This window comes from Schistocerca gregaria, chromosome 11, assembly GCF_023897955.1.
Source record: "Schistocerca gregaria isolate iqSchGreg1 chromosome 11, iqSchGreg1.2, whole genome shotgun sequence".
Classification (NCBI taxonomy): domain Eukaryota; kingdom Metazoa; phylum Arthropoda; class Insecta; order Orthoptera; family Acrididae; genus Schistocerca; species Schistocerca gregaria.
The window spans coordinates 44,433,043-44,721,400 of record NC_064930.1 but is presented as its reverse complement, the minus strand read 5'-3'; the positions used below and the strand labels follow the sequence as shown (position 1 = coordinate 44,721,400).

The following is a 288,358-nucleotide window of genomic DNA, read 5'->3' as shown; positions in this document are numbered from 1 at the left end:
GAGACCGACAGAAGGGGAAAGTGGAACGTGGTATAATTCGCTGTGGCAGCCTTCAATATCAGAGTTTGTTCAATTTACACGACACATGCTAGAGTGTCTGGCAACACCAGAATTAAAACTTGTGGGGAATTAGTGATTTGTGGTGGTTCTTTGATTCGGCAAATAAGGTGATACTACAACTGCAGATGTTAAGTCCATGATGTTGAGTGAATATTACTCACAGTGTCACGTTGTAGTAGTAATTTCATGAAACATTAAAATAACCATTATGTTTTCCTGTTTGAGTGGAGTAGGATTCATGTGTCCTGTTACATCTTTCCTTTTGTGATATGATTGCACTAGTTTGTGACATACCTTCATCAGTTGTGGAGTTGACGAGAACCGTAGCTGACAAGACTGCCAGCAGAGCTCCTATGTGGCGTGTTTAGTGTTGGGCATTCTTCTGGTATGAAGTCTAAGGGAAAAGCTGAGAGCAGCGAAATGGGAAGGTCTCATAATTTTCTGTACCATTCTGTAACACCAGAGAGAACATCCATGTTGCATGACAGATGCTAGTGTGGTTGGCGTTACCAGCATTGAAGATTTTTGGGAAACGAATGATTGGAGGTGCTTCTTTGGTTGTCTAGTTAAGGGTAAACTGATAATACAATTGCAGATGTTAGGTGTAGGATGTAGTGTAATATTGCTCACAGTGGCACATGGCAGTAGTAATGTAGATAAACATTTCAAACGCCATTGTGTTTCATTCTTCTAGAGTGGAGTAGCATTCATGTCTCATGTGACGTGTTTAGTTCTGTGATATGATTGCTGAAACTTGTAAAATCCTCCCATGAGTTGTTTAGAGTTGCTGAGATACGTTGTTCGGCAGACTGCGCCCTGGAATGGTGAGGGTACAGTCGGCAGCGACACCTATACGGCCAGAGCTGCCGTGTGGCCCCTGCCGCCGCTGTGCTGGTATGACGTCGAGGGGAAAAGCGGAGGCCGACAGAAGTGAAAAGTGGAAGGCTGTGTCAAACTGTACTATCACAGTGAACATTCACCTTACGTGACAGATACCAGTGTGTTTGGCAACACGAGCATCAAAGCTTTTAGGGAAAGGATTGGTTTGAGCTGGTCCTTATCCGAAAACTGTCTTGAGCAGCTAAATCGACAGCCAGCGCGTAATGGATATATTTTAGATCTGGTAGCCACGAACAGACCACACCTCATCGCCGGTGTCAGTGTTGAGACAGGGATTAGTGATCATGATGTTGTCATTACGTCTATGGTTACGGAAGTTAAAAAGTCGGTCAAGAAGGCTAGGAGAGTATTCTTACTAGAAAGAGCAGGTAAGCAGTTGTTAGCATCCCACTTAATACATGAATCGACTTCGTTTGCTTCCGGTACAACGGACGTGGCAGAATTATAGGCAAATTTTAAACACATTATAAATCACGCATTGAACAAATATGTGCCGAAAAAATGGATTACCGACTGAAAAAAATCCACCGTGGTTTAACAGCGCAATTCGGAGAATGCTCAGGAAGCAAAGGCAGTTGTACTCGCGGTACAAGAAAGATCGGGAGAATGAGGACAGGCAAAAGTTAGTAGATATTTGTGCTGCTGTAAAAAAGAGCGATGCGCGAAGCATTCAACCACTACCACCGCCATACCTTAGCAAAAGATCTTGCTGAAAACCCAAGGAAATTCTGGTCTTACGTAAAATCGGTGAGCGGGTCGATGGCTTCCATCCAGTCACTCACTGATCAGTCTGGCCAGGCAACGGAAGACACCAAAACGAAAGCTAAAATTTTAAATTTAGCACTTGAGAAATCTTTCTCGCAGGAGGATCGTACAAACATACCGCCGTTTGAATCTCGTACAGATTCCCGTATGGAGGACCTAGACATCCCTGGGGTTGTGAAGCAGCTGAATGGGTTGAAAATAAATCGCCAGGTCCTGATGGGATTCCAGTACGGTTTTACAGAGAGTACTCTACTGCATTGGCTCCTTACTTAGCTTGTATTGATCGCGAATCTCTTGCCCAACGTAAAGTCCCGAGCGACTGGAAAAAAGCGCAGGTGACGCATGTATATAAGGAGGGTAGAAGGATGGATCCTCAAAATTACAGACCAATATCCTTAACATAGATTTGTTGCAGGATTCTCGAACATATTCTCAGTTCGAATATAATGAATTTCCTTGAGACAGAGATGTTGCTGTCCATGCATCAGCACGGCTTTAGAGAACATCGCTCCTGCGAAACGCAACTCGCCCTTTTTTCACATGATATCTTGCGAACCATGGAAGAAGGCCATATTCCTTGACTTCCGGAAAGCGTTCGACCCGGCGCCCCACTGCAGACTCCTCAGTAAGGTACGAGCATATCGGATCGGTTCCCAAATACGTGAGTGGCTCTAAGACGTCTTAAGTAATAGAACTGAGTACGTTGTCCTCCATGGTGAGTGTTCATCGGAGGTGAGGGTATCATCTGGAGTGCCCCGGGGAAGTTTGGTAGGTCCGCTGTTGTTTTCTATCTACATGAATGATCTTTTGGATAGGGTGGATAGCAACGTGCTGCTGTACGGGAAGGTGTCGTCGTTGAGTGACTGTAGGAGGGTACAAGATGACTTGAACAGGACTTGTGATTGGTGTAAAGAATAGCAGCTAACTGTAAATGTAGATAAATGTAAATTAATGCAGATGAATAGGAAAAAGAGTCCCGTAATGTTTGAATACCTCATTAGTTGTGTAGCGCTTGACACAGTCACGTCGATTAAATATTTGGGAGTAACATTGCAGAGCGATGTGAACTGGGACAAGCATGTAATGGCAGTTGTGGAGAAGGCGGATGGTCGTCTTCGGTTCATTGGTAGAATTTTGGGAAGATGTGGTTCATCTCTAAAGGAGACCGCTTATAAAACACTAATACGACCTTCGAGCGCTTGGGATCCCTATCAGGTCGGATTGAGGGAGGACATAGAAACAATTCAGAGGCAGGCTGCTAGATTTGTTACTGGTAGGTTTCATAATCACGCGAGTGTTCCTGAAATGTTTCAGGAACACGGGTGGGAGTCTCTGGAGGAACGGAGGCGTCCTTTTCATGAATCGCTACTGAGGAAATTTAGAGAACCAGCATTTGAGGCTGACTGCAGTACAATTTTACTGCCAATTTCGCGGAAAGGCCACAAAGATAAGAGAGATTACGGTTGGCACAGAGGCATATAGGCAGTCATTTTTCCCTCGTTCTGTTTGGGAGTGGAACAGGGAGAGAAGATGCATAGTTGTGGTACGAGGTACCCTCCGCCACGCACCGTAAGGTGGATTGCGGAGTGTGTATGTAGATGTCGATGTAGTTAAAGACAAATTGGTAGTATAATTGCGGTTGTAAGCTCCATATGTATGTGATCATTGGGCAGTGTCACATTGTAATTAAATAAGAAAACTATTGCATCATCTACACTGAAGTAAACTCTGTCTGAGATCAAACTCAAGATTCTTTGTAACTATTCAGGTTAAGTGATAGTGATCTGTATAGTCCGCAGTTTGTGCTCGTTGGCATAACATCATATATGGTCCTACCAAGGACATATTAATAATGAAATATTGTGGAAGATTAGTTCAAACAACGCATAGGATTTGAGCCAGATGACGTCTTTGACAGGCACCATGTAACCGTCTGTGCACTGAAGAATAAATGACTGTGCCTTCTGCCAAAATATCAGTGACTGATGAAGACACCACGTAACTGCAATCGCATAAGTTGTGTGAACAATCTATGCGCCAGGAGAAACTTGAGCTTGAGACAGTACTGCTGTCTTTTGGTAACGAAGGGAATGTTTTTCATTTGCTATTGACGTCTATAAAGTTAGCTCAATAAATATTTTTCGTACTGTCTCCTATACAGAAAGGTTACTTGTATTAGTGTATGGTTATCTCCTGTTATCATTCTTGTTGTGTTACTAGATCAGTTCTACCTGCTATGTAATGCTAGGTGCAAATGAATGAAAATAGGACTAATTTTTTATATTCTTTATTTTAAAAGAAAGAGAAAATAATATATGGAGCTTATGTTGTTACATATCTGTACTTGTATGCAGTTTACCCATGTATGGAAGTGAAACATGGACAATAAATAGTTTGGACAAGAAGATAATATAAGCTTTTGAAATGTGGTGCTACAGAAGAATGCTGAAGATTAGATGGGTAGATCACATAACTAATCAGGAAGTATTGAATAGGATTGGGGAGAAGAGAAGTTTGTGGCACAACTTGACTAGAAGAAGGGATCGGCTGGTAGGGCATATTCTGAGGCATCAAGGGACGACCAATTTAGTATTGGAGGGCAGCGTGGAGGGTAAAAATCGTAGAGGGTGACCAAGAGATGAATACACTAAGCAGATTCAGAAGTATGTAGGTTGCGGTAGGTACTGGGAGATGAAGAAGCTTGCACAGGATAGAGTAGCATGGAGAGCTGTATCAAACCAGTCTCAGGACTAAAGACCACAACAACAACAATAACAACATCTGTAGTACTATAGAACTGGAAGCTTCATGTTAGCAACTGTACCAGTTGCTGATGGTTGTTTTTCCTGGCAAGCTGACGGGGTGTATTTCCCTCATCGTCCCTAGCCTTCACGTTGGCTCCAAACTCCAGCAGCACAGTCGCCGCTTGTAAGTGACCTTCTTGTGCCGCCCAGTGCAGCGGCGTATATCCCCATAGATTTCTGATGTTGGCGTCAGCAGAGGCTGTCATAAGCACCTGCACCACAGCCGCATGGCCAGCACTTGCGGCTGAGTGAAGAGGCGTGTTGTGCCTGATATTCCGGGTATTTACCTCTGCTCCACTCTCCAGTAGACACCTCACCGCTTCCACGCGTCCCTTAAACGCTGCCCGTTGCAGGGCGGTCCTCCTGTCGCCGTCCATCGACTCCACGTCTGCCCCCGCTGCTAGGAGAGCCCTCAGCTCTTCCATTTCGCCGCCCTCAGCTGCCTGGATAAGCCTGCTGCCTTTCTCGTCACGAGAAAGGCTCCTGTACGAGTCACAGACATTATTACACTCTACTATTACACACACACACACACACACACACACATACACACACACACACACACACACACACACACACACACAAGAAAATTGAAGAAAACTGTCAGATATGTGAAACTGTAACATTCAGAATCCGTCCAGGGACAAAAGTTAAAACTACAAGTTTTCCTTCGTTAATATAGAGCACTGAAAAATCAGAAAATAAGGTTGTCCTCACCCACTTTCCATTAAAACTTCCTACATTCCTTCTCACAACTAATTCAGTTCTCACATTTTGTCGTAATTAGTTCCAAATCGTGATTTCCTTTGTGTTCAGGATTTTATTGTTAAACAATAGTTTATCTCCTTTGAAACATACACGTACACAGCCACCATCTCCGTGTGCCCATAATTCATTCTGACACTTAAAAAGGAAACACACGAAACTAACCATGCCTCTAGGTATTTGGACATAATTTCCCTACAATGTATCAAAAATTTCAGCCCAGTTATATGTAAGTTCTTCGATATATCACTAATTAGACAAAATTAGTTTCATTTAATTCAAATATTTTATATATAATAATGACAGTACATCATCTCTCCCTTCGTCCTTTAAAACATGCTATATATATTCTGCTACATGCAAACTATCACATTTGCAACCACAAAAGCATCCAGTGGGAGTAGATCCATGCACATCTTGACAATCATACAACCAAGTTCACCCAGGTATAGACAGACAGGAATGTGCAATTGTGCCTCTCTCACCCCCTCCTCTCTCTACAGATGCACACTCACACACACACAAACACACACACACGCACACACACTCACACACAAACACACACTCACACACACACAAATAAATTTTAAACAGGTTCTTCTGGTTTCCATATATATCATCCCATCAGCAATACATATGGACTCTGTGAGTAAACCAACGTTTTGTGGGTTTCCATAATATGATCTTATCATCCTGAAATGATTGTATAACTCAAACCATTGATATAGGTACCAAGAATCACCACCTCATCACTGCCACGTGATAACTAACTGCAATGAGCCTAACAGACACTGTCTACATTCTGATATCACGAATCGTTTGTTACATGTGGTGACAAGTAAAGTGCAGTAACGTTTCTATAAATCAAAGACAGTTAAGAACAAAGTCGTTTGCTCACTCTACCAGGAGGCATGCCACAGCTGATAAATCCAACATCTACCAACCAAACAATCAGTTCTTTTACTGTAAATTTCATTACTAAATGCAAACGCTGATGTCAGCAATTCACGTGGAAATGAGTTACTACAAACAAATTCATTATGAGCTCATACAGTTCACATATTCAAAATGCATATTAGAGTTCTGAGACTTACGAGAAAGGCATCTTGAAGCTTCTTATCAAGTGGCGATATAGTCACTGTCAATTTTGAAAGACTGTACAGTGATCATGCCTGGAGGTGCTTTTAACCCCCACAGTCCTCTCCAATGTGTGGCCTTGGTGGAGGTGATACAACTTTGGATGCCTGTGGAGTGTGCACAAATTTACATGGAAGCACAATATGACATGGAACACACGAAGTAGTGACAGATGTGAAAGCCATGTGTAATGATCCTACAAATGTGGGTCAAGCTGTGAATTGTGAAATCACGCACACTCATATGGAGCAACAAAGTTGAATTAGACACAGACATCCACCAGTGATGTTCTAATGATCGTCAGTTGCAAAGTATTTGGGATCAGTGACGTCTGTAGACACTTTGTCCTCCATGTTCTCTCACTATTACAATGAATTTTCTTTGCTCAGAACTTAAATTAGCACCTCACTGCCTCATCATAGGTTTCAACGCTACGATCCATGCTTAGCTCATTCTGGAAGGATGAGTTAGTGGGAAACATTTTGTATGCTGGGATGTTGGTGTACGTATTTCTGTGTGTCTAAGTGAGCGTAAAGGTGAAATGTGATTCTCTGAAGAGCTGCCGCATGACAACACACTGTCTCGTGAGTGGCATTCCTACCACTGATAGCAGTCGATATGATGTAGCACTCCTGGACAAGGCATTTGAGTAATCACATGTGTGGATCAGGAGACATTCTTAACTCCTTTGTTCCAAAACGTTTCAATACCTTTCTCTTATCATCAGCATTATTTTGCTCATACACTACACACCTATCAATGTCATTGACAAGAATAGTTCTTTCAAAAATACTGCGTACGAAATTAGAGAAAGTTTCATTAGATGATAGCTGGCAGCACCAAGAGTCTAATGACAAAATGTGATTCATTCGTCATGTGTTCAGTATGTGAAAAAGTACCCTACATAAGGGAAAAGTAAGTGAAATGAATCAAATGCACTGAAGTTAAATGATATCATTGCAAACTGGGCACCAAAAATGTAGAGAAACTTTGGAAACAGCTGAAAATTCCTGCCAGACCAGCACTAGGATCCTGATTTCCTATTTAGTGCAAGTACTTCCAGTACCCACTTCTTTAAATCTTTCACTTTCACAGGTAATAATGAGTTCCTTATTCCTGGAGCATGTGTGTCTTCTATTTTCCGTTTCGTTACTTAGGGTAAGAGTGATAGTTCTAAACATTCCTGGTGGTGTCTGTTTGTTCTATATAGTGTCTCCCTACCACTTTCGCGCAACGACGCTCTGAGCGGTTTTTTAGGGAATTAACTAGTTTGAACCTGGGAGCTGTTGCTGGTAAGGAGACGCCAGACCACACATGACATGTGGAATTCAGAAGAGTTCAGTGAGACTAGCGATGATATAACCAAATACTTAATGATCTCAGCGTCAGCTCCACTGCACTCCCTGTAGAAGAATCTTAATACTAACTAAATTTAGTGGAAGGGGTTCAAGGCTTTCCTATTTTTAGTTACCTGGTAAAATAACGTCGAAAAAGCAGTTAAGTTTACCATTGGAAATTTTATTCTACTCACAAAACATCGTTTATAAATTGCACTATTGATAAAAGGAAATGTTTTAATACAGGATGGTAAAAACCAATTGCGTCCATCAAAAATGTGAAAGAATATTCCCTGAATGGGTTTCCAAGTTCTACAATGGATCGAAGGATGACCTATGCCATATCACATCTATAATATAGGTTTAAATTAAGTTTCACAAAAGAGCAAACTATCAAAATGGTCTACAGTGATCCTCAATTATCTTTAATTACTTATCTAACTTGTCGTAAATTACAGTGGCTGATGTGGCTTCTCAATAACTACATAACAGAAAAATCATCGCGTTTCAGATCTTTACTTCAAGTGGCAAATGTGAACACCATGAGTTTTAATTAACGATCGACACTAGTATTACGCAAAAAAACGGGGTGTAACAGATGAGACTTCTGCAGTTCTGAGGGAATCCTTATGCGCTCAAAAATGCGGCATCGCGCGAGTTCATTACCTTGTCGGTGTTTAGGCAGCGTCAGGGCAGCGGCGGGCAGCACAGCTCCGCTCACCTCGCCATCTCGGAAGCAAGTCTCTCTCCTAACTTCTCCTTACTACAGTCTACCGAAGTTGGTTTAAAAAAAAAACTATCTGGCTGTGTTTCCATCTGACCAATCAGGGTCTCAATGTTAAACTTAAGCTCCGCCTACAAAAATTCTGTCTGTCCAATGAGAAACGTTATACTTTTCGTGGTGGGGCAATGTTTTTAAAATTTGCAACGTAACAGAGACGCGAAAAACTCTCACGCTAAAACCTGCATCTGGTGTGGTCCTTTTAGCGTTATCGGAAGATCTATACTGTTCTTCTGGAGGGCTCTATCTTTTAACATGGGCTGGGGAGTTGTCCTAATGTACCAGACACGCGAAAAAGTCTCACGCTAAAACTTGCGGGTGGTAGTGGCCCTTTTTCTGTTATTATAAGATCTATACTGTTTTTCTGGAGGGCTCTAGCTTTTAACATGGGCTGGGGGGGGGTGGTCCTTGACGTAACAGAGGCGCGAAAAAGTCTCACGCTAAAACTTGCAGGTGGTGAGCCCTAGTGGTTAGCTGGCGACGTGGGTTTCCAGTCCGTCCCTTATCGTAGGGCCTTCTAATTTAACACGGTTCTGCTCTCGGCTTCTGTTCTCGTTTCTCCCCTCGGAACTGCGTCGGTCTCACAGTGGGAAGGTACGACATGCATTTAGGCATTCTTGTGTTAGTCTGTGGTATTCCATTTGCTCACTCGTTACTCGTATTACTTTGGTTAATTTAATGTCACGATTTATTCGGAGCTATGTGACATACTACTGGATTTGCCTCTCATGTGAGGGTTTTCATGGAAGGTGTTGGATTTTCCCGACACCTTACATAGTTACAACTTGTTTCAAGATTGCGTCTCGATTCAGAATGCATGCCACTTGCTCCGCTGATCAAAGGAATTTTTCCCCTAATGCAGCTTTGTAAACCAATTAGCCTATTAAACATCATTACATGTATTGCAGACGTGGACTTGATAAAATGATGTACAATTTCTCTCTGACAGCGATCGTATCACTAATTATCTTATGCTGATAAGGAAGTCGTGCTATGGGGGCTACAACGCCATGAAGAGATACCAGGCTATAGTATTGTGGCTTTGTGTCGTGTTTTCTTGTCTTCTTTGATGTCCAGCGTAATTGCTTGAGCTCCAGTACCTGCCTCATGTACCAGTAGTAATTCTGGGCGCTGTAGTACCAAAGGCAGACTTGAACATTTTGACACATCACACTAAGCTACATACCATTGCCCATGTTCTGTTACCAAATGAGATGGATCGTGGAAGGACTGCTGTAAATGTAATTTATTTTACTGATGACATATGCATTCATGACGATTACAGTTTTACTCTCATGAAAAATTCTTGTATCATGGTCGGTCGTCTTTGCAAGTATTGTCTTATTGTCTTAAGTTTACGCTCCCAGTTAACTGAAACCATGTCTCTCAGTGATCTTAAGGCGGTTCATCTTTCGTCTCTTTAATAAGAACACCTGAAACCGCAGGTGAAATTTTTTGTAATTCATTTTTGGTCATGTCACTTGGACTTGTGTTGAAATTTATTTGCACTTCCACATATCTTGGATGAGCAAACTGGTTTCATGTGCATATTCGTGAAATATTGTTGTCATGATGGAAACAGAGATTTCTTGTAATGTTTTGGGATGGTTTCCATGTCAGTTAGTCGTAACTTATACCCCTATCAAATCAGGCTTATTTTTGACAAAGGTGTCATAAGCTGCCTGTTAAGCATTACTCTGGAGGTATCAACGATTATAAAGTTGTACATAATGTATAAAGCTTCTTGTAGTTAAATCACTCCTACATGTTGCCAAAGTTCACGAACATTATGGCTATGTCTGGTTTGTCAGTAAGATGCAAAATACAATTGTATATTCTTTTCAATAGATCGTTCCAGTAATAAATTTTTATAATACTGTATTGGTACACATGTTGATTTTTTTCAGTAATGGTTTTAGTCCGCTATTTATAACACATGCTCATTGATTAATGTCAGTTTACAATATTGCAGTGACAATCTTTGTTGTTTTATGTTAACACCAACGGCCCATCCACAAAATTTCTAGGAAATATTGGTTCAGGTGAAACTGTGTGTCAGTCATCAACAATAAGTGCTCATTAAATTTCACAGGCATTCCATCAACGCTTAATGATTTATTTTTGAAGATGATTTGATCATCTTACAGATTTGGTGCTTGGTGAAAGGGAGAATTATGCTGTCATTACATTCTGCAGTAATTCTCCCGTAACAAAAGCCTCATGCAGCGCTATTGCTCTTCGAATTCACATATTTAGTGTTAAAATGTGTAAAAATGAGTTTTGTTATTGCTTCCCATGTCTGGCACCAGCCAATTAGCTGTTCTATTGGTGATTAGTTTTCTCTTTTATTGTCCTGAGCAATGAAAAAAGACAATTTGTGGTCTTCAACTTACTTGCCTCACTTGTTAAAATCATTATGGAATTTGTCAGGTTAATGCTCAAAAAATCGTACTGTGTGCTGTATCTGTTGATGTTGGCTGCAGAGACAAAATGATATTCTGTCTTTTTTTGCCGTGCTGTATATTCATTTGCGTACTGCATTAATGTTCATCCGATTTTGGATTTTGCGTAAGTTAGCCCACCAACGAATTTTGGAGGTGCAGGTGCACCATCATGCTGATACCACATACGTCGACGCGTTTCCAGTGAGAAAGACCAATAAAAAGGTGTTAGCATGTGGACGTAATGTGCTGTTCCAGTCTCTTCTGTACCTAAGGTCCATCACCGTTCCCTTTGGATCCCTACGTAATTCGGTGCTCTCTGATACACACCATCAAACAGCGGAGGAGTGGTACTCAAACGTCAACTTTAGATTACAATATCTCCGGATGTAATTACCATTTTACAATGCAACAAACGGCACTGATTACGTATTTGTTTATATGTTCAGATGTGCCAACAAAACTAACGGGGTTACATTTAAAAAAACGTAGGTTTATGTTAAAAAACATACTTCCGTGCTTTTTTTAATTATATTAACCAATAACACTAGCCCCTCTCCTCACGTTCGGTCTGTGGAATCGGTTCGTCAGTATTTGATGTGGTTTACGAAATATATCCAGCGGTAACGTTAGGTGACTCACCCTATATATATATTTTAAAACGTTATGACCACATGTGTAATAATTCGTTGCTTCATCTTTGGAACAAAATGTAACAAAGATTTAACATGGCATGGATTCAACAAATCGCTGGTAGGACTCTGGAGGTATATGTCAAGTACATGTCAACTCACAGGTCACAGAACCCTCATTAGTGACAGTAAGGTGGCTTATGGGCATGGAGTTGGTGCCTCACATGTGTTTCATTGGGTGCAGATGAGGGAGTAGTTGTGGGCAAGACAGCAACCTGAGTTCACCACAAGTCCCATAGAAACTCAGGGAATGTCCCCCATTGCATATTGCCCCAGTGGCTACATCGATAAACACTGCATGTTTACAGCAGCTGCCTCACTGACTAACGGCTTATCCAATCATGACCATCAATGAAGTGGTAACATGAAGTGTGATTCATTCTCCCATGTGATACATTAACATTGGCATATTGTTCAGCCTCTATGAACCTGTGCCGAACTTCATTTGGTCAACATGTGAATAAGTTGACATCATCTTCCATGTTCAACAATGTGCACTGAACAGTGTGCTCTAAAACTCTTGTGCCTGCTCCAGTACTGTACTCTAGTCAACAGCTCTGCCATAGGTTAACACCTATCATACTTGACTGAGTGGACAAGCCTCCAACCTCCATATTCGGTGATGAGACCTAGGCACTGAACACCTTTTAATTCACACACAGTTTCGCTGTCCTTTATATACTTTCCATAGATGCCCAGGATAGTAGCAAGGAAACAGTCGATGAGCTCAGACGTATCTGATATTCCCATTCACATGCGCCAGATTATAACAATCTGCCATTTGTCAAAGTTATTTAGAATACTGGATCGCTCATTTTCAGGCCCATACTACCACTACTCGCCTCTGATAGGCTTATACACTTTCACTACCGTGTCACGTGCCCACGACACAGCCAGCCAGCATACAGTCCACTGGTGGCCAGTGGTCATGCTTTGGTTCCTCAGTGTACGTGTATATTGTATCCAATGTACTGCTGCCTTGATGGATGTGAAAGTTTAATGGTCATGTACAACCCATTAACAAGAGTTATTAACTACTTAGTCAAATTAAAGTTTGATCTGTGGTGCAATCTCAAATTCAAACAACCAAATCATCTTTAATATGAGCACACAAATTAACTGGGTACTGTATAAAGACACTGTTCCCACTTACTCTACTTTCCATTCAACGGAGCGCAATAATATTTTTTAAAAACGCACCTTTGAGCTGCGCCATTACGCCTCTCCCGCATTTTAATCACGGAATGTTTTACGGTGTACTCCATCTTTAAATAATGCTGCAGTTCTATTCACATCATTAACAAAACTCCCCCTTTATACAGCCATGCGCACAAGCGAATGTGTAGCAGCGAACGAAAAATCTTTCCGTTGTTGGTCTGATGTGTGTGGGCAAGCTGCACTGCCACATATTCTTCGAGGGCGCTGATCCCTCTCTAAGCAAAATATTCTTTCTATGAAGTTAAGGCATTTACAACAGAAAAAAAATTATCTAGAGCCTCAGCAATTTTAAGTGGAGAGCTAACCAGACACTTGTGTGCAGGCTGGGCCACAGTGCGCTGGCCACATAGCAAGATAAGTATTCGGCTGTGAATTTTTAAATTTACTGTTAGACACACTCGTGGTAGTGATAATGTTATGGCCGATGGAGGTGGCAGGATCTTTGAGGAATGGGAAGAGTCCTTCCCAGAGGAGGAAGGGCGTTTGCCAGAAGAGCTTATGGGTGTCATTTTGACTGAGCGTTTGCTATTATTCAAGGATGTAAGGGAGCAACAGGATGCCAATACACCTTTAATCAGCTAAAGGAACAGAATTGGAAGAGTAAAGTAGTTAGGCCTTATTTTTCAAAGACGAATGTGTTCCGTTGCTCAAGCAGGGGATTCTGGTGGCAACTGTGCTGTGTTGGCTAAGCATTTAGTACCACTCTTCTTTAATACTATCACAAGACAACAGTAGTAGGACATTTCCATGTTCAAAACCAGGATCAAAATAAGTGAGAACTGCACATAGCCATGTGTATTGGAATGACCAAACCAGGTACTTGGTCTTTCCAAGAATTGTTAGCATCTGATGTGATAAATGGAGAAATTTTACATCGATTATGTGGACCCATTCCCATGGTCACAAGAGTGCATGTGCTACATACTGGTGTGTGTAGACGCCCTTACATGGTTGCGCTGGTTGATCACGACACTAGGTATGATGTCACAAAATAACATCAATGCCCATCAGACTATGTTGAGCACATTCGGGTCCTATAAGGTAGTGGTTATCGACAATGAACCGAATTTCACTTGCGTGAGATTTAGGAAAATTCGTTTGAAAGTGAGACAATGACCACCCTGTGTTTTCTGAATCTGGGATACTCAGAGGGTTAATCGCAACCTGCTGGCAGCTCTTATCACATACCACCGTGAGGACTATACATTGAGGGATTCGTTATTGTCTTGGTTGGGATACGCCTTCTATATAGCAGCACACAAAGCTCATAAGCTGGCTCCAGTTCATCATATTAGCACCCTCTTGAATTTTTCGTCACTGAAAGCTTTACTGCTGAGCAGATCGACGCTGAGCAAATTAGAGACAAACGGAAAAGCGTATATTAAAAAAATTTAAGTCCATCCATGATAGGATGGTTCAGAAAAACTATGCTCGAAGACTGCCAACCTCACTCCATGGAGCAGTGCGTAGTTAAAAAATTCAGTACGGTGAGCAGGGGATCAGATAAAGTGATGGGGAAGCTGTTCCGCAGATCTGTGGAGCTGACATAGAGCTTGCCTTTAATGGAATTTTTCTATTAGGGGATATGCATACCAAGTAAACACTGAAAGTATCTCAAGTAAGACCAATCCAGGAGGGACCAATAACACAGAAAACATATGGGCTATAGACGCCAAATGGGGCACAAAAGTTAATATTTTGAGAGCGTGTCTTTGATGGAGATGTATCTCCGTTTGTTTCATGATAGTTGGAGCTACTGGTGTCATCTCAAGTAACTGAAGTCTTAGTAACTGTTGTGCTTGTATACCTTGTTTTGTATGCAACACTTAGCAAGGCTACTACTTTAGGTTTTCATCTCCTGCTTCTGTCACGGACCTCAGGGTGCAGTGGAGGGCAGGGTGACGGTACTTGCCGCCGTCAGGTGCACAACAGTTTGAAAATACCGCAGCCAACCACGGTGTCGCAAGAGCACACAGCTGGAGCATGCACCTAGGCTGCTGTAACAAGTGAGGACGCTGCAGCACCTGAACAGGGGTGCCATCTTGACAGATGGAGTCTCTGTGTGCGGCAGTGAACGAGTAAACATGACCACCCGAGATGGAGGTCGCATGAGGCGGCTCGAATGATGTCTACGTCATTGGCTCTGCTCAAGTTCACTGAGCGTTATTCTCTTGGGAGTGTTACCGATTTTAATGAGGAAGCATTAAAGACCCATGGATCTGGGAATCTTGTGGTCCCAAACAATTCTGAGTGGTGGTAAGGTAGTGTGTGTGCTCACTGACATCTCCCTGTTCCTTCGTCCCATAGTTAATCGCTGACGTATCCACTGGATGTGTAGTTGTGACCTGATGCCAGACCGTGACCTGTCTCTGGGCGAGACACTTTTGCATCTGATCACAAGAGCGGAGAAAGCGTAGTGTTCGTGGCTGGACAGGTACAGAGGGTATGGCTTCCGCATCTACATTATATCCATACTCCGCAAGCCACCTGACGGTGTGTGGCGGAGGGTACCCTGAGTACCTCTATCGGTTCTCCCTTCTATTCCAGTCTCGTATTGTTCATGGAAAGAAGGATTGTCGGTATGCCTCTGTGTGGGCTCTAATCTCTCTGATTTTATCCTCATGGTCTCTTTCTTTGAGATATACGTAGGAGGGAGCAATATACTGCTTGACTCCTCGGTGAAGGTATGTTCTCGAAACTTCAACAAAAGCCCATACCGAGCTACTGAGCGTCTCTCCTGCAGAGTCTTCCACTGGAGTTTATCTATCATCTCCGTAACGCTTTCGCGATTAATAGATGATCCTGTAACGAAGCGTGCTGCTCTCCGTTGGATCTTCTATGTCTATTCTATCAACCCTATCAGGTACGGATCCCACACTGCTGAGCAGTATTCAAGCAGTGGGCGAACAAGCGTAGTGTAAGCTACTTCCTTTGTTTTCGGATTGCATTTCCTGAGGATTCTTCCAATGAATCTCAGTGTGGCATCTGCTTCACCGACGATCAACTTTATATGATGATTCCATTTTAAATCACTCCTAATGCGTACTCACAGATAATTTATGGAATTCACTGCTTGCAGTTGCTGAGCTGCTATATTGTATCTAAATGATAAAGGATCTTTCTTTCTATGTATTCGCAGCACATTACACTTGTCTACATTGAGATTCAATTGTCATTCCCTGCACCATGCGTCAATTCTCTGCAGATCCTCCTGCATTTCAGTACAATTTTCCATTGTTGCAACCTCTCGATATACCACAGCACCATCCGCAAAAAGCCTCAGTGAACTTCCGATGTCATCCACAAGGTCATTTATGTATATTGTGAATAGCAACGGTCCTACGACACTCCCCTGCGGCACACCTGAAATCACTTTTACTTCGGAAGACTTCTCTCCATTGAGAATGACATGCTGCGTTCTGTTATCTAGGCACTCCTCAATCCAATCACACAATTGGTCTGATGGTCCATATGCTCTTGATTTGTTCATTAAACGACTGTGGGGAACTGTATCGAAGGCCTTGCGGAAGTCAAGAAACATGGCATCTACCTGGGAACCCGTGTCTATGGCCGTCTGAGCCTCGTGGACGAATAGCGCGAGCTGGGTTTCACACTATCGTCCTTTTCGAAACCCGTGCAGATTCCTACAGAGTAGACTTCTAGTCTCCAGAAAAGACATTATACTCGAACATAATATTTGTTCCAAAATTCTACAACTGATAGAGATATAAGTCTATAGTTCTGCACATCTGTTCGACGTCCCTTCTTGAAAACGGGGATGACCTGTGCCCTTTTCCAATCCTTTGGAACGATACGCTCTTCTAGAGACCTACGGTACACCGTTGCAAGAAGGTGGGCAAGTTCCTTCGCGTACTCTGTGTAAAATCGAACTGGTATCCCATCAGGTCCAGCGACCTTTCCTGTTTTGAGCGATGTTAACTGTTTCTCTATCCCTCTGTCGTCTATTTCGATATCTACCATTTTGTCATCTGTGCTTGTATGCAGTCACGCAGCCCCTGCTCGGTTAACGTCTGTGTTCAGGGCTGCTACTGTTTTGAGCTCAAAGGGCAGCGGGATCTGTGAATTGTTGCTGCTGTATTTGACATCTGGGCATATCTTCTCTACATATGACACCTTGCCCGTGGCCCACCCACCTCATTCCTTGATGGTAGTTGAACAAATTTGTCTTTTCTTGTGGAGCAGTTGTATGTGTATCGTGTACCTGGTCACCACGGTCTCAGGGCACCTTAACTACATCCTGTTTATTCTTAAAATGGAGGAGTAACCAATAGCGGTGTGGAGAGCTGATGAGTAGGAGACTGGGGTGTTGTTCAAAGAACTACTGAATCTGCAGCTTGACCAGCACAGACAGTTTATAAAACCATCGAGAACATCGAGTTCGCCACAACATCTGGAGACAAGAAGAACCGCATACCAGTTAAGAGTGTTGCTGCTACTGGAGTTGTCGACGGACCTTGTGTTTTCTGTGGCTGTAGACTTAATTTTAGTATTGACATTAATGATACTTTTGATCATGGTAATCGTTGGCTCACTGTAGCCATTGTACGTGGAGGTACGGGAGATCCTAACGTACCTGGACAAATTCTAGTTATTTGCACTTTTACTTGAGAATTTTGATATCTAGCTTCAGTGCAATTCAAGTAATACCAGCATTTAGCCCAGTGAGCTAAACCTCATGTTGATTTATGAATATTATAAACGTTGAAACTGTGCTTTGTAATCTTGTGACTGACCACTGCGTTTTAACTTTTTTTTAATAAGTAGCATTACTATTAAAATTAAGATTAAGCAGGTGCCCATTTTATGGAACAATTGTGTGTATAATTGGAGCTGGTTTTTTTGCGAATTAAAGACGATCTTAAGACGTGTACGTGTCTCTCAGGCGAGCGGTTCTAGGCGCTTGAGTCTGGAACTGCGTGACCGCTACGGTCGCAGGTTCGAATCCTGCCTCGGGCATGAATGTGTGTGATGTGCTTAGGTTAGTTAGGTTTAAGTAGTTCAAAGTTCTTACAGCTGTTAAGTCCCATAGTGCTCAGAGCCACTTTTGTCTCTCAATCTAGGACTACCACTCCCCAATGACCACATCTCCTACGAAATTGAGTATCTCCGATTACTAATAACAAGAGTGTTTCGTTTTTCATCCTACTTCTGAGGTACCTTCAGTAGTTTCCATATGAGTACGTGCTACGCAAGTATGAAACTTCCTGGCAGATTAAAACTGTGTGCGCACACTCCGCTGCAGAGTGAAAATCTCATTCTGAACTACGCAAGTATGCATGTTTCTCTGTCATCTTACATTGCCAGTATTTTTTTTGTTTATACAAACTGTTCCTCACTGTTCATTGCTTCTAATATGTTTCCTGATGGTTTCTTCTCATTGGTTTTTTGCTTCTACTTGTTGTGTCAGTTGTTCGTGTGTGCTAAATCTGGCACATTTCTGTTGACTCCTTTCCTGATAGAAGTTCAGCATAAGCGTTGTGCGTCTTACATAACCGTCGGTCGAGGCGGGTCTACATCTGTTTTCTACCTATGCTGAAAGAGGCTTTTAAATGGATTAACATGTAGCAGATGTCAGCAGCTGACCATCCTAGGTAATCAGACTATGAATTCATTGATCAGTATATCAGAAGAATTGTATTCTTAAGTCCGTTCATACCCTTCTTATGCTATCATCAACATTAAAATGCTTGAATTGCTGCAGTGTCTCTTCTTGTTACTCCTGTGTTACACACACAATGACTTGATGCTTTCTGCTCTGATTAATTTCAAAACGCACGTTGAATAGTGACTCTGTTGTTAGTCGTTGGCCTGTGTAATTATTGATCAGGTACAAATTGCACCGCATTTGACTTCCAAATGTATTGACTTAATAAAGAAGCCATGTTGGGAACATAGCAATTCACTATCTGATCGATATCGGTGAACGAATTTTTCACTCTGCAGCGCATTGTGCGCGTATATGCAAGAACCTGGCAGATTAAAACTGTGTACCAGACCAGGATTCGAAACCAGGACCTTTGTCTTCCACAGACGAGTTATCTACAGGTTGAGCTACACAAGCGCCTCACAGCTCTACTTTCGTCAGTACCTCATTTCCTATCTTTGGAACTTGACAGAACCTTTTCTGCATAGGTAGCAGGATTAGCACTTTTGGGAGAACAGTTACTGCAGAGACGTGTCTCATCCACAGCCTATGGGATGTTTCCAGAATGAAGGCGTCCCCCAGGCTTTGGCTAATCCATGTGCATGCAGTATCCTTTCTTCGAAGAGTGCTAGTCTTTCAAGCAACGCAGGAGAATTTCTGTGAAGATTGAAAGGTATGAGATGAGTCACTGACGGAAGTAGAGCTGTGAGGACGGGGCGTGAGTCGTCGTTGCATAGCTCGGTTGTTGGAGCACTCGTCTCTGGAAGGCAAAGGTCCTGGTTTCGAATCGTGGTCTGGTACACAGTCTGAATCCGCGAGGAAGTGTGAGAGATATTGTTTCTGATACAGCCAAACTTCTGCCTCTCCTATCACCAGTCTCTGATTTCCAAAAATAAAAGTAAACTTCAGGATGCTATTACACAAGAAATGCCACCTGGTGCCCAATATACATGATGCTAACGACACCAACGAAACTCGATCCACTGCAGGGGGTCATTTACAGTTGGTGAAGCCTGCAGTTGAGTCTGCACTCAATGATGTCCACAACAGTATTTACTGGGTTCCCTGCTTATTATGAGCAGGGCTATGACCGCCATGCAGCAGGTCTGGGTTCAATGCCCTGGAAGATCAAAGATTTTCTCTACTCGGGGACTGGATGTTGTGTTGTTCTCTTCATTGTGGTTTTTGCGGTGACTTTCTATGGTACCAAACTGTTGAGGTCATCGGTCCCTAGGGTTCCCCACCATATAATTTAACTTAAACTAACCTGCGCTAAGGACAACACACACATCGATGCCTAAGGGAGGATTCGAACCTCCGATGGGGTGAGCCGCGCGAACCGTGGCAAGGCGCCTCATCATTGACATGAAAGTTGCCCAGTGTGGTGTCAACTGAAAAGACTTGCAACTCGCTGGCCGAATTATTTCCGCAGGTTCGATCTTTCGACCATCAACACCCTATGATTATTTCGTTTCATTTTTCGTCCTTTCATCCATGATTTTCGAACTCAGCCACCAGAGGTTCTCATACGCATTCCTTGTAGTAAAACAACCAACAGTCCACCAGTCACAACACTTCCCCAGTGGTGTTATTCCTACATACCACAATTATTCATTTGTATAACTTATGGGATGTGTTGAATAGCAGTGCAACAAACCCATTATTCCACACCCATTTTCTTAAGACAATTTTCTAAGATACATAACCATGAACGTAAGGAGAAACTGTATTAGACATACGAATAAAAAAATCTTTGGGAAAGGATACGGTCTCTATAATACAGGGTGTTACAAAAAGGTACGGCCAAACTTTCAGGAAACATTCGTCACCCACAAATAAAGAAAAATTGTTATGTGGAGATGTGTCCGGAAACGCTTAATTTCCATGTTTGAGCTCATTTTAGTTTCGTCAGTATGTACTGTACTTCCTCGATTCACCGCCATGATTTCATACGGGATACTCTACCTGTGCTGTTATAACATGTGCCTTTACAAGTACGACACAACATCTGGTTCATGCACGATGGAGCTCCTGCACATTTCAGTCGGAGTGTTCGTACGCTTGCTCAACAGATTCGGTGACCGATGGATTGGTAGAAGCGGACTAATTCCATGGCCTCCACGCTCTCCTGACCTCAACCCTCTTGACTTTCACTTATGGGGGCATTTGAAAGCTCTTGTCTATGCAACCTCGGTACCGAATATAGAGGCTCTTCGTGGTCGTATGGTGGACGGCCGTGATACTATACGCCATTCTCCAGGACTGCATCAGCGCATCAGGGATTCCATCCCTCGGAGGGTGGATGCATATATCCTCTCTAACGGAGGTCATTTTGAACATTTCCTGTAACAAAGTGTTTGAAGTGACGCTGGTACGTTCTGTTGCTGTGTGTTTCCATTCCACGATTAATGTGATTCGAAGAAAAGTAATAAAATGAGCTCTAACATGGAAAGTAAGCGTTTCAGGACACATGTCCACATAACATATTTTCTTTCTTTGTGTGTGAGGAATGTTTCCTGAAAGTTTGGCCGTACCTTTTTGTAAAACCCTGTATATTTGCCATACAAGTACTACTGAGTGATTATGAACTAAATGTAATTGTCACTGAATCCATCTTCTCCGATTTTAGTTTCCTCCACATTATAACTTAAAAACTACAAAAAAGCAGTAATTTTTCGTGATAGACGTTATGTCCTTTGTGGAAAAATGGAGAGAAAGCGGAATTAGTTTTTTAGCATAAGACTTGGTTAACGCACCAGTTGTGCACATACACTGCTGCAACTCACCGTAAGCGAGACACAGCGGCGCCATCAGGTGGAGGGGTGTGCTGGGACGACGTGACTGGTGGAGCTGTGGTCAGTGTCTGAGCACTGGTGGTGGGTCCCTCCTCTGTAGTCGCTGGTGTGCTGCAAACAGAGAGAGAGAGAAAGAGAGAGAGAGAGAAAGAGAGAGAGAGAGAGGCAGTGTAGGCGGCCGTGTTCTCATGGTGGCCAGAGGGCTGCATATCACAAACAATACTCACGAGCAGATGTCTACATACATACACTACTGGCCATCAAAACTGCTGCACCACGAAGGAGACGTGCTACAGACGCGAAATTTAAACGACAGGAAGAAGATGCCGTGATATGCAAATGATTAGTTTTTCAGACCATTCACACAAGGTTGGCACATGTGGAAAGTTTCCAACCGATTTCTCATACAGAAACAGCAGTTGACCGGCGTTGCCTGGTGAAACGTTGTTGTGATGCCTCGTGTAAGGAGGAGAAATGCGTACCATCACGTTTCCGCCTTTGATAAAGGTCGGATTGTAGCCTATCGCGATTGCGGTTTATCGTCTCGCTGCATTGCTGCTCGCGTTGGTCGAAATCCAATGACTGCTAGCAGAATATGGGATCGGTGGGTTCAGGAGGGTAATACGGAACGCCGTGCTGGATCCCGACGGCTTCGTATCACTAGCAGTCGAGATGACAGGCATCTTATCCGCATAGCTGTAACGGATCGTGCAGCCACGCCTCGATCCCTGAGTAGACAGATGAGGACATTTGTAGGACAACAACCATCTGCACGAACAGTTCGACGACGTTTGCAGCATCATGGACTATCAGCTCAGAGACCATGGCTGCGGTTACCCTTGACGGCACATCACAGACTGGAGCTTCTGCGATGGTGTACTCAACGACGATCCTGGGTTCAAGGTTGGCAAAACGTCATTTTTTTGGATGAATCCTGGTTCTGTTTACAGCATCGTGATGGTCGCATCCGTGTTTGGCGGCATCGCGGTGAATGCACATTGGAAGCGTGTATTCGTCGTCGCCATACTGGCGTATCACCCGGCGTGATGGTATGGGGTGCCATTGGTTACACGTCTCGGTCACCTCTTATTCGCACTGACGGCACTTTGAACAGTGGACGTTATATTTCAGATCTGTTGCGACCTGTCGCGCTACCCTTCATTCGATCCCTGCAAAAGCCAAAACTTCAGCAGGATAATGCACGACCACATGTTGCAGATCCATTGCATTCTCCGGATCTCTCACGAATTGAACAATTGAAAACGTCTGGTCAATGGCGGCCGAGCAACTGGCTCGTCACAATACGTCAGTCACTATTCTTGATGAACTGTGATATCTTGTTGAAGCTGCATGGGCAGCTGTACCTGTACAAGCGATTCAAACTCTGTTTTACTTAATGCCCAGACGTATCAAGACCATTATTACGGCCAGAGGTGGTTGTTCTGGGTACTGATTTCTCACGATCTATGCACCCAAATTGCGTGAAAATGTAATCACATATCAGTTCTAGTATAACATATTTGTCCAATGAATACCAGTTTATCATCTGCATTTCTTCTTGGTGTAGCAATTTTAATAGCCAGTAGTGTATGACAGAGCACACTCCACCAACAAAGGTAGTCAGTCACTCAACATGAACCACTTGGGCCTCCAATAAGACTAATCAGTTTTTACACTTCTACATTTCCTACAGCCATAGCTTGGAATGACAACAAGAAATTATTCCAAATGAAGTACAAACTAAAAAAAATACACTCCTGGAAATTGAAATAAGAACACCGTGAATTCATTGTCCCAGGAAGGGGAAACTTTATTGACACATTCCTGGGGTCAGATACATCACATGATCACACTGACAGACCAACAGGCACATAGACGCAGGCAACAGAGCATGCACAATGTCGGCACTAGTACAGTGTATATCCACCTTTCGCAGCAATGCAGGCTGCTATTCTCCCATGGAGACGATCGTAGAGATGCTGGATGTAGTCCTGTGGAACGGCTTGCCATGCCATTTCCACCTGGCGCCTCAGTTGGACCAGCGTTCGTGCTGGACGTGCAGACCGCGTGAGACGACGCTTCATCCAGTCCCAAGCATGCTCAAGTGGGGACAGATCCGGAGATCTTGCTGGCCAGGGTAGTTGACTTACACCTTCTAGAGCATGTTGGGTGGCACAGGATACATGCGGACGTGCATTGTCCTGTTGGAACAGCAAGTTCCCTTGCCGGTCTAGGAATGGCAGAACGATGGGTTCGATGACGGTTTGGATGTACCGTGCACTATTCAGTGTCCCCTCGACGATCACCAGACGTGTACAGCCAGTGTAGGAGATCGCTCCCCACACCATGATGCCGGGTGTTGGCCCTGTGTGCGTCGTATGCAGTCCTGATTGTGGCGCTCACCTGCACTGCGCCAAACACGCATACGACCATCATTGGCACAAAGGCAGAAGCGACTCTCATCGCTGAAGACGACACGTCTCCATTCGTCCCTCCATTCACGCCTGTCGCGACACCACTGGAGGCGGGCTGCACGATGTTGGGGCGTGAGCGGAAGACGGCCTAACGGTGTGCGGGACCGTAGCCCAGCTTCATGGAGACGGTTGCGAATGGTCCTCGCCGATACCCCAGGAGCAACAGTGTCCCTAATTTGCTGGGAAGTGGCGGTGCGGTCCCCTATGGCACTGCGTAGGATGCTACGGTCTTGGCCTGCATCCGTGCGTCGCTGCGGTCCGGTCCCAGGTCGACGGGCACGTGCACCTTCCGCCGACCACTGGCGGCAACATCGATGTAGTGTGGAGACCTCACGCCCCACGTTTTGAGCAATTCGGCGGTACGTCCACCCGGCCTCCCGCATGCCCACTATACGCCCTCGCTCAAAGTCCGTCAACTGCACATACGGTTCACGTCCACGCTGTCGGGGCATGCTACCAGTGTTAAAGACTGCGATGGAGCTCCGTATGCCACGGCAAACTGGCTGACACTGACGGCGGCGGTGCACAAATGCTGCGCAGCTAGCGCCATTCGACGGCCAACACCGCGGTTCCTGGTGTGTCCGCTGTGCCGTGCGTGTGATCATTGCTTGTACAGTCCTCTCGCAGTGTCCGGAGCAAGTATGGTGGGTCTGACACACCGGTGTCAATGTGTTCTTTTTTCCATTTCCAGGTGTGTAAGGACGAAATAGTAGCTGGAACGACAGCAGAGTTATTGGACAGGAAAAGTCAAATACGTCACTTCAGCCAGTGATCAATTAGGAGTTAGCAGTGCAGTAATCAGTCTGTCCCACGTTTTTGGATGTACATAATATAAACACCACTACGTGGTTAGGTTTAGCGCCTTTGATTAAAAATCAAAATGTCATCGGTCCTGCGTTCGAAACCCGCCTGTCTTTCAATTTGGATTAATAATCACAATTGATGGCCAAAGAGTTCTGGCATAAAAAGTAACCATCACTCTACCAACGGCCTCATAAAAGGGGGCACAGAAGCGAACATAGGTTCAGGTAAGAAACTGCCCCTAAAGGAAGAAGAATCAGCAATGATCAACGACCTGAGGATGGAGAGGGCAACGGGAACCTCTTCAGTAAGAACTCATAATATGTATCCACAGGACATGTGGCCTGTAACTGAAAAATTGTCATGATGATCTCTCCATTGGCAGGAGATTCCAGAAAATTCCCCCATTCGGATCACCTGGAGGGGACTGCCATGGGGAAGCTGATCATGAGAAAAAACATGAATGACCAACGGAAAGATAACGTTCTACGAGTGGAGGCGTGGAATCTCAGAAGGCTTAAAGTGGTAGGGAAGCTTGAAAATCTGAAAAGGGAAATGCAAATGCTCTGGCTAGGTGCAGTAGGGATCAATGTAGTGAGATGGACAGAAGACATGGATTTCGGAGCAGATAAATGTAGGGTAATATCAACAGCACCACAAATGGGACTAGGATTCGTTATGAATACGATGGTAGAGAAGAGAGTGTTTCCTGAGAACAGTCCAGTGATATGTCTATTCTTATCAGAGTCGACAGCAAACCAACACCGACGACCATAGTTCAGGTATACATGTCGACGTCACAACCTCAAGATGTAGAGCTCTAGGGTATATATGAAGTTATTGAAAAGGTAATACGGTACATAAAGGGAGATGAAAATCTAATAGTCATAGGTAATTGGAATGCAGTTCTAGAGAAGGAGTAGAACAAAATTTTACGGGAGAATGTGGGCTTCGGACAAGGAATGAGAAGGAGAAAGACTAAGTGGGTTGTTTAATAAATTTCGTCTAATAATAGTGAATACTCTGTTCAAGAATCACAAGAGGAGAACGTATATTTGGAGAAGGCCGGATGATACTGGAATATTTCAGTTAGAATACATCAAGGTCAGAAAGAGGTTCCAAAATCAGATACTGGACTATAAGGCTTACCCAGGAGCAGATATAGACTCAAATCACAATGTAGTGGGGATGAAAAGTAGGCGGAAGTTCAAGTGATTAGTCAGGAAGAATCAATATGAAAGAAATGAGATAGCGAAGTACTAAGGAATGGCGAGATACGCCTGAAGTTCTCTCAGACTATAGACACAAAAGTAAGGAATAGCTCAGTAGCCAGTACAGTTGAAGAGGAATGGACATTTCTAAAAAGGGCAATCACAGAAGTTGGAAAGAAAAATATAGATACAATGAAGGTAACTGGGAAGAAACGATGGGTAACAGAAGAAATACTTCAGCTGACCGACGAAAGAAGGAAGTAGAAATTGTTCATGGACGTTCAGGGATACAGAAATACAAGTCGCTGAGGAATGAAATAAACAGGAAGTGCAGGGAAGCTAAGAGGAAATGGCTGCATGAAAAATGTGAAGAAATCGAAAAAGAAATGGTTGTTGGAAGAACTGACTGAGCATATAGGAAAGTGAAAACAGCCTTCGGTGAAACTGAAAGCAAAGGTAGTACCATTAAGAGTGCAATGCAGAGGAGAGAGCGGATACGTGGAAAGAGCACATTGAAGGCCTGTATCAGGGGGAAGATTTCTCTGATGTGATAGAGGAAGAAACAGGAGTCTATTTAGAGGGGATGGGGGATCCAGTATGAGAATCAGAATTTAAGAGAGCTTTGGAGGACTTAAGATCAAATAAGGCACAAGAAATAGATAACATTCAGTCAGAAATTCTGAAATCATTGAGAAAGTAGCATCAAAGCGACGTTTGACGTTGCTGTCTTGAATGTATGAGTCTGATGACATGCCACTTGACTTTCGGAAAAATATCATCCACACAATTCCGAAAACTTGCCGTTTTGCTCAATGACTTTCCTTCACTTACTTCTGTGACCTCTGACAGGAAATCACGAATCCACTCACATAATTGAGACGATATTCCATAAGTACACAATTTCACTACAAGCCGCTTGTGTGGTACAGTGTCAAAAGCCTTCCGGAAATCCAGAAATACGGAATGGATATGGAATCCCTAATCAATAGCACTCAAAACTTCATGCGAATAATGAGCTAGTTGTGTTCCACAGGAACGGTTTTCTAAGCCCATGCTGACTGTGTGTCAATAGACCTTTTTCTGGGAGGTAATTTATGATGTTCGAACATAATATACGTTCTAAAATCCTGCTGCACATCGATGTCAATGATATGGGCCTGTAATTAAGTGGATTACTCCTACCTTTCTTGAATACTGGTGCAACATTTGCAACTTTCCAGTCTTTAGGTACTGATCTTTCGTCGGGCGAACGGTTATATATGAGTGTCAAGTATGGAGCTAATGCATCATCATTCTCTGAAAGGAACCTAATTGGTATACTGTCTGGACCAGAGGACTTGCTTTTATTACGTGATTTAAGTTGCTTCACTCCTCCGAGAATATTTACTACTACGTTACTCATGTTGGCAGCTGTTCTTTATTCGAATTCTGGAATATTTATTTCGTCTCCTTTTGTGAAGACATTTCGGAAGGTTGTGTTTAGTAACTCTGCTTTGGCAGCACTGTCTTCGATAGTATCTCGATTGCTTTCGCGCAGAGAAGGCATTGATTGTTTTTTGCCGCTAACATAGGACCAGAGTGTCTCTGAATTTTCTGCCGGGTTTAGAGACAAGGTTTCGTTACGGAAACTGTTATAAGCATCTCGCATTGAAGACCGCGCTAAATTTCGAGCTTGTGTAAAAGATCGCCAATCTTGTGGATTTTGCATCTGTTTAAATGTGGCATGTTTGTTTCGTTGTTTCTGCAACAATGTTCTGACCCGTTTTGTGTACGAAGGAGGATCAACTCCGTCGTTTGTTAATTTATTTGGTATAGATCTCTCAATTGCTGACGATACTATTTCTTTGAAATCAAGCCATATCTGGTCTACACTTATATTATTAATTTGGCATGGTATGTGACAGATCCTGGATTTCCGTAGTCTCAAAAGTCTTTCACACTACAAGCAGTGCCCGTATTTTACCTGGCAAGTGGAAAACTTATTTGTGTTCGAGAGCATTCCTCCTATATTTTCGGATAATGCACCACAAAATGGAATAAACGCATGGCGGCATCCTCTTGAGGTTCCCATTCTGTTTCTACTGGTCATGAAGTGGGTGTGTGATTGTGTGTGTCAGCTTGTCTCTTGCAAGGGGCCATTGACGAATTTATCGTCTACATACCGATAGAACCAGATACGCTTGAGTTGGATTGATTCCAGGGCCTACATTGAAATACTACAAAGACATGCTGGTGAACACAGGTGAACGTGGATTCTCTAAGGCTACTCATTCTGCCTGCTTGGAGCAGCCACCGTGGAAAAAAAAAGTATGTCAACACCGAGACATGTCTGAAAGGATCGGTCATCCATATGTCACATTTCTCACCTGTACATACCAGCCAGCCGAGGTGGCCGAGCGGTTCTAGGTGCTACAGTCTGGAAGCACTCGACCGATACGGTCGCATGCTCGAATCCTGCCTCGGGCATTGATGTGTATGACCTTAGGTTAGTTAGGTTTAAGTAGTTCTAAGTTGTAGAGGACTGATGTCCTCCGCAGTTAAGTCCCATAGTGCTCAGAGCCATTTGAACCATTTTTGTACATACCAAGGATTCTCGTGAAGAAACTCTGGTAAAAACAGAGACAACGCCCACAGGCATGGCGGTATCGCGCTTACGGTTTTAAGGCATTCAAGGTAATTCATAGCATTACAAGTATGATGTGACCAGTTTGTGCTCTAAGGACTACACGACCGCTTCAGGTATTAGGGAGTGACTATGTCGGCACAGAAAGTTGCTAATAATAGGGTGTAAAGACATCCCACTTTCTTGAACCTTTCGAGTCCATAAAATCTCAGTGGAACTGGTGATCTTTGTCGTAGTGGCTTAAGAAGTTCGTGGGCAAGCTGGGTTCTTTGAGAGGTGCCATAACCTTCCTGTTTACGCTCTTGGTCTGATTAATGTCAGTCTTCTCGCGTGCACTGTCTTCTAGCAGGCCTCATATTGTGAGATAAGGTCACAGTTTTGCTCCCCTTGTTGGCTAATAAGGCTATGACATCTGAATCTTTTGTTAGGTCCTATATGACTGCCCCTGGCCTGCCAGAGAGGGTTGGTTTCATAGGTCTTGTTCACGTGAGAAAACCACAGGTTTTGCTACATACATACCCCGTTGCTTCAGGTAGATGCGCTGTAACGTCCATGACAGCTGTGGATTTAGATGTGCGTTCAAAACTGAGTGTTATGTGGTAAGATCTTATGGGACCAAACTGCTGAGGACATCGGTCCGTAAACTTACACACTGTTTAGTCTAACTTAAACTAACTTACTCCAGGACAACAAACACACACCCGTGCCCGAGGGGGGACTCGAACCTCCGACGGAGGTAGCTGCGCGGACTGTGACAAGGTGCCTGACACCACGCGGCTACCCCGTGCGGCCTGTGAAGAAGTGAAACTGCACTCTCATCCAGTGGCTCGGCTGACGGCGGTTCCACTGGATGCATTATAAGATTGTCGCGCTGATACGAGGGCTATTCCGAAAGTTTTTAGCAGCCCGTAAACCGTAAGGCGGAGGACAACGGGGTTGCTCTCAATCGAAAGCGCGAAGTCTTTGGACCGTGGGACACGCGCGCGCAGCCCCTGGCTAGCGGTGATCCCCCTACAGCGCGTTAAGAAAGCACAGGCAGTGCTGAGTCAGAGACGGAGCAGGATGGAGCTGTCGCGCCGTGACTTTCGCGCCATGATTTTTTACGATCATAAAAAGGGTTTAAGTGGCGAAGAATGCCATTCTTCTTGGCTGTGTGTTTTTGGTGAAGCTTCCCCTTCTAGAGCCACAGTTGGAAACTGGTTTCGTGAGTTTTCGAGTGGTCGGCAGTCAATTGAAGATGAACCTAGCACAGGTCGGCCAGCAACAGCTGTGACTCCTGAAAACATTGATGCAGTGAGGAAAATGATCAAAGAAGATCCACATCTTACATTTTGCGACATTGAAGGGGCCCTAAATATTGGATCAACAGCAGCATAGACCATCGTTCATAGTCACTTAGGCCTTACTAAGAGATGTGCCCGTTGGGTGCCACATTCCGTGACAGAAAGCCAAAAGGAGGCGAGAGTGAGCTGGTGTCGTTTCATGCTCGAAAAATTCAATGGAGGGAAGTCCCAAGACACCTACAATATCGTCTAAGGTGATGAAACGTGGGTCTACCATTATGACCCTGAAACGAAGAGACAGTCTTCTGTGTGGTGCTTTCCAGGGGAGGAACCACCCACAAAAGTTCGCCGAAGTCGGAGCTCTGGGAAAAAGCTGGTGGCAACTTTTTTCACAAAGATCGGGCATCTCACCTCTGTGACCTCACACGTCGTACAGTAAATGCTGAATGGTACGTGAACGATTGTCTTCCAAAACTCTCGCCACATGGAAGTCACAGCATCCAAAGCCAAAGAGTGGGCACTGTCTGTTGCATCACGACAATGTATCTGCGCACAGGGCTGCAAGAACGATGGACTTTCTGGAGAAGGAAAAAGTGCGAGTGTTACCCCATCCCCTCTATTCACCTGTGCCTTCTTTCTGTTCCCTAAGACTAAGGAAAAAATTCGAGGGCAGCGGTTATCATCAGCTGAAGAGGCCATGCCAGTGTATGAGAGTGCACTAAGTGACATCCCAACAGAAGCTTGGACTGACACATTTTGTAAGTGGTTTCAGAGAATGGAAAAATGTATACATGCTAATGGAGAGTATTTTTAAAAGTTGTAAACGTTTTTTTGCAAATAAAATTTTTCACACATTCTGCTAAAAAATTTCGGCATAGCCCTCGTATATGCTCTAATTTTTATGTTTTACATGCACTAGCCTACGTCTGTGGCCCATATGAAGGGCTTATTTCAGTAGTGGGACAAGTCCATTACCTCCACTTTCCTGTCTATAATGTTTCTGTAATTAATGAGCCAAACAAACGGAAAGTAAGGTTCATCTCTAGCAAGAAGCCATATGCTTGAATATTTCTGATATCTCAACTGCAGATTTTTCAGAGCTCATTTTAGTACTCTGTATCTCAATATGAACAAAAATGGACTTGTAGCACTATTGAAATACGCCCTCCATATGACACCATCAATCCTTTCACACGTTCAGTAGCGACCAACTACAGATGCGCTTGAATGGTTCTTTGTTATTTGATGGGGAGTAGGAGATTGGTGTTTAGCATCCCGACGACAGTGACGTCATTAGAGATGGGTTTTTTATTCGAGTCCAGGCACCAGTGTGTGTCTTATGCTTGTCAGACATTGAGTTTAAGTATCCTCCAGTGCGATCATCAATACTAATGCAAGGCTCCCTACTAGTGCCATTATCTCATGAGAGACTCGTGAAGGCTGGCACTGTCAGGTTAGACTGCTGAGGTGTGCAGCCATACATCTGTCAGCTCCACAGTGTTTGTGCCACATAATGCTTACTGTGAGATAGGATTGCGGGGATGATGTTGTAACACTGAGAGGCTTTAATAAATCTAACAGTTTCGCCAAGTCATGATTTACTGCATGGCATTATGAGATGATAAGTAATGTTGATATATCTCTTGCCTCCTTAAACTGTGTCGCAGCATACTACAATATTCCTACTATTTGTAAAGAGTGATATACTTATTCCTCCTCTTCATGTAACATGACATCATTTATACGTATCTTATTTTCAGCAGCAACAGCAGTGAAACCAAAATACTAGAGGCTACATTTCTTAAAGAAATGCACTGCCATCCATACATCATGCTGAAGAAGGTATATATCGCCTGCCTGGCTGCAAACTGCACACATCAGTGTGTCTGTTTGTGTACAATGCGTAACATCTTTGTGTGCACAGCAAGAGTGCCATATACTAAGTACACCACCAAACATCATTGGTTCAATGGCTTAATGCCAGAAGTTAAATATCGATTTGCTGTAGGCAAGCAGTGTAACATACCTAATGACTGCAAGTGAGCTCGGACTGTTTAAGGGGACCACACCATGGTTCAGGTCGACAAAAATCGATTTTCGGTTTTCATCATATTTCAATGTCTTAAGGCTTTATTTATGTACTCTGAAAATGATTTTACTGAAAAAAAATTTTTTCCGAGCCTTTAAAGAGCATTTTCCTAACACGTGTGTCTATGTGTCATGCCCTCTTTTCTGTCATCCAATTTTCAGCATATATTTTAAATCTTTTATCCCCTATTGCATGTTAGGGATTTTTTTACGCCCGAGTGTGTTGGCTATCCTTGGAATGCAACTTTTCGGTATTCTTTTGTTTCTGCTGTTTGTAAACAACACGCCTTCAAACACGCAGTTAGTTTTGTTCGCGTGTGATTGCGAGTAGATGTTATACTTACGTTTGCAGTGCCTGTTTACGTGTGTTTTGTTATATTTATTGAAGATGACGAAACTTGAAGGCATTCTTCAACGCGTGCATCATCAAAGAACCTTTCACCATTTCAAGACAGTTACAACGAATTTGCTGTAAGTGACAAGGGGTGCAGTAACATTATTATAAATTTGAGAATATTATCAGATGTAATTTGTTCAATGTAGACAGTGTGGTGAGTCACAGAGTGTGAAAATTTGTAAGTGTGCCTGTGGGAGAAAAGGCCTAGCAATTGCTTTGGATTTAATTTGCACTAAATGCTATGATTTCATTTATGAGTTCTTCGAAACCAGACGCCAGTGGCCCTTATGAAATCAATACTAGATTAGTTTATGCCTTACGATCCATTGGCAACGGCATGGCTGCAGGGAAAACATTTTGTTCAGTGATGAACTTAACATCAGCCACCAAATAAGTTTGGAAAACTGACTGCAGTATTAGAGAAAGCTGTATTAGAGGTCAGTGAGGAAAGCATGAAGATGGCTGCTACGGAATCAGTGGAAGAAAATGATGGTTGTTTGAATATTGCAGTTGCAGTTGATGCAAGTTGGCAGAAAAGAGGACATACTTCTCTGAATGAAGTAGTTACTACCACGAGTGTAGACACCGGTAAAGTGTTAAATGTGGAGATAATGTCTAAATATTGCAAATGTTATTAAGCCAATGAACATTAAGAACACAACTGTGTGGCTAATTTTAGAGGAACAAGTGGTGGTACGGAAGTTCATGGAGTACAAAAAATATTTCATCACTGTGTAGAAACAAGAGGCACATGGTACACCAATATTTGGGCGATGGTGACAGCAAGGTATACAACAATGTGGTGAACTCTAAGCCATATGGAAGTGCCATTATTAGCACAATAGAATGTGTAGGCCATGTACAAAAACGTTTGTGAAGAAGGCAGAGAAAACTAACTGTTGATATGAGAGGAAAAAAATTAGAAGATGGAAAATTGTTGAACGGACAGGATCGGTTAACTAAAACTGAAATAGAAAACTTTCAGTTATACTATGGGCAGGCAATTGGAGAATCTTATTCTCACCAGCATTCTCTTCCTGCTGCTGTTATTGCAGCAATGAAACCTATTTTCAGAGACTTGGCTCATCCTGACCTTCTAAGTAAATGTCTGCATGGGCACACACAGAACCCGAATGAATGATTCAGCAACATAATTTGGAACTGCCTTCCTAAAACCGTACTTGTAGGCATGCATACAATGAACTTGGAGTTCATGATGCTGTTATTACATTCAATTGTGGTAATACTGAAAAGTATTGGGTACTGAAAAAGCTGGGAATTAATCCTGGCGAAAATATGATCACTGGGCTGCAACATTGCGATAAAATGAGGATAGCCGATGCAGACAGGTCTGCATCTAATATGGCCAAGGAAGCAAGACAAACATCCAGGAAGCTGAAAAAGAAGCTGGAAGACCTAATAGAGGCCAAAGAAAGGCCATCATATGCACCAGGACAGTTTTAATTAAGGGTAAGTAACAAATTTCAAACGTTTTTCTTGAAAGTCAGTTTCCCACAAACTAAAATTTTCAGTACATATGCCCCATTATATCAGAAACTATCATAGACAAATGAATTAATTTTTCAGAGACTGCATAACATAAAAAAGCCACCTCTGGCACTACATTCATTAATGTTCCCCCATTAGCAAGTTCAAAAAAATATTTTCTGCAGAAAAAACTTAATATTTTTGTTAATAAATCAAAAAAAGGATTCGTTAAAAGTTATAAAATTGATAAATTAGATTTTAGTATTGTTGACTCTATTAGCGTCATGTAACATACAGTAAAAATATTAAGGTCCTGCATCAAATAGTTTTTTTCAGAAATGGGTCAAGTACTTGCCTAAATTAACATGCGTTAGATAGGCAGGGTGTGGGCCCCTTAAAAGCCAAAACAGTTTACAAGTCTACGAAAAATTTCAATCTTCCATGTTGTTTTTTAGATAACTTAACTGCTAATATACATAATTCAGTTTTGCAGATTAGTAGAGGCTCTTATGGGAATTGAGTGCAAACACTGTAAACTCTTACAAGGGAACCTCCCCATCGCACCCCCCTCAGATTTAGTTATAAGTTGGCACAGTGGATAGGCCTTGAAAAATTGAACACAGATCAATCGAGAAAACAGGAAGAAGTTGTGTGGAACTATGAAAAAAATAAGCAAAATATACAAACTGAGTAGTCCATGGGCAAGATAGGCAACATCAAGGAGAGTGTGAGCTCAGGTGCGCCGTGGTCCAGTAGTTGACGTGAGCGGCTGCGGAGCGCGAGATCCTTAGTTCAAGTCTTCCTTCGATTGAAAATTTTAATCTTTTATTTTCAGACAATTATTATCTGTCCGTCCGTCCGTCCGATGCGAGGTAACTGCGCCGTAGTATGGGGACGCTACACACGGAAAAATTTGAAAACGTTAAAAACATACGTTTTGACAGAGCACAGGGAAAACTGTGCGACTGTGAAACTGTTGCATTCACTTGTTGCAGTTTATGTGACAAGCTCTTATGTTTCCATCACTTTTTTATTATGAAATCCACAAGAAAACCTAAATCGGATAAGGTAGAAGAATCTTTTTACCCATTCGGCAAATGTACAAGTTAGGTGGGTAGACAACATTTTCCTGTCATGTGACGCACATGCCGTCACCAGTGTCGTATAGAATCTATCAGACGTGTTTTCCTGTGGAGGAATCGGTTGACCTATGACCTTGCGATCAAATGTTTTCGTTTCCCATTGGAGAGCCACGTCCTTTCGTCTACTAATCGCACGGTTTTGCGGTTGCGGTCGCAAAACACAGACACTAAACTTATTACAGTGAACAGGGACGTCAATGAACGAACGGGCAGATCATAACTTTGCGAAAATAAAGAAAGTAAATTTTCCACTCGAGGGATGACTTGAACCAAGGACCTCTCATTCTGGAGCTGCTCACGCTAACCACGGGACCCCAGCGCTCCTGACCTAACACCATCCTTGATGTTGCCTATCTTGCCCATGGACTACTCAGCTTGTATATTTTGCTTATTTTTTTCGTAGTTCCACATATCTTCTTCCTGTTTTCTCGATTGATATGTGTTCTAATTTTCAAGGCCTATCCACTGTGCCAACTTATAGCTAAATCTGAGGGGGGTGCGATGGGGAGGTTCCCTTGTTAGTAAACGTGCAATGGCATCCAGAGATACATGTCTATGGAAACTTTGTGGCAAACTTTGTGGGCTTGGCAACGAAAAACAAAATCATGTAGAGATGGGAAGCTCAAAGGAAGGGCTTGTTTGGTGCTTACCTGACTTCCGCTGGTGGATCAGCGAGCAGCCGACTCACTTCGATCAGTTCTTGAGGGTGGCTGCACATCGCGTCAGCCCAGCCCTGCGTTGAGAACACCTGGAAGCCGTGGGCCTTTATGAAGGCGGTGGCGGCCGCTGTGAGCTTCGGACACGAGTGCCTCACTGCCAGCACAGCTGGGGCCGCTGCGTTCTCAGTGGTCAGCTCAGCTGCCACCTGCTGCTCACAGACATCCTTCAGCGCTGACAGGCCGTACTTGTCGGCTGCAGCTAACAGGTGTTGTGCCGTGCCGGATAGCCGGGGGGTCTGCAGGGTGTAGATGTAGGACAGCACCTGCCTCAGCACTTCAGCCTCCACGTCTGTAATGCTGACCCTTCCGCTGCTGGCCTCCAGCGTGTCATGCTGGAACATTGCCTGGAACACGGGGCTCCTGGCGGCCAGGACAGCGCGGTGGGCCGCGAGCTGCGTCTCGCCCGCCACCAGGGTGACGACGGCACCGTCCCCCGCGTCGAGAAGGGCGCCCAGGTCCACTGCGCCAGCCACTTGGACGTCTGTAACTGCCGCCATTGTAGATAAACCTGAAACACAGCGCCAGTGAGCAGCCCTTTTCCCTTCTGCACCACCCGCAAGACCTCTACGATGCTTGTGCAGACTTGTTTGCGGCGTAGAGTAGTAAAAGGTGTTCGTAACAAGTCAACTGCAACACCGTGGTACACTGTGTCATCAAAAATATCCGGACACCCCCTAAAATCATACCTGCCACCTACTGCCAGGTACCCCATATCAGCGATCTCAGTAGTCAGTAGACATCTCGAGAAACCAGACTCGTGTGCTCTGCAGAACTCATGGACTTTGAATGCTCTCTGATGATTGGGTGTCACTCCTGTCATACGTCTGCTGGCGAGATTTGCACACTCCTAAACATTCCTATGTCCACTGTTTCCGATGTGATAGTGAAGTGGAAACGTGAAGGGACACGTACAGCACCAAATCTTACAGGCCGACCTCATCTGCTGACTGACAGAGACCGCCGACAGTTGAAGAGGGTCGTAATGTGTAATAAGCAGGCATGAATTCAGACCATCGCACAGGAATTCCAAACTGCATCAGGATGCGCTGCAAGTACTGTGACAGTTAGGCGGGAGGTGAGAAAGCTTGGATTTCATGGTCGAGCGGCTGCTCATAAGCCAAACATCACGCCAGGGAAAGCAAACGACGCCTAGCGTGGTGCGAGGAGCGTAAACATTGGATGTTTGAACAGTGGAGAAACGTTGTGTGGGGTGACGAATCACGGTACACATTGTAGCGATCCGATGGCAGGGTGCCAGCGTGTGTAGTGCCAACAGTGAAATTCGGAGACGGTGCTGTTATCGTGTGGTCGCGTTTTTTATTTGCGTGGCACTATCACACTACATGTGTGCTTTGATATTTTAAGCACCTTCTTGCTTCCCCCTGTCGAAGAGCAAAAAAATGGTTCAAATGACTTTGAGCACTATGGGACTTAACTTCTAAGGTCATCAGTCCGCTAGAACTTAGAACTACTTAAACCTAACCTAAGGACATCACACACATCCATGCCCGAGCCAGGATTCGAACCTGCGACCGTAGCAGTCGCACGGTTCCGGACTGCGCGCCTAGAACCGCGAGACCACCGCGGCCGGCGAAACATTAATGTTTAATCGAGTCTTTTAGAGATTTTAGAAGATTCCGTGACATGGACGTTCCATGAATGCGAATGTACTTACAGTCTGTGAATAGCAGCTGTTTTGCTTGTTTATAACTTCCATGTCAATGAGATACGATTTCCTTAATGGAGCCAAAGTTGCAGTACTGAGAAGGTAAAAGATGTTTCGCTCCCTCTTTTTAATTATGCTTCTATGATCGTACCTAAACGCTGGAAAATTACTGAAGACACACCAATACTCAAAAAGGGAAGTAGGAGTAATCCGCTGAATTACAGGCCCGTATCATTAACGTATACTGTATTGGTACGTTATGAAGTACCTCGAAGAAAACGATTTATTGACTCATACTCATCACGGATTCAGGAAATATCATTCTTGCGGAACACAGCTAGCTATTTATACTCACGAAGTAATGAGTACTATTGACAGGAGGTCTCAAATTGATTCCGTATTTTTAGATTTCCAGAAGGCTTTCGACACCGTTCCTCACAAGCGTCTTCTAACTAAACCGCGTGCCTATGAAATATCGCCTCAGTTGTGCGACTGGATTTGTGATTTCCTGTCAGAAAGGTCATAGTGCGTAGTAATAGACGGAAAGTCGTCGAGTAAAACAGAAGTAATATCCGGCGTTGCCCAAGGAAGTGTTATAGTTTCCGATCTATATTAACGACGTAGGAGGCAATGTGAGTAGCTGTCTTCGAATGTTTGCAGATGATGCTGTCATTTACCGTCCTTTAAGGTCATCAGATGACCAAAACGAATTGCAAAATGACTTAGATAGGATATCTGCGTGGTGCGAAAAGCGGCATCTGACGCTGCGTAAAGAAAAGTGTGAAGTTATTCACATGGGTACTAAAAGAAATCAGCTAAATTTCGATTACGCGATATGTCACACAAATCTGAAGGCTGTAAATTCAACTAAATACTCTGGAATTACAATTACAAATAACCTAAATTAGAACAATCACATAGAGATAATGTCGTGGGTAGAGCAAACCAAAGACTGCGACTCATTGGCAGAACACTTAGAAGGTGCAACAGGTCTACCAAAGAGCCTGCTTACACGACGCTTGTCCGCCCTATTCTGGAGTATTGGTGTGTAGTGTGTGGTCCGCATCATGTGGGACTGACGGATGACATCGAAAATCTACAAAGAAGAGGAGCTCGTTTTGTATTATCGCTGAACAGGGCCACAGGCATGATACGTGAATTGGAGTGGCAATCATTAAAACAAAGGCGTTTCTCGTTGCGACGGGAGCTTCTCATGAAATTTCAATCACCAGTTTTCTCCTCCGATAGCGAGAACATTCTGTTGGCACTCACCTACAGAGGGAGAAATGATCATCACGATAAAATAAGAGAAATCAGGGCTCGCACAGAAAAATGTAAGTGCTCGTTTTTCCCGCTCGCCGTTCGGGAGTGGAACGGCAGAGAGACAGCTTGAAGGTGGTTCATTGCACCCTTGCTTTATTGTGAATAGCAGAGTAATCACGTACATGTAAATGTTTCCAGTTAGAATTACAATTACACGTAGACGTCTGAAACATTTATGTGTTTCTTAGGACATAAACTGACGTACAAACTTTCTCACCACTTCGCTGTTTCTTTTTTTCACAGTTGAGTTGTGTGGACTCTTCTGTAATACACATGTGTCTGAATAATGTGTCTAGAACAGAGCATACAGTATAAAACCTAGTGTTTGATATCTACGTAACTGCGAGAGGGTTTCCGTCGAACTGGGCTGTGCTTAGCTTGCTACATGACGAAATATGACTTAATTTGCTACTCACTGAGCGAGAACCCTTTAGTGAAAGAGTATACAAATTAAATCCCGACTCTATGCAGCCTAACTTACGATAAAGTATCGTGACTGGCGTCTTTCGGCTTAAGCAAAAGCTTCTTTTTTGCCAACTTTGAAACGTAAAAACGGTCGAAACCGAAGTAGAAGACTGCTGCAAACTTGGACCCAACGACAGCAAACCTGTCGCAGGCCGCGCTCTGATGAGAACAGTTGCTTGTATTAAGGTCTTGCATTCTGTTCAGGTGCAAATTCCTCAGCTGCCGCAGACACACTTAATCGAGATTGACGTTTGAAGGCGAATAATCGACTACCAGAGCAGAAAGAAACACTGGACAAGTGGGTGCTGTAACGCCTCTACTCACCCTCAAGTGTGTGGAGAGGTGACGTCAGGCAGTGAGACCAGCACAGGAGGCTACGTAGACAGAATGGGACCACTGCTTCTGCCGAGGTATATATGTAGCTCACGGCTGATGGGCCACGTGACGTAACCGCGTCTTGCAATCGCTGCACGCGTGACAGTCCAGAGGTGGCAGGATTAGATAAGCCACATCTCGAGTGTTTATTATCAGGTGTCACAGACTTAGCTAACGAGTGCGCTGTGTCATTAGGCTTAGGAAACCGTCTGACTCTCACACAGATATCCAGGAATGCCAAATATGAAATTATCTTCCTAAAGTGATTGGCATTTGTTGTGAAATGTATTGGCAGTTGCGAATAGGAGCAATCATAATCTGTATAAGGGAATGATGTTGTTGTTGTTGTTGTGGTCTTCAGTTCTGAGATTGGTTTGATGCAGCTCTCCATGCTGCCCTATCCTGTGCAAGCTTCTTCATCTCCCATTACTTACTGCAACCTTCATCCTTCTGAATCTGCTTAGTGTATTCATCTCTTGGTCTCCCTCTATGATTTTTGCCCTCCACGCTGCCCTCCATTGCTAAAGTGGTAATCTCTTGATGCCTCAGAACATATCGTACTAACTGGTCCCTTCTTTTTGTCAAGTTGTGACACAAGCTTCTCTTCTCCCCAATTCTATTCAATACCTCCTCATTACGTATGTGATCTATCCATCTAATTTTCAGCATTCTCCTATAGCACCACATTTCGAAAGATTCTATTCTCTTCTTGTCCAAACTATTTATCGTCCACGTTTCACTTCCATACATGGCCACACTCCATACAATTACTTTCCGATACGACTTCCTGACACTTACATCTACACTCGATGTTAACAAATTTCTCTTCTTCAGAAATGCTTTTCTTGCCATTGCCAGTCTACATTTTATATCCTCTATACTTCGACCATCATCAGTTATTTTGCTCCTCAAATAACAAAACTCCTTTTCTACTTTAAGTGTCTCATTTCCTAATCTAATTCCCTCAGCATCACCCGACTTAATTCGACTACATTTCATTCTCCTCGTTTTGCTTCTGTTGATGTTAATCTTATATACTCCTTTCAAGAGACTGTCCTTTCCGTTCAACTGCTCTTCCAAGTCCTTTACTGTCTCTGATAGAACTACAATGTCATCGGCGAACCTCAAAGTTTTTATTTCTTCTCCACGGATTTTAATACCTACTCCGAATTTTTCTTTTGTTTCCTTTACTGCTTGCGCAATATACAGATTGGACAACATCGGGGAGAGGCTACAACCCTGTCTCACTCTCTTCCCAACCACTACTTCCCTTTCAAGCCCCTCGACCCTTATAACTGCCATCTGGTTTCTGTACAAACTGTAAATAGCCTTTCGCTCCCTGTATTTTACGCCTGCCACCTTTAGAAATTGAAAGAGAGTATTACAGTCTACATTGTCAAAAGCTTTCCCTAAGTCTACAAATGCTAGAAACGTAGGTTTGCCTTTGCTTAATCTTTCTTCTAAGTCGTAAGGTCAGTATTGCCTCACGTGTTCCAATATGTCTACGGAATCCAAACTGATTTTCCCCGAGGTCGGCTTCTACTAGTTTTTCCATTCGTCTGTAAGGAATTCGTGTTAGTATTTTGCAGCTGTGACTTATTAAACTTTCACATCTGTCAACACCTGGTTTCTTTGCGATTGGAATTATTATATTCTTCTTAAAGTCTGACGGTACTTCGCCTGTCTCGTACTTCTTGCTCACCAGATGGCAGAGTTTTGTCAGAAGTGGCTCTCCCAAGGCCGTCATTAGTTCTAATGGAATGTTGTTTCGACTCAGGTCTTTCAGTGCTGTGTCAAACTCTTCACGAATGATAGCAACTAAAATTTGTGCCAGACGGAGACGCGAACTCACGTTCCCTGCTGTACTAGAGCGGTCGCCGTAACCGCTTCGGCTATTTGTGCACGACTCACGACGTGGTCCTCAAACTTCCATATGTCGTCGTTCCCGAGTCTGAACCTGCAGTTGTACACACATCATACACTTAACTGAAAGTCGCTGCTGGTATCGGCGTGTAAATACGATACTCCAGTGCCTGTGCTGTTGGAAGACTCCTTCGCACTCTTCCCGAGTCCAGTGTCTCCCGTAGACGAGGACACCCTCCGACAACGCATCGATGCTCTCTGCTAAAACATTTACCTACCCTCAGAATAGTGGCGTCTCATTTCTTGTTTCTTATTTACACGTCAAGTTCCGTAGGACCAATTTGAGGAGCAAATCTCCAAGGTCATGGTACGTGTCAGTACATGAACTTGTAACATAAAAGTAATAACAGATAAAAGTAAATATTCATGAACCTGAAAAAAAGTCAGTCCATAAGGTTACGTAAACGCTATCAGCAATACAATAAGAATCAACTTAATTTTTCAAGGAACTCCTCGACAGAATAGGAGGAGTGACCCATGAGGAAACTCTTCAGTTTCGATTTGCAAGAGCGCGGATTACTGCTAAGATTTTTGAATTCGAGTGGCAGCTTATTGAAAATGGATGGAGCGGTATACTGCACACCTTTTTGCACAAGAGTTAAGGAAGTCCAGTCCAAATGGAGGTTTGATTTCTGCCGAGTATTAACCGAGTGAAAGCTGCGTATTCTTGGAAATAAACTTATATTGGTAACAAAAACGACAATAAGGAATATACATATTGCGAGGCCAATGTCAAAATACCCAGACTCGAGAACAGAGGTCGACAAGAGGTTCGTGAACTCACACCACTTTTGCCCGAACCGCCCGTTTCTGAGCCAAAAATATCCTTCTAGAATGGGAAGAAGAGTTACCCCAAAACATAACACCATACGACATAAGTCAACGAAAATAAGCAAAGTAGACTAATTTACGTGTAGAAATATCACTCACTTTTTATACCGTTCTAATAGTGAAAATGACAGTATTAAGTCTTGGAACAAGATCCTGAACATGGGCTTTCCACGACAGTTTACTATCTTTCTAAATACCTAGGAATTTGAACTGTTCTGTTTCACTAATCATATGCCAGTTCTGTGAGATTAAAACGTCAGGTTTTGTTGAATTTTGTTGAATCCCTGGGGCAACCCCCACTTGACAATACCCCACTCAGATCCCACATCACAGCCGTTATCAACATTGTGAATAATGACCTTTTGCTGCCTGTTGCTAAAGTAAGAGGTGAACCAATTGTGAGCTACTCCCCTTATTACGTAATGGTCCAACTTCTGGAGCAATATTGTGAGATTCACACAGTCAAATGCCTTTGTTAAATCAAAAAATACGCCAAGCGTTGGAAACTTTTTGTTTAGTCCATCCAGTACCTCACAGAGAAAACAGAATATAGCATTGTCAGTTGTCAAACGACTTCTAAAGCCGAACTGTACATTTGATGGCAAATCGTGTGATATAAAATGATCAATTAATCTTTTCGATAACTTTTGCCAACACTGATGGCATAGAAATAGGTCTAAAATTACCTACGTTATCCCTTTCTCCCTTTTTATAAAGCGGTTTTACTACTGAGTACTTTAATCGTTCAGGAAACTGACCTTTCCTAAAGAACAAATTACAAATGTGACTAAATACAGGGCTAACATTTGCTGCACAGTACTTTAATATTCTGCTAGACGCTCCATCATAACCATGGGAGTTCTTAGTCTTCAGTGATTTTATTATTGACTCAATCTCCCTCTTGTCTGTATCACAGAGGACTATTTCAGACGTCAACCTCGGAAAGGCATTTGCTAAGAAATTTATATGATTTTCTGTAGAAACTAAATTTTTATTTAATTCACCAGAAATGCTCAGAAAATGATTGTTAAATACTGCACATATATCTGACTTATCAGTGACAGAAATATTTTTACTGCGAATTGACTTTATATCATCGACCTTGTGCTGCTGAGCAGATACTTCCTTCACAACTGCCCATATGGCTCTAATTTTATCCTGTGAATTCGCTATAATATTTGCATAACACGTACTACTGAACGTTCTTTTTGAGCAAGTTGCAGGTCTTCAGTTTCCACTGAAATATTGCCATTTGTGTTGCATCAGTGAAAAATTCTCCGAAAGTGTCTACATGTCTGAGATCGCCTCTTAATAATTTCTACACACTGATATACAGTGTCGAGAGCCTGTTAGTAATGTGAGAAGACCATCATATATTTTACAAATACAGCGTGCGACGTAAGGTTCAAATGGCTCTGAGCACTCTGGGACTTAACATCTGAGGTCATCAGTCCCCTAGACTTAGAACTACTTAAACCTAACTAACCTAAGGACATCACACACATCCATGCCCGAGGCAGGATTCGAACCTGCGACCGTAGCAGCAGCACGGTTCCGGACTGAAGCTCCAAGAACCGCTTGGTCACAGCGGCCGGCGAGACATAAAGGAATGGCGTATGACCCAAATGGAGTTTCGTGAACTAAAAGGTGTACAACTTTGCTTCCGCCATTTGCCGATAGGTGGCGACAACGGTAAGTAGCGGTCGAAAGAAACAGATCACAGACATCATGTAGTTAGCTTGGACCTCGGTCAACATAACCTCATCCAAACATTAGTCGATTTGTGTCTGCATCATAAAGTTGTTCTTGATTGAAAATGTCAGTTTACGAGCCAAATTCTCGTATTTTGCGGGAGGTGTTACTGTTTTGTTTCAAAGTAAACTCTCATCGAATGCTCTCAGGTACGTATGATAAGGAAGCTATTAGTGAAATAACGTGTCTTGGGTGCTTTCGACGCTTCAAGAACGGTGATTTTAACGTCGTAGACCGGCACAGTTGTGTAATAGAACGTATTCGAAGATGCAGAATTGGAGACATTGCCGAGTGAAGTCTCACTTTAAACTCGAGAAGAATCGGCGCGATTAGTGGGAGTGACACAGCAAGCCATTCAAAAACGTCTCGAGGCTATGGGCATGATTGAGAAAGAAGAAACTTGGGTCCCGTGTTAGCTGAAACCAAGAAACGTTGAACAGTTGCTTCAGAGGCAAAACGGAAGGCATTTCTGCATCGCATTGTGACTGGGGACGAATAATGGTTTCATTACGATAACCGTAAACGCAAAAAATCATGGTCAAACCGAATATTCACGGCTCCAAGACCATGCTCTGCATTTGGTGGGGCCAGCTCGGCGTCGTGTACTGTGACGTGTGAAATCCAAGTGAAACAGTCACAGGTGCCCCTTATCGAACGCAATTAATGCGTTTGAGCAGAGCATTAAAACCCAAACGGCCGCTATACAGCGAGAGGCACGATAAAGTGATTTTTCAGTATGACAACACTCGACCCCACGTTGAAAAAGAGGTCAAAACGTACATGGAAACGTTAAAACTGGAAGACCTACCCGACCCACCGTATTCCCCAGACATTGCTCCCTCTGACTGCTCACATGATCAATGGCGCATGTCCTGGCTGACCAACACTTCCCATCTCATGAAGAAGTCACAGACTGGATCGATTCGTGGATCGCTTCCAAAGATGAACGTTTAATTCGACGCGGGATTCGTACATTGCCCGATACATGGGGGAAAGTAGTGGCCAGCGATGGAAAATACTTTGAATGATATGTGTGTAACCAATTTGGTTGAAGTGGTACAGATGGCTATGAGCACTATGGGACTTAACACATCTGAGGTCATCAGTCCCCCAGGCTTAAAACTACTTAAACCAACTAACCTAAGGTCGTCACACACATCCATTTCCGAGGCAGGATTCGGACCTGCTACTGAAGCGCCTAGCACCGTTCGACCACAGCGGCTGTCCCAATTTGCTTCACTGAAGCCTCAAATGTTGGGGAAAAACGGAGGAAGCAAAGTTGTACACCTTGTAGAACAAAATCTCATGGAGGTATTTATTTTTGTAGCAGACTTGGTTTATGCTGTCCTTTAGGATTTAGCTGTACGATATTCTCCTCCATATTTCCTGCGCCACTGCCTCGCGCTCTCCACACGCCGCCACAGTGGGGACTGGACCTCCTGTGGGACACTCACCACTTCCGCCGAGCGGTTCGTCCAAGCAGGAAACCCCACTCCTAGCAATGTGCCCGCTCACTCCTCTGAAACGGATCCTCTACTCCTCCCAAAGCACGCCGCGAGGAAAATTTATGGACTGATTTGACAAGTGTGGAATTCCGACAAGGGCATCTAGTTTATCAGCTTATCGCTTGTCAGCTCACTGTCGTCTTTAGGTAAGTCCCTTTTGAGCTGAGAGAAAACTCCGTACAACTTGCAGAGCGTCTGTTAGTCTTTTGTTATAAATAACCTGCCATCGTCAAGGTCGACGTTACAAAACAATGCAAGTTTTCAATGTCTCTCTGTCTGTCAAAGCCGACAGACACCTGTAATTTTCAGGAATGCGAAATTCCAGTGGCCTTCAGTATGCGTTTGCGGCTCGGCTGTTTGTGAATGAACATTCGAAGTGTCGCTGAATGTGAACGCCGGTCACTGGAATCAAGTCTGGAAGGTAGGTGATGAAGCACTGCTGGAAGTAAAGCTGTGAGAACAAGACGTGGGACGTGCTTGAATGCCTCGGTTGAAGGAGCGATGGTCCGCCAAAGCCCAATTCCCAGTTTCGAATCCGCATCCGGTGCACACTTTTAATGCGGTAGGAAGTTCCGTGTTCAATTATTCATTACTGACGGCGTCTATACAAGTGGTGTCGTTGCAGTTCTAAAGTCAAGACGACTTCATTGTGTCGAGTGACGGAAAAACATACAACAGGCGACACTTTTAGAACAAATACTGCAACAGTCTGTTCTAAAAATTTATACATTCACTGTCGGAGCGTTACGCCTTAAAAGTTTTACTAAGCAGTTCGTATTTGAGACGCAACAGTTTTAAATTTGCTCCTTGAAAAGTCTTTGAGGTGAGTATTGCGAACGCCTAATTCCAGAATCCGCAATGATTCCCCATGTTTGTCGCTTGCATTACAATATCATAGACATAGTTTATAGAGTGGAAATGTGAGCCGGGGGTTTCACGAGGTCCTTTTCTATTTTTCAAACAGTCTGTAATTCGCCTCTGTATAATACTGTGGCCAAAAGTACATTCAGAGAAATTTATTCCACAAATGAAAGACCAAGTAAACTCGTTTTGGCCAGCAATACCGTAGTGTACATCCTATAGCCACTGTGCTCGCAAGTCACGTAACATGTTTCCTTCAATTTAGCAGAATTCTTTCCCACACCCATCCCCCTCCACTTCCCGTCCTGGAAAATGGCGGGAAAAAGAACCAGCTGACTGACCATTTGGTGGGAAATCGATTGCAGTGCACGGAATATTGTTTAAGCAATTTGGACAATGCGTGAAACATTGTTTATTTGAACAATTTATGGGATACAAGACTGTGTATCGAATACAGTTTACTTAAACAATTTGGTGGAAATCGAATGGAGTGTATGCAATATCGTTTATGTGATTTCTGGTAGACAAGGCAATGTGTGGAATAATGTTTACTTAAGCAATTTAAGAGGGTACGAGGTGGTATGTGGAATATGGTTTATTCAATGCTGAAGAATAGATGGGTAGACCGCATAACTAATGAGAAGGTATTGAACAGAATTGGGGAGAAGAGGAGCTTGTAGCATAACTTGACAAGAAGAAGGGACCGGTTGGTAGGACATGTTCTGAAGCATCAGGAAATCACAAATGTAGCATTGGAGGGCAGCGTGGAGGGTAAAAATCGTAGAGAGACACCAAGAGATGAATACACTAAGCAGATTCAGAAGGATATAGGTTGCAGTAAGTACTGGGAGAGAAGAAGCTTGCACAGGATAGAGTAGCATGGAGAGCTGCATCAAACCAGTCTCAGAACTGAAGATAACAAGAACAACAACAACATTTAAATAAAGAATTTGGCGGGAAATCGATTGCACTGCATCGAATATTGTTTAAACAATTTATATAATGGATGGAATATTGTTTACTGAAACAATTTATGGGTTATAAAACAGTGTTTGGAATATAGTTTATACACTTTTTTTGATGGTAAACTGACTGCAGTGTGTGGAATAATATGTATTTAAACACTATATGGGACACATGGTGATATATGGAACATAGTTTCTTTAAGGGACTTGGCTGGAAATTGATTGCAGTGTTTGGAATATTTAAACAATTGTTGCGGTGTACCAATCGTGTAAGGTAACACGTAATTACGCTGCCACAGACCGCTTAAACATATTTGAAAAGCTCTCTCACGTCTCGCCACTCGCGTAGGCTGAAATTCCTGTCGTAACACAGTTCTCTCTCTCTCTCTCTCCCTCTCTCTCTCTCTCTCTCTCCAGTGGCCACGCCCTGATAATACCAAGCCTGCACGCCCTGGTGGTCGCAGTCCGACCGAACCATAAACAGATCTGGTAAACCTCCGGCTGTGGATGTCTTGGAAATACTCCCTCACTCTGTCAGATTGACTGACTAATTAATTATATCGATACCTTCTGTGTGGGACAGTTTTTCCTTATTTCCTATTGGTGGGTAATATGACTGGAATATTTGGCGGGATTCGATCCTGCATCCGGTTTCCAAACCCCACTGGATTTGTTTTCTCTTGACCCTATCGCTGACTACTGACACGTTTACGTCATATGGTAGGAAGTCTGTTATGTAGGAGATAGCTGAAAATTTCAAATTTCAGCTCAGTAAGACGCTATGTCCTTAAACAATCTGCAGACGGGCTGGATAGCTACATCCTCGCAATATCACTATGAGAAACAATGACTTGATCAACGGGGAATTTGATGTGGCAATTTGGTTTTTAAAGAACCATATAACTCCTAAGGCTGTTCTCTCCACTACATCCAGGAGGAGGAGGAGGAAGGGCCTGCTGCATGATGGGATAGAGACAACAGAAAGTACCCTGCAAGGCACAACTGCGATGCTTCGAGAAGCACTGAATACGGCACACCTAAACCACCACCTACTCCGTAGCAGTAGTTGTCATGGCAAGTTGTCGGAGATCACTGGGACACTCGCACATCCCATGCGCCCTTGTCCCAATTAGATGAGATTAAATTAATTTCATTCTAGTTGGTCGGTAGTGAGGAGGTCCTCCAGGATGTGGAACATGTCCGAAAAACAATAACACATGACAAATATTTACAGCTATATATATATGTATACTGAGAAATTTATCAATGGAGTAGAAGGCGTTGGCCACCAATAAATCCTTTAGGCTTCTCTTAAACTGAATTTAATTGGTTGTTAAGTTTTTTATGGCTGCTGGCAAGTTATTGAAAATGCGTGTTCCTGAATAATGCACACCTTTTCGTACAAGAGTACCTGACTTTAAATCCTTGTGATGATATTCATTCTTCTAGTATTGATACCATAAACTGAGTTGTCGGTTTGAAAAAGAGATATATTTTCAATGACAAATTTCATTAAAGAATCAATAAATTGGGAAGCACTAGTTAGTATCCTTAATTCCCTAAACAGGCCTCTGCGGGATGTTCTTGAGTTCTCACCAGATACAACTCTTATTGCACTTTTTGTACCCGGAAAACTTTAGCTGGTTTTGACGAATTACCCCAAAAAATCATCCAATATGGCATTATGGTGTGAAAGGCAGCATAGTATGACAGCTTCTTAATTTTTATATCCTCCATGTCTGACAGAATTCGCATTGGAAATAGAGATTTGTTTAGACGTTTCAGCAGCTCTGTGGTGTGCTCCTCCCAGTTGAATTTATTATCAAGCTGTAGTCCCAAGAATTTAACACTGTCCTTCTAGCTACTTGTCATCATATGTTAGGCATATACTCGTGGGACACTCCTCACAAGTCCTGAGCTGTATATTTTAAAGTTTAGTGTCAAAGAATTGGCTAGGAGCCAGTGATTAATGTCCAGAAATATATTATTAGCCGTCTAAACATTCATGGTGGTGTCTGTTTGCTCTATATCTTATATCCCTACCACTTTCGCGCAACGACGCTCTGAGCGTGTTTTTTAGGGAATTAACTAGTTTGAACCTGGGACCTGTTTTCTGGTAAGGAGACGCCAGACCACACATGACATGTAGAATTCAGAAGAGTTCAGTGAGACTAGCGATGATATAACCAAATACTTAATGATCTCAGTGTCAGCTCCACTGCACTCCCTGTAGAAGAATCTTCATACTAACTAAATTTAGTGGAAGGGGTCAAGGCTTTCCTATTTTTAGTTACCTGGTAAAATAACGTCCAAAAAGCATTTACGTTTACCATTGGAAATTTTATTCTACTCACAAAATATTGTTTAGAAATTGCGCTATTGATAAAATGAAATGTTTCAATACAGGATGGCAAAAACCAACTGCGTTCAACAAAAAGGTGAACGAATATTCCCTGAATGGGTTTCCAAGTTCAACAATGGATCGAAGGATGACCTATGCCATATCACATATATAATCTAGGTTTAAATTAAGTTTTACAAAAGAGCAAACTATCAAAATGGTCTACAGTGACCCTCCATCATCTTTAATCACTTATCTAACTTGTCGTAAATTACAGTGGCTGATGTGCCTTCTCAATAACTACATAACAGAAAAATCATTGCGTTTCAGATTTTTACTTCAAGTGGCAAATGTGAACACCATGAGCTTTAATTTACGATCGACACTAGTATTACGCAAAAAGGGGGTGTAACAGATGAGACTTCTGCGGTTCTGAGTGAAGCCTTATTCGCTCAAAAATGCGGCATCGCGTGCGTTCATTACCTTGTCGGTGTTTAGGCAGCGTCACGGCAGCGGCGGGCAGCACAGCTCCGCTCACCTCGCCATCTCGGAAGCAACTCTTTTCTAACTTCTCCTTACTACAATTTACCGAAGTTGGTTTAAAAAAAAACTATCTGGCTGTGTTTTAATCTGACCAATCAGGGTCTCAATGTTAATCTTAAGCTCCGCCTACAAAAATTCTGTCTATCCAATGAGATACGTTATACTTTTCGTGGTGGGGCAATGTTTTTAAAGTTTGCAACATAACAGACCGAAAAAGTCTCACGCTAAAACCTGCAGCTGGTGTGGTCCTTTTAGATCTATCGTAAGTTCTATACTGTTCTTCTGGAGGGCTCTATCTTTTCATATGGGCTGGGGGGTTGTCCTATTGTAACAGCCACACGAAAAGGCTCATGCTAAAACTTGCGGGTGGTATTGGCCCTTTTTGTGTTATCGTAAGATCTATACTGTTTTTCTGGATGGCTCTAGCTTTTAACATTGGCTGGGGGGTGGTCCTTGATGTAACAGAGATGCGAAAAATCACACTAAAACTTGCGGGTGGTAGTCTTAGAGGTAGGCCGGGCGACGTGGGTGTTCAGTCCGTCCCTTATCGTAGTGCCTTCTAGCTTAACACGGTTCTGGTCCCTGCTTCTGTTGTTTCTCCCCTCGGAACTGTGTCGGTCTCACGGTGGGAAGGTACGACATGCATTTAGGCATTCTTGTGTTAGTCTGTGGTATTGCATTTGCTCACTCGTTACTCGTATTACTTTGGTTAATTTAATGTCACGATTTATTCGGAGCTATGTGACATATTACTGGATTTGCTTATCATGTCAGGGTTTCCATGGAAGGTGTTGGATTTGCCTGACATCTTACAGCTGATCTTTCAAAAACTACTCTTGATTTGCTATTTATTTCAATGTTTGTGTCATTGGCAAACAAAAAAAACTTGGCATCTGGTAATGTTACAGATGAAAAGCTATTGATATACACAAGAAAAATTAAAGGCCCTGAGATGGAACCTTGTGGGACCCCACGTGTAATTAGTTCCTAGTTGGATGATGCCTGATAGCTCAATACATATCTCTTTCCTGAAAACACTCAATTTGTGTCAGGGATATAAGATTTGAACCATTTTGCAGCATTTCTTTTTGCACCATAATATTCTAATTTTCTTAAAAGGATATTGTGATTTACTCAGTGAGATGTCTTTGACAGATCACACAATATACCAGATGCCTGCAATTTTTTGTTTATTGAATTAAATACATTTTCACTGTAACTGTAGATAGCCTTCTGAATACCACAATGCCTTAGAAATCCGAACTGCAGCTTTGACAGTATGTTATTTGTGATAAGATGGTTATAAACCCGATTGTACCTTACCTTTTCTAAAATTTTTGAGAATGCTGGCAAAAATGAAACTAGATGGAAATTTGACGCTATTTCCTTATATCCTTTCTTTAACAGTGGCTTAAATGCAGCATATTTTAACCATTCAGGAAATATTCCATGGATAGCTTAATATCTAACATAACTCCGAATCACATTCTTTAATTAACTTTGTTGATATTTCATCATACCTACTAGATGTTTTTGATTTTAAAGATTTTATGATGGAATTACTTCTGCTGTGGTAGTGAGAGTCAAATTCATATTATGGAAGATACTTGAAATGTTTGATCTGAGGTATGCCTTGACAGCATCTACAGAACCTCACAACCCTATCTTCTCAGCAACAGTTATAAAATGTTTGTTAAAAGGTTCTGCAACACTATACACCTCTGTCACCAGTGAATCATTTACTCTTAATGCTATTTGGCACTCTTCATATCTGTTTCCACCAGTCTCCTCCTTCACAATTTCTCATACTATCTTTAATTTGTTATCTGATATGACTATCTTTTCCTTGTAATATATTTTCTTTAGTACCTGTATTGCAGTCAGCGTTCAGAGGTCGATGAAAACTGCTGCCGCTCTCGTAGCCGCAGTACGTGGACACTCATGTTTACCAGAGAGCCCCACCCCCAAATGGTTCAAATGGTTCTGAGCACTATGGGACTTAACCTCAGAGGTCATCAGTCCCCTAGAGCTTAGAACTACTTAAACCTAACTAACCTTAGGACATCACACACATCCATGCCCGAGGCAGGATTCGAACCTGCGACCATAGCGGTCGCACACTTCCAGACTGTAGCGCCTACGACCGCTCGGCCACTCCGGCAGGCCCCCAATCCCAACCAGCATTTTACTCAGTACTCATTTCATTGTGTTTCTCTAATTTTGTATATCCTCAGTCGATTCCCGTAATTTTACCACATTTTCGCAGTTCCACATATTTCATTGTATTTCCCTCATTTTTTACACATTTCACATCAATTTTGGTGATTTTAATAGATTTTCGAGTAATTCTTCCGATTTTATGATATTTTTTCCTATAGTCTTTCCACAGTTTTCCCTATGTATGTGGTCATATTGCCGACATACACATGTGTTGTTTGATTTTCTATAACATCTGGGAATCTGATTCACCAACCTACTAAAAATTCTACTTGCAGTCTCCCAGATGAACCACATGCATACTTTTTGGATAGGACGAACTGAAAAGTATATTAACAGCCGCTTCGCATCAGTATGAAACTGAAGACTCGATTTATCCACTAGATGCTGCAGGCGAAAGGAGTACGTCCCCATAAATCTTAGTTCGTCTAAAGGAGGATACCGAAACAAGTTTTCCAGTCGATGGACCTGTTGCATCACACATCAACTGGAAGTCCTCCGATGAGTAACACAGTTCTCTCTCTCTCTCTCTCTCTCTCTCTCTCTCTCTCTCTCAAGTGGCCACGCCCTGATAATACCAAGCCTGCATGAGTGTGGTATCGAGAGGTTTACTGTTAACGATCGCAGGTAGATAATGCCCTAAGTCACTTACAGAACGCGCAGTTTCATACGAGTCGAACACAGGTTATACCACAGGACTGATACACTCCGAGGGAACAACGGAGAAAATTGTTAAATGCGCGATACATGGCCTGCAGCAACATATCCCTCTCTCTAGAATGCGCCACCAGTGTGCCATTAAATCAAATGTCATCACAACCCTATGTCAATCGATCATTCCATTTCATATATCATTCTTTAACGCATCTGTAAGGCAGTTTGCAGGTAGATGTTGTCTTCTCCAGGAACGCATTAAAGACAGCTGTCAACTTGCCCCAATAGACATACAGTAGCATGTTGTTAAAGAAATCAAACGGCAACTGTTTGTGGGGTATTTGTTACCTGGAACCTCAAGGCTCTGTTCGGTGCAGAATACAGAGAAGCACAAAGTAAATACTGTTTTTTAAGGTTTAAAACACCTAAAGAGTCCTGCACACGGTCAAAAACGTGATCCATTCTATAGTTGTATATTGCAGTCCAACAGTTGGCAATAAAACGCTCCACAACTAAGAATACTTTATAAAAACCTGTAAGGTGGTTGCCGATAACTCTGGGGTCACACCTCCGTTTGTAGTCAGACATATTTAAATTTATTACTTTACACTTAGCAGTCATCCATGCTAAAAGATTATATTCCAGCCGTCTTACCCCTTGGATGAAAAATGACTGTTTCCCAGGTTCGTGTTGCTTCCATGTGAACATTTTCTCGTATTATTCTTGCTGCTACATACGTGTTTCCATGTACAATAATTTTCCTGCGCCAAGAAGAAGACATGCAATTACTCCATCAATTTCCCACGCATTTTATCGTTTCTTCTCTCGATTTATACGTATCTTCCGTCTATTTTCTTAATTTTATCGGTTTTATCTCACTTCTGGCGATGCGGTCTAGACATCACTTCTGGGCATGTACTTCAAAATTGCGTGTAATTGTAGTGCTGTTGTCAACACATAGGGCAAATTCACTAATTTGCTGGTCGGGCGGTGTACTATAGCATTGTACTCGAGTACATCCAGTCACCTCCAAGCACATATTCAACAGTTGCAATGCGTTTACTCTGTTTTCTCTTTATAAGTGTCTGTGCATGTGTGATGTGTCGCGGGTGGCTCCTAAGACCCAGAGTACACCTGAGTTAGTGTTTAATTCATCACGCGTTATATCCAGAACGACACTCTCATGTGGTCCTACAATACACCACATCTGGGGTAAGGTTTCAAGGTGGATCCGTCACGCGCTGTATCTGGAGCGATGTTCAGAAGTGCATTCACACAACACTACGTATGGGATAGTGTTCAAAAACGGATCCGCAACGGATTACCTCTATAGTCGTGTGTCTGAAGGTGTATCCGCCAACGGGCGGTCTGGGTCATCAAACAGCACGTGGATATGTCAGCAGTATTACGACATACATATGAAAACTGTGAAGAAGCATAAAAAAGTCATAAAATCTGCAAAATTTGAGGAAAACATAGTATAATCGATGTGAAACACGTAAACATTGAGGGAAACAAGATGAAATATGTAAAATCTCGAAATCACTCCGTCTTCGGGCCACAAGTGGCCCATCGGAACCATCCGACCGCCGTATCATAGCTGAGGATGCAGATACGGGGGATGTGTGGTGAGCACACTGCTGTCCCGGTCGTTATGATGGTTTTCTGTGACTGGAGCCGCTACTATTCGGTCGAGTAGCTCCTCAATTGGCATGGCGACATCACAAGGCTGAGTGCACACCGAAAAATGGCAACAGCGCATGGCGCCCAGACGGTCACCCATCCCAGTGCCGGCCACGCCAAACACGCTTAAAATCTCGAAAACTTCGTAAAATTATGGGGACTGACTGAGAATATATAATATTAGAGAAGCATACCATGAAATGTATACTGAGAAAAATAAGTAAAATTTTGTGTTCAGGGGGATGAAAATAGACTGATTACTAGTGGAGAGGGGAGGCAATCTGGAAATGTGCGTCGAGGCGAAGTTATTCCACACATGGGCAATACAACCTAAGGTCGAACCGTGATATTCGTGTGCAACAGGGAAGATACCCAGGACAGTGGTAAACTGTGCATTGAATGTTACATCTCCTCTAACTGCTCATCACGGTGTTCATTTCCTTGCAAGGTTTAACTATTTCTTCGTATGCAATTTCGACTGTCAACGATAAATTTATAGGACTGTTGTGAACATATCATAATTTATGAACCGTAATCGGGCTTGATCTCTCTAAACAGTAGGCGTGACGCACTTCTGGAAAACTATATAATGTTTGTGTTTTGCTTGGTGTGTATAAAATTAGTTTTGTCACTTTACAGTTTGTCACCTGCAGGGAGAAATACACTGGGTATACGTTTCTTACATTGGAAAGAGGCGCGTTCCACATGACTAATAGGTAGGAATCCACCTGACTTTAACATTATAGCGCGTTTTAAGAACAGAACCATGTTTCCTTAGAAGTGCATGTCTCTGTGTTCCATGATCAGTTCTCTCTTACCAATAACTTCTTGGTACTGACCTGAGATACTAAAACAATAATGTAGAGCTGATAGTGCTGTTTACTTACGTAAAATGCACAAATCTCCATCCGTCTGCATCTCCATCATGCATAATGCACACGTTTCTTCTTCATATTCATCTCATATATTATCACAACATTCTCATATCTATTGTACATCTTCGTAAGTGCGCATCTGAAGAGATCTTGTGCATTTGGATGGCACGGGGAGAAAGATGGGTGTGGAACAGTGTATACTGAACAGCAGTTACAGACTCACCTCATCCTGTTCATGTGTAATGTAGCCTTCTACTTCTGGTCGCCTGCAAATTAATTAGGTCAAAGACAATGCTGGGAGATCTTCCAGTCTCTAATTTATCCTAAGAATGCAAGAATGCTCTGTGGCTGCGATGTATACAGGAAAAGATGGGCCATCGTAAAAGTAAATCACACACTATCATCGAAGTGCTAGAAATATTTAGATTAGTATTGGACGCAGTCTGGTATATTTTGGTAGAAATGTTAGAGATATAACCATGAGTTTACATACCACAAAATCATCTACGAAGGTCACTCCAAAAGAAATGCATACTATCTTTTTTTAAATCCATCTTTTATTCTATATGTCTGAAAGTTTTACAGTGTGTAGATACATCCTTTGGGAACAATATTTTCATTTCTCCACATAATCTCCATCCCTCTCAACTGCCTTACGCCATCTTGGAACCACTGCCTGTATACCCGCATTGTAAAATTCTGGACCAACCTGTTGGAGCCACTGTTTGACAGCGTGCACAGGGGAGCCATAATCTTCAAACCTTGTTCCATGAATATAATCTTTCAGTTTCCCAAAGAGATGATAGTCACATGGAGCCATGGACTGTTAGGTGGGTGTTTCAGTGTTGTCCAACCGAGTTTTCTGATCGCTTCCATGGTTTTTTGCCTGAGATGTGACCATACATTGTCGTGCAACTGCAAAACATCCTGCATTTGGCACGATGTCCACAAGCAAGAGTCCTTCGGAATCGAAAAACACCGTAGCCATAACTTTTCCAGCAGAAGGTGTGGTTTTGAATTTTTTTTCTTGGGAGAATTTGCATGATGCCATTCCATTGATTGCCTCTTCGTCTCTGGTTAAAAATGATGGAGCCATGTCTTTTTCACCTATCACAATTCTTCAAAGTAATTCATCCCCACCATTACCATGCTGTTCCAAAAGTTTGCTGTATACCGTTTTTCTTGTTTCTTTGTGAGCCACTGTCAATATCCTGGGAACCCACCTGGCACAAACTTTTTTTAACGCCAACACTTTCAGTATTCTGCAAACACTTCCCTCCCCTATCCCAACGTAGCGTGACAATTCGTTCACTGTGATGCATCTGTCAGCAGTCACCAATTCGTTAACTCTGTGCACAATGTCTGTAGTGTGTGCAGTACGAGGCCTGCCGCTGCGAGGATAATCCTCAATATTGCCGTGCCCGCTTTCATCATGTAACCTGTTTGCCCACCGTCTAACTGTACTGCGATCGACAACAGCATCTCCATATACCTTTTTCAACCTCTTGTGGCTGTTTCTCACTGTCTCGTTATCACAGCACAAGAATTCTATGACAGCACGTTGCTTCTGACGAACGTCAAGTGTAGCAGCCATCTTGAAGACACGCTATGACGACGCCATTCACGGGAACAGGTTGAACTGAAAACAAGCGGGAAGGATGTATCTAAACACTGTAAAACTTTCACACATGCAGAATGAAAACTCTATTTTTACAAAAATAGCGTGCATTTCTTTTGGAGTTACCCTCGAATCTGCGTTTGCAATCTACTATATGGTACTCGAAAAGTAGCAGAGGGATGGTTTAGTGATGATACAGAAATCGGGAAGCATGCTGCCATGCCACTGGTGGCGTTGAAATCACAGAGAAACTTTTAAAATTTAAATTTAATCGCACTATCAGATGAGTTCATTGTTTATTGTTCCGTATTGATGTTATATTTACCAGCCAATCCATCCACTGGTACGCCTTTGATTACCACATTATAATGACTAACTCATTCATTTCCTTGAGATGGAGTCTTGATAGGATTAACACGATGCAGGCAAGGATGACTTGCATAGAACAGTGATGGCGTACATGACTTCCATAAGAAGCCGGACGAAGTGGCCGAGTGGTTCTAGACGCTACAGTCTGAAACCGCGCGACCGCTATGGCGAAGGTTCGAATCCTGCCTCGGGCATGGATGTGTGTGATGTCCTTAGCTTAGTTAGCTTTAAGTAGTTCTGAGTTATAGGGGACTGATGTCCTAAGCAGTTAAGTCCCATAGTGCTCAGAGCATTTGAACAATATTTTGAACTTCCATAAGTGGAATCATTTGAAACAGAACTCGCTTCATTGAGAAAAGTGAGTGATATGGCGTTCTCAGACTTTCGTTCAGTCCAGGCTTAAACTGGAAGATCACGTGGACAAAGCTGCACGGAGGGTGGGGTAGAGGATGAACAGTTGGAATGTGCTGAGGGACTGTCTAAGAGACATGGTGGAGTTTTGCTGTATGGGATTCTAAGCCGATAGGTTCGTAAAAGGTGACTTGTTTAGAGATATAAGAGCGGGACGAATTTTATTACCCAGTGGAAATAATCGATAAAAGACGTCTCCCTAGGATCCAAGCAAGTATGTGATGGAATGGATTCCAAATCGCAGATGGCATAACTAGTAGAAAGCGTAAGGGTACCTAAGGGTACCAGCTGCTCTTGTGTGTGCCTGTAGAACCAAAACTGCTCTCTATGCAGGGTGAGAGTAACACAGTCGTTGTGTTAGTGTTTCTATTTGCGCGGTCTTAACGTGAAATGTATGTTGCCAGAGGTTGAATGCTTTGGCAGTCACCTTAAAATGTCAGTACTCAATGGTGTTCCTCGAAAAGAATGTCGTCTTTCCTCGAGGGATTCCTATTTCAGATACCTGGTGAGTGTATCCCGACTGCTCGAAAAAGAATTACTCGCCTTGCAAAGTGACTCCTTGATCAATGTAATTAATTAGCACATAAATTTGACATCAGTGACATGCCTCCTGGCGGAGGCGATGTCTACGGCACCATAGATATGGATCGGCAGTGGGAGCAGTAATCAAGAATTGTTTCCTTGCGACAATACCTTTTAAAGAAATTTCAACGTTCACCCTGAATAGAGAGAGACGGCCAACGTAATAAAATCAGATGTACACCTGAAACTTTCTGGCAGATTAAAACTGTGCGCCGGACCGAGACTCGAACTCGGGAACTTTGCCTTTCATGGGCAGGTGCTCCTCCAACTGAGCAACCCAAACACGACACACGCCTCGTCCTCATAGCTTTACTTCTGCCAGTAAACCGTCTGCTAACTTTCAAACCTAACAGAAGCTCTCGTGCAAACCTGGCGGAACAAGCACTCCTGAAAGAAAGGATATTGCGGCGACATGGCTTAGCCACAGCCTGGCGGATGTTTCCACAATGAGATTTTCACTCTGCAGCGGAGTGTGAGCTGATATGAAGCTTCTCGGCTGATTAAAACTGGGTGCCAGACAGAGACTCAAACTCGGGGCCTTTACCTTTCGCAAGCAAGTGCTATACCAACTGAGCTACCCAAGCACGCCTCAAGAACCGTCCTCACAGCTTTACTTCTGCCAGTACCTCCTCTGCTAATTTTCAAATCTAACAGAAGCTCAGAAGCTCTCGTGGAAACCTTGCAGAACTAGCACTCCTGAAAGAAAGATATTGCGGAGACATGGCTTAGCAAAAGCGTAGGTGATCTTTCCACAATGAGATCTTCACTCTGCAGCGGAGTGTGCGCTGATATGAAACTTCCCGGCAGGTTCAAACTGTGTGCCAGACCGAGACTCGAACTCGGTACCTTTACCTTTCGCGGGCAAGTGCTATACGAACTGAGGTACCCAAACACGACTCACGCCCCGTCCTGAGAGCTTTACATCTGCCAGTACCTCGTCTGCTAACTTTCAAACTTAACAGAAGCCCTCGTACAAACCTGGCGGCACTAGCACTCCTGAAAGAACAGATAATGCGGAGACATGGCTTAGCAAAAGCGTGGGGGTTCTTTCCACAATGAGATTTTCACTCTGCTGCGGAGTGTGCGCTGACATGAAACTTCGTGGCAGATTAATCCTGTGTGCCGGACCGAGACTCGAAGTCGGGACCTTTCTTTATCGCGTGCAACACCTGTACCAATGGAGCCATGCAAGCACGACTCCCGCCCGTCCTCACAGCTATGCTTCTGCCGGAAACTTGTCTCCTACCTTCCAAACCTAACAGAAGCTCTCCTGCGAACCGTGCAGAAATAGCACTCCGGAAAAAAAAGGATATTGCGGAGACATGGCCTAGCAAAAGACTGGGGGATGTTTCCTCAATGAGATTTTCACTCTGCAGCGGAGTGTTTGCTTTTATGAAACTTCCCGGCAGATTAAAACTGTGTGCCAGACCGAGACTCGAAGTCGGGACCTTTACAATTCGCGGGCAAGTGGTATACCACCTAAGCTACCCAAGCACGACTCACGCCCCGTCCTGAGAGCTTCAATTCTCTCAGTACCTCGGCTGCTAACTTTCAAACCTAACAGAAGCTCTCGTGCTAACCTTGCAGAACTAACACTCCTGAAAGAAGAGATATTGCAGAGACATGGCTTAGCCACAGCCTGGCGGATGTTTCGACAATGAGATTTTTACACCGCTGTGGAGTATGCGCTGACATGAAACTCCCCGGCAGATTAAAACTGTGTACCGGACCGATACTCGAAGTTGGGACCTTTACCTTTCGAGGGCATGTTGTACACCACTTGAGCTTCCGAAGCACGACTCACGCCCCATCCTCAAAGCTTTACTACTGCCAATACCTCGTCTGCTAACTTTCAAACCTAACAGAAGCTCTCGTGCAAAGCTTGCAGAACTAGCACTCCGGAAACAAAGGATATTGCGGAGACATGGCTTAGCAAAAGTATGGGGGATCTTTCCACAATGAGTTTTTCACTCTTCTGCGGAGTGTGCGCTGACATGAAACTTCACGGCAGATTAAAACTGTGTGCCGGACCGAGACTCGAAGTTGGGACCTTTACGTTTCGAGTGCAAGTGCTATACCAACTGAGCTAACCAAGCACGACTCACGCCCCGTCCTGAGAGCTTTACTTCTGCCAGTACCTCGTATGCTAACTTTCAAACCTAACAGGAGCTCTTGTGCAAACCTTACAGAACTACCACTCCAGAAAGAAAGGATATGGCGGATACATGGTATAGCCACAGAGTGAGGGATCTTTGGACAATGAGATTTTCTTTCTGCATCGAAGTGTGCGCTGATATGAAACTTCCCGGCCTATTAAAACTGTGTGACAGACCGAGACTCGAAGTCGGGACCTTTACCTTTCGTGGGCGAGTGCTATAACAACTGAGCTACCCAAGCACGACTCACGCCACGTCCTCAAAGCTTTACTTCTGCCAGTGCCTCGTCTGCTAACTTTCAAACCTAACAGAAGCTCTCGTGCAAACCTAGCATGACTAGCACTCCTGAAAGAAAGGACATTGCGGAGACATGGCTTAACAAAAGCGTGGGGGATCTTTCCACAATGAGATTTTCACTCTGCAGTGGAGTGTGTGCTGACATGAAACTTCCCGGGAGATTAAAACTGTGTGCCGGACCGAGACTCGAATCGGGACCTTACCCTATCGTGTGCAACCCCTATACCAATGGAGCTACCCAAGCACGACTCACGCCCTGTCCTGCGAGCTTTACTTCTGCCAGTACCTTGTCTGTTAGCTTTCAAACCTAACAGAATTTCTCGTGGAAACCTTGAAGAACTAACACTCCTGAAAGAAAGGATGTGGCGGAGACATGGCTTAGCTACAGCGTGAGGGATCTTTGCACAATGAGATTTTCTTTCTGCAGCGGAGTGTGCGCTCATATGAAAGTTCCCAGCAGATTAAAACTGTGTGCCAGATCTGGACTCGAAGTCGGGACTTTTACCTTTCGCGAGCATGTGCTATACCAACTGAGCTACCCAAGTACGACTCACGTCCCGTCCTGAGAGCTTTGCTTCTGCCAATACCTCATCTGCTAACTTTCAAATCTAACAGAAGCTCAGAAGCTCTCGTGGAAACCTTGCAGAACTAGCACTCCTGAAAGAAAGATATTGCGGAGACATGGCTTAGCAAAAGCGTAGGTGATCTTTCCACAATGAGATCTTCACTCTGTAGCGGAGTGTGCGCTGATATGAAACTTCCCGGCAGGTTCAAACTGTGTGCCAGACCGAGACTCGAACTCGGTACCTTTACCTTTCGCGGGTAAGTGCTATACCAACTGAGCTACCCAAGCAGGACTCACGCCCCGTCCTGAGAGCTTACATCTGCCCGTACCTCGTCTGCTAACTTTCAAACCTAACAGAAGCTCTCGTGCAAACCTTGCAGAACTAGCACTCCTGAAAGAAAGGATATTGTGGAGACATGGCTTAGCCACAGCGGGGGGGATCTTTCCACAATGAGATTTTCGCTCTGCTACGGAGTGTGGGCTGATATGAAACTTCCCGGCAGATTAAAACTGTGTGCCAAACCGAGACTCGAACTCGGGACTTTTAACTTTCGCGTGCAAGTCCTATACCACCTGAGCTACCCAAGCAGGACTCACGCCCCGTCCTGAGAGCTTACATCTGCCAGTACCTCGTCTGCTAACTTTCAAACCTAACAGAAGCTCTCCTGCAAACCTTGCAGAACTAGCAATCCTGAAAGAAAGGATACGGCGGAGACATGGCTTGGCCATAGCGTGGGGTATCTTTCGTGAATGAGATTTTGTTTCTGCAGCGGAGTGTGCGCTGACATGAAACTTCCCGGCAGATTAAAACTATGTGCCGGACCGAAACTCGAAGTCGGGACCTTTACCTTTCTCGGGCAAGTGGTATACCACCTGAGCTACCCAAGCATGTTTCACGCCCATGTAGTCAAAGCTTTACTTCTGCCAGTAGCTCATCTGCGAACTTTCAAACCTAACAGAAGCTCTCGTGCAAAACCTGCAGAACTAGCAATCCCGAAAGAAAGGATATGGCGGAGACATGGCTTAGCCACACCCTGGGGGATGTTTCCAGAATGAGATTTTCACTCTGCTGCGGAGTGTGCGTTGATATGAAATTTCCCAGCAGATTAAAACTGTGTGCCAGACCGAGGCTCGAAGTCGGGACCTTTCCCTATTGCGGGCAACTCCTATACCAATGGAGCTACCCAAGCACGACTCCCGCCCGTCCTCACAGCTTTACTCCTCCCAGTACCTCGTCTGCTAACCTCCAAACCTAACAGAAGCTCTCCTATGAACCTTGCAGAACTAGCACTCCTGAAAGAAATGATATTGCAGAGACAAGCTGTGATGACGGGCGTGAGTCGTGCTTGGGTAGCTCCTTTCGTATAGCACTTGCCCTTGAAAGTTAAAGGTCCCGAGGTCGAATCTCGGTCCAGCACACTGTTTTAATCTGCCATGAAGTTTCATATCAGCGCAAACTTCTCTGCAGTGTTAAAATCTCATTCCAGATGTACACTTAGTGATCAAAACTATGCGGTCACCTGGCTGAAAGTGACTTCCAAGTTCGTAGCGCCACCCATCAGTAATGCTGGAATTCAGTATGGTGTTGGCCCAGCCTTAGCCTTGATGACAGTTCGCTGTCATACGTTCAGTCAGGGGCTGGATCGTTTCTTGGGGAATGACAGCTCATTCTTTACGCAGTGCTGCACTGGGGAGAGTTATCGATGTCGGTCGGTGAGGCCTGGCACGAAGTCGGCGTCCCAAAACATCCCAGTGGTGTTGTATAGGGTTCAGGTCATGACTCTGCTCAAGCCAGTCCATGACAGACATGGTATTGTCGTGTAACCATTCCATCACAGGCCTTTCATTATAAACAGGTACTCGATAGTGTTGAAAGATGCAATCCCCGAATTGCTCTTCGGCAGTGGGAAGCAAGAAGATGCTTATAACGGCATTGTAGGCCTGTGGTGTGATAGAGCCACACAAATCAACAAGGGGTGCAAGCCCCTTCCATGAAAAAAACGACTACGCCACAACACCGTTTGAGAATTTTACTGTTGGCACTACACACAATGGCAGGTGACGTTCACCAGGCATTCGCCATATCCACACCCTGCCATCAGATCGCCAGGTTGTGTACCGTGATTCGTCACTCCACACAACTCCAATGTTTACACTCCTTACACCAAGCAAGGCCTCGTTTCGCATTCACTGCCGTGATGTGTGGCTTAGGAGCAGCCGCTGGACCATGAAATCCAAGTTTTCTCATGTGCCGACTAACTGTCATAGTACTTGCAGTGGCTCCTGATGCAGTTTTGGAATTCATGTGTGATGGCCTGCCTATTACACATTACGACCCTCTTCAACTGTCAGTCAACGGACGAGGTCGGCCTTTAAGCTTTGGTACTGTACGTGTCCCTTCACGTTTCTACTTCAGTATCACATCGGAAACAGTGAACCTAGGGATGTTTAGGAGTGTCGAAATGTCACGTGGTGACGTATGACACAAGTGACACCCACTCACCTGATCACGTTCGAAGACCGTGAGTTCCGCGGGTCGCCACATTCTGCTCTCTCACGATGTCTAAGGACTGCTGAGGTCGCTGATACGGAGCACCTGGCAGTAAATGGGAGCACAATGCACGTAATAAAAAAACGAATGCTTTTGGAGGTGTCCAGATGCTTTTGATCACATAGTGTATTGCCGAAATTATGACAATATGTAGTATAAACCCGACTCCGTATGGTGTGAAGCGCTGGGTGAGACAGAGGTAGATCTTAGCACTCTGTCATGAGTCGAACAATGTGTTTCATATTCTACTCCTGAGATGCAGCAAGTGACAGTTACTAAGGTGATTCGAACTGATATTTTTCTACATGATGACACTCCGAGGAAATGTAGCGTGTGCCATACTGTTACAGGCTTTTCACGAAAAATGACGAAGCATTAGTGATGTGAAGAAGCGTGAATGCCGGCCGGAGTGGCCGAGCGGTTCTAGGCGCTACAGTCTGGAACCGCGCGACTGCTACTGTCTCAGGTTCGAATCCTGCCTCGGGCATGGATGTGTGTGATGTCCTTAGGTTAGTTAGGTTTAAGTAGTTGTAAGTTCTAGGGGACTGATGACCTCAGAAGTGAAGTCCCATAGTCTCTGAGCCATTTGAACCATTTTAAAAAAGCTTGAATGGCGTGTTATCTTCTGTCTTCCGAAATGACTTGTATAAAAGGCAGAAATCTACATTTCACATGAGAAATTGAGGGTGTATGTCCGAAAACGTCTTGTCTCGGACTAGGCAAAGTGGATTTTGTAAACTGGTGGATCTATGTCAGGGTGGGATGTGCTACATATACTGTATACATATGAGCCGCAGTTGTTTGTTTCACGGTGTACGGTAGCTGGCGGCGTTTGCTCCAAGAATGGTCACAAGACTTCGCGACCGAAAGTGCCGGTTAGCTCTTCCTGACAGGCGGTTAGGTACAGAGAATAGACCGACCTGTCTGACCTTGCCCCCTGCAGCGAGAGCAACCGGAGTGACGGGTGTGCTACATGGGTGGGGATAGAAGTGGATCCGTGTGCTACATGAGAGAAGATTCAAAATCACAGGTGTTTGCGTTGTGCATATTGACAGCATCCGAATTGATGCCACTCCAATCATCCCCAGATGCCTTCCGTGGCTGGTGGGGGTGCACTCTGGTATACACCCGCGACCACAACTGTGGCTGCGGTCGCGGTGGCGGTTTTCACTGGCCGCTGAGCATTGCCGGCACGGTAGCTCAGCGTGTTCGGTCAGAGGGTTTCGCTACCCTCTGTAATAATAATAAAAAAAAACTGAGTGAACGGATCAACAAACAACCTGAACAAGTGTCAACGGATGTCCACCACGAACAAATTCAACAAACGGTATAGAACAAAATAAAAAAAGAGCGTTGACGCCGGCGGCGCGGTTCGTGTGGGCATGGGGACAAGAGTGCACAGGACGTGCGGGTGTCCCTAGCGATCGATAACATCTCGCCATGACACCTGTTGTTACGGACTGGGTCGTGGTTTAAGTGTGTCGAGCTCAGTTCTTCTCAGCACACTGCAGTGGACTCTGTCGTGCAGTGCTATTTTCTGTTGTCTCTAACTCAGTGTAGCGGAGAGAACAATTTAGGAATTCTATAGTATTTTAAAAACGCACCACGACGTCAGATTCGCGACTGCTATCGATCTCTGGCATCTAACCATGACAACTTAAAAAAATGGTTCAAATGGCTCTGAGCACTATGGGACTCAACTGCTGTGGTCATTAGTCCCCTAGAACTTAGAACTACTTAAACCTAACTAACCTAAGGAGATCACACACATCCATGCCCGAGGCAGGATTCGAACCTGCGACCGTAGCAGTCGCACGGTTCTGGACTGCGCGCCCAGAACCGCGAGACCACCGCGGCCGGCATGACAACTTAAGTACATACTAGCGATTGGACTCAGTTTAAGTGTGTCATGTTTAGTGGTTTACAAGGCATCACAGGGATATTTGTTGTTGTTGTTGTTGTTGTTCATGTTGTAAGTAGGCTGTTTTACGTTTTTATGTTGGTAACGCCACGTAGCGCTCTGTATGAAAATCACTGACTGTGCTGTGTGCAATCTGCGGTTGGTTGGCATTGTTGGAATATTTGGTATTGTAGTGTTGGGCAGTTGGATGTTAACAGCGCGTAGCGTTGCGCAGTTTGAGGTGAGCCGCCAGCAGTGGTGGATGTGGGGAGTGAAGTGGCGGAGTTTTAAGAGCGGACGATCTGGACTTGTGTCCGCCAGAAAAAGAAAATTTGTAAGACTGGATGTCATGAACTGATATATATATTATGACTTTCGAACACTATTAAGGCAAATACATTGTTTGTTCTCCATCAAAATCTTTCATTTGCCTATCAGTAGTTAGTGCCTTCAGTAGTTACAATCTTTTATTCATCTGGCAGTGTTCTCGCTCGCTGTATTGCAGTAGTTCGAGTAACGAAGATTATTGTGAGGTAAGTGGTTTATGAAAGGTATGGGTTATTGTTAGTCAGGGCGATTCTGTTGTAGGGATTATTGAAAGTCAGATTGGGTTCCGTTAAAAAAATATTCCAACAATGCCAACCAGCCACAGACTGCACACAGCACAGCCACTGATTTTCATACAGAGCGCTACGTGGCGTTGCCAATATAAAAACCTAAACAGTCTACTTACAATGATGTTAGCATCCTATCACCCAGCAGGCCCTTCCTCCTTATGAATGTAGTGGAGAGAACGAATTTAGGAATTTTATACTGCTTTAAATATCCAATCGTGACGTTACATTCCCATTGATACCGATTTCTGACATCGAGCCATGACAACTTATTACTAGGTATTGGACTGCGGTTTAAATGTGTCATGTTTAGTGCTTTTCAATACATTGCAGTTGACTCTGTCGTGGAGTGCTATTCGTTGTTCTTGTTATTACTATCCGAACACTTGGTAGGCTCTTGCTCCTTCCGAAAGTAGCGGTGAGGTCCTATTTAGGAAATCTATCCTGCTTTAAAAACCTAATCGCGACGTCAGATTCTCGACTGATATCGATCTCTGACATCTAGCCATGACAGCTCATTACTACAGATTGGATCGCTAAGTAAATGTGTCGTGTTTACTGCTTCTCAATACATTGCAGTGGACTCTACCTTGCAGAGGTATTTCTTGTTTTGTTGTTGTTCTTGTTGTTGCTGGCAGCAGGCCTTTCCTGCGCTTTCTGGATGTAGTGGAGAGAACGGTCATAAGGGTTATATAGCACTCTGTCTTCAGGCCGCAAGCGGCTCATAGGGATCATCCGACCGCCGTGTCATCCTCAGCTGAGGACATGGATAGGAGCCGCTACTATTCGGTCGAATAGCTCCTCAATTTACATAACGAGGCTGAGTGCACCACGAAAAATGGCAACAGCGCCTGGCGGCCAGGACGGTCACCCATCCAAGTGCCGGCCACGCCCGACAGCGCTTAACTTCAGTAATCTCACGGGAACCGGTGTAAAAGTCATATAGTGTTTTAAAAACCCAGCTGCAACATCAATTTTCCCGTTTATCAATTTATTGTTCCGACACTGGTATTGTGAACACGTAGCTGTCCAGCACCTCTGCCGATTGTTTAAGGACATAGCAAGTAACTGAGCTGAAATTTGAAATTTTCAGCTACCTCCTATGAAAATGTGTCAATAATCAGTGATAGGGTCAAGGGAAAGAAAATCCACTAAGGTTTGGAAACCGGATGCTTGCAAGATCGAGTCTCACCAAATATTCCAATCCTAGTATCTATCAATAGGATGCAAGGAAAAACTCTCCCACATAAAGGGCATTGATTTAATAAGTCAGCCAACCAGTCTAACATAGTGAGAGAATATTTACAAGATATGTGGGGGGTTTACCATGTAAACACGTCTTTGTTTATGGTTCGGTTCGATTGTGACCATCAGAGCGTGCAGTCCTGGTAATGGCAGGTGATGGGACGCGGTCACTTGAGAGAGAGAGAGAGAGAGAGAGAGAGAGAGAAAGGGGGGGGGGGGGGAGAGCTGTGTTATGACAGGAATTTCTCATGTTTCAGTATCAAAGGTGGCCGCCGGCTGCCTCTTTTGTTCAGGGGTTAGCAGGGTGCTTCGTGGGGCTGTGGAACAGCCGACTTCCCTAGGCCCGACAGGACATCTCGTGAAACGTGACAAGGTAGTAGTAGGCAAAACGCAAGAGGGAATAACAATATTAATTTGGTAATGGTAAAGTGTAGGAGCGTCTATAGAAAGGTCCCAGAACGGCTCTCATTGATAAACGGTCACAAAGCCCACATGGTACTAGGGACGGAAAGTTGGCTGAAACCAGATGTAAACCGTTATGAAATTCTAAACTCAGATTGGAATGTATACCGCAGAGACAAGCTCGATAGAGAAGGGGGAGGCGTGTTTATAGCGATTAAAAGTGCAATAGTAACGAAGGAAATCGACGGAGATCCGAAATGTTAAATAATTTGGCTGAAGGTCACGGTTAAAGCAGGCTCAGACATGGTAATTGGATGTCTCTATAGGCCCCCTGGCTCAGCAGCTGTTGTGGCAGAACAACCGAAGGAAAATTTGGAAAATATTTCGAGTAGCTTATATTATAGTTCTGGGTGGAGATTTTAATTTACCAGATGTAGACTGGGACAAAGAATCCAGTGAAACTTTTTAAGTGCATTATCTGAAAACTATCTTGAGCAGTTAAACAGAGAACCGACTCGTGGCGATAATATATTAGAACTTCTGGTGACAAACAGATCCGAACTATTTGAAACAGTTAACGCAGAACAGGGAAGCAGCGATCATAAAGCGGTTACTGCAACGATGATTTCAGCCGTAAATAGAAATATTTAAAAAGGTAGGAAGATTTTTCTGTTTAGCAAAAGTGACAAAAAGCAGATTTCAGAGTACTTGACAGCTCAACTCAAAAGTTTAGTCTCAAGTACAGACAGTGTTGAGGATCAGTGCACAAAGTTCAAAATCATCGTACAATATGCATTATGAGTATGTGACAAGCAAGATAGTAAGAGATGGAAAAGAGCCACCGTGGTACAACAACCGAGTTAGAAAACTGCTACGGAAGCAAAGGGAACTTCACAGCAAACACAAACATAGCCAAAGCCTTGCAGACAAACAAAAATTACACAAAGCGAAATGTAGTGTGAGGAGGGCTATGTACTGACTTTGCAGAAAATCGTAAAATATTTTGGTCTTATGTCAAAGTGGTAGGAGCATCGAAACAAAATGTCCAGACAGTCTGTGACCAAAATGGTACTGAAACAGAGCATGACAGACTAAAGGCCGAAATACTAGATGTCTTTCTCCAAAGCTGTTTCACAGAGGAAGACTGTACTGTAGTTACTTCTCTAGATTGTAGCACAGATGACAAAATGTTAGATATCGAAATAGAGGGATAGAGAAACAATTAAACTCTCTCAAAAGAGGAAAGGCCGCTGGACCTGATGGGATACCAGTTCGATTTTACACAGAGTACGTGAAGGAACTTGCCCCCCTTCTTGTAGCGGTGTACCGTAGGTCTCCAGAAAAGCGTAGCGTTCCAAAAGATAGGAAAAAGGGGACAGGTCATCCCCGTCTTCAAGAAGGGATGTCGAACAGATGTGCAGAAACTCAGTCCTATATCTCTAACGTGGATCAACCGTAGAATTTTCGAACTCGTATTATGTTCGAGTATAATGACAGTATATGTATATGACCTTGTGAATAACATCGGCTAGAAATCTATTCTGTAGGAATCAGCACGGGATTCGAAAAAGACGATCGCGTGGAATCCAGTTCGCGCGAGACGGAAGTTCACGGAGGCTTTTTGCGGATGATGCTGTGGTATATCGAGAGGTTGTAACAATGGAAAATTGTACTGAAATGCACTAGGATCTGCAACGAACTGAAGCATGGGGCAGAGAATGGCAAATGAATCTCAATGTAGACAAGTGTAATGTGCTGCGAATACATAGAAAGAAAGATCCCCTATCATTTAGCTACAAAATAGCAAGTCAGCAACTGGAAGCAGTTAATCCCATCAACTATATAGAAGTAGGCATTATGAGTGATTTAAAATGGAATGACCATATAAAATTAATCATCGGTAAAGCAGATGCCAGATTCATTGGAACAATGCTTAGGAAATGCAATCCGAAAACAAAGTAACTAGGTTACAGTACACTTGTTCGCCCACTGATTGAATACTGTTCACCAGTGTGGGATCCGTACCAGATAGGGTTGATAGACGAGATAGAGAAGATCCAACGGAGAGCAGCGAGATTCGTTACAGGATCATTTGCTGTTGTTGTGGTCTTCAGACCTGAGACTGGTTAGATGCAGCTCTCCACGCTAATCTATCCTGTGCAAGCTCCTTCATCTCCCAATACCTACTGCAACCTACATCCTTCTGAGTCTGTTTAGTGTATTCATCTCTTGAGCTCCCTCTACGATTTTTACCCTCCACGCTGCCCTCCAATACTAAATTGGTGACCCATTGATGCCTCAGAACATGTCCTACCAACCGATCCCTTCTTCTAGTCAAGTTGTGCCACAAACTTCTCTTCTCCTCAGTCTTATTCAATACCTCCTCATTAGTTACGTGATCCACCCACCTAATCTTCAACATTCTTCTGTAGCACCACATTTCAAAAGCTATTCTCTTCTTGTCCAAACTATTCATTGTCCATGTTTCACTTCCATGCAAGGCTACACTCCATACAAATACATTCAGAAATGACTTCCTCACACTTAAATCTGTACTCGATGTTAACAAATTTCTTTTCTTCAGAAACACTTTCCTTGCCACTTCCAGTCTACATTTTATATCCTCTCTACTTCTACCATCATCAGTTATATTTTGCTTCCCAAAAGACAAAACTTCTTTACTACTTTATGTGTCTCATTTCCTAATCTAATTCCCGCAGCATCACCCGACTTAATTCGATTACATTCCATTATCCTCCTTTTGTTTTGTTGATGTTCATCTTATACCCTCCTTTCAAGACACTGTCCATTCCGTTCAACTGCTCTTCCAAGTCCTTTGCTGTCTCTGACAGAATTACAATGTCATCGGCGAACCCCAAAGTTTTTATTTCTTCTCCCTGGATTTTAATACCTACTCCCAATTTTTCTTTTGTTTCCTTTACTCCCTGCTCAATATACAGATTGAACAACATCGGGGAGAGGCTACAACCCAGTCTCACTCCCTTACCCACTACAGCTTCCCTTTCATGCCCCTAGACTCTTATAACTGCCATCTGGTTTCTGTACAAATTGTAAATAGCCTTTCGCTCCCTGTATTTTACCTCTGCCACCTTCAGAATTTGAAAGAGAGTATTCCAGTCAACATTGTCAAAAGCTTTCTCTAAGTCTACAAATGCTAGAAACGTAGGTTTGCCTTTCCTTAATCTTCCTTTTAAGATAAGTTGTATTGCCTCAAGTGTTCCAACATTTCTACAGAATCCAAACTGATCTTCTCCGAGGTCGGCTTCTACCAGTTTTTCCATTCGTCTGTAAAGAATTCGCGTTAGTATTTTGCAGCTGTGACTTATTAAACTGATAGTTCGGTAACTTTCACATCTGTCAACACCTGCTTTCTTTGGGATTGGAGTTATTATATTCTTCTTGAAGTCTGAGGGTATTTCGCCTGTCTCATACATCTTGCTCACCAGGTGGTAGAGTTTTGTCAGGACTGGTTCTCGCAAGGCCGTCAGTAGTTCTAATGGAGTATTGTCTACTCCCGGGGCCATGTTTCGACTTAGGTCTCTCAGTGCTCTATCAAACTCTTCACACAGTAACGTATCTCCCATTTCCATTTCCTTTTAGTAATCGCGAAAGCGTTAGGGAGGTGATACATAAACTCCAGGAGAAGAGTCTGCAAGAAAGTTTCGAGTACATACCTTCACCGAGGAGTCAAGCAGTTTATTGCTCTCTCCGACGTATATCTCGCGGAGAGACCATGAGGATAAAATCAGAGAGATTAGATCCCACATAGACGCATACCGACAATTTTTCTTTCGACGAGGAATACGAGACTGGAATAGAAGGGAGAACCCATAGAGGTAGTCAAGGTACCCTCCGCCACACAACGTCAGGTGGCTTGCGGAGTGTGGAAGTAGATGTAGAAGCGAGGCGTCGTTTGGCTTTTACTGTCGTGATGTGTGGCTTGTGAGCAGCCGCTCGACCGTGAAATCCAAGTTTTCTCACCTCCCGCCTAACTGTCGCATTACTGGCAGTGACTCGTGATGCACTTTGGAATTCCTGTGTGACGGTCTGCATAGATGTCTGCCTATTACACAGTACAACCTTCTTCAACTGTCGGCGGTCTCTGTCAGTCAACAGACGAGGTCGCCCTGTACGCTTTTGTGCTCTACGTGTACCTTCACATGTCCATTTCATTGTCACATCGGAGACAATGGAGCTGATGTATGTTTAGGAGTGCGGAAATCTCACCTGCAGACGTATGACACAGGTTACACCCAATCACCTTACCACGTTCAAAGTCCGTGAGTTCCGCGGAGCGCCCCATTCTGCTCACTCACGATGTCTAATGACTACTGAGATCGCCGATGCGGAGTACCTGGCAAGTATGCTTTAGGGGGTGTCCGGATGCGTTTGATCACATAGTGTAAATAGTTTTCGATAGAATGCTATCAATTTCCCAACAAAAAGTGAATAATCTACATTCGAAACAGTGTCCTGTATCCCATAAATTGTTGAGATACACAATATCCACACATTGTCTATTTTGTTTAAACAATATTCAGTAAATCGCAATCGATTTCCCACGAAATTCTTTACATAAATTTTCCATACACCGTCTTGAATCCCATAAACGTTTTAAATAAACAATATTGTCAACTTGCCTTGTACACCAGAAATTGTTGAAACAATATTCGCTATGGTGCTCTCGGTTTGATACAAAATTCTTTAAATAAGTAAATGAAGAATAAATGAATTGTATTCTGTACACTGTCTTGTCCCATAACTTCTTTAAATAAACAATATTCCACTCATTGTGTAAGTGGTTTAAAATTCCCTACACTGCAATCGATTTTCCAGTAAATGGCCCATCAACTGGGTCATTTTCCCATCCATTTCCAGGTTACCTTGGGGAGGGGAGGAGTCGGGGTTCCCGAGAGGGCACATGTTAGTTAATTCACCGATTTAATTCATTAGTCAATGAAATTGAGATGAAAATTGTGTATGTATCCGCAAGGGGAATCCTCAGAGGGATGGTGTGGGAGGAGGGGAGGGGGAGCAGGAGGGTCACGGAGATTGGTTGGTTTCTTGGGAAACCACTTCCTTGAACCCTAGGTTAAGGACCTCTCAATCGAAAGGATGCATTATTTCCTGTGGGTCCTCTTAGCAGATCAATAGGTTAAGGACCGGTCAGCCAATAGAGAATAGTAGGTTTGCACATGAATTTGAACTTGCATGCACTAACAAATTGTTTTTATTCCAATTACATCCCACTACTCTTGATCTCCTATTATTCTGCTACGTCTACCATCCATTTCATTTCTATCATCTTCATTACTTTCGTTCTTCTTTGGTTTACTCTTAGCCAGTAGTGTCTGATCATTAGACTGATCATTCCATTTACTCATCCTGCTATGTTTCCTTAGATTCACTCAGGCTAGCAATATCAACAGCGAAATTTACTGTTAACATCCTATCACTCATTCTTATATCTCTCTTCAGTTTATAGATTTAGCAGTACAGTCGAAAGACAACATTCACGTATTATACCACTTTTGATCACAACACTTCCGTCTTGCAATTCCATTCGTACAGTTCCCTGTTGGTTCTTGTCCATATTATATATTATCTATCTTGCCCTATAGCTTACTCCTCTTTTTCTGAGAATTTCAAACATCTTGCACCGCTTTACATTGTCGAACGCCTTTTTGGGGTCAGTAAATCGTATGAATATTACTTCATTTTTCTAAAGTCTTGCTTCCACTGTGATGTACAACGTTAAAACTGCCTCTCTGGTGCCAAACTAATCGGCATATTTTCATTGTTCTGTATATCCTTCTATTGAGATTATTGCGTGAATGAGCTGTTAAACAGGCTGTGCTGTATTTCTCTCACTTACGTTCGCTATCTTCGGGACTATGTTAATGAAGTTTTTTAGAAAGTCCGGTGATATTCCTTTAGACTCATTGACTCCACAAACAAACATGAATTGTCGTCTCGATGCTAACTACCCAGTGATTTCGAAATTCCGAGGTAATGTTGTCTTGGTCTTCCACTTTATGTGACCGTGAATTTTCGAAACTTATTTTTAACTGTGACTAGTATTGGATGGCCTATGTCTTCCACACCGACCTCCATATCTTCTTCTTTCATGTCATTGGGTGGTTCCTCCGCCCCGGAGGCCTTTAGTATGCTTTCTACATGTATACGTTCTCTCCTTTGTTTTGAACAGTGAAATTCCTGCTCCAGTGTTAATGATGACACCTTAACAATTATCTTCGCCGGAGGCTATTTTGAGTTTGCTGTATGCTTCGTCACTCTTTCCTATGACTACTTTGTCCTGGACTTCTTCGCATTTTTGTTGTAGTTACGTCGTCTAGGATTTCCTGCACTTAACTGTGTATTTTGTTCTGAAGTGGCTTATATACACTACTGGCCATTAAAATTGCTACACCACGAAGATGATGTGGTACAGATGCGAAATTTAACCGACAGAAAAAGATAGTTTGATATGCAAATTGTTAGCTTTTCAGAGCATTCACACAAAGTTGGCACCGGTGGCGACACCTACAACGTGCTGACATGAGGAAAGTTTACAACCGATTTCTCATACACAAACAACAGTTGGCCGGCGTTGCCTGGTGAAACGTTGTTGCGATGCCTCGTGTAAGGTGGAGAAATGCGTACCATCACGTTTCCTACTTTGATAAAGGTCGGATTGTAGCCTATCGTGATTGCGATTTATCTTATCGCGACATTGCTGCTCGCGTTGGTCGAGATCCAATGACTGTTGGCAGAATATGGAATATACTGGATCCCAAAAGCCTAGTATCACTAGCATTCAAGATGACTGGCATCTTATCCGCATGGCTGTATCGGATCGTGCAGCCACGTCCCGATCCCTGAGTCAAGAGATGGGGACGTTTGCAAGACAACAACCATTGCACGAACAGTTCCATTACGTTTGCAGCAGCATGGACTATCAGCTCGCAGACCGTGGCTGAGGTTACCTCTGACGCTGCATCACAGACCTGAGCGCCTGCGATGGTGCACTCAACGACGAACCTGGGTACACGAATGGCAAAACGTCATTTTTTGGGATGAATCCAGGTTCTTTTTACAGCATCATGATGGTCGCATCCATGTTTGGCGACATCGCGGTGAACGCACGTTGGAAGCGTGTATTCGTCATCGCCATACTGGCGTATCACCCGGCGTGATGGTATGGGGTGCCATCGGTTACACGTCTCGGTCACCTCTTGTTCGCATTGACGGCACTTTCAACAGTCGACGTTACATTTCAGATGCGTTACGACCCGTGGCTCTACACTTCATTCTATCCCTGCGAAACCTTTCATTTCGGCAGGATAATGCATGACCGTATGTTGCAGGTCCTGTATGGGTCTTTCTGGATACAGAAAATGTTCGACTGCTGCCATGGCCAGCACATTCTCCAGATCTCTCACCAATTGAAAACGTATGGCTAATGGTGGCCGAGCTACTGGCTCGTCACAATACGCCAGTCACTACTCCTGATGAACTGTGAAATCGTGTTGAAGCTGCATGGGCAGCTGAACCTGTACACTCCATCCAAGCTCTGTTTGACTCAATGCCCAGGCGTATCAAGGCCGTTATTACAGCCAGAAGTGGTTGTTCTGGGTACTGATTTCTCAGGATCTATGCACCCAAATTGCGTGAAAACGTAATCACATGTCAGTTCTAGCATAATATATTTCTCCAATGAATACCCGTTTATCATCTGCATTTGTTCTTGGTGCAGCAATTTTAACGTCCAGTAGTGTAGTTGCATTTCTGCCCTTTCCTGCTCTTTCCTGTACTCTGTTCTTCCGTCGATAAATTAAACTATCTCTTCTGTTACGGAATGTTTCTTCACCACAAAATTCCTCACACTCATGTTTGTGTGTATGATTGCCGAATTTGGATACGTCCGTTCCTGTTCAACGGAACTGTCTACCGTGGTATCGATTACCGCAGTACCTGCAGCCTCAGAGATTTTCAAACGCTTCTCACTATTGCGCAGTTCTTTACTGTCGCACTCCTTTCTATTCTGACCCTTCACGGCTAGGGGGGTTACAGAGCTTCAGTTTCACCCACAGAATGTTGGGACCAGCAACTGATACTGCTTCTTGTACCCCATCCGCGGCTGCCATAGCCATAAGACGTGTGTTTTCTGCTGTAGATGGAGACTGAGGTACAGAACCCGGGACTGCCGACAGCTGATCTTTGACATGGTGGCAGCCGTGGCAGCTGGCGCTGGCTCTGCCCTCCACAGAAGGGCGCCACTGTCTCCAGATGTGTCCATAGTAGGGCGGGGGGGGGGGGGGGGGGGGCACTAAAACATCCTGAGGACTTCCTGTAGCAGAGCAAAGAGTTCCAGGTGTGCAGAAGACGGGAAACAGGCCAGAAAGAAGCTTTCAGGCAGTGAGCAGAGGTCAGCCCCTGAGTGCAGTATCTGTCACGTGCGGCGCGCCTACACCATGTGTGAGGCTGTATGAGGTATACCAGCCGCTCTTCATCTTGAATAAGAATTATAACGATGTCCGCAAGAAGCCTACTTTGGAATTACTTCAAGGAAGCAAACGCAAACACAGTGAAGTCTAAACTTTGAGAGAAAATGTATTCACGAAAACGAGGTGCAACTATTTCTTGCTGAGGATAAGTAAACAAATTAGATGGACATACAATTCAGAAAGCTTTAACATGAAACAAACGTCGTGACAGCATTATTTTCCGTTACGTTATGTAATTGTTCATTACTTAAAAGATTTGAGATAGGACTGATTTTTGTTACTTAAACGAATATGGTCATTGCTGCCAGCACTAAAAGCAGTGACTAGGCAGCCTTTGTGAAATACGATCACTTTTCCTTCTTGAAGTATTTACGTATATACAGGAGATACACTGTGTGATCAAAAGTATCTGGACACACCCCATATCATGTTATTGTTGTTGTTGTTATGGTCTTCAGTCCAGAGGCTGTCTTGATGCAGCTCTCCGTACTACTCTATCCCGTGCAAGCTTCTTCATCTCCCAGCACCTACTGCAACCTACATCCTTTTGAATCTGCTCGGTGTATTCGTCTCTTGGTCTCCATCTACGATTTTTACCCTCCACACTGCCCTCCAGTACTAAACTGGTGATCCCTTGATCCCTCAGAATGCGTCTTACCAACCGATCGCTTCATCTAGTCAAGTTGTGCCACAAACTCCTCTTCTCCCGCATTCTATTCAATAGCTCCTCATTACTTATGTGATCTACCCATCCAATCTTCAGCATTCTTCTGTGGCACCATATTTCGAAACCTTCTATTCTCTTTTGGCCCAAACTATTTATCGTCTACGCTTCACTTCCATACATGGCTACACTCCATTCAAATACTTTCAGAAACGACTTCCTGACACTTAAATCTATACTCGATGTTAAAAAATTTCTTTTCTTCAGAAACGCTTTCCTGGCCATTGCCAACCTACATTTTATACCCTCTCTACTGCGACCATCATCAGTTATTTTGCTCCTCAAACACCACAACTCATTTACTACTTTAAGTCTCTCACTTCCTAATCTAATTCCCTCAGCATCGCCTGACTTAATTCGACTACATTCCATTATCCTAGTTTTCATTTTGTCGATATTCATCTTATATCCTACTCTCAAGACACTGTCCATTTTATTCAGCTGATCTTCCAGGTCCTTTGCTGTGTCTGACAAAATTACAGTGTCATCGGCGAACCTCAAAGTGTTTATTTCTTCTCCATGGATTTTAATTCCTACACCGAATTTTTCTTTTGTTTCCTTTACTGCTTGCTCAATGTATAGATTGAATAACATGGGGAATAGGCTACAACGCAGTCTCACTCCCTTCCCAACCACTGTTTCCCTGCTATGCCCCTCGACTCTTATAATTGCAATCTGGTTTCTGTACAAATTGTAAATAGCCTTTCGCTCCCTGTATCTTACCCCTGCCACCTTCAGAATTTGAAAGAGAGTATTCCAGTCAACATTGTCAAAAGCTTTCTCTAAGTCTACAAATGCTAGAAACGTAGGTTTGCCCTTCCTTAATCTTTCTTCTAAGATAACTCGTAGGGTCAGTAGTGCCTCACGTGTTCCAACATTTCTACGGAATCCAAACTGATCTTCCCCGAGGTCAGTTACTACCAGATTTTGCATTCGTCTGTAAGGAATTCGTGTTAGTATTTTGCAGCTGCGGCTTATTAAACTGTAAGCTCGGTAATTTTCGCATCTTTCAACACTTACTTTCTTTGGGATTGGAATTAATATTCTTCTTGAAGTCTGAGGGTATTTCGCCTGTCTCATACATCTTGCGCACTACATGGTAGGGTTTTGTTAGGCCTGGCTCTGCCAATGCTGTCAGTAGTTCTAATGATATGTTGTCTACTCCCGGTGCCTTGTTTCGACCTAGGTCTTTCAGTGCTCTGTCATACTCTTCACGCAGTATCATATCTCCTATTTCATCTTCATCTACATTCTCTTCCATGTCTGTAGTGTTGTTCTCAAGTACACGCCCCTGTATGGACCCTCTATATACTCCTTCCACCTTTCTGCTTCTCTTTCTTTGCTTAGAACTCGCTTTCCATCTTAGCTCTTGATATTCATGCAAGTGTGTTCTCTTTTCTCCAAAGGTCCCTTAATTTTCCTGTAGGCAGTATCTATCTTACCCCTAGTGATATGCGCCTCTACATCCTTACATTTGTCGATCTCATTTTTGAGACGTTTGTATTCATTTTGTCTGCTTCATTTACTGCATTTTTATATTTTCTGCTTTCATCAATTAAATTCAATACCTCTTCTGTTACCCAAGGATTTCTATTAGCCCTCGTGTATTTACTTTCTTGATCCTCTGCTATCTTCATTATTTCATTTCACAAAGCTATCCATTCTTCTTCTACTGTATTTCTTTCCCCCATTCTTGTCAATCGTTTCCTAATGCTCTCCCTGAAGCTCTCTACAACCTCTGGTTCTTTCAGTTTATCCAGGTCCCATCTCCTCAAATTCCCACTTTTTTGCAGTTTCTTCTGCTTTAATCTACAGTTCATAGCCAATAGATTGTGGTCAGAGTCCATATCTGCCCCAGGAAATGTCTTGCAATTTAAAACCTGGTTCCTGAATCTCTGTCTTACCAATATAGAATCTATCTGAGAACTTCCAGTATCTCCAGGCAGCCGGTCGGAGTTGCCTTGCGGTTCTAGGCGCTGCAGTCTGGAGCCAAGCGACCGCTACGGTCGCAGGTTCGAATCCTGCCTCGGGTATGGATGTGAGTGATGTCCTTAGTTAGGTTTAATTAGTTCTAAGTTCTAGGCGACTGATGAACTCAGAAGTTAAGTCGCATTGTGCTCAGAGCTATTTGAACAATTTTCTTAGCTCCAGGCTTCTTCCATGTATACAACCTTCTTTCATGATTCTTGAACCAAGAGTTAACTATGATTAAGTTATGCTCTGTGCAAAATTCTACGAGGCGACTTCCTCTTTCATTCCTTACTCCCATTCCATATTCACCTACTACGTTTACTTCTCTTCCTTTTCCTATTGTCGAATTCCAGTCACCCACGACTATTAAATTTTCGTCTCCCTTCACTATCTGAATAATTTTGTTTACCGCATCATACATTTCATCAATCTCTTCATCATCTCTGGAGATAGTTGGTATATGAACTTATACTACTGTGGTAGGCGTGGGCTTCGTATTTATCTAGGCCACAATAATGCGTTCACTGTGCTGTTTGCAGTAGCTTACCCGCATGCTTATTCATTATTGAACCTACTCCTGCATTACCCCTATTTGATTTTGTATTTATTACCCTGTATTCATCTGACCAGAAGTCTTGTTACTCCTGCGACCGAACTTCACTAATTCCCACTATATATAACTTTAACCTTACATTTCCCTTTTTAAATTTTCTACCCTACCTGCCCGATTAAGGGACCTAACCTTCTATATTCCGATCTGTAGAACTCCTGTTTTCTTTCTCCTGATAACAACGTCCTCCTGAGTAGTCTCCGCCAAGAGATCCGGATGGGGGACTATTTTACCTCCAGAATATTTAATCCAAGAGGACGCCATCATCATTTAACCATACATTAAAACTGCATGCCCTCCGAAAAAACTACAGCTGTAGTTTCCACTTGCTTTCAGCCATTCGCAGTACCAGCACAGCAACACCGTTTTGGTTAGTGTTACAAGGCCAGATCAGTCAATCATCCAGACTGTTGCCCCTGCAACTACTGAAAAGGCTGCTGCCCTCTTCAGGAACCACACGTTTCTCTGGCCTCTCAACATGTACCCCTCCGCTGTGGTTGCACCTACAGCACAGCTATCTGTATTGCTGAGGTATGCAAGCCTCCCCGCCGGCGGTAAGGTCCATGGTTCATGGGGGTAGGGGTGGGGGTCCAAACATAAGTTTTTCATATTATGCCCATTTTGCTGCAACCTACTGGCAGGCACTCCGTATCAGCGACCTCAGTAGTCAATAGACATCGTGAGAGAGCAGAATGGGGTGCACTGTGGAACTCACGAACTTGGAAAGTCAGGTGATTGGGTGTCACTTATGTCGTACGTCTGTGCTCGAGATTTCCACGCTCTTAAACATCCCTAGGTCCATTGTTTCCGATGTGATAGTGGAATGGTAACGTGAAGGGACACGTACAGCACAAAAGCGTAGAGGCCAACCTTGTCTGTTGACTGCCAAAGACTGCCGACAATTGAAGAGGGCCGTAAGGTGTAATAGGCAGACATCGATCCACACCATCACACAGAAGTTACAGATTACATCACGATCCACTGCAGGTAGTATGACAGTTAGGTGGGAGGTGAGAAAATATGGATTTCATGGTCGAGCGACTGTTCATAAGACACACATTACGCCATTGAATACCAAGCGACACCTCGGTTGTTGTAAGGACCGTAAAGATTGGACGATTGAACAGTGGAAAAACGTTGTGTGGAGTGGCGAATCACGGTACACAATGTGGCTATCCGATGGCTTGGTGTGGGCATGACGAATGGCTATTGGACTTCATCCGCCAAGGTGTGTAGTGCCAACAGTTGGTGATGTGGTGTGGTTGCGTCTCTCACTGAGTGCACTTGCACCCCTTGTTGTTTTCCGTGACATTATCACAGCACAGCCCTACATTGTTGTCTCCAGCTGTTGAAAGGCAATTCGAGGATGGTGATATAATGTTTCAACACCATCGAACACCTAGTAACATTCTGGGTGGTGTCTGTTTGTGCTGTATCGTGTCTCCCTACCACTTTCGCGCAACGACGCTCTCAGAGTGTTTTTTTAGGAAATTGACTAGTTTGAACCTGGGTCCTGTTGCTGGTAAGGAGACGCCAGACCACACAAGACATGTAGAATTCAGAAGAGTTCGGTGAGACTAGCGATGATATAACCAAATACTTAACGATCTCAGCGTCAGCTCCACTGCACTCCCTGTAGAAGAATCTTAATACTAACTAAATTTAGTGGAAGGGGTTCAAGGCTTTCCTATTTTTAGTTACCTGGTAAAATAACGTCCAAAAAGCAGTTAAGTTTACCATTGGAAATTTTATTCTACTCACAAAACATCGTTTATAAATTGCACTATTGATAAAATGAAATGTATTAATACAGGATGGTAAAAACCAACTGCGTTCAACAAAAATGTGAAAGAATATTCCCTGAATGGGTTTCCAAGTTCTACAATGGATCGAAGGATAACCTATGCCATATCACATATATAACCTTGGTTTAAATTAAGTTTCACAAAAGAGCAAACTATCAAAATGGTCTACAGTGACCCTCAATTATCTTTAATTACTTATCTAACTTGTCGTAAATTACAGTGGCTGATGTAGCTTCTCAATAATTATATAACAGAGAAATCACCGTGTTTCAGATTTTTACTTCAAGTGGCAAATGTGAACACCATGAGCTTTAATTTACGATCGACACTAGTATTACACAAAAAGGCGGTGTAACAGATGAGACTTCTGCAGTTCTGAGTGAAGCTTGATGCGCTGTTATGCGACATCGCGTGCGTTCATTACCTTGTCGGTGTTCTTCAGGGGCCGGCGGCCGGCGCAGCAGCCATCCAGCTCGCCATCTCGGAACTAACTAACTTCTCTTTACTACCATTTACCGAAGTTGGTTTAAAAACAGACTATCTGGCTGTGTTTTCATCTGACCAATCAGGGTCTCAATGTTAACCTTAAGCTCCGCCTACAAAATTTCTGTCTATCCAATGAGAAACGTTATACTTTTCATGGTGGGGCAATGTTTTTAAAGTTTGCAACGTAACAGAGACGCGAAAAAGTCTCACGCTAATACTTGCAGCTGGTGTGGTCCCTTTAGCGTTATCGTAATATCTATACTGTTCTTCTGCAGGGCTCTATCTTTTAACATGGGGTGGTCCTTGACGTAACAGAGACTCGAAAATGTCTCACGCTAAAACTTGCAGCTGGCGTTGTCCTAGTGATTAACTGGCGACGTGGGTGTTCAGTCTGTCCCTTATCATAGGGCCTTCTAGCTTAAACACAGTTGTGCTCTCGGCTTCTGTTCTCGTTTCTCCCCTCGGAACTGCGTCTGTCTCACGGTGGGAAGGTACGACATGCATTTAGGCATTCTTGTGTTAGCCTCTGGTATTCCATTTGCTCACTCGTTACTCGTATTACTTTGGTTAATTTAAAGTCACGATTTATTCAGAGCTATGTGACATGCTACTGGATTTGCTTATCATGTCAGGGTTTTCATGGAAGGTGTTGGATTTGCCTGACACCTTACAACCTGTTTATAATGCATGGCCTGTGGTGGAGCGGTTACACGACAAGTACATCGCTGGAAAGGAGCGGCCTGCACAGAGTCCTGATCAGAATGCTACAGAACACCTTTCGGATGTTTTGAAACGACAACTTTCGTGCCAGGCTGCACTGACCGAAGTCGATACCTCTCCTCAGTGCAGCACTCGCTGAAGAATGGCCTTCCATTAGGCAAGAAATCTTCTAGCACCTGATTGAACGTATGTCAGCGAGAGTGGAAGCTGTCATCAAGGCTAAGGGTGGGCCAGCACCACAGTGAAATCCAGCGTTACCGATGGAGGGCGCCACGAACTTGTATGTCATTTTCAGCCAGGTGTCTTGATACGTTTGGTCGCATAGTGTATATGAACTTCAGATTACTCAAAATGACACTTCAGTGTCTAAATTCAGTTTCCTATTTCCTGAGCTGAACGGTTGTTGAGTCTCGTTTGCTTTTTATTTTCTTCTTAATTGCACCTCGTTTAGCTCTGTCAACCGCTTTTGTTACACAGAAGAACATAGACCAAATGCCCTATGAAATGAAAAGAATTTGTAGCAGCACAATGAACAGGGAAAAATTTCCTTCAAGATGGGTTTATCTCTCACGTTCTAGAAGGACAAGATTATAATTTCTCTGTACTTCAGATATTTGCTGTGTGAGCTCAAAAGGGTAACAGCCAGCACTTGACTTTTGACTTGCTTTCTGCAGCGAGATTCTAGGAACCACTTGAGGACATTTAACAGACAACAAATCTCCCCTTTTTGCGGTTCTTCAAGCACTAAGTGATTCCAAGGAGTCCGGTCCCTGACAGACATAATTTAATTTTACTCCGTTAAGAGAAATCGAAGAAAATAGAGCGGAAACGATGAGCCACCTGCCTCATTATAGCAGGTTCTCGTTTTTGTCTCTATTAGCAGGAAGGCCGTTCTGTTTTTAATGAGGCACAATCGCAGGTCTCTACCTAAGTGTTTAATGATATTCACGACAGTCGCCTGTATGAGTTCTGGCATTGTTGTGGACAGATTCTTTCATTCATAAGAGTAACGATATCTGCATAAAGAAAGACGAAACCAATATTACAAAGATGGTCCTCAAGGTGTTTTTGGTGGTTGGGTTCTCGTGCATTTATGTAACTTTAGTAATCTTTCAGTGACAGCACATGTTCGTATAACACTCGTATAGCTGTATGCTATAAGTTTCTCTCAATATTTAACAGCTGCTGGCAATTGCTTAACAAAAAACTCTACACTTTCTATTCAGTACCGGAGCAAGCTTCGATGCAGAAACGTAAAGGCTACAAAAAAACTTTTTCAGTGGATATTTCGTTGTTAAATGGACTTGAGGCGATTAAACGATTTCTTTTCTAGCGGGGGAGGCAAAGGTGTTAGCGGAGGAAGGAAGAACTTACATAAGCGCAAAGCTGTGATTGCGAAGTTCTACAGTTCGGTTCCGAGTGGGTCGCAACGTCTTTTCTCTGTCGCTTATCAATTCTTTCACCTCCCATAGTGATGTGTTAATGTAGGAAAGGCTAGTAGAAAACAACTGCTGACGCCAGGCACTACACACCATTCTTTTGTTTCCAGTGTCACTCTTTTCAGCTTACACGACGAGAGTCTCTTATCTGCCTAGTTGTGACAGAGAAGATGTAAAATGAGCACCATGTGGTAAAGAACCGAAATCTCAAATAGCCTTCTGTGTTTTCTAACAGAACATTCAGGTATATGCCAAAAGTGAATCCTATTTTGCTTTCGGTAACACATCAATGATACATGTTACTCCAGCTGTACGTTGCCCCATTATTCACTTACACTGTAACTGTTCACAGTCACCACATACGAGGGCTGTTAAAAAAATAAGGTGACCTTTCAAATTGCGCGGACAACGTACATTCGATTATCTAAGTTTTTTTTTGTTATGTTGGTGCATATGTCCCGAACATTGGTCGACAGGTTCAGGTGTACAGCGTACTTCGTTTGTTTCGTGGGAAGGCAGTTGGAAAATCTCCAGAATTCGAAGATAGAAAGGTTAGACGAGTTTTGGTGTGCTCGGCGATTTTCGATTATTATTAAAAATGAAACAAAGAATTTTGACCAAATTTTGTGTGAAAAATGGAATCAAGTGCTCTAAAACACTTAAAATGTGGACAGTGGCATCCGGTGAGCATGCTTAAAAAACAAAGTTTATAAGTGGTACAAGCTCTTAAGATGGCCGAGTAGACGCCAATAACGAACCTCGCCATAGATGCCCCAGCACATCAACAACAGATGATGACGTCGAAGCTGCGAAGAAGATCGTATTTGAAAATCGACGAACTATCGTAAGAGAAGTTTCTGATGATGTTGGCATATCGCTCGGCTCGTGTCGTGCAATTTTTCGGATCTCTGGGGCATAAGACGTCTGTCGGCGAAGTTTGTTCTAAAACTTATCAATTTTTATCAGAGCAACCGTAGTATGAATATCGCTCAGGAGCTGTTGAATGACGTCAGTGATGATCCTGATTTGCTCAAAAGGGTCATAGCTGGTGACGAAACGCGGGTTTACGGTTACGGCGTCGAAACCAAAGCGCAATCGTCCCAATAGGAGCTCCCCGGAGAGCCGAGACCGGAAACAAAGCACGCCAAGTTCGATCAAATGTCAAAGTTTTGCTCACTCATTTTTCAATTACCGTGGTGTAGTGCATCAGGAATTTTTGCCTCAAGGTCTTACGGTCAATAAGGAGCATTACCTTGACGTTATGCGCCGCTTGCGAGAAGCAATACGCAAAAAAAAAAAAAAAAAAAAAAAAAAAAAAAAAAAAAAAAAAAAAAAAAAATCCGGAACTATGGAAACACAATTCACGGCTTTTGCATCACGATATTGCACGCTCCTGCTCATTAGTCGTTGCTTGTGAGAGATTTTTTGGCCAAAAACACAAGGGGAAATCAAGCCTCAGCCACCATATTAAACCGATTTGGCCCCCTGCGACTTTCTCCTGTTCCCAAAACTGAAGAGACCTATGAAAGGACGAAGGTTTTTCAGCGATCGAGGAAATGAAAGCTGCATCGCTGGAAGCATTCAAGGGTGTACCAAAAGTGCTTATGAGAGGTGCTTCGAGGATTGCAAGAAGTGTTGGCACAAGTGTAGTGTATCTGAGGGGGGTTTCTTTGAAGAGAACAACGTGGATACTGATGAATAAATAAATATTTTTTCGTAGAAAAATGTTAACCGGGAGACTAGAAACGACTCCATCCCCGCCGCAGCCGCAGTGGTCCACAACCCCACGAAGACTACGGCAGTCCACTTCACCCCTCCGCCGCTCCACACCGAACCACTCTTTCAGGGTTACTGTGCGGTTCGGCCCCCGGTGGATCCCAAAGGGAACGTCTCACAAAAGACGAGTGCAGCCCCTGTGTTTGCGTGGCAGAGTAATGGTGGTGTACGTGTATGTGGAGAACTTGCGTGCGCAGCAATCGCCGACATAGTGTAGCTGAGGCAGAATAAGGAGAACCAGCCCGCATTCGTCGAGGCAGATGGAAAACCGCCTAAAAACCAACCACAGGCTGGCCGGCTCACCAGACCTCGACACAAGTCCACCGGGCGGATTCGTGCCGGGGACCAGGCGCTCCTTCCCACTCCAGAAAGCCGTGCGTTAGACCGCACGGCTAACCGGGCAACCCCCTCTCCCCCCCTTCCCTCCTGACTATTACTGTAATGAGTCTTGGGAGAAAATCTGTTTACCATGCTGTAGCGAATCGTAGCCTAAAATAACTTGTTGTTATGCTGGAAGAACATTGAAACATAAATAAAGCCTGTTTTGCTTTAGTCACGAAACCATCACCGACACGTGTTGAATTGATAGGACAACATCCCATTTCTCACTGCCATAGTCGAAATGCCGTAAGAAGTCCCCTGACATCTCTTAGTGATGTGGCCAGCTTTCAACTGCGAAGGGCTCACGGGCGCAGGCGAAAATGGTTCCGGATATATAGCTGTGACAACACTGAGGCTTACCTTATGGGTTGTCCCAGGTGCACGAAGCTGCCGCACCAAGCTCACTGCAAGTGTCAGGGACCACCCATTCGCTGACTGAGGGGCAGTCTTGTCAACGCTCAAGGTGTTCTGTAGCATTCTGATCAGGACTCTGTGCAGGCTACTCCATTCCAGCGATGTACTTGTCGTGTAACCGCTCCACCACAGGCCATGCATTATAAACTGGTTGTAAGGTGTCAGGCAAATCCAACACCTTCCATGAAAACCCTGACATGATAAGCAAATCCAGTAGTATGACGTAGCTCCGAATAAATCGTGACATTAAATTAACCAAAGTAATACGATTAACGAGTGAGCAAATGGAAAACCACAGACTAACACAAGAATGCCTAAATGCATGTCATACCTTCCCACCATGAGACAGACGCAGTTCCGAGGGGAGAAATGAGAACAGAAGCCGAGAGCAGAAGCCCCTACGATAAGGGACGGATTGGACACCCATGTAGCCAGTTAGCCACCAGGACCACCCCCCCCCCCCCCCCCCAGCAAATGTTAAAAGCTAGAGCCCTCCAGAAGAACAGTATAGATCTTACAATAACACTAAAAGGGCCACACCAGCCACAAGTTTTAGCGTGAGAATTTTTAGCGTCTCTGTTACGTTGCAAACTTTAAAAACATTGCCCCACCATGAAAAGTATAACGTTTCTCATTGGAGAGACAGAAATTTTGTAGGCGGAGCTTAAGGTTAACATTGAGACCCTGATTGGTCAGTTTGTTTTTAAACCAACTTCGGTAAATGGTAGTAAAGAGAAGTTAGTTAGTTCCGAGACGGCGAGTTGGATGGCTGCTGCGCCGGCCGCCAGCCCCTGAAGAACACCGACAAAGTAATGAACGCACGCGATGTCGCATAACAGCGCATCAAGCTTCACTCAGAACTGCAGAAGTCTCATCTGTTACACCGCCTTTTTGTGTAATACTAGTGTCGATCGTAAATTAAAGCTCATGGTGTTCACATTTGCCACTTGAAGTAAAAATCTGAAACACGGTGATTTCTCTGTTATATAATTATTGAGAAGCTACATCAGCCACTGTAATTTACGACAAGTTAGATAAGTAATTAAAGATAATTGAGGGTCACTGTAGACCATTTTGATAGTTTTCTCTTTGGTGAAACTTAATTTAAACCTAGATTATATATGTGATATGGCATAGGTCATCGTTCGATCCATTCTAGAACTTTGAAACCCATTCATGGAATATTCGTTCACATTTTTGTTGAACGCAGTTGGTTTTTACCATCCTGTATTAATACATTTCATTTTATCAATAGTGCAATTTATAAACGATGTTTTGTGAGTAGAATAAAATTTCCAATGGTAAACTTAACTGCTTTTTGGACGTTATTTTACCAGGTAACTAAAAATAGGAAAGCCTTGAACCTCTTCCACTAAATTTAGTTAGTATTAAGATTCTTTTACAGGGAGTGCAGTGGAGCTGACGCTGAAATGATTAAGCATTTGGTTATATCATCGCTAGTCTCACTGAACTCTTCTAAACTCTACATTTCATGTGTGGTCTGGCGTCTCCTTACCAGCAACAGGTCCCAGGTTCAAACTAGTCAATTCCCTAAAAAACACTCTGAGAGCGTCGTTGCGCGAAAGTGGTAGGGAGACACGACTTAGAACAGACAGACACCACGCAGAATGTCAGATGCTCTGACAGTGCGTGAACCGCTGTGTCAGTTCACGAAATGGGTCGAGACAGGGTATCGCTGAAGTCTTTACTTTGCCATTCCCAGGTGTATCTTGCGTTATGTAATGTGTAGTACACAACTAACTGTCATAAGAATCGGCAACATTCGTTCATTCGACTTACACGGAAAATCATTTTAAATTAGTATAACGCTTCCATAACACTAGAAGCACCGAAGAGCCAAATTAGCCCCTTTATGAATTTTTCGCCTTCGCTCTAACCAAAACAGACTGGATTGACTGAATACTTTGTCATTTGTTTCATCTACGTCTACATTTACGTCATACTCCGCAAGCCACCTAATGGTGTGTGGCAGATGTTACTTTGGGTATCTGATCCCTCTAACCCTGTTCCACTCGCGAATAGTGCATGGGAAAAATGATTGTAGGGAAGCCTCTGCATTGGCTCTAATTGCTCGAATTTTCTGGTCGTGCTCAATACGCGAGATGTTTGTGGGGGGAGTGTATGTTGTCAGACTCCTCCCGAAAAGTGCTGTCCCGAAATTTCAATAGTAAATCTCTACGTGATACACAACGCCTCTCTTGTAACGTCTGCCAGTGGAGTTTGTTTAGCTTCCACAGATCTCAGAAGAGTTGTGTAATACGTCACTAGATCCTTGCGAACACCTCCTACTTTGTGTAGGAATTTTTGCGTCTATGTACAAGCGAATGTTCTGCCTGTCTATAACCATCCTCTCAGGCTGAGTTATCGACGCCCATGTTATTTTATCCATGAGGTGATTTATACTAATATACTCACCTCTTTTTATGGTTATGTATATCTAGAAACTCTTGGAACTTTCGTCTGTACCTACCATCATTCATGTTTCTTATTTTAACAGGAACCATCGACGGCTTGCAATATCTCCTGTATTTGCGCTGAAACAGCGTTTTTGAAAATTCTTATACATGCTCAAAATGGACTCCTTCCTGGTGTGTTAGCAATGACACGAGGACATTTGTCTTGCTGCAGTTGGGTGCAGCCACATTTACTGCTTGTATATTATCAGGAAGGAGTATCTCATTCTTCTTTTTCTGGTCTTTTATGCCAACAACGGAGTCGTCGATTACAACCAAGTCCTTGTGACAGGGCTCTTTCACACACCTTAACCTGATACCGACTACATCAGGTATTTACATTCAAAGGGCTTGTACTAATAATTTGTGTACTCACTACATTATCGACTGTGCTACAATGGCTACAATATAATAAGAGGATTACGAGGTAACAAAAACACACACAATTTACCATAATTTATTTAAGTTACACGTCAGGAATTGTGTATGGGATGCAAAAGCCACTGTTTCACTTTTAATATAACTACAGTATTTCTCGAATAACTGTTTCTTGCATGCACAAAATTCTGCTCGTATTTCCCTCAAACGGACAGGAATATCGCAGATGTAAGGTATTTCAGTAGTAAAATTGGTGTGGGTGTATTATGTACCTACTCAAGGAGTAGTAGCTGACTTCCTCACTGCATGGATACATGAAATGAAGAATTGTTCGAAGTCATTCACATGTACGCTATAAACACGAAGATAGTTCAAAAAGTCATTGTATAAAACTTAAATGCATGGCAGCCAATGGTTCACTCCCTCTGACACAAGAGATAGCACCACCCCTAGTCCAAATGAGTCTGTAACAGTAGAACGCCGTAAAGAACTGGATAGCTGTCCAGATTTCACCCTGAGCTCTGCGTCATCATACATTGATGTGGTAGATAGTGTCAGAACATCACATCAAATGTCCAGGAGGGAAATCGATGGGTTATATTCTACAGTCAACTGAGCACTGATGTATGATACTGTGCGACCTACCTCCGCCATTCTGTTTCAGTAAACCGCCCTCTATGACATTTTCGATCTCCATCACCACACATCAGCCACTGTCTGCTGCTTCTATTCCTTTTTTCAGTTGCAGTGATCCACTAACAGTTAGATTACATGTGGAAATGAATAGTGGTAGCGCACTGGGAGAAATTGCTGTCTTCTCATCCACTACATCTACACCCTGTCCTTGCAGTACTTTTGGACTGTGTTGAGGTTCAACGAACGGTGTGTCTGTAAGAGCCCATTAGTCACCTGAACCATGCTGTTGGACACTTTTGGTGCGCTGCCAATGTTTCCCAGCAGGTTGTGGCTGCAGAAACTAAAAGCCTCCACTTCGCTTTTGCGACTCGTGGACAGGTATGTCTAAACTCTGCTGCTGAGTGTCTCCATCGATGATTAGCACTAACAATAGCAGTTTCTAGCCCTGCTCCAGCTTGTTGACCAGCTCCACTACAGCACCCCATATGCTACAAGTCCCTGTCACTGCTGCAGGTCTACAACTATATCTACATCTACATGACTATTCTACAAATCACACTTAAGTACCTGCCAGAGGGTTCTTCGGATTACCTTCGCAAATAATTATCTCTTATTCCACTCTCGAACAGCGCTTGGTGAAATGAACACATTTATCTTTCCATGCAAGCTGTGATTTCAATTATTTTATTATGATGATAGTTTCTACCTACGTAGGGCGGAATTAAAAAAAAAAAATAGCCTTTGGAGTGGAAAGTTGGTCAATGAAATTTCGTGAACAGATTCCGACTAACTGGGTTGTTGTGCTGCTGAAACTCTCGACTAGCAGGAGGGCAGTTGTGCCATTGAACAAAGGAGAAGAGGAAGAAGAAGAAAAAGAAAAAGAACAACAATTACACGTGATGTTGATAACAGCAACCACAGACGTGGACGTAATAGATAGAGATGTAACATTACTACGCAGCGGCACTTATTCCTCTGTTTCTTCCTATTCTGCGGGGAGTTACTTCACGGACTCGCCCGCTGCTGACATGATGTGCCTAGTTCAGCTTACTACTGCTATCGGTGCGACCCTACACACACTGAAGCACCTAAGAATAGTATCATTCACTTGCTGGACTCGTGGATATCGCCTCTTGTGCAGTGGAAGACATAGACTGAGTAGTCATTTCAAACAAAGTCGGCTGTTTGACCACCAGCGACCATTGCTATCATTTGCAAAATGCATCTACATGCCATCCCATTTCATCACCGTTATCTGCTGTTACGTGACTAGGGCCTCACGTCGGGTAGACCCTTTGCCAGGTGCAAGTCTTTCGATCTGACGTCACTTCGGCGACTTGGCACCGATGGGGATGAAATGATGATGATTAGGATCACGCAACACCCAATCCCTGAGCGGAGAAAACCTCCAACCCAGCCGGGAATCGAACGTGGGCCCTTAGGATTGACATTCTGCCTAGCTGACCACTCAGCTACCGGGGATGGACACCATTATCTGCTGAAAAGTATTCTTTTTACACTAGTCTGTCATGATTTCTTTTCATTTCTTATGTGGGAAGCTATGGTTAGAGGCCTAAATCGTGTGCTTACAGGTAACACAGTTAGAAGAGCTCTGTCTGTCTGACACCAACATCTCATCAATTGAATGCACCAACAGCTCAGTGTAGATTGATCTTTTCTTGCCAGTGTCCAGGTCTAGGAGGAGTGGGGATGAGATGGCGATGGAGAGGTGTGAGGAAGGTTAAGGACTCCCCAGGTCTGGACGTCAGTGAGAAATTTAACAGGAACCAATAGGAAGGCTTCTGCAGAGTGGTGACATGTGAAAATCCAGGGCTGCAAGTACAGACACGCTTTCGGAATGAGGTGGTTCATAAGATCAGCATTTTTGGCATGTTTCGGTTTGCAAAAAGGATTTCCCTTAGCGTTCAGTAATGTCTCTGAAGCCATCGCTACAGCTCAGAACGATTAACGGTTTATAGGTGTTTGTGAGACATACTTGGTAGGAATTTTGTTTACGAAGGAAAATAGCTTTCATGGGGGATGAACTGTTTGGTTTTGACAAGATACCAGGCGAGATGGCACAGTGGTTAGCTCCCTGATGTCGCATTCAGGAGGACGACGCTGCAAACCCACGTCTGGTCATCATGATTGAGGTTTTATGTGATTTCCCTAAATCACTTCAGACAAATGCCAGGATGCTTGCTTCGAAACGGCACATCCTTCTCTAATCCGATGGGACTGAAGACATTGCTGGTTGGTCCCCTCCCCCAAATCACCTAACCAACTAACAAGTTGCGACAGCACTACCGCTCTCTCTGCCGCACATGCAGTTTGTGGGAGAGAAACTCTTAGCATTACCCATAACACTCACAGAAACTTTATTAAGATGTATCATCCTATGTGGGCAGCTGTTTAAAATGCATTGCTAGCTTGGAGTCTTAACAAATCGTACCAAATTCTACAGCTGCTTAATAACTGGTCTCAGAAATGTTGGCTGCGACTTGGAATTGGTTCTGCTAAATTTTACCACACTTTTGCGCATGGAAAATGCGTAGTTTGCACAAGGTTCAGTATTGCCCGTTCCGAGGTAACGCATACAGTTTTTCTTGTAGAAATCTGGTTTTAGAGTTGCATACTGCCTACTAATCTCACAAAAAGTATCAAACGATGAATTTCCCATGCGACTTGTGACTCGTATTTCTTTCCCCAAGGCTGTTGCTACATATACAGGGTGTAACAAAAAGGTACGGCCAAACTTTCAGGAAACATTCCTCACACACAAAGAAAGAAAACACGTTATGTGGACATGTGTCCGGAAACGATTACTTTCCATGTTAGAGCTCATTTTATTACTTCTCTTCAAATCACATTAATCATGGAATGGAAACACACAGCAACAGAACAAACCAGCGTGACTTCAAACACTTTGTTACAGGAAATCTTCAAAATGTCCTCTGTTAGCGAGGATACATGCATCCACCCTCCGTCGCATGGCATCCCTGATGCGCTGATGCAGCACTGGATTATGGCGTATTGTAAAACAGCCGTCCACAATACGAGCAAGAAGAGTCTCTACATTTGCTACCGGGGTTGCGTAGACAAGAGCTTTCAAATGCCCCCATAAATGCAAGTCAAGAGGGTTGAGGTCAGGAAAGCGTGGAGACCATGGAATTGGTCCGCCTGTACCAATCCATTGGTCACCGAATCTGTTGTTGAGAAGCGTACGAACAATTCGACTGAAATGTGCAGGAGCTCCATCGTGCACGAACCACATGTTGGGTAGTACTTGTAAAGGCACATGTTCTAGCAGCACAGGTAGAGTATCCTGTATGAAATCATGATAACGTGCTCCATTGAGCGTAGGTGGAAGAACATGGGGCCCAATCAAGACATCAGCAACAATGCCTGCCCAAACGTTCACAGAAAATCTGTGTTGATGACGTGCGTGCGGATTCTCATCAGCCTACACATGTTGATTGTGAAAATTTACAATTTGATGACGTTGGAATGAAACCTCATCCGTGAAGAGAACATTTGCACTGAAATGAGGATTGACACATTGTTGGATGAACCATTCGCAGAAGTGTACTCTTGGAGGCCAATCATCTGCCGATAGTGCCTGCACACGCTGTACATGGTACGGAAACAACTGGTTCTCCCGTAGCACTCTCCATACAGTGACGTGGTCAAAGTTACCTTGTAGAGCAGCAACTTCTCTGACGCTGACATTAGGGTTATCGTCAACTGCACGAAGAATTGTCACGTCCATTGCAGGTGTCCTCGTCGTTCTAGGTCTTCCCCAGTCGCGAGTCACAGGCTGGAATGTTCCGTGCTCCCTACGACCCTGATCAATTGCTTCGAACGTCTTCCTGTCGGGACACCTTCGTTCTGGAAATCTGTCTCGATACAAACGTACCGCGCCACGGCCATTGCCCCGTGCTAATCCGTACATCAAATGGGCATCTGCCAACTCCGCATTTGTAAACATTGCACTGACTGCAAAACCACGTTCGTGATGAACACTAACCTGTTGATGCTACGTACTGACGTGCTTGATGCTAGTAGTGTAGAGCAATGAGTCGCATGTCAACACAAGCACCGAAGTCAACATTACCTTCCTTCAATTGGGCCAACTGGCGGTGAACCGAGGAAGTACAGTACATACTGACGAAACTAAAATGAGCTGTAACATGGAAATTAAGCGTTTCCGGACACATGCCCACATAACATCTTTTCTTTATTTATGTGTGAGGAGTGATTCCTGAATGTTTGGCCCTACCTTTTTGTATCACCCTGTGTAGGGGCGGGGATTTTCAGGAGCACTGTGACAGTGGTTTGCTGTCCTGACATCGTTACCCATGCCTATGTCCTTCCCAGCAAATATTTGCTTGTTGGTTGCCAGGAGGCTACATCCCTTCTGTGCACTGACAATTTGCTGTCCTACTATCACCCACCTCTTCATAGTTACCCATGCCTATGTTCTTCCCAGCAAATATTTGCTTGTTGGTTGCCAGGAGGCTACACCCCTTCTCTTCACTGACAATTTGCTGTCCTACTATCACCCACCTCTTCATAGTTACCCATGCCTATGCTCTTCGAAGCAAATATTTGCTTGTTGGTTGCCAGGAGGCTACACCCCTTCTGTCCACTGACAATTTGCTGTCCTACTATCACCCACCTCTTCATAGTTACCCATGCCTACAGGGTGCGTTCCGAAAGTAATGCAATTATTTTTTTTAAAGTAATTTATTGAACAGATTTGCACAAACACTTAAAATTCTTCAAAGTACTGTCCTTGGGCCTCTACACATTTTTTCCAGCGACTCTGCCATGACCGGTACGCGCCCTGGAAGGCGTCTTCTGGGACCTCTCGCAAGGTCTTCGTCACGGCGGATTGGATCTCGTCTATGGACGAAAAACGGGTTCCCTTCAGGGCTGACTTAATCCTAGGAAACAAAAAGAAGTCAGCTGGGGTGAGGTCAGGACTATAGGGGGGGTGGGGCAGCGTTGGCACCTGGTGTTTGGCCAGGAACTCGCGGACTCGTAGCGCGTTGTGGCAAGGCGCGTTGTCGTGATGGAGTTGCCAGGTAGCGGATATGTCCTTTCTCGTCCTGACGACCCTTTTGCGGAGTCTTTCCAGCACATCCACGTAGTAGGCAGCGGTAACTGTCTGTCCTTGAGGAACAAACTCCTTATGGACCACTCCTTTGCTGTCGAAAAAGACAATGAGCATTGTTTTCACTTTTGATTTGCTCATTCTTGCCTTTTTGGGCTTGGGGGACTGATCAGTGTGCCACTCAGAGCTTTGGCGTTTTGTTTCTGGGTCGTATTCAAAAACCCAGGTTTCATCACCAGTGATGACGTTGTCCAAATAATCAGATTCAATTTCAACACGTTGCAAAAGTTCACTTGAAATTTCCGCTCGGTTGGTCTTTTCGTCGTCTGACAACACCTTGGGCACGAGCTTGGAGCACACTTTCCTCATCGCTAAATCTTCAGTAACAATGCGAAAAACAACAGTAGACGGCAAGTTCAGTTCATTGGCAACCATCCTGATAATCAATCGACGGTCAGACTCCAACAGTTGTCGCACACGAGCCACATTGTTGTCGGTTTTGCTGGTTGACGGCCGCCCACAGCGTTGTTCGTCGTGAACCTCTTCCCGGCCTTCCTTAAAGGCCTTTAACAACCTCGAAACTTGTAATTAGGACAGAGCAGAGTCCCCGTAAGCCTCACGAATCATTTTGTTAGTCTCCTCAAAAGATTTGTTCAGTTTAGCACAAAACTTAATCGCGTAACGTTGCTCGATCGTCGATTCCATTTTTTCCGTGACACGGTCGGCGCGCAGAGGTTTACAATAACAGACGTCCTGCCGCTTCCACAGCTCGGAGAGCACTGAAACCGGTTTCGCGGAAAAGTTTAGCGTCCCCCCCACCTACTCCATGTGGCCCGCTCCCACTCTGACTACTAGGAGCGGCGCGGGAAATTCAATTGCATTACTTTCAGAACGTACCCTGTATGTTCTCCCCAGCAAATATTTGCTTGTTGGTTGCCAGGATGCTAAACCCCTTCTGTTCACTGACAATTTGCTGTCCTACTATCACCCACCTCTTCATAGTTACCCATGCCTATGTTCTTCGAAGCAAATATTTGCTTTTTGGTTGCCAGAGGGCTACACCCCTTCTGTTCACTGACAATTTGCTGTCCTACTATCACCCACCTCTTCATAGTTACCCATGCCTATGTCATTCCCAGCAAATATTTGCTTGTTGATTGCCAGGAGGCTACACCCCTTCTGTTCACTGACAATTTGCTGTCCTACTATCACCCACCTCTTCATAGTTACTCATGCCTATGTTCTTCCCAGCAAATATTTGGTTGTTGGTTGCCAGGAGGCTACACCCCTTCTGTTCACTGACAATTTGCTGTCCTACTATCACCCACCTCTTCATAGTTACCCATGCCTATGTTCCTCCCAGCAAATATTTGCTTGTTGATAGCCAGAAGGCTACACCCCTTCTGTTCGCTGACAATTTGCTGTCCTACTATCGCCCACCTCTTCATAGTTACCCATGCCTATGTTCTTCCCAGCAAATATTTGGTTGTTGGTTGCCAGGAGGCTACACCCCTTTTGTTCGCTGACAATTTGCTGTTCTACTATCACCCACCTCTTCATAGTTACCCATGCCTATGTTCTTCCCAGCAAATATTTGGTTGTTGGTTGACAGGAGGCTACACCCCTTCTGTTCACTGACAATTTGCTGTCCTACTATCACCCACCTCTTCATAGTTACCCATGCCTATGTTCTTCCCAGCAAATATTTGTTTGTTGGTTGCCCGGAGGCTACACCCCTTCTGTTCGCTGACAATTTGCTGTCCTACTATCACCCACCTCTTCATAGTTACCCATGCCTATGTTCTTCCCAGCAAATATTTGCTTGTTGATTGCCAGGAGGCTACACCCCTTCTGTTCACTGACAATTTGCTGTCCTACTATCACCCACCTCTTCATAGTTACCCATGCCTATGTTTTTCCCAGCAAATATTTGCTTGTTGATTGCCAGGGGGCTACACCCCTTCTGTTCACTGACAATTTGCTGTCCTACAATCACCCACCTCTTCATAGTTACCCATGCCTATGTTCTTCCCAGGAAATAATTGCTTGTTGATTGCCAGGAGGCTACACCCCTTCTGTTCACTGACAGTTTGCTGTCCTACTATCACCCACCTCTTCATAGTTACCCATGCCTATGTTTTTCCCAGCAAATATTTGCTTGTTGATTGCCAGGAGGCTACACCCCTTCTGTTCACTGACAATTTGCTGTCCTACTATCACCCACCTCTTCATAGTTACCCATGCCTATGTTTATCCCAGCAAATATTTGCTTGTTGATTGCCAGGAGGCTACACCCCTTCTGTTCACTGACAATTTGCTGTCCTACTATCACCCACCTCTTCATAGTTACCCATGCCTATGTTTATCCCAGCAAATATTTGCTTGTTGATTGCCAGGAGGCTACACCCCTTCTGTCCATTGACAATTTGCTGTCCTACTATCACCCACCTCTTCATAGTTACCCATGCCTATGTTCTTCCCAGCAAAAATTTGGTTGTTGGTTGCCAGGAGGCTACACCCCTTCTGTTCGCTGACAATTTGCTGTTCTACTATCACCCACCTCTTCATAGTTACCCATGCCTATGTTTATCCCAGCAAATATTTGGTTGTTGGTTGCCAGGAGGCTACACCCCTTCTGTTCACTGACAATTTGCTGTCCTACTATCACCAACCTCTTCATAGTTACTCATGCCTATGTTCTTCCCAGCAAATATTTGCTTGTTGGTTGCCAGGAGGCTACACCCCTTCTGTTCACTGACAATTTGCTGTCCTACTATCACCCACCTCTTCATAGTTACCCATGCCTATGTTTTTCCCAGCAAATATTTGCTTGTTGGTTGCCAGGAGGCTACACCCCTTCTGTTCACTGACAATTTGCTGTCCTACTATCACCCACCACTTCATAGTTACCCATGCCTATGTTCTTCCCAGCAAATATTTGTTTGTTGGTTACCAGGAGGCTACACCCCTTCTGTTCACTGACAATTTGCTGTCCTACTATCACCCACCTCTTCATAGTTACCCATGCCTATGTTCTTCCCAGCAAATATTTGCTTGTTGGTTGCCAGGAGGCTACACCCCTTCTGTTCGCTGACAATTTGCTGTCCTACTATCACCCACCTCTTCATAGTTACCCATGCCTATGTTCTTCGAAGCAAATATTTGCTTGTTGATTGCCAGGAGGCTACACCCCTTCTGTTCACTGACAATTTGCTGTCCTACTATCACCCACCTCTTCATAGTTACCCATGCCTATGTTCTTCCCAGCATATATTTGCTTGTTGATAGCCAGCAGGCTACACCCCTTCTGTTCACGGACAATATGCTGTCCTACTATCACCCACCTCTTCATAGATACCCATGCCTATGTTCTTCCCAGCAAATATTTGCTTGTTGATTGCCAGGAGGCTACACCCCTTCTGTTCACTGACAATTTGCTGTCCTACTATCACCCACCTCTTCATAGTTACCCATGCCTATGTTCTTCCCAGCAAATATTAGTTTGTTGGTTGCCAGGAGGCTACACCCCTTCTGTTCGCTGACAATTTGCTGTCCTACTATCACCCACCTCTTCATAGTTACCCATGCCTATGTTCTTCCCAGCAAATATTTGCTTGTTGGTTGCCAGGAGGCTACACCCCTTCTGTTCGCTGACAATTTGCTGTCCTACTATCGCCCACCTCTTCATAGTTACCCATGCCTATGTTCTTCCCAGCAAATATTTGGTTGTTGGTTGCCAGGAGGCTACACCCCTTCTGTTCGCTGACAATTTGCTGTTCTACTATCACCCACCTCTTCATAGTTACCCATGCCTATGTTCTTCCCAGCAAATATTTGGTTGTTGGTTGACAGGAGGCTACACCCCTTCTGTTCACTGACAATTTGCTGTCCTACTATCACCCACCTCTTCATAGTTACCCATGCCTATGTTCTTCCCAGCAAATATTTGGTTGTTGGTTGACAGGAGGCTACACCCCTTCTGTTCACTGACAATTTGCTGTCCTACTATCACCCACCTCTTCATAGTTACCCATGCCTATGTTCTTCCCAGCAAATATTAGTTTGTTGGTTGCCAGGAGGCTACACCCCTTCTGTTCGCTGACAATTTGCTGTCCTACTATCACCCACCTCTTCATAGTTACCCATGCCTATGTTCTTCCCAGCAAATATTTGCTTGTTGGTTGCCAGGAGGCTACACCCCTTCTGTTCGCTGGCAATTTGCTGTCCTACTATCACCCACCTCTTCATAGTTACCCATGCCTATGTTCTTCCCAGCAAATATTTGCTTGTTGGTTGCCAGGAGGCTACACCCCTTCTGTTCGCTGACAATTTGCTGTCCTACTATCGCCCACCTCTTCATAGTTACCCATGCCTATGTTCTTCCCAGCAAATATTTGGTTGTTGGTTGCCAGGAGGCTACACCCCTTCTGTTCGCTGACAATTTGCTGTTCTACTATCACCCACCTCTTCATAGTTACCCATGCCTATGTTCTTCCCAGCAAATATTTGGTTGTTGGTTGACAGGAGGCTACACCCCTTCTGTTCACTGACAATTTGCTGTCCTACTATCACCCACCTCTTCATAGTTACCCATGCCTATGTTTATCCCAGCAAATATTTGCTTGTTGATTGCCAGGAGGCTACACCCCTTCTGTTCACTGACAATTTGCTGTCCTACTATCACCCACCTCTTCATAGTTACCCATGCCTATGTTTATCCCAGCAAATATTTGCTTGTTGATTGCCAGGGGGCTACACACCTTCTGTCCATTGACAATTTGCTGTCCTACTATCACCCACCTCTTCATAGTTACCCATGCCTATGTTCTTCCCAGCAAATATTTGCTTGTTGATTGCCAGGAGGCTACACCCCTTCTGTTCACTGACAATTTGCTGTCCTACTATCACCCAACTCTTCATAGTTACCCATGCCTATGTTTTTCCCAGCAAATATTTGCTTGTTGATTGCCAGGAGGCTACACCCCTTCTGTTCACTGACAATTTGCAGTCCTACTATCACCCACCTCTTCATAGTTACCCATGCCTATGTTCTTCCCAGCAAATATTTGGTTGTTGGTTGCCAGGAGGCTACACCCCTTCTGTTCACTGACAATTTGCTGTCCTACTATCACCAACCTCTTCATAGTTACTCATGCCTATGTTCTTCCCAGCAAATATTTGCTTGTTGGTTGCCAGGAGGCTACACCCCTTCTGTTCACTGACAATTTGCTGTCCTACTATCACCCACCTCTTCATAGTTACCCATGCCTATGTTTTTCCCAGCAAATATTTGCTTGTTGGTTGCCAGGAGGCTACACCCCTTCTGTTCACTGACAATTTGCTGTCCTACTATCACCCACCTCTTCATAGTTACCCATGCCTATGTTCTTCCCAGCAAATATTTGTTTGTTGGTTACCAGGAGGCTACACCCCTTCTGTTCACTGACAATTTGCTGTCCTACTATCACCCACCTCTTCATAGTTACCCATGCCTATGTTCTTCCCAGCAAATATTTGCTTGTTGGTTGCCAGGAGGCTACACCCCTTCTGTTCGCTGACAATTTGCTGTCCTACTATCACCCACCTCTTCATAGTTACCCATGCCTATGTTCTTCGAAGCAAATATTTGCTTGTTGATTGCCAGGAGGCTACACCCCTTCTGTTCACTGACAATTTGCTGTCCTACTATCACCCACCTCTTCATAGTTACCCATGCCTATGTTCTTCCCAGCATATATTTGCTTGTTGATAGTTAGCAGGCTACACCCCTTCTGTTCACGGACAATATGCTGTCCTACTATCACCCACCTCTTCATAGATACCCATGCCTATGTTCTTCCCAGCAAATATTTGCTTGTTGATTGCCAGGAGGCTACACCCCTTCTGTTCACTGACAATTTGCTGTCCTACTATCACCCACCTCTTCATAGTTACCCATGCCTATGTTCTTCCCAGCAAATATTAGTTTGTTGGTTGCCAGGAGGCTACACCCCTTCTGTTCGCTGACAATTTGCTGTCCTACTATCACCCACCTCTTCATAGTTACCCATGCCTATGTTCTTCCCAGCAAATATTTGCTTGTTGGTTGCCAGGAGGCTACACCCCTTCTGTTCGCTGACAATTTGCTGTCCTACTATCGCCCACCTCTTCATAGTTACCCATGCCTATGTTCTTCCCAGCAAATATTTGGTTGTTGGTTGCCAGGAGGCTACACCCCTTCTGTTCGCTGACAATTTGCTGTTCTACTATCACCCACCTCTTCATAGTTACCCATGCCTATGTTCTTCCCAGCAAATATTTGGTTGTTGGTTGACAGGAGGCTACACCCCTTCTGTTCACTGACAATTTGCTGTCCTACTATCGCCCACCTCTTCATAGTTACCCATGCCTATGTTCTTCCCAGCAAATATTTGGTTGTTGGTTGCCAGGAGGCTACACCCCTTCTGTTCGCTGACAATTTGCTGTTCTACTATCACCCACCTCTTCATAGTTACCCATGCCTATGTTCTTCCCAGCAAATATTTGGTTGTTGGTTGACAGGAGGCTACACCCCTTCTGTTCACTGACAATTTGCTGTCCTACTATCACCCACCTCTTCATAGTTACCCATGCCTATGTTTATCCCAGCAAATATTTGCTTGTTGATTGCCAGGAGGCTACACCCCTTCTGTTCACTGACAATTTGCTGTCCTACTATCACCCACCTCTTCATAGTTACCCATGCCTATGTTTATCCCAGCAAATATTTGCTTGTTGATTGCCAGGAGGCTACACCCCTTCTGTCCATTGACAATTTGCTGTCCTACTATCACCCACCTCTTCATAGTTACCCATGCCTATGTTCTTCCCAGCAAATATTTGCTTTTTGATTGCCAGGAGGCTACACCCCTTCTGTTCACTGACAATTTGCTGTCCTACTATCACCCACCTCTTCATAGTTACCCATGCCTATGTTTTTCCCAGCAAATATTTGCTTGTTGATTGCCAGGAGGCTACACCCCTTCTGTTCACTGACAATTTGCTGTCCTACTATCACCCACCTCTTCATAGTTACCCATGCCTATGTTCTTCCCAGCAAATATTTGGTTGTTGGTTGCCAGGAGGCTACACCCCTTCTGTTCGCTGACAATTTGCTGTTCTACTATCACCCACCTCTTCATAGTTACCCATGCCTATGTTCTTCCCAGCAAATATTTGGTTGTTGGTTGCCAGGAGGCTACACCCCTTCTGTTCACTGACAATTTGCTGTCCTACTATCACCCACCTCTTCATAGTTACCCATGCCTATGTTCTTCCCAGCAAATATTTGCTTGTTGGTTGCCAGGAGGCTACACCCCTTCTGTTCGCTGACAATTTGCTGTCCTACTATCACCCACCTCTTCATAGTTACCCATGCCTATGTTCTTCGAAGCAAATATTTGCTTGTTGATTGCCAGGAGGCTACACCCCTTCTGTTCACTGACAATTTGCTGTCCTACTATCACCCACCTCTTCATAGTTACCCATGCCTATGTTCTTCCCAGCATATATTTGCTTGTTGATAGCCAGCAGGCTACACCCCTTCTGTTCACGGACAATATGCTGTCCTACTATCACCCACCTCTTCATAGATACCCATGCCTATGTTCTTCCCAGCAAATATTTGCTTGTTGATTGCCAGGAGGCTACACCCCTTCTGTTCACTGACAATTTGCTGTCCTACTATCACCCACCTCTTCATAGTTACCCATGCCTATGTTCTTCCCAGCAAATATTAGTTTGTTGGTTGCCAGGAGGCTACACCCCTTCTGTTCGCTGACAATTTGCTGTCCTACTATCACCCACCTCTTCATAGTTACCCATGCCTATGTTCTTCCCAGCAAATATTTGCTTGTTGGTTGCCAGGAGGCTACACCCCTTCTGTTCGCTGACAATTTGCTGTCCTACTATCGCCCACCTCTTCATAGTTACCCATGCCTATGTTCTTCCCAGCAAATATTTGGTTGTTGGTTGCCAGGAGGCTACACCCCTTCTGTTCGCTGACAATTTGCTGTTCTACTATCACCCACCTCTTCATAGTTACCCATGCCTATGTTCTTCCCAGCAAATATTTGGTTGTTGGTTGACAGGAGGCTACACCCCTTCTGTTCACTGACAATTTGCTGTCCTACTATCACCCACCTCTTCATAGTTACCCATGCCTATGTTCTTCCCAGCAAATATTTGGTTGTTGGTTGACAGGAGGCTACACCCCTTCTGTTCACTGACAATTTGCTGTCCTACTATCACCCACCTCTTCATAGTTACCCATGCCTATGTTCTTCCCAGCAAATATTAGTTTGTTGGTTGCCAGGAGGCTACACCCCTTCTGTTCGCTGACAATTTGCTGTCCTACTATCACCCACCTCTTCATAGTTACCCATGCCTATGTTCTTCCCAGCAAATATTTGCTTGTTGGTTGCCAGGAGGCTACACCCCTTCTGTTCGCTGGCAATTTGCTGTCCTACTATCACCCACCTCTTCATAGTTACCCATGCCTATGTTCTTCCCAGCAAATATTTGCTTGTTGGTTGCCAGGAGGCTACACCCCTTCTGTTCGCTGACAATTTGCTGTCCTACTATCGCCCACCTCTTCATAGTTACCCATGCCTATGTTCTTCCCAGCAAATATTTGGTTGTTGGTTGCCAGGAGGCTACACCCCTTCTGTTCGCTGACAATTTGCTGTTCTACTATCACCCACCTCTTCATAGTTACCCATGCCTATGTTCTTCCCAGCAAATATTTGGTTGTTGGTTGACAGGAGGCTACACCCCTTCTGTTCACTGACAATTTGCTGTCCTACTATCACCCACCTCTTCATAGTTACCCATGCCTATGTTTATCCCAGCAAATATTTGCTTGTTGATTGCCAGGAGGCTACACCCCTTCTGTTCACTGACAATTTGCTGTCCTACTATCACCCACCTCTTCATAGTTACCCATGCCTATGTTTATCCCAGCAAATATTTGCTTGTTGATTGCCAGGGGGCTACACACCTTCTGTCCATTGACAATTTGCTGTCCTACTATCACCCACCTCTTCATAGTTACCCATGCCTATGTTCTTCCCAGCAAATATTTGCTTGTTGATTGCCAGGAGGCTACACCCCTTCTGTTCACTGACAATTTGCTGTCCTACTATCACCCACCTCTTCATAGTTACCCATGCCTATGTTTTTCCCAGCAAATATTTGCTTGTTGATTGCCAGGAGGCTACACCCCTTCTGTTCACTGACAATTTGCAGTCCTACTATCACCCACCTCTTCATAGTTACCCATGCCTATGTTCTTCCCAGCAAATATTTGGTTGTTGGTTGCCAGGAGGCTACACCCCTTCTGTTCACTGACAATTTGCTGTCCTACTATCACCAACCTCTTCATAGTTACTCATGCCTATGTTCTTCCCAGCAAATATTTGCTTGTTGGTTGCCAGGAGGCTACACCCCTTCTGTTCACTGACAATTTGCTGTCCTACTATCACCCACCTCTTCATAGTTACCCATGCCTATGTTTTTCCCAGCAAATATTTGCTTGTTGGTTGCCAGGAGGCTACACCCCTTCTGTTCACTGACAATTTGCTGTCCTACTATCACCCACCTCTTCATAGTTACCCATGCCTATGTTCTTCCCAGCAAATATTTGTTTGTTGGTTACCAGGAGGCTACACCCCTTCTGTTCACTGACAATTTGCTGTCCTACTATCACCCACCTCTTCATAGTTACCCATGCCTATGTTCTTCCCAGCAAATATTTGCTTGTTGGTTGCCAGGAGGCTACACCCCTTCTGTTCGCTGACAATTTGCTGTCCTACTATCACCCACCTCTTCATAGTTACCCATGCCTATGTTCTTCGAAGCAAATATTTGCTTGTTGATTGCCAGGAGGCTACACCCCTTCTGTTCACTGACAATTTGCTGTCCTACTATCACCCACCTCTTCATAGTTACCCATGCCTATGTTCTTCCCAGCATATATTTGCTTGTTGATAGTTAGCAGGCTACACCCCTTCTGTTCACGGACAATATGCTGTCCTACTATCACCCACCTCTTCATAGATACCCATGCCTATGTTCTTCCCAGCAAATATTTGCTTGTTGATTGCCAGGAGGCTACACCCCTTCTGTTCACTGACAATTTGCTGTCCTACTATCACCCACCTCTTCATAGTTACCCATGCCTATGTTCTTCCCAGCAAATATTAGTTTGTTGGTTGCCAGGAGGCTACACCCCTTCTGTTCGCTGACAATTTGCTGTCCTACTATCACCCACCTCTTCATAGTTACCCATGCCTATGTTCTTCCCAGCAAATATTTGCTTGTTGGTTGCCAGGAGGCTACACCCCTTCTGTTCGCTGACAATTTGCTGTCCTACTATCGCCCACCTCTTCATAGTTACCCATGCCTATGTTCTTCCCAGCAAATATTTGGTTGTTGGTTGCCAGGAGGCTACACCCCTTCTGTTCGCTGACAATTTGCTGTTCTACTATCACCCACCTCTTCATAGTTACCCATGCCTATGTTCTTCCCAGCAAATATTTGGTTGTTGGTTGACAGGAGGCTACACCCCTTCTGTTCACTGACAATTTGCTGTCCTACTATCGCCCACCTCTTCATAGTTACCCATGCCTATGTTCTTCCCAGCAAATATTTGGTTGTTGGTTGCCAGGAGGCTACACCCCTTCTGTTCGCTGACAATTTGCTGTTCTACTATCACCCACCTCTTCATAGTTACCCATGCCTATGTTCTTCCCAGCAAATATTTGGTTGTTGGTTGACAGGAGGCTACACCCCTTCTGTTCACTGACAATTTGCTGTCCTACTATCACCCACCTCTTCATAGTTACCCATGCCTATGTTTATCCCAGCAAATATTTGCTTGTTGATTGCCAGGAGGCTACACCCCTTCTGTTCACTGACAATTTGCTGTCCTACTATCACCCACCTCTTCATAGTTACCCATGCCTATGTTTATCCCAGCAAATATTTGCTTGTTGATTGCCAGGAGGCTACACCCCTTCTGTCCATTGACAATTTGCTGTCCTACTATCACCCACCTCTTCATAGTTACCCATGCCTATGTTCTTCCCAGCAAATATTTGCTTGTTGATTGCCAGGAGGCTACACCCCTTCTGTTCACTGACAATTTGCTGTCCTACTATCACCCACCTCTTCATAGTTACCCATGCCTATGTTTTTCCCAGCAAATATTTGCTTGTTGATTGCCAGGAGGCTACACCCCTTCTGTTCACTGACAATTTGCTGTCCTACTATCACCCACCTCTTCATAGTTACCCATGCCTATGTTCTTCCCAGCAAATATTTGGTTGTTGGTTGCCAGGAGGCTACACCCCTTCTGTTCGCTGACAATTTGCTGTTCTACTATCACCCACCTCTTCATAGTTACCCATGCCTATGTTCTTCCCAGCAAATATTTGGTTGTTGGTTGCCAGGAGGCTACACCCCTTCTGTTCACTGACAATTTGCTGTCCTACTATCACCCACCTCTTCATAGTTACCCATGCCTATGTTCTTCCCAGCAAATATTTGCTTGTTGATTGCCAGGAGGCTACACCCCTTCTGTTCACTGACAATTTGCTGTCCTACTATCACCCACCTCTTCATAGTTACCCATGCCTATGTTCTTCCCAGCAAATATTTGCTTGTTGGTTGCCAGGAGGCTACACCCCTTCTGTTCACTGACAATTTGCTGTCCTACTATCACCCACCTCTTCATAGTTACCCATGCCTATGTTCTTCCCCACAAATATTTGCTTGTTGATAGCCAGCAGGCTACACCCCTTTTGTTCACTGACAATTTGCTGTCCTACTATCACCGACCTCTTCATAGTTACCCATGCCTATGTTCTTCCCAGCAAATATTTGCTTGTTGGTTGCCAGGAGGCTACCCCCCTTCTGTTCACTGACAATTTGCTGTCCTACTATCGCCCACCTCTTCATAGTTACCCATGCCTTTGTTCTTCCCAGCAAATACTTGCTTGTTGATTGCCAGGAGGCTACACCCCTTCTGTTCACTGACAATTTGCTGTCCTACTATCACCCACTTCTTCATAGTTACCCATGCCTATGTTCTCCCCAGCAAATATTTGGTTGTTGGTTGCCAGGAGGCCACACCCCTTCTGTTCGCTGACAATTTGCTGTTCTACTATCACCCACCTCTTCATAGTTACCCATGCCTATGTTCTTCCCTGCAAATATTTGGTTGTTGGTTGCCAGGAGGCTACACCCCTTCTGTTCACTGACAATTTGCTGTCCTACTATCACCCACCTCTTCATAGTTACCCATGCCTATGTTTTTCCCAGCAAATATTTGCTTGTTGATTGCCAGGAGGCTACACCCCTTCTGTTCACTGACAATTTGCTGTCCTAGTATTACCCACCTCTTCATAGTTACCCATGCCTATGTTTTTCCCAGCAAATATTTGCTTGTTGATTGCCAGGAGGCTACACCCCTTCTGTTCACTGACAATTTGCTGTCCTACTATCACCTACCTCTTCATAGTTACCCATGCCTATGTTCTTCCCAGCAAATATTTGCTTGTTGATTGCCAGGAGGCTACACCCCTTGTGTTCACTGACAATTTGCTGTTCTTCTATTACCCACCTCTTCATAGTTACCCATGCCTATGTTTTTCCCAGCAAATATTTGGTTGTTGGTTGCCAGGAGGCTACACCCCTTCTGTTCACTGACAATTTGCTGTCCTACTATCACCCACCTCTTCATAGTTACCCATGCCTATGTTCTTCCCAGGAAATATTTGCTTGTTGATTGCCAGGAGGCTACACCCCTTCTGTTCACTGACAATTTGCTGTCCTACTATCACCCACCTCTTCATAGTTACCCATGCCTATGTTTTTCCCAGCAAATATTTGCTTGTTGATTGCCAGGAGGCTACACCCCTTCTGTTCACTGACAATTTGCTGTCCTACTATCTCCCACCTCTTCATAGTTACCCATGCCTATGTTCTTCCCAGCAAATATTTGCTTGTTGATTATCAGGAGGCTACACCCCTTCTGTTCACTGACAATTTGCTGTCCTACTATCACCCACCTCTTCATAGTTACCCATGCTTAAGTTCTTCCCAGCAAATATTTGCTTGTTGATTGCCAGGAGGCTACACCCCTTCTGTTCACTGACGATTTGCTGTCCTACTATCACCCACCTCTTCATAGTGCCGCCATTTTGTCCAGCTAATTTTTCAGCTGCAATGTCACAATTTCGCTTGCCTTCCAGTAGTGGAATTGTGATCTAGACAGTAAGTCACTGCACACCAAGGTAAACATACACAAAGCATTTTCCACTTATTTTTTACTCATGATATCACCATCATACGTCTGCTGTGTTGCCAGGTCGCATTCCCCACGCTCTGATGGCGGTATTGTCAATTAACTCAGTTGATCTCCACATGTCAATGTGAACACACTTGCAAGAAAAAACAATGAATCAGTCTTTGCAGGATTATATCCCAAAATATGAACTAAAAAAAAGTCATCTTATGTCCTTCCATACCAACTCAGTAGACACTGAGCATTTCCCTGCATTTTTACAGTTAGAGGAATAGAGTGGAGGGTTTAGGTAAGTGCGTGAGGTAAGAACAGAGAGGGAGAGGGGTGAAAAAACTCTGAAATCATCCAGTGACGCCATCAGATTACCTCTTCAGGGCGACATTGGCATATCTGTAGCCAACATCTTGAATAAATTTGGCACCAATGCAAAAGTGGCTTTGTGTCCGCTTTGTTGCAATGCTTACGTTTATATCTTCCTTGTGTTTCATGCTACGAACTTGTGCTAATGGCAATAATGAAAAATTCTTTATGGGGCCAATACTGCAAGAGCTATCATTTGACAAGTCGTATCGAAGGATTTGCTCACCTCTGTCAGTTTTTAAACGCTGAATCTCATTTCGCAAACCGAGTGAGGCGGTGCAGTCGTTAGCACATTGGACTCGCATTCGGGAGGATGATGGTTCAAACCTGTGCCAGCCATCCTAATTTAGGTTTCCTTTGATTCTCCTAAATCACTTCATGCAAACGCTGCGGTGGTTCCTCGGTGATCTCGCATTCGGGAGGACAACGCTGAAAACCCACGTCTGGTCATTATGATTGGGGTGTTATGTGAGTTCCCTAAATCGCTTCACACAAATTCCAGGATGGTTGCTTCGAAAGGGCGCATCCTTTTCTAGTCCGATGGGGCTGATGACCTTGCTGTTTGATTCCCTCCAACCAATCATTTCCCAAATTGTTTGTATGGGTTTGGAGATTCGCGGCGTCACTCAGCTTGCATTCCGCCACATCGATATCACTCTAGTACAGAAAATGTTTTAAAAATCCATGACTACTTTTCGCATTGTAGAGAAATTTGAGAAGAGTGACCTGAATTCCCACGATGGACGACACCTTGTGGTCTTACGATGTCCACGCTGGTGCTGCTGCTTCTGATCCGCCATGGACATATGGCAGGAACTCGTAACTGTAGCAAGTTCACACATCGCTCAATTTCCTCGGGACCTCAGTATTTCCATAATTCATCACCATGCTGACACCATTTCTATGAGGCGGTTACAGCATTTTTGTCCTCAACTAAGTGTCTCCTCTGATACATTACGGGCCATTAAAACTGCCAAACCACGAAGATGACGTGCTACAAACGCGAAATTTAACCGACAGGAAGAAGATGCTGTGATATGCAAATGATTAGCTTTTCAGAGCAATCACACAAGGTTGGCGCCGGTGGCGGCGCCTACGACGTGCTGACATGAGGAAAGTTTCCAACCGATTTCTCATACACCAACAGCAGTTGACCGGCTTTGCCTGCTGAAACGTGGTTGTGATGCCTCGTGTAAGGAGGAGAAATGCGTAGCATCATGTTTCCGACTTTGATAAAGGTCGGATTGTAACCTATCGCGATTGCGGTTTATCGTTATCACGACACTGCTGCTCGCGTTGGTCGAGATCCATTGACTGATAGCAGAATATGGAATCGGTGGGTTCAGGTGGGTAATACGGAACGCCCTGCTGGATCCCAACGGCCTCGTATCACTAGCAGTCGAGATGACAGGCATCTTATCCACACGGCTGTAACGGATCGTGCAGCCACGTCTCGATCACTGAGGCAACAGGTGGGGATGTTAGCAAGACAACAACCATCTGCACGAACAGTTCGACGATGTATGCAGCAACATGAACTATCAGCTCGGAGACCGTGGCTGCAGTCCCTTGACGCTGCATCACAGACAGGAGCGCCTGCGATGGTGTACTGAACGACGAACCTGCGTCAACGAATGGCAAAACATCACTTTTTCGGATGAATCTAGGTTCTGTTTACAGCATTATGATGGTCGCTTCCGTGTTTGGCGACATTTGGCTCATTGGAAGTGTGTTTTCGTCATCGCCATACTGGCGTATCATCTGGCGTGATGGTATGGGGTCCATTGGTTACACGTCTAGGTTACCTCTTGTTCACATTGACGGCACTTTGAACAGTGGACGTTACATTTCAGATGTCTTTCGACCCGTGGCTCTACCCTTCATTCGATCATTGCGAAACCGTACATTGCAGCAGGATAATGCACGACTGCATGTTGCAGTTTCTGTATGAGCCTTCCTGGATACAGAAACTGTTCGATTGCTGCCCTAGCCAGCACATTCTCCAGATCTCTCACCAATTGAAAACGTCTGGTCAATGGTGGCCGAGCTACTGGCTCGTCACAATACGCCAGTCACTACTCTCGATGAACTGTGAAATCGTGTTGAAGCTGCATGGGCAGCTGTACCTGTACACGCCATCCAAGCTCTGTTTGGCTCAATGCCCAGGCATATCAAGGCCAGAGGTGGGTATACTGGGTACTTATTTCTGAGGATCTATGCACCCACATTGCGTGTAAATGCAATCACAGGTCTGTTCTAGTATAATATATTTGTCCAGTGAATACCCGTTTATCATCTGCATTTCTTCCTGGTGTTTCAATGTTAATGGCCAGTAGTGTATTTGTCATGGTTGTGTAGTTATTGGGTCCATGAGACACAGAAATACAAGAAAACCGAGTTATTAACCACCACTACTTTATTTTTATAGCAACAATAAAAATAACGCGCTCTCTACGCCGACCAGTCATAATTGTGTCTCACAGCTTATCATGAATAAATAAAGATTCGCCAATAGTCCTTTGTGAGCCAATAAAGGTATAAATTCGACTGCAAACCCACACAGGTTGAGAACAGTTGTGCCTGTGTAAGTAGCCAGACACATTACGTTGCTACTGCGGGTGTTGAGGTACTCTGCACATGGCATGTACTGACACTGCAGTTTGTCAGCATTCCGAGATTGCGCCAAGCCTGTAACTATTACATTAAGTTATTTAAAGACAAAGAATCATGTTGTCTCATTAATGATTGATGATATGCACATCGAAACTTTGAATTATAGAGGAGGTAATGTTCTAAAGACAACATTTAATGGAGACAGTACAAGTATCTGTTTATATGTTTTCATTATCCAAAGCCTCTTTTCTCCATTTAAAGAACTTGTACACAGTCTGTCCATAAACACTGTTCAGAGATTTCATCTTTCACTAATCTTAAAAATGTTGTAATGGACTTGGACAATATTGGTTATAAAATGGTTTGTGTTGTGAGTGGTAAAAACTCTATCAACAGAGAATGTATGGCGCATTCCTCAACACTTCCAAGAAGACTACTGTTTATTCCCAACCTTCAGACCTGGTCAGATTTATTTTTATCATTGATAGCACGTAGATGTTGAAAAGCAGTCGGAAGAATTGAATCAATCGGAAAAATTTCCATCTGGTCTTCACATATCCCAATTTTGGAAAGACAGGCAAAAATTCGCCACTGAAAGTCGTTTCATTTTCTACCCTAAAGAAGGTCCATATGTTGTGCAGGGGCTCCTTACTTTAGGTGAGGAACACAATCTGCGTGAGCATCAGAGTGCAGCAAATCTCGTTACTTTAATGAAAAGTGTTAGTAAGTGGTGAAAGTTGAAACAAAATATAAATGTGAACGTCTGAAAGAATCGCTTAAGCATCCAATGACAGTGATAGGAAATGAGGATAATTTCTTATGTCTGAATACGTTTTCGAACTGGTCAAATGGTTGGGACCAGAAGGTGGTGTTAAAGAGCAACTGCCTGACATGATATACCCTTCAGGCACTATCAAACACGACTCACGGCCAAATTGAAACGGCCAGGTACTGTGTCAATGAACTCGACTTCAAGCGCTTTTTTGCCAGGTAAAGTACAGATAGATGTCCTTGGATCAAGGTTTGGTAATTACAGGACATGCATAGATTCACGGTACTTAGTATCCTTAAGACAAATCTTTGAAACTGAATGCAAGACAAAAGTTCAAAACTTTCTTCCATTTCAATCTAATTTGTCTGGATATGTAACTATTGCTATGACAGGTACCGATGAAAGCAACTTCCCTACATGTCCAACCACTACAGTATCACCTGTATCTACCATAAGTGACACAGTTTACTGTGAATATTCTCCTACAGATGTGAAGGAGATGGAGTAACTGTTTTCTCTTCTTATATTTTTATGTTGGATAGACCGTCAGAGACAGAGCACCTCGTGTTCCCGCCGCTAATAAGGTGAGTACACCGTTCGTTTGTTGTGCATTTTTACGAGCTTCAAACAGGAGCGATTGCAGTAATGGATAGGAACTGTGACTGCTGCGTACAGATGCGAGCTGAGTTGGCGACCCTTCGCTCAAAGCTCCAGGCTGCGTTGGATCACAGCTCGAGGCTGCTGCCAAGGGGCGTCACACTGGGGTGGGAGGGGGGGGGGGGTGGACGCGGGGATGCGAGGGGTGTCGAGCACGTCCCACGTGTCCCCCGGTCGGTCCACCACCGTGGCCACCTCGGGTACCGCCTGCACTGAGGTTGGCCTCTCACCTGAGCTAAAGTGGGAGATAATTCAAAAGCCAGGCAGACAGCGAAAAACTTTCTGAGGGCCGATCGTAGGGCCTCCCCAGTTCGCTTGACGAACAGGTTTTGGGCGTTGTCTGCGGTGACAGGTGTCTCTGAGCTGGAGCGCAGCCGTAAACCCTGTTCCAGAGGAAGCTTCTCAGCCCTCAAGGTCGGGGCGTTCACAGAGGGCGGGTTTGCTGGTAGTTGGGAGCACCAACGTTAGGTGCATAATGCGAACGCTTCGGAACATGGCCGCCAAGGAGACGAAGGAAGCCAATGTGCACTCTGTGTGCACTCTGGGGGGAGCCATTCCGGATGTGGAAAGGCTGCTTCCGGATGCCATGAAGGGTACAGGGTGCAGCCAACTGCAGGTGGTGGCTCATGTCGGCACCAATGACGTGTGTCGCTTTGGATCGAAACAGATTCTGCCTAGTTTCGGGCGGCTAGGGGAAACAGTAAAGACAGACAGTCTTGCATGCGAGATTAAGGCGGAGCTCACCATCTGCAGAATTTTCGATAGAACTGACTGTGGTCCTTTGGTGCAGAGCCGAATGGAGGGTTTGAATCAGAGGCTCAGGCGATTCTGTGGCCGTGTAGGCTGCAGATTCCTTGACTTGCACCATCGGGTGGTGGGTTTCCGGGTTCTGAGTAATAGGTCAGGAGTTCAGTACACACATGAAACGGCTACACGGGTAGCGGGGGCTGTGTGGAAGGGACTGGGCGGTTTTCTAGGTTAGAGGATCTCAGGGAACCACAGAAAGGGTGTCGGTCTGAAAGAGGACAGGTAAAACACAGTAAGTTAATTGCAGAAACGATTGGTATTGTAGTTGTAAATTTTCTTAGCTGTGTTGGGAGAGAACCACAGCTCGAAGACCTAATTAAAAGTACTGAATTTCAAGTAGTTATTGGTACAGAAAGCTGGCTAAAGCCGGAAATAAGTTCAACGAAATTTCTCAAACCACCTAACAGAATTTAGAAAGGATAGATTAAATACAGTTGGTGGTGGAGTATTTATTGCTGTCAGAAGTAGTTTGCCTTGTAGTGAAATTGAAGTACATAGTTCCTACAAAATAGTATGAGTAGAGGTTATACTATTAACTGGATCCTTTTACCGACCCCCCCCCCCCCCCCCCCCCCCGACCCAGAAGGTATAGTTGCTGAACAGTTCAAAGGAAATTGCAAATAGCAACCCCACTCATACAGTTATAGTCGATGGTGTCTTAAATTTACCCTCAATATGCTGGAAAAATTATACGTTTAAGGCAGGCGGCAGGCATAAAACGTCATCCAAAATTGTAATGAATCCTGTCTCAGAAAAAAATTTTGAACAATTAGTTCATGAGCACACTCAAAGCGTAAATGGTTGCGAAAGAATACTTCACCTCTTAGCAACAAATGCACTACTGGCCATTAAAATTGATACACCACGAAGATGACGTGTTACAGACACGAAATTTAACCGACAGGAAGAAGATGCTGTGATATGCAAATGATTAGGTTTTCAGAGCATTCACCCAAGGTTGGCACCGGTGGCGACACCTACAACGTGCTGACATAATGAAAGTTTCCAACCGATTTCTCATAAACAAACAGCAGTTGTCCGGCGTTGCTTGGTGAAACGTTGTTGTGATGCCTCGTGTAAGGAGGGGGAATGTGTACCATCAAGTTTCCGACTTGGATAAAGGTCGGATTGTAGCCTAACGTCATTGCGGTTTATCGTATCGCGACATTGCTGCTCGCATTGGTCGAGTTCCAATGACTGCAAGCAGAATATGGGATCGGTGGCTTCAGGAGGGTAATACCGAACGCCGTGCTGGAACCCAACGGCCTCGTATCTCTAGCAGTCCAGATGACAGGCATCTTATTAGCATGGCTGTACGGGAACGTGCGGTCACGTCTCGATCCCTGAGTCAACAGTTTGTAAGACAACAACCATCTGCACGAACAGTTCCAAGCTCTGTTTGACTCAATGCCCAGGCGTATCAAGGCCGTTATTACGGTCAGAGGTGGTTGTTCTGGGTACTGATTTCTCAGAAGCTATGCACCCAAATTGCGTTAAAACGTTATCACATGTCAGTTCTAGTATAATATATTTGTCCAATGAATACCCGTTTATCATCTGCATTTTTTCTTGGTGTAGCAATTTTAATGGCCAGTAGTGTAATCCTGGACAAATAGTGAGTTTCGTGACGAATACAGGTATTAGCGTGCACAAGGCAGCTGCTTCTAGGTTGAATGCCGTAACACCTACAACCATGAAATAGAATCGCAAAGTATATCTATTTAAAAAACTGTTAAAATGTTCTTAACGCCGTTTTAAGAGATAGTCTTCGCTCCTTTCGATCTGTTCATGTAAGCGTAGAAAAGTTGTGTAATGATTTCAGAGAGACGGTAGCGACAGCAATTAAAAGATATATACCACATAAATTAATAAGTGATGGTACTCATGCACCATGGTACACAAAACGGGTAATGTCGTTGTTGCAGAAGCACCGAAAAACACATGCCAAATTTAAAAGAACACCAAATCCCCACGACTGGCAAAGTTTTACAGACGTTCGAAATATAGCGAGTACTTCAATGCTAGATGCTTTTAATAATTTTCACAACGAAACTGTGTCTCGAAATCTGGCAGAACACCCAAAGAGATTCTGGTCATAGATAAAGCACACCAGTGGCAAGAAGGAATCAACAATACCTTCACTGTGCGATAACAACGGCGAAGTCACTGATGACAGCGCCACTAAAGCAGAGTTATTGAACACGGTTTTCCGAAACTCCTTCACCAAAGAAGACGAAGTAATATTCCTGAATTTCAATCAAGAACAACTGCCAAGATAAGAAACATCGAAGTAGATATCCTCGGAATAATGAAGCAACTTAAATCACTTAATAAAGGCAAGGCCTTCGGTCCAGATTGTATACCAGTCAGGTTCTTCTCAGAGTATGCTGATAGAGTAACTCCATATTTAGCAATCATATACAACCACTCGCTCACAGAAAGATACGTACCTAAAGACTGGAGAATTGCTCAAGTTACCCCAATATCCAAAAAGGGTGGTAGGAGTAATCCGCTGAATTACAGGTCCATATCTCTATCGTCGATTTGCAATATGGTTTTGGAACATATATAGTATTCGAACATTACAAAGTACCTCGAAGAAAACGATTTATTGACACATAGTCAGCACGGATTCATAAAATATCGTTCTTGTGAAACACAACTAGCTCTTTATACTTATGAGGTAATGAGTGCTATCGACAGGGGATGTCAGATTGATTCCATATTTTTCGATTTCCAGATGGCTTTCAACACCGTTCCTCACAAGCGTCTTCTAACCCAAGTGCATGCCTATGAATATCGCCTCAGTTGTGCGACAGGATTTGTTATTTCCTGTCACAAAAGTCACAGTTCGTAGTAATAGACGGAAAGTCATAGTGTAAAACAGAAGTAATATCCGGCGTTCCCCAAGGAACTGCTATAGTTCCTGATCTATATTTACGATATAGGATACAATCTTAGTAGCCGTCTTAGATTGTTTGCAGATGATGTTGTCAGTTACCGTCTTTGAAGGTCATCAGACGACCAAAACGAATTGCAAAACGACTTAGATAGGATATCTGCGTGGTGCGAAAAGCGGCATCTGACCCGGAATAAAGAAAAGTGTGAAGTTATTCATATGAGTACTAAAAGAAATCCGCTAAATTTGGATTACGCGATAAGCTATACAAATCTGAGGGCTGTAGATTCGACTGAATACTTAGGGATTACAATTACAAATAACCTAAATTGGAACGATCACATAGATCATTTTGTTGGTGGAGCAAACCAAAGACTGCGACTCATTGGCAGAACACTTAGAAGGTGCAACAGGTCTACTAAAGAGACTGCTTCCACCACGCTTGTCCGACCTATTCTGGAGTATTGCTGTGCGGTGTGGGACCCGCATCAGGTCGGACTGATGCATGACATCGACAATCTACAAAGAAGAGGAGCTCGTTTTGTATTAACTCGAAATAATGGGGAAAGTGCGACAGACATAAAACGTCAATTGGGATGGCAATCATTAAAACGAAGGTATTTTTCTTTATGATGGTGTCTTCTCATGAGACTTCAATCAAGAGTTTTCTCTTCCGATTGCGAAAACATTCTGTTGGCACCTACCTACATAGGGAGAAATGATGATCACGATAAAATAAGAACAATCAGGGCTCGCACGGAAAAATTTAAGTGCTCGTTTTTCCCGCGTGCCGTTCGAGAGTGGAAAGGTAGAAGGACAGCATGAAGGTGGTTCAATGAACCCTCTGCCAGGCACTTTATTGTGAATAGCAGAGTAATCATCTAGCTGTAGATGTAGATAAATGTATGTGGCTGCTATACTCAGACTGCTCTGAAGAGACTGAAATGTGTGATTTGTGCTTCAGTCATCATTTTGGACAAGGTAGCATTGCCTAAAGATAGTACTGGATAGGATATTTTAATAGCAGATATGAGTAGGGAAGGGCTGCCATACCCACACTTAGATATGGTGAGCGCTGTGACGTACAACTACATAACAATACAGAAGCTAACTGAAAGTAGCAGGAGGACTGAATTCTTGCAACGTAGTAATGGGAGAGAACTTGTAATTAATTTGGCAATAGAGAAAGTGAACAGAAGAGATTTCTTCTTATAATACTTCACTTGTAAAAATGGACATTCTAAAGACAGTGAGCCAGTATGCCACCGATATTGAAAGGTACAGAGGCCGTACCCTCGGGCAACACTTTCGCCAGTGTCTCTCTAGGATGCAGCAGAATCGAACTTTGAGTAGAGAGCCTGTATAGGAAGAGAGAGGCTAACCGGACGATACGGCGGCCATTTTTCTGCCAAACTGCGGGCGGGACTTTTGAATGGCCAGTACTGGAGTAATGGAGTACACACTCACCGAACAACAAGCACAAGACAATATGCCGAAATCATTCGTTAAATGCCTTTCTTTACAGCTATAATACACTCATAGTAGCCTATTACGTACAGCACAGTAAAATTTGATACAGTGGCTGTAAAAATTATTCGTTACTGGCATTTATCTCCTCCAAAGTTCGTTTACTAGACATATTGCAATCAAAGTATCGTAAATAAAAAAATAGACTGTATAGCATTTGTTTTGTATCAGAAGTGCATAACGCTTAAGATTTAAACTACCTGTATTACGTCAGATGAATGAAAGTCGTAAGCAGTTGTTTAGTTGTGACATGCAAAAAGTGTGAGACATGTTAGTACTTCTTTCACGTCTTCAAACTTTTTGCATGTCACAAGTACACAAGTACTTATGACTTTCATTCAGATATATATATATATATATATATGAATCATCTTCATCTAAGCCATAGTGAAATGTTAAGTTTTTATCTGATTTAAGATCTGTTCTAGAATCGTCACTTGGTTATCAAATTACATTACACAATTTCAACACATTTTATCATCATAGCTTTTTAGGTGTATTTTAGATCACTGAAGAGTGTAATCCCCTCTGTTTAATAATTGATATCTGTTTAAAAATTGAACATGTTTCAGTAAAGACGTCAAATAAAAAAAACTGCATTGTAAGTTGAAGTAAGTATCCAGAATGGATCGAAAATAGTGTATACTATCAGCTGACAGTGAAATTGCTGAAACTTGCAGTGGTGCAATGCATCTCGGCATACTGATCTACATTACTTTCGACAACACACAGTTATACAATACTATGACCCTTAGTTGCAGGTAGCGCATAGTAGTAAATCAATACCATAAAATAAAACTACAAACTAAAATAAATCTAAAATCTCTTGTTCAGAACTAACGAAAATTTACTTGAGCAAGTGATGAGCATGCCTCCACGATAATAGTGGGATAGTGGTAGTACAAGGACACTTTTGGTGCCAATTGTTATCGAATTAATTATGCAAATTAATTAAATTTATCAACCAATTACCTCCATCCGCTGCTGACATCATAGGTTTTCCATAGCTGGTGTGTGTCTTCTTCCCCCACCAATCTTCTGAGAAATCCCTGCCCCTCCCCCCTCTCCTTACCCAGAATAAATGACGAAAATTCAAACTTTGTTGGGAAATTTAAAATTTCGTGGTAAATTCGAATTTTGGAGACAAATTCAAATGCTAATTACAATGTATTACACAGGAAATAATAATTATTAATAATAATCTATTCATTATAGAAAATCAATTTGCATATCATTTTGGAATAGTAACAGTCTAATTAAGACATCATAGTCCCAGATGGCCAATCGAGAACATGGCGCAGTCTAATGTCTCCATTCCTGTGGGCGGGAAATTCAAAAATTGGCTAGCACATCCGTATTTTTTCTTCTGGCTGTGAAGCATGGGAGCTGAGGAGGGGTAGTTGCCACTGATCTAGTTCTAGACAACAGCTCTATCCAGTTTTGTGAGTAACTGCAGGATGTAGAGAAGATATTTTCGCTGTTAACCTAGCACTACAGACTTGCTCCAGCCATTCTAGCCAATAGCCCTGTTGTGGAAGATGGGTAACAATGACAGGATAGCAGCCTATCGCTGTAGTCTCCTGCCGATCTACAAGCCAATGACTGCTGGGAGGAACATTAGGGTGGGTAATAATGTTAGAACAGCGACATAATATTAGAACAGCGGCCCACTGTCGCAATGAGCCTATAAATCACTGCCCGTATATAAACGACTCCTGCAGCGACGCCATTGAGGAAGGAAACGTATTTATTATATTCACGAGTCGCAAGTCTTTTCTTAGCCAACAGAAACATGGGAAATACATCGTACAAAATATTTTATGAAAGTAGTGATCATTATCTTACTTGAACATAGCATCTCAAGACGAAAAACAAAACTGACAAGTCAAACGCTTCAAATGGCTCTAAGCACTATGGGACTTAACATCTGAGGTCATCAGTTCCCTAGACTTCGAACTACTTAAACCTAACTAACAACATCACACACATGAATGACCGAGGCAGAATTCGAACCTGTGCCCGTAGCAGCAGCGCGGTTCCGGACTGAAGCGCCTAGAACCGCTCGTCCACAGCGGCCAGCAACTGACATGTCATCTCCGGTGCAGTCCAGCGCTATCTACCGACCATACTGTGTAACTGAACAGTTGGCCACTTGGGATAGCTTTAAGCCACGACTCTCTGTCGCTGATCCCTCGTGACCATTCCTGGCTGTGACACAATGCAAGACAAGAAAGTGCGACATGGACTAAGTGTCGTAGACTCCATAGCTTAAAAAATCCAATTTACCCAGTCTGAAATGGTGATGTTATCTTGTCAATAGACCTCGAATTTCTCACGTGAATTGTAGATAGCAGCTGGACCATACACGCGCTTCCACATCGCTAAAGTATCGTTATTTGTTGTGAAAATGCTGTACAACACTATGGCATAGGTTTCTTTCCTCTGAGAATTCTCTAATCAGGTAGAAAAATAAGTTATTTTCAGTTGAATATCTGCCATGGAGTAGAATATGAAGCTCATTTTTGGTTCATTACAGAGAGATAAGACCATGCTGTACTTCTGCCATAGGATGCCTCCCCACTTTCGAACTGTCTTAAAGTAACCAAATGGCCGTGTTACCAACGAAGTCTTTCAAGATAGCAGGAGAAAGGAGTTATAAATATCAGATTTATACTACTATCACTTTAGAAATTTGGTAATACAGCTAATTTTATTATAATGATCATCTCTCCCTGCGTAGGTGCTCTCGAATGAGATCTGTGGTACTCTCCCCTCGCTTTCATCGGTCTGGCATCAGTCATTGATACCAAATCGGTTGTCTAATTCATTAAAATGGTGATCAGAGTGCCTTTGCATTGCGAGTAATTTCTTTTTCTTGCAGTGGGGGGAACCGTTATAGAAGCTTCTGTGACGTCCCTGGAGGCTCCCTACAGCCTAGGTAGTCATTTCCACTGACATCAAAATGTGTAATAACCGCCGTAAAATAGATGAAGACACGCAACACGAACGCTTTCTGACTCTCAATAGCCTCGTCACGCTTGTGGAAGTAAGTCGCTTAGAATTCTGCTATACAGCTTCTGAATTAATGGTGCTGAGAACTCGGCACAATAGGATGTTTCACCCTCTTCTCCACCTCTGTGTCACTGCTGCCCCTCCCCCTCCCCCCTCCTTCCCCCGCCCTGCCACTGGGTCGACAATGACACCACCAGGTCGCGAACCTCCGCCCTCATGTCAGGGCTCTACTGCTCCCATCCAACGACAACCGCTCTCCATGCCAGACAAATGTCAATGATTCCTGAAACGCCTGGTCAAATCCGCAGGACAGAACAGGTAGTTGGAATTGTGGAAAGGGGCCGGAAATGAGCGGCTGTCAGTTACACTCGAACACATATAACTATATTTAGTTTCCCAAGCCTTACAGCGCAAATTTGCGAGCTTAACTATCTACTGAATATGTCACACAATCTTATGGCTAAGGGCACAACTTGATTAACTTTTAAAACGGCTGAAGGCTCACGATTTAAAACACAACTGCAATAGATTTTCAAAAGGCTGAAAGAGCAAGGTTTTATCCTTAAATAATAATTCAAATGAGGCTGAAGGCCCAAACAATCTAAGACATGACAAGTAAGGAACTTTCAGTTTTAGAACTGCTCTAGGCCCATTATTTAAAACCCAACTAAAAGCATCCAAATTCAAACCATCGGCTATGAGGGATTAAAATACACAATCAAACACCAATAAGAAAAGGCAGTACAGCCAGCGACGCTGAGAAGTTTCTGGGGCTCGGTCTGCACTTGAAATATTAATGTTCACTTAGGGGAGACAGGTAGTAGGCCCAACTATACCCGATCCGAACTGCCGGCAAACCAACCAAGACACAGTCAACGGACCCATCGACAAGACGACTTGCTTTCCACCCAACCAGTACACAAGGAACTCCAAAGCGAAAACGTAAAAGGCGTAGCAGCATAAGCTGTCAAAACTACACACACGTGTTGGACAGCGACAACACGGTGAGGAGAGGACACTGCCTGAATTTTACGTCAGCGCTCAGGGCAGGTACAGGTAACCGGAACGATAACGGCCACAAGGCAGAGAATTCCGCTGGCGCACTTGGACTTCAAATAACCAAAATACAGTTAAACTCCGCCGGATGGTGGCCAAGCTTTCGCCAACTCGAACATTCGCGGCTGCTCTTTGCAATACCTCCAACAGCCAATCGTAAATACCAGTGGCACAATGTGAACAGGTTGGCTTCAGTAATTAAATCACCACTCAACTTCGCTGTCCCGAGTTGGTGAGCCACGAACCTGGTAGCAATCGGAACAGCTCCCACACACTCCGACGCTGTGTGAGACTGCCAGGGGGTCCGGCCCACTGCAGTGCAGCGCGCGGAGGTTTCCTGGCTGGTCGACGCCAGCCGACCGAATGCCGCGCACTGGCTGGCCGGAAACCATCAGCACCAGACCAAAGATAGCACAAGGTGCGGATATGAATACACGCCACTGCTGCCACACGTAGAAAGAGGTGAACCACTGCGCAACCGCAGTAACTGTGGGAAACCAAACGCAGAGTAACAGTCAAGCTTTAAACCAATGCCTTATGCGCTGCCAGCACGGCTTAGCCTCCCCTGTTAAACTTAAGCAAGGGAGAGGTAATCCAAACCCTGAATTACTTAATTTGACTAAGGTGAACCCGATACTGCATACCTGAGCTGTTCTCCCTGACCAGCAGACGTACTGGGCCCAATACACACATGGTGGTGCAAGGCCCCAAAAAACGAGGAGTAAATTTACTAAGTTTCCCACCGCACACCTGCCACCCCTCGAAATTACAGACATAAACTTGGTTCCCTGGCCAAGTTTCCAGACTGTGATTATAAGGGTTCGCTTGCTTATTATGGGCTCTGAGTATATTGTACCTGGCTCGGTTCCAGTTTTCCTTGATAACACGCGGCTGGAATAAGATCTTGAATTCCCCACAAGATCGAAAGAGGGGAATTAACTGCATAGGAAAAGACCAAGGATGTACGCGTAGCTCGCAAGGCTTCATGACTGGCGGTTGTTGTTGTTGTTGTTGTTGTGGTCTTCAGTTCTGAGACTGGTTTGATGCAGCTCTCCATGCTACTCGAACCTGTGAAAGCTTCTTCATCTCCCAGTACCTACTGCAACCCATATCCTTCTGAATCTGCTTAGTTTTTTAATGTCTTGGTCTCCCTCTACGACTTTTACACTCCACGCTGCCCTCCAATGCTAAATTGGTGATCCCTTGATGCCTCAGAACATGTCCTACCAACCGATCCCTTCTTCTGGTCAAGTTGTGCCACAAACTTCTCTTCTCTCTAATCCTATTCAATTCTTCCTCATTAGTTATGTGATCTACCCATCTAATATTCAGCATTCTTCTGTAGCACCACATTTCGAAAGCTTCTATTCTCTTCTTGTCCAAACTATTTATCGTCCATGTTTCACTTCCACACATGGCTACACTCCATACAAATAGTTTCAGAAAAGACTTCCTGACACTTAAATCTATACTCGATGTTAACAAATTTCTCTTCTTGTGACTGGCGGTATTAAAGGCAAAACCAAACGAGGACAGACTGTAGTTCCATACACTGGGGGTTTTCTGATGATAAATAATGAAAGCAGACTTAATATTCCAATTACCTCTCTGCGCAGAGGACCCCTGGGGATAATCTGGGTGGTAGTGACGTGCTTGACACAGTCCTCAAAACAGAAGGCCTTGAAAGGGGCTGAAATGAAGGCAGGAGCGTTGTCGCTAACTAGCTGCTTGGGTGGTCAAAAAGACGGAAGACACTAGATAAATGATTAATGGTGGTGGTAGCAGTAACGTTACAGCTGGGAAGGAGCCAATTAAATGCACAGAACGCATCAATCACAACTAGTACATATCGGTGACTCTTTCTAGTACCAGGTAAAGGCCCCAAATAATCAATATAGGGCTTGTTCATAGGATAGGACTCTGGTTCACAACTCAACCAACCTTGTTGAAGAGCATTCCTGGGTTTGACTACATAACACAAGCGGCATTGGGTTATCATTTGTCTAACATCCCGGTCCATGGAGGGCCAAGTTAAATACACCTCGATTTTTTGGAGAGTCTTATAAGTTCCTAAATGGCCACCCACCAAAGAATCATGAAAATAACTAAAGACCGGAAGCACAAAGTGTTGCAGGCAAACAGATGTTAGACTGCTTAGCATTGCTCACCTTCCTTTAAAGAATACCCCTGGTAACAAAATACTCATCCGAGAGCTCTCCTGCCAACACACGTTGCTTAATACTGGCCCAAACAGGGTCTTGATCCTGATGCTGAGCAACATCTTCGAACAAAAGGGGAATTTCACCCAACACCGTACAATTGAGGTTGTCACCCTCTACCTGCTGCCTTCTCTGACTAGGTGTGGCTTCGGTGAACACCCGGCTGAGGACATCTGCGAGGATATTTTCAGAGCCCTTCACATGTTTGACTTCAAACTGAAATGCCAAAATACGTACCGACCACCTAGCAATACGACCAGTTTTACGCGCCCTAGCCAACACCCAAGTCAAAGCTTCATTGTCGGTTTCCAATTGGAAAACCCGATGCTCAAGGTAGAACGGATACTTCTCTAATGCAAACAAACCGGCCAGGGCCTCGCACTTATAGACATACTTAAACTGGGCATCTGTTAGCGCTGAGACGCGTAAGCTAATGGTTGTCTCTGACCCTTAAATTCCTGGAGGAAAACTGCTGAAATACCGGCATTAGAAGCATCAATCAGCACGATAAACCTTTTGCTAAAATCGGGTACGCCAAGAACCGGCGGGTTGGCTATCGCTGTCTTCATATGCTCAAAGGCAGCCTCCTGGGCAGGGCCCCATTCAAAACGCACGCCTTTACGGCGAAACTGATTTAAGGGTGCCGCCAACTGAGCAAAATTGGGCACAAAACACCTAAAGGAATTTGCCATGTTTGTAAATCTAGCGATTCCCCGCTTAACAAGAGAAGGCAATGCCTGCAGGACTTTCGTCCGCTCTTTGTCAATATGAATACTCTGACCCGAGACTATATGGCCTAAGAAAGGTACCTCCTACCTATCTAGCGTAATTTTACTAGGTTTAACAGCTAGACCAGCTCGCTGTAACCTCTAAACAACTTGCCGGATATGCTCCAAATGATCATCAAACGAACGCCTATAGATAACCAAGTCCTTCAAATAATTGTAGGATCAGCGGTAGGATTTCAGACCTGTTGTTGACTACTGGCGTTTGAACGCCAAGATTGTGCTCGAATAAGTACCCTTGCCGGATATGCATAATGCTTTTACTTGGTTTGCCTGCGCTAATTTCTTTACTGTTCTTCATTTGAATCAAGCCTATTATCAAATTCCGTTGGGTGAAAAAAAAAGTGTATGAAATCTTATAGGACTTAACTGCTAAGGTCATCAGTCCCTTAGCTTACACACTACTTAACCTAAATTATCCTAAGGACCAACACAGACACCCATGCCCGAGGGAGGACTCGAACCTCCGCCGGGACCAGCCGTACAGTCCACGACTGTAGCGCCCCTGACCGGTCGGCTAATCGCACGCGGCTCTGTTAAGCGAAGAATGTAAACATGTAACTGCCTTTTGTACTGATTGGAATTTGTTAGAGTTTAACAGAGTCCCCTGTGAATTAGGGGTAAGACTAAAGGAAAATCGAGACACGTTCGTAGGATTTATCGACCTGGAAAAAGTATTCGACAATAAGAAATGGTGCAGGATGTTCGAAATTCTGAGGAAAATAGAAGTAAGCTACAGAGACAGACGGGAACATACAATATGTACAAGAGCCAAAAGGGAATGAGAAGAATGGAAGACCAAGTACAAAGTTCTCGGATTAAAAAAGGTGTAAGACGTCTCTGCTGTTCAATCTGTACATCGAGAAAGTAATGACAGAAATAAAAGAAAGATTCAAGAGTGGAATTAAGAGTCAAGGTGAAAGGAAATCAACGATATGAAGTGATGACGACATTGCTAACCTGGGTGAAAATGAAGAAAAATCACTCGATCTTGTGAATGGAGTGAAAAGTATAATGACTACAGAATGTGGATTGAGAGTAAATCGAAGAAAGACAGAAGTAATGAGGAGTTCAAGAAATGAGAACAGCGAGAAACTTAACATCAGGTTTCATGATCACAAGGTGGATGAAGTTAAGGAATTATGCTACATAGGTGTTAAAATAACCAATCACGGACAGCGCAAGAAAGACGTCAAAAGCAGACTAGCATGGGCAAAAAGGGCGTTCCTGACCAAGAGAGGTCTACCAGTAACAAACACTGTCTTCAATTGAGGAAGTACAACATTGTACGGTAGTGAAACATGGACTGTGCGAAAACTGGTACAGAAGACAATGCGAAGCATTTCTGATCTGGTATGACAGAAGAATTTTGAAGATTAGACAGATTGACAAGGAAAGGAATAAGGAGATCCTGCACAGAATTGAAGAGGAAAGCAATGTGTGAAAAACAGTGAAAAGAAGAATGGACAGGAGGACAGGATCTCTAGTATGACATCGAGGAATAACTTCCTTGTCGTTAGACGGAGCTGTAGAGAGTGAAAATTGTAGAGGAAGACAGAGATTGGAATACATGGCGCAAAAAATTGCGGACTGACACAAGTATGTTGCTGGCAATGGGAGAAGAACAGTCAGAGCCTGTGCGGAAAATTGTGGATATTCATCATGAACCGAGCACCAAAAATCACCAACTGACTTTGTTTTCAATAATGGTTCCATGCTTCAATCCGATGTCATTTCTCAGAAAGTTTCATAGGTTTTGTTTCACATACTTTCTGACCTCCACAAATTTGTTACAAAAGGATTCTGAACGCAACAATTCGTTTTCATGATTTCACAAATCTAAACCAAGTCACATCGCTCAAATGGTCTTTTAATTTAAAAGAAAATCAGACGTAGAAGTTTGTAATTCAGCTCTTAGTCCAAATAATATTCTTACGCTCTCAACCGAAGGTAGCCATGTAACCTTTGTGTGAAACAGTAGCATTTTACGTCTTCTCCCACAATCTACACAAAAATATCAAAAATAATCGGTATCCAAGAGGGCGTGATTTAAGGCAAGTGATTATACTGCTTCATCAAAAGCCAGTTTTGGATTTGGTGGCACCTTCTCCATTAGGAGTGCTTTTCTATGCAGGATACTACGACTGCAACTACAGTTTGGTGGTTTTTTTTATCAGCGATACCGCTCTACCTGTCTTACCATTCATTGCCTTGGCGTCATCAGTACAAATATCGGTACAATCGTGCCAATAGAGTTGGCCGTTTCAAAAAAAAAAAAAAAAAAAAAAAACTCTTCTCCGGTAGTGTTAGTTGACAGCGATGCGTACACAAGCAAGTCTTCTTCGAGGGAATCTTTATATGGATATCGTACAGTTATCAGCAAGATGGCCAGTCCAGCAGCAACAGTCGACTCAGCAATCTGGAAGACCAATTTGTTGTGATGAAGGACACCAACTAGTTCTTTTTTTGATATATTGTGTTTAATTCGTCATAGTTTTTTTGATTCATCAATAATTTTTCTTTCTTATGTAGAAAAAATTCTTCAGTCCTGTATTTTTTTTTTAGTTTCCCTATCTTTGAGTTGACCAGAACTAATGCATAAAAATGACATGTTTGTGTGTGTGTGTGTGTGTGTGTGTGTGTGTGTGTGTGTGTGTACGTGTGCGTGTGTGTGTGTGTGAGAAGGTTACCTACCATCCCTGACAATGTTTAATTTATCTTAAATTTTCCATCAGTTTTACAAATTGTCCACCTCCATTTCTTCGTGACGTAATGATATAAAGAGGTTTGACTTGTGAGGTCATCATCATGACGTCATAAACGTGAGAGAGCGGTTGTGACGTCATCTGAAGGTCAATGACCTAGTCACATGATGTGAAAAGAGTGGGGAATATGCAATGTAACCAAAGTTGGCTGGAAGCCCAATAGCTACACTATAGCAACCCATTTTATTCGATCCCTATACAGCTAATAGGAAGCCATTTACATTACTAGAAGTCACTGTAAGGCTGCCAGCACAGAGAAGTGCTTCTAATGGTGGCAGATCAATCAGCAGCAGGCCAACATTTACTATAAAGATCCACCTGCGATTAGCAACCTGTGTGTGGACATTAAATAGGGTGCGAGCTGACGTACATTTTCGCTTCAACGTGCTTTTGTGGGGACTGGGTGTGTCAGTTTCTCGACACTACTGCTCCGTTTTGCATGTGCAGATGATCGCTGATGTCAGATGTAAAGTGTATCGTGTATATTTTGTAGTGCTCTTCCTCTTAAAACAGTTCCGGGAAGTAGCCGTAATGCAGGGTTCAGTATAAAGCACCCTCCGTCACACACCTCACAGTGACACGCAGTGTGCAGACGCAGACGGGACGCGTCCCGATGCCAGCGGCGGTCCTGGACTCTGAAGCGTCCAGCTCAACAGCTCTGGAGAGAACGCGCCGAGACACATTGTTGAGGGGAGGAGCCATTACTACGGAAACGGCCGCGGGCAACGAACCGTCCCAGTTCCGGCGACGTTCCGCACGAGGCGAGCTGTCTGGCGTGGTTTTCCGCGAATCGGTGAGTCAGTACTCTGTTTAATTAAACAGTAGGAGGTCCACTGAAGAACGGGACACAACCCGTCGACTTTGACCACTGACATCATAGCTTGCTCATAGGTATTAATGTCTTTACATTCGAGCCATACATAATAAATCGGTTGTCTTCTGTGGATAAGCGCCATCATTGTCAACTGAAATGAATCAATGTGTTTTTAAAAGACAGCGCTATTCTTTGGGTAAGAGATTTTTCCCTTGTATTTGTTTAAATAATTGGTTCTTTCCTATTCTTTCGGTACTCAATTTCGCTCTTAGTGAGTTTGAGACAATTTGGAAGAATAGCTTTTTATTTAGAAGAATGTTTAGTTCTTCATTTTAGTTCGTAATTGTAGATTTATCTATTCCCACTAATATGGCAGGCTTTGGACATAGATATGATGGAAACCATTCGATTTTTGCAAGTGTCTGGTCTTCTTGCTGATTACGTTCGATGTGGTGAGTGCGGCGAACATATGCGCCACATAAGTGTGTCTGCTCGACGGACTCACGATTTATTCATACGGAGGTTTAGCAGGGATTGACTATGGCCCTCAATTAAACGATGAGCGTGGCTTGAGAAACCTAAGCTGACCTCGAGGGATATAATAAAACCTACATACTGTTGGCATTTGAGGTATCCTGTGTGACTGTGTGTGCATGAATGTCGTGTGAGTGAGCGTACCTTTTTAGACGGGTATTAGTTTCGTAGCGAAGTTTGTGGGAATATATAATGTATTGGAAAAACCATGTACAGCAGGGGATGACCTCCGGTGCGGTTATGGGTTTGGGGGCTATAATTTCAGGTTGTAATATTATTGGGATTTCCGTCGTATGAAAGCTGTGAGTACCCTGGGAAAGGCAATCACCTATCTGTATATTAAATGATCAACTTATGAGATGCGACCTATTCTTTGAAAGACATTTATTTTGTATAATTTACGTAAATGTAAAGATGAGCATCTAGCGCGGACGCTAATACATCGATTGCGCAGTCAAAGAAACATTTTAACAGAAGCTGAACTGAATTTTCCGCTTCGATCTAAATAAAAGATGACAGTAAAAACTTTTGTAGATCTTCAGATTTTATCGTACTTCTGCTTGTAACTTGAAAACGTAAAGAAGGTCGACTTTAAGCTATGAAGGTGAGCGGTCTTGCCAGCGTGCAGACAACATTGTTAATAAAATTCGAGTAATTTATGTTCGTTACTGCAAACTGGTAAGTAATTGTTGTGAAGGTGTTGAACGGTGCAAGAATTGTCTTGAAGGAAGGAGAAAAGTAATGACTATAATTTGTGACAAGAACGTCAACCAAGGAGCTAGCACAGCACAGGCTGAAATCTGATTGCACCATACAGTTAGAAAAGTACTGATGTAAGTTATACTGTTTATAAATAAGCCATAATTGCTTGTGAGAATTGTTTGAATATATTTAGTGTTTACCAGATTTCTTATTCTATTTTTTTCCTTTACTTCTTTACCTCCATGTAATATTACTTTTATAGATGTCAAAACAGCCTTTACTACAGCAGGGAATACTGCGGCATCCAGGTCGTAGACGGAAGGCCGCTCCTTGTCTTCTATACAACTCATGGCTGCCCCATTTATTAATGATTTCACTTGCAAATGCAATTTTTTTATTGTTCGATGTTAAAGGTCCCTTATAAATTTCATACTGATTACGTAAAGTAATCCGGGTTGTTCTTTTCCAAATAATAGAATCCTTTGCGTAATCAAAAACTTGCCTCCTTCAGACAACGAATAGGAGCCGACCAGAAAACGGACGTCTTCAACCGCTTTCGTTTTTCCTATGGCAAAGCTGTGCCAAACTGGAAACACGACATTCTAGTATGAAACACAAAATATGTTGTTGTTGTGGTCTTCAGTGCTGAGACTGGTTTGATGCAGCTATCCATGCTACTCTATCTTGTGCAAGCTTCTTCATCTCCCAGCACCTACTGCAACCTACATCCTTCTGAACCTGCTTAGTGTAGTCATCTCTTGGTCTCCCTCTACGATTTTTACCCTCCACGCTGCCCTCCAATACTAAATTGGTGATCCCTTGATGCCTCAGAACATGTCCTACCAACCGATCCCTTCTTCTGGTCAAGTTGTGCCACAAACGTCTCTTCTCCCCAATCCTGTTCAATACTTCCTCATTAGTTATGTGATCTACCCATCTAATCTTCAGCACTCTTCTGTAGCACCACATTTCGAAAGCTTCTATTCTCTTCTTGTCCAAACTATTTATCGTCCATGTTTCACTTCCATACATGGCTACACTCCATACAAATACTTTCAGATATGACTTCCTGACACTTAAATCTATACTCGATGTTAACAAATTTCTCTTCTTCAGAAACGCTTAAATATATAGATATATAATTATCAGATTAAAACTGAAAAAAATTCAAATGTATTTAACTTATTTGCTTTTTTCTTTTATCATACTAGAAGGTCCACCATGTGATGATGTAGTTGTTAAAGTAGTTCCTAATCGAACAAAGGAAGTGTTGGTGAAATTAATTGAGGATCATGTTGCAAAGGGTTCTGTAGTTATTTCCGATGTTTTTTTTTTCATGTAGGGATATGGGGAAGAGGGCTTTTGGCATCCTGCCATGAATCACAATATTGAATTCAGATCTTCAGCAATTAGTTCAAAACCGTTCAAATGACTAAGCAACGAGAGACTTAACATCTGAGGTCCTCTCCTAGAATGTAGAACTACTTAAACGTAAGCTAACGACATCACACACATCCATGCCTGAGGCAGGATTCGAACCTGCGACCATTGCAGCAGCACGGTTCCGGACTGAAGCGCCTTGAACGGCTCGGCCACAGTAGCCAGGCATCAGTTTGTGGTTGTACCTATGGTACAGAAGGTTACTGGTCAGCCATAAAAACCGAGCGAGGTGGCGCAGTGGTTAGACACTGGACTCGCATTCGGGAGGACCACGGTTCAGTCCCGCGTCCGGCCATCCCGATTTAGGTTTTCCGTGATTTCCCTAAATCGCTCCAGGCAAATGCCGGGATGGTTCCTTTCAAAGGGCACGGCCGACTTCCTTCCCCGCCCTTCCTTAATCCGATGAGACCGATGACCTCACTGTCTGGTCTCCTTCCCGAAAACAAACCAACCAACCAACCAATCAGCCATAAAAATTGTTGTAGGGAGCGGGACACGACTCATTTCGACGCTACAGAGCAGTTTAGATGAATATTCATGGCAGTGTAGTGTACCTGATACAATTTGCCCATTAAGTGTTTCCTTGAACGTGTTGGGCAAATGTATCGTCCTGAATTGGTTCGTTAATTTCAGATTGGGATGGCGGTTAGGGAGTGTAACTGATAATTAGGGAAAAGGGTGGGTGTGATGGGGATGGTTAAAATATTGATTAGGATTCTCTGGGATTGGTCCATCGTTCTTCATTTTCTTAAGTAATTTTCTTCTGTAGATTGTTTTTGTTATTTTGCTTCATTTCGTTGATGTGAATTTTTGGGTTTATGTATTTGACTGTATGTGTGTATGCATGTGTGTATGTCTGTTTTTTGGTGATATTGTGTTTCTTTTGTGTGTGGGTATGTGATTTTTCTTGACAGCTTTCAAGGTGAGCTTCGGTTTTTCGCTGAGGAGTTCGTGTATGGTATGTTTAGTTTTTTTTATTTTTATGTTGTATTGAATTTGTCTATTTTTATGTATTTCTTTGCCCTATTACATTGCTCTGCGTTAAGTATGGGTTCCTCAGTTGCAGTACGGAAAACAAATTTTGCAGTCGTTGCTTTTTTCCCCTTATCTAGTACTAGTATCACAACGATACTTTCCGTTCTATACAGGGACTACGGAAGGCGAAAAGACCGACATAAGTATACAGGTCGACTGAAGTACGGGATACAGGTGCTAGATAGACGAAAAAAGCGACATATGTAACATTGATGTCATTGAACTACATAGATAAACTGAAGAACAGGATTCAAATGTTATGTACAGTCATGCTCAAATGTATCCTAACGACCTGAATTGCACTGCGCCCTATTCTCATGCAACCCGCATAATGCAGTTGTCTAGCAGGTCATCTAATCGTTACTCGGTACAGTCGTTTGACTATTGAAAATGGTTCCAACATGTCACCACCAGGAAACACTGCTCTGTATCGCAATAACACAAGATGTAAAGTAATACCACGATACTACAAATATCAGGAAACACCTTATCACAGATAAGACTCTCCTTAAGACTTGTAGGCTCACATTTATTACAGTAAATGACACCAGAAATGATACCACTCTCATTATTACGCCAGGTAGGTAATGCACGTTGTAAGTTCGTCGTATTCATGATTTCCTCTTCAAAGTAACATAGCGTACTTATTATTTAAGTTATTCACGAGCAGCTAGTTCAGAATATGTATGAACGTTAAATGACACGACGAATCGTCTCGTTCTGTATATGGATTCAAACCCAGGTCATGCAGACTAAGCAAAGATTTCGTGACTGACGGAAACTAACAGTCATTCCTGACTAGGTATACAGAGAGTGATATACCTCGATTTTAGACAATACCAGTTAGCAAATACGAACTTTAAATTACATAACGTAAACATTTTTAATGGACGCGAATCCCTAACCAGCATCTATTGTCCCTGATAACGAGCTACGAGAGAGGTTAATTATTGCAACTTTACAAGTAACTTACTTCAAACGCCGTGAGGAAAAGATCTGAGTTGGACAGGGATTCAAACCCATACCTAATCGGACTGATATCAAAGCACAACCAACTCGGCAGTAGTTAGATGTTTTAACTGAAATGACGAGACGAAACATGAATTTTTTCCTCTCCAGGACTCCAACCTGGCACCTATCGCTGTTTTATTCTGAAGAAAGTTAACATTAAATATTGGTTTGTTACACCAGCAGCGACATATGAGCATGTTTGACCCAGAAATAATATGACGAAGAGTATAGTTAGTGCTGACTGGGAGTCGAACCCTACACATATCGTTGTTGACTACACAAAAAGAGACGTCAGCTACTGAATTTTTCTCCACCAACAGCTCGGAATAACATCCTTGAAATTACATTGATCTCGCAAATAGTTCTGTGTCTCACTGGGAGTCAAAAACGTGAGATATCATTAGTGTTGACAACGAATGAAAATACATTAAAAATCGAAATTATTATCCATCAGTAGATAGGTGTTCTCATGCTGGAGATTGATAATACATAATGAAAACTTAAGTGTCGAGCCACGATTCGAACCCTTCACGCACAATATGTGGAGATGTTGAGGAATCTGCAGTATTGAACAAACAACAAATTGTAGTCGATCTATACTGTCACGAAGGGCTCAAATTCCGCGTTAAGGTTGGTCTGAGTTGCATTCCCAGTACGGAATCAATTTTATCGATATACGGAAGCTCAAATAAAAGATGGAATAAGTGTCCTGTGACCCTACATGGCGTTTGTTTCGTCACTAGAAATAAATAACCAGTATAGATAGGTTACTGGTGTTAGGGGTCCCATATTTCGCCACTCCTGACTTTATTGTGCTTCAACCTAACGTCTACTTGATAGATAAGGAATATCGTGTTTAATGTGAATTTTAGACCACAATGCCATTATACCTTCTTCACTTGGCGTAGCCCGAAGCGAATAGAATCTGTCTCTCCCTATCAAAAATCGTCGGCAAAAATTGGAATCGAGCCCAGACCAAAAGTATATGAACCCATCATCAATCCAACAGACCACCAAAGCACCTTCTCTGTGCCTCATTTTTCTCACGTAATGCCCTTTCGCCATAGTGGATGAGAATTCTGACACACAGGCTCCCTGCAGTGGTTTGCAACATGTTCTGTACATTCATTTACTTGGTTGACCGAATCACCATGAACTAGCTGCCTCGGTGACCCAGTGCATACATTCGACTCTCTTTTGTAGTCACTCAAAATAAAATCACGTAACTGCCACCTACACAGAACTGTCAAGAGTGTGGCATGCAGAAATTTAAACAGGAAGTGTTCCTTTCCACTTGAGCTACTCTATATCGCTATCTGTTTGTTGAAAACGTCGTGCAGTGCAAAAGAAATGAAGTCTAGATTCGGCCATATGCATTACCTCACAGCACTGTGGAATGTGGAAGTTCTGGAGGAACTGTTGTTGACTTCTCGAGCTGCTGTGGCTAAGCGTCAGCTACTGGCGTAATAGTAAGCGTCATGCCCTGTAGATAAGGTGTCGCGAGTTTGAGTACGTTCACCTCTACATTTTTCAAGATGCAATTCTGCTGTCAGCTGAAGTTATCAATCTAATGGAGCTTTGCACATAGTCCCCTTCACTTCTCAACCCAAAATAGTCGCGTGTAAAAAAAATGCTAACTTCTGCGATATTATGTTATTTTCAGGTTTAATAGACGGCCAGTCAGCAGATGCATCTTGAAACTTTTGTAATGTGTATGGAGAGAGCGCGTCGTTCCAAAATACGTCAGAAATGTATTTTATACCTTAACTGTCGTGTGGTAGTGGCATTTTATTCTTTTTAAACCACATGCGAATTGTGAGACTGTTAAAGGTAACATCAGAGAATTCACATATACCGTTAATGATTAATTTCTCTCTCATGTTTACTATTGTTTTAACAACACTAAAAGAAACCCGTCGAAAATTGTGCACTGTATTACAAGAAATGAAATAAAACTACCCACGATAACCTTACAACGAAAGTCTGCTATAATAAAACTGTATCTGTTCACAAATGTGCCTCTGTCGGTACATGTTAGACCCAATCGAAATCCAAGTGTGTAATATTTTACTGTGTTTAATTGGTATGCTGTGTCATACTCGAGAGGCATGCAAATGTGGCAATTCATAAATAAAGTAATGTGCTCCGAGATACCCAAAATTTGCTTCTCAGCAGCGGAAAGTGGTGTTACTTGTTGAGCAACATTGTAAGTATTTTACCATTGCACTATGAGCTGAAAGTATTTTATTGCGATTTCCTTATTGATGTTTGATCTGACTGCTTGTAGCTCTTTCACACAAGGGATAGCGAGACTGGAACCACAAGCCAATGCAGACGCTTCTTCGCAGGTCAGGACATTCCCTACAACTAGCGAAAAGGTACATGTCATGGCTTCCTCTTACGAGACCATTAGTGCTTACAACTCGTAAACTGCGATTTAAAGGACTAGATTAGTTGCGATTTCCACATGAAACGACTTTCCTGGGCTGAACACTGTAAATTTACAATCTTTTGTTACGTCTCAAGCGATAATAACTCAGATTATTCAATGGAAATGACAGGAAAAAATCAAGCGAACTCTGAAGTTTAATTCCATGCACACCAAGAAGTAACTACCGCCCTTTCTTATCATCCACGAATATAGCTTAAGTATCAATTGCGTACTCACCAACAGTAAGATGGTTGCGTGTTTCACCAGAAATAAGGACACCTATTGCGATTGTTGGCAACACCTGAACAGACATTAATAACGCACGTTAATTTTGACTAGCATGCTGGTGTGCATGTGATAAGGCTTGAAATGAAATTATGAATATTTTTGAACTGGATCAGGATTTGGACCCACATAATTATCTTTGGGAGAGACCTAGAGAAGTTTGCAGTCTTCGGAAAACGAACGAAATGATTGAACTACACTGTTCCGAGAGATTCATATCCTGGAAAGAGAAGTTACGAATTCGATTCATAGTCCAGCACCAAATTTTTCAACGTCTCTAATTCAATGAACTGCAACTAAAAGAAGAGCCCTGTTCCCTTAAACGGCTATTGGTTCACCAAATAAAATAAAATTTCGTAGTGTAAGTAAGTTTACTGGCGACAGCATTTCTGGTTACCATGATTTCCGCCTATGTCATTTCCCAACGTAAACTGGTTCTGCCCAGTTCATAATGAAGGAACGCGATATTTCATGCAGATTCTGGATTATAACGTCTTTCTCTTGAGGTTCACAGAGGTAAAGTTAATCTGTTTGTGCCTCTTAAAAGTAAATACCTGAACCCACGCATTGCACCTGTGATAGTTCGTTTCACCACACCATTGTGCCCCTAAACGGGCCCTTTATCATTACTGGCCGTGGACAGCGCAACATCATACTGAAAACCTCACTGCTCGTTTTAGCTGATTTTGTAATCATTTAAATAAAGAAACATGACCTTCCAATATGAGACATATTTATCAGTAAGCTTTTTGCCTTCCAACCAGATATATGCGGCAGTATTCGGCCGGTAAGCAATTCACGAACCAAGATTTAGTGCCGATAAGACGATTTCTTTAAACATTGGCACCACATTCAATTAAGTTATCTTTACTTTGGTGCAGGGAAACGCAAGCGCTAACGCAGGCACAAGCGAGAAATTTTTAATTTTAATGCCAAGCAGAAGTCACAGTAGTGGATACATGGTGGCAAAGTGGTAAAGAGCAAGACTATGAATATAAAGATCTTGGGTTCTATCTCTGGTCAATCCCACCATCTTTATGTCCATTTTACACTTATTTCCCCTTGGGCAGTGTTTGTTGATATGAAAAATGCCGAGCTGCAAAGTGGTACGATAGCCACGTTAAACTGTAGGTTCCCCTATTAACTTGCTAGGTAAGTCAACTCAATGGTTGGAAGAAAGCAACAGCATACCACTTCCAACAAGACCGTACCTGTAATTTCTTAGACTTTCCCTGCGATTTGATGACATCTCGTGGAAATCGGGTTTTCTGCCGGATATCAGCGTCTTCCAAACACGATATTTCGACGTCATTCCTTGACGTCTTCATCAGGTGCTCCCTGAGACTGGCTGCTTGCTGGACCGGGTCGCATATTTATGCCTGCCCGGTGCCTGGTGTTCTGTTTGCCGTTCCCTATTCCGTCCGCTCGCGCTCTGGCCGTCTCCGACTGCGGCTGAGGCTTCCTGGTGTTCCCTTCTTGGTTCATGCCCGCTGGGTGCGGATGTCTGAGGCTCGTTGTTGGTGTTGGAAACATATTTTCTCCGGCATTGCTTCAGCAGTTCAAATGCCGGGTTCCATGCAGTGCTTAGCTGGTATCCTGCTTCCCGGTTAATCAAGTTTTGTGCCATCTTTATCTCTATAGATTTAGTGATGACACTATCCCAGAATCTGGGGGTCTGGACCATGACCTTGGTGTTCTCATAATCCATGGAATGTTCCAGTTCTAGGCAGTGTTCTGCTACTGCTGATTTTGTGGCCTGCCTTAGCCTGGTATGTCGCTGGTGTTCCTTACATCTGATTTCTACCGTTCTAGTCGTTTGGCCAATGTAGGACATACCGCATTCACAAGGAATATTGTAAATGCCAGACTTCCTTAAGCCCAGGTCATCTTTGACTGTTCCAAGTAAAGCCCTGATTTTGCTAGGTGGGCAGAAGACACTCTTGATGTTATGTTTAATTAGTATTCTGCTGATCTTGGCAGAGACAGGTCCGGCATACGGTAAAAATGCCAGTTTCTTGATTTCCTCTTCTTGCTCGTTCTCCGCGTATCCTGACGTCTGGTGGGATGTAGAGCTCTGCGGATGTCCCTGGATGAGAATCCGTTGTTAGCAAACACTTTTGAAGATGTTCAAGTTCCCCTGCCAGGCTGTCAGTGTCAGACAGTGTCTGGGCTCGGTGTACGAGTGTTCTAAGCACCCCGGTCTTTTGTGCTGGGTGGTGGCAGCTGTCGGCCTGTAGGTATAGATCTGTGTGTGTTGGCTTTCGGTACACACTGTGGCTGAAGGTGCCATCCGCCTTCTTCTTCACCAGGACATCCAGAAACGGAAGCTGACCATCCTTTTCTACCTCCATGGTGAATTTAATATTCGGATGCCTTGAGTTCAGGTGGTCCAGGAAGTCTTCCAGTTTTTCGCGACCGTGTGGCCAAATGACAAATGTGTCATGAACGTATCTCAGGAAGCATGTTGGCTGGTAAGTGGCAGTTGTAAGAGCCTCGTCCTCAAACTTCTCCATAAACAGGTTGGCCACTACTGGAGATAAGGGCTAGTCTGTTCATAGAATTGACTCAGTAAGTTGTGTTAATGGTCATAGATCTCGGCTTTTTGATTGCCAAGCTGCTTCACAATACAAGCGTCTCTGAAGCAATTCGAATCGACCGTCAACAAGACGAATTTCAATATTGTTCTTCACCTAAGACTCAAATACCAGGATGATAAGTATGAAGTAAATAAACCTCTATGTTAAATTTCCACAGTTGTAATTAGGAACTCTCTGCAGACAGTTGTTAACGGCGGCTCTAGCAACTTACTTTTTCCCCTGGGTAGCTTCAAATACGGGCAATTTTGTCGCCTAAAGTCCCATCGAATATTTTAAATATAACTTTTGAACAGCGTTCACTTCTCCATTAATTAATGTATGGACCTCAAAACAAGCGATTTGCCTGAGTAGCTATAGAGCAGGTTCTGGAAGTTGTTGACACAATGTTTCGCATCTATTTACCATAGGGAATCGAAGAGAGAAACCAAACACATTACATTGCATTTACTCTCTGTGTCTTGACTAACACATATGAGTTCATGAGAAAAATAAATTATTTGAGGAATCTCCTGTGAAAGGAAGAAGAACAGGATGTGATGCTTTAATTATAGCACACTGGATCAGAAACAATGAAATTAATTCTGTGCCACATTGACGTATTGCATTCTGGTGTAATAAGATAATCATTAAATAAAAACGGTTTAGTGCCTCCTTTGCTATCAAGAGTGAAACACAGATCGTAGACAGATTTTATGGGTCACCAGTTAACAAAATTACAGCATGTTACACCGTAGAGGGAGCGGAGAGGAGCAGACGTTGTCGGCAGAAGGCGAGGCAGCGCAGTGCCTCAGGCCCCGCCTGTAGGCAGCAAACGGCTCCCAGAGAACTCAGACGCATGCGGTGTTCAGAGGCAGATGGTCGGCAAAGAAATCTTTCGCTAAAACATTGTTGGACCAAACTGTTATTATCAGTGTGACAGAAAGTGAAATCTATTGTAGATTAGATTGAATCACACTCATAGCTTCAATACCGAGAGGAAAGGGGCGATGAAAGTTGTGTCGGTGTATGCTTTTGGTTGCCAGACGTCGTATTGGCTAATCCCGCGTTTTACCTCAAGACTACGGTCATAGTTGAGAGTGATGTACTCAGACTGTGGTCAAGACTTCCTCCGGGAAGTGCCGCAGTCTGCAATGTTGTCAGGTCGAGCATATTGCCGGATACAGAATTCTGAGGCGGGCACAACTGTGTTGTCCAAATTGCGTGATGACTCGGCGGTCGAATGTTTTGTCTAAGATTGTATCTACAACACATATTGCACGCTGAAGACCCAGAAGAATAAAAAAATCAGTCTATGAGAGCAACGTTAACTATAGCGTTCGAAGTATTCATTGTATTGTATACAAACGCCTTCGAATGCCCACTCAAGTAACACAAGGATACACAGTCTAGCTTCAATGTTAGAAATACCCCTCACTTTTTGAATGAACTCAGGCTTAGCTTGATAATCATTTTGAATATTTAACAGTACTGTACCCATTGGTGTTAAACTCGTTTTCAACCAATGATTCCCACAGCTACAGAATCATAACTTGTGATACCTCTTAGACTAAGTACTTACGCTGTGCTATCAGACGAAAAGATCAACCTGACAAAACAGTGGGAAATTTGTTTTACAAGCTTCTTACCTCGATAAAGAGCTTTTCCTATTTGAGATATCTTTGAATGTTGCTGCATACGATTTAAGAAGAAACTAAATTTCTTCAGCTATGACAATGTTTTAAGAAATCGTCTTAACAGCACTAAATCGTGGTTTGTGAATCGTTTACCAGCCGTACTCTGCTGCATTTCGCTGGTTGGAAAGCAAAAAGGTTACTGACAAATTTCACAGAAGGAAAATGGGGACCAAATGTCTCCCAATGGAATGTCATGCTGTTCTATTCAAATGATTACAAAATCAGGTAAAACGAACAGTGAGGTTGTCAGTATAAGCACATTACTGTTGTCAGTATGATGTTGTACTACCCAGGGCCTGTAATGATGAAGGGCCCGTTTTGGTCAGGCGTATTGTGTACATACGTGGGAGAGACAGCACCACTAAACTCTACATTCCGTATGCATTGCATACACTTAGAAATTACTGTTACAGTGTATGTATGGAACCCAATGGGTTAATTGCGTATTTCCCGGTGAGAAATAGCACTGGCAAACAGTCTTCGCTACATTAAGTTACTTAAAGTGGTGTCACTATGAGCTAGAATTTATGGCCAGCGACTAAGTGTAACGCCAATGAGTCGGATGCGGGTTTTGCAACTGAGAAATATTTTCCTATATTACAGAAGCGAATACTAAATTTCAACTAATATTGCGAAAATTTTGAACTTGAATAGCTTACAATGAAAATCTTTCTGTTCATTCCAAAGGAAAACAATTGATTTTCTAAAGCATTCTCTGTCATACACAACTTCAAACGGGCCACGGCGACCAAATTATATGGAAGAACTGAGAGCGACGTATATCGGAAGGCAGTAAGATGCCTTGGCTTTTGGTTTGGCAGTATTTGACAGCCAATTCTAGGCGCAAGTAAATGAAAAAAGGCAGCGCGTTTTTGTTAACAAATAAAGTCTTCAACAATTAGTTTAGTTTTAATGTAATCTGCGAGTAATTGCTGATGTTTGATAATAACATGAAAAGGATTCCGTAGACAGGGAACGAACCTGTTCTTGGGCAACTACTTCTATAATGACCAAAAGGTATTAAATGATCTTCAAGCACATGTCTTCCAGCAGTGTTATAAAAAAAAAATAATAGTAATAATCACGGTAATAATCGAATTATCAGGTAACTTCACACTTCACAGTGGATTTTCTCGAACTAAGAAATTTGCTCAATTAGCGAAAATTTCAGAATGGCTTCATATCGTGCTTATGAGGCCTAGAAGAGTCTTTAACATCCTGCTGACATGAGAATAGCATAATCTCCGTGTCGGAAGCTTACTTCTACTTATACATTTAATAGACTCGCCTTTTTTCCACCGTAACTCATGTTGTAAGGTAAGCACATCATTCGTAACAGCACACTCCTTCGGCTGGGAAATGTGGCCACAATGGTCTGGTGGAAGAAACTATCACAGATTCAATGCGTGGGTTCAGGCGTTTACTTCTAAGAGGCACAAACAACTTTACTTAACCTCTATTAACCTCAAGAGAAAGACGTTATAATCTAGAATCCGCATTAAACAACACATTAACAACTGGGCAGAGCTGGTTTACGTTTGGGAATGACATAGGCGGATGTCATGGGAAAGAGAAATACTGTCGTCAGTAAACTTACCTACACTTGGAAATTTTATTTTATTTGGTGAACCGATAGCCGTTTAAGGGAACAGGGCTCTTATTTTACTTGCAGTTGATTGAATTAGAGACGCTGAAAAATTTGGTGCTGTACTATGACTCGAATTCGTAACTTCTCTTTCCAGGATATGAATCTCTCGGAACAGTGTAGTTCAATCATTTCGTTCCTTTTCCCAAGACTGCAATCTTCTCTAGGTCTCTCCCAAAGGTAAGTATGTGGGTCCAGATCCTGATGCAGTAAAAAAATTTTTATTTCTCTCTCTGTCTCTCTCTCTATATGTCTCTCTCTCTCTCACACACACACACATACACACATACATTCCTTTTTTGTGTGTGTGTGTTCGACTATCGGCAAGGTGCGGAGAGGTCCGTGAATGAATTTCTTTGTTTTGAGTGCAGTTACGAAAGAGGTTACTGATTTATGATGCTTAGTTTGCAGTCATTTCTGAGTGTTATTAGTAACTGCGCTCCAGTCCCTATACCTAGTTACAGAAATGGGTATCAGACGCATTACGTATTCCAGGCCACAGCAGACACGTCTTTGAGACGCCAGCTATGGTCACTTCCCAGCGCACTGTAGGATCACATCGGTTCGTCTTCTTCCTGCTGATACTCTAACTGAGATTTGGCAACAAGGCAAGGTATGTCTGGCAACTCTGTGATACACGAGTTACTCTCTGGTATGCATGGAATTAAGCCTCAAATTTCACTTGATTTTTCTGCCATTTCCACTGAATAATCTGAGCTATTGTCGCTTCTGGTGTAACAAAAGATTGTAAAATTACGGTTTTCAGCCCAAGAAGGTCGTTGCACGAGGATATCGCAAGTAATCTCGTCCTTTAAACAGCGGTTTACGAGTTCTAGCCACCATTGTCCTCCTAAGAGGAAAACAAGACGCATTCCTCTTTGCTAACTCTGTGGTGACATGCTGACCTGTAAAAAGCGTCTGTTATGGTTCGTGGATTCAGTGTCAATTACCGTAACGTTTTTATCCCTTCTGTGAAAGAGCTACAAGCAATCAGATCAAACTTTGATAAGGAAATTGCAAGAAAATACTTTCGGTTCATAGCGCAAAGATGAAAAACTTACAATGCTGCACAACAGGTAACACCTCTTTCCGCTGCTGACATGCAAATTTTGGGTTTCTGGGAATACATAACTATATTTATGAAATGCCACATTTGCATACCTCTACAGTATGACGCAGCATACCAATTAAACACAGACCAAATCGAAATCTAAGTGACTAGTATTTTACTAATATGTGTCGGCAGAGGCACATTTGTGAACAGATTCAGTTTCATTAAAGCAGACTTTCGTTGTAAGGTTATCGCGTGTAGTTTTATTTCATTTCTTTTAACACAGTGCACAATTTTCGTAAGGTTTCTTTTAGTATTGTTAAAACAATACTAAACATGAGAGAGAAATTAATCATGAACGATGTATGTGTAATCTCTGACGTTATCTTTAACAGTCTGACAATTCGCATGTAGTTTATTGATTACATGCATGTAGAAAATTTGTTCTGAGTTAAAGCTGTCAAAAAAGATTTGAAGAAGAATAAAATGCGACTACCACACGACAGTTAATGTAGAAAATACTTTTTTGACGTATTTTGGCACGATGCGCTCTCGCAGTACATAATACAAAGGTTTCGAGATGCAACTGCTCATTGGCCGTCTATTAAACCTGAAAAGAACATAATATCGCAGAAGTTAGCCTTTTTTCCACATGCGACTATTATGGGTTGAGAAGTGAAGTGAACTATCTTCAATGTTCCATTAGATTGGTAACTTCAGGAGACAGTAGAATGGTGTTTAACAAAAATGTGACAGTGAATGTAGTCGAACTCGAGACCTCTTATCTACAGAGCTTGACGCCTGCCGTTACGCTACTAGCTGACACGTACCCACACCAACTCTAGAAGTCAACAACAGTTCCTCCAGAACTTCCGCATTCTACAGTGCTGTGAGGTAATGCATACGGCTGGATCTAGACTTCTGAGAGACAGATAGTTACAGCTTATCTTTTGCACTGCTCGACGTTTTCAACAAACAGACAGCGCACTGGAGTAAATGAATGGACTGAACATGTTGCAAACCACTGCAGGGAGCCTGTGTGTCAGAATTCTCATCCACTGTGGCGAAACGGCATTACGAGAGAAAAATGAGGCGCAGAGAAGGTGCTTTGGTGGTCTGTTGGATTGATGATGGGTTTATATACCTTTGGTCTCGACTCGATTCAAATTTCTCCGCGTGTTTTTTGATAGGAAGAGACAGATTTTATTCGCTTCAGTCTACGCCAAGTGAAGAAGGTATAATGGTATTGTGGTCTAAAATTCACATTAAACACGATATTCATTCTCTATGAAGTAGACTTAAGTCGAACCACAATAAAGTCGGCAGTGGCGACATGTAGAAACTCTGTCGCCAGTAACCTTTCTTATACTAGTTATTTATTTCTAGTGACGAAACAAACGCTATGTAGGGTCACAAGACACTTATTCCATCTTTTATTTGAGCTTCCATATGTAGATAAAATTGGTTCTGGACTGGGAATGCAACTCAGAACACCCTTAACGCGGAATTTGAGCCTTCGTTCCAATGCAGCTCGACTACAATTTGTTGTTTATTCAAAACAGGAGATTCCTCAACATCTCCACATATTGTGCATGAATGGGTTTGAATCCTGGTTCAACACTAAAGTTTTCATTATGTATTATCAATCTCCAGCATGAGAACACCTATCTACTGATGGATAATAATTTCGATTTTTAATGTATTTTCATTCGTTGTCAACACTAATGATATCTCACGTTTTTGACTCCCAGTGAGACACAGAACTAATTGCGAGATCAATGTAAGTTTAAGGATGTTATTCCGAGCTGTTGGTGGAGAAAAATTCGGTAGCTTGCGTCTCGTTGTGTGTAGTCAACAACGATATGTGTAGGGTTCGATTCCCAGTCAGCACTAAACTCATCGTCATTTAATTTCTAGTTCAAACATGCTGACATGTCGCTGCTGGTGTAACAAACCCATATTTGGCGTTCGTTTCCTCTAGAATATAACAGCGATAGGTGCCAGGTTGGAGTCCTGGGTAGGAAAAAATTAATGTTTCGTCTCGCCATTTCTGTTAAAACATCTAGCTACTGCCGAGAAAATTCGATATGTCAAAATTGATTAAGCTTCAATACAAATCCGATTACGTTCTGGGTTCGAATCCCTGTCCAACACAAAGTTTTACCTGACGGCATTTCAAGTAAGTTACGTGTGAAGAAGCAATATTTAACATCTCTCGTAATTCGTTAACATAGACAATAGATGCTGGATAGGAATTAGCGTCCGTTAAAAGTGTTTACATTATGTAATTTAAAGTTGATATATGCTAACTGATACTGTCTGAAATCAAGATATATACTCTCTATATGCCTAGTCAGGATTGCCTGTTAGTTTCCGTCAGTCGCGAAATCTTTGCTTAGTGTGCATGAGCTCGGTTTGAATCCATATGCATAACGAGACAGTTCGTCGTGTCATTTAATGTTCATACATATTCTGAACTATCTGCTCGTGAATAACTTAGATTTTTTATGCCTTTTATGTTAAATAATAAGTACAGTATTTTACTTTGAAGAGGAAATCATGAATACAACGAACTTACTACTTAACTTATCTGTCTAACTCTGCCTCGTGATGACTGGGTGTTGTGTGATGTCAGGTTAGTTAGGTTTAAGTAGTTCTAAGTTCTAGGGGACTGTTGACCGTAGATGTTAATTCTCATAGTGCTCAGAACCATTTGAACCATTTGAAACTATCTAACGTAATAATGAGAGTAGTTACATTTCAGGTACGTCATTTATTGTAATAAATATGAGCTTTAAAGCCTTAAGGACAGTATTATCTGTGATAAGGTGTTCCCTGATATTTGTAGTATCGTGGTCTTACTTTACATCTTGAGATATTGCGATACAGAGCAGTGTTTTCTAGTGGCGACTTGTTGGAACCATTTTCAATAGTCAAACGACTGTACCGAGGAGCGATTAGGGGACGTGCTAGACAGCTGCGTTATGCGGGTTGCCTGTAAATCAGGCTAAATGCAATTCAGGTCGTTCGGATACTTTTGAGCATGACTGTAAAGGTATTAGCTTGCATGCAGTGATGCTGGTCGTAAGCAGAGTGCAGATGATATGCAATATTCAACATTTTTTGTACTCTACAGGCTTCCAGCACAACTGAGATAAATGAGTGATAAAACCCTGGTATTCAAACGCAACTGGGAGGGTTTCCTTGTGGCACTCTTCACCTACTCTGTGCAGATTTTCCTGACAGTAGGTGATAACTATTCTTTGTTTATATTATGTAATCAGAATTCGGTAAACTATGGGCTGTTTGATTCTAAGAAAATGTGTCTCTGGCTCACATAGTCAGAGAGATTCTGATATATAAATAAGTAAATACTTATAAATAAGTAAGTGATAATATACTGTGAGCGACAGGAAACTGAAATATCATTTCCCGTTTGTGGGGTGAACATTCAGCTCTTGAGCACACATAAAGACCACACTGCTTCAGTTCCCGCAACGTCAAGAAGCCCTTGATTTTCAAGATGCACAATGCACCAGTGACTGCTTACAAAGTTACTGTTCTCAACCTTCATGTGGGAGCCTAAGCATCTTTCGCTTGATATACAAGACCAAATTTGAGTGCTATGCTGTAGGGACGATAAACTGTAATAACCTCTCGTGTTTTCTATGGCAGTATTGCAGTGTGCAGTATAAATGAAGAGTTCCCTATGTCGGTCCGACAACATCGGCGATACGCCATGGTCCAACAGGACACGGTGCTATTCACTGCATGCAAGGTCAGGCTTCTCAACCACCAGGCACGGTCTTCAGCTTCATTGATGAGCAAGATGGGACCGTCTTCCTGTAAGCAGCTGTGGGGGTACAGTAACATATAATAAACTCTTCTGTAATTTAAGATAACAAGGAAAGAGTAAAGAGAATAAACGATTAACGGGCCTGGAACATATTCTCAACCGTCGCGAAGTATTTTCGCTACAACGCTATTGTTATCCTACTCCACAAGAAAACAGACGGAGAAGACACAATACGCTTTGCATATGCCTGTCTGTTTTCTGTAATGTATAAGATTCACTGAAATTGTCTGTTTTCTGTAATGTATAAGATTCACTGAAATTGTCAATAAGCGCACAGAAAACACATCACATTTAAATTGGGCAGTGCAACAAGCTGACATCAAGATAAGGGTATAGAAGAAAAGACCGTTTGCAAGTAGAGCACGTGGTTACAGGACGGATAAGTGAATACGAATCACCACTTTGCCTGTGACATGTTTCGAGAACGCTCGCGACTAAATTTCAGTAAAATCTCTACCAACAGCCTTTGAGGAGCAATATACTAATTCGACCCAAGTACATCGAAGAATTCCGGCCCAGCACATAGTTTTCATCTGCCAGGAAGTTTAGTATCAGCGCACACTCCACTGCAGAGTGAAAATTTCATTCTTGAAACATCCCCCAGGCTGCGGCTATGTCGTGTCTCCGCGATATTATTTCTTCCAGAAGTGGTAGTCTTGCAAGGTTCGCGGGAGAGCTCCTGTGAAGTTTTGAAGGTAGGAGGTGGGCTACTGACGGAAGTAAAGCTGTGTGGGAGTGTCTTGAGTAGTTCTTGGGTAAGCTCAGAAGGTAGAGCATTTTCCCTCGAAAGGCAAAGGTCCCGAGTTTGAGTCTCGACCCTGCACAATTTTATCTGCTGGGAAGTTTAAATACAAAGTCTAGTGGTAGGCACATGTATGCCTTCACGAATTTTCAATATTTTCTGCAGGTTGCAACAAGACGTGAGATTCAAGATGGTGAGGGTGAGGATTTGGCTGTGCCTTCTTCTGCCCCAACCTCCTCCACATCGATTATCTCCCCTGCACTCTCGGTATTAAGATACCTCCCGCCCGTGGTACGGTGAGTGGCGGAGAGGTTATCTCCAACAGCCCTCCTTCTTAGTTGGTGAGAGAGAGCGCACCTCCCTCCCACCCCCCCCCCCCACCACCTTTGTCTTTGTGTCCTCCGTTACAGTCTGAGACGGTGCAGTGCCCTCCTGTCCTTCGTCTCCAGCCGCCGACGGTTTCACGACTTTGCCACCTACACCAACTCCCGAGGAGAATAAAATTTGCGACCAAGTATCACCAGTTGCATTGTCAGTTCCACAGAATGCTTGCGCCTTCGTGACTGGATCTGCATTACATGTCCCTTGTTCTGAGGGCTGTGCCTACGCCCCCTCCTACACCTCCGTCTGCAGAGGCCGCCATGTCACGTAGCTGACAGAAACAGCGTACACAACCAGCCCGTGCGGTGGGAGGAAAGAAATCTAAGAAAAAAGATTGCAGTGGCGGCGATTCTAGTCCCCGGCGATGTCTGATTCATCTACAGACTCTGCAACGGACCCTCACGCTGCCTAATTCTGCTCGATATCCCTGTATAGCTGTGATCAATAACCCAAGCCTACACGTTCATTTCCTTAGACGTTAATTGTGTGGAATCATAACTGCGATTGGCTTCGCTGCGTCAGTTCATTTATGATACATTTACGGACATAGTCGGATGTGTTATTTAGACATTTCTTCTTACCCGGTTTTCGCGTAATTTTATATGTAGCACCCAAATTTTCTACCTGGACTGCCTTCTTCTTTCGCGAAGGCATTTATATTGCTGAAATGCAAATGTTAGATTCTGGCAGGGGCATAGGTTCTCTTACCTTGGTTCTTTTATATGCCTCTTCTGGCACTGGTCGCATAGTAGATGGTGCGCGTTTTTGCAAAGAGGAAATTCTTTATTTGATGCATAAGAGTCGTGCTGGTATTCTGTCGGGTGATGACTTTAACTGTGTGTTGCTCCCTACCAATTAACCTTCAAATTTTAATTTCTTTCGTGAATTAGATGAATTGGTCCGCTACTTGCACCTGGAAGAAGTCTGGATATGTAAATACCAGACGTTAGTGAAATTTATCCACTTTACTGCGACCTCTAGTAGCAGCTTAGATAGATTTTACTTATCGGAGTGCCTGAGATATAGTATTATTAATGTTGTAGCCATCCCACCTTCCTTTTCGGGTGCACTGTGCTGTGCCAAGGACTCTCAGTCTTACACGGCAACCAGTCAAATTGTTTTGCCCTTCGTGGATGTTAAACGTTACTTGCCTAGCTGACCGCTCTCTCGATGACGTGATGTGAGCCGTGTGGGAGCGTACTCTATGGTCCACTGGGAAGTACTCTTCCACTGTTGACTGGTGGACACAGCTGGCAAAACCGAGAGTCAGGGAAACTGTGATACTTTCCTGTGTTGCCAAAGCACGAGACTTTCGGAAAATATACGAATATTACTATTCCATGCCGTGTGAGCTTTATGCTGCTTCGGATCACGAACCTCTGCGAATTGCGGATATTAGACGAGTAATGGCAAAATTGTTGACCTTGAAGAGAATATAAATGGAAGGTTTGGAAATCCGATCGAAGACGCGTTCATTGGTGATGCAGGAGCTGACTTCCTTGTATCATTTGCTTCGGCATCATACCCGTCAGCGACGCTCTTGTATTCATTCTCTGGAGGTGGTAGAGACGCAAGCCGATATAGAGCGTACCTTAGACAAGTACCATGTACACACCTACGACATTAATGAGTCCAGTGAAGCCTTTTACGACCCACAAGTCACCACCTTGGATACGACAATTACACCTGAACATAATGCAATGCTCTTAGCTGCCTTTCAGCTTGAGGACTTTTACAAACTTATTGCGGGATCGCCTTCTTAAAAGTCCCTAGTGTAAGTAGGCTGTATAAGTGTTTATGTCGGAAACACCACGTAGCGCTCTAAATAAAAATCACTGACTGTGCTGTGTGCAGTCGGTGGCTGGTTGGCACTGTCGGAATATTCGCTAGTGTAGTGTTGGGCAGTTGGATGTGAACAGCGCATAGCGTTGCACAGTTTGAGGTGAGCCGCCAGTAGTGGTGAATGTGGGGAGAGAGATGGCAGAGTTTTGAGAGCGGACGATCTGGACGTGTGTCCGTCAGAAAAAGGAAATTCGTAAGACTGGATGTATAATGACTTTTGAACACTATTAAGGTAAATACATTGTTTGTCCTCCATCAAAATCTTTCATTTGCTAACTATGCCTATCAGTAAGTAGTGCCTTCAGTAGTTAGAATCTTTAATTTATCTGGCAGTATTGGAGCACGCACTATTGCAGTAGTTAGGGTACCGAAGATTTTTGTGTGGTAAGTGATTCATGAAAGGTATAGGTTATTGTTAGTCACGGCCATTCGTTTGTATGGATTATTGAAAGTCAGTCTGCGTTGCGCCAAAAAAAAAGAAAAAAAATTGTGTGTCAGTTTAGTGTTGATCAGAATAAGTGAAGAGAGAAAAGTCTGAGTGCGTACAGTTTTGCTCAGCTGTTTGAAAATCAAATAACGTAGAGGTTTACCAGAACAGTAATTCATTATTTTCCAAAGAGGACGTTTCATACTGGGTGTAGATGGACTTCCCAAGGAATTTTACCTGTGCTTTTGGCCGTTGTTGGGCCCTGCCTTTACGTCCCTTTTGAATGAAGTGTTAAAGTGTAGAGTGATGCCGACTTTGTTCAAAGTGGGAAAAATTGTTTTAATCCCGATACGCCCTGGATCGGCTCCCCTTGATAGCTTTTACACAATTACTTCGTTAAACTTTGATTATAAGACTGTGAGGAGGGCAGTTAATAGTAGGATGTCGGCTCTGATGGAGACGATTGTTGCAAAACATCAAAGCTGAGTACCTCGTCGCACTATTCTTACCCCTGTAGTCGAGTGTCATGACGTGGTTTCGGCTGCTGGTGCATTTTGTCAGCGTGCATTGCCAACAACAGGGGCAGGTATGCACTCAGGGGCAACCCTATTGTTCTCCTTTGATTGAAAGGTACTTAACCTATTGTTCTGTTGAGTGCTTTTCCATGTCACCTCCATCTCCTTAAGCTATTGTACCGTCTTTGATACCAAAATGGGTAATCAGTTATGTCCTCTAACTTTTTTCTGGTACATACTTTGATTTTCACATGCTTTTCAACGCCATTTCTGACACATTCTCCTTTGTCATCACCCCCTTAAACCACGGTACTGAATTTTACGTAAAAATTATGCAGATTAACTTAATGTGTTGCACATAGCCTGCTCTTCTGCTCCATGTCACCCACTCATGCACTCACTCCCGTCAACTAATGTACCACTAACACGACATCTACATCAAGAAAATATGCAAATTAATTGAATCAGTATTTTCGCACGTATGGGACACTTTTCCTTAATACACAGCATCGTACTGGTTGGTGAAATAGGTGGAATATGGTTTAAACTTAATATTGCTAATAAAAAAACACGTACCGCCGCCTGACACCTGACGCCGACGCCGCCCCCTCCACAGCCGGAGCAGGCCAGCATCAGCCATCGCTCTCACACCATAGCAGGTGAATGTTGTACCTATTTTCGTGTATACAGTTATAATTCTTCAGGTGTTACACTGACGTCTCAGAACTCCAAGGCGCACTCATGCTGGTCCCATACACGATGATGCATAGCTGTGGTGTGGCTTAGCACCGAGAGAGATGTTCCAATGAGTCCCAGAATAGCACGGGGTGCATTGTTCCTAGCCATCTTTAGCCATTGTTTTCTGCAGATGCGGCTTTCAGAGGGAAAATTATCTTGCACAGATTGCTAAATTGCACTGACAGTTAAATACCGCAAAAGTTGCTTTCAGATCATCAGATACATACAAGACTCACAATAAAACTGAAAGCCAGGAACGTATTTACCAGTGTAACTACAATTAAATATTACGATTGCAGCTACAGTCTGACACCGATCGTTGTACAGGCAATGTCTCCTCTTAACGGCAGCGGTTCTGGAATGAATCTCAGTATCTATAGCGAAATCTGGCAAATTACATAGTGTCCCAGGAGTACTTAACATACGCTTGAGTAGTTGTTTTCGAGATGTATCGGCTTGTATGCACAGAAATTCTTGCCCTAAGAGAATCTGTTTAAGAAAATAGCGCAGAACAACGTTGCAGCCCGTCCATCACATGTTACCCTTCCTTCTTCCCACATACGCGAATGGTTCAAATGGCTCCGAGCACTGTGGTACTTAACATCTGAGGTCATCACTCCCCTAGAACTTAGAACTACTTATACCTACTTAACCTGACATCACACGCGACCATAGCGGTAGCGCGGTTCCAGACTGTAGCTCCTAGAACCGCTCGGCCACTAGGGCTGGCCATACACGAAAGTTCTCACTGCTACAAGCCTGTGCATGCTCGCGAACACACCGTTCACCACATAAGCATTCCTTTTTGTTTCGAAAGAAAGCAGTCTCTAAGCACAGATGGGGGAAATCACAACAATTATGCAAACAGAATTCGAAGCACTGTTTTCCAGAAGACAAAAAAATGACCGGAATTTTCGGTACCCTACAGCTCAGGTCTGGAGATGTCCTAATGGCACAGTGGTGGAAGAGTGACGGCTTCCTCGCCAGAGATGCATAATATGCTGCAACTTGTGTTTCACCACTTGATTTCTCAGAACTTTGCGTACTTACCTTGTCTCCATCTTGTTCGAATCAGTTTGTAGACACTCCTACATGCCAGTACAATAAATATCTTGTGAATGAATAGAGCATTATGACTGTACTAAGTACAGATCGTCATATTGCATCGATAATTAAACCCTTAAATGTGCCCTACATATCGTAGATTATGGAAAGACTTTTACTTAATTAGACTACTCTCTCACTGAAGACAGGAGCTTGAATATTAGAGTGTGAAACAGATCTCCACCCCGCAATATATCACCACGTACCGTGTCTAAGCAGTAAACACACAATTCCTATCCTGTGCCATACAATACAATCTCTCTTACATCATCCATACATATACTGCGAATACAGACAGCACCATTATACTCCACGCAGCACTGATATTTCCATGCAAGGTCGGTGGTCATCTAACCTGGACAGGTGACCAGAGCACTCTCAGTAAACCAAAGCCAGACTGTTCTAGAAATTCGGACTCCTTTCCCCTCGGCACAAACGCGTTACTGTTTGTGGTGTGGACCTGCTTGCTTGCTTGCTTTTCTATGCACATTTCCACACTCAGGGATTACAACAACACACATGTTTTCTCTTGGTTCGCAATAATATTATATTATTTTCGCGGATCTTCTAGATATCAAGCACACACCAGCATCCTACCGATCGCTCACACAACATAATTCTGAAGATATAAAATGCAAACTATTTCCTTACAAAACTCAAAACTTTAGCTAGATTGGGGCGTGCTGTAAACCACTGACTAACTAGAAACTTGTCACATCTGTGAAGACATTTTCTCGGGAACTCGAGAAAAACAGAGAAAACTGATATTACCACTCACCAATAGTGCTCAATCAAGGTGTTTCTCATGTCTAGAGATCCGGTAAACGTGTCTTCCACATGCTAGATGCACACACCACAATCGATTTTCCCTCAGCTAAATAAAGATAAGAAATGTGCAAAAGCAGTCAACTGAACAATTTACATGGCACGGAATAACGCTCCAGCGCAAACGCACCTTTATATTCAATCTCAAATTTAGACGTGATCACGAAAGCTATGCAACAAGTACTAAGTTCGAAATTTGGTTGTCTAGAAGACAATACGATAATTCGTCTACATTCCTACACTCCAATAGGCCTCTCCATTCTGACAGCTCCTACCATTAAAGGGAAACGTGAATCACCCCCACACAGGTCACCGGCGCTGCAGACATAGCACACAGAGCACACTACAGCGGTCTCAGTTGAACAACATTCGACATTGAGCGAAGTATTGGAATGCACCCTGTTGACAGCTATGGCTCTGGAAACAGGAATATCAGTACCATTCTTATGATTTGACATTCTCTTCCCTTTGCTATCACACTACTAGACGTCAAATCCATACCTTCCTTATGAATGTCCATAGTCATTTCCATTCCATTCGTCACAACACAAACACATACTTTATAAGCCGGATGATCAAGGCGAACGTATCATGCACCCCCTACTACTAAGTTTAATACTTGGTCAATAACCGATTACCTACGATACAGAATAATACTGTGAGAAAATCAGCGATGGTGGACATGTCTCATAAGTTTTTCCTGTGAGTGATACTACTGTGTCTCACAAAGAAGACCGTCATCATCTCATACATTTAAAGAACCCGATCGCAACAACTACTGTATGTTACTGTCACAAGCGGTCTTGGTTCTACAGATGTACACAAGTATCCATGTTAAAAGGTATACCGTCTTTATAAATCCACATATGGCATCAGATACGAATAAAGTGGTTTTTCTATCCTGACAAATACCGACATGCTGATCGCCGGAGTGTATATTATCACACCAGCAGCGCACTAACACATAGCCACCGATGCAACCTCGTGATAAAATTTCTGAATTTTGGAAGTGATTCGGCTAAGCAGCGTAGTATGAAACATATATGTGCAACCCTTTCACGCCACCACCACTAGGTATTTCTCCATTGTTTGTAACGCATTCTGTCTCCACCTCGACAGTGTGGGTCACCCCTGCTGTGAGCGCCTCTCTGACAACTGAGGTGTGGGCGTGGAAGCTGCACTTGGTACCTACCTCGTAACATACCAAGATGGTGAGTCATACTGCAATCTCCAGTTCTGCTGTATCCAATCTGACAACTCTCCCTTCTCGACATTCGCTCTTACGATTATGGATGATCGCTAAATGAGTGGTGATCGCTGTAACTTGACAGATTCTAAAAATCACATCTACATTTTATCGCGTATGGCAAGGTGTTCAGTTGGGCTGCTTATTAAATTCACACAGGTAGCAGATTCATTTCAGTTGGTTATTCACTTAGTTTTTATTTCAACAAATGGTTAGTCTTTTATTGACATCATACCTGTGAAAAAGAAATGCTCTCTTGCAGTAGATGACATCTTTAACAAGATATTAGAACAATTTGGACCAGCTAAAGCTGATGTTATGAGTCACATATCTAATGCATCACTAAGTCAAGGCATTTTCCCACACGGGTTAAAATATGCAATTGTCAAGCCCCTGTACAAAAAAGGGGACACTGAAGATGTCAATAATTATCGGCCAGTATCCTTGCTTACAGCATTTTCAAAAATCGTGGAGAATGTAATGTACTCAAGAGCAGTTAGCCATCTCAACAGTAATGGGATACTCAGTAAACCATAGTTCAAATTTCATAAACGCTGTTCCACTTAGACAACAAAATACAATTTCACTGCCCACATAATAGAGAGTTAATGTAGTTAAATCTCATCAACAGGAATTTTCTGTGACTTATCCAAGGATTTGATTGTGCAAACCATGACATTTGTTTACAGAAATTACAATTCGATGGTATAAATGGAACAGAATACCAGTGGTTTCAGTCACACCAGCAGAACAGAAAGCAAAAAGTTTCTTTCTGTAGTTTAAGTGATTTAAGGAAGTTTTCCACTTCATCTTACTGGTGAGGAATCATATTAGGTGTTACACAGGGTTCGATCATGGGCCCACTTATGTTCTTGATACATGTGAATGACCTGCCTTCTTATCTGAAACAAGAAGCTAAGCTGAGACTGTTTGCTGATGATACAAGCATCATTATTAATCCAGTAAAAGAAACTCCAATAGAAAATGATACAAATGGTGTTTTTGGAAAAGTTATTAACGAATTGGTTTTCTGCGGATGGTCTAGCTGGGGACTTTGAAAAATCATCCACTTTTATGATGCAAGGAGTACAGTTCCTTCAATAAATATAATACATCAACAGAAGTTAGTATCCAGGGTACAGCATACTAATTTCTTGGGCGTATATATATATATATATATATATATATATATATATATATATATATATATATATATATATATGAGAATCTTAAATGAAAAATTCATATTTTTTATCTCCTAAAGCGACTAGATTCAGGAACTTCTGCAATCAGAATAATTACCAATTTTTCAGGTTATAGAAGTTAGTAAGCTAACACACACTTATGGAAAAGGTATTCATTGCTCAAAAGAATATGGATAGAATAATGTGTGGGGCCCATAGTCGCACATTTTGTGGTCATCTGTTTCAAAGGTCTTGTAGTCGTCTGTTTAAGAGGTTAGGGATTCCTACAACAGCCTCACAGTACATTTACTCAGTAATGTAATTTGTTCTCAACAATATGGGCCAGTTAGAAACAACAGTGACATTCATGATTATAATACCACAAGAAAGAAAGACTTACACTGCACTGAACTTATCTTTGGCACGGAAAGGGGTAATATATGCTGCTGTAGAAATTTTCGGTAAATTACCAGATGAAATAAAATGTCTCACAATCAGCAATAGATTGGAATCATATCTACCAAATAACTCCTTCTATACCATAGATGAGTACTTGAATAGGAATAAACAAATCTATAAGTATAATATATGCATTTTGTGCCATTTAAGGCAATGGGGTAGGTAATAAAAATTTTAAGCTTAAAAAAAACAACATAGAGTCACGTGTGCATTTATACACTTAACATGTTCCCCATCGTAACGGGTACCGTGAGATTGATCTATGGAAGATATAACTAACTAACTAACTGTCACACTAAACAGTAAATACCGTGGTGCTGTTCATTTGGAAAAATCTGTGTCCTTTCAGTTTATCTTCTGACACATGTCTTTCGAACCACAATACTGTTTGTATACATCACTTCTTAAATAATGGTTTTCCTTATTGAAGACTATCACACAACCTGCACATAACTTTCTAACGTTCTCTATAGTACTTTCACATATCTCTACCTCAACAAGTCAACACTGCTGCTCACAATATCACGTTAGTCCAGTCCTGTGTAATACTGTTCTTTAACATGTTTTCGTTCACTTCACATTACTTTTCATACCTATTACTAATTACTAGACTCTTTTATGCTACGAACTACAAATAAGAATGTGATTGTAAATAAGGAATTCATTATGAAACTGGTGCAATTGTTTTGTGAAATCGGTTATAGTTAATTTTGTGTCATCTGCTAGGCTCTGTAACTGCGCACACGCCTTGGAATGGTCCACAGTGGATACAATCGTTTGAGAAGAAAACTCACGGAAATTACAACGAGGATTGTGCTACCGCGTATTGTTCATTGTTTCTCCTCGCTAGATTTCTCTCGGCTGCTGAACACAGCTCTTCCCCTGGAATGGTTATGTTAGGGTTGAGACACGCTAGTATCCTGTTCTTGAGTGTAGGGAACGTTGTTCCGTTGCAAATGAAAAAAACGAACAACAGCGGTCCTTGCATCATCGTAGATATATGTAAGTAGTAAACAAACTGTGCCACACCTTGTGCCTGGTGAAACCCAATTCTAATAATCACACCTAGCCCGCTTAAGAAGACAGTCTTAACTGACGAAAAAAGAATTTCTTTCTTTGATCCAAATGTATCTTTGCTGTAAATTCTGAGATGAGTCATAGATTTCTTAGTGAGCAGGAACATGTAGCCCACCAATCCAAGACAAACCAAATTGAAAGTTACTGACAGTAAAATCGCGAAGAGGAATATTATCCGACTGTGGAACAAATAATATTTGCTCGTCTTTTCCAAAGCAGTAGTTGTTGTACATACTATACACCAGGGTATTAGTGCATACAGCGCCTGGCGACGGAATAGCTTTCTAGCTTCGGCAGGTAGCAGGTCTGTAGGAAGCGTAAGATGACGGACACAAGCGTACATCTGGTAGCAGAATGAGTTAAGCCAGATACAGCTGAGAAGTGTGAGGGCGCTATCTATCAGCACTGCATTGGACAGGTCGGGGACGCCAGCCATACGATACACTACCTCAGAACACAGGATCTGGAATATACCTGTGATCTGAAAGGACAAGAATATCTTTCCAGGCAAATTGCGTAGCTGGGGAAGGTACATATATACTCCTGCAGTCAAAGAGCGGAAAAAAATATTTACTGCTATAAAAGAAATTTCTAAAGGTTTTAAGCTGTCGATTTTTAGATCTTTGTATTTCAATGTGGCAGTGTTTAAACTGTCTTTGTCGATCAGTGCTCTTTGTAAATCCTTTCCATACTGTCTGTAGAAACCTTGTAGCAATGTATTTTCCGACACCGTTGAGTACGATCCATTTGGGTAAAGTGTGACGATATACATCTTCTGAGGCTTATGGGATGAAAAATCTCGACACTTCATCAACAGAATAGCTCTGGAAACAGAGCATATGGCATGTGTTGCGTTCGGTTCCAGACACGACTGGTCATCCGGTCTACTGAAATAGCAGGCAGCATCATGCATGGACTGTATCACACTAAAGGGGACGTCCTGACAAATGCTGAGCGAGTTGACTGTCATCCACGCCAAGAGGCAGAGGTTGACGTTCGCCCTCTGAGTGTAGGCCAGGTAGCTGGTGACGGGTATGTGGGGCCACCCCTGAACCAGGTCGTCCCACAGCTGAACACGGCACTGCTCTCGCTGCTGGGTGGTCTCCTGTGGAAGGTCTTCCAGTGGACACGTGGGGTGGTCCAGGGCGTCCACCAACAGCTGTATGCAGTCAGTGTCTATGGAAAGCGTAGCGTTGCTTCTGTCTTCCAGCTGCCACTCCTCATCTGGAAAACAATGCCAGTAAGCAGGTGCTGCTCACACACTGTAGCTAGTTGAACACGAAGTCTCCTGTGGATGACAAGATTTGACCTTGTTTACATAAATCATAGAGGTTCAGTTTTTAGAACTGCCCACAACCAACAAATACCCAGTCGTAATTACCCTGGATGAGATAAGGCGGAATGTCAGCACAAAGAAAAGTATTCAGAAAGCCAGGTATCACAGTTTCATTCAGTGAGTACTATGCAACTCTACTTCATCTGTAGAGTGTCCAATACATCCCTGTGTCGCTCTTGACTTAGAACAACAACTAGGTTTTATCGATATTCCAGCTCTAAAACTGACAAAAAACGTTGTGGTCAGTGTTGGAGTGTTTTGTTTCGGTACTGTAGTCTTTGAGCTGTGATCCCAAGGCGACACATTTGCACTTTAAAGGAGCGATCATGGGCGCGTGTGTGCGTGCACAAGCGTTCACAGATGGGAAAAACTATGAGAGAGAGAATCACATCATCTGCCATGGTTCACCTCGTAAAACAGTCCTTCCTGATTTACAGAAATGTGCTGCTTTTTTCCCAGAGTGTGTCACAGATTGGTCACGTATTGGAAGTAATAAAACCCGAGAGGAAACGTGTGCCCCTGTCCATGAATCAAATGAGAAGTCTCCAATGCAATCCATTTGCAAAAGAGCACTTGAACTTTAAGCACTACAGTCAACAATACGAGACCACATACAAAGAGCATGGAAAGGACTTAGGATGATGATGTTTGTTACTGAGTTACCTGCCAATGACATGGGGCTACGACTTGCCCCCTATCGTACTTTGTTATAACAGTTTCTGCCATGACATTGCGCTATCTCTTGGGGGATGACGTTGAAACCATTAACAGGTTGTCTTCGGATCCAAATCGACGTCGTGTTTCCTGGTGTTCTAATTTTTTTCCTGGCGATGTATTTCCCCTAGTTAGTTACATAATTTCACCTACCCCATTGAAATGCCTCCTATTTCTTCTCCATCTCCCCCCACGATGTGGTATGGTCTACTCATGCAGGTTTGCTCATGTAGTTGAGTCTTTACCATTCTTCTTCCCCTTACCCCTACAAACATTTCTGTTTATTTAAGACACTTGCCTACTTTTCCCCTTCCAACTGCCCCAACTGTAGCTGCCCCCCCCCCCCCATTTTAATGTCTCTCAGTAGGCCTGCTATGATTACAGTGCTTCATAATCTGACTCTGATGTATACCTGACTTTTTTTCTAAGATACAGAAAACTATTTCTAAGTATCCATTAATTTTTATGGGTACACCATTATCATTAAGTAGGTCATTATTAATACTATAACCATTAAACTACAGTTATAATTAAAAGGTCATAGTCACTATTTTGCAATTACTATATCAGCTTCAATACTTGACTGGAAGTTGGTATAATCAGGTACAACTAATTACTGTGGTAGCTACACATTATGAGTCATAATAAACTGGCTACTTATAAACCAATTTTCTTCACATGTTCCTTTTTATCACTGCTCTCCCTTCTATTCCTTCTGCCCTCCCCACTCAGTTTACCACATCACCACACTTCGTCCTCTCTCCTTCATTCCCCTCAACCCCCCACTGTCAATCCACACTGCCCCCTGTGCCATGTTTTCTCACACAGTTTCACTTATTAGTTTTGTGTCCATTTCCTTCTGTTTCTTTAAAACCTTTCCACATCCCCACCCACCTTTCCCCCTATTTTTGTCTCTCATTATTTTTCTTCCATTATTAGTCTACTGTAATTTCAGTGCTTTATTATCAGTTCCTGGTATAAATTAGTTCCTCTCTTACATATAACTAGTTGAAGGAACTTCAGCCTTGAATGTTATTACTAAGTAAACCCCAATTAGTGCCAAAATAATTTCATTACATGTTGGCATAATCAAATAGCAACTAATTATCATAATTTCTTCACCTTATCAGTTTGCAAGAATGTTGGTCTTATAAGTCTGTTTCTTTCCTGTTTATCACTTCTGTCCTATCTGTCCCTCCAACACCCACCATCTCATTTCACCAATTCCTTCCCACCTGGGTCACCACCTTATCACATCTCTCCCTTGTAGTAATTGGCTATGCTCAGAGGGTCACTAATTTCCTATTTATAACCAGTAATTCTTTGATACTATTTTACACTCTATAAGTTGCGCATACTCTTTTGCATTTAGTTATTGTTAGTTACCTATACACAGTGCACAGCTACAGTTAATCAGCGTTTACTATGGCTGCATTTGTTACATGTCGTTAGTTTTTTAACTACACATAGTTTAGTAAGCTGGTCATATATAATTACAGGCTGTTATTCATACATAGTTCTAAGGAGGGAAGCGCTTTCAGTTCTAAGTGCTTAGCCACTTACATTCCAAGGTAGTTGACCATTTATTACTGCACATGCTAAACCATGTAGAACCTACATGTGGTGATTTACTTTTGCTACAGTTGGTCAGCTATATGTGAACAATGATCTAATGGCATTCTATTTCTAGTTGAAGGTGCTCCACTTTATAGTACAACTAGTATTTACGGTTAATATGGACCTTAGTCATTCACAACTAGGAAGTGAAACCTGTTGTACTTATTTTATGCAACTTATGTCAATATGGCTGGTTATATTTACTTCATGAGGCATCTTTAGGACTTTATAATTTTTGGACTAGTTATTCCATTGTACAACGATGTTCACCTTTGTTTTCTCCTTTAGTTATGTTTAAATGTTAGTTTTAGTTACTAATTATGAATTATTTCTCCATTTACTCCAGCTATTGCTTCTCGTTCCTGCTACCACGCTACTGAAATGTCTACACTAGACCATGTATGTGTTCTAAAACTTGCACTGCCATGCAATTGGTATGAATTCCTCAAGATACAATTTTTCTACATAACGTGCTTTGAACTGCATATACACCAGTACTAATTGTTTAGCTATATTATAATTATGACCATGCTTATTTTCGCCGATAGTCACTTAATATTAGCCAATGATTGAGAATTGTTTACCCACTTACTGTAATTAGAGTTTCCACCCCACAATACGCTTTCCCTTCTTTTTTTTTTTGCGTATAGGTTCCCTGTTGGCATGCTACTGAGCCCACTACAACTGTTAAGGGGTTAGTTCCCAAATTTCACGTACACAGCAATAACTTTCGTTGTTATTAATTTATTTTATTTATTACTAGCTTTTTATATATTACTTATTGCTCTGCTTATGCGTAATTATATTTTTCGTTTATGCCTTATGGCAACTGTAGCTGTGCAAGATTTTCTTTTATTATTTCGTCGCACTTCTACCCCACCCTGAGACCAACCTCAGCATATGGATGTCATTATCTGGTTAGCTCCACTTCCAGCATTATGTTTGAGCTTGGTGTTTGGTTTCTTTATACTATTTCTGTTCAGGCGTTACGAACCACACTTAACCCTTTACGAGCTCTTTTTGCATTAAAGGATTCATTATTGTATTAATTATTGCTCTTGTATATTTCAGGACCATAGCAATATGCTGCATGCATGTTATTGTTGACACTTCCAAATAATGTGATAGTTATAAATAAGCACCATTTTTATGTTTAATTTTTTTTAATTCTCACTTTTCATGCTTACGTTTAACAGTTTTATCTAAGTTCTACTTGTTTATGGTGTATTTTTCTGTACAGCCTTTTGAAGAAGGGCACTAAGTGCTTGAAATCGGTTAAAGAAATGAACTGCTTTTCTCTCAGGCTGTCTCAAAGCCAGGCCGCGTATTGGAATCAATAAAACGTGTTTCCCTATCACTCAATCAACTGAGCAGTGGCCAATGAAATCCATTTTCAGATTTTCAAAAGAAACAGTGGAACTTCAAGTATCGAGGTTAAGAATGCGCGACCACCTTGAAAAACATTAGAAAACGAAAGGGTTTAGGCTGATGTTTGCTACTGAATTATCTGACAATGACATGGAACGACGACTTGCACCCAATCGTACTTTGTTGTCACAATTTCTGCCACGCCTAGATCAAGAATATTGTTTTCTAGCAAATGTGCGGTGTATTGCAGTTTACATAGGAGAAATGTTGTTTCATGGTGTAGGGAAAATTCCCATTGCTTGCGAGCGCAGGAAAAGAATCCACCTCATGTTACACAGGCCAGCGTGTGCTCACGTCACCTGTTTGGACCACAATTTTTGGAAGCGCACACGAATAGAATATTTCATTTGGCCGTACAACAGAAGTGTTGAATACCTCAGCTCACTGACGAGGCAGTCATGGATCGAGTGTGGTTACAGTAGGACGGAGCTTGAGCACTCTTTGCTATTCATGTGCGTGAGTTTCTGAATGAGCAATGTCGGCACTGATTGGGTGTGGTACTACAACGTCTCCAGTCACACTAAAAGTGGCCATCACGAATTCCAAACGTCAACACTCCAGCGGCCCATGGAAATGGCTACGACGGATTCCCGATCTTACCACGCTACCAACTCAGTATGAGGTATAATTGAGTCCCATGTAACTCAACGTCACATGAATAACGGAAAATTGAACGTAACTTCTGAAATAGACTTTCCAAGCATAATTATTGGGACGAGTCGCAAAACCGCAAGAGGGATATAGAGACACACAGATCTCTGTGTAAGGCGTGATCATCCGTATACTGTTTTCTGGTTACATATTTTTTATATATAAGTCCCCCAACATAGAACATAATGTTTCGACCTAAGAGCACTGGAATTTTCAGACGTGCTGTGCAAAAGAAGAGAATGCAATTTGAATTTTCGTCTTTGTGATACCACAGTTTTGTCCCTCAACCTAGTGACCTCATCAAGCAGTGGTAACAGAAGTGATGGAGCAGATTTGTCACCAGTCTGTCTCGTTAGCAGGAGGGAGTCTAGGGAGAGCACAAAAAACTCCAGTAGCGGAAAATTTAGGAAATATCATTGGCCACAATGAACGGTTTATTCTTAATATTCTGTTACCATAACATCGAAAACATGCACAGAAATGTAAAAATCATACTACGTCACGAGATAAATACAACAGCAAGTGCAACTGGGACATATAATGTCGGTTGCTGAGTGGATGAATGTGGGATTACAACTCCAGACCTCTGGGATCCAGGAATTACTCCTGGAATTTCCTCTGTCACTTATGTCTTCATTTACCTCTGACAATGATTTGTCGAAGTCGAAAACGCTGGTACTTCTTCATGGTTCAGAGAGCCAATAATTAACTACGTCTTCTTTTTCCTTCACTTCACATATAAGGCACGTTGCCTGTTACCGTACAGACCTCTTGCATGGACTTCCCTCATTTCTTTTCCACAACGTTTGTAATTTGGAACCTTTCTGTACCAATCTGGTCTACACATTACTTCCACTTTCTTCTATTTTCCTTTATTCTCTTGTTTAGGTTATACATTTCTAAATATTTCCTTATATCTTCATTTCTTTTTACATCTTCCCTCGTATATCTTTCCACTCTTCTTAGAAATTTCAGGCAGGCGGGTGTGGCCGAGCGGTTCTAGGTGCTTCAGTCGGTAACCGCGCGACTGCTACGGTTGCAAGTTCGAATCTTGCCTCGGGCATGGATGTCTGTGATGCCCTTAGGATAGTTACGTTTAAGTAGTTCTAGGGGACTGATGACCGCAGATATCAAGTTCCATAGTGCTCAGAGCCATTTGAGCCATTTTTTTCTTAGAAATTTCATTCCTTGAGCCCCTATTCAACTTTGCTGATGTCTTGTTGTTGTCCATGCTTCACTTCCATAAGTAAGGATTGGTACTGCTGTTGGCCCATAAAACTTTAGCTGGGTTTCTTTCCTTGCTTTATTCTGCAAATTTTTTACGATGGTTCCACATATGGAAGCTAGTTTATTTAATTTTTTGTCCACATCATGGTTATATTCGTGATGGCTCATCCTAGATATTTAAGAAATTTCACTTGTTCCAAGATTTTGTTATCGAAGAATATTTTAGACATGGCTGCTTGTCTGCCCCGAAACGTCATCACTTTCATTTTATCTACTGACTGAGTTAGGTTGTGATTTGAGGATATCTGCTGCAACGTATAGACACCCATTTGAAGGTCATCCTCATTCTCTGTAATCAGAGGTAGGTCAACTGCACATAAAATTACATTTTGCCTAGTGTAACGATCTAAAAGAGCACCATTTATATTCAACATTTTCCATTTGCTGATGACAACGTTGGAGAAATACAGTACCCTTGTTGTACTCCTTTGTTTGTGTTCATTGGTTTTGTTGTTACATTTTCCATAAGTGTAACATTTCGGTGTTTGTGTGTATACTCTTAATAGCATAGGACTTATGATATGTGATGGATAACCTCGTTCAGCCGTGATATTGCATAGCATTTATGTATTATCGAAACCTTTATGTATTAGCGAAACCCTTAACAGACTCAACAAAAGCAAGATGGATTTCCGTATTGAACCTTCGCCTCTTTTCTACAACCTTTATCAATAGTTGATCATCCTTTTCTAAAACGTGATTGTTCTTCAGACGTTAACTGCTCCACGATATTTTTGTCTTGCATTCAGTATTTTAGCATATAATATACAGTGTGAATTCGGGACGCTTTTACCTCGATAGTTATTACATTTATTTTTATCGCCCTTTTTGAAAGATAGATATTACTTTGGCTCTCAGGCAGTCTTTTGGGGCATTCATATTTCTCCAACATTGATTAAATGCGTGAAGAAGTCTTAGAGGCTGGACTAGCCCTCCACACTGCCACAGTTCCGTGTTAACGGCATCTAAACCAGTGGCTTTTCTATAATTCCTGTAGCTTTTCTATATTTCCTAGCTTTTATAGCTTCCGTCAGTTCTCTCATATCATTTTCGTCCAGGCGTTTTTGTATCATTCAGTTCAGGTAATGTCTGAATTCTAGTATGATCGTATCAAAATCTTCTATAATGAGCCATCCATTCAGTCTATCCTATAATATTAACGAACAAACGACCATTTTTTCTCTGTTGACTGATTTCATCACTTTACAAGTGACCATCTGTCTACTTTGGTAATAAAGCGGTCCTATGATACTGTGTGCATCTCCCGAGCTATTAATTTCGCATTATTCCTCCTTTTTTATGTTCATTATACTTTCATTAGTGGTATTATTTATGTTCGCCTTGAAAGCTACTCATTCTTCTGTAATTGCTTTTTCCATCTCTGGCATCGAAATCCTTACTCCTCTACATTTCCAGTATTTCCTTTTTTCCCCCAGAACCTCAATAGTTGTATTCGATACGGCAGCTTTTAAGTTTTTTCGTTCTTCTTCCAAGTCTTAAAACCAACCTTCAACTTGCGGAGAGCTTTACCTACCACACTCTGAGGACTGAGAGAAATACAGGGTGTTTCAAAAAGAATATATGTATTTCGAATGCATATATTTCTTAAACCTTAAGACATACGAATATGAAACTGTACGCACTTGTTTACGAACCTCTCAAGTTCAGATTACAGGTGTTCAGTATGTCCTCCACCAGCGACTCGAACAATATCACACCGGTACTCAAGTTCCTCCCATACTCGGGCAAGCATGTCCTTCGTCACTGATGTTACGGCAGTACGGATCCGATTCTTCAACTCTCCAAGGTTCTGTGGGAGTGGTTCCACATAAACGTTGTCTTTAAGGAAACCCCACTGGAAGAAGTCAGAGGGCCTCAAATCTGGTGACCGTGGAACCCAGCTGAGACATATCAAATCGCCAGCTGCTTGAGGACCAGTCCAACGGTTCGGTAGAGTTTCAATCAGATATTCACGCACTACAGTGAGAGGGTGCCCCGTCTCGTTGAAAAAATGGTCTTCCTGCAGCTTTGTAACATAGCGAGATACTGCTCACCGTTAACTGTGTTTCCATGAAAGAAGAATGGGCCGTAAACAGATGATCGGGATATTGCACAAAACAGATTGATTTTGGGCGTATCTCGTACATGTTCAATGGCTGCATGTGGGATTTAAAGGCCCCAAATTCTTACGTTGTGTCTGTTTAACTGACCACTAACATGGAAAGCCGCTTCATCAGTGAACACGATGCGTTGTGCGAAAGTGTTATCACTGTCAGTAGCATCAAGAAACTCGTTACAAAATGCCACACGTTTGCGTTTGTCTTCAGGACGCAGAGCTCGTAACAGCTGTAACATGTGCGGCTTCGTAACCAAAACAGGGCAAATTGTTGTTGTAGGCAGCTGCAACTCCCGACTCGCACGACGACTTGATTTTGAAGGACTAGGAAAGCAGTTTCAATGCGTGCAATATTTCCTTCAGGAACTCGGAGGCGGCCACGACTCTTTCATTTACATACACATTCTGTATCTAGAAACTGTCGAAACCATCAGCGAATGTTTCACCCGTTCGGAGGATCAATTTGGTACGTTAGTCTTGAACGTCTTTGCACTGTAATCACGGAATTGCACTTCACAAACTCGAGAACACAAAATGATTTATGCTGCGGAGTAACCATTTTAAACATATGACGAGTACCAAGCAAAACAAGAGACAACTGAGATCTAGTGGCTATTCGTTTAAACTAGACTACGTATTCGTTTCTCCAATAGCCGAGCCGAGGTGCAGCGATCGATAGTTTGGACCAAATAATACTATGTAGGGCGTATATTCTTCTTGAAACACCTTGTATTTAAATTTAATGAAATCTGTTCAAATTCTTGTAACAATCTTTCTTCATTACAGGATCAAGCACAGCCGGTTTCCCGATGATTTAAAAAAAATGGTTCGAATGGCTGTGAGCAGTATGGGACTTAACTGCTGAGGTCATCAGTCCCCTAGAACTTAGGATTACTTAAAACAAACTAACCTAAGGACATCACACACATCCATGCCCAAGGCAGGATTCGAACCTGCGACCGTAGCGGTAGCGCGGTTCCACACTGTAGAGCCTAGAACCGCTCGGCCCCAATGATTTAATCGCATCCTCTGGTGTATACATCTGTATATAAATTAGAAGCTACAGCAATGGTAAAAAATAAGGCAATTAACCAGAAGACAGGGGAACAGATACTCGCTTAACTAATTTAATACGTGGTCTACCAACACCCAGAAGGCATTCGAAACACCAGAATCTCCTAAATTTGATGGTTAAAAGATAAAAAAACTAAAAATTTCAATGTGTAGATGCGGATATGGAGGGTCATGTGGCCAGCACACCGCTCTCCCGGCCGTATGTCAGTTTTCGTTACCGGAGCCGCTACTTCTCAGTCAGGTAGCTCCTCAGTTTGCCTCACAAGGGCTGAGTGCACCCCGCTTGCCAGCAGCGCTCGACAGACCGGATGGTCACCCATCCATGTGCTAGCCCAGCCCAACAGCGCTTAACTTAGGCGATCTGACGGGAACAGGTGTTAGCACTGTAGCAAGGCCGTTGTCGACGAAAAATTAACAGATGCCTGGAGAAGCCACTTAGTGGAGGCCATGACAATACCTGAAATAGAAAGGCCAGCCCAACTAACGGCCCAGTTGATGTAATCCTATTAAAACTACCGGCACGCAGTATGGTCAAGAGAAGAAGCCAACAAGAAATATGGGAATACTCCAGTAGAGTGTGCAAAGATGGACAAGGAAGAACCAGGATTACGTAACAGCCGAAGGATGGGCACCGTTACAAAATAAATTAAGGAGAAAAAATACCGTGAGTAATTTAACAAACACATAGAGAGCAATTATTGGGCGCACGTACATAGTGCTATATATAGAGAGAGAAATGGACTGACAAAGGGATCATAAACTGCAAGAACCAATATGCAATAAAGAGAAAGGGAGACGGTAACTGGTGGGACAACTTATGGTGCGGAACTTGGTGACAGGGTTGGGTATAGGCAATCATAATACGCAGCTCTCATGTACTCTGCCTGCGCCTCCTACCCGTTGGAATGTTTGATATTTCGTCTTGTAACCATCGAACGTAGACAGTTCTGGCTTTACCAACACTTTTCGAATGCTGGGAGACCGTGTACTTGTAGTAAAATCAACGTTCATTTATTTACATGAGTATTTGTTCCCGTGTCTTCTGATTAACTGCCCCAATTGAACATTATTATTTATATTATATTTTCCATAGGTGTATACACCTGAGGATACGGTTGGATCTTCGCGAAATCAGTTGTGTTTGAACCGGTAATAAAGCAACTTCTTACAGCTAATTCGGCAACCAAAAACTCTTTTAGAACATACTAATAGCTTTCTTCTTTTTTAAAAAAAGTTTAATATATTTCTATCATGCATCTAAAGTTTTAATGCACAAACCGTAAAAGCATGTATACTGAGAAGTGCTGATAGCGTTTTCCTCAAACACAATTCACGTTCTAAATACGAATCAAAGGAAAATTATACTGATATGCCATACATTATTGGTGTGTTGAGCGCAAGTGTACACCCAGTAAGAATATCTTTCAAAAGATTCATACACATGGGCAGATTCTGTGAAAGGCCGAACTTTGACGCTGCCGCTTTATAACGGGGCAACCTCCTCTAGCATTACTTTTCCTCAACAGTAGTTGTCGATACTAGTATCATTTTTAAAATTTTGGATAGGTCAACCGTATCTCAACAGCTTCTCTGAAAACTTTCATATAATTTTATATACCATATCTTACATTAGAAGCTAAAATTTATAAAAAGGAATTACTTTGTTTTGGATGTTATAATCGATAAATACCAATTCTGAATGTACAGTTAAAATAATTTTTCTATCAACATTTGAAATTACGGAATATTTGGCACACTTAAAATCTCTACTATTAATTACGCAACCTAGTACTGCTTATTATTTTTATTTCTGGATTCATTTATGAATGAATAATGGAAATTAATAGAAATTCACTTTTCAAGAAAAATTGTAAACCCTTTGGAATATGATCATTACCGCAGAGTGAGGTAGTAGTAAGCATGCCTCTGATGTGATCCGACGTATTTTTGGATTTTGTGCGAACAATGTAATTTCGGCTCTGTTAATGTGAAAATTCAAAAGACTGTATGATATACTAAATGTGACAAAACATATTAAAGTAACAAAAACTTCTGTAACAAGAATCTTCAAATTTGTTTAGGTCAATTCCACCATGAGGATCTAAATTGTGAGAACTTCAACTTCATGAATGAGACCCATAGACAAGAAGAACTGTAGCCAACTGTACATCAAAAGCTAAGTAAACTATAAAGTTTACCGTAATGTTCGATCCTCTAAAATTTTTCGTAAAAAACTTTGCTTATGGTGGACAATAACTGGAATTGGGAAGGAGGGGGGAATTACGACTTCTTTTCCACTCTCACCACATGATGTGGTGGTGGACAAGCTACAGACATGTTACTAGTCTTCATCTCACTGACGTTAAAAATACTTGTTGGCTTTTACATATAGAATGAATAACATAACAGAATTCAAATAAACTAAAAAAACACAGATCTTTGATGCTTATGATGTCAGCCGGCCAGAGTGGCCTAGCGGTTCTAGCCGCTACAGTCTGGAACCGCGCGACCCCTACGGTCGCAGGTTGGAATCCTGCCTCGGGCACGGGTATGTGTGCTGCCCTTGGCTTAGTTAGGTTTAAGTAGTTCTAAGTTCTAGTGGACTGGTGACCACAGCATTTAAGTACTATATTGCTCAGGGCCATTTGAAACATTTGATGATGCGACTTTGGTGAAAATAAAGCTACTACTTCTAGCACATGGTTTGGGGTCAGATCCCAATAACTGCTATAAGGGTAATCTAGTATGATGGACCTCAGCACCAAAAAGGCTGTTTGTAATATAACGTGTGGGACTGAGCTGAGATGTGTGACTGAGAAGTTGGTGAAGGAAGGGGTAGGTGGAGGGACGGATTATAGTGGTCAGGAGTTTGGAAGTGGGAACCTTGATATAGGAAGGAGATGTACACTCTATGATAACAAGTGGTTGGTCAGGTAAGCGACAGCACTGTTATGATGGTGATGATAACGTTCGGTTTGTGGAGCACTCAACTGTGTGGTTATCAGCAACCGGACAAATCCCTAACAATTGCTCAGTATAATCTCACCACATTCATGATTGATGATAGAATGATGAGGACAACACAAACATCCAGTGATCTCGAGAAAGGTGAGAATCCCTGTCCCTGCTGGGAATCGAACCCCGAATCCCGTGCTCGAGAAGTGAGAACGCGACCGCGAGACCACAAGCTGTGGACAGCACTGTTCTGGGATGGGAAGAATCAGCCATCGGAAGTCTCCTTGGAATAGGAAGGCCGGCAGGTGGTTTGACATGTCGCTAAGGGCATAGCAAAAGCTGACATATTAGGAGGAGCTTCAGAAGAGAGAACACTCTAATGGGGCTGGGGAAGTTAAGGGTTTTGAAAAAACAAAAGAGAGAACAAGACTAGGATTTAACATTAGAGGTAGAGTGTGAACTAGAGCTGGTATGTATGGGAAACCTGGGACAACTGTGTCCCTCCAAAGGAATCATCCTATCATTCACATTAAGCTGTTCAGGTACATCACAGAGAAATTAGGTTTTCAACCACTGTCTTACAACAGCATCGCCTCATTTTGTGAGTTTTTCCAAGTACAGAGGATGAGTGAAAGATGGAACCTCCACATATCACCAGTTTGCTGTTTTCTTAATTTGGGTCTGTTGTAGGGTGGGGAATGTGTGGTTAATCCAAGATAGGAGAAGGAAAGTGAGAATCGTCTGCCCATGTCAGCTGAGAGAACTGGAGGGGGATGTTCTCCACCTAACTGCAAATATTTAACTTCCTCCATGTACAGAGGCCACTATCCTTCAATTGTGAGAGCATTGCGACTTGAATGGATCTCTTGAGTATAGGTGACTGTAATGCATATGATAATAGATGGACGAAGGCATCTGACAGACAAGTTTCGTCCTGCTTTGCACACATTTAAAAGCACATAAATGAAACAGTCAACGAACAGAACGACTTACTGATTCAATAGCAATACACTTATCTTTAGCTCTGTGCTGCTGCAGCTATGTGAGTGCATGTCACGTTAATTGAGCTTCAGATATGGTAGAGCGGCTGAAGACAGTGAGCTCCATTAGCGCATTTGTCTGCAGACAGTGAACACAAAAGCTTATCTCAGCTACGACAAATACGTGTCCGCTGGAGGCCCTCAAAACTGTACATGTCAGCCCTAACTAGACTGCACCGAGGGACAGTATTCTCTCAGAAGGCACATGTGGAACTCCATCGCCTGTCTGCACTCGTGATGGAACTGTTGATACCCTCGTAGGCAGAACAGTACTCAGGCTGGACTCTGACAGAACTGCTGGCAAATACTGACAGAACTGGAAATACTTGCCCCGTGTGGTGCCTCGCAAGTATGGGAGGTGTGGCTTGCAGCTTCTTCCTCACTGGCGCCTCGCGGAGCTGCTTCGACACACAGCGTCTCCAGGGAGGCCGACTGACGATTTGCCCCAGGCGGTTATCAACGCCACAGCACTTGTCACCTTTAACAGTGTCACAGGCCCTGGTGCCGTGAGACACTGAACAGAGTTCATTTAATGTAGGACGCTGACGCAAGGTCTAATGATGAGGAACTTAATGTTCCATCCCCTCTACCATTACTGAGAACATGTATTCCATCTACCTGGATTCGAACCAGATTACCTCCGAATCGACTGCCACCACGCAGGCACGTTTATATGAGGAAGAGAGAAACGATTGGTAGCAATTATAAGTTATTGAGGTAGGTCCGGAGGGAATGTTAGGAAGCTCGGAGTTGGGGGCATAAAAGGGAATATGTGGAGCAGACGGATCAGCTGTCTGGTCCATTTCAAATTTGTAGAGGAGATGGAGAAGATACAGAACTGATTCTCGGCGTATTACTGTAAACAGATGAAGGTATTCTGTTGAGTAAGTTTTACAATGACAAAAAAAGTGTGATGTATCAGACAAGGAGCTATACAGCCAAAATAATTGATTGGGACAGCATACATCTGTAGTATAAACATATGCTACACACTCAAGAGCCAAAGATACTGGCACACGTGCCTAATATCTTGTAAGACTCCTCGAGCTCACATACGACGTGGCAAGGACTGGACTAATGTCAGCAGTAGTGCTGGAGGGAACTGACACCATGAATCCTGCAGGGCTCTCCATAAATCCGTAAGGGTATGAGGGGGTGGAGATCTCTTCTGAACAGCACGTTTGCAAAGCGCCCCAGATGTGCTCAGTAATATTCATGTCTTTTAGTCAGAGGAAGTGTTTAAACTCAGATACGTGTTCCTGGAGCTACTCTGTAGCAACTATGGACGTGTGGCGTATCGCATTGTCCGGCTGGAATTGCCCAACTCCGTCGGAAAGCCCAATGGACATGAATGGATGCAGGTGGACAGAATACTTACATAGTGTCACCAATCAGAGTCGTATCTAGACGTGTCAGGTGTTCCAACTGCACCAGACATTTCTTGTCTTATACATGCGTTGCCGACAGCAGCACCGTATTCTACGTGTATACATATCCCTGTATTTGAATACGCTTGCCTGTACCAATTTCTTTGGCGCTTCAGTGTATTTCATCAAAGATTTTCGTTTTCTGGGGAAAGACAAACAAGCAAAACAGCTTTTGTTCCTTAGAGCAAAACCAGGTAGATAAGTTTAAGAATCTGAAACCTTATGGTGCACTTGTGGTGGTAGCTATGCTGGATGCAGTGAAGGCGCAGGTGGTGTTCTAAGTGTTCCCTCGAAACTCTGAACTAGGATGGGTTGAAGCGTTTTACTAACGATGGAAGCCAGGCTAACAGGTTTGTTCGATCAGGATTCATAGCAATTTTCGTTGTGATTACGGAGTAAGAGTATATTCTGAAGGAGTCCTACAAGACTGTTTCTTTTTTTTCTTTCTGGTGTCATCAGACTTCTCACTGGTTTAGAAGCGACACCCAGGATTTTTTCTCTTGTGCCAACCTCTTCGTCTCAGAGTAGCAATTGTAGCCGCTATCTTCAATTATTTGTTGGATGTATTCCAATGTCTGTCTTCGTATACAGTTTTTACTGTTTCCAGTTCCCTCTAGTACAGTGCAGAGGTTATTCACTGACATGTGAACTGATATTCTATCATCCTGTCCCTTCTTCTTGTCAGTAATTACCGTATATTACTTTCCTCGCCGATTCTACATCTACATCTACATGGATTGCAAATCACATTTAAGTTCCTGGCAGAGGGTTTTCTTCTGAACCACCTTCACAGTTCTCTATTATTCGACACCTATAAGAATGAACACCTATATCTTTCCGTACGAGCTCTGATTTCCGTTATTTTATCGTGGTGATCGTTCCTCCCTACGTAGGTCGGTGTCAACAAAATATTTTCGCATTCGGAGGAGAAAGCTAGTGTTTGGAATTTCGTGGGAAGATTCCGTTGCAACGAAAAACTCCCTTCTTTTAATGATGTCTAGCCCAAATCGTGTATCATTCTGTGACACTCTCCCCCATATTTCGCGATAATACAAAACGTGCTGCCTTTCTTTAAACTTTTCCAATGTACTCTGTCAGTCCTATCTGGTAAGGATCCCACACCGCTCAGCAGTATTCTAAAAGAGGACGGAGAAGCGTAGTGTAGGCAGTCTCCTTAGTAGGTCTGTTACATTTTCTAAGTGTCCTGCCAATAAAACGCAGTCTTTGGTTAGTCTTCCCCACAACATTTTCTGTGTGTTCCTTCCAATTTAAGTTGTTCGTAATTGTAATACCTAGGTATTTAGTTGAATTTACGGCTTTTAGATTTGACTGATTTATCCTGTAAGCGAAGTTCAGCGAGTTCCTTTTAGCACTCATGTGGATGACCTCACACTTTTCGTTATTTAGAGTCAACTGCCACTTTTTACACCATTCAGCGATTTTTTGTAAATCGTTTTGTAGTTTTTTCTGATCTTCTGATGACTTTATGAGTCGATAAACGACAGCGTCATCTGCAAACAACCGAAGACGGCTGCTCAGATTGTCTCCCAAATCGTTTATATAGATAGGGAACAGCAATGGGCCTGTAACACTACCTTGGGGAAAGTCAGAAATCACTTCTGTTTTACTGGATGACTTTCCGTCAGTTACTACGAACTGTGTCCTCTCTGACAGGAAATCACAAATCCAGGCACATAACTGGGACGATATTCCATAAGCACCCAATTTCACTACGAGCCGTTTGTGTGATGCAGTGTCAAAAGCCTTCCGGAAATCCAGAAATACGGAATAGATCTGAAATATCTTAGCAATAGCACTCAACACTTCATGTGAATAAAGAGCTAATTATGTTTCATAGGAACGATGTTTTCTAAACCCTTGTTGACTGTGTGTCAATAGACCGTTTTCTACGAGGTAATTCATAATGTTCCAACACAATGTATGTTCTAAAGTCCTGCTGCTTATCGACATTAACGATATGGGCCTGTAATTTAGTGGATTACTCCTGCTACCTTTCTTGAATATTGGTGTGAACTGTGCGACTTTCCAGTCTCTTGGTACGGATCTTTCGTCGAGCGAACGGTTGTATATGATTGTTAAGTATGGAGCTAGTGCATCAGCATACTCCGAAAGGAACCTAATTAGTATACAGTCTTGACCAGAAGACTTGCTTATATTAAGTGATTTAAGTTGCTTCACTACTCCGAGGATATTTAAATCTACGTTACTCATGTTGGCAGCGGTTCTCGATTCGAATTCTAGAATTTTTACTTCGTCTTCTTTGGTGAAGGCATTTCTGTAGGCTGTGTTTAGTAATTATCCTTTGGCAGCACTCTCTTCGATAGTATCTCCATTGCTATCGCGTAGAGAAGGCATTGATTGTCTCTTGCGCTAACATACTCCACATACGAGCAGAAGCTCTTTGGATTTTCTGCCAGGTTTCGAGACAAAGTTTCGCAGTGGAAACTGTTATAAGCATCTCGCATTGAAGTCCGCGCTAAATTTCGAGCTTCTATAAAAGATCGCCAATTTTTGGGGATTTTGCATCTGTTTAAGTTTGGTATGTTTGTTTCTGCAACAGTGTTCTAAGCCGTTTTGTGTACCAAAGAGGATCAGCTCCGTCGTTTGTTATTTTATTCGGTATAAGTCTCTCAATTGCTGCCAATACTATTTCCTTGAATTTAAGCTACATCTGGTCTACACTTATATTATTAATTTGGAATGAGTGGAGGTTGTCTCTCAGGAAGGTGCAAGTGAATTTTTTTCTCCTTTTTTGAATAGGTATATTTTTTGCTTATTTTTCGAGGATTTGGGGATTACAATATTCAATCTCGTTACGACAACCCTGTGTACAGTAATCCTTGAATCGGTTTTGATACTTGTTATTAACTCAAGATTATTTGTTGCTACAGGTCTAGTGTGTTTACACAACCGTTTACTATTCGGGTGGGATATTGAACTAACTGCTTGCAATAATTTTCAGAGAATGCGTTTAGCACAATTTCGGATATGTTTTATGCGTGCCTCCGGAATCAACTTTATCATCTGAACTGGGAGGTTCGTAAAAAGATCCAATTATTTTTTTATTTCGGTTGCCAACAATGATATCTGCCCATACTAACTCACAGGAAGTATTTATTCCATTTCGCGACAAGTTAAACACTTCTGACTTCAACAAACACGCCACCGCAAACCATGTTTAGCCTACCCTTTCGGAACACCATTAGGTTCATCTCAAAAATTTCGGCTGAGCTTATATCCGGCTTTGACCAGATTTCAGTGCCTATAACGATTTGAGTATCAGTGCTTTCTATTGGCGCTTGGTTTTAAATTGTAGGATATTTCCAGGGGCAGATGTGGACTCTGTCCACAATCTATTGGTTATGAACTGTAGATTAAAACTGAAGAAATTGCAGAAAGGTGGGAATTTAAGGAGATGGGCCCTGGATAAACTGACCAAACCAGAGGTTGTACAGAGTTTCAGGCAGAGTATAAGGGAACAATTGACAGGAATGGGGGAAAGAAGTACAGTAGAAGATGAATGGGTAGCTCTGAGGGATGAAGTAGTAAAGGAAGCAGAGGATCAAGTAGGTAAAAAGACGAGGGCTAGTAGAAATCCTTGGGTAACAGAAGAAATATTGAATTTAATTGATGAAAGGAGAAAATATAAAAATGCAGTAAATGAAGCAGACAAAAAGGAATACAAACGTCTCAAAAATGAGATCGACAGGAAGTGCAAAATAGCTATGCAGGGATGGGTAGAGGACAAATGTAAGGATGTAGAGGCTTATCTCACTAAGGGCGAGATAGATACAGCCTACTGGGAAATTAAAGAGACCTTTGGAGAAAAGAGAACCACTTGTATGAATATCAAGAGCTCAGATGGAAACCCGGTTCTGAGGAACGAGGGAAAAGCAGAAAGGTGGAAGGAGTATATAGAGGTTCTATACAAGGGCGATGTACTTGAGGACAATATTATGGAAATGGAAGAGGATGTAGATGAAGATGAAATGGGAGATACGATACTGCGTGAAGAGTATGACAGAGCATTGAAAGACCTGAGTCGAAACAAGGACACGGGTGTAGACAACATTCCATTAGAACTACTGACGGCCTTGGGAGAGCCAGTCCTGACAAGACTCTTCCATCTGCTGAGCAAGATGTACGAGACAGGCGAAATACACTCAGACTTCAAGAAGAATATAATAATTCCAATCCCAAAGAAAGCAGGTGCTGACAGATGTGAAAATTATCGAACTATCAGTTTAATAAGTCACAGCTGCAAACTACTAACACGAATTCTTTACAGACGAATGGAAAAACTGTTAGAAGCTGACCTCAGGGAAGATCAGTTTGGATTCCGTAGAAATGTTGGAACCCGTGAGGCTATACTGATCTTACGACATATCTTAGAAGAAAGATTAAGGAAGAGCAAACCTACGTCTATAGCATTTGTAGACTTAGAGAAAGCTTTTGACAGTGTTGACTGGAATACTCTCTTTCAAATTCTGAAGGTGGCAGGGGTAAAATACAGGGAGCGAAATGCTATTTACAATTTGAACAGAAACCAGATGGCAGTTATAAGAGTCGAGGGCATGAAAGAGAAGCAGTTGTTGGGAAGGGAGTGAGACAGGGTTGTAGCCTCTCCCCGATGTTATTCCATCTGTTCATTGAGCAAGCAGTAAAGGAAACAACAGAAAAATTCGGAGTAGGTATTAAAATCCTGGGAGAAGAATTAAAAACTTTGAGGTTCGCCGATGAAATTGTAATTCTGACAGAGACAGCAAAGGACTTGGAAGAGCAGTTAAATGGAATGGACAGTGTCTTGAAAGGAGGATATAAGATGAATATCAACAAAAGCAAAACAAGGATACTGGAATGTAGTCGAATTAGATCGGGTGATGCTGAGGGAATTAGATTAGGAAGTGAGACCCTTAAATTAGTAAAGGAGTTTAGCTACTTGAGGGAGCAAAATAACTGATGATGGTCCACATAGAGAGGATATAAAATGTAGACTGGCAATGGCAAGGAAAGCGTTTCTGAAGAAGAGAAATTTGTTAACATCGAGTATAGATTTAAGTGTCAGGAAGTAGTTTCTGAAAGTATTTGTATGGAGTGTAGCCGTGTACGGAAGTGAATCATGGACAATAAATAGTTTGGACAAGAAGAGAATAGAAGCTTTCGAAATGTGGTGCTACAGAAGAATGTTGAAGTTTAGGTGGGTAGATCACGTAACTAATGAGGAGGTATTGAATAGGTTTGGGGAGAAGAGAAGTTTGTGGCACAACTTGACTAGAAGAAGGGATCGGCTGGTAGGACATGTCCTGAGGCATCAAGGGATCACAAATTTAGCATTGGAGGGCAGCGTGGAGGGTAAAAATCGTAGAGGAAGACCAAGAGATGAATACACTAAGCAGATTCAGAAGGATGTAGGTTGCAGTAGGTACTGGGAGATGAAGGAGCTTGCACAGGATAGATTAGCATGGAGAGCTGCATCAAACCAGTCTCAGGACTGAAGGCCACAACAAGAGAAGATTCACCTCACCAAAAGTCTTGTTCCTCCTGCCACCGAACTGCACTAATTCCCACTATATCTAACTTTAACCTATCCATTTCCCTTTTTAACTTTTCTAATCTACCTAAGGGATCTGACATTCCATGCTCCGAACCGTAGAATGCCAGTGTTCTTTCTCCTGATAACGATGTCATCTTGAGTAGTACCCACCCGGAGATCCATATGGGGGACTATTTTACCTCCAGAATATTTTACCCAAGAGGCTGCCATCATCATTTAATCATACAGTAAAGCTGCATGCAGTTTCCCCTTGCTTTCAGCTGTTCGCAGTACGGAAACAGCAGAGGTGTTAGTGTTACAGGGCCAGATCAGTCAATAATCCAGACTGTTGCCCCTGCGACTACTGAAAAGACTGCTGCCCCTCTTCAGGAACCACACGTTTGTCTGGCCTCTCAACAGATACCCCTCCGTTGTGGTTGCACCTATAGTACGGCTATCTGTATCGTTGAGGCACGCAAGCCTTCCCACCAACGGCAAGGTCCATGGTTAATGGTGGGAAGATCCCTTGCATACACATATTTATCGAAGCACTTCGTCCCTGGTGTTGCAGTATTATTGTTCGCTCTTGGTACTTGTACATACTGTACATTCTTCCCCTATAGTTTGCCCTTATTTTTTTCAGAATTTCGAACATCTGTAGGCTTGTGTTTGCAATTTATATGATTCTATATAATGGCAGCGAAAGCACATGAAGTCCCCGTTACTGATGTGATGGTCTCTTATGGACGTCGATTCAGTAGAAAATATCGAAATCCTTGTCGATACGGAAATTTGGAAGATCGGATGGGAATTTCTTTCCTGCTCGATATCATCCATTGTATCTCATGTTTAGCAACATCATTTTCAGCGGTGAAAAATGAGTGGAGTGAAGGAGATTGAAGTTGAGTGGAATTGAGGGAAGCATGGAAGTGACTCACTGGGCTATTTTGTAGAAGAGTCGTTAGGAAACAAAGGTATGTGAAATTACAAACGTGCAAGCATTCCTAAGTAATTTATTGGATGGTTGGTATTAGACAAAGGAGTAAGAGAGATTTCGAGAAGAAATGGGTGTGGAACATATATATATATTATATTATGAGATATATCTTCCTTTTCTGTGGGTTGCAAAGTTTATCAAGACTGAGACACTCTTTTAGTTTCTTTGGCTGGACTATGAGGTAGTTCGTGGGACAGCTGGAGAGAGAGAGCGGCGACCAAATGTGTTGCCAGAAGGGAGCCTTTCTGTCAGTAACCAACATGCAAAAGGTATACTGTTCTCATGATCACACAATAATCATATAAATCTTTCTTTCCGTGTATAAACAAAACTAACAATAAAAAAAATAAAATGATGTGTGATGATACTGAATATAATTATACTTTCACAAATAGTGGTCAAGTCAACTATGGTAATCGAGATTGGGTGGCTACGGGTCTGCCGTCGCCTAATATATCTTCTGCCTTTGAAGAATTTTATTTACACTGATCCAGGTATACCACTGATGTCTTTACAGCTATGCTGTTCAGGTCGATAAGCTGTAGACTATGTGGATGGTCTTCCGTGTACAGTGTCTAATGGCTGTTGTCAGATGACTGACTTCACATTTTCAGGTTTTTTTTCTTTTTTATCAGACTTCTGACTGGTTTGATGCCGCTCGCCTCGAATTCTTCTCCCGTGCTAACCTATCCCTGAGAAGCACTTGCAACCTGCGTCCACAATTATTTGCTTGACGTATTCCAGTCTCTGTCTTCCTCTACAGTTTTTGCCCTCCACTGCTATTATCAGTGTCTTGCAGATCTTCCTTTCCTCTCCGATTCTGTGCAGAACTTCCTCATTCCTCAACTTGTCAGTCCACCTCATTTTCAACATTAGTCTGTAGCACCACATCTCAAATGCTTCAATCCTCTTCTCCTCCAGTTTTCTCACAGTCCATGTTTCACTACAATACAATGCTATACTCCAGACGTACGTTCTCAGAAATTTCTTCCTCGAATTAAAGCTGGTATTTGATATTAGTAAGCTTCTCTTATCCTGGAATGCCCTTTTGGCCATTGCTAGTCTGCTTTTGATGTCCTCCTTGCTCCATCCGTATTTGGTTATTTTACTGCCTGGGTAGCAGAATTCCTTAACTTAATCTACTTGGTGACCATCAATCCTGATGTTAAGTTTCTCGCTATTCTCATTTCTACTACTTTCATCGATTTACTCTCAATTAATACTCTGTACTCCTTAGACTGTTTATTCCGTTCTGGAGGTCATGTAATTCTTCTTCACTTTCACTCAAGGAAGCAGTGTCTTCAGCGAATCGTATCATTGATAGCCTTTCACCTTGAATTTGAATTCCGCTCCTGAACCTTTCTTTTATTTACATCATTGCTTCCTTGATGTACAGATTGAACAGTAGGGGCGAGAGGCTACATCCTTGTCTTACACCCTTTCAATACGAGCATTTCGTTCTGAGTCGTCCACTCTTATTGTCCCCTCTTGGCTGTTGTACACACTGTATATGACCCGTCTCTCCCTACAGCCTACCCCTACTTTCTTTTTTAAATTTCGAACATCTTGCATCATTTTGCATTGTCGAACGCTTTTTCCAGGTCGAGAAATCCTATGAACGTGTCTTGATTTTATTTAGTCTTTCTTCCATTATCAACCGAAACGTCAGAATTCCCTCTCTGGTGCCTTCACCTTTCCTAAAGTCAAACTGATCGTCAATTAGCGCACCCTGAATCTTCTTTTCCATTCTTCTGTATATAATTCTTGTAAGCAACTTGGATGCATGAGCTGATAAGCTGATTGTGCGATACTTCTCGGACTTGTCCACTCTTGTCACCTTCGGAACTGTGCAGCTAATGCTTTTCCGAAAGTCAGATGGTATGTCGCCAAACTCATAAACCTACACACCGAAGTGAGTTGTCGTTTTGTTGCCACATCACCCAATGATTTTTAGAAATTCTGATATAATGTTATCTGTACTTTCTGCTTTATATGATCTGAAATCCTCTAAAGCTCTTTAAATTCTGATTCTAATACTGGATCCCCCATCTCTTCTAATTCGACTCTTGTTTCTTCTTCTATCACATCAGACATATCTTCCCCCTCATAGAGGCTTTCAGTGTATTCTTTCCTCCTATCCGCTCTCTTGTCTTCATTTAACAGTGGAATTCCCATTGCACTCTTAATGTTATTATCCTTGCTTTTAATGTCAACGAAGGTTATTTTAACTATCATGTATGCTGAGTCTGTCCTTCGTCAAACATTTCTTTTTCGATGTCTTCACATTTTCACTGCAGCCTTTTCGTCTTAGCTTCCCTGCACTTCCTATTTATTTCATTCCTCAGCGACTATTATTTGTATATTCCTCAGGTTCCTGTAACATTTTTGCACTTCCTCCTTTCATCAATCAATTGAAGTATTTCTTCTGTGACCCGTGATTTGTTTGCAGTTATCTTCTTTGTAGCGATGTATTCCTTCCCGACTTCCGTGATGACCCTTTTTAGAGATGTCCATTCGTCTTCAACTGTACTGCCGACTGAGGTATTCCTTATTGCTGTACCTAAAACCTTAGAATCTTCAGCCGCATCTCGTCATTCCTTAGTTCTTCCGTATCCCACTTTCCATATTGATTCTTCCTGACTAATATCTTAAACTTCAGCCTACTGTTCATTGTGATGTGAGTCTATATCTGCTCCTGTGTACACCTTACAATCCAGTATCTGATTTCGGAATCTCTGTCTGACCATGATGTAATCTAATTGAAATCTTCCCGTATCTCCCGGCCTTTTCCAAGTATACCTCCTCCTCTTGTGATTCTTCAACAGGGTATTCGCTATTACTAGCTGAAACTTGTTACAAAACTCAATTAGTGTTTCTCCTCTTTCATTCCTTGTCCCAAGTTCTTATTCACCTGTAACCTTTTCTTTTACTCCTTCCCCTATACCTGCGTTCCAGTCCCCCATGACTACTAGATTTTCATCACACTTTACGTACTGTATTACCCTTTCAATATCCTCGTAAACTTTTTCTATCTCTTCATCTTCAGCTTACGACGTCGACATGTATACCTGAACTATCGTAGTCGGTGTTAGTTTGCTGTCGATTCTGATAAGAACCACCCTGTCACTGAACTGTTCACAGTAACACACTCTCTGCCCTACCATCGTATTCATAGCGAATCCTCTTCCTGTTACAACATTTTCTGCTACTGTTCATATTACCCTAGACATATCTGAGCAGAAATCATGGTCTTCTTCCCACTTCACTTCACTGACCCCTACTACATCTAGATTGAGCCTTTGCATTTCCCCATTCAGATTTTCTAGTTTCCCTAACACGTTCAAGCTTCTGACATTCCACGCCCCGACTCGTAGAACATTATTCTCTCTTTTTCTTATGGTAACCTCCCCCTTGGCAGTTCCCTCCCGGAGATCCGCATGGAGGACCATTCCGGAATCTTTTGCCAATTAAGAGATCATCATGACACTTTTTCAATTACAGGCCACATGTCCTGTGGATACACCTTATTCTTCTTTAATGCATTGGTGTACACTGCCTTTTTCATTCTCATTTCGTTCGTCATTGCTGGTTCTTCACCTTTAGGGCCATTTTCCCACCCCAAGGACAAGAGCGTGCTCTGAACCTCTGTCCGCTCCACTGCAGTCTTTGACAAAGCCGTTGGCAGGATGAGGGTGACTTCTTATGCCGCAAGTATTCGGCCACCAAATCAAAATTAAGCACCTGAAGGTTTCGAACCCGGAATCGAAAACGTTTTGATTATGATTGAAAGACTCTCCCCCTAGACCAGGGATATCAATAGACAACCTGACATGTAGGTTGGGAGGAGGCTGTGCTCTAGCAGCTGACTGACATACAAGGGCGAATTGTCAGCATATACTCAGGTGTAGTATTTTCCTGCAGCGGGACGTTGAAACCGAACGGCAGTTTTTGCGGTCGCTCTTTTATGTTGTTGAAACCGGATCACGTGGGATTTCTGACGGCGATCGAACGCGGCTCGTCATACTGGGATGACCGGCTGCCAGGTTATCGGTAGTTTGTAGCCATCCTATCTGGCCGTGCTGGAGGATTGCTTCGTTATATTCTCCATCACAGAAAACTCAGAGAGTAAATAGGCAATCGGAGCCAGACTCCTTAAATGCTGAAGGACAATAATCCTGAATCTGATCTATGGTACGATCATGGAGTGAAAACATAGTTATTTCTCCCAAATACAGAGACCTATTAAAATCCGATGAAAATATGGACGGCCTCTAATTCTCACAAAGGCACCTTGATGCGGAAAATGTCATGTCTTACAATACACTATGAAATCAAAAGTATACGGACACCTGGCAGGAAATGACTTACAAGTTCGTGGCGCCCACCAACGGTAACGCTAGAGTTCAATATGGTGTTGGCCCATGACAGCTTCCACTGTCGCAGGCATTTGTTCAATCAGGTCCTGGAAGTCGGCGTTCCAAAACATCCCAAAGGTATTCTATAGGATCTAGGTCAGGAGTCTCTGCAGCCCAGTCCATTACAGGGATGTTATTGTCGTGTAAGCACAGACCGTGCATCATGAACAGGAGCTCGATCGTGTTGAAAGATGCAATCGCCATCCCTGAAGTGGTCTTGAACAGTGGGAAGCAAGAATGTGCTTAAAACATCAATGTATTCTGTGCTGTTATCGTGCCACGCAAAACAACAAGGGGTGAAAGCTCCCTCCATGAAAAACACGACCACACCATAATACCACCGCCTCCGAATTTTACTGTTGGCACTACACACGCTGGAAGATGGCGTTCACCGGGCATTTGCCATACCCGCACCCTGTCATCGGATCGCCACATGGTGTACCGTGATTCGTCACTCCACACAACTTTGTTCCACTGTTATATCATCCAGTGTTTACGCTCCTTACACCATCCGAGGCTACGTTTGGCATTCACCGGTGTGATGTGTGGCTTATGAGTAGCCGCTCTGCCATGAAATCTATGTTTTCTGACCTCCCTCCTAACTCCCATAGTACTTGGAGTGTACCCTGATGCTGTTTGGAAATCCTGTGCGATGGTCTGGATAGGTGTCTGCCTGTTACACATTGCGACCCTCGTCAACTGTCGGCGGTCTCCTTCAGTGAACTGACGAGGTCGAACAGTACGCTTTTTGTGCTGTACGTGTCCCTTCACATTTCCACTTCACAATCGCATCGGAGACAGTGGACCTAGGGATATTTAGGAGTGTCGCAATCTGATGTACAGACGAATGACACAAGTGACACCCAATCACAAGACCCCGTTCGAAGTCCGTGAGTTTCGCAGTGCGCCCTATTCTACTCTCTCACTATGTCTAGTGCCTACAGAGGTCGCAGATACGGACTTCGAAATGGTTCAAATGTTTCAAACGGTTCTGAGCACTATGGAACTAAACATCTAAGGTCATCAGTCCCCTAGAATGTAGAACTACTTGAACCTAACTAACCTAAGGACATCACACACATACATGCCCCAGGTAGGATTCCAACCAGAGACCGTAGCAGTCGCGCGGTTCCCGACTGAAGAGCCTAGAACCGCTCGGCCACCGTGGCCGGCAACAGTAGGTGGCAGAACAACGCGCCTGATAAGGTATGTTTTAGGGGGTGTCCGGATACTTTGTATCACATAGTGTACTTGCTGGTTAGGCTTCATGGGAAATCTCTGAGGAATGAAGGCATTATCAGCTGTCTGTGCATTGGGAGGTTGATCTTTGCTGCTGCCATTATCACCACTTGAAATGAGAGCTAATTACTGGGGAGCGGTCACCCAGACGTGACGAAGAGTTTCCGCGTTTGGCTCCGGGACTTACCATCTGCTGGTCGCGGTGGCCGAGTGGTTCTAGGCGCTTCAGTCCGGAACCGAGCGACTGCTAGGATCGCAGGTTCGAATCCTGCCTCGGGCATGGATGTGTGCGATGTCCTTAGGTTAATTAGGTGTAAGTAGTTCTAGGTTCTAGGGGACTGATGACCTCAGATGTTGAGTCCTATAGTGCTCAGCGCCATATTTTACTTACCGCCTACCGTCTCGTTACAGTTTTGCTAAACAGTGATACGGAAAGATGCGCTTAGCGAAGCGCCATGGCGAGGGCACTTGTTTCGAGCAGGAGATCTGTAGCAACCTGGTGGGTGCTGCACGACACCTTCAGCGTCACCACATGTGAAGAAGAGATTCCCAGCCATTCCCCCTTCCCTCCCCGTTTGTTGTCTAGACCGAACTGTCATGAGTGCAATGACCTCTTAAATCTCTCTCGTTTATCACTATAGCTTTCCCCTAACAATATATTCAGGGTTGAGCTTAAGATTAGCTTCCGGATAAACTGCGTGCTGTCCAGAAGTCTTTAAAATCTTGTCTGTACTCGCTAATATTTTAAGCAGTTCAACACAGTTACTTCAGCTCACAGATTTTGCCACAGCGTGCATTGCTGTTTCAGTCACAATTCCAAACGCACGCTGCAGACAGCAGCAGAGACTAGCAATAGATGGCGTAATAGTCTCTTATTCCCAAACACGTCTATTTGTCTAGTAAGTTGCTAAAAATGCGTGTTACCCTCTATGTGCCAATATCATGGTTAGCTTGTGTGCAAAAAAGTTATTGGAGACATCCTTCCTTTTGTAAGGGCTGTTCTTGTCAATGTTAAAGTTTCTGGTTGTAATCCACCCATGTTCTAATGATAACTTTTAGATCTGGTGCACAGTAGACACATCGAACGATTGGGCAGGGGATCCCTGACATTTATGAAGATGTCACAAACGTCCAATGAACATTTACAGTGCATAGATATAACAGTTATCTTTATGCACTGTAAATGTTCATAGCACATTTCTGATCTCTTCAGGAATGCAGTTTTTGACTATGTTATGACGGTTTGGAAATGGGTCTCGGCCTGAAATTAGTCATCGAATGAATGAAAAGTAGAAATTTGAAACTTGGACTGTTTTTTCGTTCTACTGATTCATGCGATTTTTCACTAATACTTATCAAACATTTTGGAGCAAATATGTTTTTTTATGTCATATAAAATTTAATCTCTTTACGAAATGACTTTATTATGTTCTAATTTGTGTCGTGAGAACTTCCACTTGATTTCCCCATAACGTTTTTTCTTCGTTTTCCTCCAATAAGTATATGTAATATCTGTAGAGATAAGTGAAAATAAGACCACCCTTTTTATTACTTTTTCTTCAATAAAAGCATATATTTCCCCAAAAGCAGTTTGACCATGCTCAGGAAGATCATGGCAACGCTGTTTAGTTGTTGTTTTACTTGAAGATGCTTTATAGGAAAAGTTCAGTTGATAGGTATTATTATAGTATACTTTCAAATCTGGATAATTTGTTACTTTATTAATTAACACCCTAATATTTTCATTCTCTTGATCAACTTTAGAAGGAAAATCTTTTTTGGTGGATCAAAATAACGGTAGACTTTGACCGATGTTTTAGAATGCATTGTCCACAAAACATACAAGAAGCATTGTTTGCAGCAATATTTACATAGCCTTCAGCAGAGATATGAATGTCAGAGTGCGAAGCAATATTGTCTTAGAGATTTATTCGGACTAGTTTGTCTAACTCAGGTGTTTTCGTTTGCTCAGGTATTGTACTGAAGAGGGATAAGAGAAGTTACTGGAATTCAAAGCTGTGAAACAGATGACTGTGCTTCAGTGCACTGCATACCTAACCCAGTCCTTGATGAACATGTTATTGATGGATTCTCTGTGTTATTTGAGATTTGTCCTTTGGAGAAGCCTTTTCTGTATTTCGCGATTTTGGTAAATGATATTTTTTCATTGATCTTATAAATGACCTATAACACTATCTATGACACCCCCTTTTGAACAGATCAACCGGTAAAACAACATCCTTAAATTTTAGGTCCCATTTTTTAACACTGTTTGACACTTTTGTAACGCCTCTTCCTTAAATAGTATTAAGTGAACATCTGCAGAATCAATACCGGAAACACAGTTCAATAGCCCAGCCACGATATTTTTTTAAAACACAGCAAATATTTGCATTTCATGCAAACGTGTTGTAACAATAACAGTTGCGGTGAACCCAGTCAGTACCACTGAATACCACATACTGGAGCCGACCGAAGGAGGGGGAAATCGACGCGCATCGATACCACGCTCATACTTAAGCGTGCTAATAACGATATCGCGCTGTAGCTCGTGGCGACATTTTAAATAAATGTGTCTGGGGGATGTTTGGCCTCTACGATTGGTATGGATGTTTAAAAATAGTACTGAAATAGTTCCTTAAGTATAATGTACAAAAATAAACATTCAGATTGCAAGTAAACTTAAGTTATATTTTTGCGAAATTGAAAGTGCCCTGGAGGCAACTACCGCCGACTGCAACTGTCTGGCAGTATTGATTATTTACTTTTAATGATATTGTGTAGCATGTTCATAAAAGTCAGCACTTAGACCCATATTTTTAAGTGCCTCTCGTTCCTGGTACCTGTAAACTGACCGACAGCCCAAGCTAGCAGGTATGTTGTTGTTGCTGTGGTCTTCAGTCCAGAGACTGGTTTGGTAACTAATGCAACCTAAATTCTTCTGAATCTGCTTACTGTATTCATCTCTTGGTCTCCCCCTACGATTTTTACCTCCCGGAGCTTCCGTCGTTTCCTCTTGATGCCTCAGAATGTGTCTTGCCAACCGATCCCTTCTTCTAGTCAAGTTACGCCATAAATTCCTCTTCTCCCCAATTCTATTCAGTACCTCCTCATTAGTTATGTGATGTACCCATATAATCTTCAGCATTTTTCTGTAGCACCACATTTCAAAAGCTATTCTCATCTGGTGTAAACTACCTATCGTCCATGTTTCAATTCCATACGTGGCTACACTCCATATATATACTTTCAGGAAAGACTTCCCGACACTTAAATCTATACTCGATGTTAACAACTGTCTCTTCTTCAGAAACGTTTTCCTTGCCATTGTCAGTCCACATTTTATTTCCTCTCTACGTCGACCATCATCAGTTACTTTTCTGCCCAAATAGCAAAACTCATCTACTACTTTGTGTCTCATTTCCTAATCTAATTCCCTGAGCTTCACCTGATTTAATTCAACTGTATGACGCCTTCAGAATACATACAAATTGTGGTGTGCGCACTGTAAGACCTTCGGTACACACACCATCAAATTATTTGACTTGTCGCTCTAACGAAGTAGGCAAGTGTCAGCAATATGTCTCGTGGTCTTATCGTGGCGTGTTTATCTTTTGCCGTTAGGTCAGACGATAGAAATGCCACTTGCACGCTTAGAGTAGCAGATTGACGGTGACCAACTTTAAACAGAACTTGATTAATTTTCACACACATTTATTACAATAATAACAATCATAAACCTTACTTAACTTGATTCTGGATGCTATTTACAATTGACAGTCTGAAGTTCCTTTGGTCTTGGTGCGTTAATCTTATTTCCACATATCTCTGATACTTGACAAAATGTCTAATCATTTCTCTTCATGGCTATGTACAGGAATATGATAATCTTATTAGGCGCAGACTGAAACTTGACTATAGACTAATGCAGACGGGTACAGACTGGTGCAGACAAATGCAGACTGATAATCGGAGTTTTTTTTTCTTTATTGTGATTTAGGGCACCTTATACAAAGGCGGGCTGTCAGCAGCATATTACGCCGTTCTTCAGCCTTGAGTTTTACATTAAGTATTACACGTAGGTGGGACAGACAATACAATCAAAACGGCGGGAAAAAAAATGTAGACACTAAACAACAAAAAAACATGGAGCCGTTCATGCTGGACGAGAAACATCACTGACACTAGTTGACACGGCGCACATAACATGGAGGACGGCGACGGCACACGTGAACAGTGGTGGTGTGACGGCAAAAGAAAACTAAACACAAAACGAAGGCACACACACGAGACACTGATGGCGATGATCTCTTGCGAGCGAATGTTCACTGAGCGTGTGCAAGTCCCGAGACCTGCCAAGAGAGGAGGAGGAGAAGGGGTAGTGGGAGAGTGAAAGGGGAGAGCAGAGACGCCATGGGCAGGGGAGATAGGGGGAGGGAGGAAGGGGGAGGGGAAGCCCAGGGGAAGAGGGGCAGAGGAAGGGGGATGGGGGAAAAGGAAAGAGAAGGGAGGGAAGGTGCCTAAAGGAAAGGACACAGGAAGTTGGGGGGAGGATCAAAGTTAGTAAGAGGGGTAGATGGAGGGGAGGAAGACATCAGCAGGGAGGGGTAGATGGCGGAAGCCACCTTGGGAGAGGGTAATGAGGGTGGAGAGATGGAGACCGGGTGGGACGTGAGATTACAAGTGCAGCAGCGGGTGGGGGCGGGAGAGGATGGGTGAGACAAGTGGGTGGGGAGGATCGAGTTTCTGGGAGGTGTACAGGATCCATATCCTTTCCAGGAAAAGGAGGAGGTGGGGGAAGGGGATGAGATCGTACAGGATCCACATGGGGGAGGGGAGACGGATGCGATAGGCGAGGCGGAGAGCGTGGCATTCAAGGATTTGGAGGGGATGGAGATACAGGCCGGATGGGCATATCAGAGGATAGGATGGATGAGGGATTTATAGGTGTGGAGGATGGTGGAGGGGTCCAGACCCCACGTACAGCCGGAAAGGAGCTTGAGGAGACAGAGTTGGGAGCAAGCCTCGGCTTGGATTGTCCAGGAATGGGGGGTCCAGGAGAGGTGACGGTCAAGGGTGACGCCAAGGTACTTAAGGGTGGGAGTGAGGGTGATAGGACAGTCATAGATGGTGAGATAGAAAGCAAGGAGGCGGAAGGAAGTGGTGGTTTTGCCTACAATGATCGCCTGGGTTTTCGAGGGATTGACGTTGAGCAACCACTGGTTGCACCAAGTGGTGAACCAGTCAAGATGGGATTGGAGAAGGTGTTGGGAGCGCTGCAGGGTGGGGGTAAGGGCAAGGAAGGCGGTGTCATCGGCTAACTGGAGAAGGTGGACGGGGGGTGACGGCGGCGGCATGTCCGCCGCATACAAAAGGTACAGAAGGGGGCAGCGGACGGAGCCTTGGGGCACACTGGCGGAGGGGAAATAGCTGTAGGAATCTGTGTTATGGATGGTGACGTAGGAAGGACGTTGGGCGAGAAAGGAGCCGATCAGACGGACGTAGTTAATGGGAAGGGCGAAGGGTTGCAGCTTGAAGAGGAGACAGGAATGCCATACGCGGTCATAAGTACGTTCGAGGTCCAGGGAGAGGAAGATTGCAGAGCGACGGGAATTAAGCTGGTCGGAAAGGAGATGAGTGAGGTGAAGGAGAAGGTTGTCAGAAGAGAAGGACGGCCGAAAGCCACAGTGGGCAACGGGAATTGGGCGGAGATGCTGGTAGATGCGGCAGGTGAGGATAGATTCCTGGACCTTGCTGAAGACCGAGGTAAGGCTTATGGGACGGTAGGAGGAGAAGGCGGACGGCGGTTTGAAAGGTTTAAGGAACATCAGGATACGGGAGGTTTTCCACAGATCGGTATAGTAGCCGGCGGACAGGACTACATTGTAGAGCCTGGCCAGGGTGGAGAGGACAGAGACAGGAGCTTCACGAACGTGACACGATCGTGACCAGGAGTGTAAGAAACGTCTGGCAGCCCTGGGATTTTTCTCTAAAGAAATCGCAGGGGAAAGTCTCCGAAATCCTCTGACAAAATTTGTAACGTTATTCTAAGGCATTTTCTGCCTTTTTTAATTGAATGTAACCAGCTTTCTGTGGCTTCTCATGTTCACTGTTCGACTGTATAAAGTAGAAGGATGCCTACAAGTGTTTACTTTCGTGGTTTGGGTAGGACGTACGTAAATTCCGGTAAGTGTGTTTCGTAGAGGTTACAGATTTTCTTTTTCGCTGACATCACGATTTAGCCAAACAATGGAAAACGGTATGTGTGGATAGGTCACGCTGCACACCGCAACCTGTTCGTTGTGAAATCGTAGAAGGACCAGTAGAACGAAGGAAAGAAGGAGGGCATTTGGGACGGAACAGCGATTAGAATAGGTAATAGAGATAACATCAACCACTTTAGTAGCTCAGTGAAAAGTAGAGAAAGTGTCTTTGACATTTCTTTTTTAACTTTCGCTTGTGAATGAGATACGCTTTTCTAACAGCACTTAATGTTTAAGTGATTGACCAGGATAGAAAGGAGTAATTGTGTGATGTAATTGGTTTGCCAGTGTACTCCCAGAGAAGTAAAAACGAACCCGTTATATTTGCACCAGACACTATAAGAGTTCGGTGCATATAGTGATCAAACGCGCAGCACTGCAGACACACCAGGTACTCTGGAACCGCTACGGTCGCAGGTTCGAATCCTGCTTCAGGCATGGATGTGTGTCATGTCGTTAGGTAAGTTAGGTTTAAGTAGTTAAATTTTAGGGGACTGATGACGTTAGAAGTTAAGTCCCATAGTGCTCAGAGCCGTTTGAACCATTTTAAACACCACGAACTGCATGACTGGCTGTGGAATGTGGCCAAATGCTCAGCGGCTGGTCACCGCCAGAACCAGTTCAAAATGGCTCTGAGCACTATGGGACTCAACTGCTGTGGTCATCAGTCCCCTAGAACTTAGAACTACTTAAACCTAACTAACCTAAGGACATCACACACATCCATGCCCAAGGCACGATTCGAACCTGCGATCGTAGCAGTCGCACGGTTCAGAACTGCGCGCCTAGAACCGCGAGACAACCGCGGCCGGCGCCAGAACCAGTGGCAGCCAGTTTGTCGTGGCGTATGGAGCTCCGTCTGTGTCTGCAACGTTGTTAGTATGCTGCGACAGCATATACGTGAACCGTTGGTGCGAGTGACGGAGTCTGAGCCATAGCGTGTAGTGGGTCTGTGGGAGGTCAGGTGGATGTACGGCACAACAGCGAAACACAGGGGGCGCCAGGTCTGCACAGTGTATCGGTGTTGTCTCCAGTGGTCAGCAGAAGGTGGACGCGCCCGTCGACCTGTGTCTGGACAGTGGCGACGCACAGATGCATACCCAGGCCGTCGCATCCTACCAAGTGTCTTATTGGACCACACCATCACTTCATGACAACTTAGCGACCCAGCTGGGCCAGGGGTATCAGTAAGAACCATTCGCAACCGTCTCCACGAAGCAGGGCTACTGTTCCACATACTGTTAGGGTATCTTTTGCTCGCACCCCAACATCGTTCACCCCACCTCCACTGGTGTCACGATAGGCGTTTATGTAAAGACGAATGGAAACATGTCGTCTTCTGTGATGAGAGTAGCTTCTGCCTTGGAGCCAATGACGGTCGTACACGTTTGTGGCGTCGTGCAGGTGAGCACCAAAATCAGGAGTGTGTACGACAGAGGCACAAAGGCCCTACACCTGGCATCATGGTGTGGGGAGCAATAGCCTACACTGGCCATACTCCTCTGGTGATCACTGAGAGAATATTGTACACTGAATGGTGCATTCAAACCATCATCCAACCCATCACACCACTGTTCATAGACCGTCAAGGTAATGTCCTTTTCCAATACACATGTATTCTATTCCCCCCAATGTGTTCTTGAAGATGAACTGGAAATCACAGTCACTGGATCTGTCCACCACAGAGCATGTTTGGGACTGGATGAAACGTCATCTTACACGATCTGCATGATGACATGAACTCTGGCTAAGTTGAGGGACCAGGCGGAAATTGCATGGCAGGCCATTCTGCAACACTACATTCAGCGCTTCTATGATTGTCTCCATGGTGGAATCGCAGCCTGCATTTCTGCAAAAATGGCAAATTTATGGTAAGTGTCTAAGGGACCACACTGCTGATGCCATCAGTCCCTATGTTTACACACTACTTAATCGAACTTAAAGTAACTTACACCAAGGACAACACACACACACACACACATGCCAAAGTGAAGACTCAAACCCATGACAGGGAGAGCCACGCGTACCGTGGCAAGACGCCTTAGACCGTGTGGCTTCCCTGCATGGCTATTGCTGCAAAAAGGAGGACATACACTGTGCAAGCACTGACATTGTGCACGCACTGTTGACTGTACTCATGTGCGTGTGGCTCTGTCTCAATGATCGTGTGTTGTATTCGTCCTCAAGAATGTGATAGTAAGATTTGCTCCTACTGGGGCGATGAATTCATCGTGTTCGTTTTTCATTTTCCAGGAGTGTAATATATATTGGGTTTAGCATTCACAAACCAAATGAGTGGCCAAGTCTACAGTACAGATCTGATCGGCATAATCGAAACAGTTGGAGGGCGGCACACTGCTGGAATGATTCAGTGACAGAGTCCACGCAGCCAGGGGCGTGGCCAAGCGCGGCCCCACACCCCCCCAGCCCCACTCCCGCTTCCACCTGGGAGGCCCACGCCGCACCAGTGTAGTGTGGACTGTAAGACCTTCGGTACACACACCATCAGAGTATTTGACTTGTCACTCTAACGAAGTAGGCGAGTGTCAGCAATATGTCTCTTGGTCTTATCGTGGCGTGTTTATCTTCTGCTGTTAGGTCAGACGATAGAAATGCCACTTGCACGCTTAGAGTAGCAACTCGTTCGCTGCGTTACATATTAATACGCGGACTGGAGGAAACAGAATTTGGTCTGTCTCTAAGGCAGCACCATCTCATAGTGTGGAGACGGACGAATGCTGCGCCTGCGCTGTTGTGCTTAGCGGAGCGCGCTCTAGTTGGAAAGTTGTGTACACGCTGTCTACGTGGAATTATGTACACAACAACCTACGGTAGCGTACCGTCCGACGTCTCGCGCCCGACCATCTCGCTTGCGTGCAGCGTATTAACGAAGACTTGTTCTAACGACTCTTTGCCACGATTACACGTTCATACTAAATTTTCTCAGTCTTGTTACAGTGCAGGCTATCACCATTTGTGACAATAATACTGTTTATCATGTAAAGTTAACTATTCACTTACAAATAGAAATATTATTCATTAAAGGACATTAATAAATGTGAGAAATATCACATATAGATTGTACACTCAAGAGCCAAAGAAAGTGGTGTAGGCATTGGTATTCAAATACAGAGATATGTAAACAGGCAGATAACGGCTCTGCGGTCGGCAGCGCCTATAGAAGACAGCAAGTGTCTGGCACAGTTGTTAGATCGGTTACTGCTACTACAATGCCCAATTACTGAGATATAGGTGAGTTTGAACGTGGTGTTACAGTCAGCGTATGAGCGATGGGACACAGCATCTCCGAGATAGAGATGGAGTAGGGAATTTCCCTTATGACCACTTCAGGAGTGTACTGTGAATGTCAGGAGTCTAGCAAAACATCAAATCTCCGACATCGGTGCGTCCGGAAAAAGTCCTGCAAGAATGGGACCAACAATGACTTAAGAGAATCGTTCGACGTGACAGAAGTGTAACCCTTCCCCAAATTGCTACAGATTTCAATGCAGGACCATCCGCAAGTGTCAGCGTGCGAAACATTCAATGAAACACCATCAACATGGCTTTTCGGAGCTGAAGGCCCACTCATGTACCCTTGATGACTGCACGACACAAAGATTTATGCCTCACCTGTGTACGTCAACACTGACATTGGACTGTTGATAACTGGGAACATCTTGCCTTGTCGGACGACTCTAGATTCAAATTTTACCTACCGGATGGACGTGTACGGGTGTGGAGACAACATCACAACATCATGTATCCATGGACACTGCATGTCAACAGGGGACTTTTCGATCTGGAGAGGGGCTCTGTAATAGTGTGGGGCGTGTGCAGTTGGAGAGATATAGGACCTCTGATATGTCTAGATACGACTCCGACAGGTGACTCGTACGTAAGCAACCTGTCTCTCCACCAGCATTCAATCATGTCCATTGTGTATTTCGACGGACTTGGGCTATTCTAGGAGGACAATACGATGCCCAACATGTCCAGAATTGCTACAGAGTGGCTCCAGGAACACTCTTATGAGTTTAAATACCTCCGCTGGCCACCAAACTCCCCAGACATAAACACTTTTGAGCATACGTGGGGTGCCTTGCAACATGCTATTCATAAGTGATATCCAGCGGCTTGTACTCATGTATTTATGGATTCATGGTGTCGGTTCCCTCCAGCACTACATGACATTAGGCAGGTGTACCAGTTTCTTTGGTTCTTCACTGTACAGGACACTACACTAATCACAATATTAACAAAAAAAATTATTTCTGCGGCAGCTCTCATGTTACAGAAATCAATCGCCTTTTCTAAAATGAGCCCCATATAGCGTGTGAAAAGCTACATGAACAAAAATTTTGAGTGTTTAGAAGAGATAAAGAACTTGTTTTCATGTGACACAAATGTCACAGATGCACCGTTTCCCCCCGTAGCGGGCCATGAAGGTTTTGACCCTAGTGATGTTTCGAGACGCTGTTCAAACTGCCTTCCGATGGATGCTGCCTTACAGGTTTCGCTGATCTCCTTGTGAAGGAGACAAGGTGTTCGGTCTACCGATAGTGCCAGACACTCCAGATGAGCTGGTTCTCCGTTAGTCTGAGGCTGCAGCCATTATCCCTGAAACACCCTTTTGTTTTTAGAGTGTTAGACAATCTTTAGCACCCAGCGGACGGTTGACCGTTAATGTAAAACGAAGACATTTTCAGCAACATTCCTAAAACAACATTCATCAAGTGGGAGTTTCAACTTCATCTCTGAACATCACTAGCGTCGAAACCTTCGCTGACCTCTAGAAGCGAAACGGTGCACCTGTGACATCACTATCAAATAAAAAATTTTGCCTTTTTCCTCTTCTAAAATGTGTTGAATGTTGCATAAATAGGTCTTTTTGCATCCTGTATAATAAAGAAAGCAATAATACATCGAAATCAAGCAGTTCGATTGTAACAGATGCAGATTGAGTGTTGCCAACCGACACAGTGATCAGTTGTCAGTGCCTAACTATGAAGTGGATGAGTCCCAGTGTTCAACTTACCCACAGTCTTGGGATCATTTGGGAAGTGTTGCCTCAAGGCCCATCCTGTTCCAAACCACTTGGTATAATAGAAGGCATACAGTGCATCGGCGAGGCCGAACATTTGTGATGCCTCTGGCTGCCGCTCCTCGCATGGAGCACTGAAGTCCTCTCGAAAGAAAAGGAACTTTGGCTGGTAGTCGAGCAGTTTATCATTCAACAGGGGCCGCCTGTAACACAGAAGCTTCGTAGTTAAAAGTAAAAAACCATCCACGCATGGCGTATGAGAAAAATTTAAAAGTAACAAAAATGGTTTTCCGCTCAGCAATGTATTACAAACTTCCTGGAAGAACTGGGACTCGGATCCGGAACCTTTGCACTTTTTAAAGGAAGAAGAGGGACACAGCAAACAATCACAACCCCATTGGGTTTCCACTATTCTTGCTCATCCAGGTTTCAGCTACAAATAGCCATCTCCAGAGCATTTGAGTGCGATACTGATTTTTAACTATTTCCTGCAGAACACTCATTCTGTTCTGTGGTGATATAGCGATTGAAATGGTTTCAGATGTAAATTAGAGACATTAAACAGCACAACTGCAACAAGTGATCCAGAATACATCTTATCATTCATTTAGAATTTCACATACATTTCAAGAAACTGAACATGTGGTTTTCATGTGAATGATAGGCATGATTTGTCCAAATTTATTATAAATGAAGGTAACTTTGTCCAGATTTGTGTTAAGTGCACTTTTTACACAATGGCATTAAGGTATGATATACAAGAGACATTGAGTTAGCCATGCATGTATCAAGACCTCCCCCTGCCCTGACACCCTATTGCATCTTTACCTCTGCCCATATCTCATCTCCTACCTTCCAACCATCGCAATCTCACCAGCATGTCTTGTCAGAGTAACGCTCCTACATGAACTGTAGAGTAATGGCATGGAGAATTGCTTTCTGAATGAATTTTCTCTCTGTAGCAGAGTGTGCACCCATTTCTAATATCCGTGGTCTAGTCCCCATCAAGCACACTGTTCAAAATCTGCCAGGCAGTTTCGTATCTGGATTAACTGATGTGATAGCTACTATAGCTCTACTTATCAAGACTAGTAGAGCAGCTGAAAGCAGAATTCTATGAGAAAGACGATGTCTATCGAGAAGCTTGTATGTACCGTCAAGCTATTCAACCTATTCAATCCCTTGCAGCTAATCCAGCGGTTGAGGGCAGCATGTTATGATGACTTAAGGTATATCAAGTCCGTTTTTGCAACTACTAAAAATGAGTGTTTATTCCACAGCACGCCTTTCGTTTCACTCATTTAAACCACTATAAGTGGTTGCATTTCCATAAGGTTTCTGCTTACTTCCGGAAGTGTGGACTGCGAGCACATTTGTAACGTATTCCAGCGTTTCACGCTGACGTGCAAGGATACGCGTTTACTGGTCGTTCTGTAAATCGATTCTATGCACATGTGCTCTCTATTTGTGGTATCTTTCCCAGAACCGATCACGGTCCTCTGGTTTGGAGCCGAGTGGAAGGCTTAAACCAGAGGCTTAGACGATTCTGCGGGAATCTGGGGTGCAAATTTCTCGACCTCCGCTTTCGGGTGGAGAAATTTAGGGTCCCCCTGGATAGGTCAGGCGTGCACTACACGCCGGAAGCGACTACAAGGGTAGCGGAGTACGTGTGGAGTGCACATGGGGGTTATTTAGGTTAGAGAATTCCCTCCCTAGGCCCGACAAGACGACCCCTGAGACGCAGCAAGGTAGGAGTAGGCAAAATGCAACAGGGAATAACAATATTAATGTGCTAATAGTAAACTACAGGAGTGTCCATAGAAAGGTCCCAGAAATTTTTTTAAGTGCTTCATCTGAAAACTACCTTGAGCAGTTGAACAGAGAACCGACTCGTGGCGATAACATATTAGACCTTCTGCTGACAAACAGACCCGAACTATTTGAAACAGTTGACGCAGAACAGGGAATCAGCGATCATAAAGCGGTTACTGCCGTAAATAGAAATATTAAAAAAGGTAGGAAGATTTTTCTGCTTAGCAAAAGTGACAAAAATCAGATTTCAAAGTACCTGACGGCTCAACACAAAAGTTTTGTCTCAAATATGCGTTAGATGAGTATGTGCCAAGCAAGATCGTAAGAGATGGAAAAGAGCCACCGTGGTACAACAACCGAGTTAGAAAACTGCTGCGGAAGCAAAGGGAACTTCACAGCAAACATAAACATAGCCAAAGCCTTGCAGACAAACAAAAATTACATGAAGCGAAATGTAGTGTGAGGAGGGCTATGGGAGAGGCGTTCAATGAAGTCGAAAGTAAAGTTCTATGTACTGACTTGCCAGAAAATCCTAAGAAATTTTGGTCTTATGTCAAAGTGGTAGGTGGATCAAAACAAAATGTCCAGACACTATGTGACCAAAATGGTACTGAAACAGAGGATGACAGACTAAAAGCCGAACTGTCTTTTTCCAAAGCTATTTCACAGAGGAACACTGCACTGTAGTTCCCTCTCTAGATTGTCACACAGAAATAGACGACAGAGGGATAGAAAAACAATTAAAATCGCTCAAAAGAGGTGAGGCCGCTGCACCTGATGGGATACCAATTCGATTTTACACAGAGTACTTGCCCCCCTTCTTGCAGCGGTGTACCGTAGGTCTCTAGAAGAACGTGGCGTTCCAAAGGATTGGAAAAGAACACAGCTCATTCCCGTTTTCAAGAAGGGACGTCGACAGATGTGCAGAACTATAGACCTATATCTCTAACGTCGATCAGTTGTAGAGTTTTGGAACACGTATTATGGTAGAGTATAATGACTTTTCTGGAGACTAGAAATCTACTCTGTAGGCATCAGCATGTGTTTCGAAAAAGACGGTCGTCTGAAACCCAGCTCGCGCTATTCGTCCACGAGACTCAGAGGGCCATAGACACGGGTTTACAGGTAGATGCCGTGTTTCTTGACTTCCGCAAGGCGTTCGATACAGTTTCCCACAGTCATTTAATGAACAAAGTGAGAGCATATGGACTAGCAGACCAATTGTGTGATTGGGTTGAAGAGTTCCTAGATAACAGAACACAGCATGTTATTCTCAATGGAGAGAAGTCTTCCGAAGTAAGAGTGATTTTAGGTGTGCTGCAGGGGAGTGTCATAGGACCGTTGCTATTCACAATATACATAAATGACCTTGTGGATGACATCGGAAGTTCACTGAGGCTTTTTGCAGATGATGCTGTGGTGTATCGAGAGGTTGTAACAATGGAAAACTGTACTGAAATGCAGGAGGATCTGCAGCGAATTGACGCATGGTGCAGGGAATGGTAATTGAATGTCAATGTAGACAACTGTAATGTGCTTCGAATACATAGAAAGATAGATCCATTATCATTTAGCTACAAAATAGCAAATCATCATCTGCAAGCAGTTAATTCCATAAATTATCTGGCAGTATGCATTAGAAGTGATTTAAAATGGAATGATCATTTAAAGTTGATCGTCGGTAAAGCAGATGCCACACTGAGATTCATTGGAAGAATCCTAAGGAAATGCAATCCGAAAAAAAAGGAAGTAGGTTACAGTACGCCTGTTCGCCCCTGCTTGAATACTGCTCAGCAGTGTGGGATCCGTACCAGCTAGGGTTGATAGAAGAGATAGAGAAGATCCAACGGAGAGCAGCGCGCTTCATTACAGGATCATTTAGTAATCGCGAAGGTTTATTTTTACATTTTCGAGAACATACCTTCACACAAGGGACAAGCAGTATATTGCTCCCTCCTACGTATATCTCGCGAAGAGACCATGAGGATAAAATCAGAGAGACTATAGCCCACACAGAAGCATACCGACAATCCTTCTTTCCGTAACAATACGAGACTGGAATAGAAGGGAAATCCGATAGAGGTACTCAAGGTACCCTCCACCACACACCGTCAGGTGGCTTGCGGTGTATGGATGTAGATGTAGATTTAGATGTGTCAGGTACATCATATGCTGAGAATGGAAGGCTGAAAATCGGTCTTGGTGTAGTAAAATGAAGAGCATTTAATTGCAGTGTGACAAAATTTTTTCCTAATGAATCTATGACTACATTCTCCATAGGCCTATCAACGATGGAAACTTTGCATATTGCCACATGAAATGCAGAACATGTCGTGCTCCTCGTTGAGTTGTCTCTGGATATCACTGTTACTTGAGTCCACCATTCTCAATTAAGGAATGAAGATGAGAACTCAGCTTTTTTTTGGGTCCCAAGGGCACCCATATTGAGGGCAAAGGGCGGGCAGGGGAAGGCTCTCAGGAAGAGGAAAAATTATTGTGTAGTGAGGTGTTTTTCTTTGAAGAAAATGTATTGTACTACCCAGTATTGCATAGTTTTTCAACTGGGTCGGAACTAGAAAACTCTTGTATTGCTACTTATAAGTCGCCATTCGCCTTTCAGAATACCGGTATTAAAAATACTTCATCCCCCTCCCAGTTCCCCCACCCAACAAACTACCACATGGGCGCTCTTACTGGGTCCCCGGTTATATCGAAAAGCATTCCTTTCCAAGACATGTGATGTCATCGGGCTAAGGCTCACAAATCATTTCTGTGTAATGTATTGCAGTTGCAGGCAGTTCTGCTTGGACATACGGGACAGCATCAACTCACTTACAAGCTGGGTACTCATAACCCATGCCTTGGTGATATTCATCTTTCGCTCGCCACAAATGAAGAAACTAGGTGTATAATGACAACTATCTGAATACTCATTATAAGGAGGTTTGGTGGGGGTGAGTTTCGGTAAGGGGTTCCTGTAACATAATGGAATAGATTCTTTCCGTAAAGTAACCAAACAACGCATATAACTATAGGGAGGAGGTGAGTATTAATTTGCACTAAAACAAAGTGCAAGGAAAACCCTCGAAACTCACAATTTGCCAGTTTGCCAGTCTACTACATACCAGTAACGATACAATATTCACTACTGTATTGTATTTGTATTGGCACACAAGGTGGTAAGCCAACAGAGGATACAATAAATACTCGCTTCAGGGAATTATAGTGTCCAGAGGATGTGTACGAATGCGTAGCAAACTATTTCCATGGAAGACTATCGTCGTCAGTGTGTGTACAAAGGCTGTCCCCAGGGGTCTGTGTGGGGTCCATAGTTTTGGCTTGTAGCGCTAGAGACATTGCTACAGAGGTCATGCAACTGCAGTAATTAAGTTAACTGGTGGAACTTAGAGGTGACCAACTGCAACGTGCACTACAGAAGATACGCGAAATGATGGTCTCTGTTGAAGAAGATTGTAAAAGCTCCACCACTGCCTTTGCAGCTCTGTGCCTCCTGAGTCATCTCCGATTTTCGACTTTATACTGACATCTAACTGACAGTAAACACACTAACTTACGCGACCTCCTCCGCTCTTTCACCTGCACTCTCTTCATGTTTCTTCTCCAATAATCCGCCACCCTTCGTCATCTTCACTATTGTTTTACAACACACGAGCTTACATTTTGCAGCTTCTTTACCGCTGCTACCGTCAAATGCTCCAGCGCTTTCACTGCCACCTACACAATCGTCGACTCTATAGGCAGCAACGTCGCTAACTCCGTCACCAGCACCATCATCAGTCCCAGAACCGTGACAGGCCCAATCGCCAGCAAAACTGCCTGTGCCTGGAGTTCCAACCTTAACCACCACCACTGTTCTGACATTACCACCGTCATAAAATTGGCGTCCTTATCTACACCTAACTAGCACCACCTATTACCCCACAAATCTCTTGTATACAGCCATAAGACCACACCAACAAAATAGAGCAGATGAGCCCTCACCATCCATTCCAAACAAAACAAAATCACAAAAGACTTCACTAAATTCATGAACATGAAAACAATAATTCCCCTCAACTATCCTCTTCCTGTACACTCATCTCCACTTTTCTATTCAACTTCCTAAACATTCATAACTTCATGCTCATTGTCCAGCGGAATCTCCATGCTTTTACCCCACTAAACCATCCGGATGTCCACATAAGCTGCAGTAAACCAATAACCCACACTCAATATCGTATCCATGATCAGTGTGGAGTAGTGAACCATAAATCCCCACAGAATAACATGTTGTCAAGTAGCTACAGGGTTCCATAAAATTGTCCCCAGTCGGCTAAAAATCATGTTCAATCACTCTGCTGAACACTTTATCCTCACCATGTATTTTACCACCCTAAAAGTGACTGGTCTTACTGTATGTATCTGTCTGAGTCGTTCTATCCCATGCAATTTCTTGGCTCACTCTGACCAATCGTTCTGCACTTATACTTTTGTAGCTAGCACCCTAACAGTCCCCAGTCACTGAGTCTTTCTATACCGTGTAATTTGTTTGCTCTCACTGGCCAATCCCTCTGCATCTACACTGTATGGTCCTTTCAGAAGACCTAGTCTACTTCCTCGATACGCTCATCTCCAGAGTGACACCTCTGCCAATCTTCTCAGACGCATAACTGTACAGGTGTTTCATCCAATTCAAAGCAATCATCACTCAGTCCAATTGTCCATCCTAATCCACATTTTTCACCTTCATAGGCATCCCATATAAGCCACCTAACAGCGCCGCATGGCCTGGGATGCAGACTGGGTGCCTACCCAAACCCACACTGGAAGCGATTTTTTCCTCCTGCGCACTACCAACATATCTCCAATACTCCTTCCATGGACCCATATATCCACCACTCGAGAGAGAATTCCATTGTCCTCTCGCTTGCTACTTCCCATATTTAAGCTCTATGTTATGAACGGATTGAAACACATCAGTCACAGCAAAAAAATATTAAAAACTATGGCTATCCCCTCACTTTCTTCTGCTAACATCATCCCGTTTTTAGTTTAATCAATATCTCAGCTAACACTTTCCTATTGTCTATTAAGATTAGCATGACTTGTTGCCTGTTTTCCCCGCCGAATTCATGCCAGTATCTGGGCTAGAGGTGCTGCTACACGGTATCAGCGTTATTTCTCCTGGAGGTGACTATCTGTCTGAATCGTCTGTGGCGAGGACATGCTTAATTTTCGTGTCAGGTACCAAAGATTCAAATCATCATTGTTTCCATAAATTATGAAAATTTTGGAAGTGTGTACGAGTATTGGTACTTTCTCTAATCAAAGCTGTAACACTGTTCGTTATGTTGGTTTGCTTCATTCGTCTGATGCGTAATATGGGACATATTTGAAGACAAATCACGAACCAATAAAACGAAGGCCAAATGGAATCACATTTTTTACTTCATCCGGAACTAAATGACCCCAGTAGTTTCTACAACAGTAAGGAATACGTCGTTGGAAAAAAATGGAGTATATATTGATGAGCCATTACATTATGACCACCTGCTTAATTGCTTGTTGGGCCACCTTTGTAATGCAATACATCGCCGATTCTGTGTATCATCGATTCGTTGGTAGATTTGTGGAGCTAATGTGGCAACAAGTGTGCATGCACAAATCATTTAATTCCCTTAAATAACTGACTGCTGATTTATGTCCGCGGCGATAGCGACCCAGATGGGAACCATTAGATTTACATCAGGCGCCTTTGGTGGCCAAGGCATTAACGTAGTTTCGCTAGATGCCCCTCGATCCACATCAGCACGATTTGGGCTTCAAGACACGGACAGTTGTACTGCTGGAAGACGATATCGTCACCAGGGAAGACAACAAGCGTGAAGAGGTGCAGGTGGTCTGCAACTGACATGGTGCTTTCGATTACTACCACAGGTCCCATGCAGCAGAATGTCTGTCGTGGCACAATACTGCGGCCACTGCTTCGAGCAGCCGTTTGCCTAGATGACAGCATTTGTGGAGAAGGCCATCGACCTGCTGTGGCAAAGTCATGATTCATCCGTAGAGCCGACACGTTTCCAGTGGTACACAGTCAGATCTCGAGGTTCCCAAGCCCACTACGATCGTCATTGACGGTGTCGTTGGGCCAACATGTGGACACGCAGTGGTTGCCTGATGCAGAGCCCTTTGTTCAGTAATGTGCACTGAATGGTGTGCTCTGAAGCACTGACACTGTGCCCTTCCGCCAGAGTTGCGACAGATCGCCATCCATCCTACTTTAGAGAGCAGCAAAACCTCCAAACCCCACGTTCTGTCAAGAGTCGTAGACGTCCAGCCACTTAGCGCCTACTGCTAGTTTCACTGCCCGTGTACCACTTTCTGTAGATTTTCACAACATCTCTATTTGGATTACATGCTTTTCTTACTGCGTTAAGTCGCCACAACCCATTCAGCCTTGCGGTTGGCAGTGGTCATAATGTTCTGACTGATTAGTGAAATTTAACAAACCATAGTGAGTTCGACAAGGGTCTGAATGTACCCTGGTTTATACCTAAGTATAAAATACCCAGTGCTGTTCTTGTCGTCTTCTACTTCGAAGTGCGCTGTCTGTTCTCTGACGGATTGCACGTCGTGTAGCCAGCTGCTTAATTTCGTGTGCAGCATGTCTCTCACACGTTCCATGTCCTTAATCCACCCTTGGAGTCGCTGGTCAGTCGTGTTGTTACCCTGAGACACAGAAAATAGTTCACATTAGTAGAAAGTATTATCTAAACCTATATGTACCACTATTTCATCACAGTCAAATTATTGCCAGCGCGTGAGTGTTGTACATCCATCTTTGTAAACGCATTAAAACATTAACTGGTTGCAGGTGTCCAGCGATGTATTAAAACACACACAAGTCTCAATGTATGACATCAGATAAGGAAGATACAAATATTTCTCCATATTTAACAATACGGACGTCTGAATGTATGGATGCATGGTGCCGTGGCAATATGCCTAACTGAAATATTCCAGTACTGCTACGCGAAGAACCACGTGACGCCGCTGGCAGTCCAAGGAGATTTTAATCAAACTTTTGAAAGGTTTTCGAAAAGAGAATCGTCAGATGGTTGACTGTTGGGTCAAAATCTCACTCGTTAGAAATGAGGTGCGAAACATGGACACATTTAGCGACCTTTTAAATGCATAACGATGGGTAACTACCGAATCATATCAGAAAAATTATCCGAATTAATTGCGGACACATGAAATTTCAGTTTGACTCAAATCTTTATAGCATTTCTCTGTTGTCACACTGTTCGCTTCTTCTGAAAATTTCCATTTGTTGCTCGTCATCTGGCACGAGATCGTCTATCTTTGAATATGTCATGAAACTTGCAGATTGCAATGAATGTTGAAGTTTATGGATCTTATGAGCTTCAGAAAGTGAAAAATTAATCCGTCGTAGTTGTTCTCGTTTACGATAACAGAGAAGGAAAATAGGACAATACATCTGTTCTGTATAAATAGCATGCAGTGGTTTGTTGGTTTATCTATAGTAGGAGCGTAGTTAAATGCACAGGCGAGAGCGGATATGTGGGAAGAGTACATTAAAGGCCCTCATGAGGGGCACCCTCCCCCCGTGAACCATGGACCTTGCCGTTGGTGGGGAGGCTTGAGTGCCTCAGCGATACAGATGGCCGTACCGTAGGTGCAACCACAGCGGAGGGGTATCTTTCGAGAGGCCAGACAAACGTGTGTTTCCTGAAGAGGGGCAGCAGCCTTTTCAGTAGTTGCAGGGGCAACAGTCTGGATGATTGACTGATCTGGTCTTGTAACAATAACCAAAACGGCCTTGCTGTGCTGGTACAGCGAACGGCTGAAAGCAAGGGGAAACTACGTCCGTAATTTTTCCCGAGGGCATGCAGCTTTACTGTATGATTAAATGATGATATCGTCCTCTTGGGTAAAATATTCCGGAGATAAAATAGTCCCCCATTCGGATCTCCGGGCTGGGACTACTCGAGAGGATGTCGTTATCAGGAGAAAGAAAACTGGCGTCCTACGAATCGGAGCGTGGAATGTAAGATCCCTTAATCGGGCAGGTAGGTTAGAAAATTTAAAAAGGGAAATGGATAGGTCAAAGTTAGATATAGTTGAAATTAGTGAAGTGGCAGGAGGAACAAGACTTTTGGTCAGGTGACTACAGGGTTATAAACACAAAATCAAATAGGGGTAATGCAGAAGTAGGTATAATAATGAAAAGGAAAATAGAAATGCGAGTAAGCTGCTACAAACAGCATAGTGAACGCATTATTGCGGCCAAGATAGATACGAAGCCCACACTAACTACAGTAGTATACGTTTATATGCCAACTAGCTCTGCAGATGACGAAGAAATTGAAGAAATGTATGATCAAATAAAAGAAATTATTCAGATAGTGAAAGGAGATGAAAATTTAATAGTTATTTATTTAATAGAAGTTATTTAATAATAAATTTAATAGACTGGAATTCGGTAGTAGGAAAAGGGAGAGAAGGAAACGTAGTCAGTGAATATGGACTGGGGCAAAGAAATGAAAGAGGAAGCCGCCTGGTAGAATTTTGCATAGAACACAACTTATTCATAGCTAACACTTGGTTCAAGAATCATAAAAGAAGGTTGTGTACATGGAAGAAGCCTGGAGACAGTGACAGGTTTCAGATAGATTATATAATGGTAAGACAGAGATTTAGGAACCAGGTTTATATTGTAAGACATTTCCAGGGGCAGATGTGGACTCTGACCACAATCTATTGGTTATGACATGTAGAATAAAACTAAAGAAGCTGCAAAAAGGTGGGAATTTAAGGAGATGGGACCTGGATAAACTAAAAGAGCCAGAGGTTGTGCAGAGTTTTAGGGAGAGCATAAGGGAGCAATGGACAGGAATGGGAAAAAGAAACACGGTGGAAGAAGAATGAGTAGCTTTGAGGGATGAAGTAGTGAAGGCAGCAGAGGATCAAGTAGGTAAAAAGACGAGCGCTATTAGAAATCCTTGGATAACAGAAGAAATATTGAATTTCGTTGATGAAAGGAGAAAATATAAAAAATGCAGTAAATGAAGCAGGCAAAAAGGAATACAGACGTCTCAAAACTGAGACCGACAGAAAGTGCAAAGTGGCTAAGCATGGATGGTTAGAGGACAAATGTAAGGATGTAGATGCTTATCTCATTAGGGGTAAGGTAGATACTGCCTACAGGAAAATTAAAGAGCTCAGATGGAAACCCAGTTCTAGGCAAAGAGGGAAAAGCAGAAAGGTGGAAGGAGTATATAGAGGGTCTATACAAGGGCGACGTACTTGAGGACAATATTATGGAAATGGAAGAGGATGTAGATGAAGATGAAATGGGAGATACGATACTGCGTGAAGAGTTTGACAGAGCACTGAAAGACCCGAGTCGAAAAAAGGCCCCCGGAGTAGACAACATTCCGTTAGAACTACTGACGGCCTTGGGAGAGCCAGTCCTGACAAAACTCTACCATCTGGTGAGTAAGATGTATGAGACAGGCGAAATACCCTCAGACTTCAAGAAGAATATAATAATTCCAATCTCAAAGAAAGCAGGTGCTGACAGATGTGAAAATTACCGAACTATCAGTTTAATAAGTCACAGCTGCAAAATACTAACGCGAATTCTTTACAGACGAATGGAAAAACTAGTAGAAGCCGACCTCGGGAAAGATCAGTTTGGATTCTGTAGAAATGTTGGAACACGTGAGGCAATGCTGTCCCTACGACGTACCTTAGAAGCTAAAATAAGGAAGGGCAAACCTACGTTTCTAGCATTTGTAGACTTAGAGAAAGCTTTAGACAATGTTGACTGGAATATTCTCTTTCAAATTCTGAAGGTGGCAGGGGTAAAATACAGGGAGCGAAATGCTATTTACAATTTGTACAGAACCAGATGGCAGTTATAATAGTGGAGGGACATGAAAGGGAAGCAGTGGTTGGGAAGGGAGTGAGACAGGGTTGTAGTCTCTCCCCGATGTTATTCAATCTGTATATTGAGCAAGCAGTAAAGGAAACAAAAGAAAAATTCGGAGTAGGTATTAAAATCAATGGAGAAGAAATAAAAATGTTGACGTTCGCCGATGACATTGTAATTCTGTCAGAGACAACAAAGGACTTGGAAGAGCAGTTGAACGGAATGGATAGTGTCTTGAAAGGAGGATATAAGATGAACATCAAGAAAACAAAAGGAGGATAATGGAATGTAATCGAATTAAGTCGGGTGATGCTGCGGGAATTTGATTAGGAAATGAGACACTTCATGTAGTAAAGGAGTTTTGCTATTTGGCGAGCAAAATAACTGATGATGGTCGAAGTAGAGAGGATATAAAATGTAGACTGGCAATGGCAAGAAAAGTGTTTCTCAACAAAAGAAATTTGTTAACATCAAGTATTGATTTAAGTGTCAGGAAGTCGTTTCTCAAAGTATTTGTATGCATTGTAGTCATGTATGGAAGTGAAGCATGGACGATAAATAGTTTAGACAAGAAGAGAATAGAAACTTTCGAAATGTGGTGCTACAGAAGAATGCTGAAGATTAGATGGGTAGATCACGTAACTAATGAGGAGGTATTGAACAGAATTGGGAGAAGTGGAGTTTGTGGCACAACTTGACTAGAAGAAGGGATCGGTTGGTAGGACATGTTGAGAGGCATGAAGGGATCACCAATTTGGTACTGGAGGGCAGCGTGGTGGGTAAAAATCGTAGAGGGAGACCAAGAGATGTTTACACTAAGCAGATTCAGAAGGATGTAGGTTGCAGTAGGTATTGGGAGATGAAGGAGCTTGCGCAGGATAGAGTAGCATGGAGAGCTGCACCAAACCAGTCTCAGGACTGAAGACCACAACAACAATGACGGGGACGAATTGCCTGGTGATGTGACAGATGAATACACTGCACTGAATACCGAAGAAGCAGGAGAATTAAAATTAGAGTCACGCTTTTAAAGAGCTTTGGGAAATTTAAGATCAAATAAAGTGAAAGAAATAGATAAAGTTCCATAGGAATATCTAAAATCACTGAATGGAAGCGGTAAGCAAACAACTATCCGAATTAGTGTGTAGTAGTTGGGGTGGGTTGTTTGGGGAAGGAGACCAGACGGCGAGGTCATCGGTCTCATCGGATTAGGGAAGGACGGGGAAGGAACTCGGCCGCGTCCTTTCAAAGGAACCATCCCGGCATTTGCCTGGAGCGATTTAGGGAAATCACGGGAAACCTAAATCAGGATGGCCGGACGCGGTATTGAACCGTCGTCCTCCCAAATGCGGTGTGTAGTACCTACGAAAGTGGAGACTAACCACCAGACAGTAAAATATCAATGATGCAATCCTGAAGATAGAAAGGGCAGACAACTGCAAATAACATTACAATATCAGCTTAATGACACATGCATACAAGTTGCTAACAAGAATGGTATATGGAAGAATGCAAAGAAATGAGGATCTACTACTTTGGCCAGTTTGGCACCAGAGCAGCATTCCTAATGTGTGCTTGATAATAGAAGCAACCTTGAAAAAAAATAAAATGCATTCATAGGATTGCCGACCTGGAAAAAGCATTTGACAGTCTAAAATTATGCAAGAAGTTCGAAATTCTGACAAAACTACGAGTAAGCTGTAGGGAAAGATGGGTAACATACGAAGGGCTTATTTCAATATTGGCACAAGTCCATTACCTCCACTTTTCTGTCTATAATGCTTCTGACAAACAGAAAAAAGGTTCATCTCTAGCAAGAAGCGATATGCTTTAATATTTCTGGTTTCTCAACTGCAGATTTTTCATCGCTCATTTAAGTATAGGACTCTGCATCGCAGAATGAACAAAAATGGACTTGTACCACTGTTGAAATAAGCCCTTCATGTAATCTGCACAAGAACCAAGAGGGAACAATAAGACCAAGGAACTGGAAGGGAGAACGAAGTAAATGGGAGTGAGAGAGGCGTGCAGTCTTTCTCTAGTACTGTTCAATGTACACATAGAGGCCATAACGAAACTAAAAGAAAGATTCAAGTGTGGAATTTAAAGTCAGGATGAAAGCATATCATTGCTAAGATTGGCTAATGATATTCTTATACTTAGTGAAGGTGAAGAATAAGAAGAAGAAGAAGAAGAAGAAGAAGAAGAGTTTTAAGATCTGTTGAATGGAATGAACAATCTAATTAACACCGAATATGGATTGAGAGAAAACCGACGAAAGACGAAAGTAATGAGAAGTAGCGGAAATGATAATAGCGAGAAAATTTAGATCAGGTTTGGAGATCACAAGGCAAACAAAGTTGAGGAATTCTGCTACCTGGGAAGTAAAGTAACACATGATGGACAAAGCAAGGAACATAAAAAGGAGACTAGCACAGACCTGAAGGAGGCATTCCTAGCCAAAAGTTCCAGTATCACACATTGGCATTAATATGAGGAAGAAATTTCTGAGAATGTGCATTTGGAGCACAGCACTCTATGGTCGTGAATCATGGCCAGTAGGAAAAATGGAGCAGAAGAGAATTCGAGGTGATGTGATACAGAAGAAAGTTGACATTTAGGTGCATCAGTAAAATCAGGAGTGAGGAGGTTCTCCACAGTCTCGTAGAAGAAGAGACGAAATGCTGTAGGTGCCTGTGCCTGACTTTTCTATAAAATTTGAGATTGGTCTTCTAATTTAGGTAATGATACCGATGGGTGAATGGACTGAGAATGTTTCATCGAAGATCTTGGATCACTGTGGCTGTTAATAAGGTACCCTATGCAACCTTGCAACCTCATTTCCTTTCTTCAGCATTGGCGAAGGACTCACTGGTTTCTGAATGGTTTCCGCGTGTGTGGGAAGAGACAGTGTGTTGGAATTGAGACACGGTGGACAGAAAATGCAGCGGAAAACGACACTCTGTTGAGAATGGAAACGAGAGGGGAGGGTACTGATTATGCGTAAAAGCACTGCCGGGGTTTCCGCAGGGGCTGCGAACCATGGTCCAGCTTTACAGCCTCACCCAAGGTGGTGGCAGCCTATTGGTGGAGAGTGGCAGCGCCACGAGCTGTAGGTGGTGCCTGCTGCCTCATACTCTGTGGACAAGGTTTGCAGACAGCCATCAGCCACTGTAGAAAACACAGGCTACACAAAGTAATGGGCGATCCGCATCGGCTGCTCTTTCCCAACTTCAGAGGCTTTCTGACGCGACACTAAAGCCGTGGGTGAGAAAACGCGCGATTGGTGTCTAGAGAGTAACGCCACGGAAGTTATTTAGCAGCAGTGGAGAGTTTTGCTGTGTGATTCGTGTGTGATCGCGACGCATCGTTTTGGTGGGATTCTGTACGCCGGAAGAAACCTCGCAATTGGGCTGCAGTGTTTTTGTATATTCGCTGTTGGCGATTTGCACAGTTTGGGGTGAAAAGATGGCAGAGCATAGGGGAGAGTCAAAATAATTCGTACGTGGGGCTGTGAGGTGGAGTAGTGTTCATTGTCTCGCAGCTGAAACGAGGTGCAGAGCACAGCGTTAGAGTCGTACCTGCGTGCTCTCGCCTTCACTTGACAACCATTTGCACCGCCGCAGCGTTCATCATGCCCATCGAAAATACGGTGAGGGTTATCAGCAGCACTGTCGTGTTAGGTCATCCTCATTTCGCACTCGTAGAATGGTATACAAAAGAGAAATTTGTTAACATCGAGTATAGATTTAAGTGACAGGAAATCGTTTCTGAAAGTATTTGTATGGAGTGTAGCCATGTATGGAAGTGAAACATGGACGATAAATAGTTGAGACAAGAAGAGAGTAGAAGCTTTCGAAATGTGGTGCTACAGAAGAATGCTGAAGATTAGATGGGTAGATCACATAACTAATGAGGAGGTGTTGAAGATGATTGGGGAGAAGAGAAGTTTGTGGCACAACTTGACTAGAAGAAGGGACCGGTTGGTAGGACGTGTTCTGAGGCATCAAGGAATCACAAAGTTAGCATTGGAGGGCAGCGTGGAGGGTAAAAATCGTAGAGGGAGACCAAGAGATTAATACACCAAGCAGATTAAGAAGGATGTAGGCTGCAGTAGGTACTGGGAGATCAAGAAGCTTGCACAGGATAGAGTAACATGGAGAGCTGCATCAAACCAGTCTCAGGACTGAAGACCACAACAACAACAACAGCCTGCCTCAGGTAGAACTTTCATGTGTTCTATACGTGAGCCATTCAAACAGTCCTCGAGATTTCAGTCACTATTTTCCATCAGGAAATTGCGAATTCTGAAACAGAATTTCAGACCATGACTTGAAGTTATCAGGGAGCAATTTTATCAGGCAGTCGAGTAACCCTGCAATCCATTATAATCAGTAATTACAAATTTCATTCAGGTACCACTTGTCAACTACCTTACTTGTTCTTCTTCAAGAGCTGTGATGGTGTATGTTTTAATGAATAAATTTGTCTTCAAATAATACATTGTTTTTATAAGACACCTTCCTGTCACATTAAGTTGCTGTGTAAATCCTCCACTTTAGTATCTATATGTAGGGTCTAAGATCACGTTATCCATTATACATTGTACATCTTAAATTCGTAGGATAGGTCTTGTAGGAGTGGATTCCCGACAACTACATTTATGGACGAGGAAATGTTTCCAACGAAGAGGGGACTTGGTAAAGAAATATGTAGAAGCAGTAACAAGAAGAACGAGCAGAATGATAGAACATGAGTTAAGACTTCAGGAAAGAACTCAGATTGTACTAGAGAGAGCTATACTGAGTAAAAACTATACGGGTAGATAGTGATTGGAATGTAGCAAACAAATAATTGCGGGTGTAGAATGTAAGTGCTACTCTGAGATGGAGAGGTTGGTACAGGAGCGGAATTCGTGGTGCGTCGCATGAGACATACAGAACTCCATAAAATCATTAATGCAAAGAACGTATCTAGCCATGTCTTCTCTAATTATAACACAAGAGCGCTGTAGATATTTCTCGGTAGTGACAGTACAACGTTTGAATATATGAATGCATGCTCTGACGGAAATATATTCTCGGGCTGCCACCAACGTCGAGCTTCCTGAGGTAGAGCCACATGTTCTGGCTAAGAGCCGCTCGGGGTAGCCGAGCAAAAGTGTGTGTGTTGTCCAGAGCATAAGTTAGATTAAGTAGTGTGTAAGTCTAGGGACCGATGACCTCAGCAATTTGGTCCCATAGCAACTTACCATAAACCTCGAAATTTCAGAGTTGAGACTCCGAGGAGTTTTTATTCAAACTTTTTAACGATTTTAGGGAAAACATCCAGAGATCATTGTCTATTCCACGGAAATCTCACTCGTTACCAATGCTGTGAGGAACTTGGATACATGTTGCGACAATTTAAAAACGTAATAATGAGTAACAGCTGCTCCATACCAGAAAACGTATCTGAATAACTTGCACACATATGAAACGTGAATTTGATTCAAAATTTGACAGCAGTTTTCTGTTGTCTCACTGCTCACTTTAGCCAAAGAGTCTCGTCGTTTGGCATGATGTCGTCTACATCTGACCATGTCTAGATATTTGGAGGTTTGAATTCATGTAGCACAGTTCATTGCTCTTATTGGTTCCATATTAGAAAAAATGACTGTCCCTGTCGGTCTACCTGATGTTAAAAGATACGTGAGATGAATGAATTGTCTCGAAATATCTCCATTGGTTGTAAAGAGAATGCTGTGGAATGATTTTTTGTACAATGGGAGCACCCAGTGCATTGTTCTGGACTGCAAGAGAGAGAAATGCTCTTGTGATTTACGCAGTGTGCCTGAAACCTTCAAGGTCAAATTGAAACAGGCGATAGTGGGTCCGCAACCGATTATATTGAGGAACCAGTGGTCGAAAACTCATGTTTATTGTTTAGTGGACACACACAGCACATGTTGCATAACAACAATGTAGCTCTTAGTAACTGCTCAAGACGACGACCACCAGTATCAATGGATATATTGCAATGGTGCATGCAGTTCTGCTGCACTCTTGCAAACATCCCTGGTATCTGTTGTACACTGGAACAGCCAGCAGGTGATTAACAGCGTGCACCACTGACCACCAAACAGACAAACTGTACACAACTTTGCTCATAGCACATTTGTTGCGTGGTAACCACACGTATCCCACATACTCATAAATTTGTGCTGCACACACACCGCTATCCCTAGTTACAGCCTGTGATGTATCCGTGCTGAGGAGTGTTAGTGTTATCTAAAAATACATAGTCAAAGATGGGACATTAGTTGTCATGAGTGTTGGAGACGTGCATTTAATGTATGGTGCAGCAGGATGAACCCCTGTACTGCATCATGAATGTGCAGGAGTCATCCTAATTGAATTAAGTTCATCACTGTGGGTGAAAACTCGAGAGAGATGGTGTCATTCACACCACAGAGAGCCAGCTGAGGTTCCTGCCAAAGACATTTCCGAACATTAGACGTTGAGCAGATGGTGTTGGATAGTGTGGCCGACCACCATTCGTTAAGCACTGGTCACGTTGTCTTTGGAGGCCACTGGCGGAACAAGTGTTACGCCCATGTCACGAGGAATGTGTACAAGCACTGGGACCAACTGATTTTGAACTTTGCATTCGGTTCTGTCAGTGGATTATCCACAGTAGTGCAGCAGAGCCAAAATTTTACACTGTTTGTGTTGTCCACAGATGAGACCGCATTCACCTATGGCAGTCTCTTCAACAGCTGCACCAGACACGTTTGGTGTGAGGACAATGCCCATGCCTCTCACACCAGTGATCACCAGCAGCTTTTGCATGGGGAAGCCATGGGATCTTGCAGCATTATTTTCCCACTTCCCATTCTGTTCCAGCTTCAGGCTTCACTGGCAAGTTTCACCCAAACGTCACAATTCAACATCGAGTGTACAACAAACTTCATTTATGGGAATAAGCGTTGTTCTCCGATCACCTGACAGAGTGCACTATATTAGTAGCACCAGTTCAGGCGCGCATCAGCGCCACCAAAATCAGCTGAGGCTCCATGACGCCATAGATCAGACTGTGTCAGGATTCTTCACTGCACGACACCTGCCGCCTTGACGCAGCTTGGTCCGTCACAGCCTCCTACGCCGCCTCCCGAACGGACGCCTCCACTCCACCCACAGTCGTCTCACTGATGGAAGTCTCTGCCCACCCACCTGCCACGCCGCTAGCGCCAAGCTGGAGGTCGCCTCTCATGTAGACATCGACGCCGTCACCGTCAGTTAGTCGCCATCACGCTCTGCAGCACCCTTTGCTCTCGGATGTGCCTTGCACCTTGTTTCCCAGGGCAGTTTCCCTGGCGCACGCAGGACACAACGGCAGGGTGCCGGTTGCTCTGCTCTGCCCCCAGTCAAGCAACCAGCCCTATCACTAACCACGGCACGGGTCCCTTCCTACACCTTCCAAGTCTGGCGGGGAGGTGTGCGGTATCAACCGATATGCGATCAGCCGCACTCTCAAATACGCGCGCCGCCCGTTATGCCACCCTGTTTCCTGTAGCTGTCACCGTGGCATGAGAGCGCTGCCTGCCACGAACAATTACGCCGCTGCCAATGAGATGCAAGCGTCACCTCTGCGGAGCTCCAGCCAGAGCCATGCTTAAGTTCGGAACATCCGTGCACTGAGCCCTTCTTGTGTGTTTGTCATCTGAATAACATTTAAGGACGTCTTTTGAGCAGACATGACACTGAAGAGTGACAGATTTACAAATCTGTTGTATCTGTATATACACTCCTGGAAACTGAAATAAGAACACCGTGAATTCATTGTCCCAGGAAGGGGAAACTTTATTGACACATTCCTGGGGTCAGATACATCACATGATCACACTGACAGAACCACAGGCACATAGACAAAGGCAACAGAGCATGCACAATGTCGGCACTAGTACAGTGTATATCCACCTTTCGCAGCAATGCAGGGTGCTATTCTCCCATGGAGACGATCGTAGAGATTGTGGATGTAGTCCTGTGGAACGGCTTGCCATGCCATTTCCACCTGGCGCCTCAGTTGGACCAGCGTTCGTGCTGGACGTGCAGACCGCGTGAGACGACGCTTCATCCAGTCCCAAACATGCTCAATGGGGGACAGATCCGGAGATCTTGCTGGCCAGGGTAGTTGACTTACACCTTCTAGAGCACGTTGGGTGGCACGGGATACATGCGGACGTGCATTGTCCTGTTAAAACAGCAAGTTCCCTTGCCGGTCTAGGAATGGTAGAACGATGGGTTCGATGACGGTTTGGATGTACCGTGCACTATTCAGTGTCCCCTCGACGATCACCAGAGGTGTACGGCCAGCGTAGGAGATCGCTCCCCACACCATGATGCCGGGTGTTGGCCCTGTGTGCCTCGGTCGTATGCAGTCCTGATTGTGGCGCTCACCTGCACGGCGCCAAACACGCATACGACCATCATTGGCACCAAGGCAGAAGCGACTCTCATCGCTGAAGACGACACGTCTCCATTCGTCCCTCCATTGACGCCTGTCGCGACACCACTGGAGGCGGGCTGCACGATGTTGGGGCGTGAGCGGAAGACGGCCTAACGGTGTGTGGGACCGTAGCCCAGCTTCATGGAGACGTTTGCGAATGGTCCTCGCCGATACCCCAGGAGCAACAGTGTCCCTAATTTGCTGGGAAGTGGCGGTGCGGTCCCCTACGGCACTGCGTAGGATCCTACGGTCTTGGCGTGCATCCGTGCGTCGCTACAGTCCGGTCCCAGGTCGACGGGCACGTGCACCTTCCGCCGACCACTGGCGACAGCATCGATGTACTGTGGAGACCTCACGCCCCACGTGTTGAGCAATTCGGCGGTACGTCCACCCGGCCTCCTGCATGCCCACTATACGCCCTCGCTCAAAGTCCGTCAACTGCACATACGGTTCACGTCGACGCTGTCGCGGCATGCTACCAGTGTTAAAGACTGCGATGGAGCTCCGTATGCCACGGAAAACTGGCTGACACTGACGGCGGCGGTGCACAAATGCTGCTCAGCTAGCGCCATTCGACGGCCAACACCGCGGTTCGTGGTGTGTCCACTGTGCCGTGCGTGTGATGATTGCTTGTACAGCCCTCTCGCAGTGTCCGGAGCAAGTATGGTGGGTCTGACACACCGGTGTCAATGTGTTCTTTTTTCCATTTCTAGGAATGTATTTGTACATTAAAATCTCTGTTAGCCACTGATGTTGCAACTTCTGCAACACAGTTATGTATTATTTTTACAATTCGATATTAGATGTAGAATAAATTAATATCTAAATTTGCTGTTGACGAACGGCCTCTGTTCCTCACTCCTGCGTCTACTAAAAAATCTCAAAGAGTGCAAACGAAGATATAACAACCGTCACATGGTGTAACTCATAGCGAACCCTACAATTCTTATAATCAGATTTGTGCTGCGCCAGTATTAACCAACTTTGGCTTCTCTACAGTAAACGGGGTTTATTTCCTTAATTATACCATTCTGAATTAGGAAGATATAGTTGGTCATGTTCTACTGTTTGCAGATTAATCAACCAAGAAACGGACGTCGTCCTCTATTGCAACGGATCCTTGTCATCGCTCGTTATCGCTTCTAGGTAGCAGTTATCACATGTGTGCCACGCTCCGTGGGCACATGGTGTTATTGACAGGTGTGATGTGTTTCTAAGTTGTCTCCCTTCAAAAGGTCCGACTGTCCTCAAATGAAATTATGGAGAAACTAATAGGATTCACAGCTACTTACAAGTACACATATTTATTGAGTAAATGAAACCATAAAGGAGTAGATACAGTTTGACGTTTTGTAGACAGATCCTACCTGCACTGTAGGGTGTGCGTTATAGTCTTTTAATTATCATGACATTATGACTCCGTAATAAAGGAATTACAACAGAAGTAGGTAGATTTATGTGATTTATATCTCTGAAGTTTGCTCTCAGTTCAGTGCTTTCGAAGTAAAACTGGTGCAGTGACTATCACGTTCACAAATCTCTTAAGATTTGTGAAATTCAAGAAAATTTTGATAAGGATATTATCATTTTTGAAAAGCGACAATCATTTACTAAAAAATTTCTTTCTCAAATATTTGTCCCAAATTTTAAGTTAATAGATTAGTTTCCTACGTACAAAGGATAACTTACATAGTACTAAAGAGTTGAATTGATTTACATCAATAGAAAGTCTGCTACCAGTAAGTCACATATATTTCAACAATGTAGATCATTTCTTGTCAGTTTAAGTAAAATAAAATATCAGTGCTCCTAGCATTTTCGGCAGTGGCTGATGAATATACGTAACATTCCAAAAGATCGTTATAGCTGCAAAGGATAAGAATATCCTTTACAGTATCCTTATCTTCTTTTCTCTCTGAAACGTTTCTGCTTATGCAGGCTGTCCACAAAGACTTCTCCTACCTTCTCTTTCCCGCCACAGTCTGACGTTTACCATTGTCTCCCACAATAACCCTATTTCATTCTGGAAATCCTTCACTTGGACTCTCCTTATTTTTCCTCGTCTTTCACTTCGTCTTCTTCCGTATCCTGCTCATTCCAGAGCTCTTCTTAGTTGTCTTCCTTTTACCATCTTTTTACGTTGCAAAACCATTCCGTTCTACTTCTCCCCATAGTTCGTTTTAGCCGATGGATCTGAAATGTCTTTCGTTTGTTTCATTTCTTTTACTGTTCCTTGTCATCTTGCCATTGATCACTTGTAGAAAGTACATCTCTGTAACTTGTATTCATCTCAGATCGTTCTTTGTCTGGATCCAAAATTCTGATCCATAGCTCAAAATTGGCAGACAGTATTACTTGCTTATAATGATAATTGCTTTGGAAATTATTTTCCAATTCCTCATTTCGTCTGATATACAATTAAAAAACTTTGAATCGTTTTACATCCTCTCAGAAATTTCTTGTCAGATGCTTCCTGCCCTCGTTAACTTACTTCATAGATATTTGAAAACATCTATTTCCTTAATAGTTTTTTCATTGCAACTCGGATCATTTACTTTTTTCCTTTTCGATGCTGATTTTTATTACATCAATTACGTTTATGTTATTCTCATGCTTCCTTTTCCAGTTACCAACTGTCAGGTACCTATTTGGTCTTTCAGTTTCTGCTCATTGTCCTCCTATATCATCACATCTTCTGCAAATGCTAAGATTTTTATGTCAACCTCTGTTTACCCTTGGCGAACTATCCTTATGGCATTGTCCATATCAGTGCATAAAAATTTATTTGTCTGCCGCCTTAATAAATACTACAATTACGTTGCCTATGTTAACTGTGACATCCTCCCTCCCACATTTCTTTAGGAGTAACACTTTCCGAATAATGAAAGTTGCAGATGGTGACATAAAATACCATATAGTAGAATCTAGACCAATCTCCTCTAAGTATGTACCCACCAGACCTAGGATTGTAAAGTAGGATCTGATGTTTCCCAAAATTTTTGAGGAAGTTCTGGGAAAATACAAAAAAAGGTTCAGGCGATTTTCTTTCCTGCCCTTAACTATTCTGAGCTTAGTCTCTCTGCGTAATAACCCCACAAGGCTCACATAAGTAGAGGTGGGGTCAGATTTCTTGCCGACATTAGAGCAGGAGAACCTAAGATACCTACAGAGTGAGTCAGATAAACCAGGAAACAAACTCCAAGAACTGATCAGGCGTTGTGTGTCGCTTTCTCACCCCTCATACGTAAAACACAGATTAAAAGAAGAGAAAAAATACCACTTACCATGTACTCGAATGCGAGGGGAATGAACAGTCGTGATGCCTGCGTCACAGCTAGTGAGAGTAGGTGTGCAAAGTCTCGCCAGTAGCTGGAGAGCTGTTCCAGGTAGTCCGTCTGCTGGACCTGGAGATCTGGACAAGAAAGCGGTCTAGTGAACAAACCAGTGCATCTGATTCCTGTAGCAACACAGATTTCACTTTCTGGCTTTACCTGCTCACACAGTGTCTGAAAGTAGAATCTGCTTTTTGAAACTAGATCGACATACACTGCCAGTAATAGTAAGAGTCACAGTATGGAGGCTTTAACCTGATATTACAAAGCCCATACTACAGTGATACATTGAATGAGCACATCAGCTAGAGTAAGAGGAGATCATCTAACGTACATTCAGTCATAAAAATTCTACAAAAATTGCCTGAGAGTCGAAGTATTAAGGGACTTGTAGAAATGGAACTGCTCCAAAAACCATCTACATGAATTGCTTAACTATCAGACAAATACAAAAAATAAGAGATTTTTAGATAATTTTCAGTCAGCTTTATGTGCTAATAATAGAAATTAAAATACTTCAGGATGCCTAGTTTGCCTGTTCGATTCTGATTTAGTAATATGCATGGGATGTGAAGGTCTGTACGGAAGTCTGTCTTCCATGTATCGTGGTTTTAGAATATGGGTAGTTCTCATGGAGTTTCCATTGAGTTGTATTGTTTTATATGAGAACAAGGAAGAATCATGTGCAACCCCACAAATTTATGTTACAGTGTATTCACATGAAAAATGACATCTTCGATTATTTATGTCTAGTTTCTATGACAATGCAAGCTACTACAAGACTTTTAGGATAGATTCTATTTGTACAATTATGCCACACCACCATAAATAAATTTCGCACCCCATCCCCCGATGCCATATCACTGTATTATAATACAGTACGTCAAATACTGTTAACGAATATAAACATGATATGAAGATGTTATTATATCAGTCGTTTACTCTGGGATGTGCAATGACTCACGAGGGCAAAGGGTGGATGTTTCTCCCACCAGCTGCCACCGTTATGTAATCTGTGTACATGAACAGTGATTTGGTGGGATTCGTGTTAAATATGTGAACATCGGTGACGGTAAATTTACTTTATGCCGATTTGACAATCCTCGCGCTCATTAAATGTTGATAATCACAGAGCTATTAAACTCAACATACAGATACGACCGATGTATGTATGTAAGAAGATTCGCTAATTTTGCCGTCTATCGAAGCGCAGTATAAGTGATGCGTCATTTTTAGCATTTTTTAACGTAACTGCTGTGTGTATGTCTTGATGGAGCTGTTCTACACATGTTTCTTCATTTTTCAGATTTTGTTGTATATCCCTTGATAACACCCATAAGACCGAAATTGCAGTTGCGAAAATAAATAACTATCTCAGTCTCTGGTAGCTAGGACGTCTTTTAAATAATCACATTTGATTGCTTTTATGCCTGTATGACATGTTTTGAATTTATTCTTATGTGAGCCATGTACAGTGCAGAAGGTCATACCTACAGATGGTTTTTTTTTTGTTTTGTTTCAAGGCCCAAGGCAACTAAAGTCACACGTATTCAACGAAGAATGTTGGGAGGACGGGATGACTACTGTGTGTGTCTAATACTATGGGAATTACTCAGGGAAATATAGCAAAAGAGAATGTCCTAAGTTACGCTAAGGACAGCACACACACACACACACACACATTCCCGGGGGAGGACTCGAACCTCCGACAGGAGTTAGCCGTGTGAACTGGGACAGGGCGCCCAGACCGCACAGCTGACCCGCACGGTGTTAACGACTGCAGAACGTGCAGTGACGACGCGGGGTCGAGACGATGGAGAGAGGACCACTGACCGCCGCGAACAGCCTAGTGGGTCCTGGGTGGAGGTGTCGAGCTGCCGCGTGTCGCTCACCACAGAGAACGGAGGCCCGCACGTTGCAGAGCCGGAGTCGGCTGGGACGGTGAGCGGCCAACCTCGGTGCTGAGCCTTTGTCCCCAGACCACGGGGTGAGAGGTCGCAGGAAGCAGCGGTCCTCGAGACTCGTACCTCTGCCACTCATGGGATGAAACAAAGCTTAGGAAGACCCCCGATTAAATCATGTGCGTGGCACAGAGAACAATCCTTCGGAACTTCGAAAATCGTTGAGAGATATGGAAAGCAAAACTTTATTCCTCTCGGTTTCAAGACTCTCTGCTTCTGGAGATATACAATCAGTATATGGTTGCGAGGGCAGATAAGTGGAGAACATTCGCGCAATGAGCGTATGAGTTCTTGCATTCAAGTCGCTGAAAAGAATAATCTATAGAAGAAGGAAAAGGGATTTAAAGAGGTGCTAGATGACAAGCACTTTGGTTATAGGAAAGGTAAATGCACCAGAGGTGCATTCTGAGTTTGCGATTGATAATTAAAGCGAGACTTAAGGAAAACCAAAACACGTTCAAAGGATCAGTCGATATGGAAAAACCGTACGACAATGTAAAATGGAGCAAGATATTCTGAGGGGAAAAAGGGGTAAGCTATAGGGAGAGTCAGGTAATATAAAATGTGCACAAGGGCCATCAGGGAATAATAAGAGTGGACGACCAAGAATGAAGTGCTCGGATTAAAAAGGGTCTTAGACACGGATGCAGTCTTTCACTTCCACTGTTAAATCTGTATACGGAAGAGGCAATGCTGGAAATAAAAGAAAGGTTCAGGAATGGGTGTAAAATTTAGGGTGGAGGAATATCAATGACACGATTGGCTGATGACATTGCTGTCCTGACTGAAACTGAAGAAGAATTATAAGATCTACTGAATTTATTGAACAATCTAATGAGTACAGAATATGGATTGAGAGTAAATCCAACAAAGACGAAAGTAGTGAGAAGCAGCAGAAATGAGATCGCCGAGAACCTTAACATCTGGACTTATGGTCACGAAGTAGATGAAGTTAAGAAATTCTGCTACCTAAGCGGCTAAAAATCAATTACGGACGAAGCAAGGAGGACGTAACACTGGCAAAGAGGTCATATCTAGCCAAGAGAATTCTAATAGTATCAAACGTAGACCTTAATTTGAGAAAGAAATTTCTTAAAATGTACGTTTTGAGCACAGTATTGTATGGCAGTGAAACATGGAGTGCAAGAAAACCAGAAGAGAAACTTCCTGGCAGATTGAAACTGTGTGCCGGACCGAGACTCGAACTCGGGACCTTTGCCTTTCGCGGGCAAGTGCTCTACCGTCTGAGCTACCCAAGTACGACTCACGGCCCGTCCTCACAGCTTTACTTCTGCCAGTACCTCGCCTCCTACCTTACAAACTTTTCAGAAGCTCTCCTGTGAACGTAGCAGAACTAACACTCCTGAAAGAAAGGATATTGCGGAGACATGCCTTAGCCACAGCCTGGGGGATGTTTCCAGAATGAGAATTTCACTCTGCAGCGGAGTGTGTGCTGATATGAAACTTCCTGGCAAATTAAAACTATGTGCAAGGCCGAGACTCGAACTCACGACCTTTGCCTTTCAAAGGCAAGCGCTCTACCAACTGAGCTACCCAAGCACGACTGACGCCCCCTCCACACAGCTTTACTTCTCCCAGTACCTCGTCTCCTACCTTGCAAACTTTACAGAAGCTCTCCTTTCATATCAGCGCACACTCCGCTGCAGAGTGAAAATCTCATTCTGGAATCATCCCCCAGACTGTGGGTAAGCCGTGTCTCCGCAATACCCTTTCTTTCAGGAGTGCTAGGTTCGCAGGAGAGCTTCTGAAAAGTTTGCAAGGTAGGAGGCGAGGTACTGGCAGAAGCGAAGCTGAGAGGAGGGGCCATGAGTCGTGTGTGGGTAGCTCAGATGGTAGAGCACTTGCCCGCGAAATGCTAAGGTCCCGAGTTCGAGTCCCAGTGTGGCACACAGTTTTAATCTGCTAGGAAGTTTCATATCAGCGCATACTCCGCTGCAGAGTGAAAATCCCATTCCAGAACATAAGAGAATGAAAGCGTTTGAGATGTGCTACAGACGTATGTTGACACTTAGGTGGACTGACAAGGTAAGGAATGACGAGTGTGTGGAAAAGACAGGCAGGATAAAGGAAGAGGACAATAGGACACGTGTTAAGACGTTAGGAAATGACTTCCATGGTACTAGAGGGAGCTGTAGAGGGCCAAAACTGTAGAGGAAGACAGAGACTGGAATACATCCAGCAAATAACTGAGGACGTTAGTTGTAAGTGCTACTCTGAGATGAAGAGGATAGGAATTCGCGGTGGGCCGCATCAAACCAATCAGACTACTAATGACTAAAAAAAATCGAAGCAGTAATGGAAGAATTAAAAGAAAGATTGAGAAGTGGGAAAAAACTATATTGAAAATCTATCCATGATAAGAATAGCTGATGACATTACTGTTCTCACTGAAAGTGAGAAATAAGTGTAGGACATCTTCAGTTGAATGAAAGGTCTAATGAGCACAGTCTATGAAGTGAGAGGAAACCAAAAAACGACGATATTAATGCGGAATAAGAGAAATATGTTTAGTGAGAAACTTAACAACAAAATTGTGGATGCAGATGTAGAGAACTGAAGGAATTCTGCCACCTTCAGAGCAAAACAGTTCATAACGGACAAATTACAGAAGACGTAAAAAGCAGACCAAAACATTCAAAGAGGACATTCCTGACCAAAAAAGTCAACCAGTATCAAACGTCAGCACTAATTTCAGTATCAGTAACTGAGAATATAAGTTTGAAGCATGGAGTTGTATGAATGTGACTTATGGGCAATGAGAAAATCGGAACAGAAGAGAATCAAAGCGTCTGAAATGCGTGCTTTTGAAGGATTTTGAAAATTAGATAGACAGATAAGACAAGAAATGAGGAGGTTCTCAACAGAATCGCTTGAAGAATGAAGACACTGACAGGAGGATGGTTGAGCATTTTGTTCTTGGTCTTCCATTCTTGTTGTTACCTCTTGGTTCTTGTGCCTATTGTATAATATTCGTCTTTCGCTGTATCTCAGTCTTACTTTTCTCAGAATTTCGACATCTTTCCCATTTTTACATTTCAGAAAGCTTTAGCTAGGTCGACATGTTCTATGTACCTATCTTTTTTCAGGCATTGTTTCGATTATCAATCGCAACGACAGAAGTGCCTCTCCCTTGTGCTATTGTGCTTCTCACAGCCAAAATTATCGTCATCTATCAGATCCACTACTTTCTTCTTCATTCTTCCATATATATTATTCATGTCGACAACTTGTATACATGAGCTGGTATTCTGACTATGCGATATATCTCGCACTTATCTTCTCTTGCTGTCTCAGGATTGTGTCTAATGGTAAATCACCAGTCACGTTTATTCTACACTTCAGCTTAAGTATTTGCTTGGTTGACAGTTCCCCCAAAGCTTCCTTCGAAACCTCTGCTGAGCTCTGACTCTCTTATGCCACCTCCCATGTCTTCCACTGCTATTCTCATCTCCTCTTCTGCCAAGTCATCAGACGAATCTTCCCCTCATAGTTGGTCTCAGTCCTCTCTTTCCATCTCTCCTCTGTCTCCTCTGCATTTAACCACAACATTCCTACTTCACACTTAATGTTGCCGCACTAGCTTTTAATTACGCACAATGTTCTTTTGAGTATTCTGTACGTTGAATCAGTTCTTCCGACGAACATTTCTTACTCCCTCTCTTCACATTTTTCCAGCAGCCATTTCGCTTTGGTTTCCTGTCACCTCCTATTTACTTCATTCCTAAGTGGACTGTATTGCTGTACACCTGTCTTTCCCTGAACGTTTTTCTACCTCCTAATTTGTTCTATTTGTGTAAGAGTTTTTCTTCCTGTTTCCCAAGGTTTCTTTGCCCATTACTTTCCTATATCTATGTTTGTTTGTCCAATTTCTGTTATGCTCTATTCAGACATGTCCACTCCCATTCAACTGAACTGTCTACTGCGGTATTCATTCAGATAGTATCGACAGCCTTAGAAAAATTCAAACTTACTTCAAGATTGCTCAGCACTTCAGTGTCCCACTTGTTTGAACATTCATTCTTCAAGAGTATACTCTTAAACGTCTGCCTGCTGTTCATGACTACCCCATTGAGATCCGAGATTACATCTAGCAATGGGCAGCACTTACAATTCAGTATCTAACCTAGGATTCTCTGTCTGACCATGGTACTGCCTAGTTGGAATTTTCTTGTTCCTCGCTCCTTTTCTTGGCAACTTCCTCTGAGGAGAAGGTGCTTTCCATAGCTAGCGACAGTTGTGAGTTAAGAAAGTTTCTTAAAAATATCTAATTTGATAATATAACGACGTAGAAACATGTAAACGTATTGGATTCAAAGTTTGAACATCATCAGATAAATAATTTGTCTTGAAACTGATGTTTTGTGGTGTTTTACATCTGCGTGAGTTTAAAGATACTGGTAGTACACGTATTCTGACATAAGAACATAATGTCTAGAATTTATTAAGCTCCTTACATTCATTTATGTTGAAAGGGTACAGTACCGCCCTACATTGAAAATAGGTACAACATTCTCATTATTCTTGTCAGAACAACAAATTTTTCTGTAGTAATAACTCAATTTCACTTAATACACAGAAGCCCGATACCAGTGTAGGAAAGAATGACAATTTATTTATTTAATTGATCACATGTGCACTGCCACAAAATAAATCCCTACATCCAATTTGGTGAGATCTGCGAAATGAATGAATGGTCGTCAGCTAACCACAGATAGTAATGTGCAATATATGATCATCTGTGAGACGGTCCTTTGGTGGAACCAAAGAGATGAAATTTATCTGAGCTTTGAGCGCCTCAAATGTGTCTGCCCAATGGGTAGCATGGTCTTCCCCCACATCGACGGAGGTGCGAGATGACCTGAAGAGTGGCCATGTTTCAGTACTCTGCCGCTGGATCTTGTGTTGGTAGGAACTGTTATAGGTGTGCTCCGTAAAGACAAAAGAGTGGAGACATTGTATGCATTTCAAATACTTAAGAGTTGTTTGGAATAATAATTTCTCTATTTCAGGAACTTTTGTGGGGGAATTAAATGTCAGGCAGGTAATATTAAGGGGATCGTAGTAATCTTCGACCAACGGTCAGAATGAAATCACGTGTACCAGTAAGTTGAAATACTTCCGAGTGCTCAAGTTAAGCTGAATTACGAGAGTGTGTACTATTGTTGTTGTTGTCTTCAGTCCTGAGACTGATTTGATGCAGCTCTCCATGCTACTCTATACTGTGCAAGCTTCTTGATCTCCCAGTACCTACTGCAACCTACATCCTTCTGAATCTGCTTAGTGTATTGATCTCTTGGCTCCCTCTATGATTTTCACCCTCCACGCTGGCCTCCAATGCTAAATTTGTGATCCCTTGATGCCTCAAAACATGTTCTACCAACCGATCCCTTCTTCTAGTCAAGTTGTGCCACAAACTTCTCTTCTCCCCAATCCTATTCGATACCTCCTCATTAGTTAGAAGATCTATCCACCTTATCTTCAGCATTCTTCTGTAGCATCACATTTCGAAAGCTTATATTCTCTTCTTGTCCAAACTAGTTATCGTCCATGTTTCACTTCCATACATGGCTACGCTCCAAACAAATACTTTCAGAAACGACTTCTTGATACATAAATCTATATTCGATGTTAACAAATTTCTCTTCTTCAGAAATGCTTTCCTTGCCATTGCCAGTCTACATTTTATATCCTCTCTACTTCGACCATCATCAGTTATTTTACTTCCTAAATAGTAAAACTCCTTTACTACTTTAAGTATCTCATTTCCTATTTTAATTCCCTCAGCATCAACCGATTTAATTTGACTACATTCCATTATCCTTGTTTTGATTTTGTTGATGTTCATCTTATATCCTCCTTTCAAGACACTGTCCATTCCATTCAACTGCTCTTCCAAGTTCTTTGCCGTCTCTGACAGAATTACAATGTCATCGGCGAACCTCAAAGTTTTTACTTCTTCTCCATGGATTTTAATACCTACTCCGAATTTTTCTTCTGTTTCATTTACTGCTTGCTCAGTATACAGATTGAATAACATCGGGGTGAGGCTACAACTCTGTCTCACTCCTTTCCCAACCACTGCTTCCCTTTCATGCCCCTCGACTCTTATGACTGCCATCTGGTTTCTGTACAAATTGTAAATAGCCACTCGTTCCCTGTATTTTACCCCTGCCACCTTCAGAATTTGAAAGAGCGTATTCCAGTCAACATTGTCAAAAGCTTTCTCTAAGTCTACAAATGCTACAAACGTAGGTTTGCCGTTTCTTAATCTTCCTTCTAAGATAAGTCGTAAGGTCAGTATTGCCTCACGTGTTCCAACATTTCTACGGAATCCAAACTGATCCTCCCCGAGGTCCGCATCTACCAGTTTTTCCATTCGTCTGTAAAGAATTCGCGTTAGTATTTTGCAGCTGTGACTTATTAAACCGATAGTTCGGTAATTTTCACATCTGTCAGTACCTGTCTACTCCGGGGACCTTGTTTCGACTCAGGTCTTTCAGCGCTCTGTCAAACTCTTCACGCAGTATCTTATCTCCCATTTCGTCTTCATCTACATCCTCTTCCATTTCCAAAATATTATCCTGAAGTTTATCGCCCTTGTATAAACCTTCTATATACTCCTTCCACCTTTATGCCTTCCCTTCTTTGCTTAGAACTGGGTTGCCCTCTAAGCTCTTGATATTCATACACGTGGTCCTCTTCTCTCCAAAGGTCTCTTTAATTCTCCTGTAGGCAGTATCTATCTTACCCCTAGTGAGATAAGCTTCTACATCCTTACATTTGTCCTCTAGCCATCCATGCTTAGCCATTTTGCACTTCCTGTCGATCTCATTTTTGAGACGTTTGTATTCCTTTTTTCCTGCTTCATTTACTGCATTTTTATATTTCCTCCTTTCATCAATTAAATTCAATATTTCTTCTTTTACCCAAGGATTTCTAGCAGCCCTCGTCTTTTTACCTACTTTATTCTGTGCTGCCTTCACTACTTCATCCCTCAGAGCTACCCATTCTTCTTCTACTGTGTTTCTTTCCCCCATTCCTGTCAATTGTTCCCTTATGCTCTCCTTGAAGCTCAGTACAGCCTCTGGTTTTTTCAGCTTATCCAGATCCCATGTCCTTAAATTCCCACCTTTTCGCAGTTTCTTCAGTTTTAATCTACAGGTCATAACCAATAGATTGTAGTCAGAGACCACATCTGCCCCTGGAAATGTCCTACAGTTTGAAACCTGATTCCTAAATCTCTGTCTTACCATTATATAATCTATCTGATACCTTTTAGTATCTCCAGGGTTCTTCCACGTATACAGCCTTCTTTTATGATTCTTGAACCAAGTGTTAGCTATGATTAAGTTATGCTCTGTGCAAAACTCTACCAGACGGCTTCCCCTTTCATTTCTTAGCCCCAATCCATAAGTTGGAAATATTTAAGAAATGGCGTGCAAAGGACTTGAAATTAGATACGAGTACTTCCACGTGGTGAGTACTGTGTGAGTCTCAATCTGAGTATGAAGCAAAGGATAAAGAGAAGTACTCGTCCATGGTATCAGTTGAGGAATCACGTGTGTGATGAGTATGTTCTTAATATTACTTTGCGTGATATGTTTCTGTGTGACGCTTGATTCAAACTATAATACTCTGAGAAGGAAGCAAGGTGAGTCAGCCGTCTATCCAGAAACGCCACTTGGCTTGCATCGCACAGGAAGACGTGCATATATCCTCCAAAGTTCATAGTAGGAAAGTCAAGTTACGAAGTGGGGCAGTGTCGTGTGAAACTGGCATAAATACTAATTGAAGTGGGAAAGCTGAAAGTGATGTGATTATAACGTTGTGACTAATCTTTGTATTGTATGTTGCCAGTGTGATGTATTTCATGAAATTTAAGTATGTGTGGTTGGCATGAGAGAGTAACAAGATAGTTTCAGAGGCAGTTGGTTATGCATGTTCCTTTTTGTACCACTCGGTCCGGAGGAAATTTTTCTGATGATGGGTGTGAGAGTCGAAGTGTGAGATATAGCGAAAGACCCGCTATCCATCCAGAAAGTGCACTATAGCGTTAAATAATTACGAGACCATAAGATAGAGAATCACCAATGTAAAGCCATGCCCACTGAGCGGAATTTCTCATGTGTTATTGTTGTAGGTTATAGAATTTGTGTGTTTAGGTTATAGAATTTATCGGAATAAATAAGATAGAGAAAAGAAAAAGATTGGTGGCCTTTACCTCCGAATAGTATGTTGTCATGATACCCAGAATTTATAATGTGTGCGCCATTCATATTCAGTGCGATGGCCACGTGTTGATCAAAGCGGTTTAATAAGAAAGAAAATGTGGTACTGCCAGTGTGTAGTGAACAGTCAGAGTTTTGTAAATTACTAATAGTCAGATGTGTGTTATGCGTTGCGTAAAATTAAAACAGGAGAATAATTTGTAACTTAATTGTGAGTACTAGAGTTCATGTTACTCGATAAATAAGAATGAATCCACTCGCTTGGCAGACCACTCAGCTTGCAGGCCTGACTGCTTGATGCCACAGTATGAGCAAGGCATGTGGGTGCCTCTCAATGTCAGCGATGATAAAATCCGCTACAGTTGTAAATTTTTTCACCTGTAGCAGGGTTGAGCATTGATGATGAATGTCAACATCTGTTCATTTTTGTATCCATTGTTATTATTATTGTTATTAGTATTAACAGTAGTAAGACTATTATCACTATGTGCTGTTTATGCACTATGCATGTTGTAATGTTGACTCGCTATGTACGTCAGATTATTTATAAGAGAGTGTACGAACGCCCCTTTATCAGGTGAAATAAATACATAAGGAAGTAAATAAATTAAGTAAATGTGCGAGATCCGCTATCGTTTGTTATCCACGTTAACTGTTTTTAAAGACACGGGGTCTACCTCATCTTTCGACTATCAGTGTTTTTTCTGTTAGGGTTGGCGTCGTGAAGCAATACTCTCCGTAGCATATGTGTGTCAGCGGGACACGCGCGGTATCATATGGTCTCAAAGGTATAGTAATTCCGGAAGAAAATGGCAACACCTTTGTGCATTATCGCTCTTGTCAGAACGACAATGGGCGAGAACGTTGAAAAGTCAAGTGTCGGATCACATCACACAGTAATTTTTGGTTCCGGGCTTGTGCCGTACCTTAATAGCCTTGGCAGGGCCGCGTGGACGCTTTCCTGGCCTGACGGCCGCTCACGTGTCCCCTGTATCTCGGCGTGCCCGCTAAACCAATCGATCTATCTGTTTCAGTCTCACAGGAAATGGCTGTAGCGAGTGGAATGAGGCTGTCTCCCTACGATTCGGCTGCTCTACGGTTTCTCGTGAGTGACCTCAGCTGAAAATGCCATATCTGGAGAGACTCGTGGCGGGCTCAGGCCGTCACCAAGGCTAGAGGCGGTGTGCTATACTGTTGTGTTAGCACTATTTCTCGTTATCCGACATTAACGGATATCTGTCGTTAACGCTGTAACACGCACCTTCCAAGCAAACATCACCAAGTTGAGCCAGTGATGTAAGTAGAAAAAGGTACATTTACCGTAGCAACCAAACCATCCTGCACACCCCCCCCCCCCTCTTCCCACAAATTAAACAAAAATTTGACCACAATTCTTATAGTATGGTACGTAGTTAGGTCCTGCTGAATGTACAGTTTCTAAAGAAACTCATGCCATTTGTCTGTCACTGGCTCCACCCCACTGTAGCAGCCTAATGCCCGAGCACAAGTAGCGTACAGTGGAGTGGCAATCAGAGCCCTGACACTGACAGGATGTTGAAAGCGAGGGACGAGGTGGGCAGAACCGGTCATTACTCCCCTACACTCTAGAGTTACAACACATGTTCTTTAACATGAAAAAGATGTATGTAATATGAGTACGTAATATGTCAAGGTCCCACAAATATACGTTCGACATTCCAAAATGAAATTTTGACTTTGCAGCGTAGAGTGCGCTGATATGTAACTTCCTGACAGATTAAAACTTTGTGCCCGACCGAGACTCGAACTCAGGACCTTTGCCTTTCGCGGGTAAGTGTTCTACAGACAGAGCTACCCAAGCACGGTTCAGGACCTGACTTTACAGTTCTTTTTTCTGCCAGTATCTCGTCTCCCATTCGCAAACTTCACAGAAGCTGTCCTGAGAAAGTTGCAAGACTAGCATTACTGGAAGACATAGATAAATGGAGACATGGCTCAACGTTTTAATCTGCCGAGAAGTTTCATATCGGCGCACACTCTGCTGCAGAGTGAAAATTTCTTTCCTGAACCATCCCCCAGGCTGTGAGTAACAAGTGTCTCCGCAATGTCCTTTCTTCCAAGAGTGCTACTTCTGCAAGGTTGGCAGGAGAGCTTCTGTGAAGTTTGGGAAGTAGGAGATGAGGTACTGGCGGAAGTGAAGCTGTGAGGACGGGTCGTGGGTCGTGCTTGGGTAGCTCAGCCGGTAGAGCACTTGCCAGGGAAAAGCAGAGGTCTGGAGTTCCAGTCTCGGTCCGGCACACAGTTCTAATCTGCCAGGAAGTTTCACGTTCAGCATTAATTAGTAGTATTCCTGTACTGATATTCTGCAGACGTTTTGTTGTTACAGACAGGGGCAAAGTAGTATCCGATCATATTACATCTTCAAAGCAAGATTCATAGTTAATCACTTTCTGATTTTACATCCCTGTCGTCGTACTGATTAACTGTTTGACGAAAGTGACTGTGGTGCAACGTAGCCCCTCGTAAAGAAGGATCTAACCTCATTTCACTATTTTCCTCAAGTCCTGTCTGTGATTTTTGCAACTAAAGAGAGAGCTAAAGGTAACAGCATAACGAAACATTCACGCACTTTCGTTTGCTTCGTATAGACGTTAGTCTAACAGCGGCATGTAACGATGCTTACGGGTAACAAGTGTCGAGAGCCACGATGTTCAAGCGCTGCGGTCTGGTCACCTCTGAACACCGCTCCTAGATCTGACGCACAGTCACTTGTTGGCTCCCAGTCGTCAGGAACACGAGCCTCCCACCACCTCTACCGTACAGTACTTTGGCGCTCCGGTGCTAGCCTGCTTTAGAGCGTGACAAACAAATTATGGACCGATTACTGAGGCTGATATTTTGCAAGTCTGCTTTATTCACTTTATATAACAGATCAAATTCATGATCTCCATTGACAGATGCAGTCACTTCTCAATAGATACAGTTTATTTTCTCTAGTGTGGTTATTACTCAGTTCTAAGGTTCTTTTCTCCTGTGTGATTTCATTAGGACACAGTTTTCAGCCCCGGGACAACTCCTATCCTGATTTGTTAGTTAGCTTAGACGGGATTTTGTTCACAGAATACCTTCATAAGCACATCACGCTTTGTTTAACAATAACGTAGTTCCAAATAAGGTACTCACCAGTTTTGTTCAAGTGCCTCAGTTTAAAATTGAGCCGATTGTAGGTCTCACATCGTCCCCTGGCGAGTATGGCTCTTGTGATTCGTCCGACAGCGTGCAGTGACTGGGAGAGGGCACGGTGCCTCAGCTGATCCTCCTGCAGCGCTGTCACGTTCCATTCCATGTCGTTCAACCTTTCAAAATAAAATGGAGTCATTGTACTCTGTGGAATAGGACAGCGAACGCTAAACCGAACCTCCTCCAGGTTTTACCCTTCCCGTTGATTGAGGTAGCCAGGTCATCAGAGATCAATGAATGTGTTAGACTGAGTCAGTCTGCCTCACACATTTTGATGAACTGAGTGGCCTCTATCGAAGAACAAGAATGTTCGTGCACACATTCAGCCGTAGCTGTATCAGGACAAGCACGTGCTATTGTACCTATGGGCCAATATTATCGTAAGGCTTTCCGGAATGTACGCCAATGAAGTGAAATGGAAAGAAGACAAGTATCTGTGGACAGATGAGTACAGCAGCAGAAAATTGTATAACGGGAGTAGGATTCGTTATGAATAGGAAGGTAGGGCAGAGAGTGTGTTAGTGTGAACAGTTCCGAGATAGAATTGTTCTTATCAGAATCGATAGGAAGCCTACACCGACAACGATAGTTCAGGTATATATGCCGACGTCGAAAGCTGATAATGAAGAGAAAGTACTTAAACATATTGAAAGCGTAATACAGTAGATAGATACAAATCTAATACCCACGGGGGAGTGGCATGCAGTTGTAGGGAAAGGAGTAGAAGAAAAGGTTATAGGAGAATACGAACTTGGGACAAGGAATGAGAGAGGAGGAGACTAATCGAGTTCTGTAATAAATTACAGCTAGTAATACCGAATACTCTGTTCAAGAAACGCAAGAGGAGGAGGTATACTAGGAAAAGGCCGGGTGATACGGAGAGATTTCAGTTAGATCACATCATGGTCAGACAGCGACAGTAAGGTGTACCCAGGAGCAGATATAGACTCACATCACAATGAACAGTAGGCTGAAGTTTAAGATATTAGTCAGGAAGAATCAATATGGAAAGTGGGATACGGAAGTACTAAGGAATGACGAGATATGGTTGAAGATTCTAAGGCTATAGGTACAGAAATAAGGACTACCTCAGTCGGCAGTACAGTTGAAGACGAATGGACATCTCTAAAAAGGGCCCTCACAGAAGCCGGAAAGGAAAACATCGGTACAAAGAAGGTCTCTGCGAACAAACCATGGGTAACAGAAGAAATATTTGGTATGATCGATGAAAGGAGGAAGTGCAAAAATGTTACAGGAACCTCAGAAATACAGAAATAATAGTCGCTGAGGAATGAAATAAATAGGAAGTGTGTGGAAGCTAAGACGAAAAGGCTGCAGTGAAAATGTGAAGACATCGAAAAAGAAATGTTTGACGGAAGGACAGACTCAGCATACATGAAAGTCAAAACAACCTTCGCTGACATTAAAAACAAGGATGATGACATTAAGAGTGCAATAGGAATTCCACTGTTAAATGAAGACAAGAGAGCGGATAGGAGAAAAGATTACACTAAAAGCCTCTATGAGGGTGAAGATTTGTCTGATGTGATAGAAGAAGAAACAGGAGTCTAATTAGAAGAGATGGGGGACCAAATTTTAGAACCAGAATTTAAAAGAGCTTTAGAGGACTTAATATCAAATAAGGCAGAAAGTACAGATAACATTTCATCAGAATTCCTAAAAATCATTGGGTGAAGTGGCAACAAAACGACTACGCACGTTGGTGTGTATGTTTATGAGTTTGGCGGCATACCATCTGAATTTCGGAAAAGCATGAGCCGCACAGTCCCGAAGGCGGCAAGAACGGACAAGTCCGAGAAGTATCGCACAATCAGCTTATCAGCTCATGCACCCAAGTTGCTTACAAGAATAATGTACAGAAGAATGGAAAAGAAAATTCAGGGTGCGCTAATTGACGATCAGTTTGACTTTAGGAAAGGTGAAGGCACCAGAGAGAGAATTCTGACGTTTCGGTTGATGATGGAAGCAAGACTACAGAAAAATCGAGACACGTTCATAGAATCTGTCGACCTGGAAAAAACGTTCGACAGTGTAAAATGGTGCCTGACGTTTGAAATTCTGAGAAATATAGGGTAACCTATAGGAAGAGACGGGTACTGTACAATATGTACAAGAGCCAAGAGGGAATAATTAGGAGTGGACGACCAAGAACAAAATGATCGGATTAAAAAGTTTGTAAGACATGAATGTAGTGTTTCGCCCGTACTGTTCAATCTGTACATTTAAGAAGCAACGATGGAAATAAGAGGAAGGTTCAGGAGTAGAACTAAAATCCAAGGTGATAGGAAACGAATGATACGAATCGCCGATGACGTAGCTATCCTCAGCGCAGGTGAAGAAGAATTACACGATCTGCTGAATGGAATGAACAGTCTAATGAGTACAGAATACGGATTGAGAATAAATCGAAGATAGACGAAAGTAATGAGAAGTAGCAGGAATGAGAACAGCGAGAAACTTAACATCAGCAGATTGTCACCACGCTGATGAAGTTAAGGAATTCAACTAACTAGACGACAAAATAACCAATGACAGACAGAGCTAGGAGGACATCAAAAGCAGACTATCGCTGGCAGAAACGCCATTCCTGGCCAAGACACGTCTACTGGTATCTAAAATGGGCCTTAATTTGAGGAAGAAATTACTGAGGATGTATACGTGGAGCACAGCATCGTATAGTAGTGAAACATGGAATGTGGGTAAGCCGGAAAAGAAGAAAAAATGTTCAAACGTGTGTGAAATCTTATGGGACTTAACTGCTAAGGTCGTCAGTCCGTAAGCTTACACACTACTTAACCTAAATTATCCTGAGGACAGCCACACACACCCATGCTGAGGGAGGGCTCGAACCTCCGCCGGGACCAGCCGCACAGTCCATCACTGCAGCGCCCGAGACCGCTCGGCTAATCCCGCGCGGCCGGAAAAGAAGAGAATCGAAGCATTTGAGATGTGGTGCCACAGGCGATTGTTGAAAATTACGTGGACTGACAAGGTAAGGAATAAGGAGGTTCTGCACTGAAGAGAGGAAATGAGTGTGTGAAAAACACTGACAAGGAGAAGTGACAGGATGACAGGACATCTGTTAAGACATCGGTGAATGACTTCCACGGTACCACAGATAGCTGTAGAAGGCAAGACCAGTAGAAGACGACTGAGGTTGGAATACATCCAGCAAATAATAGAGGTCGTAAGTTGAGAGTGCTACTCTGCGATTAAGAGGTTGACAGACAAGAGGAGTTCTTGGCGGGTCGCCTCAGACCAGTCAGAAGACTGATGACTCAAGAAAAAAGTGCCACTCGGAACGTTGACTTGGAAGTCATGACGAGAGAGATGACGGTTTCTCATCCCGTCGACGAAGATTTTGCCAGAGATGGAAGACGGATTTGGAATGGGAAAGGCTGGATAAGGAGGTGGACTGTGTCTTCTGACGGGAACCGTCTAGTCCCCATCCAAACAAATCCACTCAAAGCACGGGAAGTCCGGAACTGGCCGCCCGGGCGTGGATCCGAGCCCCCGCGCCGCCTTTGGCCAGTGGCTGCACGACCCGCCCCTCCCTGTGGGAAGTGGGGGGTCCGTGGGGCTCCGCCTGCAGGAACGCACCGCGGCCGACTTCCGCTTCTGGCATTCCCTGCACACGCGTTGTACGTTGAGAGTTATATTCCGTACAGAGAATGTTCAATTTTGTGCTTAACATGTGCTTCAACTCTCTGCAGTGTGACATCATTTACCGGAATCAGATTTGTAATGATACTGATTTTCGTGATAGTCCGATATTACTTCCGAAATTAATTAGCAAAAAAAACTAGTACATTATTGAGCGTTGACATCACAGTTGCGGCTACAGCGCATTCCACGTAAATAGATTAAATACAACACTCCATTCTTCATTTATTCTCTTTGAGCTATAGATTTGGGAACAGTACTAAGTAGCAGCAGGGCAACAAATTGTATTGGTCCCACAACGCAGGCACTCACGACCGGTGTACTCGTCCTTCGTAAATTTTCTTTTATGACAGTTACGTGGTCTAACGTTTCGTCTCCAAATGCTGGAGACGTCATCAGACATCGATACCTCTCCTCAGTGCAGAATTCCGTGAGGAATGCGCTGCCATTCCCCAAGAAACCTTCGAGCACCGTACTCAACGTATGCCTACGAAAGTGGAAGGTGTTATCAAGGCTAACGGTGGGCCAACACCCTATTGAATTTCAGCATTACCGATGGAGGGAGCCACGAACTTGTAAGTCATTTTCAGCCAGGTGTCCGGATAACTTTGATCATATGGTGTATGAGACTCAGCAAGCGGGTTCTTATCACTCTGTGCAGACCAGATGAAAGCTAACCGACGAGTTTGAGCGTGCACTCAACGTGGATCTAGGGTTCAACACCGTACCAGACAACGAAAACGACGAAGATTCTGAGGAGGAAGAGGATCTCACCACGCGATGTGACCGCGATTCGCATTCTGAAGGAGAACACCGTTCAGATGAGGCCCGTGAACAGTCACTCTCCGATGATGACACTTTTATTGGGAGGGAGGAACATGAAAACGGAATAAAATGTGTGCCAGTATAACCACAGAAACAAAACAGAAAGAATATTGTAAAAATATTTCCTGGCTCTAAAGGTCACAAGCGAAACTGACAGTACTTAGCCTGGAAATAATTGACGAGATAGTAAGATGAACAAAAGTTTGTATTCAGTGGAAGAAAGGACGTGTACAATGTTCCAGAGAAGAAGACGCTAAACAAACTAGAAGATGTGGAATAATGGCATATCTCTGGTTGTTTTACATCTTTGGGATTCAGAAAACAAGCTGTACTAATGTCACGGAACTGTGGAGAGCAGACGGCGCTGGTATGGAGATTACGAGTGCTTTGATGAGCTACAGAAGAGTGGTGTCCTTCTATGCTGTATCCTCTTTGACAAGAGCTCAAGGTAAAAAAGGAGAGCGGCTGATGAACTTGTTGCAATAAGGCGAGGATTACAATGTAACAAAAGGAGGAGCCTACACAGTCGATCAACTGGGAGGTGCGACTTCGATAGCATGGGTGACAAGTACATGGCCGATGGTCGTATTCGATAATCTGACGGATATATCGGGAATAAAACTGAAATCATTTTTCATGAAAATGAGGTAGATCGAAAAAAGAAGAGGAACATTTTCTTTGAAGGCCTAGAATTTTCCCCTACAAAGCCTCAGCTAGTGGAAACAGGTAAGATTCCGTCACTTCCTTCCGATATAGCTCTCGTCTAGAAATAGAAAGAAACACAGCTGGAGAGAATTTGAGGAGCCTGCCAGAGAAAACAGAACGGTGTGTGACACGTGTACGAGCAAAGAACATCTCTACTACCCTAAGGTATGGCTATATCTGATACTGCCCAACTATAGAGTTAAAACCCTATCTACACTCCTGTAAATGGAAAAAAGAACACATTGACACCGGTGTGTCAGACCCACCATACTTGCTCCGGACACTGCGAGAGGGCTGTACAGCAATGATCACACGCACGGCACAGCGGACACACCAGGAAACGCGGTGTTGGCCGTCGAATGGCGCTAGCTGCGCATCATTTGTGCACCGCCGCCGTCAGTGTCAGCCAGTTTCGCGTGGCATACGGAGCTCCATCGCAGTCTTTAACACTGGTAGCATGCCGCGACAGCGTGGACGTGAACCGTATGTGCAGCTGACGGACTTTGAGCGAGGGCGTATAGTGGGCATGCGGGAGGCCGGGTGGACGTACCGCCGAATTGCTCAACACGTGGGGCGTGAGGTATCCACAGTACATCGATGTTGTCGCCAGTGGTAGGCGGTAGGTGCACGTGCCCGTCGACCTGGGACCGGACCGCAGCGACGCACGGATGCACGCCAAGACCGTAGGATCCTACGCAGTGCCGTAGGAGACCGCACCGCCACTTCCGCGACAGGGGTGAATGGAGGGACGAATGGAGACGTGTCGTCTTCAGCGATGAGAGTCGCTTCTGCCTTGGTGCCAATGATGGTCGTATGCGTGTTTGGCGCCGTGCAGGTGAGCAGGACTGCATACGACCGAGGCACACAGGGCCAACACCCGGCATCATGGTATGGGGAGCGATCTCCTACACTGGCCATACACCTCTGGTGATCGTCGAGGGGACACTGAATAGTGCACAGTACATCCAAACCCTCATCGAACCCATCGTTCTACCATTCGTAGACCGGCAAGGGAACTTGCTGTTCCAACAGGACAATGCACGTCCGCATGTATCCCGTGCCACACAACGTGCTCTAGAAGGTGTAAGTCAACTACCCTGGCCAGCAAGATCTCCGGATCTGTCCCCCATTGAGCATGTTTGGGACTGGATGAAGTGTCGTCTCACGCGGTCTGCACGTCCAGCACGAACGCTGGTCCAACTGAGGCGCCAGGTGGAAATGGCATGGCAAGCCGTTCCACAGAACTACATCCAGCATCTCTACGATCGTCTCCACGGGAGAATAGCAGCCTGCATTGCTGCGAAAGGTGGATATACACTGTACTAGTGCCGACATTGTGCATGCTCTGTTGCCTGTGTCTATGTGCCTGTGGTTCTGTCAGTGTGATCATGTGATGTATCTGACCCCAGGAATGTGTCAATAAAGTTTCCCCTTCCTGGGACAATGAATTCGCGGTGTTCTTATTTTCCAGGAGTGTATATTTGACTAGTTACAAGTGTTGCTTTTGATTTGACGTTGCACTTTATTACAGACAAGTTCATCGTATGCGTGGAATCTGTCGTGACTACTATGTCTGCTAGCTCATTAATATCTGACATGTACAACAAGAGCCCAACAGCCCCTCTGGGACGCGCCTGTCAGTGACCCTCTGCTTGCTGTCCACACAGTGGTCGAGCTGTCGCTTCTCGGGCCTGTACCGCCACAGTCTTGGACGGCGGCCTGCACAGGCTCACGTGATGAGTGTCGAGAGCGTTCCCGTCACGACGTACTTACACTTTCAGCCAGTCTCAATCGCCCTCAACCCTGATCATGTAGCAGGTGTAGAACAACTGAGTAGCCACGATACAAAAGCCGCTAAATGCATTTTTTGTCTATTTTCAGTTGAGCACACTATTGTTGTTGTTGTTGTTGATGTTGTTATCTTCAGACCAATGACTGTTTTCATGTAGCTCTCCACGATACTCTCTGGTGTGCAAGGCTCTTCTTCTACTGCAACCTACATCCTTCTGAATCTGCTTAGTGTAGTCATGTCTTCGGTCTCTGTCTACGATTTTTACCTTCCACGCATCTGTCCAGTATTAAATTGGTGATCCTTTGGTGCCTTAGAACGTGTCAGACCAACTGATCCTTTCTTCTAGACAAGTTCTGCCACAAATTACGATTCAATTCAGAACAGCATTAGTCACGCTATCTACCCATCTGACCTCCATCATTCTTCTGTAGCACGACATTTTTAAATGTTCTACTCTCTTCTTGTCTAAATTGTCATCGTCCATCTTCCACATCCATACATGGCTACATTCCATACTAATACTTTCAGGAGAGACTTCCTGGCACTTAAATCTACACGCTTCAACCTGTACAGAAAATTGGAATAGAGATCAACATAAACATAAATTCCGCCCTTTTTATTACTCATGAAAACCACACATTGCATGTTGAACCACCATACAGAGAGACCTTCAGAGGTAGTGATGCAGATTGCTGTAACACCGGTACCTCTAATGCCCAGTAGCACATCCTCTTGCATTGATGCATGCCTGCATTCGTCGAGACAAGCCATCCATCAAGTTCATCAAGGCACTTCTGATCTAGATTGTTCCACACCTCAACGGCGATTCGGTGTATATCCCTCAGAGTGATTGGTGGGTAACGTCGTCCATCAACAGACCTTTTCAATCTATCCGAGGCGTGTTCGATAGGGTTCATGTCTGGAGAACATGCTGGCCCCTCTGGTCGAGCGATGTTGTTATCCTGAAGGAAGTCGTTCACAAGATGTGCATGATGGGGGCGCGAATTGTCGTCCATGAAGACGAATGCCTCGCCAATATGCTGCCGCTATGGTTGCACTATACGTCGGTGGATGGTATTCACGTATTGTGCAGCCATTACGGCATTTTCCATGAGCACCATCGACGTACTTCAGCAACAAATAATGCCACCCCAAAACGGCAGAAAACCTCGACCTTACTGGACTCGCCTGACAGTGTGTCCAAGGCGTTAAAAACGACTGGGCTACCTTCAAACACGTCTCCGACGATTGTCTGGTTGAAAGCATATGCGACCCTCATCGGTGAAGAGAACGCGATGTCAATCCTGAGCGGTCCATTCGGCATGTTGTTGGGCCCATCTGTACAGCGCTGCATGGTTTCGTTGTTGCAAAGATGGACCTTGCCATGGACGTCGGGAGTAAAGTTGCGCATCATGCAGCCTATTGCGCACAGTTTGAGCCGTAACACGACGTCCTGTGGCTGCACGAAAAGCATTACTCAACAAGGCGGCGTAGCTGTCAGGGTTCCTCCGAGCTATAATACGTATGCAGCGGTCATCCACTGCAGTAATAGGCCTTGGGCGGCCTGAGCCAGGCATGTCATCGACAGTTCCTGTCTCTCTGTATCTCCTCCATGTCCGAACAACATCGCTTTGTTTCACTCCGAGACGCCTGGGCACTTTCCTTGCTGAGAGCCCTTCCTGGCACAAAGTAAAAATGCGGGCAGTCTTGGCATGGTTGAACTGCAGACAACATGTTCCGTGTACCACCTTCCTGGTGGAATGACTGGAAATGATCGGCTGTCGGACCCCTCCGTCTAATAGATGCTGCTCATGCTGAACGGTAACAAAGGGAATTTGACTGTGATGTCATGTCCACAGTCAACGTGGTGTTCTAATAACGGGGGTGATGCAAAACTTTTTTTGATATGTGTATAAAACTTCTTCAGAAAACACTTACCTTGCTATCGACAGTCTACATTTTATACCCTCTGTACTTCGATAATCCTTAGTCATTTCGCTGCCAAAAACTCATCTCGTCTCGTTTTCTAATCTAATACCCTCACCATCATTTAATTTGACTACATTCCATTGTCCTCGTTTTGCTTTTGTTGATGTTCATCATAGAGCCTCCTTTCAAGACACTTTCCATTCTGTTTTAAGCACATTACCGTATAGATTTTTTCAGCTCTTTCAAGATGGAATAGGTTTCAGGGTGCAAAACTGCGCTATAAACCGTTGAAATTGACTGTAGAAAATGGTGTTCGGTGGCAAAAGCCGCTAACTGCACGTTGTCATCGGTTGCAAAACCCGCTAAATGTCCAACGTTTTCAAAACCCGCAAAGTTCAATAGGCATGGCAATGTCCATGCCATGTCTGGATGCAAAGCGCGCCAGCTGACATCAGACTCACCAATATAGACATTGAAAGCTACCTTTCAGTCTGTTACAATAAAAAGGGATACTTTTCTTTATGGTTGGCTGCACTGTAGCGAATGTGTACGCAACAATTAAGCTCTCGTTACCGATGCTTTGTCGATATACACGCCGGTAATCACAGTTCAGCTGATCAGTAGGATGTTTGTTGACGTGTCTTCGTAAATGTTTTGAAGAAATAAGTGATGCTATGGATGGTTTAAATGCAAAAGGTGGTACAAATGAAGTGGAAGTAATTGAAATAGAGGGAATTCTGTGGGAAGTCGAACCCATTATTGTAGTTGCAAATGACGGGAAAGAGACTGAGGGCACGGATCCTCCCAGAAAAGAAAAAGGCGTTCTGATCAGTGGAAAAGAAATGTTTCCAAAACAGAGCACTAAGAACACGAAAAGTATTGCTAAAGCCATGTTATGTAATGAAAATTATGTTGACACTATTTGTTATGGCATCCGTGGAAGGATTAGTGAAAGTTACTTGTAACCAGCATTTCCATATTCAAAAAGCAAAAAACTCGTGTTCACGAAACGAAAAAACAAGATGATTTGTCTAGTTCGTGGTGGGCCCTTTTACAACACTGAAGCTGACGAAAGGATCACCATACTGAAGAGGGGAAAAAAATTCAGCAGAGGAAACAGCCCAAGACCAATCACAGCTGGCGCACGACTTTCGAAAGCCAAACTCGCAGACGTGAAAAAGCTATTGGAGCTCCACTTCTATGAAGACTGTGTGACCTTCGACAACTCAAATTCCACGCCGAATTGTTAGACGAGCTCGAAGCACTTCTAGAGTCGCTCCTGCCACTGCCAACGATCAGTAAAAGCCGGAAGCAATTTTAAGTTGATGGTCGGTGTTGAGGTCCATGTCACTTAAAAGCAGCTTTCAGCTAAGTTCATTTTCCAGAATCTTTTGTCACTGTTTTAACAAACATGCAACTTGCCACCACTTTTATCATTTTCTAAAATTTTGTCGATGTTTTACTAAGCTGCTATTTCGAGCTTATTTATTTTCTAAAATATTTTCTGGTCTCAGAAAGCGATGGTGTATTTTTTTTAAAAAAAATCTAATGTTGCGCATTCATATTTGTTCTCTATTTGACATTAAGTAAGTCAGATGTACCTGGTAAAATCATGTCGCCTTCTTATCTTTATAAGCCAATTTTGTAAAATGTTCAGACTTCTCTTTAAAATAAAACATATTCTGTTTATTTCGCAATACTTAAATTCGACATTTCTGTCACTCCTAACATAACACCGAATAGCGGATCGTATAACCGAATGTTTGTTTTGTAATTGTATCGAAACGTTTCCAAAACCCACTAACTTCATAAATCGGTTGCAATAACTGCGAAGTCCCTCCCCCATGAACCATGGACCTTGCCGTTGGTGGGGAGGCTTGCGTGCCTCAGCGATGCAGATGGCCGTACCGTAGGTGCAACCACAACGAAGGGGTATCTGTTAAGAGGCCAGACAAACGTGTGATTCCTGAAGAGGGGTAGCTGCCTTTTCAGTAGTTGCAGGGGCCACAGTCTGGATGATTGACTGATCTGGCCCTGTAACACTAACCAAAACGGCCTTGCTGTTTTGGTGTTGCGAACGGCTGAAAGCAAGGAGAAACTACGGCCGTAATTTTTCCCGAGGGTATGCAGCTTTACTGTATGATTAAATGATGATGGCGTCCTCTTCGGTAAAATATACCGGAGGTAAAATAGTCCCCCATTCGGATCTCTGGGCGGGGACTACTCAAGAGGACGTCGTTATCAAGAGATGCAGTAGGTAAAACGACGATGACTAGTAGAAATCTTTGGGTAAGAGAAGAGATACTGAATTTACTTGATGAAAGGAGAAAATACAAAAATGCAGTAACTGAAGCAGGCAAAAAGGAATACAAATGTCTCAAAAATGAGATCGACAGGAAGTGCAAAATGGCTAAGCATGGATGGCTAGAGGTCAAATGTAAGGATGTAGAAGCTTATCTCACTAGGGGTCAGATAGATATTGCCTACAGGAGAATTAAAGAGACCTTTGGAGAGAAGAGAACCACGTGTATGAATATCAAGAGCTTAGAGGGCAACCCAGTTCTAAGCAAAGAAGGGAAGGCATAAAGGTGGAAGGAGTATATAGAAGGTTTATACAAGGACGATAAACCTGAGGATAATATTTTGGAAATGGAAGAGGATGTAGATGAAGACGAAATGGGAGATAAGATACTGCGTGAAGAGTTTGATAGAGCGCTGAAAGACCTGAGTCGAAACAAGGCCTGGGAGTAGACAACATTCCATTAGAACTATTGACAGCCTTGGGGGAGCCAGGCCTAACAAAACTCTACTATCTGGTGAGTAAGATGTATGAGACAGGCGAAATTCCCTCAGACTTCAAGAAGAATCTAGTAATTCCAATTCCAAAGAAAGCTGGTGTTGACAGATGTGAAAATTACCGAACTATCAGTTTAATAAGTCACAGCTGCAAAATAGTTACACGAATTCTTTACAGACGAATGGAGAAACTGGTAGAAGCTGGCCTCGGGGAAGGTCAGTTTGGATTCCGTAGAAATGTTGGAACACGTGAGGCAATACAGACTCTACGACTTATCTTAGAAACTAGATTGTTGTTGTTGTTGTCTTCAGTCCTGAGACTGGTTTGATGCAGCTCTCCATGCTACTCTATCCTGTGCAAGCTGCTTCATCTCCCAGTACCTACTGCAACCTACATCCTTCTGAATCTGCTTAGTGTACTCATCTCTCGGTCTCCCTCTACGATTTTTACCCTCCACGCTGCCCTCCAATGCTAAATTTGTGATCCCTTGGTGCCTCAAAACATGTCCTACCAACCGATCCCTTCTTCTAGTCAAGTTGTGCCACAAACTTCTCTTCTCCCCAATCCTATTCAATACCTCCTCATTAGTTACGTGATCTATCCACCTTATCTTCAGTATTCTTCTGTAGCACCACATTTCGAAAGCTTCTATTCTCTTCTTGTCCAAACTAGTTATCGTCCATGTTTCACTTCCATACATGGCTACACTCCAAACAAATACTTTCAGAAACGACTTCCTGATACATAAATCTATATTCGATGTTAACAAATTTCTCTTCTTCAGAAACGCTTTCCTTGCCATTGCCAGTCTACATTTTATATCCTCTCTACTTCGACCATCATCAGTTATTTTACTTCCTAAATAGCAAAACTCCTTTACTACTTTAAGTGTCTCATTTCCTAATCTAATTCCCTCAGCATCACCCGATTTAATTTGACTACATTCCATTATCCTCGTTTTGCTTTTGTTAATGTTCATCTTATATCCTCCTTTCAAGACACTGTCCATTCCGTTCAACTGCTCTTCCAAGTCCTTTGCCGTCTCTGACAGAATTACAATGTCATCGGCGAACCTCAAAGTTTTTACTTCGTCTCCATGAATTTTAATACCTACTCCAAATTTTTCTTTTGTTTCCTTTACTGCTTGCTCAATATACAGATTGAATAACATCGGGGAGAGGCTACAACCCTGTCTCACTCCTTTCCCAACCACTGCTTCCCTTTCATGCCCCTCGACTCTTATGACTGCCATCTGGTTTCTGTACAAATTATAAATAGCCTTTCGCTCCCTGTATTTTACCCCTGCCACCTTTAGAATTTGAAAAAGAGTATTCCAGTCAACATTGTCAAAAGCTTTCTCAAAGTCTACAAATGCTAGAAACGTAGGTTTGCCTTTTCTTAATCTTTCTTCTAAGGTAAGTCGTAAGGTCAGTATTGCCTCACGTGTTCCAACATTTCGACGGAATCCAATTTGATCCTCCCCGAGGTCTGCATCTACCAGTTTTTCCATTCGTCTGTAAAGAATTCGCGTTAGTATTTTGCAGCCGTGGATTATTAAACTGATAGTTCGGTAATTTTCACATCTGTCAGCACCTGCTTTCTTTGGGATTGGAATTATTATATTCTTCTTGAAGTCTGAGGGTATTTCGCCTGTCTCATACATCTTGCTCACCAGCTGGTAGAGTTATGTCATGACTGGCTCTCCCAAGGCCGTCAGTAGTTCTAATGGAATGTTGTCTACTCCGGGGGCCTTGTTTCGACTCAGGTCTTTCAGTGCTCTGTCAAACTCTTCACGCAGTATCGTATCTCCCATTTCGTCTTCATCTACATCCTCTTCTATTTCCATAATATTGTCCTCAAGTACATCGCCCTTGTATAAACCTTCTATATACTCCTTCCACCTTTCTGCCTTCCCTTCTTTGCTTAGAACTGGGCTGCCATCTGAGCTCTTGATATTCATACACGTGGTTCTCTTCTCTCCAAAGATCTCTTTAATTTTCCTGTAGGCAGTATCTATCTTACCCCTAGTGAGATAAGCTTCTACATCCTTACATTTGTCCTCTAGCCATCCCTGTTTAGCCATTTTGCACTTCCTGTCGATCTCATTTTTGAGACGTTTGTATTCCTTTTTTCCTGCTTCATTTACTGCATTTTTATATTTTCTCCTTTCATCAATTAAATTCAATAGTTCTTCTGTTACCCAAGGATTTCTAGCAGCCCTCGTTTTTGTACCTACTTTATCCTCTGCTGCCTTCACTACTACATCCCTCAGAGCTACCCATTCTTCTTCTACCGTATTTCTTTCCCCTATTCCTGTCAATTGTTCCCTTATGCTCTCTCTGAAACTCTGTACAACCTCTGGTTCTTTCAGTTTATCCAGGTCCCATCTCCTTAATTTCTCACATTTTTGCAGTTTCTTCAGTTTTACTCTACAGGTCATAACCAATAGATTGTGGTCAGAGTCCACATCTGCCCCTGGAAATGTCTTACAACTTAAAACCTGGTTCCTAAATGTCTGTCTTACCATTATATAATCTATCTGATACCTTTTAGTATCTCCAGGGTTCTTCCACGTATACAACCTTCTTTCATGATTCTTAAACCAAGTGTTAGCTATGATTAAGTTGTGCTCTGTGCAAAATTCTACTAGGCGGCTTCCTCTTTCATTTCTTAGCCCCAATCCATATTCACCTACTATGTTTCCTTCTCTCCCTTTTCCTACACTCGAATTCCAGTCACCCATTACTATTAAATTTTCGTCTCCCTTCACTATCTGAATGATTTCTTTTATTTCATCGTACATTTCTTCAATTTCTTCATTCTCTGCAGAGCTAGTTGGCATATAAACTTGTACTACTGTAGTAGGTGTGGGCTTCGCATCTATCTTGGCCACAATAATGCGTTCACTATGCTGTTTGTAGTAGCTTACCCGCAATCCTATTTTCCTATTCATGATTAAACCTACTCCTGCATTACCCCTATTTGATTTTGTGTTTATAACCCTGTAGTCACCTGACCAGAAGTCTTGTTCCTCCTGCCACCGAACTTCACTAATTCCCACTATATCTAACTTTAACCTATCTATTTCCCTTTTTAAATTTTCTAACCTACCTGCCCGATTAAGGGATCTGACATTCCACGCTCCGATCCGGAGAACGCCAGTTTTCTTTCTCCTGATAACGACATCCTCCTGAGTAGTCCCCGCCCGGAGATCCGAATGGGGGACTATTTTACCTCCGGAATATTTTACCCAAGAGGATGCCATCATCATTTAATCATACAGTAAAGCTGCATGTCCTCGGGAAAAATTACGGCTGTAGTTTCCCCTTGCTTTCAGCCGTTCGCAGTACCAGCACAGCAAGGCCGTTTTGGTCAATGTTGCAAGGCCAGATCAGTCAATCATCCAGGCTGTTGCCCCTGCAACTACTGAAAAGGCTGCTGCCCCTCTTCAGGAACCACACGTTTGTCTGGCCTCTCAACAGATACCCCTCCGTTGTGGTTGCACCTACGGTACGGCCATCTGTATCGCTGAGGCACGCAAGCCTCCCCACCAACGGCAAGGTCCATGGTTCATTGGGTGAGGAGAAACTAGATTAAGGAAAGGCAAACCTACATTCCTAGCATTTGTAGACTTAGAGACAGCGTTTGATAATGTTGACTTGAATACTCTCTTTCAAATTCTGAAGGTGGCAGAGGTAAAATACAGGGAGCGAAAGGCTATTTACAATTTGTACAGAAACCAGATGGCAGTTATAAGAGTCGAGGGGCATGAAAGGGAAGCAGTGGTTGGGAAGGGAGTGAGACAGGGTTGTAGCCTCTCCCCGATGTTATTCTATCTGTATATTGAGCACGCAGTAAAGGGAACGAAAGAAAAATTAATATCCATGGATAAGAAATAAAAACTTTGAGGTTTGCCGATGACATTGTAATTCTGTAAGAGACAGCAAAGGACTTGGAAGAGCAGTTGAACGGAATGGGCAGTGTCTTGAAAGGAGGATATAAGATGAACATCAACAAAACAAAAGGGGGATAATGGAATGTAATCGAATTAAGTCGGGTGATGCTGCGGGAATTAGATTAGGAAATGAGACACCTAATGTAGTAAACGAGTTTTGCTATTTGGCGAGCAAAATAACTGATGAAGTAGAGAGGATGTAATATGTAGACTGGCAATGGCAAGAAAAGTGTTTCTCAACAAAAGAAATTTGTTAACATCGAGTATTGATTTAAGTGTCAGGAAGTCGTATCTGAAAGTATTTGTATGGAGTGTAGTCATGTATGGAAGTGAAGCATGGACGATAAATAGTTTAGACACGAAGAGAATAGAAGCTTTCGAAATGTGGTGCTACAGAAGAATGCTGAAGATTAGATGGGTAGATCACGTAACTAATGAGGAGGTATTGAACAGAATTGGGGAGAAGTGGAGTTTGTGGCACAACTTGACTAGAAGAAGGGATCGGTTGGTAGGACATGTTGAGAGGCATGAAGGGATCACCAATTTGGTACTGGAGGGCAGCGTGGAGGGTAAAAATCGTAGAGGGAGACCAAGAGATGAATACACTAAGCAGATTCAGAAGGATATGGGCTGCAGTAGTTACTGGGAGATGAAGAAACTTGCACAGGATAGAGTAGCATGGAGAGCTGCATCAAACCAGTCTCAGGACTGAAGACCACAACAACAACAACTGCGAAGTCAATATTTCACTTAAAATTTTAATGTATCAATCATAATCGTTAATATCAGCCATTAATACCTTTCAATTAATTTTTTTTACTCAGTTTTAGAAAAGAAATGAAATCTTTAACTTTAGTCGTTTTGATGGGACCAGTTTTTATCGATTATCTCAGTATCGCTCACTATGCAGTTAGGGGCTTTTGCATTTGAGCTACTTAGTTTTATTCCTTCAAGGATCACTTTCCAAAGCAACTGAACATTTGGTTCCTTTACAGGTTGATAACAGAAAATGTGACTCGTACATACAGACATGTGGATAAATATTAATTGGGCAAGGATGGGGCAGGTAGTCGGATGTGACTTGATAGGAGGATACGAGTGGGTATTTGCTTGAAGTAGTTTAGTGAAATCACAGAATACCAAATTCAGAATATCTGTATGAGACTTAGCCAGTATCATACTGCATACAAAACTAGAAACAGAGCAACATCGTCCTATTTTCTTTTAATGCACAATACTTATTTGTGTATGTCTTCTTACAATGAAGTTACTTTGTAACATAAAAATCTAGTGTTACACATTCTACATATTGTACATGCACACCATCAACAAACGTCAGGGTCACGATGATGATGTCTAGTTTCACTTTTTCGATTATCTCACCTGAAAAATTGAGCTTCTACCACTCTGTAATGAGTGAGATGTTGAGCTTAGAAAGATGTTAGCATTCCCAGTAAAAAAAAGTGCGAATGTTACTTGGAAAAGACAGAGTGATTTTACTATTATTTTCTTGTCTTACTTTGTTCACCAAACCTCTACTCTCTGTTATCTGAGAAATACAACCGTCTAAGAAAAATAGGTAGTTGTTAACTGCCCCTGTAAACAATTAACTTTACTAGTCTCTTTAACCCCCTTAGAGAATTTCTTGTACTATTTTATTCCTTGGTAGATAATGGCCCATGTTCATGGACAGAACTGGCAAATTTTGATGTTTAAACAACTGAACATGTCAAGACAATTGTAATACGGTCAAATGACATTTGTTATAATAGCCTGATGTAAACTAAATTACAAATGCAGGTATTGGTTTGACAGTGAAAGAAAACATTTGAAATTAAACACTAATAAGAATATTATTTGCCACTCTGATGGAAATCTTAACTAAAAAATGTAAATATGTTTTGTTGCTGACCCTGATACCAACAAAATGTTGGAATTACACAAACGCATTAGTTAAAGATTCAAATTGGGAACTGAATGATGTAGTACATCATATTCTGGAGGGAAGTAACTCTCACTTTATAGCTATGGCTGACACTTGCTTGGAATAACACTTCGCACATCCTCTTTCTTATGAACAAATCAGTCCTTGCTGACACAAAAATCTCACATTAGTTTAGCGATCAATGCATCACAGCACACTGAGTTTTTGTGACCGAAAGTAGATTCAAAGTAACATTTCGAGAGTCTGAATAAAGCTGCACTTACGATGAAAAGACCATCCATACTGCCAGTACTTCCTGGAACACTGTTTACCATCACGTTATGTGAGGTAATATTTCAAAAGAACTCATATAAGTAAAGCCCAAATGCGAGCTACCCATGTCATCTGTGGTGTAATTCACATATATCATGTACACATTCATTTAATGAGTCCGACATTTTCGAACTAACATACACAGTACATCTAATTACTTATAACATTTTTGGATGCCAATGTGCACTTACTTGAAAGGAACAGTAGCAGGCATCCAGAGTAGGCAAGACAAAAGAAGGAACGGAGGTGTGGTGGTGTCGAACCTAAACTCTCCAAACTCAAGCTGAAAGACTGCTGCTGGCGATGTATCATTTCTTGCAGAAGTACTTCAGCTCTACTTGCATTGGAAGAGTATAGTAAGTTAAACGTTCGGAGTATTCGACAATACATTTGATACCTGAGCGCTTCAAGTCTACCTCAAGAAGTGTAAGTCTTTAAGATTGATTGGAAAGCTGGTTAACTGTATATCAAACAAGGATACCTAATCCCACTACCCTGATGTGTGTTTCTACTGTTCACCCAAATCATTCAAAGGAGATGCAGTGAACATCTGTATCAAAACACCATGGCTGACCTCATACGAATCCGAGAGTGAGGTGTCAGCGAAAAGTCCCCTTGGAATGGAAGCTGTAAGTACAATTCTTGAGTCCTGTCTCGATATTTCGGTTGGTGAGAACAATATCGACAAAAGGGAGATGACCAGTGGTTTTGAGTCCCAGCCTCACACACAGTTTCCATCTATCAGCAAGATTCAGATCTTCGTTTGTCCCATTATTGGTATATCAAATGTGAAACTGCTTCATTATCATTATTGTTATAATTATCGTTGCTATTTGTTGCTGTCGTGTTTATCACGTAGACTGGTTTGCTGCAGCTCCATGCCTCTCTGTCCTATGGAAGACCATTCATCTCCAAATAACTGTAGTCGTCACTTGGTGTTCCTCTACAATTTTTACTGCCTACACTTTACCTCCTTTACCAAACGATCGATTCTCTGAGGCCCCAGGAGGTGTCCTGTCAACTGATCACTTCTTTTAGTCAAGTTGTGCAATACTTTTTTGTCTGGAATTCGATTCAGACCTCCTTCTTGTTGTACGATCTGCCCACCTATTTTTCAGCAGTTTGCTCTAGCATCACATTTCAAAATCTTCTATTCTTTTCTTGTGGCAACTGCTTATCATCCATGTTTCGTTTCCGTATAGGGCTACATTCCAGACGAATACCTTCAGAAATGACTTCCTAACATTTTAATCTATATTACACTTTAATAATTTCCTCTAAACCAGGGATGCTTTTCGAGCCGCATCCAGTCAGCATTTTATACCCTATCTGCTTCATCTGTCAACAGTTACGTTTCTGCCGAAGTGGGATAACTTATCTACTGCTTTAGTGTCTTATTTACTTAACATATTATACTTTTGAATATGACAGATCAACCTTTTAGCAACCTTATTAGCTCGCTTAATACTCTATGGATATGTCAAGATGTATTTCACTAATTAATATAGCAGAGACATAACCACATTTGACAGAAAATGAAATTAAATAAATGAATTATCGTTCGATGCTTGACAGAACATGACAGTAATATCATAACGGAAACATTTTCCCAATGTTGTGCAGCTGTTATTAACTGAATGGCAACCTGTCCTGTTGTCAGTTAAAGATAGCAGAAATGGACAGTGAGGGCGTGTAGCGTCGTCAGACGAGTCGCGATTTCGCCTCTTCTGGAATTATAGAGGTGCCGAGCAGACCGACTGCCCAATGAGGCGCCTAAGCTGCAGGGTGTGTAGAACTTGGTCCATGCCGGTGGTGGTTCCGTGGTGTTATGGCGGTGTTTCTGTCACCTTAGCTAGAACCTGAACGAGTAAGTACATTCCAACATTGTCGGTGACAAAGCTATAGTAGGGCCAGGAGAGCGTCAACCCAGGGAGAGCTTCACCTCAGGGGGGGGGGGGGGGTGTCATCCCACATTATCGTTGTCTAAGATGGCAGCCGTGACGTCAGATGAGGTCATGATTGACGTCATTCAAGATGGCTGCTTTTAATGGGAAGTTAGGTCATTTGGACTACTTCCACTAACCTAAGACCACTAACCTAAGTCACCTGTTCCTAGGAAGTGGACGTAAGTCTTTATTTAAACAATTAGAGGTAGTACCACCATCAACTGTGTTCGCCATCCTCTTGGAAAATCTGCACTAATTTTGCTCCAAAAACTTAGAGCACATTTTCCAAGAGAATAGCGAGTACACTTGATGGTGGTACTATCTCTAATTGTTTAAATAAAGACCTATATCCATAAGCAGGAAGAGGTGACTTAGGTTAGTGGAGGTAGCCCAATTTACCTATCTTCCCACCAAAAGCAGCCATCTTGAATGACGTCAATCGCGTCGTCAGCTGACGTTACAGCCGCCACCTTGGAGAACGGCAGTTTGGGGTTACACCCTACCTGGGGCGACGCTCTCCCTGGGGTTACCCTCTCCTTGCCCTACTAGTGAAGTGCTGTACTATCTTCTGCTTCTTCCTGATGCGTATGTTGTGGGCATTCGAATAGTAGAAGATGGCTACAGTCGTGTTCTCAGGTCTGCATGTGTACGTTCCTGGTTTAACAAACATTCAAGCACCCTACAGCACCTCGAGGTGGTCACGAGACAGTCCAATCTTAGTGCTGCTGACACTGCATGGTACTGCGTGGAACGGCAGGTGAGACACAGCGGTTGACATGACTGCACACTGGTGGCTCAATGGGATCCAATAACCAATACCATAACTGTAGATGTTGCCTGTTTGAAGAAACTTTCAATACTCTCTTGCTCGCCGAACTGCCGGTTTTTTGAGGATAGAGGCTATTATATCGTGATGTCATTGCGTGATCCTTCAAGTAAAAGCTGGCTTCAAGCTGACTGCCATACTATAACTTAATGACGTATGAAAACAATGGGAATCATACAGCTAGCTATTTGCATATCAAAAGTGTATTCAGACCTTTACATAGATTTCGACAGGTATAAAGCTCTCTTCCTCGGGAGAAGTAATAAGACGCCTTGCATATTGTCTGAAAAGAGACATCTAGTTATAAGGCCCAGTCAACAGTAAAATGATCAATACAAATGCTATGGCATTGCCATAAGACTTAATCATCACTATATCTAGGTAAAAGTTTGAATAAATTTCTCTTGTGCCACTGGTTGCCTGTGTCATTCCTATGACTCCCATAATTTTACAGTTGCCGACTAGTGCCATGTTCAAGATTTTAATGACGTGTATATAGCAGATGATACGCAATATTAGTACTACCTTGAGGTGCAGAATGTTGACCATAGGGTTGATTCTTTCCTATAATACGATGGTGGCACAGAAAGATTTCTTAGTGCTAAAGGCCTAAAAGCGATCGATATTCATCGTGAGATCTGCGGGGTTTACCGCATTTTTTCTCAGCTGAAAGCATTGATACGAATGCGAGTTGTTACGTATGTGTTATTTGAAGTTTACTAAGTGAGCGAGCTAAGTTTCCGTTACAGATAGCGTAGTTTCAGGACAGATTCAAAATCGTATCTGTAGGTGAAGTACGTTACAATTAACGTGCCGTCATTGAATTTCTCACTGCAGACAAAGAAGCTGTTAGGAATATTCACAAACACTTGTGCATTGTGTATGGAGCATCTGCTGTCGGTAGAAGTACAGTTAGTCGCAGGACGCGGAGGGTGAGGTCACCAGATGGCGATCGGGGAGACCATGCACCGCTGTCACACGTGCCATGTTTCAGCGGGCTGAGCTGGACGTCCACTTGTTCGGGGCATTGAAGGATGACATTCGCGGAAGACATTTTGAAGACGATGGGGACGTGATCGACACAGTGAAGCACTGCCTCCGTCACCAGGACGAGGAACGATCCGACAGGGCATACACGCCCTTGATTTGCACTGTAGGAAGGCCATAGAACGGAATGCAGATTACGTGGATAAATAGGGTGTATAGATAAAACACCGTTCCTTCATGTGTCTAATTCTCATTATGTTCGATAAAGAATTGTTGAAGAAAATAAAATGCGGTGAATTACTTCCTGGACAATGCTCGTAATTTAGCTGTTAGCGGTGTTTTTTGTTCACTTTTGAATTTATTTACAGATAAAACCGACATCAAGCTACGGCGGTATTGTTGTCATCTCTAATAACACGGTAATTTTATAGTTTTTTGACAAGGGTTGGGAAATAGCTATCTAAATTCAATTTGAGTAAAGCAATTAGTGTCAGTTTTATTGATCGGCACCGGTTTCAATCTTTGACGATCATCATCAGGCAATAGAGTGTCTCGTGTAGCAATATCCAGAGATAGTGAGCAGAGTGCTACGAATTCCAGAAGGCACATTCGTCGACAGTTCTGTGGCCACTGTCAACGGCAGAGGCAGCGCATTAGCTTGCTGTCTCCTTGTATCTGACCAATGTGTGGTTACTGACGGCCGGTTGGTCTCGGAAAATAGGGAAAGTAGGTGATATCGTACAGAACAAATTTACGGACAGGAGAATGTGATTAGGCGTACGGTGAGCAGTAACGGCTTCGAGTGGTGTACGAACCTTGGCACAGGGCAGGAGGCGATACAGTCGGCAGAGATTCGGCAGCTGAGCTGCCTGCCGAGCTGGCTGGCCTCTTCCCAGGTTAGGCGGCGGAGAGCCGCCAGGGCGCCGCCGCAGACCTCCCCCTCCCCCTCCCCCGCCGCCACGCCCACTCCCGCAGGGGGCGGCGGCGGTCCGTAGCTGGAGGCGCTGGCTGCCAGGCGGGCCACGGCCGGCGCGGCGACCGACGGCGGCTCCAGCGTCCCGCGAGTTCCGCTCAGCGTGTCGTCATCTGTGGAACGTCGTTCAGTCACCTCGACGGGTCTGCGCTCCGAACACTCGCACAGGCTGTCACTGGCGTCTTCTGCCTCCGTCTGTACTAGCAGGCGCCGAAAGTGGAACGCTAAGAGAGCACCAGTCCACGAAAGTCGACACTGCTTTCGCGAGCAAATGACCAGCACTTCAGGTGGCTGTCGGCACAGCGGCCACTGCTGTAGCTCCTCTTGACGAGGAAGCAGAGAGAGCTGCACAGACAGTACTCTGACCTGTGGGACACTACAGGACACCGTGTCGTCTTATCTGATGAGCAACCACTCCGAGTACAGCGTCGCAGGAGAAGCACCCGTGTGTCGTGGCTCCGAACAGAGTTGAGGGTGCGTTCGGCATTCTCCTCCTTGTCCGTTACCTGGCGTCATTGTACAGGCAGCCATTTGATAGTCGACAGGTAGCTAATAAATCGGATTTGAGACACTATGTTTCTGAGTCCGAGACCGTTCACTTTACATGTCTTCGAGGTCTCTGAGAGGTTACCTCTCCACAAAATGATTGTAGACCACATGTCACTTGTGCAGCTCTGCCCTACGTCGATAGCGATTGCATTGGACCGTTGGCCAGACTGCACTAGACCTCTCGGCACGGTGTCGTGTCCAGAGAGGGAATGAGATAGACGCATTGCGACAACTCGGGGGTGTCACCTCTGCTGACCTCCTCGTCAAGTGGAAGTAGGTGTGGGCAGCTTCTGAAACTCCAACGGGTGGTGCAGAGCACGGAACTCAGTGAGGATCGGTTTGGGAAGCAGGGTATAAATCACAAGTCCCCTCTCATCTGAAAAATGAAGAGTCTTCCTGCCACTGCTGCTTATTCCCACTATCAGTCAAACGCCAGCTACTGAATCTATCTCCATGTGTACTATGGAGGCAAGGCCAGCTAATAGTTCCACGTCTCGTGTCTTGTAAGCACGATACAGAGTCTGTGTCCCTATACACAACAGATCTCGACTACTTACTGGGTCCTCACGAGCCCTTTTTGTTGTTTGTTGTTGTTGTCTTCAGTCCTGGGACTGGTTTGATGCAGCTCTCCATGCTACTCTATCCTGTGCAAGTTTCTTCATCTCCCAGTACCTACTGCAACCTACATCCTTCTGAATCTGCTTAGTGTATTAATCTCTTGGTCTCCCTCTACGACTTTTACCCTCCACGCTGCCCTCCAGTGCTAAATTTGTGATCCCTTGATGCCTCAAAACATGTCCTACCAACCGATCCCTTCTTCTAGTCAAGTTGTGCCACAAACTTCTCTTTTCCCCAATCCTATTCAATACCTCCTCATTAGTTACGTGATCTATCCACCTTATCTTCAGCATTCTTCTGTAGCACCACATTTAGAAAGCTTCTATTCTCTTCCTGTCCAAACTACTTATGGTCCACGTTTCACTTCCATACATGGCCACACTCCAAACATATACTTTCAGAAACGACTTCCTGAGACATAAATATATTCGATGTTAACAAATTTCTCTTCTTCAGAAACGCTTTCCTTGCCATTGCCAGTCTACATTTTATATCATATCTACTTCGACAATCATCAGTTATTTTTCTTCCTAAATAGCAAAACTCCTTTACTACTTTAAGTGTCTCATTTCCTGATCTAATTCCCGCAGCATCACCCGACTTAATTCGACTACATTCCATTATCCTCGCTTTGCTTTTGTTGATGTTCATCTTATATCCTCCTTTCAAGACACTGTCCATTCCGTTCAACTGCTCTTCCAAGTCCTTTGCTGTCTCTGACAGAATTACAGTGTCATCGGCAAAGTTTTTACTTCTTCTCCATGAATTTTAATACCTACTCCGAATTTTTCTTTTGTTTCCTGTACTGCTTGCTTAATATGCAGATTGAATAACATCATGGAGAGGCTACAACCCTATCTCACTCCTTTCCCAAACACTGCTTCCCTTTCATGTCCCTCGACTCTTACGACTGCCATCTGGTTTCCGTACAAATAGTAAATAGCCTTTCGCTCCCTGTATTTTACCCATGCCACCTTCAGAATTTGAAAGAGAGTATTCCAGTCAATATTGTCAACAGCTTTCTCTAAGTGTACAAATGCTACGAATCATAGAGAAGTAGTAAGGTCAGTGTTGCCTCACGTGTTCCAACATTTCGACGGAATCCAAACTGATCCTCCCCGAGGTCCGCATCTACCAGTTTTTCCATTCGTCTGTAAAGAATTCGCGTTAGTATTTTGCAGCTGTGACTTATTAAACTGATAGTTCGGTAATTTTCACATCTGTCAGCACCTGCTTTCTTTGCGATTGGAATTGTTATATTCTTCTTGAAGTCTGAGGGTATTTCGCCTGTCTTATACATCTTACTCTCCAGCTGGGAGAGTTTTGTTATGACTGGCTCTCCCAAGGCCGTCAGTAGTTCTAATGGAATGTTGTCTACTCTGGGGGCATTGTTTCGACTCAGGTCTTTCAGCGCTCTGTCAAACTCTTCACGCAGTATCTTATCTCCCATTTCGTCTTCATCTACATCCTCTTCCATTTCCATAATATTGTCCTCAAGGACATCGCCCTTGAATAAACGTTCTGTATACTCCTTCCACCTTTCTGCCTTCCCTTCTTTGCTTAGAACTGGGTTGCCATCTGAGCTCTTGATATTCATACACGTGGTTCTCTTCTCTCCAAACGTCTCTTTAAGTTTCCTGTAGGCAGTATCTATCTTACCCCTCTTGAGATAAGCTTCTACATCCTTACATTTGTCCTCTAGCCATCCCTGCTTAGCCATTTTGCACTTCCTGTCGATCTCATTTTTGACACGTTTGTATTCCTTTTTGCCTGCTTCATTTACTGCATTTTTATATTTTCTCCTTTCATCAATTAAATTCAATAGTTCTTCTGTTACCCAAGGATTTCTAGCAACCCTCGTCTTTTTACCTACTTTATCCTCTGCTGCCTTCACTACTTCATCCCTCAGAGCTACCCATTCTTCTTCCACTGTGTTTCTTTCCCCCATTCCTGTCAATTGTTACCTTATGCTCTCCTTGAAACTCTGTACAACCTCTTGTTCTTTCAGCTTATCCAGATCCCATGTACTTAAATTCCCACCTTTTTGCAGTTTCTTCAGTTTTAATGTACATATCATAACCAATAGATTGTGGACAGAGACCACATCTGCCAGTGGACATGTCCTACAATTTAAAACCTGATTCCTAAATCTCTGTCTTACCATTATATAATTTATCTGATACCTTTTAGTATCTCCAGGATTCTTCCATGTATACAACCTTTTTTTATGATTCTAGTTCCAAGTGTTAGCTATGATTATGTTATACTCTGTGCAAAATTCTACCAGATGGCTTCCTCTTTCATTTCTTAGCCCCAATCCATAATCACCTACTATTTTTCCTTCTCTCCCTTTTTCCTACTGACGAATGCCAGTCACCCATGACTATTAAGTTTTCGTCTCCCTTCACCACCTGAATAATTACTTTTATCTCATCATACATTTCCTCAATTTCTTCATCATCTGCAGAGGTAGTTGGCATATAAACTTGTACTACTGTAGCAGGCATGGGCTTCGAATAGGTTGCTGCCCCTCTTCAGGAACTACATGTTTGTCTGGCCTCTCAACAGATACCCCTCCGTTGTGGTTGCACCTACGGTACGGCCATCTGTATCTCTGAGGCATGCAAGTCTCCCCACCAACGGTCTCCCCACCATGGTTCATGGGGTGGAGCCCTTTTTATACGGCTCATATGCGTCACAGAGAGGAATCTAGAACATTCTATGAGGCACAAGGCGAGGCTAGTCACGTATTCAGTGTACTTTCATACACAGAAGTGTGGTGGGGAAATTTCCCCCTGCATGACCTGGCACTGCAGGCACTGCTAGGCACATAGCCGTGTTTGTTCCCTGGCGCCAGTTGGTTGGCGCTGGCCATTATCACTTCTCAAATATTGAGGCAATGCTTTCACCCCGAGGCTGGCTCGTACCAGCTCCAGTGGAATAATTCTCAAGTGTTCTGCTTCATATGATTTGCTGGATTTAGATTCGCAACACTGGTCACTGGGTGCAGAGACTAAGTTCGTGCACAGAGCTGAAGCAGCACAGAATGACGTGACAATGTCTATCAGCCACCTGAGGTTTAGCTCGACTCCTGATCGGATTACTGCCACCGTTGATTGTTCTGGTGGTCGAATTATGTACTAAATTTCCCTGTATACCCCCTATCACCTAGAAATGTTATCACCCTTTCTGTCTACTCTACTGTATAACCACTATAAGTCAAATTTCGTTACTTCCTGTTCTTTGTGTGCTGCAATGGTATTAAATTGCTACACAGTAGCTTGGCGAGCACTGTAAAGTGCTTGGCAGAGGATGCTTTCCATTGTACTAGCTATACTTGGTCTTTTGACCTTCCATTAATGTATTATGCACAGTAAGAATGACTTCCCAAATACTATGCATCTGCACAATACTGTCGTCGTGGTCTCTAAGGCAGCAATACATAGGTTAATCCCAGATTCCTCACCTAATATTGATTCTTGATACTTTGTAGGCTTTCACAGGCTAGCTGACTTCTCTCTCCTGTCAATATCGCTCTAGCAACTTTCCTGGCAACCTCTTTTGAGACTCAAACAACTCGCAGCAGTCCTTTTGTTGCCTCTTTGTAAACATTCTATATCACCTCTTATTGCTGTCTAGTGTGCACCCCATATATTTCGGGGGTATTCTAGTATGATTCATACAACCATTTTGTAAGAAAGCTCCCATATAGAATGACTGCATTTTCTTACTATTCTACCAATGAAGTGTAGTCTACCACCAGTTCCTCCTTGACTAAGCCTACATCATTGACCCATTCCATATCTCCACAAGCTGTCACACACAAGTACTTCTGTGAAAACACTCGTTTCAGACAGTGAAGACCACTGTCTTATACTTCTGATCATTTAAAACTAGTTGTCAATGTTTGCATCAATTTGAAATCGTATCAAAATGTGGCTGGGTATTTAAGCAGCTTTTTTAAATAGCACTTCATTATAGATAACTGCACTGTGTAAGGTTCCTATTGATATTGTTTGCTAATTAATTTATAACATGAACAGTAACAGTGCCAAAACACTTCCCATGATCCTCCACTACACTCTATGCTCCCTATCTCAATCCAGTCGCAAATTTCATTCAGTACCACATAGGATAATTCTCTATTTATTAAATGCTTGTGCACAGTTATTGAAATTCTGTCCAAAAGTTAATAAATATTGGCAACTTGTCTGAAAAGCTCTGTTTCAGTTTCACATAACCTGTGTCTTCCAGACTGAATTTGGCATAGAAGAGGAAACTCTGTTTGAGGAATGTGGACTTGTCATTATGGTAAGCATCAAATATCAGAGTCTCAGACAGACAGTTCGAATACTCACTACTGTCACTGAATAGGATAACAGAGAGCTGGGACAGTTGATACATAAAAAACTGTAGTCATAAGTCATTGTCTTCGGTTCTGAACTTTAATCAGAACTTTTCATGTTTTCATTATTTACTTTATCATATCTTTTAATAATTTGAGGAATTTTACCTCAAATTCCTTTCTCAAGAAGTAAAATCATATCATAATTATGCAATAAATCTAATTGAACTTAAGTCATTTTTAACATAAAATGAATCGAGTTTATAAAATGATTCGAAAATATTTGCTAAAATTAAAACATCAGATTAGAAGTATTATCTTAATTAATTGAAATATGTGATTTCTTTTACAATTTTTGAATATCTGTTAACTGAAAATGAACATTTATTTTCCCTTTTCCAAAAATTTTGTCTAATTCTAATCCAATTTTGGTATGCTTATTAACTCCTTCTGCTTCATGTTCTAAAGGATATAATGCTGATTTTATTGAATAAAGGAAACGATTTGATCTTTGTTTCTCACATTAACTACAACTTTTTTAACTTGAATTACTTTTGATACATTGATATAAGATGAAACTAAATTGGATTGTGTCTATTAACATTTAATTCTAAATTATCTGTATAAAATAAAAACCAGCCAGATATCTTTTTATTTCTTCAATGTCAGTGAATAGTTTATTCATTGATTTTTATAATAATCTAATTCAGTTCTTCTTAATAATACTTGATTAGATGTTTTAACATTAAATTGTTGTATTTCATCTTGTATTTTTTATTTGCTATAAGACTTCATATTAATTTTAATTGTTCTTCTTTGAATTGAAATATTCTTTAATTTTGTGATTATTTCTTCTATTCTTTGATTAAAAAGTTCTTCTGATTCCATAGTATTATGAGCATTATTACTTGTATTAGTTATTATTCTTGATGCAAGAGCAGAAGCTTTTCTATAAATCTGTTAAGTTGATTTGAAAAAAATCATCATTGTCTAGAAATTTAAAATCTGATAAATTTTATTGGCAACTTTATTGTTTAAATTTTTATATTTATCTACTAAAAGTTTTGAAAACAATTCTCAATTACATTATCATTATTAATATTTTTCTCAGGTCTATTGAGAAATAGATTAATTGTTTATTTTTAAGATCAGAATAATTTCTTAAATTTTTGTCTTTACAGGTCTTTGAAGTTGACTTAAAGACATTTTTACTCAAATCGTTACCATTAACTTTAACTTCAGTTCCTTTAATAAGATCAATTAATCCACATTTTTTAAATTTATAATAATTCCTCAATTTTTCTGTTTTAGCAACTGATTTGAGCTCTTTTAAAGTTTAAGATTTTAGTTCGCTCTTCTTTATTTCTCTGTTCATTTCTTTCCTATTAAAATAATAAATTAAGTAAAACAAATTTTACATCTGAGTAACCATTGTCTGCCTGCTTAGCCGGGTGGTAATGTGCTTGCCTCCCATGCTAGTGGGCCCAGGTTCGATGCCTGGCTGGGTTGGAAATTTCCTCCACTCGGGGACTAGGTGTTGTGTTGTCCTCATCATCATTTCATCCTCATCACCAGTCACCAACATGCAAGTTGCCCAATGTGGCATCAAGTGAAATACAGCTTGTACTTGGTACAGCTTGTACTGATTCTTGGTGAATAATCTCTCTAAGCAGACATGGCTAAGCAGACATGGCTAGAGGACAAATGTAAGGATGTAGAGGCTTATCTCTCTAGGGGTAAGACAGATACATCCTGCAGGAAAATTAAGAGACCTTTGGAGAAAAGAGAACCACTTGCATGAATATCAAGAGCTCAGATGAGAACCCAGTTCTAAGCAAAGAAGGGAAAGCAGAAAGGTGGGAGCAGTATATAGAGGGTCTATACAAGGGCGATGTACTTGAAGACAATATTATGGAAATGGAAGTGGAATGTTATAGAAACGCAAGAGGATGTAGATGAAGATGACATGGGAGATATGATACTGTGTGAAGAGTTTGATAGAGCACTGATAGAGCTGAGTCGAAACAAGGTCCCAGGAGTAGACAAAATTCCATTAGAACTACTGACAGCCTTGGGAGAACCATTCCTGACAAAACTCTACCATCTGCTGAGTAAGATATATGAGACAGGCGAAATACCCTCAGACTCCAAGAAGAATATAATAAGGCCAATCTCAAGGAAAGCAGGTGTTTACAAATGTGAAGATTACCGAAGTATCAGTTTAAGAAGACACAGCTGCAAAATACTAACGCGAATTCTTTACAGACGAATAGAAAAGCTAGTAGAAGCTGACCTCGGAGAAGATCAGTTTGGATTCCGTAGAAATATTGGAACACGTGGGGCAACACTGACCCTACGACTTATCTTAGAAGAAAGATTAAGGAAAGGCAAACCTACGTTTCTAGCATTTGTAGACTTAGAGAAAGTTTTGACAATGTTGAGTGGAATACTCTCTTTCAAATTCTGAAGGTGGCAGGGGTAAAATACAGGGAGCGAAAGGCTATTTACAATTTGTACAGAAATCAGATGGCAGTTATAAGAGTCGAGGGACTTGAAAGGGAAGCAGTGGTTGGGAAGGGAGTGAGACAGGGTTGTAGCCTGTGTATTGAGCAAGCAGTAAAGGAAACAAAAGAAAAATTCGGAGGAGGTATTAAAATGCATGGAGAATAAATAAAAACTCTAAGGTTCGCCGATGACACTGTAATTCTGTCAGGGACAGCAAAGGACTTGAAAGAGCAATTGAACGGCAAGGACAGTGTCTTGAAAGGAGGATGTAAGATGAACATCAACAAAAGCAAAACGAGGATAATTGAATGTAGTCGAATTAAGTCGGGTGATGCTGAGGGAATTAGATTGGGAAATGAGACACTTAAAGTAGTAAAGGAGTTCTGCTATTTGGGGAGAATAAAAAACTGATGATGGTCGAAGTATAGAGGATATAAAATGTAGACTGGCAATGGCAAGGAAAGCGTTTCTGAAGAAGAGAAATTTGTTAACATATAGTATAGATTTAACTGTCAGGAAGTCATTTCTGAAAGTATTTGTATGGAGTGTAGCCATGTATGGAAGTGAAACATGGACCATAACTAGTGTGGACAAGAAGAGAATAGAAGTTTTTGAAATGTGGTGCTACAGAAGAATGCTGAAGATTAGATGGGTAGATCATATAACTAATGAGGAGGTATAGAATAGGATTGGGGAGTAGAGAAGTTTGTGGCACAACTTGACAAGAAGAAGGGATCGGTTGGTAGGACATGTTCTGAGGCATCAAGGGATCACCAATTTAGTATTGGAGGGAAGCGTAGAGGGTAACAATCGTAGAGGGAGACCAAGAGATGAATACACGAAACAGATTCAGAAGCATGTAGGTTGCATTAGGTACTGTGAGATGGAGAAGCTTGCACAGGATAGAGTAGCATGGAGATCTGCATCAAACCAGTCTCAGAACTGAAGACCACAACAACAACAACAACATTTTCTTAAATTGCATCCTACTCTTCATCAATAATACATTGTCTGTATTTACATCTGCTCCTGGGTACGCCATACAAGCCAATATCTGATTTCAGAATCACTGTCTGACCATGATGTAATATAAATGAACTCTTCCCATAGCACATGGCCGTTTCCAAGTATAACTCCTTTTCTTGTAGTTCTTGAACAGAGTATTCGCTATTACTAGTTGAAATTTATTACAGAACTCAGTCATTTTACTCTCTCATTCAATGTGGCGAGCCCCAATTCTCCGGTGACCTTTCCTTCTACTCATTGAAGATTACCGGATCGGAATAACGCCACAGTTGTGGTCCAAGACTGAAGGACTTTACTTGACAATTTCTGCAACAAAAAGAAAGTATTGTAATGTAGATTTGAAACTGTAGTTACGGCCGTTTAGTGCGCCTTCTGAAGGTGTTATCCCACCTGTATGACTGGGTTCAGGCAAAGTCTCTCCTCTCCTAGCGAGCCACGGCCCACACTCCAGGCTTGCTGTGACCACCGCACCGAAAAACTCGCCACGTTGGCTGCTCGCGTTCTCCAGCCGTGGGGACACACTCCCAACACAGCCTGGAATCTCTGTAAGTTGCTCTTCGACAAAACACACGGCTTTCTAAAATGAAGGTAGAGATGGCAGACGGCTGGAACCATTTCATGCGTAGCTGTACAACGGTAAAGACTGTAGAACACATAAGAGAAAGTTAAAAACGGTATATAGTTAAGAGGGTATGATTGCAACATCTAAGAGGTAATCCGTTTGAGTTCTTCGTTTACAACACCATCCTGTTCCCTCAAACTACCGACGCCGTCAGCAAAAGTTGTCACTGTCCGAAAGGTTCCTCATTCAATAGCTGCGCGTCCTGTGCCTTCAGTGGCTCAGTGAAGACACAGATAAGAGTTTAAACAGTCATTCGTCGATTGTTTCTCGTACGAGATCATTTTATCTGCATTTTCAAAGCATTGTTATGGTACAGAGAACTTTTCAAGTAGTTTCTATAGCACGCATACAGTGTGACAGTTATTGAACGTTCAAACTGCACTGGCGACCACATCGATGTACTGTGGAGACCTCACGCCCCACGTGTTGAGCAATTCGGCGGTACGTCCACCCGGCCTCCCGCATGCCCACTATATGCCCTCGCTCAAAGTCCGTCAACTGCACATACGGTTCACGTCCACGCTGTCGCGGCATGCTACCAGAGTTAAAGACTGCGATGGAGCTCCGTATGCCACGGCAAACTGGCTGACACTGACGGCGGCGGTGCACAAATGCTGCGCAGCTAGCGCCATTCGACGGCCAACACCACGGTTCCGGGTGTGTCCGCTGTGCCGTGCGTGTGATCATTGCTTGTACAGCCCTCTCGCAATGTCCGGAGCAAGTATGGTGGGTCTGACACACCGGTGTCAATGTGTTCTTTTTTTCATTTCCAGGAGTGTATATATTTAGGCTAGGATAAGTCCAGCCTCAGTGAAAATGAAGATGAAAGAGTTTGCGAGCGACCAGACAAGTCAGCCACACATTTAGGGATTAGTAGGCTAGGTATTTCCGCCGAAGCATTATTATCAATTGTATCACGACACAGCTAACATGAGTCTCAGATAGGACACAGACAATAATACGTACTGAGGTACACATGCATGTAGCACATGAGAAATGTTTCTATAGTGTTTACATGTTTGAGCAGCAAAGTCCATAATAAGCTACGAGTAAATTAAAGTAACAGGATTTGCTTCGCTATTTTTTTCTGTTATCGCGATCTATAGTATCTTCAGTTCTCTCAAAAGACCTGTAGATCTTGTTTGAATGTCTAATTCAGTTATCGAATGAAATGAAAATAAAACCTGAAGTATAAAATGAGAACTATTCTCAAATCATTTCCATTTTCAATCCATAGACGTAAGATAGAGGTGCGTCGAGGGCCGGTATAAACTTGAGCGCTGACTTTGATGAGTCACGCCCGATGCCTAATGGCAATATACGAGTATTAACAGGTGGTGCGAGAGCGCACTGACCGATGAGTCAAGATTAGGAACACTAGCCACACGAGGAAACAATTCAAATGAACGCCCTGTAGTCAGCACAGGATCAACAGAGAATCTGTAAATAGTATTGTATTATTTCCAAACAACATTGTGTATATTGTGAAACTATGTAACATATATTTATGAATTTTATACAAGACACTTAGGTGCTGCTGAGTATGAATTACGAGATAGTAAACGATATATATAGAAGACCTAGTGCTAGTATAAGTAAAAAGAAAAGTGTCAGTATTATTAGGTAAAAGCGGATGCCACTGAACCCATATTAAATAAAGTAAAAAAATAAAATGTGAGTGTTGTTAGGTAAAAGTTGGCGGCAGTGGCTGATATTAGATGAAAAATATGTTTTGTGTAAAGCTGGAGGGCACTGCGCCGATAACATATATTGTTTATTTCCTATGATATATAGACATCAACAAGTGTAGTGAATGTTTATGAGGAGATTTAATTGCCAAGGTGCTGAATAGCAAGACTACAGAAAATTTAAAGAATAGCTCAACGCTGAAGATCATAAATGATATTTTGTAGTAAGAAGAAGTTCGTGATGTGATGTGCGTTTAGTTAAGGTTTTTTGATTGAATTAAGATGACGAAGTATAGCATTAGTAAGTCAATGATTTTGGTTAATTGGGATGATATTTTAGCAACAACAATTTCATAGTTTTTGTTTAAAGTATTTCCATGAATGCGAGAGTAGAAGAGCTACTAAGAGATTGGAAGCTTCAATGTTTTTTTTTAAAATCTGGGGCAACATTTTCTCATTTCCAAACTTGTTAGTTGTCTTCGAGAACAGGCCAATTTTGAAAATAAAAGAAGGAAGAGGATGTGTAACATTCTTAGTCGACAAACCTAGCGTTGTCCATGTATTCATTTTTCCAATTTTCTGTTAGAAATATATCCATTTTTATAATATGTATGAACGTGCCACTCGAGGACATCTAGTACAGACAATTACAAAAGCGCACGAGTTATCCCGTCTCAATAAAGCAAGCAATACAATCATTTGAAAATTAAATTTTGAAAAATAGAGACAATATTGTTGATACCATAATCGAGGAAGAACCAAATGTAGGAAAAAGAAAATGCGAGGAGACGTGTATAATAAGGAATGTAGCACAGGAGAAACGTTGTATGTGACGCAAAAATTCAGCAGGGCACTCAGAGATTTGAATGCTCCAAGCACTTATAGGCCTCTAATTTACTTCTTCCCTTCACTGAAAAATAATTTTCCCGAAAAAATTCTTTCTGTTGCTGTGCAGTCCTATTAATTTTTCAAATAAAGCTAACTTAGAAACAGCCAACGGTCGCAATGGCAACACCGGATCCAGTCAGATCACAGAAATTAAGCGCTATTGGGCTGCTCTAGCGCTTGGATGGGTGACCATCCGGTCTTCCGAGCGCTGCTGGCGAGTGTGGTCCACTCAGCCCTTGTAAGGCAAACTGAGGAGCTACTTGGTACAGAAGTATCGGCTCGAGTCTCGGAAACTAACATACTGCTGGGAGAGCGGTGTGCTGACCACATGCCTCTCCGTATTCGCGTCCAGTAACGCCTTTGGGCGTCATTGGACGCGGATTGGGCTTTCATGTCCTGTTCGGGAAAAGTTTTGTTTTTAAGTTAAAACAGAACAACAAACCAGTTATTCTCGACATGATTTTCAAAAAATGGAAAGTGTAATAGCCATTATCAAGGATTTTTTTTAAATAACCTGCAAGAACCTTTTGGAGACGTCATGAAATTGCTTCAGTTAGCATCTACTATCCCAATGACAACGTTTGAAGTAGAGAGATGTTTCCCCGCTCTGTCGCAAATCTAAGCGTTTTGTTCACCACGGGTGAAGATAGGCTGTCTGCTTCTGCTGTGCTTTCTGGGGGAAATGATATTATTCACAGGCTTCAAGATTTCAAGAGGAGAGTCATAGATCAACCACAAAAAAGGAAAGGAGATTGGACTTTCTCTATAAATATACCACTACCGCCAATTGAAAGCTACTACCGTAGTCACTCCCATTTTCAGGAAATTTTACAGCTACACAAATATTTTAAATAATTTAGAAAATTAAATTATTGGGAAAGGTAAATTGCACAACGCAGTAAAACTAGAGAACCCCGTACCCGACACTTTAGGCATCAGCCGCCACTGGCTCTTCTGTGTCACTGACCATACGTTCTCTGCACTATGCTGACAAAACTACGATTGTTAATTTCTGGCACGCAGAATGCCGTCCGCCATTATCTCTTATCAGACGGAATATTCCACTTACCGCATCATCTCACGTGCATTGAACTGTGATTCACTGTGCTTGCACAACGATCGATATTTTGTACTTACTGTCTCGGTCTCTATCATTCTTATCGATGTATCACTAAGCATTGAATAGTTAGAGCACTCTCTCAGGCTGTACGTTAATCTTGAGTTGATCTGTACTGTCATGTCTGAATCCCCAAAATTGTTTAGTGTTTGATCCATCTTCAGAAACTGAAGTTGTGTGTATCGAAATAATCCGCAGCAAGCTGTGTAGAAGAAATTTAATTCCTTAACTGGTTTCAGGTACTTAGAGCCGTTCATCAAAAGGTTACAACTACAGCATTATTTGCGAGCGTCAACATGTTGCTGTGTTCATATGGTTCATACTGCTGTACAAAAATGGCCACACAATGCCGTCAGCAATAGGTTGCATGTATCTTGTTGTTGATATTCGAAAAAAATGTGTGATAGTTATAACATTTTGTTGAAGGGCCCTAAGAGTCTGAAACCAGTTAAGAAATTTAATTTCTTTTAGGCAACTTGCTGCTGACTGTTCCGACGTCTGCATAATTATAGAAAACATAATTAAAGAAAATTCGTGATTATGACAAAGTACGTCACAACCTCTGCACGATCATGCTTTGTTAATACAGAACCTATTGTTTACATTGGGCAACCATCCATTTCCAGCTTTTCCGAAATACCTGGAAAACGTTTCGAACTAAGTTAAGGGATGTAAATGGTTAATTTACGGTCTTCACCGATCGTATTTCACGATATCTCCTCGCTCGCAAAAGGATGGACAAAGTACAGTGACCTAAGATGTCGGGTAGAACACGAAGTGCAATTTGCCCGTAATAAACATAGTCATTTACGCAGTCAGGCTGGAAACGTATGGTCTTCCTTCACAGCTGCATGTGCAAGCCAAGCCGAGTCTCAAGTCATGCGAATCCGCACTGCACGAAAAATTACTTACACGTATGTTGGCAGTGTTGCCACCATAGTTGATATTCACCGTCACTACCCCTGTATCTCCAGCGTCTGCCTTGATCATTTGAGTTGTTGATGTGACTGCAGAGACAGTCCAGCACTGAGTTCCCATTAGCCACGAACAGAGCCAGCAGCGAAGGAACTACGGCCGTTGCATTCATCGTCTTCTGCTGATAGCTCGCAGCAAACACAAGCTGTGCGCATCGCTGGCAGCGCAGCCACAATGTAACGACGAGCGCAGCGGAAGTCTGCGGCAGGATGACTGAACCGCCGGAAGTGCGACGTCGCTCGCCCGGACGACAGCCACGATCGTGTGTGGCGCAGAGTGTCCAGCTGCCGGCACGCAGTCTCCACAGAAAAGTAGCCGTGCGTCTGCCGAACGTTCCTAGGGTGGCAGCGAGCTCCGACAGCGGCCTTGTGGGGGACAGCTACAATGCTGGTTTACTATTCCGGCTCAAAAACCGCCGCGCCTGCCGTTGTTTACAACTGAAGTGAGGACTCACCCAGACTGTACGTAACTACCCTCGCAGAAAAAGTTAATTTGTTCAGAACAATGATTAATGATCAACATATTACACTCCAGAGCGGAAGAATCTGATACAAGTGCCTAATATCGTGTAGGGACCCCGCGAGCCCGCAGAAGTGGAGGGAACTGACACCGCGGATCCTGCAGGGCTGTCCACAAGTACGTAAGAGTACGTGCCGATGGGGATCTCTTCTGGACAGCACGTTTTGCAAGGCATCCCAGATACGCTCAAGAACCTTCGTGTCTGGAGAGTTTGGTGCCCATCGGAAGTGTTCAGACGCAGAAGAGTATTCCTGGAGCCAATCCGTAACAATTATGGCCGCGTGGGATCTCGCATTGTCCTGATGGAATTGCCAAAGTCCGTCGTAATGCACAACGGACATGAACGAATGAAGGTGATCAGACGCGATGCTTAGGTACGTGTCACCTGTCAGACTCGTATCTAGATGTATCAGGGATACCGTATCACTCCAGCTGTACACGCCCCACACCATTGCAGAGCCTCCACAAGCGTCAACAGTCCCCTGTTGAAGTACAGCGTCCGTGCATTCATGAGGTCGTCTCCATACTCGTACACGTCCATCCGCTTGAGACAATTTCAAACGATACTCGTCCGACGAGGCAAAATTTTTTGAGTCATCAACACTCAATGTTGACAGGCCCAAGCTATGAGTAAATCTTTGTGTCTTGCAGTCATCAACGGCATACGAGTGGGCCTTCAGCTTCGGAAGCCCGTCTCGATGATGCTTTGTTTAATGTTTTGCACGCTGACACTTGCGGATGGTCCATCGGTGAAATCTGCAGCAATTTGCGGAAGGATTGCACTCCTATCACGTTGGACGATTCTCTTCAGTCGTCGGTGGTCCTGTTCTTGCAGGATCTTTTTCCGGCTGCAGCGACGTCGGAGATGTGATGTTTTACCGGATTCCTCATATTCACGGTGCACTCGTGAAATGGTCGTTCGACAAAATCCCCGCGCCATCGCTACCTCGGAGATGCTGCGTCCCATCGCTCGTGCGCCGACTATAGCACAACGTTCAAACTCACTTCAATGTTGATAACCTGCCATTGTGGCAGCAGTAACCGATCTAACAACTGCGCCAGCCACTTGTTGTCTTGTATAGGCCGCAGCCCCGTATTCTGCCTGTTTAAATGTCTCTGTATTTGAATACGCATGCCTATACTAAATTCTTTGGCGCTTGAGTGTATATTCTGCTAGGAAAATTAATTCACTGCTCTGAGGTAGAGGTGAAGAGCAGTATAAGCTAGCTGTTTCTTTCCAACTTAGTATTGACGAGTGATGGACATCTTATACAATTATGATACATCATAAAGACAAGAAAAGAATTCGTCTTTTGCAAATGAGTCATTTATTTGTGTGTACCAAATATGTTTCGGCTTTCATGGTAGGCATCGTGTGCCACCTGTAACAGATAGGAAAATCATTTAACTATACATATTTCGGTAAGAGTTCTGTAGTGATTCTTGCTGTCTCGTTTCAGTTATCTACCTATTTACAACCTCAGGGTTGTGTTCATTACACCTAATTTTTTTCTGCCATTTTTATGTATTCATGTGTTGTCCTCTGCGTACTAGATATGCAGACCACAGGCTTTTATCAACAGTAGGTCACATATACAGATTTAACTGCACATCAGCTACACAATAGAATTCTGCACATGTTCGTGCTCACATCCTGCATGACTGACTGAGTGGTCGTGAGAGCTGCAAAGGCTGAGCGTGGAACAGGGTGTTGGGATAAGGATGTAAGGAGGGAGTGAGGGCGTGTAGAGGGGCACCATCTTTCTGTGTGTATGTGTGTGTATGTGTGTGTGTGTGTGTGTGTGTGTGTGTGTGTGTGTGTGTGTGTGTACGTATGTGTGCGTGATTTTTTTGTTTCAAAATGTGAATTAGTTTGAATATTATCTCCTGTTATTGCTTTTATGCAAGTAGTGTTGGTAGTGACATCACGGTCTCCACAATATGTCAAACCTCTTGTAACAAAAGATTTCATGGTTTGTAGCATTCCCTTGATCTGACCCGTAAACTTTCTGGATGCCAACATCCAGCACCTATTGGTTGGCCTCCACAGCTTCGGAAGCACCCTAACATTTTTCTGGACACTGAGCCATGTGGGCACTCCAATAAATGAACTTATTCACACATCAGAAGCAAGCACAGAGGACAAATTTTAACTCGGAGTAGCAGGCACAGCCCTGCAATTTCAGCTGCAACATCAAATTTATTGAAAGCTGACGTATAGAATAGCATACTGTCACAGCCATCTACAACTTGTCCAGAATTGGAGGGTCCAATGGGCTGTGGCATACTTCTCTCCGAGCCTCTCAGAGAGAAACCATCGTAGTGTGCTCACTCTGTACTGGCCAAAACAGACTTACCCAACTGTTCCACATACATCAGCCACGCTCCCTCCCAGTGCATCTGTGGTAGTCATCTCATTACTCATATTCTCAAGGAGAGTGTGCTGCTGGCTCAACCACCTTCGTATCCCAGATACGTGTGGACGATGGTGTAGCTGCTAAGAAAGTCACATGTTTTCGGAGGTAAAGTGGGCATCATAGCAAAACGTAGTGCGCCTCGGCATTCTGTGGCAGGGGCGGATGCAAGCAGCACCTGTGACTGGGACCAATGCCTCAGGTGGCCTTAAGCCACTTTCTCCATCCGCGCTACCATGAAATGTATGTAGATGTTTTACCTCACTAAGCTAATTATCTCATTAACCTCTCTAGCCTGCACACTCATCAGTTTTATGAGCACATTTCAGTCACAATGACTATGGTGGCCTGCCTTAGACTCTCACTGAGTGGTGCTGACGTGGGTACAGCTGACGGCTGTGGGGCCGCTTCTGCTTCCGCACCGCCGGCACCCCTCTGCAGCGACCAGCCGCAGTTTCCAGCTGCCTGACTTCCATTTAACTTTTAAGTACGGGTCTTAAGCTACCTCCACGTCAGTTTTCATCCAGGACGACAAGGTCACAGACCCCGGAGCTGACCATTCTCATTTTTCCGTTTCGCATCATTTAATGTGAATTTTTAATGAAATGATGGACAGATAACCAACATGCTTAGTCCATTTAAATCGATGAAATTATCATGCGTGTTTCGACCATCAACCTGCTGTAACAGGAATCTGAATTCATCCGACCAGGTGACACATTCCCATTGATCCACGATCCAGTCCCAGTTACGCTACGCTCAATACAGTCGTAACTCACGATGCCACTGGTTGAACACAGGCCCCAGGCCACAACAGTGCGTTGTTTGAAAAAGTCGACCACGTCAGTAGGCTTCCCCAAAAGTCACCCATCCCACAGTTGGAATACTGCATCTCTACTCAGTTTATCACAGTTGCCTACCACACCGCGCACCAGTCATCCACAGTGGAGTGGTCATTACAGTTTCGGGTCGTCCGTGTAAATCTTCAGATTTTGTATTAGATGTTAACCTTGTCCGTGACCGTTGTGAATGTCAACCGAAAATGCGTTGGGTATGTTACAATTTCCTGCGTTTAGGAAGATTATACCTCCACAATTTATGTCAACTAGTTAGGGACAGGTGTACTGCGTGCGTGAATTTTCTGGGAAATATGTGAGGCTCTCTTTCAGTGGTCATTGGCTACTTTTGGACAGATACAGTGTAAACAAAGTGTATCTTTCTACAATGTGTACAGGGACCGTATGTGATGACACAAAAATTTCGGTATTAACTTACTGTCGTAACATCAGTTTCCTTTTCACTCATATTAAAAGAAAAACAAATACTCTAGCGTCATTTTGAAGTGTAAATATCAGTGTGCCTGAAGACTACAATCTCCTTGTTTAGGGGCTTCCTGTTTGGTCCTCAGCTACTGTCCAAACCTTCTGTGTATGGCAAAGTCTCTATTCCCTGTGAGATTTCACCTGCAATTTCTGTTCTCAGTAGTCAGTGAATTCCGCTGTGCCCCGTAGATTCAAGAAATAAGTTCTTTAAACATGTGAGTTGGAGCCCTACCTTTTGCAGGTAAAGATTAAGGATAACCAAGGCTGAAATAAAAGGAGAGAAATACGTAGTACATTGATATTAAACTAATGCAGATTTAGGGGAACGACAGGAAAGCTGATGTATTCAAGATTAATACTACGAAAGAGCCTATCGGAAAGAAGGAAAAGGAAAACTCGTTTATGTATGGAGTGTCTGCTGACAGTATGAACTATACAAAATTGTAGATGAGATGATGATGATAATGATGTTTCGTTTGTGGGGCGCTCAACTGCGAGGTTATTAGCGCCCGTAAAAATTCCCAACCGTTGCTCAGTCAAATGTGGCCACTTTAATGAATGATAATGATGATGCAATGATGAGGACAACACGGACCCCCGTCCGCGAGCGGAGAAAATCCCCAACCCGGCCGCGAATCGAACCCGGGAGCCCGTGATCCACAGGCAGCGACGCTAGCCACTAGACCAAGAGCTGCGGACACGAAATTTTAGACACAGCATCCTTTCCGAACCTTCCTGGCTCACTAAAGCTGTGTGTGGCGGAGAGTAAGTCTGGTACATCCCCACCCTCTTCCTCCTCACCCCCCTCCTTACATCTCTGTTACCGAGCGAGGTGGCGCAGTGGTTAGCACACTGGACTCGCATTCGGGAGGACGACGGTTCAATCCCGTCTCCGGCCATCCTGATTTAGGTTTTCCGTGATTTCCCTAAATCGCTCCAGGCAAATGCCGGGATGATTCCTTTGAAAGGGCACGGCCGATTTCCTTCCTAATCCTTCCCTCACCCGAGCTTGCGCTCCGTCTCTAATGACCTCGTTGTCGACGGGACGTTAAACACTAACCACCACCACCTTACATCTCTGTTGTCTTGACGACTGGCACGAGAGAAAACTTCCTGTCGATAAATGATATCTTATATCCCTAAGTTACTAGCCCTGATCATTTCGGGAGACATATGTGGGAGAAACTAACATGTTGTCCTGTGTTTCTTGAAACGTCACCTTTAGGAATCTCAATACCAATCATCTCCGTGATGTACAATGCATCTTATTCAACGTGTGGCACTTGAGTCTGTTGAGCATTTCTGCGAAGCTGTCCCGCCTAGTAAACAATGCGATGAAGAAATTCGCCGCTCTTCTGTTAATCCTACTTGTCGAGGAGGCCATGCTAATGGACACGACTGAGGAGTCAGTCGAACGAGTAAGCTGCTTCTTTCGTGAATCAATTACATCGTACGACTGTGTAGTGAATCTCAGTCTGCCACCTGCTCTGCCTGATTCCTGTTTTGTGCGGTGATCAGACTACGGCTCGGTCTTGACGGATACTCTGGTGTACTTTCTAGTCGGCACTGTTTCAAGCGATTTGCCGCCTATGGTGTAATCGAGCAGTAGTGGACTTAGCCTATTTTTGCGCAGTACGTTACATTTATTCACTAAGACAGAAAGGAATTACAAACACTGGCTGCGACTGGGCATTGATTTAAATCAATGGGGAAAGTTGAAGATTTGTGCCAGACAGGTATTTGCAACCGGGTCTCCTGATCACTTGGCACATACGCTGACCACTGCGCCATTCTGGCACAGGGGTCATCACAACTGCACGGACTACCATGGCACACCTCCCAGCAGACCCAAATTTTCAACCCATCCACACATTACCAGTTCAATGTCCCTTGCCCATCGTCTTCATTATTCGCGCCATTTCGCTGATTCCGGTAATAGGCTGAGCGTGGTATCCATCCGCACTCATGAGGCCATCCTCGACTTCATTATGAGCTATCTTTTCTTTCAGACGTGTCCGGAAGAACAGACACTATTTTGATCCAGCAGTTGATATGAATTAAAACACAAAGTAATTACAGACTTTCTCCATCCTCAATGTACCATCACTTAGCAGCTACTTTTTTGGTAATCATGGAGACGTGGTAGAATTACACATGTAATAGGATAGGAAATCGATCATTCAGGCACAGCGAGTGCACGAAGTATAGCAGGAACTGGTCCTTTCGAAGCCATACAGCTAGGAATGCGTTTCCATGCCTTCACAAATTTAACGGCAAGGTGAAAGAGAGAGAGAGGGAGAGATAGAGATTGGCTGGCATATACGTACGTATGGTAAAGCCCTTCCCGTAAAATATTTTTCTATCCTTCACATCTTCTCTGTGTTATCACAGATGACATGTCACTGATCTCATTTGAACTAAGACTGCGGTACACACGAGGTGCCTATTTGCTTTCCCCTCCTGATTGGAATGCATAAAATGTAACAAACGTTCACCAACCTGCAGTCTTTGACAGTCGTGACCTCGCGCGGGGAAACCGCTCGGTCTCAGGCGCCTTGCACGGTCCGTGCTGCTCGCCCCCTCGGAGGTTCGAGTCCTCCCTCGGGCGTGGGTGTGTGTGTGTGTGTCGTCCATAGCGTAAGTTAGTTTAAATTAGATTTAAGTAGTTTGTAGGCTTAAGGACCGATGACCTTAGTAGTTTGGTCCCATGAGACCTTACCACAAAACGGCACGTAGGTTGTCAATCCGTTATTTCGAGGCTGTAAGAAACTCTTAGCGAGGAACTATCTCTTCCTAAACGATTAAATTTGCCATCAGTTTGTTTATACAGGACGTCACTCGCTTTTCATTAGCAGATGACGAGAAACTGCACATTCCTTTTTAGAGTCGCAAATGATTTTTTATTCCTCAGTAAATTACAGGACTGCATATTTCCGTAATTAGTATCACACTTTTCTCAATAATGTGTTCAAATAACCATATACCGCAAACAATGTCTTAACTGTTACTTCGGCGGACAACACGTCTGTCCTCCGCCACTGCCAAACTTGCTCTCGCGTTTGCAAATTAGACACGGCAAATTAAGTCTTAAGTGACACCGAGGCGGACAACATGTCCGTCCTCCAAGACTGCCGAGCGAGCTCTGATCTCACAGCCGAACCACCTCGCCCGCCATCCAAGTTAGTCGCGATCCGAAGATCACCAAAGTGCTTCGTTTGCCTTTTCGTTTTGCAGTTGTTTATTATTCACTGGTTATTAATACTTGTGAAGTAATGGAATGATAGCACGCTATTGAGAGACGCATTGATTTGAAACTCAAATAAATACGCTGTTTAATTTTTCAAATATTAGTAACAGAAGATTACCATCTCGGCGCGCAATTTCCGAATGCAGCAGCCAATCGCGGAGGAGGACCACAATTTAGGCGATCTTTCTGACGAGTTCAGTATCTAATAAACATTTGTCATCGGTACTTCATCGTGGTCTAGTGGCTAGCGTTGCTGCAGCGGGACCACGGGCTCCCGGGTTCGATTCCCGGCCGGGTTGGAGATTTTCTCTGCTCGGGCACTGGGTGTTTGTGTTGTCTTCATTTCATCATCATCCTCGTTATTTATGGCAGTGGCTAAAACGGACTGTGAAAAAATTGCACTGTATAACAACTGGGATTTTGTACGGCGCAGTTGAATGCCCACAAACGAAACATCATCGGTCCCTCACACCGCACTACGTCACCTTGCAACCGCTGCCTTCTCAACTATTCTCAGAAAAGCTTCTTGGAGCCGAATATGATGGTTGCAAAGCCAGGAATACTACACCTTGGCTGTGCCATGACAGAAAAAAATGGTTCAAATAGGTTTTAGCACTATGAGACTTAACTTCTGGGGTCATCAATCCCCTAGAATTTAAAACTACTTCAACCTACTTAACCTAAGGACATCACACACATCCATGGCCGAGGCAGGATTCGGACCTGCGACCGTAGCGGTCGCGCTGTTTCGGACTGTAGTGCCTAGGCCCGCGCCGTGATACAACTTTGCAAAAGTGACAAGATCTGAAATGGGTTTCTATAGCCTTGTGGGTAGTAAATACATGCACCCTCTGCGAAAGCTTCCTTCACTATTGTGGGGCTGCCATAGAGAAATGTCCATTCATCTGAGAAGCGACCAGAATGAAGAATTGGTGTGGGCGACCATTATTGTTCTGCTTCTACAAAAGCTAACATCAAATATCACTATCTGAACGTGTTTTTTATTTTCGGAAAATATTAAGCGAGAGAAATCTTTTAATGAAAACGTGCTCAGTAGAACAGCAAAAGCGTTGGGAGCTGCAGACCCATCTTTTATTTACCATAACGATGGAAGCAGAAGAAATGAATTAAAATTTATGTGTCCCCCTACATTATCATAGTAAAGGTGAGACTTAAATGTCCCGGGGAAAGTTTAATTATAAGGTTTAGAGGATCACCTATTGACTTCCCCCTTACGTCCAAATCTGGGGTGCTACACCGATGCCAGAGAGCCCTGGCAATAGTCACAATGCAGCGGGAAAATAAGCTGGGGATTTGAAATTTGTGTTGCGGAGGGCGCTCCACTTGGGTAGATCGTGCGGCACTGTTGACCGTAGGGCTGCGGCGGTGTAATGGTTGGCACTCCTGCCTAGTAACACTCGGGTTCGAGTCCCGGCTGGGGCACGAATTTTATTCATTTCTTCTGGTTCCTTAATTGGCTCGGGGACAGTTTATTTATAAGATCTATCAGACCATCTGTTGTTGTCTCGGCCCTCAGAGAAGAGGAACTCGGGGGACGCCGAGACTTCGGACCGCCGGTGGAGACCCGACAGGGTGCGCTGGAGCGATCCCTGGCCCAGGAACACTGGAGTCTGGACGTTTAGCGTCGATGCTGATGAGGCTGCACAGTGAACCGGACAAGCAGAACCAAAGAGGCAATAAACAGCAGGAGTCTGGAGGAGAGCACTTCCTGGTAAAACCGCGACGCCATCCACCAGCTGCAGCGGGGATCTGACGCTGGCGCTTCTGTCGGTTACACAAAGGCTTGCGCGCCAGTGCTCGGACGCTATTCCTGGCGCGATACCGCAGAAGTCCGGTTTCGCAGATACGACGTGGAGGCGAGAACCCGCCTTCCTGCTGGCCTAGCATCCTTGTACAGCCTGAACGTGTCCTTAACTGGACAGTGATCGCCTTCAGGAGGAGGTATCCTTTCCACGGGCTGGTTTGTGTGATCTACACATTCCGAACCCTCATCCAGTCCCGCCAGACGGTCAGGTATATCGGTTCAGCACCACAATGTGTAACACATACTGACTGTAGTCTGTCCATCATAAGAGTAAACCTGATGTCAAAAACCACAAAAGCGATGGTTCGTCAGAATCAGTAGCACACGTGCACTGGTGTTGTTACGCTCTTAGAAGTAGGTCCTACTTATATATTAGACATACAGGGTGTCCAGAAAAGGGCTCCCTGATTTCAAAATTAAATATCTCGAAAACAAACGTCGATAGAGGAACGCGGTAAACGGTATGTTTATTGTCAAAGCTCCAAGACGTTTATACAGCAGTTTGAAATAATAGTTACAAAAGCTGCTAACAGATGGCGCTGTACGCTGTACAGCTCATATGAGCATGCACAAGTGAAATAATCGTATGAAAACAATCTTTGCAAACAATCACATCAGAATGTTTTGAAAATGTTCACCATTGGCGCTACAGAGGTGGTGCAAACGAAGAATGAAATTCGCCATCACATTTCGTAGTGTCTCAACCAAAATGGATTCACATGCCACGGATTCAAGCTCGTCCATCGTGGCGGGATGCTTTGGGTAGACCATGTCTTTCACTGTGGCCCACAAAGAAAAAGTCACAGGGAGTCAAATCAGGCGAATATGGGGGACAATCCATGCCTGCATCAGTAAATTTTGTATATTCCAAAACAATGACTCGATTCCCGAAGTATTCCTCAAGAAAGCGAAACTCTTGTTCGGTTCGATGAGGTTGGGCTCCATCTTGCATAAACCATTCAGTACCTGGTCGATCCTCTAACGCTTGCTGTGTAGCGACAAATTGTTTCAAAATTGCGACGCAACGTGCACCGGTTACCGTTTCTCGAATGAAAAAAGGGCCAATAATGCCTCTGCTGCATACTGCCGCCGACACAGTAACTTTAGGAGAATACAGGAGTTTCGCTTCACACCAATATGGCTTTTCGGAACCCCAAAATCGCCAGTTCTGCTTATTCACGTATCCATTCAGGTGGAAGTGTGCTTCATCTGTAAACCAGATGCAGCCAACATCAAATCCTTCACTATCAATCATTGTGAACATCTGATTAGCAAAGGCAATCCTTTGTTGCACAGCTCGTACTGGTATGGCCTAGTGCGCTTGAATTTTGAATGGAAACATGTGTAGGCTCTTTCTCAGTATTTTCTGGGTGCTGGAACGCTTCAAACTAGTCTCACATGCAATTCTACGGACGGATGACTTTGGATTTCGCTGAATATTTCCTGAAACTGTGGCGATATTTTCAGGCGTAACTGCGGTTTGCTTGCGGCCAACATGCCCCACTAGATCATCAGTTACGCTGCCTGTTCGTTGAAGTTTTGCGAAGAGCGTACGAATGGTTTTCGCATCGGGTCCTTTTGGAACATTAAATCGTGCTTGAAAACTTTGCCGTGTTGCCGTAGGACTCTCTTCTAGCCTGTGGTACTCTAGCACCAGAAAAACGCGTTGTTCAATGGAGTACATGGTTTTAATCTCTCCCTTCGCTACGCCAACCTCCTTTCGTGTTTCAATAGTGGAAATGATCACTCTGGGCTTCGGATCACTATTTATACTAGGCATTGTGTATGGTGATTACAGCGCCATCTGTTAGCAGCTTTTGTAACTATTATTTCAAACTGCGTATAAACTTCTTACAGCTTTCACCGTAAACATACTGTTCACTGCATTCCTCTATCGATCTTTGTTTTCGAGATACTTAATTTTGAAATCAGGGAGTCCTTTTCTGGACACTCTGTATTATTACTAAGTTATGTTAGATGAAACTTTAAGATATACTAATGTATTAACAGCCATCAACGTTTTTCTTAATCACGCCTTAGATATGTAGGCTTCATTTTATTTGGACTATGTCCATTACTTCATACCTCAGATGTAGTCCCACACGAACCAGGGTTATTTATGCTCGCAGAAACATGGAAAACAATCATTTTCGCAGCATCGAGCACGCCGTGCATTTTTGCATTTTCTGCTGTACCATTGTAACAGGAGGCGAACAGAACTGATCTGGATCCAAGAGAAACGATTTATCGAGAGTAATAACGAGACTGTTAAACTGCCAGTTGTACTGGACCCAACGCACGCCACTTTTTCACACATCCTTGCCGAAGGCTGGCGGGGCACAGAAACGCATGTCATAAAACAAGGAAAGAAAATACGGCACCTGGGTGGCTTCGTGGATTCTGTTGTTGATTGACTCGTTATGAACGTAGCAGATGACAGTTCCAGAATTGAAACGCATTTCTCGGATTCGGATTAGGAAGGAGCAAAGAGATTTAAATGGCTTTGAGCACTGTGGGACTTAACTACTGAGGTCATCAGTCCCCTAGAACTTAGAACTACTTAAACCTAACTAAGCTAAGAACATCACACACATCCATGCCCGAGGCAGGATTCGAACCTGCGACTGTAGCGGTCGGAAGGTTTCAAACTGAAGGGCCTAGATTCGCTCGGCCACAGCGGCCGGCGCAAAGAGATTACCAGACGACTAACTGTAGTTAAGTAATTCCTTCAGTGTCTTCAGTATTCAACAGTACGGTGAAATCCTTTCAGTTCTATTTTGCCTCATACATAGCTCGCTCACAAAAATTAGCCTGTGCTTAAGTCAGGAATTTTCATCACTCTTGTTTGTAATTAGAATACTACGGTACGTGAGAAGGAGAGTATTTCATGCTTTCGGTCTGGTCACCGTAGTGCTGGAGTTTGGCCGAGTATAATTTCACTCTCCTTAAAAATTAAAGGACATTTGAAGCTACATTCTTTCTTTCGTCGTCTATTTTAAGGTCTGCGCTGCCACTGCTCACATCATCACCGGTAGGTTGGCCAGTGGTGTCCAAGTTTAATGCGCCGGTAAACTGTTGTGATGCTTTATCGCTCAAGATATGTGAGTGTAACACAGCATAAAACATATCCCTATGACGGTAGTTTACTGGACACAGGTTGGCTTCAGCTCCACGTGCAACGAAATTCCACGAGATTCTAGCAAACGAGGAAGAATAGATGGTGTAATATTTACATGAGGTTTATTGTTATGATGATCGGAGTATAGTAGCAACCAGTATCACAACATGTAACGATTACTGTTCAACAGCAAGTCCACCCAAAACCATTCGTCACTCACACTCAAACTTACTTCCTCATTCGCCCCGATAACATATTTTCACACCTACTTACCCGCCTCAGATGATACAGTTTCTGAACGATTCAGAAAACGTATCATCTCGAATATGTACCCACTTACACAATTATAGTTGTCAAATGGTTCAAGTGGCTCTGAGCACTATGGGACTTAACCCTCTAACGGTAAGGTGAAGTTTCCTGACATAAGCGGTAATGTGGGGTTGGATCAGACCCCACCCACCAAATATCGAATTTTCGGGCTAAAATAAAAAATGAATAATGGGAAAAAGTTTTATTATCAATTAAACACATATAATATTTGTTGTAACAACAAGTTTTCTTTTATTTTTATAGTCAATAAGTAAGAATATAAAGTATTTTTGAAAAAATAGGAACTTGATTACAAAAAAATGCCTTAATAGAAATATTCTCCATAAAATTATTGAAAACTTAGCAAAAATCAATAGATTGTCATCAACTGGGAACTTGAGTGCTTTAGAAATTCTAAAGATAGGAACTAAATGAGAAACATCTCTTACTAATTGTAGAAAATAATTATAGTGTCAGCAGTTTGGAAATATAAAGTTCTCAATAATAAATGTCTTTGTACACGGAATGTAATAGAAACTAATAATAAATATATAATGTTTTCTTGAAAACGATCACATACAGCCATGAAAATACATATTTGGCACAATTTATCACATCTCAGTTTCTTTACACCCAGGGCACATAATAACTTTGTGCTTCCCACATATAGAACGATTACACTTACTACAAAAAGCATTCCGCTTCTATCTTTTGATCAGTCACGAAAGTCACATCTTCTTTTCTTAGTGGTTGTACTTGGGTAGGCTTGTCTAATTCGATAGGTTCTTTTTCTAAATGTTTTCCAATAGACGAACAGAGCTCACAGGGAACATGTGTGTTATTCAATGTCTTTTCCATAAGAGGTTTTGTCAAAGAAAGCGCAAGAGTTTTGAGAAATGATATTCTACCGTCATTTGAAAAGCTGTCAATTTTGCTATTGCTTTTGTAAATGATAAAAATAATTATAGCAGCGATTAACAGAATCTTCCGTCGGTTCTTGGTAGAACAACATTATAATAATAAATGAAAAGCACCAGTTTGCTTTTGTTCTACAATATGGCTTTGTAAGCCGAAAACCGGTTAGCAATAAAAATAATATTGTAGAACAAAAGCAAACTGGTGCTTTTCATTTATTATTATAGCAGCGATGTCTGAAATAGCATAAAATTATCGCATGGGCCATCTCGATTTTCTTTTTGTGGTCCTGCTGTGGCAAAGCATATGTAATACATCGACCCCTCATTTAGTTAGATTGTAGAGCTCCACAATTTAAAGTCTATTAGATTTTTCATATATCTCTACAGAGAAGTGCCTAGACGATATCAGTATAACTTTTTAAATTTTCTTTGGGGTAAATGACACCACAGTTTTGTCGTCCTGATACATAAATGTTGAAGAGCCTACTGGAGCGGAAAGCAGCATTGATGGTCTATTTGCAGTTTGTTCCTCCTCAATGTACCTACAAATGCTGGTTTCTTTTGGAGGAGGGCGTCAGTCACCTCCAGTGAGGAGAACCAATTATACGTTGCGATGTTTCTATTAGAACCCCTGATAGATTCCGTCAGGCGCAAAACATGCTGGGCAGGTAAAGGCAAATCTCCAGGTCTCCTCTTTATTCTGTTGTCCTTGCCAGCGTATGGAATGCCACGCAAAAAAATGAATGCCCCTGCATCGCACAGTGACATTATTTTCATCCCATATTTGTCGGGTTTCGATGGGATGTACGTTTTGAATGGACAGGCACCCATAAAATTCAGTACAGTCTCATCTACTGTGACATATTCAGATGGACTATATAATAATTTTCAGTTAGATTCAAACATGTCCCACACTTCTCTGAAAGCCGCAAATTGGTCGTTGATTTTTCTGGTCTCTCTGGTGGCTTTATCATCGAAGCGGAGGTTTAGTAGAAGATATGCAAACCTTTTCTTGCACATAGTACAACGGAATACGGGAGGTCCATAGGTTGCTCAGAACATCTCACCTACACTGAGCATAGAATTTTTTAGGACGCCATTCATCAAGAGAATGTCCATCAACCCTTTAATTCAACGCTCTCTGTTGGTGAATGAAACCACTGGACTGTATTGTAGTTTTGCCTAGACTTCTCGATTTCAAGATTTATGTACAAAACAATTTTTTCTACAATTTTCGAATCTATAAATAATAAAAATATTTCCAATTCACTAGTGACCCACCTTGCTTCCCCCACGTGGACCAGGGAAATGAGTAATAATATTTGACGCTGGTGTCCTAGAAAATTTTGAATGGATGGGTTTGTTGGTCCATATTGTTTCTAAGTCTTTGCCTAGCTAAAAATGGCTCTGAGCACTATGGGACTTAACATCTATGGTCATCAGTCCCCTAGAACTTAGGACTACTTAAACCTAACTAACCTAATGACATCACACACATCCATACCCGAGACAGGATTCGGACTGAGCGCCTAGAACCACTTGGCCACGGCGGTCGGCCAATTACAGTTGTCGGTGACTTCGATGTATGTTAGGTATGTCAATGAAAATACATTTTTAAAGTTGGTGGATGGCACGCAACATCGTCTGAAACCTTAAAAATTGTTTTGAACAATTAGTTCAGGAGCGCACTCGAAGGCTCAGCAACATATAATCCCGAGCAAACAGGGAGCATCACGACGGATACAGGGATTAGTGACCGCGAGGTAGCACTCAGACTGAATACTGTAACAGTCCAATCCACCGAGAACAGCCGCGAACTTCATCTACGAGTAAATAAAAAAGCAGGTAAAATTTCGCTCGATGCTCTCATACGCGGCAGTCCTTCCAAACCGACGATGGAAGCATGGGCCAGATATGGCTTAAATTCAAATTAATGTTACTGGTGCCAATTGAGAAATCAACACTGAATTTATATGACTTAAAATCAGTTGCCGCAAGTATGATGGGTCCTCACTTGAGGAATACTCGGCCGGCTTGGGCGACTTTTTTTTTCACAATTTTCGGGAAAAAATGTTTACATGACACAGAAGTGGGATGGTATTTTTGTACGAAAATCTCAATTTAAAAAATGTGACGTTCAGTTTGACAGTTCCGCTGTCACATGTTTTCACAACAGCAACAAATTTCGCAATAAATACTGACAAAATAATGCACTTGAAATCGATATTTCAGTGTGTTGTCAATGGTGATCCTACTTTTGGTGTGTCGGTTCGTAGTAATTTGGTGTGTTCTATACTCCTGGAAATGGAAAAAAGAGCACATTGACACCGGTGTGTCAGACCCACCATACTTGCTCCGGACACTGCGAGAGGGCTGTACAAGCAATGATCACACGCACGGCACAGCGGACACACCAGGAACCGCGGCGTTGGCCGTCGAATGGCGCTAACTGCGCAGCATTTGTGCACCGCCGCCGTCAGTGTCAGCCAGTTTGCCGTGGCATACGGAGCTCCATCGCAGTCTTTAACACTGGTAGCATGCAGCGACAGCGTGGACGTGAACCGTATGTGCAGCTGACGGACTTTGAGCGAGGGCGTATAGTGGGCATGCGGGAGGCCGGGTGGACGTACCGCCGAATTGCTCAACACGTGGGGCGTGAGGTCTCCACAGTACATCGATGTTGTCGCCAGTGGTCGGCGGAAGGTGCACTTGCCCGTCGACCTGGGACCGGACCGCAGCGACGCACGGATGCACGTCAAGACCGTAGGATCCTACGCAGGGCCGTAGGGGACCGCACCGCCACTTCCCAGCAAATTAGGGACACTGTTGCTCCTGGGGTATCGGCGAGGACCATTCGCAACCGTCTCCATTAAGCTGGCCTACGCTCCCACACACCGTTAGGCCGTCTTCCGCTCACGCCCCAACATCGTGCAGCCCGCCTCCAGTGGTGTCGCGACAGGCGTGAATGGAGGGACGAATGGAGACGTGTCGTCTTCAGCGATGAGAGTCGCTTCTGCCTTGGTGCCAATGATGGTCGTATGCGTGTTTGGCGCCGTGCAGGTGAGCGCCAGAATCAGGACTGCATACGACCGAGGCACACAGGGCCAACACCCGGCATCATGGTGTGGGGAGCGATCTCCTACACTGGCCGTACACCTCTGGTGATCGTCGAGGAGACACTGAATAGTGCACGGTACATCCAAACCGTCATCGAACCCATCGTTCTACCATTCCTAGACCGGCAAGGAAACGTGCTGTCCCAACAGGACAATGCACGTCCGCATATATACCGTGCCACCCAACGTGCTCTAGAAGGTGTAAGTCAACTACCCTGGCCAACAAGATCTCCATATCTGTCCC

The 288,358-nt window shown here is 43.2% G+C and overlaps 2 protein-coding genes and 1 non-coding gene across 3 annotated transcripts; all 3 read right to left on the bottom strand.

Annotated features, from left to right (window-relative positions):
• Positions 1 to 3,996: 3,996 nt before the first annotated feature.
• Positions 3,997 to 39,407, bottom strand: LOC126295129 (uncharacterized). Its single transcript, XM_049987399.1, has 4 exons — positions 39,365 to 39,407; positions 35,518 to 36,094; positions 21,352 to 21,471; positions 3,997 to 5,012 (listed from the first exon to the last, which is right to left on the bottom strand). Exons 2-4 carry the CDS (start codon positions 36,081 to 36,083, stop codon positions 4,532 to 4,534), a joined length of 1,167 nt encoding a protein of 388 aa, XP_049843356.1. The 5' UTR covers positions 36,084 to 36,094; positions 39,365 to 39,407; the 3' UTR covers positions 3,997 to 4,531.
• A 108,128-nt stretch (positions 39,408 to 147,535) lies between these two features.
• LOC126295011 (uncharacterized) lies at positions 147,536 to 280,737 on the bottom strand. Its single transcript, XM_049987264.1, has 10 exons — positions 280,605 to 280,737; positions 280,342 to 280,489; positions 271,265 to 271,611; positions 256,837 to 257,107; positions 234,262 to 234,434; positions 220,842 to 220,969; positions 205,666 to 205,841; positions 197,295 to 197,503; positions 158,618 to 159,367; positions 147,536 to 147,600 (listed from the first exon to the last, which is right to left on the bottom strand). Exons 1-10 carry the CDS (start codon positions 280,735 to 280,737, stop codon positions 147,536 to 147,538), a joined length of 2,400 nt encoding a protein of 799 aa, XP_049843221.1.
• Trnas-uga (transfer RNA serine (anticodon UGA)) lies at positions 224,336 to 224,412 on the bottom strand. The gene has a single exon. It is a non-coding gene; the product is annotated as a tRNA-Ser (tRNA).
• Positions 280,738 to 288,358: the final 7,621 nt, after the last annotated feature.

Coding starts and splice junctions, on each gene's coding strand:
- LOC126295129 (XM_049987399.1), bottom strand. CDS start 36,083: ATGGCGGCAGTTACAGACGTCCAAGTGGCTGGCGCAGTGGACCTGGGC. Junction 21,472..35,517: donor GATCCACCAGCGGAAGTCAG/GTAAGCACCAAA, acceptor CTCTGTTTGCAG/CACACCAGCGACTACAGAGG. Junction 5,013..21,351: donor GCCGCTGTGTCTCGCTTACG/GTGAGTTGCAGC, acceptor TGACTCGTACAG/GAGCCTTTCTCGTGACGAGA.
- LOC126295011 (XM_049987264.1), bottom strand. CDS start 280,737: ATGCTAGGCCAGCAGGAAGGCGGGTTCTCGCCTCCACGTCGTATCTGC. Junction 280,490..280,604: donor TAACCGACAGAAGCGCCAGC/GTCAGATCCCCG, acceptor TTCACTGTGCAG/CCTCATCAGCATCGACGCTA. Junction 197,504..205,665: donor ACTGGGTATTTTATACTTAG/GTATAAACCAGG, acceptor TCTGTGTTACAG/GCGGCCCCTGTTGAATGATA.